At 37.1% G+C, this 278168-nt stretch overlaps 8 protein-coding genes, 1 long non-coding RNA gene and 1 pseudogene across 18 annotated transcripts; 3 read left to right on the forward strand and 7 right to left on the reverse strand.

Moving 5' to 3' along the window:
- Window positions 1-9056: 9056 nt before the first annotated feature.
- LOC149941012 (putative glutathione-specific gamma-glutamylcyclotransferase 2) lies at window positions 9057-17728 on the reverse strand. 2 transcript variants are annotated; one of them, XM_090177340.1, is made up of 4 exons: window positions 17597-17728; window positions 15321-15489; window positions 12356-12391; window positions 9057-10728 (listed from the first exon to the last, which is right to left on the reverse strand). In XM_090177340.1, the coding sequence occupies exons 2-4, from the start codon at window positions 15465-15467 to the stop codon at window positions 10075-10077; spliced, it is 837 nt and encodes a 278-aa protein (XP_090033466.1). In that variant the 5' UTR covers window positions 15468-15489; window positions 17597-17728; the 3' UTR covers window positions 9057-10074. The 2 variants fall into 2 exon arrangements, with proteins under 2 accessions (XP_090033466.1, XP_090033465.1); XM_090177339.1 differs by lacking the exon at window positions 17597-17728 and adding an exon at window positions 16269-16448.
- A 70563-nt stretch (window positions 17729-88291) lies between these two features.
- Window positions 88292-148229, reverse strand: LOC149941013 (uncharacterized). 3 transcript variants are annotated; one of them, XM_090178066.1, is made up of 12 exons: window positions 148212-148229; window positions 147430-147514; window positions 101820-102289; window positions 98912-99232; window positions 98755-98815; window positions 94364-94621; window positions 93042-93102; window positions 92828-92958; window positions 92524-92702; window positions 92165-92402; window positions 89738-90950; window positions 88292-89145 (listed from the first exon to the last, which is right to left on the reverse strand). In XM_090178066.1, the coding sequence occupies exons 3-12, from the start codon at window positions 101901-101903 to the stop codon at window positions 89031-89033; spliced, it is 2661 nt and encodes an 886-aa protein (XP_090034192.1). In that variant the 5' UTR covers window positions 101904-102289; window positions 147430-147514; window positions 148212-148229; the 3' UTR covers window positions 88292-89030. The 3 variants fall into 3 exon arrangements, with proteins under 3 accessions (XP_090034192.1, XP_090034193.1, XP_090034191.1); XM_090178067.1 differs by lacking the exon at window positions 148212-148229 and adding an exon at window positions 147948-147965; XM_090178065.1 differs by lacking the exon at window positions 148212-148229 and having other exon boundaries at window positions 147430-147528.
- A 229-nt stretch (window positions 148230-148458) lies between these two features.
- Window positions 148459-156330, forward strand: LOC149941014 (uncharacterized). 3 transcript variants are annotated; one of them, XM_090178062.1, is made up of 13 exons: window positions 148459-148555; window positions 149192-149302; window positions 149383-149542; window positions 149606-149685; window positions 149750-149853; window positions 149943-150200; window positions 150265-150460; window positions 150532-150797; window positions 150853-151734; window positions 151798-152047; window positions 152113-155122; window positions 155184-155351; window positions 155431-156330. In XM_090178062.1, the coding sequence occupies exons 1-13, from the start codon at window positions 148493-148495 to the stop codon at window positions 155514-155516; spliced, it is 5634 nt and encodes a 1877-aa protein (XP_090034188.1). In that variant the 5' UTR covers window positions 148459-148492; the 3' UTR covers window positions 155517-156330. The 3 variants fall into 3 exon arrangements, with proteins under 3 accessions (XP_090034188.1, XP_090034190.1, XP_090034189.1); XM_090178064.1 differs by having other exon boundaries at window positions 148483-148672; XM_090178063.1 differs by having other exon boundaries at window positions 148534-148560.
- Window positions 156331-158036: 1706 nt separating this feature from the next.
- Window positions 158037-164969, reverse strand: LOC149941015 (serine/threonine-protein phosphatase 2A 56 kDa regulatory subunit gamma isoform-like). Of its 2 annotated transcripts, XM_090178850.1 has the most exons (11): window positions 164885-164969; window positions 164652-164756; window positions 161399-161803; window positions 161138-161341; window positions 160942-161072; window positions 160782-160865; window positions 160347-160680; window positions 160047-160276; window positions 159882-159965; window positions 159643-159802; window positions 158037-159103 (listed from the first exon to the last, which is right to left on the reverse strand). In XM_090178850.1, exons 2-11 carry the CDS (start codon window positions 164697-164699, stop codon window positions 158963-158965), a joined length of 1821 nt encoding a protein of 606 aa, XP_090034976.1. In that variant the 5' UTR covers window positions 164700-164756; window positions 164885-164969; the 3' UTR covers window positions 158037-158962. The 2 variants fall into 2 exon arrangements, with proteins under 2 accessions (XP_090034976.1, XP_090034977.1); XM_090178851.1 differs by lacking the exon at window positions 164885-164969 and having other exon boundaries at window positions 159643-159804; window positions 159893-159965; window positions 164652-164872.
- Window positions 164970-164989: 20 nt separating this feature from the next.
- LOC149941016 (phospholipid-transporting ATPase ABCA3-like) lies at window positions 164990-177990 on the reverse strand. Of its 2 annotated transcripts, XR_016481335.1 has the most exons (28): window positions 177898-177990; window positions 177672-177802; window positions 177446-177550; window positions 177139-177384; window positions 176845-177069; window positions 176693-176778; window positions 176465-176629; window positions 174439-174676; window positions 173765-173956; window positions 173518-173699; window positions 173309-173449; window positions 171618-171702; window positions 171061-171105; window positions 170847-171001; window positions 170423-170789; window positions 170105-170354; window positions 169957-170039; window positions 169007-169882; window positions 168807-168932; window positions 168498-168743; window positions 168378-168432; window positions 168041-168311; window positions 167862-167959; window positions 167661-167787; window positions 167398-167585; window positions 166946-167342; window positions 165232-166638; window positions 164990-165069 (listed from the first exon to the last, which is right to left on the reverse strand). XR_016481335.1 is itself a non-coding variant. In XM_090178849.1 (27 exons), the coding sequence occupies exons 3-27, from the start codon at window positions 177519-177521 to the stop codon at window positions 166468-166470; spliced, it is 5091 nt and encodes a 1696-aa protein (XP_090034975.1). In that variant the 5' UTR covers window positions 177522-177550; window positions 177672-177802; window positions 177898-177990; the 3' UTR covers window positions 165229-166467. The 2 variants fall into 2 exon arrangements, 1 of the variants encoding a protein (XP_090034975.1); XM_090178849.1 differs by lacking the exon at window positions 164990-165069 and having other exon boundaries at window positions 165229-166638.
- Window positions 177991-196541: 18551 nt separating this feature from the next.
- LOC149941017 (serine palmitoyltransferase 2 pseudogene) lies at window positions 196542-230523 on the reverse strand (annotated as a pseudogene). 2 transcript variants are annotated; one of them, XR_016481169.1, is made up of 2 exons: window positions 230369-230523; window positions 196542-198915 (listed from the first exon to the last, which is right to left on the reverse strand). The product of XR_016481169.1 is annotated as a serine palmitoyltransferase 2 pseudogene, transcript variant X1 (transcript). The 2 variants fall into 2 exon arrangements; XR_016481170.1 differs by lacking the exon at window positions 230369-230523 and adding an exon at window positions 198989-199368.
- Window positions 199942-209218, forward strand: LOC149941018 (uncharacterized). The gene is made up of 3 exons (XR_016481263.1): window positions 199942-200297; window positions 206274-206317; window positions 208043-209218. It is a non-coding gene; the product is annotated as an uncharacterized LOC149941018 (long non-coding RNA).
- Window positions 230524-230700: 177 nt separating the features above from the next.
- On the reverse strand, window positions 230701-232805 carry LOC149941019 (cysteine-rich PDZ-binding protein). Its single transcript, XM_090177549.1, has 4 exons — window positions 232657-232805; window positions 232375-232495; window positions 230998-231077; window positions 230701-230936 (listed from the first exon to the last, which is right to left on the reverse strand). The coding sequence occupies exons 1-4, from the start codon at window positions 232670-232672 to the stop codon at window positions 230854-230856; spliced, it is 300 nt and encodes a 99-aa protein (XP_090033675.1). The 5' UTR covers window positions 232673-232805; the 3' UTR covers window positions 230701-230853.
- A 3030-nt stretch (window positions 232806-235835) lies between these two features.
- On the forward strand, window positions 235836-240172 carry Amnionless (amnion associated transmembrane protein). The gene is made up of 13 exons (XM_090179405.1): window positions 235836-235929; window positions 237848-237850; window positions 237931-238079; window positions 238139-238220; window positions 238341-238570; window positions 238631-238765; window positions 238823-238913; window positions 238970-239058; window positions 239120-239255; window positions 239319-239384; window positions 239439-239532; window positions 239795-239987; window positions 240054-240172. Exons 1-13 carry the CDS (start codon window positions 235836-235838, stop codon window positions 240117-240119), a joined length of 1428 nt encoding a protein of 475 aa, XP_090035531.1. The 3' UTR covers window positions 240120-240172.
- On the reverse strand, window positions 237729-242628 carry LOC149941021 (UDP-GalNAc:beta-1,3-N-acetylgalactosaminyltransferase 2-like). The gene is made up of 11 exons (XM_090178951.1): window positions 242038-242628; window positions 241731-241946; window positions 241576-241670; window positions 241411-241512; window positions 241261-241353; window positions 241048-241198; window positions 240506-240978; window positions 240388-240444; window positions 240194-240322; window positions 238171-238520; window positions 237729-238093 (listed from the first exon to the last, which is right to left on the reverse strand). The coding sequence occupies exons 1-9, from the start codon at window positions 242108-242110 to the stop codon at window positions 240194-240196; spliced, it is 1389 nt and encodes a 462-aa protein (XP_090035077.1). The 5' UTR covers window positions 242111-242628; the 3' UTR covers window positions 237729-238093; window positions 238171-238520.
- Window positions 242629-278168: the final 35540 nt, after the last annotated feature.

Genomic DNA, 278168 nt, shown 5'->3' on the forward strand with positions numbered 1-278168 from the left:
CGTTTTGGAAACATTTGAAAAACAAAGTGTCCAGAAACTTTTGTCCGGGACTGTACATTAGTTTAAGTTTCACCCATTCGATTTGCCATGGCAACCGAAAATGTTTTTAACCACTTAAAAAAAATGTCGGTACAAAAATTTAAAGAAAAATTAAATCACGAAATGGGTAATTTGGACCACATTTAGGTAAATTTCATAAAGTTTGGGTAAATTGGAAATTTTTGGGGTAAAATTGTAAGAATGTTTGGGTAAAATATGGCAAAAACCTTATTTTTGTTTTAAGTGGTCAAAAACATTTTCGGTTGCCATGGCAAATCGAATAGGTAGTGTAACGTCTCCTTTTGGGAAATTTGATATCTCATATAGGTCTACATTACGCCCGACTTTGAACAAAATCGGCAATAAACACCTCGGGTACTCTCCTTGTTAGTTTCGCCATAAGTAATATATTCGTAAAATATTTTCGTTCATATATTGTAGAAAGCCAAATATTTGCAAAGAAGTATCGAAAAGACTTATAGCTTCTTTTTACATTTACATACAACGCGAAAGAGTCGATTAAAGAAGACAATTAAGCTAGCGGAACGCAAAGAAGAGAAGGTGATGGTGAGCTGAGAAAGCCCATTTGAATTTGGGGTGACGCCCTTTTCTATTTGGTCCCAGGGAGAGGTCTCCCACCTTATGTTTTCCCAAACGCCAGCCTTATAATGTAATTAGCGGAGAAAGCCGACCACGTCCGATAGCCGACAAACAAGGCCAAATTAACTCACCTATTAGTCCCTATTAAGACTAGAAAGGGGTACAGTTTGTAGATCTCATATTGAGGGGGAAATACGAGGATGATACGATTAGATTGACCCGTGATCCCGAACACGGCACTCGTTAACTACGGGGAATACGTCAAGCATCGACAGATAAAGCTAGAGGTTGTTGAAACTTCTTGACGTATTTGTTGGGCTTTCCATAAGGCTCGACAGTGGTGCGAAGATAAACCTAGGATAAGATATACGTTAAGGAAATGCAAATACTTTGTAGATTCGTTGGGAAAGCGGGAGAAACGCCTCTTCTTGGTTTTTATGCAGAATTACATTACACTCTCTCCTCTCGTAGATCATTCTTATAATTAAAAAAAGGAAAGTAAATAAGTTTTGCAATTCGAAGCAATAAAATGGAATAATATTTTTCTCGGAAGGTAAGAATTACGGATTGAAGGCTAGCTTTCACCAGAGCGTCTACAATTTTTTGTGTCGACGCTCACAGCCAATGTGTTTTTGACCAGTAAAAAACTAAAAACCAGTCTTTAGGCCTAATTGGTGGATCTTAAAATTCATTTTGCACGTGAAAATACGCCGCCATGTTAGGGTATAAACATAGATATACGAAATGTATATAAAGGTCTAGATAAATTTCGGGGCGTCTAAGCCTAACATAAAATGCGGATTTGACACCTAGCAGACACCGAGGAAGGCACGTGACCAAGAGCGCGAGCTCTCTTAGCATTTTAGTACAAAGTGCTTGACCTTTCCGCAGGCCGTAGTCTTTAGACACCATCTGTTTGTGACTTTTAGTATAATTTTTAAGCGGGAGACAATGGCTCTCGCGACGATAGCACGAGCTTTCTTACCGATAGATTGCGCCTTATAAGGATAGCCTGCAGAAATTACGCGTTTCTGCTAGCTGTCACCTCCGTATTGACTCCCTTTGAAATATTTTATCTAGACCTTTATATACGTTTCCTATATCTATGGGTATAAAGGCGGGTAAATAAGCCTGCTATACCTCATGATGTAAAGGTACTGTCACGCGCCAAAACATAATTTTGAAATCACTCAATGGTTTTTTGCGTCCCCGTTCACCGTAAAGGTGTTTTCGACCAGTGAAAACCAGCCTTTAGGCCTAATGGAGGTTTTTTGCGTCCCAACGTTGTGGCGTTTTTGCCAAAGTGAAAGCCAGCCTAAATTTAGGGCTAACAGGATTTTTATTTGCGTCGAAGCTCACTGTCGTAGAGTTTTTGTCCTAGTGAAAACCAGACTTTAGGCCTAATGGAGGTTTTTTGCGTCTCAACGTTGTGGCGTTTTTGCCAAAGTGAAAGCTAGCCTTTAGGCCTAACAGGAAGCTCACTGTCGTAGAGTTTTTGCCCTAGTGAAAACCATGGCGAATCCAGGATTTTTTAGAGGTAGGCTAGACTATGGAAAATAGGCTCCTAACCCTTTGAAATTATCAAAAATGCCATAGTAGCATATAATTTGGGACCTCCCCCTCTCTAAAATTACTGGTTGCTACCTAGTCTACCACCTAGATCCGCCACTGAGTAAAAACCAGTTTTAACTCTTTGAGTATAGAACACCATTTGGGCGTTTTTCCGAGGATAGGATCCCAAGTTTACCACCGAAATCGAATCCTAGTCTAGTCTACCACCTAGTCTTAACTCTTTGAGTATAGAACACCATTTGGGCGTTTTTCCGAGGATAGGATCTCAAGTTTACCACCGAATTCGAATCCTAGTCTAGTCTACCACCTAGTCTTAACTCTTTGAGTATAGAACACCATTTGGGCGTTTTTCCGAGGATAGGATCTCAAGTTTACCACCGAAATCGAATCCTAGTCTAGTCTACCACCTAGTCTTAACTCTTTGAGTATAGAACACCATTTGGGCGTTTTTCCGAGGATAGGATCTCAAGTTTACCACCGAATTCGAATCCTAGTCTAGTCTACCACCTAGTCTTAACTCTTTGAGTATAGAACACCATTTGGGCGTTTTTCCGAGGATAGGATCTCAAGTTTACCACCGAAATCGAATCCTAGTCTAGTCTACCACCTAGTCTTAACTCTTTGAGTATAGAACACCATTTGGGCGTTTTTCCGAGGATAGGATCTCAAGTTTACCACCGAATTCGAATCCTAGTCTAGTCTACCACCTAGTCTTAACTCTTTGAGTATAGAACACCATTTGGGCGTTTTTCCGAGGATAGGATCTCAAGTTTACCACCGAAATCGAATCCTAGTCTAGTCTACCACCTAGTCTTAACTCTTTGAGTATAGAACACCATTTGAGATCCTATCCTCGGAAAAACGCCAAGTTTACCACCGAAATCGGAGTAACTGACGAATTTCTCAACTAACCGACAATACAGATGCGCGAGGAAAGGTGGAAATTAGAAGTTAGAGTGGATGACCATCAGCACCACGAGTTGGAACGGGCAAAAAAGAGAATTCCCATTAGCGTCGATATACAATAAACAGTATAGGAAACGGGGGGGTAAGCTAGTATGTTGGCGCATCCCAGCTGCTGTTTCAGCACGCAGAGCGAGAGACGCTCGGGATAAAAAGATGAGATAGCGAGAGAGAGAACAGAAAGAAAGGGCATCGGAGCGAGAATCGCGGAGGGCAGGGGAAGAACAACTTCTCGATCTGCACGAATAAATTTCCAGCGAGCAATACGCCAATGTCCCTCTTTCTCTCTCCGCGAATCTGTCAGATTTCCGCAAACCGACCGAGAAATAATGGAGCGTATTTCCCAATCTCGTGTGATCAATCGTCACGCCTCTTATACATCAGTTGTCTCTCGCTAGAGGGGGCGAAATACGGAGACAAAGGTCCGCCTCCGCCTGACGCGCCGAAGAAATCTATCAATAATGACGTAATTATCGCAACCATTATTTGACCCCCAACGCGGCATCCGCTTTCATTCTACCTTGTTTATTTACTCGACAATAAGAAAAGAAAAACGGTATAAAAAATCGCCGTGAATAGTACAGTTTCCTAAGACTATTTCCTGTTTTATTGGGCTGTTGTCGATAAGACTCGATCGTGAGAAAGAACAAAACGCTTTTTAGGTCTAAATGACGTTTTTATAATACTAGCGGATGTTATTGGCCACGAAGGTCTCTTCGTTTTAGTGGAAATAATAAGTACTAGCTCTTAGTTAATAGTATCTAACTTCATCCCATCCACCCATGCAGCATATTTATATTTTAATCTCCACCGAGTTATGTTTTAGCCCCTCCTCGGGTTATTTTTATTTTAGCCTCCCACAGGTGGTTTTAGCCCCCCTTCTCAGGTTATTTATGTTTTAGCTTTTCCCAAGTTATATTTTAGCCCCCCTTCTCGTGTAATTTATGTTTTAGCCTCCTCCAGGTTATGTTTTACTCCTCTCCTCAAATTATTTACGTTTTAGTCTCCACTCTCCTCCAGGTTTTATGTTATTTATGTTTTATATCCCGGCCCTATGTTATTTATATTTTATATCCCGGCCCTATGTTTTTTATATTTTATATCCCTGCCCTATGTTATTTATGTTTTATATCCCTGCCCTATGTTACGTTTTAACACCCCTCCTCGGGTCATTTATGTTTTAGCCTTCACGCCTCCTTCAGGTTGTGTTATAGCCCCCTCATCAGGTTATTTATGTTTTAGCGCCCCCTCCCCATGTTATTTAAGTTAGAACCCCTTCCTCGGGTTATTTATGTTTTAGCACCCTTCAGGTTATTTATGTTTTAGCACCCTTCAGGTTATTTATGTTTTCGCACCCTTCAGGTTATTTATGTTTTAGCACCCTTCCCTAGGTTTTTTATGTTTTATCTCCCCTCCTCTTGTTATTTATGTTTTAGCCTACCCCGGTGATTCATTTTTTAGCCTCCCCCAGGTTAGGTTTTAACCCCATCCTCCTCATGTTATTTATGTTGTAGCGATTTCCCCGGTTACCCTAACCCCAACTGACTGGCAACCAGCTTAGTGGAGACTGCTAGACAAAAGTCTAATTAATATCATCAAATTGGTGTTCTAACTGTAGGTCAATTAACGAGAAGGATCTCTAAGTTTTAAAAATGACATGAATATTTAATTAAGATTAAACAAAATATATATATACAACGTTAAGTAATGCTCTCCAAACAATATAAGCCTATTAAAAATGTCCGCTAAGTTACTGTTTAATTGGGCCTATAACTATACATTTATCCCTATGGTTACGTAACCTTAAACTGATCAGTGCACTGCCGCTTTAAACTACAATTTATAGTAAAACATTATTAGAGGACAGCGTTTAGTCTTACAAGTCTTAATCGTACGTAACGATAGTTTCTAATTAGTAATTACGGTATACGAAATACCGATAGCCCACTGCACCTGACTAACGCCACTTAGTGGATCGAATCCTTGGCTGGTGCAAGCGGGTAATTAAAAGGTTCGTGGTACTTAACTCATCGATGCGCTGACATCACTCGTTGACTCGTTTCTTACGACGGCGGCGGCGACGGCTGGTCGGTTCTTACGGCATGACGCTGATGACTCGGTGGTCTTACGGCTGGGAACGCGCTGCAGTCGCGAACTCACATCGTTATGCCCGTACTTGGTTTATCATGTTAAATAATTTAAACCACGTCGAAAATATACCGCACTTAACTTTTAAGATATATGTCTTAGTTTTACCGCACTCGGAGCAACTCTCTTTTTTGAGTCTTGGCCATGGTTCCTCGAAACCTCGGACGGCCTGACCGGATATTGGCCCGCGCACACAGAATGTACGTCACGGGTTTATACCCGAACGCTTTCAATACAGTCATAGAGAGTTTTTGGAAAAATACAGCAAAATATACAACAATAACTAGCTTTAGAGATCCTTCTAGAAATATATACAAAAGGGGAAGGGGTTTGACGAACCTCACCAAGCTGGCGCCCATAAGTTGATACCCAACGCAAACAAGTTGGCCTAGTCCCATATGATTTTGAAAAAGGCTAATTTTAATTGAGTGCACTCGATGTTTCGTCACAATGTTTTAGCCCCCTCCTCAGGATATGTATGTTTTGCCCACACCCGGTTATGTTTTAGCCCCCTCTTCAGGTTATTTATGTTTTAGCCCCTAGCTCCTCCTCATGTTATTTATGTTTTAGCCCCCTCCTCAGGATATGTATGTTTTACCCACCCCGGTTATGTTTTAGCCCCCTCTTCATGTTATTTATGTTTTAGCCCCCTCCTCAGGATATGTATGTTTTACCTACCCCCCGTTATGTTTTAGCCCCCTCTTCAGGTTATTTATGTTTTAGCCCCCTCCTCAGGATATGTATGTATTACCCACCCCCCGTTATGTTTTAGCCCCCTCTTCAGGTTATTTATTTTTTAGCCCCCTCAACCTCATGTTATTTATGTTTTAGCCCCCTCCTCGGGATATGTATGTTTCAACCACCCCCGGTTATGTTTTAGCCCCATCTTCAGGTTATTTATGTTTTAGCCCCCTCCTCCTCATGTTATTTATGTTTTAGCCCCCTCATCCGGATATGTATGTTTTACCCACCCCCGGTTATGTTTTAGCCCCCTCTTCATGTTATTTATGTTTTAGCCCCCTCCTCAGGATATGTATGTATTACCCACCCCCCGTTATGTTTTAGCCCCCTCTTCAGGTTATTTATGTTTTAGCCCCCTCAACCTCATGTTATTTATGTTTTAGCCCCCTCCTCCTCGTGTTATTTATGTTTTAGCCCCCTCCTCCTCATGTTATTTATGTTTTAGCCCCATCCTCCTCATGTTATTTATGTTTTAGCCCCTCCTCCTCGTGTTATTTATGTTTTAGCCCCCTCCTCCTCGTGTTATTTATGTTTCAGCCCCTTCCTCAGGATATGTATTTTTTACCCACCCCCGTTATGTTTTAGCCCCCTCTTCAGGTTATTTATGTTTTAGCCCCCTCCTCGGGATATGTATGTTTTACCCACCCCCCGTTATGTTTTAGCCCCATCTTCAGGTTATTTATGTTTTAGCCCCCTCAACCTCATGTTATTTATGTTTTAGCCCCCTCCTCATCGTGTTATTTATGTTTTAGCCCCCTCCTCAAGATATGTATGTTTCACCCACCCCCGGTTATGTTTTAGCCCCATCTTCAGGTTATTTATGTTTTAGCCCCCTCCTCCTCATGTTATTTATGTTTTAGCCCCCTCATCCGGATATGTATGTTTTACCCACCCCCGGTTATGTTTTAGCCCCCTCTTCATGTTATTTATGTTTTAGCCCCCTCCTCAGGATATGTATGTTTTACCTACCCCCCGTTATGTTTTAGCCACCTCTTCAGGTTATTTATGTTTTAGCCCCCTCCTCAGGATATGTATGTATTACCCACCCCCCGTTATGTTTTAGCCCCCTCTTCAGGTTATTTATGTTTTAGCCCCCTCAACCTCATGTTATTTATGTTTTAGCCCCCTCCTCCTCGTGTTATTTATGTTTTAGCCCCATCCTCCTCATGTTATTTATGTTTTAGCCCCATCCTCCTCATGTTATTTATGTTTTAGCCCCTCCTCCTCGTGTTATTTATGTTTTAGCCCCCTCCTCCTCGTGTTATTTATGTTTTAGCCCCCCCTCATCGTGTTATTTATTTTTTAGCCCCCTCCTCCTCGTGTTATTTATGTTTCAGCCCCTTCCTCAGGATATGTATTTTTTACCCACCCCCGTTATGTTTTAGCCCCCTCTTCAGGTTATTTATGTTTTAGCCCCCTCCTCGGGATATGTATGTTTTACCCACCCCCCGTTATGTTTTAGCCCCCTCCTCATGTTATTTATGTTTTAGCCCCCTCTTCGGGTTATTTATGTTTTAGCCCCCTCCTCAGGATATGTATGTTTTACCTACCCCCCGTTATGTTTTAGCCACCTCTTCAGGTTATTTATGTTTTAGCCCCCTCCTCAGGATATGTATTTTTTACCCACCCCCGTTATGTTTTAGCCCCCTCTTCAGGTTATTTATGTTTTAGCCCCCTCCTCGGGATATGTATGTTTTACCCACCCCCCGTTATGTTTTAGCCCCCTCCTCATGTTATTTATGTTTTAGCCCCCTCTTCGGGTTATTTATGTTTTAGCCCCCTCTTCGGGTTATTTATGTTTTAGCCCCCTCCTCAGGATATGTATGTTTTACCTACCCCCGTTATGTGTTAGCCCCCTCTTCAGGTTATTTATGTTTTAGCCCCCTCAACCTCATGTTATTTATGTTTTAGCCCCCTCCTCCTCGTGTTATTTATGTTTTAGCCCCCTCCTCAGGATATGTATGTTTCACCCACCCCCGGTTATGTTTTAGCCCCATCTTCAGGTTATTTATGTTTTAGCCCCCTCAACCTCATGTTATTTATGTTTTAGCCCCCTCCTCCTCGTGTTATTTATGTTTTAGCCCCCTCCTCGGGATATGTATGTTTTACCCACCCCCCGTTATGTTTTAGCCCCCTCCTCATGTTATTTATGTTTTAGCCCCCTCAACCTCATGTTATTTATGTTTTAGCCCCCTCCTCCTCGTGTTATTTATGTTTTAGCCCCCTCCTCGGGATATGTATTTTTTACCCACCCCCGTTATGTTTTAGCCCCCTCTTCAGGTTATTTATGTTTTAGCCCCCTCCTCAGGATATGTATGTATTACCCACCCCCCGTTATGTTTTAGCCCCCTCTTCAGGTTATTTATGTTTTAGCCCCCTCAACCTCATGTTATTTATGTTTTAGCCCCCTCCTCCTCGTGTTATTTATGTTTTAGCCCCCTCCTCGGGATATGTATGTTTTACCCACCCCCCGTTATGTTTTAGCCCCCTCCTCATGTTATTTATGTTTTAGCCCCCTCTTCGGGTTATTTATGTTTTAGCCCCCTCCTCGGGATATGTATGTTTTACCCACCCCCGGACCCCGGTTATGTTTTAGCCCCCTCCTCCTTATGTTATTTATGTTTTAGCCCCCTCCTCAGGATATGTATGTTTTACCCACCCCCGGTTATGTTTTAGCCCCCTCCTCCTCATGTTATTTATGTTTTACCCACCCCCGGTTATGTTTTAGCCCCCTCCTCCTCATGTTATTTATGTTTTAGCCCCCTCATCCTCATGTTATTTATGTTTTAGCCCCCTCCTCAGGATATGTATGTTTTACCCACCCCCGGTTATGATTTAGCCCCCTCTTCAGGTTATTTATGTTTTAGCCACCTCTGTGTTATTTATGTTTAAGCCCCTCTCCTCCGTTTATTTATGTTTTAACCACGCCCCAAGATTTTTATATTTTAGCCTCCCCGTTTTTGAATAAACCACTTTTCATAAAACAAAACAAATTCTTTTAAATAATTTTATTATCATTAATAGTAATAAGAATTTAATCCTTTTGGAACTTAACGATTTTTCCGGAAGCGATGTAACAACGTTATCTTTCCAGTTATTTGAAATCATGTGCATATATTTCGAAAATGTTTTACCTTTTAATTTAACACACCCAAAAATCAAATGGGGTGTTTTTGTACAGGTAAACCTTATTTTTACAAAAATAACATTATTATTATAATCGATTTCCATAATTTCCTTATGTACAATAAGATTCGTAACCGTTTAAAATAAAAAAATTGTTGTATAGGAACTAGTTTTTATCCCAAATTGCATTATTTATCCATTTAAATTTAATATAAAAACCAGTTCTTTTTCGTGATTTACCTATTATTACCGGTTAATATAACCGTTTCCATAGAAGAAAAACCATTTTATTATGAAGAAACTTTAAAAAAAAAACAATAATTTAGCACGAAAATATTAGAGTTCATTTAATTTTCTAAGAATAATTTTTGTAATTTGGAAATAAAATTTTTTTCAAACATATCTGCTATTTTTATCGATCAAAATTAATTTGGCATAACTTTTTAATTAATTCAATGACGCTAGCCTTTAAGTCGCCACGAAATTAGATTAGGCACTTCAAAGATATTTTCGCCGTAATAATAGTAGTCAAACTTTGTGGTTTGATGCTATATTTTACACCCAAAATATTATTCAGAAACCACCCTTACTGGCTCATAAATATCTGGATAGCTATAACTGTACGCTATATCACAATAGGAAGTTTCCAGTCAACGTCAAAAGGCAGCAATTTCTATTATTTCCACCGTTAAAATAACACGAGAAAGCGTTGTCAGCGATTGTAGACATTCGAATAAAGACAAGACGATCTGTATGAAAATGTTTTGGGCTAAGAAAAACAACGCGGTATTTATGGAAATTAGACCACGCGAGCTTTCTGCATTTAAAAATAAAAAATAAAAGAGGTATTTGGAAATCCGAATAAGGCTAAAACGAGCAAAAAAATCAAATAATGCTGACGCATTTTAACTTTCTCGATTTGACCCTGGAAGAAAAGTCGTCGCTTCCGTGGTCGCTGTCGCCACCTTTCTCGTGGTCCGAGTGTCGCGTTTCCGCGGATTTCCTCGAAGCCGAAGGAAGCTGTTTCTTGGAGGTGGGGTAGGAAGTGGATGACGCCGACCCGGAGTCCTCTTCCTCGCTGCTGCTAAAACTGACCGCGAGGTCCGACTCGCTTCCGGAGCCGTAGCTCGACACATCCGGGGAGGCGGAAGACGCGTCCGGAAGGTACTTCCGTTTCAAAATGCTTTCGATCCCGAACAAGTGTTCGTCCCAGACGCCGGGCAGATACTCCCTCATGAATTGCGCCAACTTCAACACGTACTCCGAGTTACTTCCGCACGCGCCGGAAGTGGTTCCGATTTGTTCCGCCAGTTTGGGGATGGAGCAGGGCCCCAGGTAAAGCGAGTTGCGTTCCGTGGCGATGTACAGCAAGACGGGGAAGGCTTCCCCGCGGTTGGGGCCTTCGCGGGGGTCTTGCGGCTTGAACATGACGATCGTCGTGGCGTATCCACCCAAGCCGGACTCGCGTTGGTTCAAGTAGGCCAAAGACGTCGAGGCGCTTTCGGCGGACAGCAGGAAAGCACGGCCCCAGGTTTCGCCCTGATGACCAACCAAATAATCACGGATTTATTATTGTTAATGTACATGGCAATTCACGCTCAATTGGTTTCTCAAGTTGGATCGTTATAAAAGACATACGAAATCGTACCACGGGCTCCCTAGGTCAATCCATGGAGAAAAGGTAAGGAGTCGTAATGTAAGACAATTTTCACAACACATCGCGATGCCAGCGGGAGATTAGAATGTGAGATTTTCAGTGGCGGATTACTTACCACCATGGCACCTATGACAGTGCTCTCTATAGCCTCGTCCAGGCTCAAGGCTACTCGTAAAAGTCACTATTTAGCAAGCTGGAATCCTCACGGTGTCGGGTTGCCACAAGTTCTTCGGAATCAAATTCCCTGACTTATCCAGGTTTTCCCTGACTACCTCCGGTGATTTTTCCTTGACTTTATGGCCCAATTTTGCGTTTCTAGTCTGTATTTTAGTAAAGGTTTCCTATTTGCAACCGTAATTAAATTCCCTGGAATTACCCTGATTTTTTAGACTTAATTTCCAAAATTCCCTGCCTTTTGGACCCGTATTCAAATTACCTGACTTTTAGACCAATATTCAAAATCCCCGACTTTTAGACCCATATTCAAAATCCCCGACTTTTAGACCCATATTCAAATTCCCCGACTTTTAGACCCATATTCAAATTCCCCGACTTTTAGACCCATATTCAAATTCCCCGACTATTAGACCCATATTCAAATTCCCCGACTATTAGACCCATATTCAAATTCCCCGACTATTAGACCCATATTCAAATTCCCCGACTATTAGACCCATATTCAAATTCCCCGACTATTAGACCCATATTCAAATTCCCTGACATTTCCAGATACTGTGGCAACCCTGTTTTTTTGTCAGTGCCCATTATCCAGCTGGCAGTACGGAGTTGCCTTCAAATTGATTTACCTTACCATTTTTCCATGGTCAAACCAAGTAAATTACCGTCATCCTGGATTCAACGTGTCAAACCCAATCTCCAACAAATTTAAAATTATTAATTACGTGAAATTTTCTAAAAATACACTAAAAATAAAATTTACCCACTTCTTAGAGTCCGTATACGATCAAATTATTATTAATTGAAGCCGATTCAAAAATAACTAGGGATGCACCGATATGGGTAATCGTGGCCGATATTAACAAAGTTATCTATCATAAGAGTAGTGTATATGATAAAATCATTGTAAAAGTCGGTTCAGTACACTGTCATACCATTTTATTCTAATTTCTTTATTAAAAAAAAGTTTGCAAGAGCAATATCCGAATATGTGTTTTTTTTTTTTTTTCATTTTACGTGAGACATATTTTCTATCACAAATCCAATATCGTTGATTTTTTTGTTAACACTTGTAACCTCCTGTCTAAAAAGGTATGATCTAGCTTCTGAAGTCTGGCGTGCGTGGCGCGGCCAATCAAATCAAATATTATCATTAGTTAATCGAGAATTTTCTTATTTTTAAATGTTTTTCTGAAAATATTTTTCTAAGCCGATATTGGCCGATATCGATATTACAAAAATAGGCCGATATATCGGTGCATCCGTAAAAAAACGTGCCAACTTGGAAATCCTTCCAGAAATTTACGCTCATAACAAAAACCATGAACTTACATCTTTATTTTCCACCAGAGTTGCCACTCTGCCAGGCTATGAAGAGATTGACGGAAAATATATTCAATTAGATAATCCGGCAATTACAAAATCAATTAATTACGAGGCTAGTTAAAAGAAGGGATAAAGGAAAGGTTAGGACGTAAAATCAACATCAAATATAGTTATATCGTCAAAGAGAAGAACTTAACCTTGAACCTATTAACCGCTAGTTCGAGAAAATATTTGAAACTCGGCCAAGAAAAGAGCTCAATTGCAGCGCTCATTATAAACTAAGCCTATAATAACACTTACGTTCTATCAGAAGTATATAATATACGACGAGAAACGAGATGAGTATCCGTCTAAAACGCGGAAGCATACACCAGCCCAGGGTTGTCTGATTTAAATAAATTTGATTTAAATAAGTTATTTCAATTAAATCACGTATTATACTTCAATGTACTTTAAAAATGTACGAAAGTAGTTTCTTTAGAAATTTCAATTCAGAAAAAATTAAATTTCATTATTAATTTAATAAAGATTAATTTAAACTATAGTTTACGTTATTGCTGCCAATTTGTCAAGAAAAACAGGTATAAAATCTTAAATAAAATCAATAAAAATCCGATTGAAATAAATCAATTTTTTTTATATAAAAAAATCAACAACCCTGCACCGACCTAATCACGGTTCAAAATTTACCGCGTGTATGTATTACTCCGCTTAAGGACGTAGAATGTAATGACTAGCATCAGGAATCCATACCTCTACTTGGAATGCTTATCGCGTATGGTAAGATCACTCTGACGGCTTTGGCCCCGCCTACGCGATAAAAAAATCCCCTTTGCGCGCGCTCCCCTCTCACGTTGTTGTTTGTGAAGTTAATATAGTGACGTCGAAAAAACCGGCAGCCACATCGAGACGAAAATCTGCCGTGATAAGCATTCCAAGTAGACGTATGGATTCCTGGTAGCGGGGGAGGAAAAAACGTCACCGGAGTGAACTTCAGTAGCGTCCGATGACGTCAGATTTAGAAAACTAAGATTTGATTTGTTGGGGGGAAAAGCGTGAGGGGGGGAAAGCGTGAGGGGGTGGAGAACAACGCCAAAATCGTCTCAACACAGTGTCATATTCACCAAGTAGAATAGGCCTTTCCATAAAATAAGCTACGCTTGCTGAACTGGTTTTTACGTTGCTTATTCGTCACGAAATACGTGGAAGTTCAGTTTATACTTAAAAACGGGGTGCTTCGTCGAATTTACTCTTATGTCCAGGGCTTTTCGTAGTAAAACGTCATCGATACGTCACATATGACTCAGCAGCCACATCAAAATAAAGGAGGCCAATGTTACTTTATATAAAGGCCTATTAAATACCTTATTCGTAATAATTACACCGAGTAGGGATACTTCTATCTAGGAGCAACAAACACAGCACCCCAAGGAGAATGCAACCCGTCAAAAGTCGTGCATTTTCTCGCGTACAGTTTTCATTGATTAGACGCTTTAGCGCCTGCTGCCGTCGGAAGGGGAAAATTCGGAAATTGTCTTCCCCCCTGCCCGTAAAACGTTCGGCGTAAAGGTTCGTCCAATGAAATTTGTACGCAACTCTGCGTTTGCGTGTTTAAAGGCTAGCCGCGTTCTCCTTGTGTTTGTTGCTCCTAGCTTTCATATAAAACATATTATCTATTTATTATTTTTAGACGAGCCACCTACAAATTATGGAGATGGATACTTCTCTCTTAAGGTTATGTTATATACTTCTGGTTCCACAAATAAAAAACGGTATTTAGAAACGAAAGAAAAGGCTTTGATGTTCAATTGGCAAAAGAATAAGAGAGCTCGAGTAGGGGTGTTAAGTGGTATTTTAAGAATTGTGGGAGAGCAACTATTATAGATCCTGCGGGAGATGCGCCTGTTAAGCTCAGAGAGAGAGCCGCTTCAATTTATGGGTTTCGTGCCAAAATAAAACAAACCAAAAAAAAAAACTGCGGGAATAACGATTTCTGGCTTTCGCTTTTAAGGGGTCATGGTTCGAGCGACCTACTTTGGCGCCAACAGAGATGCCTAATTACGGTTATTTTCGCCTTATTTGAAGGAAATGTATTTCAGAACCAGAAGAAAAATAAAAGATGTTTATTGTATACCTAAATTAGAACGACATTTTTTTTTGGAATTTTAGCTAGTGACGTACATTCTCAATAGGTGACTTGGCAGCATGACGTCACGCCGTACCTTTGGCCATGGTCGCCATGCTGGTATACTTTTTTTTGCCAGTTGGAAAAAGCGTGGGTGACGCATTATCTACGTCACGCTGCCATAGATTTAATACGTGTAACTAAGCGTAGCAAAAATTATCAATTTTCATTGGTCAAAAATACTCTAGCAAAAATTTTAAAACCAAAAGGCATTAGTATTCATATACTAACATAATTCAAACTAATCGAACCTAAACAAGCACGAAAAACTGGTCCTAGCCATTAATTCGTGATTTTTTTAGATCCCGAAAAAGAAATAAGATGACGTAATCCGCAGCCAATGAAATTGGGAACCGTTGGTACGTTTAGTCATTTCTAATTCAAGAAGCATTTTAAAATAGGAACTTTGCGCGTATAATTAGGGATCTAAATAGGTTACAATTTCTGCAATGTTAAAACAAGACGTAGCGTAACGATTGGCCAATTAGTCCCACGCTCAAATACGCGTATTTGTAAAATACAACTAAAATCCTTAAAAAGCACTAGCAGTTTAAAACTTCGAACACGGCAAAAATTGGGCAACTAAGTTCGAAATTAGGGGGAAAAAACAAGTGGTCGCGGGTGCCTTTGCTGCGGTGCACAGTTCGCGTTCATCCAGGCTTAAAGGCGGGAACGACTGAAGCAGAAGTCAGTCAACGTAAGCAAAAACAAAACCGCGAGAAAAGGAATGGTCAATGAAAAAGAAGAGAGAGAGAGAGATAGAGAGACGCTGATGTTAAAATATACCTTATCGACAGTTCCTCTGTGCGTTTCGTTGCCTTGCCAGAACCTCCTGTCATATCCTCGAATGGATCCGACCAAACTTCGGATGTACTCGAAACCGGGATTCCAGACGAGAGAGCCGTAGCCGAAGACCCATAGACCGGCGTCCATTTTTATTCCTCTCGAACCGAGGCTTAAGACGAGCAAAGAGGGAGCTTTAAAAAGGCGGGATTATACGAAAACCGGAAGTGAGATGGCCGCGGAAATTCGACTCCCCGAAATGGAAAGAGGAGCCTTTTTTTACAAGACGGCTCGGAATATAGGCCGATCGACGGGAAAACGGATAAATTTGTAAAGGGGAAGCTATAGAAAACATCTACTTTTTTCGAGACGATAAATCCAGGTTGGGGAAAAACGCTACGTTAAACGCGTCGAAGCGAGACCGAGGCCCCTCTAGCTGGCTCGCGCGTCGCTCTCGGTTCAAAGCTCGCTTCCCGAAAACCCCGCTAGGACGAATGATCGAGATACGCGGCGGCGGGCGCGAGCTTCGGAAGCGGGGAAATGGTCAGTGACGTCATCCGCTGATGCAATATCGGAGCTTTCCAACTCAGACTGAATCCGCTTTTGCAAAGACAGGCGTTCGAAGGACCGCGCCTGGCTTGAGAAATGAGCGGTATTCATTTTAATCAATGTCAGTTAAATAAAGAGATTGTTATTTTAACGAAGGTGTATAAATAGCTTGACGTCTTCGTACATTTTCACGGCCAATGTTACCGCTTACGTTTTGACGGCAATAACAGCCACGTACGTAAGTTATAGCGCGTTTAAAAATGAATCAATACCAACTACGACTGCACAAACGAGTACATTTCGATAGCGGATTTTCCAGGGCGTGTACTATAACTCAACATTTATTTCGGTTAATTTGTAAAGCATTAGAAATTAAAGGTTTTAAATATTAAAATTACTCACAATTTATGAAATAACTCGTAAGTCGTTTCAAAAGTTAGAGCGGCTAAGCTTTTAACTAATATTTTTTCCGCCATCGCAGCGCGCCCTTTTTACACGCGCTCGTAATTCACCTGGCTTATTTTAAAATGTTTCCCCCAATATTCAAATTCGCGGATTTTAGATGAAACTTGAAGATATAGAAGCATTGAGAATTTAATTTTATTATTACGCAGGAATTAATATAATTAGAAGTTTCATTTAAATAAAGGAATACCTCTGCATTATAAAAATCTGACTAACTGAGCTGTATTGAACCAAGGATATGGGCCCTCGCAGTGAGGCTAATCAATATTTTTATTAGATTTTCGAACCGTTGCATTTTTGTCCCTTTAGTTTACCGTGTGAGTTACATTCACGTTGGGAAAAACAACGTTGAAAAATTTGCAGATTTGAGAAATAAATTAGTTAACTATATAACTCGATTTAGGCAAACCTATCGAAATTAATTTTTATCAGTCTCTCCTTGAACTTGAAGACATTTTTCGAATTATTCCGCGCGTGTAGATCTACCGAAAATGTACGGGCTTTTCAGGGTTCCTGGTGGAACTGAGATAAACCCAATGACGCAGCAATGCCACTATTTCCATAAGAAATATAACTTTTGTTTGTTATTTGGCAATAGGCCTAAATTATTTTCTGTTTCAATTTTTCCGCAATTCCGACCACAGCGACTGGGACTGAAATCCCAAATTTTCCCGCAAATATTTGGGAAAAAATATACCAAATAATCGAATTAAAAAAACAGCTTTACAATTAGACTTTCCACCTAGCGACTCACAAACTGCAAAATTTTCGTCTGCTAAGCTCTTTTTTTTTGTAAAAGTAAATCGTCCACTTAGCCGACGAAACTTCAGCAGTTTGTGAACTTCTGGCGTTAAAACTGTCAACTTTACTCGTAATTAAAGTATAGATGTTGCGACCAAGATGATTAGATTTTGGTGGCAATCAGTGTTTTTTTGGGTAAAACCCCATAGACTTTGGGCAGTTAAAGAACTAATAAAATGTAGACGTATTAACATTTTTTTTTATTCTGCGTCAACAGCGTTATCAAATAGTAAACAAAATCCGTTTAAACCGCCCAAAAACTCGCCAAAACTGCACAACATAAAAAAAAAGCTAAAACCACGCAAAATTTTAAAAACCCGCCAAAACAAAAGTCTTAAAAGTCGCTTATTTATATTAAAAATTAGTTTTGTTTAAAAAAATAGTTGAAATAATACAGTTTCTAGGCAACATTACGAGTTAGCTGTAAAGCCTAAAGCAATATCAAATCTAAACATAAAACTTACGCAAAACCTTCGCTTGGATCCGGCTGAAAAATGACGATATTTGCGCGGGGCTCAAGCAGCCAGCATCTATCCGATCGCGCTCACTGAATTCAAAAGAAAGTTGTAGGGTTGAAAAGACGACTATCAAGGAGATAACGACGCGGAGAATCCTAGAGAATCCCTCTCAGCCAGATAGCGCAAATAGTGACACCCCAACACGACGGGGGAGGGAAACAAAGATACACCGCGCAATAGCCTATAAAAAAGGGGGAATACATTCCAGCATCCTCGCATCTCTAGACTGACAGAGGATGGAGAGTAAAGCGTCTTTGCACGCGGCCACGGCGTGATCGGAAGTACGCTTAAAATGTACAACTAGCGTCCCATCCCTTCACAATATACAGGGTGTTTCAAAAGGCTCTGCAAATATTTGAAGGAGTTGTAGGGGGTGAGTTGAGAAGTATGCCTGTTGTTTTCCCATTTCCCTACGATGAGTTAAAAGAGCGCCAGAGAGCTTCAAAGTGTGGCCTACTAGCCCCTGGATGTAGGTTGCAACAAGCGTAAAACCAAGCAGAAGGGAAATGCTATTTCAAGGGTACGATGGATTTACGAATGCGTGGGAATTGAGATAAATAACAAAAGTGAGTAAATAAGAAATGTACAATGAGTTTAATTAAACACAGAAGAACAAAGTAGGAATATGTGTATTTTGTACAAGTTTACTTTTTTACGATGGTTACCTTAATAATAATAATAAAAATAATAATAATCAGCTAGGCTAATACCCAAGGCACCACCTTAGGCCCAAGTCATCGAGCGACTTTTAAAGCCTTTTTAATTCAGGTGGCCGGGTTACAATGTGAAGGAGGGTGGTGGCAAGCCCTTCAAGCCACGCGAGCCAACAGCTCCCTACACTAACTATTACCTCGATTTTTCGCTGGTTACCTCGATTTGTTTACAAAGTCCTTTTTTACCCCTCAAACGAACCCAAACCTTAATGTTCGCATTTCCCTGCTGCTTGGTTTTGCGCTTGTCGCAGCCTACTTCCAGGGGCTAGTGGGCCACATTATGAAGCTCTCATGCGCTCTTTTAACTCATCGTAGGAAAATGGGGAAAAACAGGCATACTTCTCAACTCATCCCCTACAACTCCTTAACATTTTTGCATAACCTTTTGAAACACCCTGTATTATATAAAACAGAAGACCGAAATAAAAAAAATAATGTAGGTATCGAATTTCGGCCAAGGGTTCATTTTCAAAGATAATCGCCTTCCGATAACAATGGACGTAATGTAAGATCTATTAACTACTAATCTTTCTTGGCCTTTTAGTATTGCCGCCCTGAAGGCCTTACATATAGCTCCCATCTTTATTTCTTTTTCGATGTCAGTATTTATCGGGGTGAGGTTACTCGGAGGGGTACTTGAAAATTTTAGTTAGGGCGGGGTTAAGATGTATTTCAATTATTACCTCACCGAGTAGAAACACTACTATAACCTTCAACGTTACCTAACGAATTATTACACGTTCTTAAGACCCAACCCCTGCCTTTGATAGAAGTACGAAGTGGACGTTTTCAATGTCGAATTTTTATTGGTTCTAAGGTTCCTTTAAAGAAGGCGATGGCCCGGAACGAGGAATTATCAAACTTCAGATTGCTCGCGTTTCCAATTAATTGGGAGTAACGGTATAGTATTCGAGCGTGTTCCAAGAGCGAAACACGTATTTTTAGAACTTAGATTATTTTATCGAGGGTGCCTCTCGGGATGGTTTGCCTCAAATAATAAATTATCATCAGCCATTGTTTATTGTCAAAGATTCTCCTAAAGGAAAATCTTAAGTAAATATTTAACGGTACAAGTACTACGGAATGCTACCAGAAAGAAAACAAAGCATTCGGGCATACTGGATAAAATTAAACGAGTTTTCCAGTTTGTGGCGCTTTTATGTAAACACTATTTTTTTATGAGTCAATAAAATACTTTAAATTTTTAAAATAATAATTTTAATTGTCAAAATATTTAGAAGCTGGAAAATGGTCAGGGCCGTGCAGAGATATTTCGGGCCCCGGGGCAAATAATGACATCGAATCGCGGGCCCTTCTCACTGAAATTTTCAAGGGGTGGGGGGTTTTGGTGAAGGGCAAGCCGATGGGCCCCTATTGTACCGGGCCCCGGGAATATTCCCCCCCCCCCTCTACACGGCCCTGAAAATGGTACCAGAAAAAAAGCATTTGGGCATACTGGGTAAAATCGAAAAGGCACTCATCATAAAGTGTTAGCTATCAGTCAATAAAATATACTATAAAATATGAATTTCAATTATAAGCTGGTATTTATAAGCTTGAAAATGGTACCGGAACGAAAAAGCATTTAGGTATACTGGATAAAATTAAAATGATTTTCAATTTTGAAGCACTTTTATGTAAACACAATGATACTTTTTATTGTGAGTCAACAAAATGTACTTAAGATTTTTCATTAGAATATTAATTTAAATTTTTAAATTGCCGAAACTTTATAAGCGGGAGGCAATTTTTAGTTACTTTTCCATAAGTATGCCACATCCCATCATAAGTACCTCTCATGATAATAACAAGAATGTATTTATTTATACTCGGGGAGAATGAATATGTCGAGGCGCTGTCAAAGGCTACGTGTGACGCGTTAGCGAGCGGACGCAAAACGGTGACGAAACCCGTAATACAGTCTGTCTTGTGAATAGCTCTCAGTAAAATTTGCAAGTGAAGAATAGGAAGTGCCACACTTATGTAATAATATTATACACTTAATAATCCATAAAAATCCATACTTATGGGAAATAGACACTTGTATCGGCTCGACCATAAACATCGGATCTGGCTGGATCAGATCTTAAAGGGAATATAACGATTTCCGTCACCCTCCAAATGGTTCCAATCTTGTCCGCTACCTTATGTAGCTTTGGACATTTTCGGCGCTGCTTAGTGGTTTGTTATATTACCTTTAAAATCATCTGCTAACACGCGCTACAATTTGTTTTCTACGTAATGTATAGTAAGCCTGTGTAACGTGGAATTTTGGGACATTTTCAAAATTTATTAATTTCATTTCAATTAACTAATTTTAATTTCCGAAGATTCGGTGGTCATCTGGGTTAGGCCTAATTTAGTCGTCTCCAAGTGCGGGTCGCTTGGAGGCAGTAGCTTGGGTTTTAACTTAATCGGGTGCTTGGCGTATATCTGGCCAGATGCGTCGATTCCCGTTCGACTATGGTACTTTCGTTAATTTGCCACGCTTTCTTAAATTTCTTGATTTTCCCCATTTTGACTTTAAATTCTCGACTGGAGCTTGCCAAGCATTTTTATGTGTTTTTTTTAAATAAAGTGTCCGCGCTTGAAACGCGAGATACTCGTGACTCGAAAGATGAGACTCGTGTCACGTGAAATTTAAAAAAGAGGAGTTCGTTTTGTTTCTTTTTGAAATATACGAAGAAAAAGGCCCAATTTTTTATCGTTCGAATTGAAAAAAGTTGGAATATATAGACAGTTGATTCAAAGAAATAAATCAAAAACAAACTGAAGTTGAACATCTGCAAGTTCAAACTATGTTCCGTTGCGTAAAGTTGTAGAGGTCCGATTCGCAAACGAGGACTCATCTCTTTTCGTCCGTACAACAAATTATTTTAAAGTTACCTACGTCCACATTGACTGTTGAGGACCTTTTACCAACAATCCCAGTGATAAACCACCATCGTCAACTCTGCGGCAAAATATCCGCCGGACGTTACCTTCGATATCTTCGTGTACCGCGCTCGCATCGATCGCGTTGAATCCGGTCAAACACTTAAATTGAGAGAGTCTCTCATTATTTTGTGAACGAACCGATAGTGATACGTTTATAAACTTCGAAGTTCTAGCGTCTTTCCTTGACCGGAGTACGATGTCTCTCAGAGAGACATCGTACTCCGGTCAAGGAAAGACGCTAGAACTTCGAAGTTTATAAACGTATCACTATCGGTTCGTTAGTTTTAAGTTATAGTTAACGTATGGATATTGTTTAATATTGTTTAGTTTTAGTTGTTAAGTTAGATGATAGGGAATTTGGTGCACCATAGAGTAGGATTTTATTTCATTAGATCGTTTAAATAATTAACAGTTATCTTTAGAATTAAATATTTCATGGCAACCTTCATACTCCTTTATTATTTTATACCCCTAGACACCATTTTATATTTACTTTAATAATGATATTATCTTGGGCCCCAATATTGAAAGCCTGCCGAAACCAGGAGTTAATTCTAGTTGGAGCGTGGAGTTGGATCTCTAATTGACATAGCTTACGACGTGTTATATTAAGTCCCATACTCACGCGCTACACCTGGCAACAGAAATGTAAAATTATGTGATCAACTGGCATCATGGGGGATAATTCCCCTGGAACGAGAGGGGGGGGGGGTGCGAAAACGTCACCGGCGTGTTCTTCAATCGCGTCGGTAGTCGTCATCTTTAGGGAACGAACAAAATACCGGACTGTTTTGATTTCGCTTAGGGGGAAGGAGATTATTTGGAGCAACACCAAAAATCGTCTCAACATAATAATTATCCATAAGTCGATAATGAGGTGTATTGGGAGCAACACCAAAGATCGTCTCAACATAATAATTATCCATAAGTCGAGCATGAGGTGTATTGGGAGCAACACCAAAAATCGTCTCAACATAATAATTATCCATAAGTCGAGCATGAGGTGTATTGGGAGCAACACCAAAAATCGTCTCAACATAATAATTATCCATAAGTCGAGCATGAGGTGTATTGGGAGCAACACCAAAGATCGTCTCAACATAATAATTATCCATAAGTCGAGCATGAGGTGTATTGGGAGCAACACCAAAAATCGTCTCAACATAATAATTATCCATAAGTCGAGCATGAGGTGTATTGGGAGCAACACCAAAGATCGTCTCAACATAATAATTATCCATAAGTCGAGCATGAGGTGTATTGGGAGCAACACCAAAGATCGTCTCAACATAATAATTATCCATAAGTCGAGCATGAGGTGTATTGGGAGCAACACCAAAAATCGTCTCAACATAATAATTATCCATAAGTCGAGCATGAGGTGTATTGGGAGCAACACCAAAGATCGTCTCAACATAATAATTATCCATAAGTCGAGCATGAGGTGTATTGGGAGCAACACCAAAAATCGTCTCAACATAATAATTATCCATACGTCGAGCATGAGGTGTATTGGGAGCAACACCAAAAATCGTCTCAACATAATAATTATCCATAAGTCGATAATGAGGTGTATTGGGAGCAACACCAAAAATCGTCTCAACATAATAATTATCCATAAGTCGAGCATGAGGTGTATTGGGAGCAACACCAAAAATCGTCTCAACATAATAATTATCCATACGTCGAGCATGAGGTGTATTGGGAGCAACACCAAAAATCGTCTCAACATAATAATTATCCATAAGTCGAGCATGAGGTGTATTGGGAGCAACACCAAAAATCGTCTCAACATAATAATTATCCATACGTCGAGCATGAGGTGTATTGGGAGCAACACCAAAAATCGCCTCAACATAATAATTATCCATAAGTCGAGCATGAGGTGTATTGGGAGCAACACCAAAAATCGTCTCAACATAATAATTATCCATAAGTCGAGCATGAGGTGTATTGGGAGCAACACCAAAAATCGCCTCAACATAATAATTATCCATAAGTCGAGCATGAGGTGTATTGGGAGCAACACCAAAAATCGTCTCAACATAATAATTATCCATACGTCGAGCATGAGGTGTATTGGGAGCAACACCAAAAATCGCCTCAACATAATAATTATCCATAAGTCGAGCATGAGGTGTATTGGGAGCAACACCAAAAATCGTCTCAACATAATAATTATCCATAAGTCGAGCATGAGGTGTATTGGGAGCAACACCAAAAATCGTCTCAACATAATAATTATCCATACGTCGAGCATGAGGTGTATTGGGAGCAACACCAAAAATCACCTCAACATAATAATTATCCATAAGTCGAGCATGAGGTGTATTGGGAGCAACACCAAAAATCGCCTCAACATAATAATTATCCATAAGTCGAGCATGAGGTGTATTGGGAGTTACACCAAAAATCGTCTCAACATAATAATTATCCATACGTCGAGCATGAGGTGTATTGGGAGCAACACCAAAAATCGCCTCAACATAATAATTATCCATAAGTCGAGCATGAGGTGTATTGGGAGCAACACCAAAAATCGCCTCAACATAATAATTATCCATAAGTCGAGCATGAGGTGTATTGGGAGCAACACCAAAAATCGTCTCAACATAATAATTATCCATACGTCGAGCATGAGGTGTATTGGGAGCAACACCAAAAATCGTCTCAACATAATAATTATCCATAAGTCGAGCATGAGGTGTATTGGGAGCAACACCAAAAATCGTCTCAACATAATAATTATCCATAAGTCGAGCATGAGGTGTATTGGGAGCAACACCAAAAATCGTCTCAACATAATAATTATCCATACGTCGAGCATGAGGTGTATTGGGAGCAACACCAAAAATCGTCTCAACATAATAATTATCCATACGTCGAGCATGAGGTGTATTGGGAGCAACACCAAAAATCGTCTCAACATAATAATTATCCATACGTCGAGCATGAGGTGTATTGGGAGCAACACCAAAAATCGCCTCAACATAATAATTATCCATAAGTCGAGCATGAGGTGTATTGGGAGCAACACCAAAAATCGTCTCAACATAATAATTATCCATAAGTCGAGCATGAGGTGTATTGGGAGCAACACCAAAAATCGCCTCAACATAATAATTATCCATAAGTCGAGCATGAGGTGTATTGGGAGCAACACCAAAAATCCATAAGTATAAGTCTTGGTGTTAGACTTAATATAAACAAATATCACTTTTTTGGGCGTATTTAGGTCTTATTCTGACGCATTACGACGGGCAATTTCGATATCGTTCGCATTAAATCCGACCTTTCTCGTGTCAAGTTATCTTTCAGTGTACATTAGAAGCAATAAATTAGCCAGCTAAGAAAACGGATAAATTCTGATAACCAGTTATCAGCAGTACAGCTTCCTAAATATAAATATACGCCAAATTTCACTCAACTTTATAGAAAGTTAATTTAAAAAAGAAACCTTCGCTAAAATATAAATCCATCGACATCATTCAAGATCAAGAGATAGTTTATTTTATTTCAAGTGGTTATCTCTTCTTTCAAGTATTTGTGTTTTACGTGATTAACGTATTTAATATATTCATAAAGTGGTTCGTGAGTAATCGACTTAATGGTTTATCTAGGTCTAGATTTAGCCGTATTCCCTTAAAGATTGTTTACTTTATTGAAGGTTGAATTATTTAGACGTATAAACTGAAAGACACGTGTGGTGAAATATTGTCGTTTCCTCGAATGTGTGATTTCACAGCTTCAAAAGTTTAATTTTTGCAGAATAATTTAGAAGTATAAACAATTTTATAGTAAATAAAGTGGTTAATACCTACTTTTGTTACTTACACCATTTTAAACAGAAATCAAACGCTTTAATCGTAAAAATTAGTTAGTACTGATATTTCTGAAATACTAAGTCGTCTCCACCACATAGAGATTTCGCCCACGGAGTTTGAAACCCTCTTTGGGACGGCGCTACATCCGCCTGGTGGCCATTGATGAAGCCGAACTCCACACCCGTTTCCTACTTCGGACCGAAGAGGGATTTTGACAACTCTATCCTAATTTTCCCGAGTGTATGGCTGATATGTTTCTTCGGATTTGTTTTGAATAAAATGATTCCTAAAAAGAGGCCTAAATTTTGCCAACTGACCAAAATTATTGGAAAGGTGGTTCCCCCTAACACTCATTACTTGCTCGTCACGTCTTTCTTTCTCCAAGATATAAGATAATTTAAAAGAGATAATCTGAGAGCGTTTTCCATTTGACTGCTCTTGAGCGCTCTAGATTGCTCTAATCAACATTTTATGTTCCATTTGCGTGCTCGGATCCGCTCCGATCAAGTTTCGCGTGTTCCATTTCCTGCTTTCGGGTGCTCCGAGATCGCCCAAAACCGATCCACCGATTTCGACAGATAAACGGATCGAGATCGAGATCAGAACAAAGTTTTGCGTGTTCCTTTTAGATTTTTTTGGCAAAATGACAGACCAAGGCTTAGAACGACGTGAACATTCAAATTACTAGAAGAATAAAAACCAAAATGCGCGGTAATATATTTATGGAATGTTCCATTGGCGGTTTTATTCTAGTCGATCGTGGCGAGATCTATGATGTTAGAGACAGATTCGGAGCCAATCTCGAGCAATCAAATGAAAAATGCTATTAATCACTATAAAATAAGTGCCATTTATTCGCTCCGAATCTGTCTCTGACGTCATAGATCTCGCCCCAATTGAATAGAGTAAAACCACAAATGGAACATGCTAGTAATTGGAATTTTCGCGTCTTGGTCTGCCATTTTGCCAAAAAAATCTAAAAGGAATACGCAAAATTTTTCTCCGATCTCCATCCGTTGGTTTTGGGAGATCTCGGAGTACCCAAGAGCGGGAAATGGAACACGTGAATCTTGATCAGAGCCGATCCGAGCACGCAAATGGAACATAAAAGCCGCGTTCACACTAGACACTGGAGAAACATTTTGAAACGGTTTCGAAAGATCGAATTGTAAAATTTTGGTGTCGAATGTATTTATAGTATGTCTACACCGAAAATTTTATATTTTATCTTTCGAAAACGTTTATCAAGTGTCTAATGTGAACGCGGCTAAAATGTTGATCAGAGCGATCTAGAGCTGCTCCACGTCAGAAGTGTTCGGAGGAACGAGTCTCCCACTTCCCAAAGAAATACGAAGCGTTTTACGGTGCAGAATTTTTCGCGCTTTATTCCTAATAATTTAAACGAGATATCAAGTTTAGCCTGTGTTTATCAAAATGGCTTATGATCAGGTGGTTTTTGACTCTTTTTATCTTGACGGTAATCAACAATTTCAAAGAAATGAAAATGGAGAAATCTATTGTTTCGTTTTTATACATAGTAAGTTCATTTGTTTACAATGTATTTTGAAAACCAAAGACTGCCAAGTCTCATGTGTTTGTTATTTTTTGTTCCTATAATAATAATAATATTGGTCTTTCTTATATTATTATTATCTCTAGAACTGTTGAAAACTAAAACCAAAACGCACTTGTAAGGAGAGCTTAAATTAACTGGCGGTTAAAGCGGGCTGAAACACTCCAATCGCTGATTTCTTGACCTGACACGATGGGTTACGTGAGAATTAAAATGAAATGAAACCAAACTTCTTTAAAAACAAAACAACTACTTACTTTAAACTGATTTTACTAAGTTATTTTACTAAATGCCCTAACACAAGGGGCGCTTAACTAGGAGACGGCCGCAGTCGCTCCTTTCTGGTCTTCTGGACTAAAACTCTTGCTTTTCTAACGGACAGTAATCTCTCTTTTTTTTTGGGTTTTTCCAACACGTGACCATCCTGCGGATGGTCGTCACTTTGTCCACATTCCCTTTCCTTTCTCAACATGAGGAAACAACTCCCTCTAGCTACTTGGGGAATTTCCACACTACACTTTTTTCGCTTCCCTTCATAGGGGGGCGATTAGCTATTTCTTTTACAAAAGGTATTGGCCCAAATGGCACCTACAAAATACGTGGGGAAATACCGATAACTAACTTGACAAAACAAACAATACACTACCGAAATTACAAATGTTATAAAATTAAATTCAACATAACAATACACTAATTTACCTATATACATTAAAATTATTAGTTTACATTTAATTAATTAATTAAAATTAAAAACCATTTTATACAATCGAGATTTAACAAGAACAAAGTTGAAAATCATTGCTTTGGTTCATAAGATGAAATGAGTAAAAAACTCCATCGTTACTCCAATAAATGTTTTTCTGTCTGCGTGCCTGTGTGTGAATATATCTTTCATTGTAGTAATAGTAAATATTAATTTGAATCTTAAATTGTGATAGATGAAAGAAAAATAGCCACGTTTACTGAAGAACAATTACTGGAGTCTGGACTTTTATCATATGAAGTGTAACCATCAACGTCTGTGTCAACAACTCCCGGCTTAACTCTCCAGGATAAATCTAGCCTGCTACACCTACTGAAATAACTTCATTCTCTCCTCATTCGCCTCTGCCTAGTAGAGAGAAAGGGTTTTTAATAATAATTCTAATGTCTCATTATCTGAACTATCTGAGGAGGAAGATTCAAGAAATAAATACGCAGCTGCCATTTCATTAACAGCGGCCATGTTTAAGACCCCAATGGAAAACGCTAGAAGTGATAAATTATTGCTCTATTTGGCTGCTCTGTCTCTCGAGTTGGAGCAGCTCGGAGCACTCCGGGATGGGGCAAAAGAGTCAATGGTGAACGTACTTCTCTTTCGGAGTTGCTCTTTTTATCCCAATGGAAAACGGTTTTTTTTGGAGCACTCGAGAAGTGCTAGGAAGACCCCAATGGAAAACGCTATTAGTTTTAATAGGAATATCCTCGGAACCCTACCCACAGAGCCACTCGGCGGAAGACGTAAAAACAAACTTGCATAGCTTAATACCGACGCGCATGCGCTGTTAGCACGAACTATATCACGCATTTTCCGGGTCGCCGCGGTTACAGACGGGGCTCGGAGGACTCTATTTAATGGTCAGAAGAGGGTGCTGCTATGTGAAGAAATCCAAAATTTAAAAATAAATAAAAAACAATTACCGCATACTATTTAACGTGGATTTCGCCATAAAATTAAAGTTTTCGTCGTATATACGCTCATACTACAATTAAAGCTAGGCGTTGCCCTTAAGCGAGGGGCAGTCATTTTAGTAACCAGGTGTACAAATTGCGTTAAATCAATTAAGAAAATAACTGTAAATCAGTGGAAATCAACGATAGAATTTCGAAAATCTGTAATCAAGAGTAAAAAGATTTTCCGAGTGACTACCGCCTCGTCCTTAACCAACTATAAAAAATAGCGTACTATACTACGCCATTGAAATTATCGACTTGCACCATAATTATCGAACATATGGCAACGCTGCACTGACCGCCAGACGCAAGGGGGGCAAGACGGGCAAATATTGAAATACATTTTGCATTGGCTACAGTTCTTGCCGTCCACTGCTGTTGGAAGAGAAGCTATCTCAATCCGTATGACGTCACACCGTACCTTTGACCTTTGACCTTTGCTGGTATGCTTTTTTTTTCCAATAGACCTTTTTATAAAGTAACAGTGGTGTTCTTGTTTTGATGTTACTGCTGCCGTATCGATGACGTTTATCTACGAAATGCCCTGGACATAAGAGTAAATTCGACGTGGCACCTTGTTTTTAAGCATAAACTGAACCGTACTTCTCCGTATTTCGTGACGAATTAGCTACATAAAAACAAGTTCAGCAAGCGTTGCTTATTTTATAGAAAGACCAATTGGAAAAATCATGGGTTAAGTATTATCTACGTCATATTTCCAATTCCCTATTGGAAAACACTAAAAACTAAGTCAAAATAAGAATATAGTTGTCACTACCACATGAAGATGGCACCAGAGGCGTAGCTAGTACGAGTGACACCCGGGGTTGATATCATAGCAGGGGGTGACACCCGGGGCGGATATCATAGCATGGGGTGACACCCGGGGCGGATATCATAGCAGGGGGTGACACCCGGGGCGGATATCATAGCAGGGGGTGACACCCGGGGCGGATATCATAGCAGGGGGTGACACCCGGGGCGGATATCATAGCAGGGGGGTGACACCCGGGGCGGATATCATAGCAGGGGGTGACACCCGGGGCGGATATCATAGCAGGGGGTGACACCCGGGGCGGATATCATAGTAGGGGGTGACACCCGGGGCGGATATCATAGTAGGGGGTGACACCCGGGGCGGATATCATAGCATGGGGTGACACTCGGGCGGATATCATGGTGTGCAACTTACTAGTCTCTAATCTTTAATTTGAAAAGTTTTATATGCCATGGCATTAGAATTTAAAATAAAATAAAATTCTGTAAAGCTCGCCCATGTAAATAAATAAATTTTAGCCATGAAGTATCTAGTCTTTTTACTAGTCTCTAGCTTGTGTAAGTTTTTTCACGGTCGGGTGTCACCCCCCAATCACACCCAAACGGGTGGCACCCGGGGCGTGAAACCCGCTTTTAGGGTGATTTCCACTTCTCCGCTAGAGGAGAAGATGAATTAACGATTTTTTCCTCTCAGGAATCTCCCATCTTTATTAAGAAAGAGTTAAAATTATATCGTATACTATCTTATGGCGGTGATGATGGTAGCGGCATTTCTAACTATAGGCATTGTCTTTCGGAGAGACAAATTTACGAAAACGATTTAAATCCCGTAAATGAATGAACGAAGAGAACGAACTTGCCCAAAGCGATAGATGTCCGCGTTTTCTTTGTTTGCCAAATGAATGAAAGACATCCTCTCATCGCCCCGGGAAATTTCGCGGGATTTCAAGAATTTTAATGACGATTCATCCATTTATATAAAGTTCTTCACTTAATTAAAATAACGTTATCCGCGGTTACTCGTTAAGAAAATTTAAGTTTGAACGTAATTAAAAGCGTGCCGATATAATTAGGTATTCTCGTAGCTGCGAATGACTATTGTTAAAAAATACGAGTAAAGGGTCAATTTTAGCTACTATTACGAAACCCGCAACGCCATCTATTCGCGACCGAAACGACTCTAGGTGGCGTGATGGCGTTTGCTTCTCCGAGGTAGTGCCTATGATTTAGCGTCTGCTTCTTTGCAGGGGAAGATCGCCTATTTGTTACCATGACGACGCATTCTTTTCGCGTCAAACCTCGAGCCAATGAATTTGAAATGTCGTGTTACGTCTTACACTTGACGTAGTTAAGCCCCGCCCTTTTCTCGATGCGCTTTCGTATCACCGTCCCAATGGAACCTTAGACATTCCAAGTGTATACCTATATAGTTTCCTGATAAAATACATAAAATAGGCGTAAAAAACTTGTTATGTCTTCAGTAATTTTACGTCAGTGCTGTACGCGACCGAAATGGCGCTAGCTTCTCCGAGGTAGCGCCTATGATTAAATTAAAAAGTCATAAGAACGTTTTTCTTAAATAATCTTATGAAAATATAAGCAAACGATGCAAAAATTACATTAAAATGCCAGTATCATTATTTATAAAGTCAAATTTACGAATAACGATGAGGAAACATTAATAGCGTCTGCTTTAGCCACTACCTATCTAGGTTTCAATGGCAAACCAAAGGGGGCGTAGCGATAGTTTTCGGTCGCGAATGAGCTAACGTCGTGGGACTGAATCCAACGCCATTTTCTCTTTATACCATGGATATAATATGCTCTTTACGAACTTTGATCACGCGCTGTTCGCGCTATAGCGGCCAACCCATTCGCCGAAATTCCGCGAGCAAGGATTTTCCCGCTATAACGAGTGTGGCGCTGAACTCATACCGTTTTTTATATTGGCTTCAATGCAAAACGGGTGTTATTAACGGACCTTACGCGCTTAATTTAAAATATCAAATATATATCGGCAACTTTTGCAATTAAATGGTAATAATACATATTACTTTATTAATATTTACAAGTTGTGTCCAAAGTAATTTCGTAAAAATGACAATAATACAATTATAATACGAATAAGTTTGAATTCCCCGCCATTGGACTGTATAAAAAAAACTATTTAAAATAAAATATTCCGCTAGGGGCGCTCAACTCAAACAGATATTTTTGACTCGTAGGCAGTGTATCCATATCGTGGGAAATTTCCCATATTGTGGGAATTTTTGGGGTCCATTTTGGCTCAGTGGGAAAAAGGTAATTTGTTTAAAAAATGTTGATTTTGTGGGAATTTTCATGTCTGCGGGTATTTATCCTATGTTTTTTTAATTTGACTATCAATAGAAAGTCCGAAATTATCTAGAGCAGTGTAGTTTCGTGAATCTTGGTTTTTATAAATAATATAAAGGAGGTACCTCCTAATACTACAATCAATCAATGCATAGGGCTAACGACCAAAATGTTTAAATATTTTAATTTCAATAAAATTTAATTTTAAAAAGTTAATTTTTCAAATTTTTTTAAAATTATGGCATGTTTTCCGTTGAGTTTTGGTTGGGGGCGGGGCTAAGTAGGGGTGTGGGAATTTGTAGTAAATTTACTACCCAGCAATGGGAATTTCAACTTTCAAACATTGGCAACACTGCTCGTAGGTTAACATATAAACTTCAACGAATGGGTTGGCCGCTATAGCGAATAGCGCGTGATCAAAGTTGGCCGTATTACTAAAAAAGAGCGTTTTCCATTCCGTTACATCAGGAAACTATATAAGTATACACTTGGAATGTCTAAGGAAGATTTTTAAGGCCGTGATGAAGCTCGTAGAAACGGGCGTGTCTTAAAGCGGGGAAACTCACGAGAAAAACTCTGGCGCCTCGCTACCCTCATTCGACGGAAACTCGTCATTAAGCCTAGTCATGGTTATTATTTTATTAGCTTACCTGATTATCTCATTTATAACCATACAAATACCTGAAATTAGGTATCACTACACTTCTTTCGCGAAGAACATTATAATTACTTCAAAATATTAAGTACAAATTGAGGTTTTTAAATCCATTGTTTTATAAGCCTTTTTTGCGCGGGAAGATCGCCTATTTGTTACCATGACGACGCATTATTTTCGCGTCGAACCTCGAGCCAATTAATTTGAAATGTCGTGTTACGTCTTACACTTGACGTAGTTAAGCCCCGCCTTTTTCTCGACGCGCTTTCGTATCACCGACCCAATGTAACCTTAGGCATTCCAAGTGTATACCTCTATAGTTTCCTGGTTACATTATTTTAAAAATGTCGTAACTAGGTCTACGTTAAAGCTAAAGGTACGACTTTCAGTACGGTAACGATTCGGTGTTCTGCGAAGATTTTCGGTGGCTTCTTTTTGAGCTCGAGAGTAAAGCGCTCGAAACTTCCAACCATGTTCCATTTCTCTCTCGATCGGGGCGAGATGAATGACATCTGAAAACACTCTTAGTCTAGATGCATAGTTTTTGCGTGCATCTATCGGGCGGGGGTGGGAGAGGGGGAGACCAAAATAAATATAATCTAGTAAACACAGTATCGCCATCTATACAAACGCGTCGACGAATCGTTTACCCTTTTATTTTCCAACTTTGGGTGGGAAAAACTATTTTTTCTCAAGCGATATTTTGGCGGGAAAACGCTCTCATTGGCGGTTTAGCTTGTTAGAATAATCATATTTGTAATTTCGGATGAAACAATAGCTCATTAAACGCAAATTTCTTCCACCAGTACATTTTTTTCCTCCTATAAATACATACTAATTTTGGGAAGGGGCTAAACACGGCGAGAACATTGTTAAAATCAACTTAGAAACGAAGTTTACCTAAAATTGTTTGTAGCTACTTAGTAGAAGCCTTCACCCCGCACTACATTTTGAAAATAATACCAGATAACCCCGACCGCTAACGAAACACGACTACACGCCCCCTAGTGTCTCGCATGCAAATTATATACCTAGAATTTTTCGAAGGTTACGTAATAAACGTCGCAAATTTCTAACAAACGGAATCGGTAAATTAAGGGTCATTATAAACTGATCATAAAATACTCCCCCCTGCCTAGAAAAAAACCACCGAAATATCTTTCTAGATACATTGCGAAACAAAATAGTACCGAGAATAGAATCACGCTAGAGCAATTATCTATCTGATAATCATTAAACTCGGGACAAACGTGTTACGGACAATTGTTTCACACGATTTCGGTTTTTCGGAAAGGTCTTTAGGCCTTTGACAACACTACCAGTAGTTATTATCATTGAACTTTGAGGCAGAAAGTGGCAATTTTGAAAGCAGAAGGGACGTCCATAGCCGGGGGTGTATATTATTCGTATTACTTAACACAAGTTCTCCTTGATAACATCTACCGTGTAGCGGGGGACAGAGTGGATATGAAAAATGTATATTCAGTGTCTTCGAGTATTATTTGTGATCGGGACACCGTGAAGACATCGCGTGTTCGTCGATCTCTTTTCTTCTCTACTGACTGCGGCTTTTGAACGAAAATAAATGTCTTTTCAACGAATTTTTTGGTCATCCAATATCATATATAAGTTGGCGTGGGGTCTCGACCGTATACAACTTATACATAATCACGAGCCTAATAGCTGGAGAATATATTAAATACAGGGTGAAGTAAATTAGGTTTGACATCAACAATGCGTTCAAATAAATTATATAATTATAAATGTAACACTCTTTTACGTTTGTGATTAAAAAGGAGATTAATTTTTGTTGTAAAAATTTATAATAATCTAATAATAATAATCAGCTAGGCTAATACCCAAGGCACCACGTTAGGCCTAAGTCATCAAGCGACTTTTAAAGAGTTTAATTTAGATGGCCGGGTTACAATGCGTAGGAGGGTGGTGGCAAGCCCTTCATGTCACGCGAGCCAACAGCTCCCCCTACACTTAAGGCCTTTTCACACGAGCCAACTTTTCAAATCAAAATGCTAAGTCAGCAAAAATGGATCAGTGATCCATTTTTTACTCGCGTACTTTTTTGGTGGATCAACTCATCGAACTTTTATTCACACGAACCAACTAGTTGACTCAACAAGTTGACTCATCTAGTTGGGTCAAAAAGTTGGCTCGTGTGAAAAGGCCTTAACTACAACAAGTTTTTATGGAAGGGGAAACCGAAGTTTTTACCCAGCGCCACAAGCTGGGATCGAACCCGGCTCCGCTTGGTGCGAGGCGATATTACTAACCACTCTGCCACCCCACCTATAACTATGCGGTCGAAGTTTCCAGTGTAGATAGCTGTTGGCTCGCGTGGCATGAAGGACTTGCCACCACCCTCCTACGCATTGTCACCCGGCCACCTTTTTAAAGGCTTCATAAGTCTCTAGAATCTAGAGGTGGTTCCTTGGGTATTAGCCTAGCTGATAATTATTTCCCTGGCACGAGAGGGGATGGAAAAACGTTACCGGTGTGAGCTTCAATGGCGTCAGAAGACTGAGCTTTAAGGAGCCAATGAGATAACTAGCTTATTTGATTATTTAAAGAGGGAAATAGCTTTGCTCTTCACCTTGTACATTTCTATGGCAGATGATTTTTGGTATTATTAATATGGTCATTTACGTATTCCATTGTCTTCTTTCTGGCTTGGTGGGGTTCGTGTTTGGGCGAGCATTCACGGACAAGGTCAAGGAGTCGGACACTTTTTTCACGTGCGGGAGGGAGGGTACTATTTTGGATCATCATTGTATATAAAACACAGGATGACGAACGACGAATTAGGTTTTTTTTCCTCAATTAAATATTTCTCGGCTTGTTGACGTGCCCGTTTTTATAATACGATATTCCTGGCGATTTTTTTCTTTATCGGAATTTAATGGAAAAGAAAAGGATTGTATATTTTAATGTTGTATTTAAATTAGCTACTAATTAGGCTTCTTTATGTATATGTGTTTTTACAATAGGGATATTTTCTGCAGGAAAAAAAACTATCAAATGTTTTTTTTTATTATTATTCACCAAGGTTTTTTACAAATTCCAACGCTATCGGAGTACTTTGCCGTTGTTTTGAAGAAATTTAATGCAATATTTGTAGATACAGAATATTTAAATTTGAAATTATAATTGAGTCATTAACAAATGATAGTAAATGTACTGTAACAAGCGATTTGGTAGGTAGATTAAAGTAGATCCAAGATTGAACCTTTTTTCTAAAGTTATACGTACCAGTTAAAGGCTCTTTAAAATTGGTTTATAGCTAAAAAAATATTATCCTTAATACGTAGTTCACGCATACGCCGCAAAACGAACTTGGCGCTGTATGTAACTTCGTTATAACGAAGGTCAGCTTTTTTTTTAAATTAAAAAAGGTTTCGTAATAAAAACTGGCGCTTGGCGTCAGTAAAATAATAAATTATTGAACCATTAAGTAAATTTGACTATTCTAAACACTCACTTCATTTCTTAAAGTCAGGGCCCCCACTCAAATCTTCAAATTTTTTATAGGAAAAATAACATTCTATTTATAAAAATATAGGACTTTTTAGGACTATTTTTTCAAAATTAAAGTATTTTATAGGACAATATATGCCATTTCCATTACTAACTTAATGTATTTAAAAACAAAATTATATTTAGTGAAATAAAAGTATAGACTAGAATGACTTGGTATAGGAATTTATCCTATAGCTAAATCCAGCAATTTCACTGACAATGGGCAAAATATCAAATTTATAGGATTTTATAGGACTTTTTGGGGATTTTGCTAAAAATATAGGATGTTATAGGCATTTTGAAAATATAAGACTTTATAGGAATTATAAGACCTCTGGTGGCTCTGTAAAATACTTATTTCTAAATCCAATACCAAAAATGCGTTTTCACAGTTATTTCTCTCCATCAAAGTTTCATTTGGTAGTCATTCTGCCTACTAGATAAACTAGTAGTCTATCTTTAGTAGCTGAAGTATAATATTTCGCCTTTGTAGACGAGGTAGGTTTATAGTTCCTTTAAAGTAATTTTTTTTGTAAGGAGGAAATTGTCTCATTGTCCCGGGCAAATAAATACGAGCTTTATTGGCAGCCCCTAATTTAATTTAAATACAACTTTATACAAAGCGAGACAAGCTACTAAAACAATAACAAGGGGGTAGAAAATCACAAAACCAAATCATAATTCCAATCAGTATAAACAAATAAGCCGAGCTAATTAATTAATAATCCAACCTGGCGTAACGCCATTTGAAGCACCGACAAAAGTCCAATTAAATTTCGTTCAGATGGGAAAAAAAGCAAACAAATTGGAAGATAATAATTTCCCGAGTGATCAATTAATTGCCAGTTAAAGATAATTATTCTCAGATTGGTTTAGAACAAAACGACTTGAGAGTTTTAAAGGACGAACCGAAGATGAGAAAAATAAGAAATACAAATTGCGGGTCTATTAATCAGGGCCAATAATCGATAGCGTGCACCGTCCGCTTGTGCGCGCCACCACGCGGGCCAATGGCGTTCTACGGTTGCATGGCGCTCTCTCAAAAGGGGTTCATTGTATGATTGCGCGCATTCCTTTGTCCGAGAAATAACACATTACCCCCCCCCCCCCCGTCACCCTCCCTCTTTTGATTTGGTTTTTTTTATAGGCATGACTCTTCTTCGCATCGTCGCGTCTGAACTTAAGGGTCAATTTTCGAATGGATCGAACGATATCAATGGACTGCCGGGTTGCCAGATAGTTCTTTTAAAGAATATTAGATACGCCTTACTTCTGAGGAATTTATTTGGCAAAGTCTATCAAATAAAGTTAACGTTATGAAAAATAAGGAAATAATAATTAAGTTTAATGCCATAAAATATTATTTGTATTAGGGATATTTGATACTTAGTGACGTAATTAAGGCCTATAAATTCTAAAACGCCCCTGATTATAAGGTCCCACCAAACAATTTACGAATGTGATCTAGAGGTCGGCGTTTGAATAAGAAATTATACGATTGTTTATATTTATCCATAATTGAGAATTATTCAGAAATATTCGAAAAAAATTGATTAATTTTACATGTTAAATCGTTGTTTAATCGTATAATTTATTCGTATAAAACAAATACTAATTTTAATGATTAATTGAAATTTTTGCGGTTAATTTATTTGTTCCGATGACCTCTAATGTGATCTGATGTCGATTAAAAAGTAGGATATTTAAATCCGAATTTACCGTCTGTATTACTGTGTATATAACTATAAAAATATTTTATATTATTATAATAATAAGATTTGATCGATGTAACAGTTTTATAAACTTACTATACACCTGCGAATAACATTAGCAGTAGAAGAAATTAATAATATTATACAGGGTGTTTCAAAAAGTTATGCAAAAATATTAACTAGTTGTAGGGGTGTGTTGAGAAGTATGCCTATTTTTTTCCCATTTTCCTACGATGAGTTAAAAGAGCGCCAAAGTGCTTCAAAGTGGGGCCTACTAGCCCCTGGAAGCAGGCTGCAACAAGCGCAAAACCAAGCAGCGGGGAAATGCGAACATTAAGGTGTGGGTTCGTGTGATAGTTAAAAAAGGACTTTGTAAACAAATCGAGGTAACCAGCATAAAAAAATACACTTAAACAGTATTTAAAGTCCCTGCTGCTTGGTTTTGCATAACCTTTTGAAACACCCTGTATATTTATGGTAACAGAAATACTAGCTGAAGTAAATTCTAGTACATATAATCATAAGTAACACGTTATATAACAATAAGTATGTCAATTTGAAAAAATTATCACCTATTGATTGTCAGAGCTATTGCGCAATCTAGGTTTAGTTCCCATTAGTGTTGTTAAATTTCCGGAAAAATAAAATGCGGAAAATTTTCCGCAAATCGGAAAAATAAAAAATTGAAACATAAATTACTTTTTAAGGGTTTTTAATTTTTTATCGATGTAAAATGTCTAATATCAGTAAACACACTAAAAAACATTAATAGTGTTACATTGTTAATCAGTTTAAACTAGTCTAGAGGTTTAGTTTTACTTTTAGATTAGAAAAAATGAGGAGAAAATTCCGCTTTATTCAAATTTGCAAGCAATATATTAGACTAATCATGGAATGAAAACTTTTTTTATTTTTTTCGGAAAAAAGGCCTCGGTCATTTTCCGGAAAATTTTCCGACTTACAACACTAGTTCCCATAGTGTCGAAATATACCTAAGGCGAAATATGTTACTTCCCAGGATGATAATACGCTACTCAGTTCGAGTACGAGTCCAAGTTGGAGCTTGGAAATTCACTTTAAAACAATAGGAAGTTTTCATCGTTATTGTTAATATGTTACTTATGATAACACGTATATTATAAAACATCATATAATAAAAAGAAATATCCTGTATTATACTAAGTGTTTTTTCTCTTTTCAATTTAACAATTCGTCCCCCTCGACTAGAGTCGCTAGACTAACACGGTTATTTTGAGGACCATTGACTAGTAATAAAGTCAGATGGAATCCATTGAATGGGTAGTTCGCAAAGCGTAAATAAACGCGTCGGAGGAGAGGCAGGAAGGAGCGATGACGCCCCGATTTCCAGAACATCTTTTCGCCAAGACCTCTTCAGCCTGATCTCCGGTCTCTATTAAGAAAGCCATTGGCCTATTAAAGATTCCACACGCAAATATCACCAAAAAATAAAGAAATACACGCGCAAAAGCTCACGCATGCGGATAGTTTTCAATGCTAAGGTCATCCAACAAAATTAAATATCCAAAAACACACGACAAAAAAATAATGTCAGCGACATTTTTCATTTTTGGTTCCGATTCGATACGCTTCCGAGAAAATGTCTATTCTTTCGAGATTAAATACGAAAAAAAAATTGGTTATTTTTCCATTCATTAATATTCTTTTGTATTTTCACTTTTCTTTTTCGGAAAATCCCTTCAGAGTTTCGGAGAAAACGCAAATATTTCTAGAAAATATTTTGGATACGCCTAAAATCTAATAACTGTCTTTTAAAAATTTTATTTATTAGAAATTTTATAAATTGGAAATAAATTTCTATTATTATTTCTAATTTTGGAAAATGTTTATTATTTTTGTAAATTAGTAACAAATTTTCAAAATCAAAATTTTACTGTAGGTATTAAAAGATATAAATAATATAAAAAGAGTAATAATTTATTCGTAATTTTAGAAATTCAAAATAAATATTAAATCAATATATAGTTTTGTGAAATTTTATTATTTAGTAAATTCGTTATAAAAACAATAATTTGTTGTATAATATTTAATTTAATATTTAGGTTGTCCAAATTGCTCATTACATAAATATTGCAACACATAGTTCTCACGACGGTCGTGGGATGTCGCTATACTCTCATTATTAATATAAATCCCTTTTACTCTGAAAGAGTAGAAATGTTTACCCAATAACTGAACCCAAGGCGTAAGCGGAAAAGGCAGCGATAACGTTCATCTAAGGCAATACGTTAATTTTAAAACGTACTATACGTTCCACCGAAGGCGCGCAAATTTCGAAAAAATAGGAAGTTACCATTTTAGTCGCCCGGAGGATACAGATCCACTTTATTAAATATTTTTTTTCGTTTTGAATTTCTGTGGGAATTTGGGATCGATGTGGGAGGGACCACCTCGGTTAGCTATGGGGCGCTAGAAAGGGTAAATAGTTTATGACGGAATTCGTACAAACTCGATGGCCACCGAAATATAACATCCTTATACGTATAATTTGTGACATCCGTTCCCAAGATCTTTTCCCAATAAATGACATCAATTAAAACGTAATAGCGATTGTACCCCCCGCCTAGCTAGAAGTCAAGCTAGAACGCGCTCGATACTAATTAATAAAAACACAGAACGAGTTTCTGATTTACTCGAAAACGTAAAAATATTTGTCCAGATCGCCCGAAAGCGTCGACGGATTCTTCATCAACGTAAAACTGGCTAAGCGTTGGCGGGGCGGGAAGCTGCCAGCCAGGGTTAATGTCGTGAGACATTTTAGCCCATGTCAGACTGTATCGCACCATCTCGAACGTTGCTCGAAGGAAAATCAAGAAAAAAAAAGCGTAAAAAATCAGAAAACAATTATTTTTAGACTGGTTTTTATAATTCTATATAAGGCTTAATTACTTTTTTTTGACGAAGCGCTTTCGAACATCTTTTAGCACGCGATTTCTGTCGGGGACTCATCCGCAGCGAGCTAAGCTTTGGTCCAAAGGCCCCGGGGTAGGACGACCGGGTATCCGTGGCAGGGGGGAGGCGCAACCCATAGCATCGAATGCGACGCGTTTAATGTATAAGAAAATCAAGATTTAAAGGGGGGGGGGGCTATCATTTAAAGCAAAAAAAAAGGTACAAGAGAGGACGTTGTGGGTGATTGTTGGAATAGGGCGACTGCCTGGGGCCCTTGGGGTCGAAACGACGTATTTAAAAAAAAACCAAAGTAGCACCCACAGGGGAAGAACCGTCTTGTGAATGAAACTTGGAACTTTCTCAGGCTTTTTTGGAGTATTTTTTGTATTTCTTGTTTTGGCTCGGGACCCGAAAATATGTACGCCCGATGACCGAATATTTTATTAGAGGAGGTTCGATCAACCACCTTTCGATCTTTCATTTTACGGTTCCACTTTTGGAGAGGGGGGGGGGGGGGATCGGCTGATTTTGTTAAGTTCGCTTTTTGACGGACGTTAAATTATACGCAAATACGCTGCTGGTGATAATTGCGGGGTATGTTTTGTAAATAACGTAATGGTAATTTAGAAACCTTGTTTTTGCAGGCCTATTTAAACAATTAAGATGGATTGATATTTATTGAATGGAGCGAGTTTGTCAAAGTTTGCCGTGTTGCAGATAATTAATAGATAAATTAGGGTTGTTTCAAAATATTAAAATTTACTGTCAAAAATCCCTAGTTTTTAATGTAAAATATTAAAATGATAAATATGATTATAATTTATCATTGAACTAATATTAAAAAAATTGATTCGAAGGTAATATGATATTTAGTACCTGTCTTTCAGCGTTTAGAATAACATTTAAGAACTAATAAAAATCAAGAAATTAGCAAAATCTATTAAGAAGCATTTAGATTTATCATTGAACTAGAACTAAAAAAAATTGATTCAAAATTAATATGATATTTAGTTGAAAATTATTTATTAAAACTGTCGTAAGCTTTCGACCCGCAGGTCTTTGTCAAACTAAAACCAAAATTCAAAATTTACATTTATTCATAAAAAAGGAAACGAAAAAATATAAAACCCACTAATTTCCGTGGTTAGTAAATAGAAGCTTTTTATCAAATTAAAATAATTTTCAATTATAATTATCCATGGATCCGTTTAAAAACTTCAATATTTATTTAGTACGTCTATTTCAGCGTTTAGAGTAAAATTTAACTAATAACAAAATTAAGTATCAGTCGTGTTATTTTAATTTTATTATAAATTTTTAACTATGGATACAAAATTCAATTTATATGACCTTAACTAATAACATTTTAAAATAAAGAAATCTCTTAAAAAAGATTATTATTATGATTACCCAACTATTTAAATGTTTAGTACCTGTCTTTCAGCATTAAAAATAACATTTAAAATTTAATAAAAATTAAGAAAAAATATAATAGTTTATTAAAAAAATAATATGATTATAATTTATCTTTAAACTAGTACTAAAAAATATTTAATTCTAAAATATGTATGTAATAATAACATTTAAGAACTACTAACAATTTAAAAAATTAAAAGGATTATGATTATAATTTATAAACTAGTGCTCAAAAAAAATAGATCCCAATATAATATATTTAATCATGTCTTTCAACGTGTAGAATAAAATTTAAGAACTAATAACGATTAAGAAAAATCTAGACAAATTTCTTAAAAAGATGATATATATTAAGTCGTACGTGTCCCTGTCCCCAAAAGCTAACAACCCCTGTAACGCCAAAACGTCCCATACAGCGGTGTTTGGCGGGTGCGGCACCTTTACGGGGCATACCAAAAATAGAGCAGACAGCTCGCCAGCGGGTTAAGATGAAACGAGGCGTTTTATCTCCAATGAAGCTCTTATAATCGATAAAAGCGATTTTCCAAAGGTGATGGTTCCTTACAGAGAACTTGTACCAACGGGCGAGGTCAAAGACACCATTAGTGGCAACACTTGACGCGTTATGGACGAATTCAATATATATTGGATATAAACCCCGCAGTATGACCAAAACATATTTCAGGAACTCGAAAAGCGTACGAAATCGAGCGTACCTAACTTGCCAAGAAATAACTTGCTAGAAATCGGTAAAAAATGTTAATAACGGCCAAGACGAGGGGGTTGGGGAGGGGGCGAGGAGGGATGCGAGGTGGGGGAGGGCGGTTCAAACCGAGATTCAGAATTTCATTCAAGAAAGTTCCACCTCACGAGAGACAGAGGGGGGAAAAGTTACATATATTTTGAAGAAACGCGTCTCTGGGTAAGGTACGAGGCCCCTTTCCAAATATATAAATTTAAGCCCGTACAAAATGTAATGGGGTACCCCCTTTTTTTCAGAAAAAGAGTATGGGTTAAATAATAGATTCGAGACGTTAGGAGTTAAGAATGTAGATGGCACTACGGCGCGAGAATCGCTCCGTTTGCCGGCTGCAGCCGCGGGAAGTTTATATTTCATCCCCTCCTCCCCCCTTTATGGAAAAAAGGCGTCTGTATAGTTAAAAACGCGCAGCTTTTACCCGCGTTAAAGCCAGGCGCTCGCCGCTCTTCGTAACGTCTCCGTCCTAGCTTTCACGAGCCTTCGCTTCGTAACGGAGACAATGCCTCGTGGAAGGCAGGACGGATACGAAACGGAGAGCCAGTGGGCGTTAAGCCATACCGTCCTTCGTACGTAATCTTGGGTAAGGTAGGTTGTCTAGGAGATAAGTCTTCCGATCCAGTTTCGCGAAACAACGCCAAACGATATATAAAAAAAATGAAAAGTCCAACTATTAGCCAGCAGCCAAGAGAAAGGGGGGCCTAAACCGGTCGAAGGTTTTTCACCTATTGCGCGACAACTCTCGGACGAGTTCTCGAGAGAGCCCTACCGGTATTTACTACTACTACTTTCGGTTTTACTTTTTTAAATAACAAATCGATGTAAGAACTTGAAAAAATGCGGTTTCCATATCGCCGATAGACGGTATTGTCCGTGGGAACCCGACAACTCATTGGCCTACACATGCCCGCCTTATTAATGCTGGAAAGTCGGTGCACCGGCTTTTGATTAAATTACTCCTTTTTATGCGCTCTTTAATAGGGGGCGCTGCTCGACCGTCTACTCTCTCTCTATCTTTCTATCTATCTATCTATCTATATATGACGTCACTCTCACCCCCCAACCTCACCCCTTTATCGCCCCGAAGTAAAACATTTGTTTCCATATTTGGGTACCTCTTCCTTCCCCTAGGGGGCGCCGTATCCATCCCATTTAGCCCGAGGAATTCGCTTGATATATATTCGCGACATATCGCACACGAACGTATGTGACATACGCCTTGCCTTTCCGCGGGGGGCATATATTAGCGGAGCTTCTCAAATTGGGCGCGGGAGGGCGCGTCAGAGAACGTCCGTTTTCCGTCGTTCCCATTCTGTCCGAGGATTTTCTCATCATCATCAAATAGCAGCGTCTCTCGAAAGACAATCCGGTCTCATGGTCTCGCGCGGAGAGCGCTGCACTTTCGCCCATGCCGTCATTATCATCCTTCTCAGTCCACTAATTTGTTCAAATATCGCAATTAAGGATTTTGTCAAAGAATGTGGATCATTTTTCCGACGCGCAGACCCATTGAACTTTTTCTTTCTTCGGATACTCTTTTAATGAGGGAAAATATTCTTAAAGAATGGAATGGCCATTTTGTAGTGGCCCAGGGTGGGGGACACCAAATTTGTCATTTCGTCTGTCGCTAATCAAGGATTAGAATTAGTTTCCCGCCCGCGGCGTACGCTATAATTGTGGACATCTTAATTCGGATAAATAAAGATTTTAAACAGGAATTAGGATAATTTACATACAAATGCGTGCAAATTTCGGTCATTAAATTATTTATTAAATTATACCTATCCGAATGTCATTGTCGGTCAAAAATGAGCGGGATAGCTCGTGGGAACAATTATTTTACGCGTAGTCAAGTTCATCCGCAAATTTTAAAAGTAAACAGACAACTTATTTCTTGATAAAATATTTATTTATGACTTCCATACTTTCGGTGACAAAACCGTTCAAAATTATATATATCAACCTTAACTAGGATGTAGTTGAATTAGAAATTTGGGAGTTTTTAGTTGAAAACTACTACGGTTATTGCTACAATAACAAATAAATTTGCATTAATTTACACGAAATGCACCAATTGATATCAAATTTCAAGCGTCTTGCCTAGCTATTGTTCGGAAACTATGTTAAAAATTTCGAAGCTTCGCGTGTAAAAAAGTATTTAAATATTTTCAACGACAAATTAACGTAACAAAAATAAATATAATTAATAGATTGGAATACAATCCTCAAAATTGAAAAAGAATAATTAACTGTATATTCGGCATATACGAAATCAAAGGCCGCGACCAAAATAATGATTATCATTAGAATTTCCGTTTTCTTTAACGAAAGACGTACAATAGTTATTACAAAGGAATTGTCTTACAAATTTATTAATTTGCAACATCGAATTCTGATTCTATCTACGTATCGCGGAGAAGAAATTTATTAGCTTCATAACCGGAACTACTCATTATAATGAATGATAAAACAATTTTTGTTATCATCTGACTTTTAACTTTTTCGCGAATGACAGCGACTATATTTTAAACAAACAATTAAGTGAAAAAGTTTCCGATTTTATCAGTTTGTAAGAGCACGATTTACGATTATAAACTGATGCGCTTAAATTTAATACCGAAAGAGTTATTTTTTTACAATAAAAGGTTTGTAATTGAAGAAAAAAAGTTATTGTCCTTTGTTACGGTTTCAACAAACCGCGACTCACGAGAAAGAATTTAAGATTTGCACGAACGTGCGTGACAATTGCAAAAATAAATCGCGAATGTTGAGGTAACTATAGCCTTCTACTTTGTTAATTCTAAGATCAGACGACATTTGTTTAAACTTAAGTAACCTTCAAATTAGCAATTTAATTGGTTCCAATTAGTTGTCCATGTACGATTTATACATTAACTTGGTCACCCTACGTTCTTAAAAATTTTAAATTTTAAATTTTCCACAACGTTTTGGGATCCTCGTCTGCGTAAATTTAATAGCAATATATAAAATTTAACGGCGGGTTAAAGGTCAATGACGTCGCGATAAAAATCAATTTCATTGATTTAATTTTAAATAGTTGGATATTAAAAAAAATCTAACGCCCAAAATATGACCACCTACCCGAGAAAGGTTCCGTGTTTATTCCCGAATTTGTTTTACCACCTTAAATGTTCACACTGCTAATTATAAATTAAAAATTCTTTGTCTTGTTCAACTTGTTAAAAAGTTCCACGCGCTCTTTAATATTTCAGCGTAAAAGACTCGCGCATTTTTTTTTTATTTCAGAGAACACGCGCGAAATCGCTCGAGCCCGTTTACGCTAAAATATCGAGACGCGCGTGGAACTTTTTAACAAGTTGAATAAGACAAGAGTTTATGCTAGCTAGGAGCAACCAACACACAAGGAGAACGCAGCCCGTCTGAAGTCGTGGATTTTCTTGTGTAGAATTTTCAATGGTTAGACGCTTTAGCGCCTGCTGCCGTCGGAAGGGGGAAATTAGGAAATTGTCTTCCCCCTTTCCGTAAAACGTTCAGCATAAAGGTTTGTGCAATGAAATGTGTACACAACACTGCGTTAGCGTGTTCAAAGGCTAGCTGCGTTCTCCTTGTGTTTGTTGCTCCTAGATGCTAGCGTCTATTAGTTGAACAAACTTGGTTTACAAACTAATTGACCTTAAAATGTTGTATATCCAGAATGTCCTTTAAAATTATTAATTTCATCATTGTATAAACTCAGACATTTAAAAACTGAAAATGAAATAAATGTTATTAATAAAATTAATTAATTTTTTCAATTTAGGGCCTACCTGACTAGCAGGTAGGCGTTTATTGAGAAATCACACAAAAAATACAATTGAAATAACTTAGCTTAAAATAACGAAAACCCAACCACAACAAAGAAAAAAAAACAAACATGACCTAAAAACTAGAATTTTTTTAGACTATAAAAAACATTCAAAATATTATCAGTTAAAACTAATAGTTCCTAAATCCGTTATTTTACAATACTGTTATTTCCAATGATTTATACTAATGGATTTAACTTCTTTTGGTCATTTCAAAATGATTGTTACAAATACGTAACAAATTTATGAAATAATTGTCTCTTATTTTATTTTTTATATTGAGATTGCGTACGTTCATGGCTTCCTGATAGGCATAATGTATTATTATTTCCCCGAAGTTTAGCAAAATTGATATTACATTTGAATGTAAATAATTCTGTTTTACATTGTACCAAAAAACTATTTCGCTGAATTTAAATTCGTTTTCAAAAGTATAAATGATATTTGATATTTTAAAGAAAAGCCATTTTGTTATTTCGCAATTTAGAAACATGTGTTCTACTGTTCCACTTTGCTGTTGACACAAAGGGCATGCTTCAGCTACATCAAATATTCGATTTTCTATTCTAGGAGTCATTATGTTGCATATAATATATAACGCATTTGATTATCTACCGGTAAAATGGTCTTTCCATATGCATTTATAATCAATTTTAACTTCGTCTTCTTTTAGTTTCAACAATTTTACAGCACGATCTTCCACATTTTTAGAATTAAAATTATTATTATTAATAAAATTATTATTATTAATAAAATTATTATTATTAATAAAATTATTATTATTAATAAAATTATTATTATTAATAAAATTATTATTATTAATAAAATTATTATTATTAATAAAATTATTATTATTAATAAAATTATTATTAATAAAATTAATATTATTAATAACATTATTATTATTAATAAAATTATTATTATTAATAAAATTATTATTAATAAAATTATTATTAATAAAATTATTATTAATAAAATTATTGTTATTAATAAAATTATTGTTATTAATAAAATTATTGTTATTAATAAAATTATTGTTATTAATAAAATTATTATTATTAATAAAATTATTATTATTAATAAAATTTTCATTTCATTATTAATAAATTTTCATGCCCAATTCGGCATTTTTTAACCTACACAATGAGGTACAAAAATGTCGAATGTAAAAGAGCGCCACCTGTAATGTCGAAATAAATTTGCGGTCTTCTTTTAGTTTCAACAATTTTACAGCACGATCTTCGACATTTTTAGAATTAAAATTATTATTATTAATAAAATTATTATTAATAATATAATTATATTAATAATAAAATTATTATTAATAATAAAATTATTATTAATAATAAAATTATATTAATAATAAAATTATTATTAATAATAAAATTATTATTAATAATAAAATTATATTAATAATAAAATTATTATTATTAATAAAATTATTATTAATAATAAAATTATTACTAATAATAAAATTATTATTAATAATAAAATTATTATTATTAATAAAATTATTATTGTTAATAAAATTATTATTAATAATAAAATTATTATTGTTAATAAAATTATTATTGTTAATAAAATTATTATTAATAATAAAATTATTATTATTATTATTAATAAATTTTCATGCCCAATTCGGCATTTTTTAACCTACACAATGAGGTACAAAAAATGTCGAATGTAAAAGAGCGCCACCTGTAGTGTCGAAATAAATTTGCGGTACTTTTTACTCATACGCAACATTTTGTTCAAGGTTTTAAACATCCAATCTATTCATAGAGTACCGACTTTACCGACATCCCAACACTTGGCGGAAGAGCCAGTTAATACGGCAGACAAAAAAATATTCAGACTACAAAGATATGGAATAATAATAATGGTTGGTGGAGAAAAAAAACCCGTGGGTGATCATTTCATAATCCTCGAGCAAGAATAGAAGAGGGAGGCCATTGATAAATTAACATAATTGGTCTCCTCTCGCTCTCTTGAAAGCGAATCTTAGCAGAAGTCGAGGTTGCCATCCGAGAATTCAAAAAAGGGGGCACTAGCGCGGGGGGGGGGTGAAACGTCCGGTCTCGGTCCCAGCGCCACGAAGAACTATCACGCTACGAATACCACCAACTCTCCCTGTTTTAATAGTATATCTATTCTTATACAACAAGAAGCGCAATTATTTGCTCCCTCCCTCCAATTCCAACCCGCGAAACTAGGCACATCATTTAGACGCCAATGTAACTGTCCAATAACAATTTCAGCGTCACCCAAAATGTTCAAATAAGGCCATATGTTAATTATCATTGACTTTACCTCGTCAAAGCCTTAGCTCAGACTTTTGCCTAGCGTAGTGCTTATTAACACTCTTAGATCCAAGGGTTTTCGGTAAAAAGATTTGTTTTCATTTGCGCACCTTACATTAGCTTGTTAGTCAACTTGTTCTTCCAACCAAATATTTATACAGGGTGATTCAGAAGGTTATTCAAAAATTGTAAGGAGCTGTAGGGGGTGAGTTGAGTAGTATGCCTGCGATGAGTTAAAAGAGCGCCAGAGAGCTTCAAAGTGTGGCCTACTAGCCACTGTAAGTAGCAGGGGCGGATTAACACTGACGGCGCCCCTAGGCACATAAAATTTTATCGCCCCAAATCCAAACTAGCTGTTGATTTCAGGTTTTGTTTTGAAAATTAAAAACCATTTAAAAAAATATTACTTACTAACTTGTAAGTATCTACTAGTTTGATTTCCCTTCAACGGAGAACCTTAACCTTGGATCGGACCATTACCGTATTTTTTAGCGTTTGGATAATTGTGCAACAAGATTACTGTCCGTCCAATGTGACGATATTTCAGCGATATTTTTAAAAAATTCGCCGAAGAATGATTGAATGTGACCTGTTTTACAGTTTCTTCGTTTTACTACATTAGTCTGTCTAATTTTGAACAAAACGTTTGAGAAAATGGAAAAACGATATCAGAATATTGGCGCCCCTAGAAAAGTGGCGCCCTAGGCACGTGCCTACTGTGCCTAATGATTAATACGCCCCTGGAAGTAGGCTGCCACAAGCGCAAAACCAAGCTTGGGGACTGGATGTGCCGGATGGCAGGATATTCTTGTTACCAAAAGGATTTTAGGACGTTGGGGGGGGGGGGGGGGCATACGGTTAAAAAAGGACAATTTGACCTCTTGACATTTCGGTTTGTGTTGATGGTACATAGCCAGTATATTGTTTGTATATATCATCCTTTTAAATTTTTAAATTTAATTTCATTGTTTTTATTTTTGGCGCATTCTATATTTGTATTTAAAGTGCTAGCGTATTTCGTGTTATGGTTTTTTTACCCGCGAACCCAGTAAATGGTTTCCTTCCTGTTATAAAAGGGATTTGTGTTTTAAAGGGAAAGAAATATACATTCATGCAGTAGGGACTTTAAATACTGTTTAAGTTTACTTTTTTTCGCTGGTTACCTCGATTTGTTTACAAAGTCCTTTTTTACTCATCACACGAACCCAAACCTTAATGTTCGCATTTCCCCGCTGCTTGGTTTTGCGCTTGTTGCAGCCTACTTCTAGGGGCTAGTAGGGCACACTTTGAAGCTCTCTGGCGCTCTTTCAAGTCATCGTAGTAAAATGGGGAAAAACAGGTATACTTCTCAACTCACCCCCTTCAACTCCTTACAATTTTTGCATAACCTTTTGAAACACCCTGTATAATAAATAATATTATTTGTGTTGTAGGAACAAAAGTTGTTTATCGTTCGGTTTTCACAGTGTACAATTAGTTGGGCTTATAGAAATAGATAAACAAATTGGTCCACAAAGTTGAATAGTGTGAACGAAGCTTAATTTATAGTACCACATCACGTGATATTCCCACAGACCCGAATACAGTCAAAGGCGGGGAGTTGGTATTACTATAAAACTGCAAAAATGGCCACTAGAATCCGTCAATGTGATGTGAAGGGAGCCCCTGGAATTTCCCAAGTCCGTTGGAATCTGCTACAAAGATCTCGAGATCCTTTGGGTGAAAATATCCCTCTTATACACACACATACATACTGGATTCCTATAAGGCCCCATTCCAATATTTGTCACCCGTTGCTAAGAGACAACATTACTGGTACTGGGTGTTGCGTCGATGAAGCGAAGGACGTTACACAAAGAAGCGATTCTTTTTCGCTGATGCCTTTACTAGCGCGACTGGTCCGTTTACCATTATTATTTCTTAGGCAATACCTGGCGTTGCGATATTTTGAAACAGGGGGACCCCTCACGTCTTCCATGACGCAATATTTCATTTCGGGGACGCTCTGCCGCGCATCAATCGACCCAGAGGTGCCTCACGCTGCTGTATTCCCAACGAGGGATCGGACTTCTCGACAAAATTCCGTTGTTACGTAGGGATCGGATTTGTCGCCAAAATTCAAAAATGAAAAAATACAAATTCCTGTATAAATGTTCAACTCATCGAATATCGATGTCCAATTATGCAAAGTTCGTGTACTTTATTTCAAATTTATTTGAAATTAGCAGACCTGCCAGATATAATTTTACCTCTATCGCCCAACAGCTCTTCAAAGGAGCCCAATTTCCAGTCCAATTTAAAATAGGCCATATTATATCTAGGAGCAACAAACACAAGGAGAACGCAGCTAGCCTTTAAACACGCTAACGAAGGGTTGTGTACGAATGTCATTGGACGAGCGTCACGAGCCTTTACGCTGAACGTTTTACGGGCGGGTGGGAAGACAATTTCCAAATTTTCCCCTTCCGAGGGCAGCAGGCGCTAAAGCTTCTAGCCAATGAAAAAGGTACACAAGAAAATCCACGACTTTTGACGTGTTGCGTTCTCCTTGTGTGGGGTGTTGTGTTTGTTGCTCCTAGATTATATAAACAAGCCTAAATTCTAGCCCAATTTGGCCAGAGTTTATTTTTTATAGTAATAATAATAATTCAATTCAATTCAATTCAATTCATGTTTATTACCTGCAGAACAACATGTTTACAAAACACTTTTTAAAATCCTACAGGTTTAAATTAACAATGTGGTCATTACATTAAAAAATGATTTACCTAACTAAAAAAAATAATAATACAATGATTAATACAACATAAGAAATTGTTTTAACATAACTTAAATTTGCAAAGAAGAAATCATAGCTGTCGTCACGCGTTAACCAAATAAAATACATAAATATATAAATAAATAAATGTAAATATAATAAGGTACAAATTCAGTGAAAATACACACATGTATTAAGAAAAGTTTAAGAATGTTTTAAGAATGTTTATGGGTTTTTAGAATGTTTTAAGAATGTTTTAATAATAATAATAATAGATACCATAAAGTCCGACATTCAAAATTGTCACTTTACAAATATAATATTACTTGGAGACTTTAACTGTACCTTGAATCCAAAATTAGATAGGAAAAATACAGCTGAAACTCGTTTCCCAGTTGTAAAAAAGCTCACAGAATTATTAAACCTCTATAATTTAAAAGATATATACAGAACGTTTTACCCACGGGGTAAGGACACTACTTGGACAAGTAGTGCGGACCCTAGTAAAAAGGCTCGACTGGATAGGTTTTATATATCGCCAAGCCTAGTCCCACTTACCAAAAAGGTATATAATTTGCAGGGTGGAAAAAAATCAGATCACGTCCCAGTTATTTTAGAGTTGGATATAAAATCTGAAAATTGGAGTGACATTCGAAGCGATGTTTGGTGTTTCAATAATATGCTATTAGAAGATAGAGAATTTATAGACATACTAACTTACCTCTGGAAAGAAAGAGTTAAAGTCTTCCCAGAAGAGACTGAAAAAATGTTAACCTGGTGGGAAAAAACAAGGTAGATTTCGCATTGGCCTCAAAATATCCCTCAGAAAGGCTCGTGTTGGAGGAAAATTTTAAAAGCATTAATAAAATTTACAGTGTCCTCAGGAAAGATGGAAGTGAGACCGAAAACAAATCACAAGTCATAAAGGAAGTTCGGAACTTTTACCAAGAACTTTTTAAGCATGAAGGAGTCGACGTGGAAAATACTTACCATAAGGTTCTTCCAACACTTTCCGAGGCGGAGAAAGCGACCTGTAATGAGCCTATTAGTAAAAAAGAGTTCGACGAAGTTATAAAAAATTTACCTAAACACAAATCTCCCGGGCGTGATGGACTTACAAATGAATTTTTCCAGTACCTTTGGTCGGAGATGGGTTCTGCGCAATCGCGAACTCACATTCCATACCAGGGTCATTTTCTACGGCCATCATAATCCTAATCTTTAAAACCGGTGATCCGAAACTACTTGGAAATTGGCGTCCAATATCACTGCTAAATGCAGACTATAAAATTTTAGCCAAAGTGCTGAGCAACCGGATCAGGAAGGTGATAAGTAGTATCATCAGCGAGGATCAAACGTCGCGAGTGTCCCTGGACGGACAATTAGCGACAATATTGCAATTGTCCGCGATGTCGTTCAATATTTTAGAGAGAGTAATGATCCTTTAGGAATAATATCTCTCAATCAGGTCCAAGCGTTCGACCGAGTGAGTCACCTCTATCTCTTTAATATACTGGACCATATAGGTTTTGGTCCAATAATCTCGAACTTCATAAAAGGAACCTATAGATCGGCGGAAGCCAGTATCAAGTTAAATAATATTATCACCTCTAAAATTAAAATATCAAAAGGCATTAGACAAGGAGATCCCTTATCGTCCTATCTTTTGACTTATCGGAGCAAATATTTAAGAAGTGCCTCGAAGTCGTATGGAGCGGCGAAAACAAGCACTGGTGTAGTGCTAGGAACACTACATTAATGATTAGCGAGGGAGGTCTTGGTCTGCAAACTCTGGAGATGCAATGGTACAAGTTCGCCTTTAGTAAGTTACGAAAAGTCCTTAGCAATCAAGGGCACAGTGTTGAACTGGAGTTCGTGAAATATTATTTAAATCGAACAAATAAAATGGACTTGGGCGCGATAATACTTTGCTATGAAGGGTTAAATCTTTCATTAGAACAAATACCAAAATTTTATCAAAACGTTTTTCAATTTTGGAAGTCTTTAAAAATTAATTTTGAAAAACCTAAGAACTTAGCAAGCTTAATGGATTTCCCTGTTTGGAAATCTCTGGTATTAAACCATACATTATACCATCCCAAATGGAAATACAAGGATTTCCGATACTTTCGTGATATTTTTAACTCTGAAACTGGCATTTTAGAACTTGGAGAGAAGAAAGACAATATCAGTGCGGCAACCAGGAGAGCGTTAGACCGCCAGCTACAAATGATTCAACAGGATCTTACGCGTGAATTCCCGCCCGAATTTTTTGAACCTAATAAAAAGGGTTTACCTATTTCCATAAACCTCCACCTGGTGCTTACGGTAGAAGAGGAACAAACAGAACTTATTATAAACATTAGTAACAAACAAATACAAAAATTATTAAACCCAGCGCCAAGCGAATACAAAGAAAAACCGATCGATTTACTAAACCTTATAAGGGACTCCCAAGAAAATCATAAAATTGATAGTAAAATAATCTGGAATGGATCCTTTACACCACATGAAAACAACATTTTATGGCGATTAATGTATAGCCAAGTGATCACCCCAGTTTTAGCCTCCAAGTTATTTCTTTTAGACTCTGTTTGTCCATTTTGTGAAAACGCTGAAGGTAATACAAAACATATGTTTTTAGCTTGTACAGTAACAAAAATGTTTCTAAGCGCTGTAGGCGATTTTATATGTAAATATGAAATAAATTTTAAAATGTCGAGTTTGATTTACTGGACGTATGGTGTTAAGGGTAAATATGCAATTTTAACGAAAATAATTTTAGCTTTAACTAAATTATCTATATACTTTACTTATAATAAAAAAATGAATGCCAACACCGAAGAGGCTTTGATAATGTTAAAGGTATTTTTTAAATCGAAATTAATCCAATTTGTGGAAATGGAAAAATAATGTCAAAAGCGTTATCGAATATCATTATATAAACTTTTTTGTGCAGCGGGATAGCTAAGGAAGAAAACAACAAAATTGGCTTGGTTAATGATGTTTAATTTTATAATATGTCGTTGGTTGAGCAAGAAGTTTTTATTTGTTAAATTGTCGTGTTTTTGTTATTTCTTTTGTTTTTAAAAGTTTTAAGTTTAAGAGCTTTAATTTTTTAATCTTGAAAGTGTTTATTCCGTATGAGAAGTATATTGTACCGCCTCACCGGAAATAAAAGACGTCTTTAAAAAAAAATATTAAAAAAAAAAAACAAATAATAATAATAATAATGAAATGGTTTATTTAACGTGCATAACAACAGTACAAATAGTACCAACATGGTTATACACTGGAAAAGGGATAGTTACAAATTAATATGGCTATGCCAATGGCATTGTGAAGAAGTTATACAATTTTTAAAATAGATGAATATTTACAAGAGAATATATCAATTTCAGTACTATACATGTTACAAGTATTTTGCATACGTGCTAGAGGCGTGAAGGTAAATTTATTACTAAATGTTATTCTGAGTCGAGTGGCGTGGGTCGGGACATGGAAATTTAAGGAAGACAGTAGTGTCGGGAAGCTAGAGTATTTCAGTAGGCGCCAAAGAAATATAATTTCTCGTTTTTTTGCATAGCTCCGTATAGTTTCCATATTCAGGTAGCGTAGCAAATGGTCGTGAACGTAAGGGTGCTTGGGGAGAAAGTACGTATGGACTAGTTCAAGAAATTTTCTTTGAACTCCTTCAATAGCTGTGAGCAGGTATTCCGCACAGCCTCCCCAGGATAACATGTCATATGTTAACTTTGATCGCGCAAGGCTGTAATATAGGGTTTTAAAGCAAAATAAGGACTTCAATTCTTTAGCGAGCTTCAGTACACCAAAGAGAGTGCGGCGCGTTCGACCAACGATGTTCCAAACTTGTTCACGGAAATACAGGCCACTGTCGAAAATGATTCCCAGGTCTTTTAGGGTCGTGGTACGTGGTACGTGGTAGACTGCTGCCCGCGACCGTATAGTGACTCATAAGAGGTGTTACTTTCCGTGTAAGCGAGATGGTAATGCTTTTTGATCCGTTGATTAGTAGATTATTTTTACCACACCAATCGGCGGCGCTGTTTATATCGTCTTGTAGGGCCTGACTATCCTCGGTGCAGCTAACGTTACGTTAGATTTTGTTATCGTCGGCGAACTGCTTTATATTAGAGTGGTGCACCACCTCGGCGAGGTCATTAGCATATATATTATATAGTAGGGGGCCTAGGGAGCTGCCCTGAGGGACCCCGCATGACGTTCGGTAAGAGACGTCAGTGACGCAACCGTTACATTTAATGATATTTTCTCTGCCACGCAGATAGTCATCAATCCATTTAGCGGCGTTTCCGTGCAGTCCATAGATCTTGAGTTTGGTCAGAAGAAGCGGGTGGGATACACGATCAAATGCTTTAGATAGATCAAGGGAGACAACATCCACCTGACCTCGTTGTAAGACGGGAGGCATTACCTCGTTTAAAAATGTGACATGGTTCGTCTCTACCGAGCGCGACTGCAATAATCCGTGTTGGTGTTCAGAAAAGTTCGGCTTGAACCACTCATATATTTTCTTACGCATTAGTGTGTCGAATATTTTAGCAAAGATACAGAGCAGTGATCTCGGTCTATAATTCGTTACGTCAGCAGCGAAACCGTTCTTGAATACCGGCGAAACCACGACAACCTTCCAAAGAGAGGGGAAGACTCCAGAAGTCAACGATAGCTTGAAAATGTAATGGAGAATAGGCGCAAGAATAGCTAGGCAGCCCTTAACTATAAAGATCGGTATGTTGTCGATTCCGGTAGATTTGGTGTTTTTAAGGTTTTTGGTGATGAGACAAATGTCAGCCTCTGTTAAATCGATATCGGACATCGGATTGGCAATTAGTAGGGAATCAGGTAGGTCGTAATGCGTAGAATCAGCCAGTGAGTCAGATGCGATATTCGCGAAGTTGGTAGAGAATTCCTTGGCCAGGGTTGTGGGATCCGATGTAAAGGTGGAATTTACCGATAAGGAAATAGTAGGCGGTCTATTCTTTAGGCGGTCATTTACGAAAGTCCAGAGATGTTTAGGGTCTTTTATCGATTTTTCATACGTGGCGGAAGCATTCTCACGTCTGTCACGTGATAACAGGCTTTTTACGTCTTTGCGCAAAAATACATAAGCATCGCGGTCAGCGACGTTGCCTTTGGTTTTTAACTTCCGGTGAAAGTACCGCTTGCGACGAAGCGCCTCAATTAATTCTCTGGAATACCAGTAGGGGTGTTTAGAATGTTTCGGAGGTCCGGCCCTAGGTATGTGAGTAGTCATGACCGTCTGGACACGGTCCGTAAAAATTTGGACGCATTTGTTTACATCCTGTGATTCGTATAGATTCGACCAATCAGTGTTGGCCAAGTCTTGGTAGAGACTGAAATAGTCACCTTTTTTGTATTTAAAGGTAGCATCGGATGGTGTGGCGGAGGTCAAAAGCTCGCCATGATACGATATCAGTAAAGGCGGATGGTAGTCGTCAACCGGGACGAGCGATGAGGTCGTTAATTCCGCTGTGACGAGGTTATTGTTCACCAGGATCAGATCGAGAATGTTTCCAGCAGTGTTTCGTGCAGTGTTGAGTTGCGTTAAATTGGAGTCAGTGCAAAAGTCAAGCACTGCTCGCGCCTTTCGAATAACGTTCGGGTTGCAACGTAGTGTAGAGTAGGTAGACCAGTCGATGCCAGGGACGTTAAAGTCCCCAAGAAGGATCAGGTCTGCGTCGACGGCTGAGAGTTTTGATGATAATAGCGATAAGTTTTGGACAATAATGTCCGGGCTAATTTTTTGAGTAAGATAAAGGTTGCCAATTATTAGTGTAGTTGTGTTAGTTCGGATTTGAACAAACTCACATTCATCCATAATTTCGAGATCAGTTCGTCGGAGAGAGGCAAACTGGTTATGTATAGCGATTAATGCGCCACCGCCAATAGGCTGGCAGCCATGAGTGGGAAGTTTATCAGAACGATAAACATTATAGTTTCCAGGGAAATAGTCAATGTTAAAATGATATTCTGTAAGCCAGGTTTCCGTAAGGCATATAATAGGATAATTATCTTGGAGAACATTAGAATAAAAGTCTATCGATTTAGTTCGTAGACCCCGGACATTTTGATAGAAAATGTCAAGGTTTAATGCAGAGTGAGACTTATTCATTATGGGCGGATGTGCGAGGGCCACCCGTGACAGTGGTATCCGAGCCACCCAAGGCGGTGGTATCCGATGGTAAAGTTGCTGAGATGTTGTCTTCAGCAGACATATTAACAGTGGGTACTACTTCCGTATTGGTGGCGACTTCTGTAGGCCATGTGGCAGCTTCCATGAGAACGGGATATTCGGATTCCTCGGCCGAGACATGAAAGGAAGAGTAGTTTGGAAAACGTGTTCTCAGACGAACGCATTTTACTGTCTTTAGATTGTTTTCCGCTGCTAGACAATCCGTCAATTCTTGGGAAGTGAGCGTCGGGATTAGGCGAGTCACGAAAATAGCACGACGACGTGGCTTAACTACTTTCGGAATAGACTGAAGTCTGGTGTTAGCGTTAGACCCCTTTAATTGAAGTTTAAATACATCAGAACTCTTCCGGGCTGACGTTTTCTGTGAGCGGGCGTTTGAGGTCTTCAGATTGCTCTTCACGCTCAGCTTCTGACCGCCAACTGCAGCGTTAGATTGCTTGCTTAGCTCAGAAGTAGTGTTCCTAGAGTTAGCGGGGCGCAGGACTTTAGGCTTGGTGCCGGAACTGGTATATCCGATAATAAGGCTATCAACGTAGGGAAGCTCCGGTGGGCGCTGAGTGACTGCCGCATAGTTGGGAATGGTATCACCGACAGTGGGGCGAGGCAAAGAACGAGACCAGGTTTGAGAACTCGGCGGCTCAGCTTGCCCCAGTAAGAGATCCTTTAACAAGGTGTTATCACGCTTAAGAACATCAATATCAGACTGTAGAGTTGTTACTAATACAACCACGTGATTCAGTGCATCACGCAGGGAATCAAAAAATGTGTTCGCCTCCCGAGTAAGGCTTCCAGGTTTGTGGAATTCATTAAGGATTTCTAGTAGAGCGTCTGGAGTCATGGTGTCACGGGTTCCAGATGTTACGAAAGAATTGAAAGTAGCCGCTGATGCATTTAGGTCAACACTTTCGGCGGTATTCGTAGTGACAGGGTCGATATTTAAACGTTTAGTCTTGGTGCAAGTCGTACAAAGAAACGTGTTATTAAAGCAATGGTCATTATAGTCGGCGAATGTTAGCGTTGTACAACTGAGGTGGACCTTATTAGTGCATTTGGAGCAATGTAGGTGCTTCTTCTTACCTCTGAAAGAGGTGTCGCACTTCAAGCCCCGCACAGCTTTGGCTGCCATGTAAATACGGAAACCGACGGAGCGAATGCAAAGATAAATGAGCTAACAACTACACTGGTGGAGTATGATACACCAGATCGGTTGTTGGAACACTCTAGCACAAAATAAAAGGGATCGTCGGGAGTCCAGCTTAATACTTAAAAAGTAATAATAATAATAATAATAATAATAATAATAATAATCAGCTAGGCTTATAAAGCCTTTAATTTCGGCACGCTTTTCAAAATATTGGAGTTTGCGTGATGTCGCGCACTTTCTCAATAGTTTTAAGTGTCTTGGGAAATTTTATAGAAACTCAAATTATTATTATTTGAAATATTTTTTAAGTACAAATTAATCGAATTATTAATTTTCGGAGTGCTTTAAAGCGTATTGCTTTGAAAGAAATCGATTTTAATGTATATTATCGAAAACCTCCGAAAAGTAGCCCAAAAGTGCGGTGACAAAGTGGTTAGCGCTTTCGCCTCGCAGTAAGAGGAGCCAGGTTCGATCCCAACTTGTGGCCCGGGGTGAAAACTCGGAACAACTCCTTCCGCGTTGAGTTTGCAAGTTCTCTCCTCAATGGTTAAAGGGGTTTTTACCCGAGCTCTTCAGTTTCCCCTTCCATAAAAACTTGTTGAAGTTAACGGTAATAGTTAGTGTAGCTGTTGGCACGCGTGCCACCACCCTCCTACGCATTGTAACCCGGCCACCTGAATTAATGGCTTTAAAAGTCGCTTGATGACTTAGGCCCAAGGTGGTGCCTTGGGTATTAGCCTAGCTGATATTTAAACCAGCCCAACAGCCCAATTCATCTTTTCCCGAAAGCAGACATAAAAAGAAGCCCAATTGGACTGTAAAAGAGCCCAACTGGAAGCTCTGGAAATTAGTTTCAGGTCTATTTATGCTTTGATAGATCCATTTAACCAAAACCTCATTTCTTTTTCAGATCTTGTAGCTTCCTTACTTTTGTCTTTAAAATTAGTCCAACTACTCGCGCAGGGCAACAATTGTAATAAACCTTTATGAGATAGCGACAAAAGTTGGTCAATGTTCGTGGATGGAGCGAAATGTCTAATTGGTCAATAGAGAAATAAACCCACCTCAGAATCAATTTACCAAAAAAAAACAACAATAAAACCAGAAAACAAGTGTTTTACATAAACGATACAAAGCTCTAAACCTCAAAGACGCAAAAAACGGAGAATTTTAAGAAATCAAACCACGATTGTACCATCGAACACGACGTAGATAAAAAAATGCGGAGACAGGACATTGTCGAATAGTAATTACTTTTTCTATTACAATAGAAAGAGAATCTATTAAAGAGAAAGAAGATATAATTTACGCTTTACTCCAATGAGTTTTTTATTCATTCCACGCATAGCGTCATCCGCAAACTCGGCGTTCGTGTCGTAACTTTCTCGAACCCCCTCGTTCAACCCTATTCGTTTCCCCTCTCATTGGGTAATTACTTGAGTTATTCTATCTCGTAACTTCGAAGCGCCGTTCTCTAAAAGCTGCCTGCACCCGATGCAAGTTGACTGTCAAGGTCAATTGTGGCCTTGAACTTGTAACTTCCGCTGACTTAGCTAAAGTCAGGTAGTTTTTAATGGAGTTGAGAGGTTCGAGAACGTTCCGTTGATAGCGCCGCTCCCACTAAACCATAGCCAGCAGCTACGAACGATTCTGATTTACGAAATGCACGAGATTACGAGCCTGCAAGTGCCCGCCGTCTTTATCAAAATTGTACTGTTTGTAAGGTATAAGTGGGGCTCTCGACGCCCCATTCCAAAATAGTTTATTGGAAATTATTTTACGCATTTTTCTCTTGAGTGTTATTTTAACAAGCGTTTATTTTGTTTACGAAAGACCGAATCTATTGGTATTTTGATTTTAGCGTTTTTAAATAATTCAGATAAAAACCTTATTTCTATCATAATTATTATACCTACTATATATAAATCTTATTATACCTACTATATATAAATCTTATTATACCTACTATATATAAATCTTATTATACCTACTATATATAAATCTTATTATACCTACTATATATAAATCTTATTATACCTACTATATATAAATCTTATTATACCTACTATATATAAATCTTATTATACCTACTATATATAAATCTTATTATAACTATTAAATATAAATCTTATTATACCTATTAAATATAAATCTTATTATACCTATTAAATATAAATCTTATTATACCTACTAAATATAAATCTTACTAAACCTACTAAATATAAATCTAATTATATAAACTAAATATAAATCTAATTATATAAACTAAATATAAATCTAATTATATATACTAAATATAAGTCTAATTATATATACTAAATATAAAGCTAAAATTATATACTAAATATAAATCCTATTATATATACTAAATATAAATCTTATTATATATACTAAATATAATTCTTATTATATATACTAAATATAAATCCTATTATATATATTAAATATAAATCTTATTACATATACTAACTATAAATCTTATTACATATACTAACTATAAATCTTATTACATATACTAAATATAAATCCTATTATATATACTAAATATAAATCCTATTATATATACTAAATATAAATCCTATTATATATACTAAATATAAATCCTATTATATATACTAAATATAAATCCTATTACATATACTAAATATAAATCCTATTACATATACTAAATATAAATCCTATTATACATACTAAATATAAATCCTATTATACATACCAAATATAAATCCTATTATATATACTAAATATAAATATTATTATATATACTAAATATAAATATTATTATATATACTAAATATAAATATTATTATATATACTAAATATAAATATTATTATATATACTAAATATAAATATTATTAGATATACTAAATATAAATATTTTTATACATACTTAAATATAAATATTTTTATACATACTTAAATATAAATATTTTTATACATACTTAAATATAAATATTTTTATACATACTTAAATATAAATATTTTTATACATACTTAAATATAAATATTTTTATACATACTTAAATATAAATATTTTTATACATACTTAAATATAAATATCATTATATATACTAAATATAAATATCATTATATATACTAAATATAAATATCATTATATATACTAAATATAAATTATTATTATTATATATACTAAATATAAATTATTATTATATAAACTATCAATATATTATTATATAAACTATCAATATATTATTATATAAACTATCAATATATTATTATATAAACTATCAATATATTATTATATAAACTATCAATATATTATTATATAAACTATCAGTATATTATTATATAAACTATCAGTATATTATTATATAAACTATCAGTATATTATTATATAAACTATCAATATATTATTATATAAACTATCAATACATTATTATATAAACTATCAATACATTATTATATAAACTATCAATACATCATTATATAAACTATCAATACATTATTATATAAACTATCAATATATTATTATATAAACTATCAATATATTATTATATAAACTATCAATACATTATTATATAAACTATCAATATATTATTATATAAACTATCAATATATTATTATATTAACTATCAATATATTATTATATTAACTATCAATATATTATTATATTAACTATCAATATATTATTATATTAACTATCAATATATTATTATATTAACTATCAATATATTATTATATTAACTATCAATATATTATTATATTAACTATCAATATATTATTATATAAACTCTATCAAAGCACCACTTTAGGCCCAAGTCATCTTAAAGAGGTGGACGGGTAACAATGCGTAGGAGGGTGATGGCAAGCCTTTCATGCCAAGCATTATATTTTGAATGTATACCGGAAAAATTAATATTTCTAAATTATTTCGAGTTAATACTTTTTTAAAAAACACGGGTTTAGTGAAAATGATGACATCGATAAACACCTGGAAAGCTTTTTTAAACTCTTCTCCGAAATTATTACATCTCATTATTAATTTTGTTTCGATCACGATGCGCTTCTCACTTGATCCTTAATATGGGTTCTAATTTAGCTCATTTTTAATTCACCTACAACAAAAAATTACGGCCAAATCATTAATGCTTTTAATAGCTTCGTTTTAAAATCGCATTTTACACGAAAACGGCGATTTCATTTTCGACAATAACACTTCACGAGAGATAAGATTCTGAAGGAAATTGCAGGTGCATCTATATCGCGGATGGAAAAGTTGGGAACAAATGTTTAATAGATCATGGCTTGGGGGGATTTCAGGGGTCCTCCGCTAGACGCTTTGGCACGCGTTAATTTGACAAGGAAAAGGGGTGTTCTAACCCCCCATCCTGAAAGAAAAAAGCAAAATGGCCTTCTTATGGGTAGGGTTGAGGTCATCCGATTCATCACTTTTTTTTAATATAGAAATTTTATAGTGACCACGCGATTGTCTTGAGTAGTAGTAAAATATTTTACGAGTAATTCGGTTACGTAAGCAAAAAAGCAATTTCCCATTTTTTAACGGGAGGGGAATCAAATTAAATTGTGTAAAAAAATGAGGGTAATTTGTAGCTTTGAAAAAATAGATAGTACCTCGTAGTCTAGACTTTTTTTTTACAAAAAGAAGGGGGCTAAATTACCACCAAATTGGGAGGGTTCAATAGTGGTAATAGAAATGGAAAATACCATCTTTTATACGACCCCCTTAAATAAAACTAGACTGCGCATTATATTTTAAGAAACGCAATTATATACACGTTTGACAGTTATGTGTAAGTTAGAGTACAGCAAAAAAACTTTTTTTTTATTCCGGACTTTAGTGAAAAACAATTGAATGAGCTTCTAATGGATTCCCGACTTAAGTATTTTTTTTTTTGTTATTGCATATCCGTTGTCGGAAACAATGGGATGTCCGTTAGGAGTTGTTTAAAAATAACCCACCGCTGCCAATTTGATTTCATATTCTTATTACGATTCAATCGTCGGAAGGTTATTGCTTTATTGAATCAATTAAATTTTGTTAACTGCGCGTAAAATAATTTCATTAGTGTTGTAATTAATGTTATAAATTAAGTGGTTTAATATTCAAAGCTTGGAAATATTGTTATTAAATCAATGAGATTTTGGTTAACTAGGTAGATATAACTATATTTTTTAAAGTGGTTATTAATGTTATAAATAAGTGTATTAATATTCAAAGCTTGGATATATTATTATTAAATCAATGATATTTTTGTTAAATAGGTTTACAAATATTTTATTATGGTTATAAATAATTAACGTAATAAATGTATTAATATCCAAAGCTTGTAGTAAATATACCTAGTAAATATATACATAATTATTTATTATTTTATCTTTGTATAATATATATTTTTATTAGGGTTATAATTAAACGTTATAAATGTACTAATATTCCAATCTTTAGAGCATTAGAAATTAATGAATTTGTTAATGCGCCACCATCGACAACTTACGAAGCGGCAGTACCTTATTATTATTATTATTAATTTATTGATGCCTTTAGTTTTAATTTTACATCAATTTCATAACACATCACTCATCCTTACCACATGCGCAAAGGGTGCTCGTGCGTGGAAGGGTATTGTGGTTATTTTTAAAAAAATTACAAAATTTTGTTACTAAATTGAAAAATACAGTTATTATTACCATGGACTTTTAAAACAAGATCCTATAGCCTATATAACATAAAGAAACATTATTATATTAAAAACGTATGATATCATATATATTATTATAACCTTTTCCAATAAGCCATTTTACAATTAAATTTTTAAACATTTTGAAATTATTAAATTTTTTCAGATCAGTATCTAATAAGTTATAAATTTTTGGGCCTAAATGCAAAAATTTCTTATCACACGAAACTTATAAAGACAGAAACGCAGTTTTTGGTTTAAGAACAGAATATGGTGATGCCATCTATAATAATGCCATGATTCCTTATTTTTTCTACTTGATCAATCTCAAGGCAATTTACAGTACAGTTTGTAGAATGAATGTGAGTATTAATTATTAAAGGGGAACGGCCAAGCTTTTCCAAATATGGCCTTATTTCCGTATCAAAAGATTAACAAGACGTTCAATATACTAACACGTATCTTTTTTGTCTTGAAAAAATAGCTTTTGGCCCAAAAAGTTGAAACGAAAATTAACGCCAGGTGTTTGGATTTGAATTTTCGCCGCCATCTTAGGGGCTGCCGTCAGTGCCCCTAACCCCGTATGAGCGATTTGCGAACTATCCTAACTTTTAAAATCGCGCAATTTAGGCTTAAAGCCCCATTTTCATGCTCGCTGGTAGCGGGTAAAAATCGACAAAATCCGCTTCCGCTACACACTTTTTCACTTTCCGCGTCGATCTGTTTCAAACAGATATTTTAGCTTTATTTTCACGCTTGCGAGTGGCGGAAGCGAATTTTGACGATTTTTATCCGCTACCAGCGAGCATGAAAATGGGCCTTTAGTCTCTTATAACTGGAACGCGCCGCGCGTGCAAAACATATTTTTCGCGTCTTCAGCAGCGCGCGCTTTTACGTTGTTTTCCTGTATCACCGACTTCTCACCAGGTGTCGCGGCGGACGCGCACTTTTCGATTTCCCGAAATTTATATATTTTATTAAAAATTAACCACTCAATATTTTTTGATGCGGTTTTCGCCGTTAATTTTAGTTTTTAATGGGCTATAGGGCTATCTAACTGGTTAAAGCTTGACCGTTCCCCTTTAATTTATAGTTTAAAAATTTACAATCCTTGAGGCGAAACAAATATATTTAGTTTTTTTCAGTATTTAGTGTTAAAAGATCTTTTTCCAATTTGCATTTGACTTTATTTAGTACTAGCTGGGGAACCCGGTATTTCCCGGGGAATTATGTCTATTTGTATAACCAAGGAAAAAGCGCCACATTCAAACCGAAAATAGAACGCTGCAATAACTATCTCCACGCATGGCACCATATCCAATATTAACCATCTATACGTTCAGTACATAATAATTTGCCTTTTATTATAGGCCTAGTGTCTATAGAGGAAGACTTTAAAAACAAATTGTACACATCAATTTAAGATTTTTTTCGTGTGTATGCCTAAAAAGTAAAGAACTAAGAACTCTGTCTTTTGGCTAAGATCAAGGTGTAGTATCTAACTGGGATACCAGGTATTTCCCGGGGAAATATGGCAATTTGTATAACCTAATTATTAAATTAATTCTATTAATTAAAGTGGTTTTGCCGACCGTAACCGTCGAAAACCACAGTCACGGTACCACGAGATCGTATACCAAATGTGGTCGACCTAAGTTAAAAACTGTAGATTCCTATATCGGACAAACATCAACACTCATCTTTATATATTAGATAATTTGAGCTTTACGGAAAGTATGCCTTCCCATGTTAAGCCTTCTATTAATAGGACTGTATCGTCGGCAAACGAAATTAATTTTCCATCAATATTCATCTAACATAGGTCTGATGAATGTAAACCTATCTATTGGATACTAACACAAAATAAATTTAAAACAACGAAGCGATCTTCAATACATAATCCGCGTTAAAGTTAATATTTTTTTTTCACAACGAACAGGCCTCCGTATCAGGCCTCCGTATCAGAATTCCGCCCACCCCCCCCTCCTGGCGAATAAGTAACATTGAAACTTATTTTTATATTAAAATTTAATTTCACGGCTGAGAAAGAACGGCTATAGGCTATTCCCAAAGCCCTACCGCCCTCCGTGGCAACTGTCCGTTCGAGGGAAGTAAAACAGGGTGGCCAGGGACTGACGACACGTCGCGATGGGGGGGGGGGGATGGAGCCTATGAAGGTGGGAATTGTCTTGTCAATTTTTGATTCTATAGACCCTAGCTGTATAGAATTTCGGGGCGGAGGGGGGCATCCACCGCATTCCATCGGTTGGGGTCTTTGAAACTTTGTTGATGGTTCTACCGCTCTTACGCATTCTTTCGAGCCACGCAGCTCAGTAGAGACATTCGCGCGATTGACGTTGTATTTTAAGGTAAAAGAGCGGGTAAAGTTTGTTCTTCGTTGTAAAGGCGTCGACTATAGGCCTTGGACCGCGTCTGCGGGGGAAGCGAAAAATAAAATAAGCATTTTTTGACACGACTGTATTACACTTTTTTTTTCATTATTTAAAAAAGTCGCGGGTCCAGACGATAGAGTTGAGATGACGAAAATTCCGCTAGCCAGTGATGCGTTACTTACATCAGCGACCAGAAGAAGAAAAGTTGAGAGAAAAGTCTAACATTTTCGCACCGAATTCGAGAATGACGATTTTTTCAGGAGACTTTTGTTTTTTTTTCTTGTTTTTCAAATGATACCGCGCCTCGTGTGACAACTGACGAAGGAGATGTTGCTTGTCTTTATTTTTTATTATTTTATGTGGAAAAAATGGGCTATATCGAATATGTTAAAATGACAAAACCCAAAAATGCATTTTTTTTTTTTTGTTATTTCGATTTTTGAAGGACAGTGAGAACTTTTTGGAGATAAACATTTATGTGAATAAGAGAATTATTGCTACCACAACGATTCACGCCTATACGTTATAACGTAAGTCTATAATATTGTTCCATAAGTTTGTCACTTTGGGAAATATTTTACTGAGAGCTAGTAACGGAATGACGTCACCGCAAGAAAATCTCCCCCTAGTGGGGCGCTGTCAAAGGCTACGTGTGACGCGTTAGCGAGCGGACGCAAAACGGCGACAAAGCCCGCAATGCAGTCTGTCTTGTGAGTAGCTCTCAGTAAAACCTTTGCGTGTGAAGAATAGGAAGTGTCACACTTATGTAACAATATTATACACTTATGGTAATAATACGTAAATCTTTCAGGGGGAATAAATTTACATAAAAAGATAAACACAGTTTTCTACTTAAATAAGAATGGATTTTTATATCTAAAATTTGTTAATTCAGTTATCTTAAAGGTGTACAGAATAGTTTGAAAAATTCGGCCCGAATTTCCGGTAGCTCCTCCCTTTCCGCCACGTGATTCGAGTTTATCTTTCCGTTAAAAAGAGAAGCTCTCCAAGCCTTTACCGAGAAACTTCAAACCGCTCTCTCCGCATTTCTTATTACTATAAACAACTTTAAACAAACTGGGAGCTCTTTCCGAGTACATTGTAAGTATCCAAAACTGGCGGAGAGGATAATATTTTGGAAAAAAAAGCGGAGACTTATGGCATTGTGGAAAGAAAGAGAATAAATGGGGAAATTTGTTAAAAGAGGATGGAAATAGTGGGCTCTTCCAATAACATTGCCGAGAAGATTTTCGCTCGATACAGACGAGTGGCAGACGCATTCTCCAACTGGGAAGATATTTGACGGACAAGCGGCAGGCATTTTTCTGACGTAATCAGCGCCCCCTTCCTTCGACTCATTCCGACGACGAACGGAGCCGCAGTGTTGCCGGATGAGAATAATCTGGCACAAAACGCGAACGTATAAATACCGACCGTTTTCGGTTGACGGCGGGCTTAAGGCCTAGGACTCGACTACGCGCGAACGAAAAGGGCTAATGGTCTAAAGCGAACCTTAAGCCTCGTCCGTAGACGAGTGTCGGGGGAGCGGAGGAGAAGGGACGCGAAAGCGCGTGCGGGGGGGGGGAAGATGGGGGCGACCGTGGATCCCCCTAGCGTCGGAAGAGCAAAACACGGAAGCTAAAGCGAAGAGCGTTCTCGCTGCGCTAAAAATAGCGAAAGCCGAAGAAGACCGCAAACAAACTATTTTCGGGATCACATCTCTTCCCTCGAACCATATACACTCTCCTCTCGCGGCCTTTTTTCTTCTCGTACGGTTCATTAAGGGCCATAAAAAAGCCAATCAAAATATACTCTCGGCCATAAAGATAGCTTGTCGCGACGAGAAACGCGTACGGAATTTTCTAGAGTTCTGTTTTCTTCGACATAACCGTTTACGCGTACATTCGAGCTATTTGTTTAGAATCGGGAAAGGAAGTCTAAGACTTCCGCCCCTCTTAGCCATCACTGCCCCCCCCCCCCCCCATTTTGGCCATACTTATTTGACCCGAACTAAATAATTTGTTTGCAAAATAGAACGTTTTTTGTGAACTGAGAACCACATTTTTTTGGGGAAAGAGTAAAATTTAGAATTCTATGGGAAAAACTTTTCCATTTAACCGAGCGGGCTACAAACCCGATATAATTTAAAAATGACAAACGTGTATTCCGTTTTTGGACGCGTGTACTATTTTTCTCCACGGATTAAGAAAGAAAAATGGTATTTTAACAGCCTCATTTTTCAACCAAATCCTCCCGAAGACGTTTAGTTCAAACAGTCACCGCTAGAGTTCGATAAAAATCAAAGATGGGGGACGAGCAATTTCGCGAAGCGAAAACGCGTCAATCTAACAAAGTGGGCTAAAAATTTTAATCCTTTCCGCGGTTGTTCGAGATCCCTTTTGTGGCCGATGGTTTCGAGATGGAGAAACAATTACTCGAGCGGGAGAGAGAAGGATGAAAACGGCACCGCGATGGGAATTTGAGAAGAAACGGGCTCTCGCGATCCATTCCCATAAAAGGATACAATCAATCTTCAGGCCGTCCAAAAACCGTTCCAAATCCTTCTCTTTTCAGATTTTCCCAAAATACCGACGTCAGTATCCGTTCGCGGAGGAAAAAAAAAGGGCTACGTTTTTATCCCCGTTTCCCAAAAACCCGCGAAGGCGCGTAGCTGATGGGTAACGAGCTAAAATCTTCCTTTAGAAAGATTGACCTGTGACGAATGTCTAAATAAAGAGGGTCAAAGCTAAGAAGTCAAAAGCGGGCTGGGCCGAGGGTTATGTCGAACGGGGGGATCAGAGCGCTTCCTACTACGCCAGTGTTTTTATTTCACGGCCAATCCCTACCGGCACGAAGAGAAGGTTATATATATTTATTTTAAAGGTTTGTAACTTCCTCCCAGTAGCGCCGCGTAGCGGTAGAGCAAAAAAAAGGGGGAGGGGGTCCGAAATGAAGGCGAGGCCGCCGGCAGGGATCGGAAAGGTTTTTGGCAAAAGCGCTATTTCGCGTCGATACCCCGAGGGACAATAGGATGACTGCGGATATAACAATAGATGGAAGCGCAAAACTAACGAGAGATGCTATTTTGCGTCCCCTTTTTGTGTCGACCGAAACGCGAAAACCCCCTACGCGCCGATAAAACCTTTTTTTTCCGCGGCACAAAAGTAGAAAGCGGTGCCGAGTCATTTATAAAAACGACCCGAAAAGATAACGCCAAGAATTTCGGTAAAAGTGTTCTTTTTAAAATCGCCGCTAGGCTCGACTAACAACCTCCAACTCCGCTCATCCCTACGCTATTCCGTGTAAGATATGACGAATGGGAGGGGGGGGGGGGTAATGTCGTAGCGCGGGCACCTACGGCTAAAACGCTACAGATACTCATGAAGACGTATCTTTTACGTACCCATCCTATTGTATACTCTATTTACGTTTTTACAACTAGTAAAGGCTTAGCAGTAAGGGAAAGTGAGGTAAAGAGTTTTTCTTTTTGATTCTACTAGCGCGGGTCAAACGTTTGTTCGTCGAAAGATACGAGGCGCTGACCCTATTAACGATACGCGGTGAAAGGATGCTGGATGAAGATGGAAAAGATTCTCTCTCCTTTTGTTAATTTTAGAAAGACGCGCTCGCTTTGGCGTCCACGTTGCGCTATTATGATATACCCCAGGGTAGCCAATTAGTCGGGAATACTTTTTCCCAGCAATACGTACGAACGGAGCCGAGCCACGGCCTGGTTTTGCTACTTTTATCACTCTCATTTTGAGAAGGAAAAAAGCTCATCAACTTTCCTTTCTTTGGCTCTTTTTCTAGTCGTTCCTTCCCATTCTACGGAGACCAGAGTAAACGATGGCAGAAGAAAGCGAGAGTTGGTTAGTGGTGTGTTTAAAACAAGATCCCCCCCCCCCCCCCCGACGACGACGCCTTCGGAGAGTGAACTAGATTTTGCGGCGTAGAAAGCGGTGCATTGTCGCGACAAAAAAGGATGCTGACATCGGGTCGTTGCGAGGAGTAAATAGCCCCCAGATGGAAAATAATTAACCTGGCGAACATATGGGTTTGCGCGTACCGCACGTCATGAATTATTACTTCGCGTTAACGCCAAGCCAACGTGAGGAATTTATGGGCTACGGTAAGGGGAGCATTACTCGCGAGTCGCGTGCATTGTTAACCGTGTGTTACCTATCATGATGGTACATGACGGTAACTTGTAAAGTTGCGGAACATATTTTTTACACTCGGAGGCGGCGCAACATGTGTGATAAACGTGCAATGGTGATTTTTAGAGTCAGTAATAAAAAAATATTAAATTAGCTTGAAATTTGCAATAAAAAAATTAGAATCAGCTGGGCTAATACCCGGCGAGCGACTTTTTTATGCCTTAAGCCAGTGTCCGGGTTACAATGCGTAGGAGGGTGGTGGCAAATATAGAATGCAATCCGTAATCAGTGACGTTATCACTTTAGTGCAATCAAAACTAAAGATTTGTAATCCCTCGGTATCCAGGATGCCATCTAAATGATTCTCAGATAATTGCGTTATCTGAACCACAACAATTTATTACGTTAGATCAGGTATCAGCTTATCGGCATTTACGATCAGATATCAGATTATCCGCAACTACGCTCGGATATCCGATTATCCGCATTTACAGTCAGATATCAGATTATCCATATTTATCGTCAGATATCCGATTATCCGCTTCAGATATTATCAGATCACTTGACAAGGTGTCAACATGCAAACCAGATATAGTTTAAGCCCGAAACTAATCCGAATTAATTATAAACAGACAGATGAGCAGTTACTGATTTTAAATATCCCCTTGATTAAATTTCGTTCGAAATTTTAATTACTGCTTATATTATTATTATTATTATTATTACTGCTTATATTATTATTATTATTATTATTTTACTTTTTTATTTTATTTTTACTATTATTATTATTATTATTATAATTTTAATTCGATTTGCTTTCCACAAGAATATACATATACTAAACTTATAAGTTCGATATCTGTTTAACTAACTGAATCTGGCGAGATTAATTCTAGCAGATCAGTCCAGATCGGTTACTTGTGACCAATAATCAGAAATAATTTGAGATCAGATTGCTAGGTGAGGAGAATATACAAAAAAATCATGATTCGTCAAAAATGACAAAGCGCGTGTGTAGAAGAGGCTGCTATCAAAATATCAAAACATAGATAGTATTGGTCAAATTCAAAATCGTGGCGGTCTGTAATGACGACGCAAATGATTTTAATGCAATGCTTCGTGCCCAATTAAGGCTTAATTTGGCACCAAAAATTAACAGATATTTTTCGTCCGTTTAAGCATTTAATTTATGATTTGACTAACATACTTACACTACTTAAAATTGAACTTATACAATCGATAGTTTGATTTTTCGATATCCACATGGGCTTTACCATTTTTGACGGATAGAGATTTTTTGTCATTTTTTATTTTTACAGAATAGCCTTCCAGTATGCAATTTAGATTTGAGAGGGCTACAAAATACTTTGGAAAATCCGACCCGAATTTCAATTGCCTCTTCCTAGTGAAAACAGATCCTTCCAATCAAATTCCTTAGAAATAAGTGAAATTTGAAACAATACCGCGTGCCTTTAAATTTCAAGGCCTCCCCCGCAATCGAATAGTTTGTCAACCAAATTTTAAAACTATACAAAATTTGCATTGCTAATTTTCTTACGACTTTAGATTTTAGGCTCATTTAAAAATACTATAACGAAATATAAAATCTTCCTTAGTGATAATAATTTCCTAAAACAAATGTCACCAAGGTGAATAAACTACATAGGCTATAATACAGGGTGTTAACTAAAAAAACGATACGGAGCCAATTACTCAAAATGTATTTTATGTAAGAATTTGAAATTTGCAGGTTACATAGAGGGTGCAGGAGGACAAATGTTAATGAAAATTTAAATGACCTTGTACCAGGTCTTCAAGGTCATTCAAATTTTATCTCGAAAACCATTAGGATTAGAAGAATGGTGCCAATTATAAATGTGTTCTACGTTTAAGTTTAAGCCTAAGCAGCTTTGACCCGATCTAATTTGACCAATGGGAAGCCGAGAAATGTTAGACCAAAAACCATTGCTTATTTATTTCAATTACTTATTTAGTTTCTTTGGTGTTTAAAACTTTTAAACTAAAAAAAGTTAATAAGAATACTTGGTACGCCTTAAATCAATTAATTAACGTTTATTTTGGAGTTTTCTTGGTTTATTTACCTCGGTTAAAGGTAATTTGATTTAAAAACCTTGGCGGGCATTTTTTCTAATTGGAACCACTCTCCTAATCCTAAGGGTTCTCGAGATAAATTTTGAATGACCTTGAACTAATGTTTCAAGGTCATCGTAAGTGACAAATTTCGAACTCCCCCACTCAGTTTAGAATGTCACGACAATTTTGATCCATTAGATCAGGTAGTTTTCGATTTCTAAGTCCTTAAATGTCGTGTTTTGATTAGAATACCACAAACGACCTTATGGTTTTTGGTAAAAAATTGCTACTTAGACTTAAAATTAAACGTAGAACACATTTCTAATTGGAACCATTCTTCCAATACTAACGGTTCTCGAGATAAAATTTGAATGACCTTGAAGACCTGGTTCAAGGTCATTGAAATTTTCAGTGTCATTTGTCCCCCTGCACCCTCTATGTAACCTGCAAATTTCAAATTCTTACATAAAACACATTTTGAGTAATTGGCTCTGTATCGTTTTTTAGTTAACACCCTGTATGAAACCTCCAAATTTATCCAAACCCGAAAATTGAAAGGTTGGCGCAATTTTGTTGCGTGAAAAAGCTTCGGCAGCAAAAGAGCTCTAATCAGTAATCACAGGCAGAGGGACAATTAAATCTAAAAAAAATAGAGAACGCGCCGGGAATCGAAATTCGCGGTTCTTTTATGACTTTTGAACAATTATTCCTTCGCTGGAGGCCTCGGCGTCTCCCGCCAGCTACGCTAATAGCTAAAAGTCTTCGAACTTGGTCGAAAAAATATTAATTCCGATATTCGCCAAAGGGCTCTACGTAAGCAGAAAATAATGTTCGAACAGTTTCTAATAATTTTTAAACGAGCGCCACAAATTGAAATGAAAAATGCGTCAATTTCCCCCCGTCCGTCGCGATACCGAAACTGGGGAAAACAATTCCCAAGAATACTTCGAAGGCCGCCGATGATACGTCGAAGAGTAGCGAGAAACGCGCGCGTCTTTCGAAACGCGATTAAGAGATCATAGCGTTACTATTTCCTTTATTTCATTCTTCTCCGCATAAGAAATGCAGCTTTTTGATGGATGGTTCATTTCGGGGATTTCAACGCCCGTGAACGCGCCTCTAGATAAAATAAGATGGGCGTCGACGTATTTTGATGTATGCAATTTAAATACGACTAAATTAGATAGATGGCAGTGCACACGTCACATTCAGGGGTGGAGAAGTCACTTTTAATTAAATCGACTTAGTTTTTTATAATAAATTTCTAATTGTGTATTATAATTTTTGTAACATTTATATTTCCAATTATAGTAAAAATATTACGTACAGTTAAAAATGCGAAGGTCCGTTTTAAATTTGCAAATTAATTAAAAACAAATTCTTAATAAAAAAACTAAATTAAAAGCTTAGGGTATTAATAATAATAATAATAATAATATTAATCAGCTAGGCTAATACCCTTGGCACCACCTTAGGCCTAAGTCATCAAGCGACTTTTAAAGCCATTAATCCAGGTGACCGGGTTACAACGCGTATTTTGCTATCTTAGTTCCAAAACTAGGTATCTCAAAACAATTAAAACATTATTTAGTATCTCAAAACAATTAAAACATTATTTAGTATCTCAAAACAATTAAAACATTATTTAGTATCTCAAAACAATTAAAACATTATTTAGTATCTCAAAACAATTAAAACATTATTTAGTATCTCAAAACAATTAAAACATTATTTAGTATCTCAAAACAATTAAAACATTATTTAGTATCTCAAAACAATTAAAACATTATTTAGTATCTCAAAACAATTAAAACATTATTTAGTACCTCAAAACAATTAAAACATTATTTAAATATTTAAATATAATATAACGGAATGCTTTTTAAAAATTGTAAAAACCTATTAGTTTAAACCTACACGAACAATATATTTTTATATTTTTCGGGGGGTTACCACTTACCATAATTCGGTACACCGATTACAGCCTTTGGTAGTGCTAAATCTGTAATCGAGTACGTAATCACTTTAGTACAGTCAAAGCTACGGGTTTGTACCCCGATTACGGAGAGTGGTCAGCCCCTCGATATTTTTATTATCAACGAAAGTTAAAAAAAAAAATTTTAAAACCAATACCTGAAGTCAAGTTACCCGGTTTTGCAACTAAGGTTGCGACTTAATATTAAATTAATACATTTAATTTTATATACGAAAAAGAACTAACGTCGAGGGGTCGGACGTTTATTAAAATCCCGTACACTTTGTCTAAAATCGCAAAATCTTGTAACCCTCTCTATGGTAAATTAACATTGAAATCCCAAAATCATTTCAAAAAGTACTGATAACATCGCCAAAATCTCTACGAAATCCCAAAATCCCGTACAAAATAATGGTAAGTGTCCGGCCCCTCGACTAACGTACGAAACTTGAAGCCCCGAATAATAGACTTCCTACACATACTTCGAAACACTGCGGTTTTAACACTTTTACTAAACGTTCTCGAAACAGACCTTTCTTCTCAAAAAAATTCGAACTAAATAAACGATTCCCAACCTGCATATTACCTACCATTATTCAACCAAACTGAACAATAATCATTAATTTAAAACGAAATAGGGTACGAGGAAAATTACTGGCCAACTTAAAGAAATCAGATAAACGCGACGCAACAGGAAAGGTGAAACAAGGGCTATCATATCGCAAACAGCGAAAAACATTTGTCCGTAAGTAAATATATGATTACGAAAGCAAAAAATACAAAGGCACGAATTTCAAAATGAAAACCAGCGTATCGATATTAAAAATCAATAACACGAAGAAATCGCTACATTCTCATTTTATCGACGCGCCTAAAAAGAAAAACAACGATAAAAGTTAATGACATATAATTCCACGACGATGACATTATTTAAAGGTACAAGAAGTCTAAGACTACGTCAAGTGGGCTATTTTCCGTGCCAATACGGACTGGGGGGGGGGGGGGGAGGGCTGACAAAAACACATTTTAAATCCTCGCTCTTTTTTCTCTTATTATATAAATTAGAAATAATCTTAAACGCGCTTTATTATCCTGGGGGGAGGGGGGGTTAGCACGACGATGTGTCGTATCGCGCGATTCGTCGCGAAGAACAAAAAAAAATAGCGCGTACGAAGGCTTGCCTTGGTTGAGCCCGACGTAACCATTTTCTAGCAATCGCGCGCGCGGTATTAGCGCCTGGAGGGTTTCTGTCCCCCCAGTACACTCCGGCTGTCGCGACCCCCCCGCGCTTCTTACAACGTACGAAGCCGCCGCGGCAGTTTTCGGCAGCCCTGGACTCTGTCTTGGGATTTTGTCTAAGAATCTTTTCCCAGGCTAAAGCGTTCACCCCCCTCCCCATTACAACCTTAACGCCCCCCCCCGGTCCGCCAGTCTTATACGTGTGTGTACGTATTTCTTTTTTATCCCCCTACCTTCTTCGGGCAATTCTACAGGTGCACGAGCTTTTCGCAACGCGCAGGCAGCCTACATAAAAGTCTAGATGCGCGCGCAGGGTTCGCTTATCGCGTTCGCCGCTAGGTGACACCGCCGCCGGCTCGAATCTTCCACGGAGAAGAAAATGTTCAAATATCTATCGTATACGCTTCTTTTCAAAGAGTCGCGAGTTTTTAAAAATAAAAAAAAGTTTTATACATCCACGAAGGAAGGAAATGATGACACTAGCGCCGTTCGCCCCCAGCGGCTGATTCTAGAAACGCGGGCTACCGAGGTCTGCCGCCTGATATGACGTATTTATACGATCTCCCAGTCGTTGCTGCGGGGCACGCGCGGACCGTGAATATTAGACGCGTTTTTATTATTTATGCGGCTCTCCATCCCTCGGATTCCCTCCTCAGACAGACTCGTCATATCAAGCGTGATTACGCCGATTCCACCCGCTCGATCCCACCTCCCTCTGTGGCGTTGTATCGGAAATGATTTTCCTTATATTATTTTGGAGAGCGCCATTTTCCGTCCTAATTGCGTTTACTCAAATGGAAATGTTGACCAAGTATAAATACATTAAGTAGGACGTTTATTACGTTGCCTTTCGACTATGTATTGGAAAAATTCGTTGGCTAATCCCTTATATTACCTGGTACTTTGTACTAAGGATAATGTGTAGAGATTGTACCCATTCTCCGCCTTCTCGGTCAATGGTTGTAAAGGGCGTAATGGAATTTTATCTGAACAAAGGTGTGAACTTAAGTCAACATAGAACGGGTATTAGAGGTGATAAACAGACGTAACCTCCGCGTTCGATGCTTACCTTCCCGTTCTTTATCTAACCATAAGTAACGTTATAACGATAAGTATGACAATTTGCAAAAATTATCGCCGAACTGATTTTCAGAATTATTGGAGAAATTAATAATATATATAGCCTTCTAGTGTCTTTAACCAATATAAAGTGTCATGCTTATGATCTAACTCGTACGAAAATCAGTTGTTATCCTTAATTAAATAATATTCAAAACCCTATAATATGAAGAAAACGTTTTTATTCGGTCGAACAAATTCTTATTACAATAAAATACCCTAAAAAATCTTTGTTTAAAAAATACGCGTTCGAGTCATTTCGCTTTAGGTCAATAATAAAAATTCTTAAGCGAGAAATGAAAAAGTCTTAATTGGGATTAAATATTAACGACCTAAAGAATTAATAAAATGGCGACGGTGGTGGTAGTACAGCCATTAAAATTTCATGTTTTACATTACTAATAAAATTAACTGCGCGAAAATGTATATTGAAAAACCAGTTTATAGAAATCGAAATAGAGAATTTAGTTAAAGATAGCTTGTGGAAGAGCGTTTAAAGGTAGCGAAAGCGGAATAACCCAGAAATATCCGACGTCAGGGGCAATAGGGGGTTTGTCGACCCCTTTACCAGAATCCGATATAGACCAATATTTTTCGCTAATTGGCTTAATGCGTCGGCATAGGCTCTTAGAAATATTTTAATTTAATTTATTAGCAAAATGTCTGGCGACTTAATTAGGACGCCTAAAGTTAAGTTCCCACCGTAATCTAGCTCATTTAAATAATAAACGCTTCGCGACTAATTTTCCTCAGCGCAGACTTCGTTTATATTCAAAGCGCACTTTCCATGTTATATATACGTGCTCCTTATTGAAGGATATTTGGACGATCAAAGGTAAACACGAAAGGTCATTTTGCCATTGTGACTTTTATTTTGATAATTAATCAAATTGAAACCATGAGAATCTACAGAAACGAAATCTAAATAGTAGTTTAAAAGAATACAACATTCTTTTGTACCGAATGAAAAAAATACGTTGAAAGGGTTATTTTGTATAACACAAATGACATTTATCATAAGTCCATAAGTATGACACTTCCTATTGTTTTACTGCTAATTTTCTTATACGAATCTTTTTTGCGACACTGACAATATGAACTAGCTCAACTTTGACTCGCAACCGAACTGTACTATTATCATGCTTGCAGCTTGCTAGATAGTATATTTCGTCATGCTCTTATTTCGACACGGGGGGGGGGGGGGCTCTGTGCCGAACTAAACCTTGATTGCGCAATAACAGGGTTCGTACAAAATTTCCGGAATGAAATTCCCTGACATTTACAGGTTTTCCCCGACCAAATTTCCAAATTTTCCCTGACCAATTTTGTAGAATATACGAATGGTACGAGGTAAAATCTTGAAAAATATTTATTATGTACATCTTTCAAAAATTTATTTGCCTAATTTTTTTGGGGTAATTTTAAAATTCCCTTACTTTTTTGGATAATTTTCAAATTCCCGGACCTTTTGGAAACATTTTAAAATTCCCTGCCTTTCCCCTGACCTTTTGGAAACATTTTCAAATTCCCTGACTTATCCAGGTCGTGTACGAACCCTGAATAACTGAAAATCAGTTTGGTGATTATTTTGGTTAATCGTCATACTTATTCTTATAACGTTACTTATGATATCAATTAGATCAGCGCCCTATTTCTGAAACGTAGACGCGCCAAAGAAAATACACGCTAGGAATAGAAACTATACGTTACTGTATCAATTAATGCTTTATGTTAGTGTTGTAAGTCGGAAAAGTTTCCGGAAAATGAAAGAGGTCTTTTTCCCGGAAAATTAGTCTAGTACATTCTTTGCAAATTTAAATACAGCGGCATTTTCGCCTAAATTTTTCGAATCTGAAAGTAAAACTACAGGTTTAGTTTAAACTGATTAACAATGTAACACTTTTAATGTTTTGTAGTATGTTTACTGATATTAGACATTTTATATCGATAAAAAGTTAAAAACATTAAAAACCCTCAAAAAGTAATTTAGGTTTCAATTTTGTTTTTTTTCCGTTTTGCGGAAAATTTTCTGGAAATTTTTCCGCATTTTATTTTTCCGGAAAATTAACAACACTACTTTATGTACCCGACCATTTACATATCACTATGAAAAGTAACTCACGCTTCCAATGCTTCGTGAAGCTACATATTCTATTCCCGATTTATATTTTCCGTGAATAAACAGGTTAAGCCACCCCTCGAAAACGTATAGGTGAAACTTGGAAGACTGTAGATTGAACAGAATAAAGCTACGTCTACAAGTTTCCCCTTGACGTTTTCGACTTTCGAGACGTTTAAAATCTCGAAAAGTTGAAAGATAACTTAAAAACAATATTATATTAAATATTATACAAACATTAATTATAACGGATATGGTTATTTTTTAACGTGCATTTTGTTACTTTTGTTCGCGACTGTGTAAGCGCCACTATTATCATAGCGTTCTTCATTAATAACAGTAGTAAAGGAAAGGGGGGGGGGGGCGCAAGAGGGGGTGAAACTCATTAACCACACCTAAAAAACTAACTTAACCCGCCTTTGGGGACCACCATTTAAATATCAAGAGAAACTATTTGTTTTAAAAGAGATTAAAAACTTTCGACGGTTTTTTTCTCCGGAATAATTATTAGCCTTTAAAATTCAAAAGAGAGGACGGGAACCACTCCGGGCACCAGGAAAATCGGTGACACCTCCTTCGATACACCGTCCCCAAATAAAAGCACTAAAACATCAAATATTGAAATTTATAAAATTAAAACGCATAATAGCGCCATTAGTATGTATACTGTTAAAGTGATAAGATAACCGTTTGCATACGAGATGGGCCATATTTAAAGTCGCCCTCTGGTGAGAGATCATCGTAATTATAAGGATCTATTTTCCAAAACAATTTTACATTTTAAACTAAAAAATATTTTTAAACCCGTATAACTAAATTTACAATTGATATTAATTTTAAATGAAAGGTTATTTAAAAACAATTAAAATAGTAATTGACAAAATTCCATTGAAATATATGGAATATTTTTGTCGGACAATTTTCCGGAAAATGACCGAGGCCTTTTCCCTGGAAAATTTTCCGTATTTTTCCGAAAAAAATTAAAAAGTTTTCATTCCATGATTAGTCTAATATATTGTTTGCAAATTTAAATAAAGCGGCATTTTCGCCTATTTTTATCGAATCTAAAAGTAAAACTAAACCTCTAGACTAGTTTAAACTGATTAACAATATAACACTATTAATGTTTTAGTATGTTTACTGATATTAGACATTTTATATCGATAAAAACAATAAAAACCCTTAAAAAGTAATTTATGTTTCAATTTATTATTTTCCCGATTAGCGGAAAATTTTCCGGAAATATTTCCGCATTTTATTTTTCTGGAAATATTTCCGCATTTTATTTTTCCGGAAAATTAACAACACTAGAATATTTTATTATAAACTACAAATCTCTTTTTTGGAACTTGAAATTTGAATAATCTTTCAAGTAAATTATCATTATGGAATGAAAATTTCGGGGTTTTCATTTATCGGCTTAGGATGATCGAATTTTTTTGGCGTTTTTAAATTTCCCTATTACACTCTATATAGTTAAACAAACAAATTAATAAGTTAAGGATAAAAACAATCGTGTGAAAGGTAAACAAAGCTAACCCTGAAAATGTGTCATAACAAGGATTCCGGATTCCTTGCGACATTTTCTTTCGCGAGGGACAAACGGGAGACACTCGGAAAATCAGTGAAATCGCTCCAAGGGCGACAGAAAAACTTTCTCACAGGAAAATGAAAAGCCTCGATTGGGCGATTTCAATGCGATAATAACAAGAGAAAAGACCCTCGGATAATAAAAAAAAAACCTATTACATATATAGATCGAACGAAACAGATTATCCATCAACTAATTATTATTATATTAGGAAGGAAAAAGTAGTTAACAACTGTGTTTCCAGTGACGTCGCTTAAAAACAGAGGGGGGTCGTAAGGGGAGGATAATTTAAGGCGGAATAAATTTGGTTTCTTTTTTCAATTTTGAATCATGGTTGTCTCGTTAGCTATATGATATTTAATCAAAATGCTGACTCCGAAAAATCTTCTGGTAATTTAATTTTAATTGACTACGTTATAATCACATATTTTAAATTCTAAATTGTTTTTTTTACTAATTGGAATATAGTGCCATTTCTTATGGAGTTCTCAGTGTGCTATTTCGAAGGTGATATAGATGTCGCCACGGTAAAAGGAAGCCTGAAATAAGAGCGCGCGAATCCTTTAATGGAATAGGTCAATATCACACGTGGATCAATTAAATATTGTATACACATTAATACATACACGTTTATTAGGGCTATGCGATTAGTTGTTTTAGGCAATCGAGTCGGTTATCAAATAATTTTTTTTTCTTCGAGTACTCGAGTCGAGTCGAGTAATCGAGTACTTGATTAACGGGAAACTTTCTCTTATTCGAGTCGAGTAACTAAAAAAACTCGAGTAATATTTTAACGAGTCGGGTTATCGAGTACTGGATTAGGAGCTGGTTTTATTCAAGAAATTATGAAATTAAATTTAAAAGGAGTATAAAGTAACTTTCAATGCTGAAAAACATTCCTACAACTTTGTAGGTACCGTTTATTGCCACCCAAAAATTGTAAAAACCCCTCTTTGAACTTTGAAGCAACGAGGATAGAAAAAACCAATACTCGACGAGTTTTAGAGAGCGGCTTATTCGAGTAATCGGGTACCAGAATATGCATTTTTTTTTCACTCGGTAATCGACGAGTATTCTCCAATTACTTATTCGAGGTCGAATTCGAGTACTCGACTTTAAAAAGGCCGAGTATCTACTCCCGTTATTTAGCCCATCCTAAAAACCTGATAGGGAAACAAATTGCAAAAAATGCTCTATACTTTATCCATATATCCAAGGCTTATAATTTTTTCTGGCTAAACTTATAAAACCATAAATAATTCAATATTATAATAATAATAGGTTAGTGGACATTCGATTTTATAAGACTCGTATGAAAAGAATTATAATTTAGGCCAGAGAAAATAAATAATATCGATAATCATTAAAACAAAAAAATTGGGGAAAAAAAACCCTCGCACTTATACACTACATATTCTTCGTAGTCGAAATCTAATTAGCAAGGAATGTGAAAGAGTTTGTGTCGCAAGAAAAAATATCTGAAAAAAAAAAATAGTTTCTATAGGATACTCCCCCCTAATGCTAGTATCGTTTTACCAGTGGATAAAACCAGAAAAATCTTCCCTCTCCGTCAGGATGAATAGTTAACGACTATTCTTTTAACATTGAAATCGGGCCGCTCTCCCGCTGATAGTGCCCGTAGAATTAATTTCGGTTCGTTACTCCCCGCGAGAGCATCCTTTGTCTTTTCGTTTCATCCCGCGTAACAAATCCATTACTAACGCTCCAAATATGAATGCTTCCCCGTTTAGTCATTATTTGAGTACGATTTTTACCCGCTTGGAAAACTTACGCAAATCACTTTTATGAATATGCTAATTATTCGGTTCAGTATTTTTTGAACTTCTCGCGCGCTTACAGAAAAATTAAATACAGGATGACAGCGGTAAACGAAATTTATGGTATTCATTCACTTTTGTACGGGTAAATTTAGCTGCGTATACACAGGGTCGTACCTGGATTTGATAGGGGGGATACCTAAATTTTACAACGTTTTTATACTAAGGCAATTTGGCAAAAAAATTGGTTTTGCTTACAGATCAAAGAGTATACACAGGGTCGTATCTATGGGTCGGATTTGATATGGGAGATACCTAAATTTTACAAAGTTTTTTATAGCAAGGCAATTTGGCAAAAAAAATTGTTTTTGCCAACAGATCAAAGAATATCGTATATTCGTATTTATCAAAAGAATAGAACTAGTGTTGTTAATTTTCCGAAAAATAAAATGTCGAAAAATGTCCAGAAAAGTTTCCGAAAATCGGAAAAATTAAAATTTAAACAAATTAAATTTTAAGGGTTTTTAATGTTTTTAACTTTTATCGATATAAAATGTCTAATATCAGTAAACATAATACAAAACATTAATAGTGTTACATTGTTAATCAGTTTAAACTAGTCTAGAGGTTTAGTTTTACTTTCAGATTCAAAAATTCCTATTAAATTTAAATTTGCAAACAATGTTAGACTAATCATGGAATGAAAACTATATTTTTTTCCGGAAAAATACGCAAAATTTTCCGGAAAAAAGGCATCGGTCATTTTCCGACTTACAACACTAAATAGAACCACCGTGCAGACCACGGAGATGGTAGATTTGATATAATAATGGGAAGATATAGAAAAATTGATTAACTGCAGAATTTTAAGAAATTATTACTGTTTTATTTTTGGCCTTGGTCTCCACATTTTACGTTTCACTTTTCCACTCAACTCTCTTTAACATACCGCCATTTCGGGGTCAATACGCTTCAAGGTCAAATCATACAGTTCGACCTTCAGAATGTTCAATAAATCCCTTTTTAAGTATACATAATCACGAGTCTAATTATGGCATTAAAACCGGTAGAGTTGTCCGAACTTTTTTCAAGAGGAGGTTAGCCTATAGATGTAAAATTTCAGAGGGGTGTTAAATATAGTACAGTCAAAAGGTGCGCCCAAGGGGGGTGGGAGGAGGGTTGACCCGGAAACCACTTAACAACTACAACACATAAGAAAGAATAGTTGAAACCCAGTAAGTTTTCTCAAAGCCACATTGAAAGAGGCAAAAAGTGACATTTCATTATCCTTAATCTTCATTTAAGCGAGCTTATTCGATAAAACGATTCGCACGTTAAGACTTAAAAAGAATCCACCGGAGTCGAGCACGATTCGCGGCAAACAATTTCGTCCCAATTAGAGCCCTAAACGCAATTCGGCGAATCACGTACGGAAACTTCAAATTGGATCTTCATCCGCAGAATTAGCATGAGAACAAGGTTCTCACGCCGCGATAAATACCGCAAAGCCTCGAGCTAAAAACGATACGTCACGCGGCATAAAAATGGTACGTAGATCCATAATTCTTAACGAGGTTGACTTTCGGACAAGAGCCAGGCGTATCAGAAAAATGACACTTTTGGTGACGATAAACTCGCACCCGACAGCGCTATCCGTAGTACGCGCGAATCGACTTAACCCAACGGATAGCATTAACCCTCGCGATCACCTAACAGGATCTGAAACGGCGTCGAATAGCTGCGAATATATTGATTAAACTCGCATTTTTGTGGGCGTCTCACTTGGAAGATCAAGGATGTAGAAAAGCAAGGTACCCTCGATTAAAAAAACATCGTTCCTCAAAAATGGAAATAAAAATGTGACTCACCGCCAGGGTATCACTGGGATTCGGTCTATTTGCGCTACGACAATTTCTGCTTCCCACTTTAGCAACGTTTGACCATCTTTTTTTTCCCAATTTTAATGGGACAGTCTGTAGAGTATCTTTTTTGGAATGACACGGCTTCCGGCACAGAAAAAAAATCATCACTCTTTTCAGTTTGATACGATTTTCGATTGGAAAATTCGGGTTAGTTCAAGCGTCAAAGTTATGGTTCCATAATGGAATCGAATTTCGAAACGTTCCCCAACCGCGAATAGATTTTTTTCCCGATCGAATATGACTGGATCGTCGCTTCCGTTTCAATTTTCTCTCGCGGCGCGAAATGTCTTGGCGCAATAGCGAAAAAAGGGCGAGAAATTCCGCGAGTTACCGCCGCCGCTGTGGAAATTGAAAATGCAAATTAGTTACGCAAAATTTCGCGTATTTGTTTTTCTTTCTAAGGAGTAAACGCTTTAATTTATAGGGATATATCGCGCGCGAGGGAAACTCACCTGAATAAACACCAAGTTCTATTTTTAAGCGATGATAACGGACAAGGAATGTTTTTAAATGTTTTGATTTGGTGCCAAAAAATTGTTTACTTTCTAAGGAAAAACCATTATTTTCAGTTAATTAAACGCGAGGTTAAATTAAGCTTATGATCTAGATTCGCGCGGACACCGATCAGCTGTTGTCAAGGTCCAAACGAATCTTTCGTTGGCGGATACGGGGGCAAGTTTATAGATAAATGCAAAGTAATCCTAAATGTAATTAATGTAAATATGCTAAAAAAATTAACTTTTTTTAGGTAATAAGAATTTCTTAATAATAATAAATATATAAAAATAACTACATCATAAAATAATTAAAAATATATAAAAATAACTACATCATAAAATAATTAAAAATATATAAAAATAACTACATCATAAAATAATTAAAAATATATAAAAATAACTACATCATAAAATAATTAAAAATATATAAAAATAACTACATCATAAAACTTGTCGAGGTTAACGGTAATAGTTAGTGTAGGGAGCTGTTGGCTCGATCTTGTGGCATGCAGGGCTTGCCACCACCCTCCTACGCATTGTAACCCGGCCACCTGAATTAATGGCTTCAAAAGTCGCATGATGACTTAGGCCTAAGGTGGTGCCTTGGGTATTAGCCTAGCTGATTATTATTATTATTATTATAATTAAAAATATATAAAAATAACTACATCATAAAATAAAAATATATAAAATAACTACATCGTAAAATAATAATCTAATAAAAATGATAATATTATATTATTTTTTTAAATAATTATATTATTCAATTCAAATAGTGTTTATTTCCTGTAGTATAACACGCGTAAAGGCGCTTTTTATAATATAATATTATAATAATAAAACGTTATATTGTGTATCCGTGCTCGTGGACGCAAGGGCGACAGGGTTAGTTTAACTGACACGCGATATTATTTGTTTACCGTGAACAGTTTTAGAATAATTTTCCAGTCTACAGTGATTACCATCTTCACTGTCATGGTAACGAGTTAAATGGGACTCGCCAAAATGAACCATTTAATTGGGTTCGATTTTCATTAAGAGAGTAGCTTAACGAAAAATAAATTCCAAGATTCATTAATAATCTCGCTGTAACCAGTTATTTCGTTTCTCGAGAAAAATGTCAAAAACCCTTCACCCTCAAAACATTACCACTAAAAACACCACTAGACATCTTTTCCACTATGCCCAGATAAAAAAATGATAAATAAACCGTAAAATTCTTCGAACATTTCCAGTATCGTTTTCTCGGGGGCACTCAAAATATTAGAAACCTCCAATTTCATTGAGAAGACAACCCCCTGGCCAAGCCGCGGTGCGATAAAAATACGCCCAATCCGAAACATTGAATGGATTTATAATAAGTATCTTGGAAAGACGAAAATATATTTCGCGTCACGGTGATTCCCGCGGTATACCAATACGTAAGCTAAGGATGAAATCGCCGAAAGCCTAATATTTCTACGTAAGTTACGGGTTTGCTATAGACTTTTTATCCCAACTGTCACGTGATTTGCGGACAACGAAAGGGAGTAGGAACCGTATGGGAAACTTGGGTGCCACATCTCGATTTCTAAGACGTAAGAGCCTATTGGCAAAGTCGGGCCCTTTAAAAAAGAAAACGGGAGATCTTTAAAAAGCGCCAGAGCAAAAACCCGACAGGAAATGGCGGGCCGCGGGGTTCAAACACCTGTCCGCTCCACTCTTGACACGAAACGAATATCCAAATAGCCCTAAACCTTGGCCTCAGCGTCGTATCAATGACGTTAGAAAAGACGGGAGGAGTATCGTACGCGCTGCAAAAATCATCGGCAGCGACCGATAGAGGGGGCTAAAAAAAACGGTTCGCGTAATTTGCGTTAAGACTGGTTATTAGATAGTTGTTTTCTTCTCGCTTACCAGTTTTTCATAGAAGAGATTACAGCCTAGACGCGAAGGGAGGGTTTGAATTATAAAATTAAATGACCGGAAGGAAAAACTCGTTTTAAAAAACTTTTTTCTTTCTCTGTATTCGGCCAGGGGACACGACATTCAGTCAGGCAGAAAGAAAAGTTAGTTACCGTAAGTTTTGCCACTAGGGGCCGCCACTGCTTTTTCTTCTTCTCTATTTTTAAGGGGGGGGGGGGGACCGTTTTATCAAGAAAATTTAAGGGACCAGATTTTTCGGCCATTTTTACGCGGCTTTTAAGATAATCATAGCTGTAAAAAACCAGAGCTTCTAACTTACGTAGATATCGAAGATAGTTGAGGCTACGGGCTTTTGTTTAAGTTAAAACGGCTACTGTAGATTTCGAATAGAACCTTTTTTTTCGGTCGTTTAATCTTGTTAATTGGAAAGTATCATTGACCCATTGGGTTCGGCAATTTGGACAAGCTTATTTTGGGGTAGCGAAGGGGTCCAAGGAGGGGAAGGGTTGGTTCCTACCGAAATTAGCACCCAATTGTCACAGCGAGATTCCACGACAACATTGAGAACGCGATGTGAATTTTTAATTGGGCTTTAAAAGAGGGAAGGTTGTGGGAATTTTGGAGCTTATTGGTTTAAAGGTGACTTTACCAGTCTATCAGTATATTCTTTAACTGCTAGGAAGTCGTTTATAGAGTTATTTTTAAATTAATATAAAATGGGGTAGAACTGAAATTTTGATGATGCATTCCTAACTTGTTAACATTTTTTTTAATTGTGAGAGTTTGTATGTTTTACAACATTAAATTTCTTGTTAGAATTTGGCGAAATATTTAAGATTTTTGAGCAATAATGATTAATTTTAGCTCACTTATTTTACACAGTACCAAAATTAACGATGGTAAACTGTTTCAAGTCGAGCTTTGTATATAAGCCTACAAATATGGAAAATAATTGTAAGCTTAAATTTTAAAATAACAAAAGTAGTTTTTTAATTTTCTATGTGCAAAAATAATTTGCTCATAAATTTATTTTTAAACGATAATGACTATACGGCTCGCGAGAAATGTCAATTTCTGTACAAATTCATTTTTCTTTCATTCTTGGAAGAAAATTCATTTTTTTTTATAAATATACACGGTTCTATGTACAAAATAATTGGGACGAAAAACATTAAATTACTTTGTGTTTTTATCATAATAAATCGGAGGTCGATTTTTGTTTTATACAATTTACGTTCAAAAACACCAAAAAATCTCTCGTTTTTTTCGAGTTTTGACGTGAAATTAAAAAATAATTAAAAGGACTTTTTTAAGTACATTTTTTTCGACTTGTTGTACTTTTTGAATAATATTAATCGAACGATCACAAAATACATTCTCAAATCTTTGGTCTCCTTTTTTTTAAAAGAACTACATTAAAAAAACGCGTTAAAACTTTTTAACGCTTTTTTCCAAAAAAAAATTATTAAAACAAAAGTTCATAAATATAACAATTAAACATGCTAAGAACTTAATAAAAAACTGTCGAGAAAATTTTAAAAAACTGGTTTTCAATTCATTATTTGAAACAGTTTTCGTATTTAAACTTTTTTTATCAAGGCACGAAAAGGTTCATTTTTTCTATATACGATTGTCAAAAATGTATAAGTTTTCTTTTTCTATCTGGCTTTTCTTAAAAACTCTCTAAATAAATTAGGACTTAGTTTTGGAACAAAAAAAATAGGAGGGAAAAGTTTTTTTCACTTAAAAAAACCTAAAAAACGAAGCGTTTAATTTTACACTTCCGTCGCTAAAACGTCCTCGCCATATTGTGACGTATAATGGTCTTCGATGACGTAGATACCGTGCGGGCATACCTCCCTGGGCGTTTCTGACCTGAACATGGGCTCACTATTCAAAGAAAAACAAAAAAACAATTGGGTTAGACTTAATCAACTAAGTAAAGAGAAACGTATATATAGTGGTCTCGACCAACTCGTTCGATACTTGTCTAGTTACAATTTTGAGAACAATCCGTATAAAATCGATTATACGCGGCCTTTATAAAATATCCCGAAACACGTGGAAGGAAAACAAAAGGACATTTTAAATAGATATTTTTGATTTAGCCTCATTTCCCCAGGAAGTTTGAAGGCCTACTGTCCCACTGATCCTAGCTTTTAATTCGGGGAACAATTAAGTCCGGAATAGAACAATTGATTCTTAAGTATCCGTAGCGAGATTCCCCACCCCGATATTGGCGCGATTAAAACACCAGACGAGCCTACATAATAATTGAACCGTATTGACGCTGGTCAACGGAACCTTTCTAGAAGCCAGCTACGCCTAAATCGAAACGTTCCTAGACGGGATACAATACGTCGCCCCGGGCTGTTTTACGATTAATTCGCGTTAATTATAGCTTATTAAAATCGAGGATACGAGAGGAACGAGGATAAGACAGTAAGTAACGACAACAATAGAGAAGGGATGGCGTGTTTACCTGATAGCCGCGTGCGGTTGCTGCGAAGAGGAGTTATTGGCGGAGTTGTCGAGCTTCCGGTCCGCGTTATTAGTCCTTTGTAAGGTCGCGTTTAAATCGGAACTCGAATCGTCTTTTAGGACTACACTCGCGACGCTGGGACACCTATTGACCGCGTCCAAGTTCGTTCGTTTATTGTTAGTCCTTTGCAAGGTGGCCGTCGTCATGACGTTGGCACCCGCGTGGTTGTTGGGAGGCGGCGCCTCCAGCTTGGCGTTGACGCCGTACGAGGAACTGTCGCTTTTGTGGACCCCGACCGGGTCCTGGCACGCGGGCCCTCCGAGGCCGTTCGTCACTTTCAGCGTCCTTCGCTGAGCGGCCCCGGCCAACGAGGAGCCTTTGTCCAGCGGATTGACGATCTGCTGGCTCTTGTCGAAGCACTTGGAATTGTTCATGCTGTTCAGTTTGTTTTGGCGCGACACTTCCGCCTCGTGGCGTTCTCGCTCGCGGCGCTTTCGGTGGCGCACGATCAAGATGACGGTGACGGCGATCAGCGCCAAGAGAGGCACCGCGGCCGACAGCGTCGCCACCAGAGCCACTTGCTCGGGGCTCAAACGTCCTTCGTCGGGCGAGCGCGGCTCTCCGATCTGCCTGGACAGGCCCACGACTCCCGTCGGGGCCCGCTTACTGTCCGTCAGGTACGAGTCGCCGTCGTCGCCGCCGCTCCTCTCGAGATCGTTGTTGACCACGAGGACACTTTGGGTATCGCGCGGAAGTCCGGCCGACCATCCTCCGAGGAGGCCCGGACCCAGTTCGCAACGTTCGCCGCCGAAGCCCGAAGGACACAAACAGACGAACTCGTTGACCCTGTCTTGACAAGTGCCTCCGTTCAGGCAAGGGCTCGAACGGCATTCGTCGATATTCAGGGAACAGTCTTTGCCCGTGAAACCGGGCTGACAAGTACAACGGAAGTCGTTCAAGAGATCGTGGCACGTCCCGCCGTTGGCGCACGGCTTCAAGAGGCAATAGTCCACGGTTTGCTGGCAGTTGTCTCCGGTGAACCCCGGGACGCAGTGGCAACGGAACCCGTTCACCTCGTCGACGCAGGTCCCTCCGTTCCGACACGGGTGACCGGCGCAATCGTCCACGTTGACTTGGCAATGGCGGCCGTGGAAGCCGATCGGGCATTCGCACCTGAAGTGGTTGTTGTCGGAATGGCCGATACATCGTCCACCTTTAGAAATAAACCAAAAGAGGAACTATTTAACACTCATTTCCAAAGAGATACGAGCGAGTAAATAGGCTTATAAAAGTCACTTATCTCGTACACTAAATATCAATCTACATTGGTAGAAAAACAGTCATTCATCTTTTTACGCGTCAAACATTCTTACTCGGGAGGGGGTGGGGGCAATAATAAATCAATGCCTCTTAACCCTTTTCCCCTCCTAAACATCTCCTATTTTTATCAAAACGCGTCACGGCGTCTTCGGGGTCAGCGACGTCTCGATGGAGAACGTGCTCTTTAAGCCGTAGATGGCGCGGCGATCGGCGTCTATAGCAACCCTTAACGCGATAATTGGGGTCGAAAGGATAATTGCGAGTATTCTTCGATAATAGTTCTTTGGAAGAGCCCCATTGTTAAAGCGTGCGAGGGTTGCGTAAGTACAGTTAGGCCTAGTGGCTATTATTTATTTCTCGACAATTTTCAATCGCGTCCCGGGATCCTTCTTTTCTAACGCGGTACCATATTCCGGCAGAAGGAAGTTGTCGGGGAAAATTGTCTGGCAATAGTCCAACAATAGGTGGCGTTACTGGAGAGGAGATAGATTGAAGGGTCGTCAGGAGGGGGGGGGGGAACGAAGACTTTCTCTTCGCCAATGATTTTAAAATGACTTTTCCCGAGCCACCCTCCTCCTCGAAATCAAATTTATTTCTACGACAAACGCGATGGAAATTGGCTCTTTATAATCGTCGTGGGGATAGCGGCCCTGGGGCCTCTCCCGGGCCACGAACGATAGAGAAAATTCAATCGATTCACTTAATTTTATCTCTATTCTTTCCGAAAGATCGCGCACGCGAAATCTGACAAAAGGGACCCAATTTAAACCATCCTGGGAGGACCCCCGCGCCAGTCAAAAAGACGGAACCCCACCCTGCAGGGGCCAATTTGATCGTCACCGCGAAAGACGAGACTCCGATGGATTAATGACCCTTGGAGAGAAAGTATTTCCCAGAAAAGCCCTTTTCAAAGAAATCCCCGAAAACAATGATCTCAATCCAATAATAATTATTTCGTCGAATCGTTCTTCGAATATTAATTATTCGAAATTTAAAAAAAGCGACTGCGTTCGTGACTAACCCGAGAGAGAGAACGTTCGTAGAGTGTCGGGATAACCTTGAATGGGCGGAGACAGAGGTAAAAGTCAGCGAGAGTGGTACGCTTACCATTTTGACAGGGAGAGGGTTTGCAAATGTCCTTCTGTTTCTGGCAGGCGTCTCCCTCGTATTCGCCGGGGCAGATGCAAGAGAACTTTTCCTCTTGGCCCTCCTGGTAAGGAGCCGGGATGCAGGTGCCCCCATTCGCGCAAGGCGACGAACGGCAAGCTGAACTTAAGATTTTCGTCTCGCAAACAGCCCCCGAGTAACCAGACGGACAGATGCAAGATACGTTCGATCCAGAACTCTGAGAGAGAGAGAGAGGGAAAAAAAAAACGTAATTAACTTAGAGAGGGAATAAAATATAGAGTATTAAAAGCCAGCCAGCCTATACAGACTGGGTCAAAAGAGATTCGGAAAATACTTACGACGCAAGTTCCTTCGTTTTGACAAATCGGGGCGTGACTGGTGGAGCAAAGGTCGGTGCGGTTTTGACAATTGTTCCCGGAGTAGCCTTCGGGACAAGCGCAAGTGTAGGACCCTTGACCGGTATTGGTACAAGTACCGCCGTTTTTGCAGGGTTTGTGATTGGTACAGTAGTTCAGATCTGATTGAAAGGAACAAAAAAAGAGAGCCAACGTTGAGAGAAAGGTCGCCAAAAACCGACAGATTTTAATGACAGCGAGTGGGATGATCTCGCCAGGTAGAAATAAAGAGTGGGCGAGCGCCTACCTTGATTGCAGAAGAGCCCTCCCCAGCCTTCGTCGCACGTACACTGCCAAGGCTGGTTGCACGTGCCGTGTTGACATCCCGGGTAGCGGATGCATTGGTCGCAAAGACGCCCTTGCCAACCCGTCCTACAACTGATACCAAAATAAAGCTCGTTTAATTTCTAAATCTTTACGAAGGTAAAATAATGGCGTAGTCGACGTTTAAGGATACTTACATACACTCGTTGGGTTTGTTGCAAGTACCGTGCTGCTTGTGACAACCGGGAGCGCATATCACTGAAGGGAAACAAAAACGGGGAAAATTTAATACAAAATTGCGACAAGCAATTATTTAGTCATTTTACTAAGATTTAAAAAAAAACAGCGTCTTTTTGCGAAAAAAACCCTTTTTACGTTAGGCCTACTTGTTAACGAGGTACAGCGGGCCAATATTTCGCAAAAACCAACTCGCGAGATGGCCGCCAATATCGAAATCGTGTCGCGCATTAGAGTAATCGAGAGAAAGAAGTTGCGCAACGGAGTCGAAGATCCTTCCTCGTAAAGATGGATATGAAAATGTCATAAAAAAGGGGAGCCCGCGAAAGGACGGAAGGGTGGGGTGGGGTGGGGTACGTGGGAACCAGCGGAAAGAGAGGAAACCCCTCTGACCAAAATCTCGCAAGACGGAGCGTCGCCACCCTCCCGGCCGAATTTGGTTTTTAAAGGGAGCGAGGTGCGCGTTTCCCTTCTGTTTACAACGTGGCCGCCTTAGCACGCAGATGCGCCAAGATTCGAGCGTGCCCCGGACGTAGGCCATTCGTACGGGGGAATAGACCAGGCCATATAGGCCAAGGAACTGGCTGAACGCGCTTCCGCGCCAGAGGGGCTAGCCGCTGCGGATACGCTCTTTTTTCCCACTGGATTCCCACCGTATCTTCGTCGTATCAACTCGTGGTGGTGCTGGTGGTAGTGGCGTTCTTGGCGACCGAGTTCAATCGACGGTGGAGGTCGAACCCGAAGGATGGGTGAAGTCCGCGCGCAGAGTATCGCGGCCGAACTAGACGGTGAGATCCCTTCGAGGGAGGCCAGATACTACAGCTGTTGCGTTCGACAACTTCTTTGGGATAAATCCACACTGCCCCCCCTCCTATTGCAACCCCGGATTCAACCTTTCGGAGAGACCATTGTGATGGTCCCTTCACGTCCCGGGACAGCTGCTGGCGTCGATACTAAAATTGGAGAGGGTTTCTATATACGAAGTCCCATTATAAAAGATGGGGGATTGAAATTCGAATCCACCCCGCTGCCCCCCTCCATTTTATAAAACTAGCTTAGGGTGGGGCCGTGGCAGTCAAAGGTTATCGAGGGACGGTTACTGTACCACGCGTTACCAGGGGACCCCGTTGGGAGAGGTCATACGCCTGACCCCGTATCGAAATGAAAACTGAATGCCCGTAAAATTTAATTAGGTTTTTTCGCTCACCGAATTCGTAACGACTTTTCAGCGGTTAAAAAAGGACGGTTCCGTTTAACGAGATGGGTTTCGAACTATATTTACCTTTAGTGCAGTATTCTCCGCTCCAGCCTGGAAGACAGACGGTTTTGCCTTCCTCGCTGCACGTGTAATGTCCGAATTTGTCGTCTCGAGGTCGACACAGAGACGTGCAGCCCTTGCCGTAGTAATTGGGCTGGCAAAGGACTCGGTAGGCGTACTTCAGGCTGACCTGGTCCGTCTTGTTCACGTGCTCCGTCCAGTTGTGACCCACGTCCAGCCATCGAGGCGTGGCCAAACGAAAGATCAAAGACGAATTTTGACCTGGGAGATACCAAAAAATAAAAGGTTTAGATTTTCCGACACGTTCATTATATCGGAATAAATGTATAAGTTTCAATTAAATATTTTTTTACATTCTCAGGTATCAAAACTAACCGGGCTATATCCAACCCATACAGATAGCGAAAGAAAGACATCTGCGTCAGATGTTCCAAAAGCGGCCCCAGAAAACCGCGAAAGAGAAGCTAAATACTAATCGACTCGGTACAAAAAATACACGAGGAAAATTCTTCGAAATCGATAATGTATCATCCCCACTTAACATTCCTCGCAATGGTTACAGTGCCATCTAATATACGATACATTACGCCTTTTTGGACAACTATACTCTATAAAAATCCAGATAAATATGCAAATTAGCGCTTCTGCAAATGATAATAAAAAAAATCGTGATATCAAATTCGCGCGGGGCCATTTTATCAGGCCGGGAATCTAAACAGCTGTCATCCAATTCTAGAAAAATATTTTAATGTCAGTGAATTCGAGTTCAGCGCGAGTAAAGGCCCCCCTCCCCTTTCCAAACCTATACGTAATATTTCCGCTCAGCGTACTTCGCTTCGTCACCTATTAGCTATCAAAGCCGCGAATAATTAGGCTAACAACGCCGCTGGTGGTGATGGAAGGAACCACGCGTTGAGTCCCCCGCCGAAAGTGACACCATATTTTTACAATTTTTTCCCAACATTGTATAATATATATTACGCTTAGATGAATGAGATATTGTATAAACAGTAGGATTTTATTTCACACGGGGGGGCCCTCGTCAATCCCGTGTCCAAACAGGGCCGAACACGCAACCAATTTGCCCACCATTATCCCCGCACCAATATTGAATAGAGAGGACTAATTTCGAGGTGGGGATATATCGTACGACAAAAATATATCGGTGACATATGTCGCGTTTAATATATACTGTTATTATTAAATATATATATATATATATAACGCCACGAAGTCAGTCCTGATTAAATGGAGGAAAAAAATATATCATTTTTTCTTCTTTACTTCGCTTCAATAAATTTCTAAATTCGGGGCAAAGCTACAAAATCAATTCGCATCGCCGACATTCGAAAATATATATATTTTTTACGTTTAAAATATTTTATATTTTTAATTTATTTTTTACGCTTTATTTTCCCTCTTCTCCTCAATTAATTCGGTACACAATGGGTCGTTTAAAATGCCGGTAAATATATAATATGGAAATAGATGATATTACAAATTATTCAGCTTCGCCTTATTATATATTATACAGAAAGCGAAATTTATTTGACTTCTTTTAGGCCTCCACGCACGCGACCCTTTGGCGAGGAAAGTTTAGACAATACCACCACCCTCGTTATTAATAGAAAATGAAGATGAAATCGTAGATAAGACCGGTTCCGCCGTACAGACCGTACCCCCCGTCACTGGCTTTAACGTAATTGTCGGGCGCGACGTTAAAGGTTGAAAGAAAAGGTTCCAGAAGGAGATGCCAACGTACGTAGAAAATAATAAAATGAAAGGTTCTTTGGGGCTTTCCGATCCGACAAACCCGCTCTAGGAATTACGCATGGTTGATTTTTTGACCATATACAACCGTTAAGAGAAAAATCCAGCGACCCTGCAACACGCCAGATAGTTCGGAGAGGGACTTAAAAACAATACAGGTAGATAGAGAGCCTTTTTCGAATCCCCCACATCCCTACCGACTTTACAACAAAAAAATCCCCCCCCCCCCGCCCTTAGGCGAGAAGAATAATAATAAAAAGTAATTTTACCTTTTCTAATCGTTCATCTTAAATTTTAAAAGCGCGGCAAAAAATTGACAAAACGGAAACTGTTATATTGGATATCGTCATAATTAATTCAGGCTTTATTTAATTTAAAACGAATTAATTTTACGAGAACGGATTATACTATAGCAGGATATTTATTATTTTACGATACGTTAATTTTGTTTTACTATTATTTATTTTTTTAACCCTCATCATGACCTAGTTCGCGTTAAAAAAAAACTAAATGTTAATATCCACTTGTACTACCGTCAATGTCCTTTGTCACAAAATAAATGTCTAACAACATCCTTAATACCGTCAAATAAGTCTGAAGTCGATAAATTACTCGGCTATTTAATTACCTCGCTACACTCCAACCGATAATAAACCCATCATAGGGACAAAAACAAGCCTATAAAATGGTCCGCAAAACCTTCTTTTCTATACGTAGGAAAATAAATACAGAAGCGGCCTTGTTTCCGTAAAGTTATTGGAGATAGGTAAGCGGCTTGCCTTTTCGGCTCGTACGCCAAATCTCTCTTTTTTAGCCGGCTCGGCCAGAGAACAAATTTTCTTCTTTTTTTTCATAAAAGAGCGAGTGGCTGACGGCTACTGTGCAGTCGATTCTCCGACTAACTTTCTCACGGTCCGGGACCAGCTTGCCACCCCCCTCCCCGCCCCTCTTTTTTCTCTATCTTTCTACGGTAGTTTTCTTTTCCATCCCCCCCATCATCTTCCTCTTCCAAAACGTCTTTTGGCATTCCCTTAGCAACGCGCCCCCCTCCCCCGGGGTCTCCATCCTCGAAATGTTCTACCTCCTTCTTCGGCCCGCGGTAGTCGCGAGGCTCCAAAAAAACAAACCTTTATCATCCCCCCCGGCCTGCCTGCCCGCCTTGCCCTCGCATCTTTTGCTGTGGCTTTATTTCTTGGCCTTGAGGCGACAATATTGTTAAAAGAGATGAAGAAGGGGATGCGGAAAGCTTCCGATATTAACCAGCAGATGGAGTCAGTGTCGGAAATAATGAGATCGCTTTCTCTATATATATACTCCATCACCCCCTCCTTTCTCTATAAGCTAACTATCACCCCCCCCCCATTATAATATGCCTACGGTTAAAACGGCTTCTGTTTGTTCGAACGGTTAGGTTAGGGTATGGGTTTAATTTTATTTTCAGTGAGTTGAAGAGAAAATTATAATTTAATATTCAAGGAAAATCGTGAAATGAGCTGGAAATATTTCTAAGGATAATCCCTCGGAAATTTAAAGCGCAACTAAAACGGATGAGCCGCCCCTTATCACCAACTGCCATTCCTCGAGATTGAAATAAACGAGGGTAAACTCAATTACAGTCGGAGAATTTAAGTAGCCTAATTATAAACCCCACGCTGGTCGCAACAGCCTTAGCGAGTCACTTTACAAAAATTAACCCCGAAGACGTTACAACCGTAAACCATAAATCAAGGTTCTTGACAATAATCTCTCGACGTTCTGGCGCAAAAATAGTCAAATACACTAAGACAGGGTGGACATTGAAATCCGAGCTCTTTTGTTGGTCAGAAAAGGTTCTCCGGACACACGCCCGATCGGGTGAGAATCCCTAAGTACGCTGGACACCTATGAGTGATGGTCTCGAAGGACATCATTAAGTTCACGCCCGGCCCGAGAATTCCCAGAGAAAAGTGCCCATTACGCGCCGATAGATTTGGGTGGTCAAAAAAGCGCGTCCAATCGTGGTCAATGAATGGTCAAACCTACGTTCGGAAACACCCATTAATCTTGTCCTGATTTTCTACGAAAAGGGTGGGGTAGCCGATGTTCCCGAAATACGTCGAAGCGAAGTTTTATTCAAAAAATAAAACTATTTAATTCTATCGTCTCCTCCCAAAAATTATTTTTTAACGGCACACGGAAAAAATGTAATTTGCTTAAATAATTGACGAGACTACAAAAAACCGATAAAGAAGAGTTAATCTCTAATTTGAATAAGAAAAAACCACGATGGTTAATTTTCAAAGATATCTCAAGCATCTTTGGTTTTTTCCATCCCGTAAAAGTCGCGAAGAAAAACGCGACAGGCATATTTAAATCGCTTAACCGCTATTTAACACGAAAGATGGCATTAGCGAAGTTTCACCAGATACGTACGACCTTGAACTAGGGAATGAATATTCAGTCGTACTTTTAGTCGAATACATTGTAATTAAAGGACGATTGTTTTAAGGACGATTAAGTTTCACCTCTCAAAATCATCACGTATTTACTAAAACCTTTTTCCCCGTACATTTATCGCAACCATCTTTCGGTTGGAAAATATCGTCCTAATAATCATAATAATTAGGAAATTTTCCTCGACTTACCGGTTGGTGTGGAATCGCCATCTCTCGCGTTCCAAGCTTCAATAATTAACGAAAATGTTCCCTGTTTAAGAGAAAACAAACAGAAAGAAATGGTCAATATCGGAATAATTGGAAGCGTCGCTCAAATTTCGTGGTCGTATTTGTAACGAGTTCTTACCGTCCACGTGAATTCGAAGTGGAACTTGATGGGGTTTTGGAAGGAAGACAGCGGGTAGGTGTCGATGGCCGCGGAGGAGTTGGTGAGAGGAAAGACGATCAGGCTGTCGTTACCCATGACAGGCGTGACCTTTGAACCGAAGGTGCATACTCCGTTGGGGTCGATGTCGACCTGGTAGTGTTGCAAACACACTCGGAAGTACGTCCGACAACTTCCGCTACACTTTTTGCCGTCGCAACACTGACCCAAAGCGTCGCGGTAGTGGTCCAGATTCTCGAAGGAAGAGAGGCGAAGCTCGAACACGCCCTCGCCGGAACATGACTGCCAAAATGACATTACATTGACCATTAGTTTTAAGACCAAATATTAAATAACCCTCGAAATGGTAAGCTTATTTTAAGCGTATGACAATTTAGTAGTTTTCTCGGCGCAATTTTACTAGTTGAAAGTGTTTTATATACGAGGCTAAACTGAATTATATTTATCAAACTCTTTAAGTACGCGAAATAATACACGGGGTCGTATTTCAATTAGGTGAACTTAGTGAAAAAAGATAAAATTTGTTAATTGAGATAAACGTAATTTTCTAATTGGAAAACATTAAGCAATTCCGACAGCCTTTTAATAACTTTCTCACAATCCTAGCAAATTAAATTAACAAGGTTATTTCAAATTCAAACTATTTATCTCCTTTAACATACAGATTTCCAAATTTCCTAAAGCCATAAAAAACATTTAAATTGAACCCCCACTCCCTTCGTGTAATATAAGAGAAGGCATTTAAAATATTCGCGATTATAATGATTACGACACAAGCCGCGACGATTTTTACGACCCTCAAAACGACATATCTCTCCGTCCTTGTCCATATATCGCGGCTATAATGTTCGGTTTGGTTCAACGTTCTCACGATTCCCAACACAAACGCAATTAATATTAAAGAGAGAAAAAAATGTGTAGAAATATATTGGGTAAATATTAACTTGACACCGTGCGTAACGCGTACAACGCGATATACTTTAATAATAAAAGCGCATTTTTCCCCAGTGAGCCTAGTGGTTCCAACCGATCGAAAAACCTTCTACAAGTTTAATGTACGTTTAGGTTGGAGTGATTTTTTTCCCTTCCATCGTCACCGGTTGTCCTTGTTGGGCGAGTAAGCGAGAAAATATTACCAACGTTTCCCGGTTTAAATACGTTAAGAAAATTATTTTCCCACACTTGCTCAAATTCCGAGTAAATACTTGGGTTTATACTTTCCCCTGGTGGATGTTTCAAATTAAGGTCAAAGCTACCAACAAAAAACACCATGCTATATTTATTTTTTACTCTTTTCATATTTTATTTTAGTAAAAGCGTTTTATTTGCTTTAAAAAATATGAGGACAAAATATCACTTATTATTAATATAAAATTGATAATTTTACGGATATTTTTTTTACCAATTTAAATTTTAAATAAGCGGGTAAAAAAATTAATTCATTTCCGCACTGTTTCTCGTGCCAATATAAGTTTTCGGGGGTGACTAACGGAATGGGAATATATATGAAAAAAACTACGCGGAGAATAAATTAAGCGATGTAAAATAAAGGGAAATAGCATCCCTTGGCGAAAAAGAATCTCATCTTCTAGTAGAAAAGGGAGGCTCGGGGTGAGGAGAGGGGCCGTCACGCGTCCAACGGCGAGCCGGGCCCGCGCGCAACGTCCCTCGCCGCAGACTCCGGCGTAGTCTGCATCTCTGGAAAGTCCCCCCTCGCCGCGAAAGAGGGGGCTCGCGCTGTTCCCGCCGAATAAGCGGCTCACGTGGACGGCGAGCGGCTCTGACCTTGTTCGTGGCCTGAATTGAGTAGGTACGCGCCTTTCACACGCTCCCGAAGACCCCCGAACGAGGCGAACCCGAAGCGCGCCACCCCTCTTCCCCGCCGCGCTCGCCGACCAAAAATCTCTCTCTCATTTCATACACTATCGACGAAATATACGCCTAAAAAATGTTTTAAACACCCCAAAAAGAAGGCTCTAAAAGCTAGCAAATGCGGGTCCCGCACGTCGCTATACGTCGCGGAAAAATATCAAAAACCCCAGGCACGCGCTTTCGATTGCCGAACGAAGGACTCGCGAAAATTTCGAAAAAGCGTTGTTTTTTTTTCTCTTCACTGTCAGTTCGGGTAATGCCGACGCTCCGTGAGAAAATAGTTCCCGATAGATTACGTTATAACTGGATGGAGGGCGTATACTATTAGGAGGGTAAACTTATACCAGCCAGAAGGAGAGTAATTGGCCGATACGCCAGAGGCGAAGAATCTGATGGAAGAGATTATTTTTTGACGTAACCGAGGCTTAAGTTTTTTGTTTACATTCGTTATTTTTAAACGAGCTTGTATATGCGTTGTAAAAGCTGAATGGCGCGTACGAGCCGGTGTTTTCGGGAAGTTAGCTAAATCTAATCACGGAAAAATGATATAAAAAGCACCGTTTCCGTCGCGGTTGTTACTTTTTTTCTCTTTAACTATTGGATTATATCCAAAACTATTCGTTACTAAAAGAATCTCTTTTAAAACGCGAACAGGGTTTACGACCTTTCGAGAAATTTTTTTATTTCCTCAAGTTATTAAATACGAGGTTATTCTTTAGAGACGAGATCGTCAAGAGTAGGTTTATAATAGACCAATAAGAGTTTGAAAAATATCTACAAGCGCGTAGTGTTGGTCGTTGAAGCCTAAAAACCAACTAGGTTTTTCACCAACGCTATTTATAAAACACTCTCGAGGAAACTAGGCAAGACGCAAAATACCGAGAAAACTACGCGTCTTCGCTAGTAAGGAATAACTTCTCGCGAGGTAAAACGTAAGGGAAACCAAGTTCGAATGGCTTCGAGGATGGGTGAATCGAATAAAACGTTTCGGGCTTACCTGTGGCGAGAGAGTCAGGAGCAAGATGTTGGTTGTCAAGAAGACAAACGCTTGAGATCCAATGGTATTTCTTTTCCCTGACATGTTGAAAAATCAGGGGACGCGGAGGTAACGCGTCAAATGTTTAATCCAAATTCGTACAAAATAGTTGAGAAATGGCGCACTGTATTTTCTTCGATAAATATCCGATCACTCGTTGAAGAGACGAAATATTTTCGCGTATCCGCACGCGAAGATGCCCGGCAAATCGGGGTTGTCAGAAGGCGGCTGACGAAGGGCGAGAGAGCCGCGGTTCGCTGGCCGCTGTTTCCGCAGCGGCACGCGGCGTTCGATGCACCATGTTCTCTTCTTCCGTACTAGTTAACAACAACCGCCGGTGCTCTCCTTGTTTCCGTCGATTCTCGAAAAAATCCTCGGCTAGTTGTCGTCGCTACGATGATGGTCGATGGACTGGCGAGTGCTCCGAGATCCTGCGTTAGAAAAGAAAACGCTTCGATTTTTGCCGTTCGACGCGGATGAGATTTTGTAGGCCGCGTGGAAATTTTTGCGTGAATAAATTTTCGTGACTAGCACGCGCGCCGCGTGTGCTTCCTAGAACGCATACTGTCTGAGACTGTCGCCTAGGCGCGCGGAGATTCTAGGTTTTTATGCGAAGCTCCTCCCATCGAGCCTCTTTTCTCTCTCTCTCTACGGCTGGCTTCCGAGAGTAGTCCCCCCCCTCTCTCTTCTCAGCGCGCGCCCGACATAATGCGCTACAATATCATCCCCTGAATTTCCTTCCCCCATCTCTCTCTCTCTCTCTCTCTTCCTATCCACTCTTTTCGTCTATAGCTGATCCCGAGATCACCTGAAGTCAAACCCAAAGGCAGATGCTAACCGGTATACTTTCCCTCGACGTTACCCTACCTTTGATCGGCCTACAGAGTCCGCAACCCAGGACTATACCCCCGAAACAGACATGTGGAGAACGCGGTAGCCCTAAAAACGCAGACATAATACAAAAATGAGTTTAGCTAGATTTTAGCGCATTTTTGTCTAATGTAAATAATCGATAGAGTTAAATCGGAACAATAAACAGATGAACCAATAATTCAACCATCAAATGACGTTCCTGTTATATTACCATTCGTGCTACTAACTCATCATCCTTATTGATTTTGGCCTCAGCCTCCGAAACCATAGCACATCCTAAATTAACCGAATTTTTCCTAAATGGGTAATGCTAATCATCAGAAGGGGGGGATAATTACGCGTCTATCACGACCCCCCCTAGTGAGCTCCGAAACGCCGGTAGTTATCAGAGAGCCGGCGGCTTCCCGGCGTAGCATATCTCGCTTGACGACTTTCGCATTTTTACATCCTCGATCGAAGAACGGAGCGCCATCTATCGCACGACGCCACAACTATTTTTACAAAAAAAACTAAATTTTTTTTAAAGATTTTGACGGAAATTTTAAATTTAATAAACGGTATTTCGGAATATAATAAACTATAATTATTTAATTTTTTACTTTATGTGCCAAAGTGGTATATTTATGTTTATTCAAAATAATAGGGGAATTATAATATACTGTAATCCGCGTCGCCCTTATAACATTGGCAACTAATCACTGTGCCGCAATCAGTCCTATTAGTGAGGCGTTTTCGCTAAAATATTTTCCCAGTCGGAAGTGTGCCTGGATTGCGTTAGAAAGTAAAACAACAGAAGGATCACTTACGGCAGCTTGAAATGCCTAAGAGGGGGGGGGGGGGGCAGATACCTGATTGAAGGGACGGAGGGGGGGGGGGTGAAGGTTTTAAAACAAAAAGAACCCTGGAAAAAGAGACGCGCGACGGCTGGCTTCCGTTCGGGTCCACCAGGTTTCGCCACCTTCTCAAGAAAGCAGCTGGTGACACAACGCGAAATGGGACCTTGGTTATTGTCGAGAAGACAGCGGCAGACGCTAGGTACCATCATCCACTCGACCCCCCCCCCCCACCTGCGAGTTGGAACTCCTCTTATCTGGGAGGATGAAGAGAGGCCCGAGAGGTTTCAAAGGAAAACCAAAGATGACGCCTGGCGTTTCGCGTGACGCAAAAATTTATAGATTCATTCCCCTACACCGTTTCCCCCCTCTCCCCCCCCCACCCGCTTTTTATCGTTTCGCGCGAGACTGGTAGCGCGCGTCAGCCGCGAAAATCCGAACCAATCACGGCACGCGCGCGACTAACCGCGCGGAAATTTAAAGGTGCGGTACCTATGGGGAATTTTTTTTGAACATCATCATCCATCCAGGTATTTTCAGGCACGAAAAATTCGGAGTGTTTTTTTTTATTATTATTTAAATCGGGGGTAGCTGGTAATATAGGACTAACTATAAAAAAAAATCTAGCCGTTGGTAGCGTAAAAAATATCCAGGCTGCTGGGTAACTCGGTAATTCAGTTACAGATCTAGGTGCGCCTAAATTATTATTATTCGCCGCGGTATTTCGGTATTCATTTTAATGGATCGAAGCATTAAATCATTATATAATGAACGTATGCTAATCTCAATACGAAATAGCCATTACGACAAGCTGCCAATGTAAATTCCTACATTTTGAAGGAAAAAAAAGTTCGTAATAAACAGTTTCTAAATACTAATAAAACGTTATATTCGAAATTAATAAAATTCCTATCTATTTAAAAGAAAACTTATAAATTTGGAGCGATTAATTGAGAAAAACAACAGCAGGCGTTCAATATTCGTCCGTGTGTCGGAATCCGGTCTCCGCCAACCCACTTGTGACCAGAAGGGAATGCGGAGGTCGCCACTCCGTCGATCCCCTTTTTCCTCCTCATCCTCATTCATTCGAGTCCATCAGAATGATTCTCTAGTGTATTTAGCGCCAAAGGAGTGAAGCATACGCTTCCCCCGGAGAATCCTTCAACGCGTGCGCGGACGGAATATGGCGCGCGCCAACTAGGATAAGTCGCATTTTTCTACACGGGCACGCGCCGTCTGTCGCGCGCGCGCAGCTGCTTTTCCGAAATACCCCCATCGCCACCCGCCCCTCCCCCCTTTTAATATTTCCATCGAACAGCTTGGCACGTGCCGAAGCCACTTCCGAGCGTCAAAGGGGGGAGGAAACTCTCAAGAAAAAGTCTTAAGTTTCCCCCCTTTTTCTTTTACTTGAGTTTTGGGTAAAATTCTGGAAGGAGAACCACCACCACCCTCCGTCTAAACGGTGCCTCCCCCCTCTTTCAGCCCCCCCGCCATCAGTTTTAATCATCCCCCACATTTCATCCCCATACGTAGAATTATAAGAACGCTCAACAATATCACCGGTATATATATAAAAAAAAAACCTACTACGACGCGTGCAGCCGGCTTCCGGTGGTTTTCCGTTCCCCCCATTAGGATTTTTATATCCCCCCATTCCGCTACGTCATCGATGGCGGAACCAATCGCGTTCGGAGAAAAACCGCGAAAAGTAGTACTTTTTTAAAGAAATCTTCCGTTCCCCCCGGGTCTAAATTATACACGCGTATTTTGACTATTTGTAGAATGTACTATCTGACAGAGCGCGCGCGCGCGGGGTATTAAAAATGTTCGGCGTACCGCTGTTGCTCCTATAAAACGAATATCAGTAAGAAACCATCTGCCCCTATATCGAGCGACTAGTATAAGGGAAAAGGCTATATAGGCGGTGGTGGTGTTTCTCTCTCTCTCTCCGATAAGCGCGTCGCTTTTTGAAAAACGCACGCGCTCGAGAGGGAGGGGAGGGCGGGCGGGGGGGAAGGAAGTAGACATCTGTCGCGTGGCGGTCGCGTGCCGGCAACTGCACGAGCTATTAAAAATAGACCGCGCGCGCGCGAGCGCTCTGGCACAGATTTTTGCGGGATAAAAAGTCGAAAGAAAAAAAAAGCAATCGTCGGCGCAGCTTGTAAAGCGGCGGACTCGAAATTCGCAACAAGTGAGAGGCAATCTGGCAGCTCGCGACATTTTGCGCCGGAAATAATAATAGCGAGCGGGGCTGTCCGACCTACATTTTTCTCTCACTAGGACTTCTAACAAAGATCGCAAAGGGTGCCACCACTACGACGGAGAGTTTTGGGAAGTAAAAATAGTACGGTCCATAGTGTCACCATCGGGTCTTGTTTTGGGATCCGTCCGCACCCTCCTGACCTTTATACACAACGACCTTTTCATTATTATTGTTGTTGAGCGTATTCTATACGTTTATAGGGTACCGGGTTTAACCGATTTCTATATTGTCATTTTAATAATTTTACGTTTATTGGTATATAATAATAAAATGAAAATTATTCTAATTATATTTGCGTAGTTATAGAAGGGGCTAGGGTCGGCTTTCACGCGTAGCGTGGGTGTTAAGACGGTTAGAACGTAATCGAGGGGCAGATCACTCTTGTTACACAACCAAATCTTTACACAACCAAAACTACAGATTTGATTTAAATCGGGTTTAATTAGAATTTAATAATCCTAATAATCAATTATTATCTGCCCCTATAAGCTATATTATTTATTTGGTCTATTTTCATTCACGTTATATATTTTTTATTATTTCCACTCGAAATTTACGAACAAAAACAATCAAAAATCCTGGTTTAAAACAAAAACTAAAAATTGAAAGCAATAAAAGCTTCGATAATCTCCTAAAAGTGAAGGTTTATTCGAGTGAAAATCGCGACATAAATATTACGAGACCCTATTTTTGTTCCTTATCCCGTCTCTAATCCGATAGTCAACCCAGCGCGGTACAGGAGAGGACCCAGCGCGCTCGCTAAAAGATACAATATTTGGGAAAAGTCTTAAAAAAAAAAGGTGATACAAAAAGTGAACTTCAGAAGCCATTTTTCTCGTACCGAAAACACTCCAAAATAGTATTTTATCTCGCGAGAATATTTTGTCAGTTCCCAAAATGGATGATAGTCAGGAAGACTACGAGGCGAGTCGGTGCAAGGCGGGGAGAGGGTAAAGTTTTCCCTTTAACGGAACCGCGGTAACGATCCTTCACGTCGGAAAAAATGGATTTTAAACGAAACAGTTTTGGCCAGTAGCTTTTGAAATCACGAGAGAATAGCGGCGAGGAAAAAATTGGAAAGCTGTCGAAATTTGGTTGCCATTTTTCACTCGTCTCTCGAGGGATGTTTTAAAGAGCATCTTTTTTCAATTTGTTATAAAAAATATCATTTATACGGAACTCTGGAGTACCGAGTCTTTGAATGGAAGCTCTTAGGTTCTCCACTTTCTATTGGCCCTATTAAAACCGCAAGGATGTTCTGCCGTTATGACTAACCGGATATTCTACACTTCAAGAGTAACCGCTAACTGTCCTTATTAATTTTAGGGTTATTCAAGAGCCGACTAAGGTTGTCCCGTTACGAACCACACACGTTGAAGAAAAACGTTCGAGTCATTTACACCAATTATACAAAATACTAAAATTACTAATCGCGTTTCACAGAGATACTTTAAGAAAACAATAAATAACTTCCGTTATAACACTTTATCCCCCTAAAAACAGTTAAGGACAATATTTTCTTTTAAATAATTATAATCCCCTCATATTTTTTAGCTATTTCCATAAATAAGAATTATATAACCAATATAAGAATTAAACCCAACAACAATTTAAATTGAAAAATACAGGTAGTAAGAAGTTTGCCACCAAATTCAGTGGCGTATTAACTATACACTCTGGCCCCTAGGCCTCACTGACCTCGTCTCGGGGCCCCATATTTTTCTTATTTCCGCGGGGGACCTAGGCTAAGGCCTACTTAGCCTATTGGTTAATCCACCAGTGAACGGGTTTAAAAGAAGCTAGAGATAATTTGCGCTATATACGTTAAAACACGTAACGCGTGCTAGCAGAAGAGTTCCGCTATTTAGTTTCTGGGTTAGATCCCAGCTTGTGGCATTGGGTCAAAAACTCTGAACAACTCCTTCCGCGTAAAAACTTGTTGAGGTTAACGGTAATAGTTAGTGTCCCTTTCCAATAAAACTTAACAGTATAATAGTTAGTGTAGGAAGATGATGGCACGAAGGGCTTTCCACTACCCTCCTACGCATCGTAACCCGGCCACCTGAATTAATGGCAATAAAAGTCGCTCGATAACTTAGGCCTAAGGTATCAACTTACAAGGAGAGTACCCGAGATGTTTATTGCCGATTTAGTTCAAAGTCGGCCGTAATGTAGATCTATATGAGATATTAAATTTCCCGAAAGAAGACGTTGAACTACCCATTCGATTTGCCATGGCAACCGAAAATGTTTTTGACCACTTACAACCAAAATAAGATTTTTTCCTTATTTTACCCAAACCTTTTTACAAATTTACCCTAAAAATGTTTCAATTTACCCAAACTTGATGAAATTTACCTAAATGTGGTCCAAATTACACATTTCGTGATCAAAATTTTCGTAGCTAGGACCCTGTGAAACCGAGAAAATCCCATGCTTTTTTAAATGGAGATTTTATTGTTTTAAGTGATCAAAAACATTTTCAGTTGCCATAGCTAATGTTAGTTGATTACTATTACTCCTTTATAACTATACTCTACATACTTCCCAATACAATATAGTATTATTAACCGCGGTATAATCACGATATGAGAGTTTAGTGTCAAATAGGCAACCAGGAAAAGACTTCTAATAGCAGCCGACGTCAATATTAAAAATGTACTCCGGGCATTAGGGAGAATATTCCGAGTGAGTCAGGAGAGAGCCTTATTACGCGCGAAAGGTGTATGGTCTTGTCGAAGCACACCGTCACACCGAGGAAACGACACCCGCTGACAATGACTTCGACTTCCGGCGACCCGGGTCCCCTCGCCTTCCGACTGCGCTCCTCGAAGACACAAGACGACTCTTTGTTTTTTTATCGGCGGCAGCCGAAGAATTAATTATTTTCCATCGCCGTCCCATTGCTTTATGAGCTAAGCTATAATTAAGCGTATTTCCTAAGCGCGCAACAACGGGTTGACTCTTTCCGGCGTAGCATCACCTGACGTCCGTGTCTGTCGCCTATTACGAAGTTTCTATCTCTCTCTCCCGAAATTACCGCTATATTTCATAAATGAAAAATTGACTTTTTTCGAGCGATAGAGAATGCCTTTATGAGTGCAGTAGAATAAAGTAACAATCTTTTGTTCCATTGTTAAAGTCTAAATATACGTACGCATGGTATATGGTAAACTCGCAAAATGTGTCATTTTCTATAACGGAATTTTGGGAAATTCATCACAATAGGACCGCGGCAGCCACGTTCGTTGAGGTATTATTCGGAATAATGCAGAAATTAATTCGTATTTAATTTTGTTTTAATCGATTTAAGTACCGTAATTATAAGCATTAAGTCCCGCGCGGTTTAAAGATGCGCGATTCTAATGATTGTCTTCTGTTCGGAATAATTTAAAAGCGGAATCTTTTGGAAAAACTGGCTCGCGCGTTTCACTTTTCAAGGTTACGATTATCACGTAGACTCGAACGAATAGAGCGTTCTATAAATCGGCCAAACTTTTCATACAGACTATAGAGCTAGTTCAGCGGGACTAACAACTTTTGTTATTCTTTGGTTTAAGAGAATTCGGCTTATGTACTGTCTATAGAGACGTATCTTTTAGGAGTTGTAGGAGGGACCCTAGGTATTCAAGTATGATTGGGATTAAGAATATTTTCATGATCTAAGTTTCTTTTTGGGACTATAATTTGCTTATTTGCCATCATACATTTATTACAAAAATCATTTAAAATAAGAAAAACGGTGCGGAAAGCCGGAAATTAGTGAAGCCTAGGCTAGCAACTACGCTACTCCTAAAAATCGACTGCTCTCGTTTCTTACGGGTTTGCCAGGTAAATATTTTTTTCTCACTCCAAAGGGGGAAAGCACACCACACCGATTTTATAGAACGCTCTATTGGAGAATCAAAAAACGGTATTTTAATTAGTTTAATTACGCGTAACAAATTTCGTTAGTAACTGTTATTTTCGTAGTGTCTGGCATTCGTGCAAATCCCATACACTGTAGAGAAAAATTATTTTGGAGATTTTGGAAATCTTGAAAACTTGAAAATCCAGAAATCTGGGCGAAAATCAGTTTCAAAATCAGCACGAAAATTGAGTTCTGAAATCCCAAAATCAGTTTCTGATTTCAGAAATCATAGAGACTCAAAATCCCGCACGCAAAATTTGCAAATGTCGGACGTACCTCTCGGTAATTTTACACCAAAACTGATCACTATTATTTAACCTAAGATAAAAAAAATTCATATTTGAAACTAATCGAAGATTTATTGATAAACAGAATAATAATGTCAAGGGCATTCGGTGATCTACTTATAAATAATATATATATTTATTTATATTTATGACAAGTTAGAACGACGGTTTCGATCGATACCCTAGAGGCGAGTTAATAAAAATATTCGAACTCAAATAGCAGTGGCGCGGAAGCGGCTAAATATAATAATATTCAACGAAAGCGCGTCTGGTAAACGCGAAAGATCGTTAAAATCGGCCATAAGCATTCAAAAAATGTCCCACTGGCGCGCTGTAGGTCAAAGTCAGTCAATTACGTCAAAGTAAAAAGCCCCCTGGATGAAAATTTTAACAAATTCTTTCGGTCAAAATGACCAAATAGGCGAGGTGTACCGCTAAACGAGAAAAGGTCGGTCTAGACGCGAGTATAATAACAAGCCGCGGTCTACCACGGTACAAGAAACCAGACGGACATTCGTATAAATACATCCAACTCATCATCATGTATAAAAAAAAAGTATAGAAAGTATTTAGCATAAACACTAGCGAGATCGTGCCGCGACTACAATCTCGACTAAATTCGATCCAAAAGCGCAAGCTGCTTTATCGGACGAAAGCGAAAACCGGAGGATGAAACGGCGGCCTCCCTTCTTTCATTAACATAACGTTATATTGACGCGCTCATTCCAAAATAAACCATTAGGATATAGACCGCCAATAACTATAAATAACAGATTTCAATAATTAAAATACTTTCACCATTTAGGCGATCCTATTCGAGCGAAAACATTAGCGTGCCTATAAATAAAACCTATATTAGAGATATCCGCAGGAAGCTTTCCATTTCACCCCGCTTTCTTAGTCTTAATTCCATAATGACGAATATAAATACGTTAAAAATCGTTTATTTTTAAATGCCATTCCGTAGACTAGCCGCGGAAAATAGAGATTTATAAAACTATAGGAAGATGCAAGGGGGGGGGAGACACTATCCAGGTGCCCTTATCCCCCCGTTTGGCGTCCGCGTACGCTCCCATCTGGTTTCGGAAGATTTTTTCGTATACCTGAAGTTTTCCATCTTCGCCTATATCCAGCGCGGGGTCCCGCGATTCAACAGATGCCCAACTTCCAGATGCTCGCAGGGCCCTACATACACGCTTCTACAACTTATAGGTTACCTTTATAGGAGCGGGGGGTTAGAACAGACTGAGCATTTCGAGCCGCCAGTTTAAGGGGGGTCCTCATTTCCAAAGATCTTTTTGGGTATACCTAATCTATACGCGGCGCGAAGGGGGGGTGTTCTGGTTACGCACCCTTTTTTCGGGGAACCCCCCTCTCTCTTCGTAGGTCCCCTAAATTACCTATACCCCCTTGGTGTTCCTATAACCTATAACCGGGTAAGTCATTTAGGAAGAGGAAACAGAATGGATATTCAGACTTCAACGGAATTTCAATTCTGTCGCTGTTGAAATAGCCGACAGTGCTTGACCCGATTTTGACGGGGTTTTTTTTACCGTCGTTTAATTTAAACGCGCGTAAATATTTAAATATGGTTACGTATATAAAAACTAGTAGAGGAATTTTTTCATCGCGCGTGTGTGTGTTTTTTTTCCGCTGGCGGAGGAAGGATGTTGGTGTTGGGGAGAATGAACTAGTAACTACATTATTCGAAGGTGCGAAGAGGAACGCGACATATGGGATATTATTGGAGGTTTTTCTTGGACCAAAAGAATAAAAAATACTTCTCGAAAAATATTTGCTTCCGTTATAATTATAAGGAGAAATTCGTTGCCACTTCCTGTTTGTTGTTATAAAAAGAGTTATAACGGTTTTGTAAAGCAGTTATATAATTTCAGTTTATATTGATAGTAAGAAACTTTGTTGATTAGAAGCCGACACCCTCCCACGTAATAAGCCTTTCTATAAAGTCATTAAGCTTGCCTAACTTGTTTTCATGTATCGCCTTCGTCACGAGATACGTAGGAGTTCAGTTCAGTTTTGAAGGTTAGATCTTTATAAAAATAAGTTTTAATTCGTGTCTTGTTCAACTTGTTAAGATGTTCCACGCGCGCGCTCTTTAATATTTTAGCGTAAAAGGCTCGCGCATTTTATTTTTTATTTTAGGGAGCACGCGGGAAATCGCTCGAGCCCGTTTACGCTAAAATATCAAGACGCGCGTGGAACTTTTTAACAAGTTGAATAAGACAGAGTTTATTGGCTATCGCAGTGAAACGTCAATTCTACGTCACGAGTGACGAGCCCGATACATCTAAACAAGAACACCAATGCTACTTTATAGAAAACAACCGTGTACAGGGTTCGTACAAAATTTCCGGAATTAAATTCCCTGACATTTCCAGGTTTTCCCTGACCAAATTGCCAAATATTCCCTGACCATTTTTGTAGAATAAATGAATGGTTTGAGATAAAAATTGTGAAAAATATTTTTTTCAAAAAGTTATTTGCCTGATTTTTTTGGGGTCATTTTAAAATTCCCTTACTTTTTGGGACCATTTTTAAATTCCTTGACTTTTCCCTGACATTTTGGAATCTTTTTAAATTCCCTGAACTTTTGGAAACATTTTAAAATTCCCTGACTTTTCCAGGTCGTGTACGAACCCTGGTGTATGGGGGTAAAGCTACATACCAGGGAATTATTTGATTATCAAAATAACCAAAATTTAATTTCAATTCGACGCTAAACCGTATACTCGATTCAATATTTAATCGCGAAAGTGGAGGATGACTTATAAAAAGCGATAAAGAATAATATCAGCTGTCTTTCCATATCAAAACTGATTACTCTATAAAGTCACGGAAAGCCAGGTTTGTTATAGAGAGGGACTGAAAACACAGAACACTCTTGACTATATCAGAGGAAGAGGCACCGCTGCTAGGGTACCACGAGGATGAGGCCGAAGCGACCACTCGAACGATAAGAAAGAATACTACAAGGAGCCGTGTTTTACGTTAGAGAGGTTAAGAGCTTCACGAAACGTCAAGACTTCGCCGATTAATCTGGACAATTTTCCGAAGTCGCCGTTCGAACGGTTAAGGCGCCGCCCTTAACCTCGCGTATTTAGGAGTAAATTAGAGAGAGCGGATTCGCGTACGCCGGGGTCAAACGTCGTCGAGGCGAGGGGCTGATGATAGAGCTAGCGGAATAAAAAGACTCGAATGAGTTCGAGTGTAAGCAGCTGACGGGACGCGTCAAATATTTCGTTTTCAGGCTCAGCTTATCGAAAACGCCGATCGAATCTGCCACGCGACTGACGTTACTCTAATTCGCGAAATGGCCATTAAGGTACGCCGCCCCATCTACCGGCTGATAAGGAGACGAACGAAAACATCGTTTTCGTAGCGGCTATAACTAATCATCGCTAAAGTCGTGTTTTAGCTGATACGTTTAATACGCCTTCGCTTTGTATCATTCGGTCGAGGGCTGGAAAATGGGCCTAATGCGAATTTGATGTTCTCCGTGGAAAAATAATATCGTCTACCGGTTGGAAAGTTAGATAAATACGGGATAAGGTTCTCCGTATTGCGTCTAAGGGGATTCACTCATCTTTATTACAAAAGTTGCTCGGACATTTTACCTCAATATAAGCCATCATCTTTATAACGAAGAAAAATATTTTCGATGGAGAGTTGTTATTATTACTATAGCCAAAATAAACCGTTAATCTTAATGGAAAAGTTCGCTATCTAGCCGCTGTTTATCATTTTTCATATTAAATTGATATTTAGTACGTTATATCAACTATCCTAAAATGGAGAAAGTAGAAATTAAGTTCTTAGAATAAACTAAATTAAAAATAAAACTGAACTACTAAATGTCCTTAATAAATATCCCAAAATTAAAAAGATAGTTTCCAAAGAAATAGAAATGATTTAAATGCACTAAATAAAAACCAACACTTATATCAAACGTCAAATTGACGAGTTAAATATCATTTGAAGTTAGCTTAGAAAAAAACCCAACACTAAAGATTATGACTTTTATGGACCATAAGTTCTAGCGTTATATCAACACCATATTTTCATTAAGCAAACAAACCATAAGCAAACCTCACTCTCCCTTTGCATTAAATTTAACCGCCCATCTCGTAAAAAATCAAAAATACCGCAAATCTTCAGTTCAACAAACCGCGGCAACAGCTTGCGTTTTTTTTAAATATTAATGCAAACAAAAACATATAAAAAAAACAATGTTTGCAGATCGGAACGGTTCCCTTCGTGATACCGAATAAGAAGTCCTTCTTTAAACAAGCTCTATTACGCCCAAAAAATATAAGAGGGGACATAAAATTGCACGTGGGGCTAAATACATATTGCCGAGATAGTGAAGCTTGGATAAAAAAAAAGTGATATAAAATATTTCCTCTCCCTTACCGTCCCCCCCCCCCCTTTAGTACGAACGTATTTGTCTCTACATTTTTCTTATAAGAAAACCAACCATATGTCATACGGCTAAGGCCCGTTTTTGGCGCGAACTTTCCATCTGCTTATTTATACAAGATTCTGAAGCGGAATGTTTTCGGCGCGTGCTTTTTTTCTCTCGAGAAGCGCGTGCCGAGGTCGATGTTTAAAAAATCAACCCTCGGATTAAAAAAATATACGTATATAAACCATCACTCGATTACGCGAGACTTTCGACGATATAGTCGAAGGTATCGTTTTAACTTTGGCAGAAGTATCGGGTAAGGTCCGTCGAGACGCGGTAGAAAAGTGGACTTTGAATGGCTGTAGATTCGGTAAGCGAGAAGAAGTTGTCGAGGGTCTGGTGGCGCGCCCCCAGGTGAGGGACGGAGGAACTAGTGGCGCCACGTGCCGTCTCTTTAGAATGCCAACTGTTGCCGCGCCTAAAAGAGAGCCGGGACCCCCATATGGCGCTCTCCTTTCATTCCGCGCTCGCTCCCAGGTACAGCATCCATCTCCTCTTTCTCTCCATCTTCTTTCATCTTTATGGATGCTGAATGACACGAAAAACGGAAGCTTATACTTTCCCTTTTCACGTATTGAGGAAAAAGTGTCGACCCCCTCTTTCTTAACCCCCCCATCCGTTTACCCATCGCTATGATGGTAGTTTCCTTTGATGGGCAAATAGCACCACACAGTCTTCAGATTCCGATAAAAGTATAAACCACCTTTCCAGATGACGGATAATTTTATCAGATTTTGATTCAGGTTTGCGATGTTTAAAAACCAATTTTAGAATTACGCGATTTTCAGCAGATTTTGCGATACGATTTCGGTGGATTTTCAATTTGATTTCAAGATTTATAAAACCTGTTTTATAGGAAGGGTACAGGATTTTAAAAGATTACAAACATTAATAAGAAATAGATTAAAGGGAGTAGAAACTTAATCTAAAAATCATCCGCTATATCAGGGTTGGCTGGATTAAACCACACTGGTTTAAACCTTGGTATAAATCATGGTTTAAACCAAGTGATAATTTGGTTCTTTTAATTAACTAAAAAATATTTCAAAATGTTTGAACATTTTATTACCAAAATGATTGATTACATTTCTAAAAAATGTACAATACCTTCCTATTCACCCCTTAGGTTTTCTCATGTAGTATATAATATAGTCGTGTACCCTTCTTCATCCTATATTTTACTTAATTTTATCTACTGTTTTTCGATAAGAATCCTTATTTTTGCTTATGCTTTTTCCTATATTTTCCTTTAATTCACTTGAAAATTAGCTATTTTTTCAATAACATTTTTGAGGCATTTTCCTGGTCACCCTGCATTTCTACAAAATCAAAAACGAAACTAAAACTAAAACTCCGTTCTGGTCACTGAGATTTGTAATAATACTCTTATTATTTTTTAATGGATTTGTAATATGAATGCAGGGTGAAACAAAAGCAAAAAAATAGATTAAGAGTAAAATAAAGCAGTTTTTAATAAAAACCTGATTTAAACCCAAAAATCCTGGTTTAAACCAAATAAACCCGTTTTTTGGGTTTTTATGAAAAAAAAAACGTTTTCGGAATTGTTTATTCATTATCCACAAATTTTCTGATTTATTTAAAAAACGTTGGTCAAAAGAACATCATTTTAACTTATTTAATTATGTTTTTTTACGCAACCAAGCATTTATTTGAATAAAAGTGGTATTTATTTAAATAATCGTTTGTTTTATTTAAATAATAGGCTTATTCACTTTCGATTATTTAAACATTTTACAATTTTTATTCAACTATTGGTTATTTAAATAAATATTATTTAAATATCGCCGAGCTTATTTTATTCATGGATAAAAATTAATCGACTGCCGACCTCTAACTGCGCTATATTACCTTTAAAGTTTATCCGTAACCCAAACAGTTACAAAAAAATATAATTTTTTTAAAAATGAATTTGATACAGCCCGGAGTAAAAATGCAAACTGGATAATTACATTAGAAATAGGCGTGCGGGGTCACGCGCGTGAAATAATAAGGCTATAGGCTCAGTTTTTGTTCTAAAATAGTTTTACAACCGCGATGAAATTAAATACATTGTACCATTCGGGGCTGAACCGACATTAACTATATAACTCGTTTTTGCGCGGTAGTTTTTAAGAGACCTATAATATAAAAACACCTGTTAATTAAAACCTAATCAAAACGTTACAAAAAATTGCTACATAAAGAATGCCGGGATAATTACAGTCTTCCGTGAAAACAGCGAAACGCGCTACTCATTGTTTTCGAACGCTTCAAGGCGGAAAAATATCAGCAGCGGTTTCACACTTGGAAAAATAAGGCTTACTAAATAATTTGATAATTTCGCAATTCCCCCGCATTCCACAGACGCGAAGTAACCTCATCAGTTGTCACTTTACATTTCCTTACGAAAAAACTATCACGCCGTATCAAGAAGGTGTTCATTTATACTCGGGCAGAATGGCTATGTTGTCTAATTTACCATCGGCATGAGGGAGGAAAACGGCAGTTTATGGGAACAAATGAGATTCCGGCGAGGGGTCGGATATTCAAAGAAATACGGAGATTTTTACAATTCTCGCAAGAAATCTCAAAATACGTGAAATCCCGAAATCCGACGATAAATCTCAAAATACGTGAAATCCCGAAATCCGACGATAAATCTCGAAATCTCGAAATCCGACCAGAAATCTCGAAATCCGACCAGAAATCTCGAAATCCGACCAGAAATCTCGAAATCCAACCAGAAATCTCGAAATCCAACCAGAAATCTCGAAATCCAACCAGAAATCTCGAAATCCAACCAGAAATCTCGAAATCCAACCAGAAATCTCGAAATCCAACCAGAAATCTCGAAATCCAACCAGAAATCTCGAAATCCAACCAGAAATCTCGAAATCCGACCAGAAATCTCGAAATCCGACCAGAAATCTCGAAATCCGACCAGAAATCTCGTAATCCGACCAGAAATCTCGAAATCCGACCAGAAATCTCGAAATCCGACCAGAAATCTCGAAATCCGACCAGAAATCTCGAAATCCGACGACAAGTCCCGAAATCCCACGACAAGTCCCCAAAATTCCACGAGAAATCTTTAAATCCAGCGTGAAATTAATATTTGGTGAATGTCTGACCCCTCGGATATCGGGCTGATTTGATTTGATTTTAGGGGAAATAGCTTATTCATCGGGCGTGAAAGCTAAAAATAGTGTCACATAGTCATTCTCTCTTAAGTAGAAATATATCCATTCTTGCCTATATTCCATACGAATAAATCCTTTACTTTCACAAAAAAAAACTTATCAGCTGTTACAGGCTGGCGCCTAGCAATTCCATCCCTGACTCAATCATATCGTTGCAAAATGAAAACCTAATATTAGAAACAAAGTGACGACCCCAATGATAACATTCGCCACGAAATTCCGAGACCGAAATCTGCATACTTTGATGATTAACTATTTAGCTTCGAGTCTGGAGAGGTCCTTTTATAAATAGTCGAGTTCCACGGAAAATCTGCTTCATGTCGTTCGGTCCGAGTTGAATTAAACATCGAAACGACAAGCCACAAATCCAATATAATATAATCAAAGCGTGGCCCGCGGTTTAAGACTACCTAGACCAATAAATCCCCCCCCCCGTATACGTTAATTGGAAATTTGGGTAAAACTTTAGGCTAATTTCTAGTCCGTAATAGATCGAATTCGAATGAGCGGCCATTAGCTCTAATTCGTCCACATTCGAACGGGGCAGCGGCTGCTACAACAGTACGCGCGTCGGTCGGCAGGTGTCCCTAATTTCGTAATCGGACCAGATTGCCCGTCTGCCGCAGCCTATACCCTTCGTACGGACGGAGATATTGAAATGAGCGGAATTATAACTACAGATAAATATTTCGCCTTGTTGCCTTTTGGACGCGAAAACGACGTACATTTTAAACCAGGGGGGGAGTGAAATTGAGCCTAATTACGTAATGGCACGCGCGATTTCGCATCTGCGCGCGCTATTTACCCGCGCGGCATTATCGGCGTCGGGGATATACCGGCGGAGTTAATGGCGTCGCCGTTAAAACAAAACCACGTAACTTGAGATACGTGGTTTTGTAAAAATTGAAATATTTAGATTCTACATCCCAATTTAACATTAAAAAAACATTAATAGGTTGAAATTGAATTTCTTTTTTTAAATCTAGAAAACCTTTAAACGTATCTTTGATATTCACAATGAATTTCGCGCCAAAGCACGTATCTCACTTATTTTCAGCTCCTATCTCAGTTCATGACGCAAAACCACGTATCTCTAAAAATTCCCCTTTAACAAAATATTTTTAAATTAAAATCCTCATAAATTCAATATTGAAACGAAATTATTTAACTATAAAATTAACTCGCGTGTAAAAACCTAACACGCGATTTCACGACTTCCAGCAAAATTAAAAATCCATTTTTCTCAAAAAGGCCATCGAAAAGATACGTGGTTTTGTTTTAACGGCGACGATGGGTGAACGCCTGAGCCGAGAAAATTGTCGAGATTTGGCGTTCGTGGCGACGAACGCGTGTCGTAAACGACGCTCGGTGAAGGTAGGATTCGAAGGCGTTAGGGAATCGCGTCCGAATGTTGATTTGAATGGAATCGCGGCTGCAACTTGAGGGTAATAAGGCGTCCGCAGATGGACGCTATTTGCGTAAGTGACGGGCGGATGCGACATTCTACTACTAATGGAGGGGGATGCCTTTTCGCGATTATCACGTTTTACTAATTGCTTTTCTAAGAATTAATTTACCTCTCCAAAACCGTACAGACCACTCAAATAAATATCATTTCGCCGAAAGCGATTTGATCGCTTGATTTATAATTTTTCTCCGCGATTAAACGCGATGCCTTTAATGTCATTACGAAAGCCGCTGTTTCTAACAAGAAATTAGATAAAATATACACAGTTTTGCTAAGTTAAGGTAGACACGCGATTAGTTATTTCGTCCGAAGGGCTAGCCACTTCGAAATGAATTTGAGGAATATCGAAAGGTATTTGAGGAATATCGAAAGGAATTTGAGGAATATCGAAAGGAATTTGAGGAATATCGAAAGGAATTTGAGGAATATCGAAAGGAATTTGAGGAATATCGAAAGGCATTTGAGGAAATATCGAAAGGCATTTGAGGAAATATCGAAAGGCATTTGAGGAAATATCGAAAGGCATTTAAGGAAATATCGAGAGATCTTTGAGGAAATATCGTGAGATCTTTGAGGAAATATCGTGAGATCTTTGAGGAAATATCGAGATATCTTTGAGGAAATATCGAGATATCTTTGAGGAAATATCGAGATATCTTTGAGGAAATATCGAGATATCTTTGAGGAAATATCGAGATATCTTTGAGGAAATATCGAGATATCTTTGAGGAAATATCGAGATATCTTTGAGGAAATATCGAGATATCTTTGAGGAAATATCGAGAGATCTTTGAGGAAATATAGAGAGATCTTTGAGGAAATATCGAGATATCTTTGAGGAAATATCGAGATATCTTTGAGGAAATATCGAGATATCTTTGAGGAAATATCGAGAGATCTTTGAGGAAATATCGAGAGATCTTTGAGGAAATATCGAGAGATCTTTGAGGAAATATCGAGAGATCTTTGAGGAAATATCGAGAGATCTTTGAGGAAATATCGAGAGATCTTTGAGGAAATATCGAGATATCTTTGAGGAAATATCGAGATATCTTTGAGGAAATATCGAGATATCTTTGAGGAAATATCGAGATATCTTTGAGGAAATATCGAGATATATTTGATTAAATATCGAGATATATTTGAGGAAATATCGAGATATATTTGAGGAAATATCGGGGAATCTAAAAACGCAATGGAAATATTTGAAAATCCGAAATCTGGTGTACATTTGGTTTTAGAAGTGACCACCGACTTCGTAGTACAAATTTTGAGCTTATTTCCAATATAATTTGCCCAATACAAATAAATTAAAGTATATTACCTAATAAAGATTTTAAAAACAGAAGGTTTCTAAAAGGTCGAGGTGGTGGCCAATTAGAACTTCAACTTCATTGCTTATATACTAAGAAAAAAATAAATCCCCAACTATTTTACAGGTAACAAACATCCGCGTATAAAAGTGAAAGGTGTGCCCGCTTTTCAACTCGAGATAAATACATTTTCATAACAATCGGCGTGTCCAATGGCCATTTAACATAAAACGCGGATGGCTTGTTTTTTGGAGCGTCGGTCGGGATTTCCAAGGCGCGTGCAGCGAAAGGCTGACGGCAGCGCGCCGTCTTGGTTCGGAGCGAAACATCAGTGTCGCCATCTGGGAACGTCTTGAAGCCGAGCGAGCCCAGATGCTGCTCCCGGAGTCCGGCCAGATGGAGAGAAAGAGAGTAACCACGCGCCCATCCGCCGCAGACTTCTTCGGGTTTTTTTAAAGAGCCATCATTAGGGATCAAATCAAGGAAGACCGGGAGTATCGCCGCTTCCCGATGAGAAAAACTGCAAAAACAAGGGTGGGTGGTTCGCGAGGAGGGTGTAAAGGTTTCTTCGGCTGCCAAATTTGTAGTTACGAACTAAGAGTAGACTTTACTCGTCTCCCCGTCTGTTGGGCGCGTTGTTAGATTTCCCTTCAAAATTTTAATCTGGTGTTTTTTATATATACCCAGCCTACGTGTAATTTAACTTGGCTCGCGAATCATTTTTTACAGTTGCGCGGATCGTTTTAGAGACACTCCCGATTGGGCAGGTGTCGTCTCCCGTCTCTAATTCGCGCCTCTAGAAATATCGAATTTAACGACAGATGGGGTTAATAAGGATGTTACGAGTGGAATGTAAATAAAGGGTCGAGCGCCGCTTGTATCAGTTAGAAACGGCGGAGAGATTAACTTCACCCTTGCCCTTTAATTACCGAATGTATTCAAAATTTATTGGATTACCTATAATAACAAGAACCGAATTGTTATTACCATGACAAAAACCTGAAAAGGCATTATTTTGGCATATAATATTTGTGACCTATGGATATATCGGCTTATTTTCTAATATCGGTATCGGTATTAGAAAAATATTTTCAGAAAAACATTTAAAAATAAGAAAATTCTCGATTAACTAATGATAATATTTAATTTAATTGGCAGCGCCACGTACGCCAGACTTCAGAAGCTATAGATCATACTTTTTTTTAGACAGGGGGTTGGGTTAAGAGTGTAAACAAAGAAAAAACAACGATATTGGATTTATGCTAGACAATCACGTAAAATTGAAAGAAACATATTCGGATATGCTCTTGCAAACTTTTTCATGAAAAATTAGAATAAAATGGATGACAGTGTACAGAACCGTCTTTTACAATGATTTTATAATATACACTACTGTTATGATAGATGACTTTGTTAATATCGGCCAATATATCGGTGCATCCCTACATTTGTCTGTGTATATCAAATACCTTTTCAGCTGGTGGCCTTGGGTAAAAATCAGGAGTTAATCCTTCAGCGTTGAGTTTGCAAATTCTCTCCCCACTGGTTAAAGGGGTTTTCCCACCGAGTTTTTCGATTTCCCCTTCCATAAAAACGTGTAATAGTAATTGTATAGTTAGCTCGTGTGGCACGAAGGGCTTGCCACCACTCTCCTACGCATTGTAAACCGGCCACCTTAATTTAAGAGGCGTTTAAAATCGCTAGATAACTTGGTCCTAAGGTGGTCCTGGGGTATTAGCCTAGCCGATTATTATTATTATTATTATTATAGCTTCTATTAGCACCGCGAAATTTATTTTTAAAAAGATCTAGAGACTCTAGAAAATACCGTCTGCTAAATTGAATTATGAAATCTGCTCAAGGAAGCTATAGGTCCAGTGTGAGAAATAAGGCACTATCACAGGCCAATCGCCAGTTTAAAAATTAAATGTTTGGGGTGTTAGTGGCCCTGGTGACCACTTAATTAATTCAAAGTTTTTCCCTTCAAGATTTTAGTTCATTAAAAAAATACTATATTAATCCCTAAAATTGTTTATTTAACACTACAAAATTTTGAAATACCCATAATAACTAACCTACTAACTTCTAAGCCTATGCCCTAGCACATATTGCCAAGAATAGATAATTTGAAAATAAATTATGAAAGCCTGATTTTGAAGGTTAAAAATGGTAAGTGGCCAGTGGCCAGCTTTTTAATTAAACTAACTAGGCTCTACTGGCCACAGGTCCAGTTTAAAAAAATCCTTATTTCTCAGCCTGTATAGGTCATCTTAAAAACGCGCTAAAAACATTTTCCGGCTTTGCAAAACAATTAGAGTCCTTGTTGGAGAGATAACCTAATTTAAATGACAAAATAAAAAGCCTCCACGAATTCCCATTAGTTTCAGCGAATGAAATGCGGTATTTGAAAGATCATATCGCGATAACAGTGGGAAAAAACGATTAAAAAAGCGTAGTTTAGTGTCATCATAGAAGCGCGGGAAATCTCGTACACGCACCGTGGAGATACGACCAGAACTATATACATATATATATCTATATCTACGTATATCTCAACATCCCTTTCCGCTAATCTCGAGACGTTATAAAGAAGATGAGTTCTGGCCAGATTTGGGAAAGTTGACAACAAGTATCCGCGGAACGACGAAGACCCACGTGGATCAAATTCCAGAGAAACGGCGCCCGCCACCGCTGACGGAACTGAGGCCTAACTAGATACGAAACGACCATCGTCACGAGATAGTTCCGTCAAAGGCGGGGAGGACCTTTAAACGATGTAGCCAAATTATCGGGTAGAAACGTTTCCTTTGGAAGTTAATTCTTCAAGCGTCCCTCTCCGGAGACGACAAAATACTTTTTTTTATTAGCCACAGTATTTTATAAAAACCGCCAAATTCTCTTAAAATAGGAAATAATTACGTATTTAATGTCAAAGAAAAAACGTCGCGAGGACGAAAAAATTAAATTAATCCGCCATTAAATTTAAGTTTCTTAAAATTGCGATACTTTTATCTCTTATTTTTAATTATTTGTAAAATATCGCCCAATTAGTGGGATGAAAACCGCCGAATCGCGTGGCTAAGCGTCGTTTCCGGCATCCCCGTAATCAGGTCCTCCGAGGATGGGTGATCCGGACGGGACATGGGAAGCACCTTGTAGGCGGCTCGCGTATCACTTCCCAGGCCCGAACGCGAGGGAGTGAAGACCTTATTCTCCGGAAGTAGCCACTTCTGTACACGGCATTTCCGGCGTGTACCGCGGAGGAAACGTCTTCCCTTTCTGGCGACGCACTAATAGGCCAACCACGTGCGCCGAATACTTTCGATGGGAAAATACGAAGGCGGAAAACGACACCGTCTCCCTTTGCTGGAATTCCCATTTAGTGGCGCATTAAAACGTTGCCCGCTGTTTACAACAGGATATTACCGACAAAACGACTCTGATTTTCAATAGGCGATAACATAAATTGCACGGTATACTGGGTAAAATTTCTTTCGGGAAAACTTTGGCGCGCCATCAAACGGTAGAAATCTTTAAAAATAATCACGTGGTTATAAATTTTTTTCAAGTTTACCGTTGAACAGCGACTTCAAAGATAGTCATATTTACAATTTTGTGGTATGTTATGTTTTTGAATATTTATACTTTTTCAATAGAAAAAATATTAATTTGTTAGTATTATTATATATATAATATTTTACTGTATTTATTGAATATTGTTTGTGTGAGATATATTAAATAATACAAATATTATGGTGATCGTTATTATGGTGATCGTTATTATGGTGATCGTTATTATGGTGATCGTTATTATGGTGATCGTTATTATGGTGATCGTTATTATGGTGATCGTTATTATGGTGATCGTTATTATGGTGATCGTTATTATGGTGATCGTTATTATGGTGATCGTTATTATGGTGATCGTTATTATGGTGATCGTTATTATGGTGATCGTTATTATGGTGATCGTTATTATGGTGATCGTTATTATGGTGATCGTTATTATGGTGATCGTTATTATGGTGATCGTTATTATGGTGATCGTTATTATGGTGATCGTTATTATGGTGATCGTTATTATGGTGATCGTTATTATGGTGATCGTTATTATGGTGATCGTTATTATGGTGATCGTTATTATGGTGATCGTTATTATGGTGATCGTTATTATGGTGATCGTTATTATGGTGATCGTTATTATGGTGATCGTTATTATGGTGATCGTTATTATGGTGATCGTTATTATGGTGATCGTTATTATGGTGATCGTTATTATGGTGATCGTTATTATGGTGATCGTTATTATGGTGATCGTTATTATGGTGATAAATATTTAAGATTATAACATGTTTTTAACCTAGGCTTAGTGAAGCAGCTCCTATGTTTTGACCACGGCCAACCCCGATCGCGGAAGCGCGTTATAGAAGTTGGCAGTGCTATGACGAATTTACGGGAACATTAATAAGTTAGCTACGACCAAAACAATTTATGCTATCACCTATTTTCCATCGGTACATTTCGTTTTTACATGAGCGTGAAATTTACGTACATTTAAATGAGGGAACATTATAGAAATTACGATACCACGACAACGTTATTGAAAACGGGTTAATCAGTTTCAACGATTTATTTATGCAAATGGCGACCTTGGGCGAAAAAAAAGGGGTTATTATCAACTTCGTTTTGGCATCGGAAATCGAGTCAAAATTGACGATTTTTTAAGATACAGGGGGATACGTTGCGACTCGAACCTGGTCGCGCTTCCCTGCACGACACCGGTGTAATGTTAATTTTAGGGGAATACAGTATAAGGCGGTTATACCCGTTATCCTCTCCATAAGGGCATACTTACAGTACACTCGCGTCCTGCTGGGAAGATCGGGCTGATTCAAGGGGCAACCCAGCACTGTATATTTTTAAAGCTCTTATTGATTTTTTAAGGGTGGTAATATAAATCTATATGATTAATTAGAATTTTGGGTGGGCGCTAAAATAAAGTTTATTCGTAGGAAATATTGAAAATGTTTATTTTTTTTTAGAATAAAAAGATCCGAGATTTCTTAGTTTATCGGTGTCCTTTAATACCGAGCGTGAGTTGGAAAAATTTAAATAACTAATTCTCAATTTCACCCGAAATATAACATATATATTTGAATATCAAATCATTAAAAATGGTTTTATGACCAAATTAAATTTTCATTATTTTTGCCCGATCACACGGTATTTGTAGTGAATTTATATTACAATCGTTTTATTAGTTAACCTGGGGGGCTATTAGGTAAAACATCGAACGGGAATTCGATCTCGATACCCTTCGACAATTGGCATTGATTTATTCTTATTCGAAATCTTTACAGAATACCATTCGTCCAGTGTTCGATCGAAAACCAGGGTTCGAAATAAAAAAAACCCGCGGGTTATATTTGGGTACGACCCACTATAAAACCCACTTAAAAAATGGGTTGTTTTTTATATAACAAAGACACACACTTTTTTTAGTTTTAACACATTCTTATTCAAAAATTTTAAATATATGGTTCATAGATTTTACTAGAAATGTCTTAAATTTTATTAATATCGCGAGTCGAAATATGTCGATTTTTGTAAAGTTAACTTGTTAGTCTAAATTTTAATAAAACCCGATGAGTCTGTTTTTTTTAACCCTAGTTTTTTTAAACTCTGTCGAAAACTGGATTTCAAATGTTTACAGAATAACCATCCCTGTTCCTAATAAGAGTTCACCCATGGATAGTAGATTTTAGAGGATCGGTAAAAAGCCTGGTTTTTAGCCCCTGTAAACCAATCACACTAAGGGAGTCGTCCAAGGTTAATTGAAAAAAAACAACAAGTATCGCTAAGAGTGGACGATACTGTTCGAAAAAAGGAAAAAGATAAACACAAAGTACATTTTTACGCCAAAAGGTATTTTTTCACGTTTTTATTGATTAAACATGATATACTAAATATCAGTTGATAGTTTTTATTGAATTAAAAAACCAAAATTAAAAATTACTAAAATATAAAGCGCAAAAAATTACGTAACAATATCAACCGCGTTAGATTGTCATTTTGAAATTTTAAGATCACGTGGTACAAACGACCTTGCAAGACTCCCTCGGAGTCTCTCGAGCTGATTGATACGCGGGGAGAAATAAAATGCACTGTGGAAGGGTATCGAAAACTTGTCCTCTTAATTTACTGTCCATGGTTCACCTTTCTACACTAAAACGTTTAAGCTATTAAAATACAATTGAAGTTTGAGGAATTCACTTATGAAAATAGCGATACCATTTTCGAGCAAGTCCCCCAATCCAAGCCCCAATCTCAGTTTTTTATACCTTTCAAATTTTAATCTTAGAAAAAAAAAGAAGTGTGACAATTTGTAAGAGATTCGTCAATACGAAGCCTCGCGCCAGCAGAAATTTCGAAAGCACTCCGAAGAAAGCGAAAGAGATCAGCGTTTCAAAGATGAAGGTATCACCTGGGACAGATGCGGAGGGCTCAAATCCGAAGGGCAGGGCACCCGGGGGGAAGAGTGGCGAATTAAAATGAAAGGGGGAAGGCAGCTAACGACGTCACACGAGCGCGCGCCACAAACGGGGACCCCCATTCGAGGAGAATAATCGAAGGCTGACGAAAGAACAAAAAAATGTTTATTTCATGACCATTAGAAAATTTCCAAAATACCACTATGGAGCAATTAACTCATTTTTCTTTCAATTGCTTCGAAGATTTTAACAATTTGCATTCAAATAGGCGTATAATTGCGTACCAAAGCCGGGTTGAATTAACGAGAGTGGATCATTTCGTACCATTAAATTATATAAATTTCGAGTATTTATTAAAAAAGTAAAGATTGGCCTAAAGGGGAATTTTATTTTCAATTTAATATTTTTAATAGCGCGAGCTTCCGTTTTGTATTGTCGGAAAATTGTTCGAGTGTGGCAGATATAAATTTCGAACCCGGGAAAGAACGCTCGAAGTAACATTTCGATAAGATATATAATCTCGACCGGCTGTCGTACGTCGATATTAAGAGCGTTATTTCCTATTTTATATTTTAATATAAGCGTTCAATAAGAATATTAGAATGATAAGAATATTCATTATACAGTCTAATACGTATGAAAGGCGTACTCCGACCGTAATTTGATTCGAAAACTAATTAGTATCGAAGTCGTAGGTAAACAGGGCGCGTCGTTCGGAAAGGAATCCGTACACGGGTAACCGCGACTGAATATCAAATCAGTGGCGACCGGAGACGGGTAGCTTTTAATATTGTTTACGCGATTAACAGTGGCTCGAGTAATTCGAGCCACGCCGACAGCTTTCCAATCTACAAAAATATACCCCGAAGGGAAGACGCCAAAGAGAAGTCCCCGGAAGTCGTTCCCTGTCCTCCGACGGAACCCCACCTTAAGGTCCCTTCGTAAAAAACCTCCGACGAGAGAGAGAGAGAGAGAGAGAGAGAGAGACGGGTGGGGGGCAGATTTCGGGGGTCGTGGTAAGGGTCCGAACTGACGGAGGTTAAAGTTGGCGTCGTTCATTTTTAAAGAGCCACGAGCTCTAAATGACCACCTGGTGAACAGCTGGGGCCCCTTCCATTAGCCACGACTCTCTCGCGGTCTCCGTCTGCGCTGGCGAAGAAGCGCACCCAGATCATCGAGGTCACCAGCGCCGCCAGATAGTTCGGTTGGAAGGCGGGAGGGAGGGTACGGGCTGCGTCCCGGGCGACTACGCGGTTGGAGGCCGCGACGGGGTCGTCCTTTGACCGGGAAACCTCCGGGTTCCGCTTGGGTTCGAGATGGCGGAAGTGGGCTAAGGGGTTACCTCCGCATCTGCCGCGAATGCCGACGCTCTCCGCGAAGTCCCTTTGTTTGGGGCCCCGGCTCGATCTACCTTCGCGACGGGCTCGACTTTATAGGTGCGCGTGTGCTGCCTTCCAGCCGATTTCGTGGCATTTAGATCGGAAGTGATCGGGCTGTTTTGTTTGGCCTTTAGGGCCCCCATATTTACGTCTTTCGGCGCATGCTGTCGGTATAAAAATCATCTCACCAAAATAAAAGGCTACTGACCTTTTCTTCGTCACGAGGGTTAGAGTGAGACCGGACAACATAAAACTATAAACGCGGGATTAGAGAAATCCCATATTACCAAGGATTAGGACTCTTTTTGGGGGGAAAACTTGGGAAAGGTCCAAAACACTGGCCCACTAGGCCTCGGGCCCATATAACACAATAAATCAAGGCCCCAAGAGAACCGATATTACCAAGGATTACTACGTTTTGGAGAAAAAACTTGGGAAAGGGCCAAAACACTGGCCCATTAGGCCTCGGGCCCATATACCATTATGAATCGGCCAAAACACTGGCCCACTAGGCCTCGGGCCCATATACCATTATGAATCGGCCAAAACACTGGCCCACTAGGCCTCGAAGCCCATGTACCACAATAAATCCAGGCCCCACGAGAACCGATATTACCAAAGACTACTACGTTTTGGGGGAAAAACTTGGGAAAGGGCCAAAACACTGGCCCACTAGGCCTCGGGCCCATATACCATTACAAATCCAGGCCCCAAGAGATCCGATATTACCAAGGATTACTAATTTTTGGGGATAAACTTGGGAAAGGGCCAAAACATAGGACATACGACGTATAGGGCCCAATAAAACCGGGCCTCCTTTTTTGGGGGAGAAAGGGTCCAAGCCCAGGTCCACCAAGTTGCGTGCTTAGTCAAGTTGTAGCTAATCCCCCCCCTCCTATCGTCGGGCTTGTACGACGTCATCTATACGTCATGGTCATTTGGCGAATTCGTTAGCCGGTCCCCCCTTCGCAACGGCGGCCCCTCGCCAACGTTAAACAATTTCATTAATTGAAAATATCAGCCTCGACATAATGATAAAACGTGAAATATGGAAATGATTAAACATATGGCACTAGCCCCTAAAGGTGAACTTCACCGTTGAACAAACGTGGGAACACTTCCAATTGGAGCTTTTAACGGCGCGTGAAATAATAACGAGGCGTACGCTAAAACTGGGATAACGTTAATAATTAAAATTATAATATAGTGAAACTTTTATCGGACAGGGTTGCCACAGTTTTTTCACTATCAAATTCCCTGACTTTTCCAGGTTTTCCCTGACCATCTCCGGAGATTTTCCCCTGACTTATTTTGCGCCAAGATTTTGTATTTTTTTACCTATATTTTAGTAAAAGTTTCTTATTTTCAACTGAAATTATTTTCCCTGACATTTTCCTGATGTCTAGATCAATTTTTAAAATTCCCTGAATTTTATGCCCATATTAAAATTCCCTGACTTTTCCCTCATTTTTATACCCATATTCAAATTCCCTAATTTTTATACCCATATTCAAATTCCCTGACTTTTCCCTCATTTTTATACCCATATTCAAATTCCCTAATTTTTATACCCATATTCAAATTTCCTGACTTTTCCCTCATTTTTATACCCATATTCAAATTTCCTGACTTTTCCTTTTATTTATTCCCATATTCAAATTCCCTAATTTTTATACCCATATTCAAATTTCCTGACTTTTCCTTGTTTTTTATTCAAATATTCAAATTCCCTGATTTTTATACCCATATTCAAATTTCCTGACTTTTCCTTGTTTTTTATTCAAATATTCAAATTCCCTGATTTTTATACCCATATTCAAATTTCCTGACTTTTCCTTGTTTTTTATTCAAATATTCAAATTCCCTGATTTTTATACCCATATTCAAATTCCCTGACTTTCCATGAATTGCAGGTTTTGCAGGTACCGTGGCAACCCTGTCGGAACTATAATGGGAAGGTCATAGCGAGGGTTCTGACCTCTAAATCCATTTAGAGGCACCTTGGTCCCGCGCACAATGGAGCGGATGGCCTCATCATTGAGACTTTCAATTTGGATCCCAGGCATCCCAGTCTCTGGTTTCTTCCAGCAGACGAAAGGGGGCCTTCCAGTCTCCAAGACGGAGAAAAAAAAACGGGCATCCTGTTCTATTTTCAACCTTTCAATATAAAGATCCTATCCCTAAGCGTATAAGATTTTGATATTGAACTTGAAACTAACTCGGGGAAAGACGTATTGAAGGACAGGAAACGGGGGACGCGTCTACGACGAAACGTAATACGCCTTTCTACGAGTAAACTGTTACCTTCTTCTGGACTATGACTACACTGCGGGGTAAAGAACGCGTTCCATTGGAAATCTCGGATAGTATTAAGGGCCGATCCCCGCCCGTAAACAAAAAATAAGACGACCCTGATTTCGTTGGCTTTTGTCGATAGCAGAAAAGAGAACGCGGTGTTTAACCGGAAGAGGAGTTCACGCAACTTTCTCTTTAATTTAGAAATGGTTGCTACAAACGGGAAATTATTATTGATTTATTTATATAATTTTGAACTATACGATTAAATAAATATACGATTTTAATTTTAAAAAAGTTAGGTGTTCAGGGAAAAGAAACCCACCAGGGGCAATCAATTTTAAAATTAATTTTGTTTGGCAAAATACAGTGGCCATCAAATTACAAATACACGAGATTACTAAAACCGTAGTAGTTATATCTTGCTCAAAATTTAATTATGATTTAAATATTCAAGCGGCTAATAAGAAAGTTTTGGTGGAAAAAAATCTTTATAAAAAAATTTTATTGAAAAAGTATTTTTGATGGAAACAATTTTAGTCGAGAAAAATATTTCAATTAGAAAAATATTTTTGTAGGGAAAAATATTTCAGGTAGAAAAATATTTTTGTCGGGAAAAATATTTTAGACAAATATATTTTTGTCGAGAAATATATTTTAGACAGAAATATATTTTTGTCGAGAAATATATTTTAGACAGAAATATATTTTTGTCGAGAAAAATATTTTAGGCAGAAAAATATTTCAGGTAGAAAAATATTTTTGTCGGAAAAAAAAAAATGGAGAAAAATCCAAATATTTAAAATATAATTTCTACGTTTTTATTAAATATATTATTATTAAAATTGATTTAAGTCTTTGGAGAACTAAATTATTGAAGTTAAAAAGATTTAAGCGTTTTTTAAACAGCAAACAAACGCGTCAAAAAATGTTATCGAAAATAATGAAAATCTGAAATAAGCGTTCAGCCGACGCCGTTAGAATAAGAGCGCGAGAGAGTGATTTAGAGCGCGACCTTCGTCTCCGAATGGAAAACAAAAAGGCCAACCCCCGCAGATTGATTCCCCGCTCCATCAGAGACAAACACACCTGGAGACACAATACCTCCCTCCTCTCAAAAATGAATGGAATATATACCTTCCAGAGCGAAAAAAGTGTTATTAACACTGCACACGAGGCCTCCCTTTCAATGGACTGCGGGAAGTCAAAAATGACTCATTAAGTGCTATTGGCGGGGGTTTACGCCCCTGCTTCAACGACTAAGGCGTCCAAGGGGGCCAGACCTTAAAGGACTAAAACACTTCATTAGTACGAGGTACGACGAGAGGGGGAGAGAGTTTAAACACCCCCCCCCCCCCCCACAGCCTCGTTGTTAACCGTTACATTATAACACCCTCAAAGCGGAAAACCAAGAATTTTTCGGACCAACGGAGAATACGTAGCCGCAACTATTTCACAATTCCCTAAGGCTAATCTCCGTCTTTGGCTGATTTAAATCAACTTAATTTAAATCAATGATTTTTTTCAAAATAAATCATTGATTTAAATCAATTTTTATTTAGTACTTTTGAAAAAAAAAACCTCGCCAATTGCTATAATTTAGGTTTAAATATAATCTTTCTTGTACTTCATCCTAATGTTGCATTGGCTTCTACCTGTGGCTGGGGATTCCGCCCAATATTTTTTTGTAAAGTACCAAAATAGGTTTTAAAATATAAAAACTTTTATATGATTATTCGCTTAAATTTAATAAATTCATTATACATTTATATAGATTAAGTCTTTAAAAAATTTAAACTTATTTGTTTTAGGTAAAATGATGATACTAAATTATATAAAATCAAAAAAATCCATAATCATCCAAAAAATCAATAAAAGACCGATTTAAATAAAACAAATCGATTTATTTGATTTTTTTAATAAAAAAATTGCCAACTCTGCCGCCTAAACCGAGATAAAAGTCGCGATTGTACCGTATTGTCTTCCCCCCTTAACCGAGACAAATAACACTAGGAGAGACAGAGGGGCGTGGTTTTCTCTTCCGGGTATCATAAGGCTAACAATACATTCTCCGTTTACCTCAATACATTCTTAAGGAACTTAGACTTCGTTGATCGAACTAACGACTAACTCGGCGCCTTACCAGTATTGAGCCATACAGACATATCGTATATAACCTGCCAGCTTTGAACCTTCGACGGTAATCGCGTTCTCGGGTCGAGTGCTTAGAAAAAAGGCTCCGCCCACTTTGTCTAACGAGCCAAATTGTCAAAGTTGATACGTAGTTTCTGATTGGTCGAAACGGGACACGTGGTAATTTATAGTCCCCTAATACACTACGGAGAGTAAGTCAGGGCAATTGGGTCCCTGTTGACGCGGCACTCGAAAGAAAAATAATCTTTTATATCGTATATTTGGTTTTTAGGGTTTTCGGGAAGGATCTGTCGTGGCAGGGCGCGCAGGTGGCCCCGGCTTCGAGTGCCGCTGAAAACTCATTTTTTGGGGAAACTGCGAACTGGGGAATTATACGCTTTGCTAATCTAGCGTATTGGGCAAGCCGCTCGCCAATTAAACGCGGCACACGTGTTGTTTGCGAGAGGATTTTTTGCCACTTTTGTTTCGAAAACTGGCCAGCTGACAGCTTATTATTAATATATTTCATTTTCCAAATTCATGTTTCGGAGTTATATAGTTCTTTTTTTATTATTTAACGAAAAATAAAATTTTCAACAAAATTCAGGTCAAAATTAAAATATATAGATATATTTGTCAGAAATATTTGTGTTGAAAATAATGTATCGAATTTTTTTTTAATCTTAACTCATATTTTTCAACACCATTCAGATCCAATTAAATATATTTTTGTTGTAAAAAAATATTATTGAGAAAGTAGTTTTATTGAAAAAATAAATTTTGTTGAAAAATATTTTTTATTAAAAAATAAATAATAATAATAATAATAATAATCAGCTATGCTAATAGCCAAGGCACCACCTTATACCTAAGTCACCTAGTGACTTTTAATTCAGGTGGTTGGGTTACAGTGCGCAGGAGGGTGGTGTTAAGCCCTTCATGCCTAGTGAGCCAACAGCTCCCTACACTCAATATTTTTATTGAGAAAGTATTTTTATTTCTTGAGAAAGTATTTTTATTTCTTGAGAAAGTATTTTTATTTCTTGAGAAAGTATTTTTATTTCTTGAGAAAGTATTTTTATTTCTTGAGAAAGTATTTTTATTTCTTGAGAAAGTATTTTTATTTCTTGAGAAAGTATTTTTATTTCTTGAGAAAGTATTTTTATTTCTTGAGAAAGTATTTTTATTTCTTGAGAAAGTATTTTTATTTCTTGAGAAAGTATTTTTATTTCTTGAGAAAGTATTTTTATTTCTTGAGAAAGTATTTTTATTAAAAATAATATTACCCTAAATATAATCGTTTAAAAACTTAATTGATAAGGCTTTATTTATTAGCATAAAAACGTATGGATTCATAATTCATACAAGGTTGTCTGATTTTAATCGATTTCATTTAAACCGCGATTTAAATCAAAACGTTTTTCAAATCATTGATTTAAATAACTTGTTATTCTTCTATGTATTTATGAAAATATACTATGAATATTTCGAGCAAAAGCTACCAAATGAATGCAATTCGGATTAATTAACATTTTGGTTTACATGAACAATACATGCAAATTAATAAAAAATTTCCCAGAAAAAAGACGCGTAAAATGCTTAAATATCAAATGAATTAAAATCAGATTTAAATAAGTCTAGGCTTATTTATTCGATTTTAAATAATCAACAAAACTGCTTTCATAATTTTAGCACTTAAAGACAAGCGCTACTTTACATGAAAAATCCGAGATTCTCAGATAACATTCGGGAACCCATTTAAAAATAACTGAACATCTAAAAACCCTAAAACTGGATTTTAAACCCGACGAATTAAAAGAAAAAGTCACCAGTCTCCCCAAGTTTACAAAACGGTTAAATATTTGAATAAAGGATCCTTTTAAAATATCCCCCCAAAAACCGCGACTTCGCGAAGCTCAAACATTCGGGAACTTTTCCCCCAAAATACACATTCTAATTATAAAATCGAGACCTAGTCTAAACAAACAAAACTGCTTATAAACGCTCTTAATTGGTGTTCTCGAGGAAAGAACGGTTGACTTACCCCAAAAAACGAGAGCTTACATTGACCAGCAAAGGCTGAAATATTTTAAAAGGAATTTAGCCCGGCAAGTTTAAACAAACAGTCGGCCCAACCGTCAAACGGAGGTAAGGTATATTCTACATTAAATAGCGCCTACTTTATCTTTAAAATACACTTAAATTTTCGAAACAAAAAAGAAGCCATTAAAATACCGTAGAGTCTAAACTAAACCGTAAAGTTCAGGAAGCGGAAACTGTTGTTTAAAAGCCAGCCTGAGATCTAAATAGGCGACTTTAGCGTTTAGAGTTTAGCTTTAAAATACTATTTTACGGTTTTTCGTGGAGGGTAAATGGTGGGCAAAAAAAAAGGCCAACGTCGGTCTGCGTCGGAGAGCGCAAAAAATAGCGAGTATAGTCTGTCTGTCCCGTCTTTGAATGTTGTTGGAGGCTGCGATTCTATTTTGGGTGGATATCTTCCGAGAGGATTTCCAGACTCGACTTTTTCGGGTGACGCATCTATCAGACACCCTTTCCCATCCCCAAAACTATACGCGACATACATACATATATATGTCACGAATTACAGCATACAGCGCGGAACGTACCTGTAGATTTGTCGCAACTATATGGTATAGTTTCGGAGCCTATAGGCCCACGAAGGTTTCAGGGTCTACCGCCTACGAAATAGTTTTCAAAAGCACCTAGGGCATACGAACACCAATCTTCAGTCCTGGGTACTAAATATTGATCATTTCAATAAACAGTATTGCGAATATAAGCAGGACACTTAACTATTTGGAATTCAAGATTTTCAATGCGGAACAATTTTGGAAATTAGATATCTATTTCCAGATTTTAAAAGACGATTTTCCGGCGAATTTAGAATTTTTAAGAGCAATTTTCAATCATTTATCTCTGGATTTTATTGATCCTTAATTTCCGACTGCACAGTACATTTCAGGATTTTAAAATAAAAATTTTAATAATTAAAAAAAATATTTTCAGAAATTTCGCTCGTTCTAAATTAATAACAATAATAATAATCCGCTAGGCTAATAGCCAAGGCACCACCTCAGGCCTAAGTCATCAAGCGACTTTTAAAGCCATTAATTAAGGTGGCCGGGTTACAACGCGTAGGAGGATGGTGGCAAGTCCTTCATTCCACGCCAGCCAACAGCTCCTATACACTAACTATTACCGTTAACCATGTTTTAGCGTAATTAGCGGCCATCAAACCAAGCTTCTTTTACACCAGGTGGCCCGAATGCGAAATCGGCGATACGCCATAAATAGTTCAAACCCCCTTTACGAGAGACTATATTTGATTATTTTTAAAGCTACAGAAAGAAAACAGCGGGTATAGGCCACTTTCGAAGGAATAGGCTAAAAGGCGTGTTTATAAAAAGCGCCAAAATAGTCTATATAGATATAGCATCCGGACCCCTCTTACGGCTCGTTTTAGTTTGGGAGATCTCTCCACTAACACCAAATTTAACACTTAATCGGCAAGCACTCTTAGACGAAGAAGGGAGGAGATAATACACGCGGCTATTGTATTCGAGAGAAAAGGCAGAAGTCTTCGACAAGATTTTGGGGGATGGGGATAGTCTCGAGAGAAAGAGAGAGGGGGGGAGGGCAGCTAGATAACATCCTCCTCACTTTGAAGAAGCAACTCCGGATTACGTACACGCTGAGAAAAATCCAGTTCCAGAGAAGCGAGGAATCCAGCGGAAGAGGACAGAGAGGGATTCGTTTCGAGGAAGAAAGATAGAACCCAATGGGATCCCACCGAAAGCCTCGAAGCTCATATCCCTATCACCTTCCGACCAGATGAACTAGGGCTTGGGGAAAAGGCCACAGTCTATACCAAAGACCAAGACGGAATCGAATGATATTGCTCCGGTACGGGATTGAAATGCCATGTTGATGAATTGTTTAGTACCAATCTCGGCGTAATAAATTGATGGAAGATATATAAAATATACGATTTTGGGGGCTCTCAAATAGAAAGCTTGGTTCTGTTACAACTCCTCGGAAGACTGAGTTGATCAGATTTCAGATATATTTATGAATCTACTCCGGGAATACATACCTCTACTTGGAATGCTTATCCTGCCGTATCGCGTGTGGTAAGATCACTCTGACGGTTTTGGCCCCGTCTACAACAGAAAAAAACCCTTTGCGCGCGCTCCCCTCTCACGTTGTTGTTTGTTAAGTTAGTGACGTCAAAAAAAACCGTCAGCCACATCGAGACGAAAATCTGCCGCGATAACCATTCCAAGTAGAGGTATGGATTCCTGCCTTTTCCCATTCAATCGCACTGTTATTCGGGCAAATTAAAAATTAAACTACGAAACTATTCAGTTTGATAAAGAGGTGATATATTTATCAATCGCGAATGGACCAAACTTTTGGAATGAAGAGCTTAATAGTCATTCACTATCCAAATTCAATCCGTGTTAATCCAAAGACCGCGTAGCCCCTTGGACCAACCCGTGTTCTCCCGCAAAACACGGATGTATTGAACATTTGAGGAAACCAAGGGGAAGTCGAGTCAGTTGCGTAGTAAGGGGGGGGGGATAAACTATCAAATCACAGGGGGAAGAGATAAGGATAGCTCTCATTGCCCTAACAACCTTACAAAACACCCGCGTATTGCGGAGAAAGCGCTAGGCCAACGCAGCACACTGTATATCTTCGGAAAAAAAGTAGATCAGACTGAGACGAATTTGACGTCGTCTGGGACTTCCTAATTTTGTCTTTTCTTTCCGATACACGTTTTTAGCCTCTTCCTCTAGTATAGAGGGAAGAGGCTGTCATTTTCGCACCTGATGTATGCGTTGGTGGTGGTGAAGGTGAATAATACAGTGGAAGCTAGGTCCGTATAGGTCCCCGGGAAGCGACGAATTCTCTTCAACGGCACTCGATATAAATTTAATTCAGGCATAATTCGATTGGTGTCAGTGCTGAACCGAGATTTTTAATCCAAGGGGCAAAATCACGAATAATAATGTGAAGTGGCTACTATTGTGGCTGTGCCATCTTGTTTTTTGTAAGCGGGGTCCAAAATAGCAAAAGAGAGAGAGAGAGAGAAGGCTGCACCCATGCCAGCACCCAAGAGAGATTAAGTTCACCCTAGTTAGCCAAAACCCCGCGCGTAGAAAAAAAAACTCATTCTAACTCTCCCATTTTCGATTCAAGTCCTCCTTTTGTTTTTTTATAGCTAGTCTCTCTGAAATTCGGCGTCGGGATCCGCCAGAAGAAAGAGTCCCGGTGACTTAGTAACTCCGTGAGAATCAGCTGACTGCAGCCCGAACCTTTTTCTCACATGCCAAAAAATTTTGTTTCGATCGCGCGGCTCCTCTATTTCGACATTGACGTTCCCCGTCGCTTCCTAACGCGTACCGCTTCATATCGACGGAATAGTACCGCCGGTTGACGTTAGGAAGTAGCGTAGAACGACCGCTGTAGGAGCCGTCTGCTCTATTTCGAGTCAGACTTGTTTTTTTGTTTTTACAAGTTTTAGACATTACACGATATCTTAAGCCGTTTTTTGTCGACTTCGGGATGTTTCACGAAACTGAGAAGGTCGAGGACGGTCTCGTTCTTTTTATATAACTCCTGAATAAAGAATTTGCTTGAAATTAAATTCGTTACGCCGCTATATTTAAAGCTTGTCGCGGATGAATAAATGTTTTACAAAATTAGTTCCTATTCAGCGGGTGTCTCATCGTCCACGATTTTTGGTACTCACCCTCGCAAAAATATAAACATCAGGGTTGGCAATTTTTTAATTTGAAAAAATCAAATAAATCGATTTTTTTTATTTAAATCGGATTTTTATTGATTTTTTTTATTTGATTTTAATTACAATTTCAAAGTTTTATATAATTTAGTATCATAATTTTACCTAAAACAAATGTTTTAATTTTTAAAGACTAATATGTATAATAAATTTATTAAATTTAAGCTAATAATCATATAGAAGTTTATTTTTTAAAACCTATTTTGGTACTTTTACCAAACCAATTCGGCGGAATCTCCACCCACAGGTAGAATCCAATGCAAAATTAGGGGGGAAGTACGAGAAAGATTATATTTAAAACTAAATTATTGCAATTCACGAGGTTTTTTCTTTTTCATAAATACTTTATAAAAATTGATTAAATAATAATAATTCTTCATAAACTATTCTTTAAATAACACAAATTTAGATAATTATCCATAGAAAAATCAATACAATAAATCATTTGATCCAATCCCAATCAATAAGAAACAATTTTTAGACAAATTTTAGACATTCGTAAAAATTCCGTACACTTAAGAAAAAATAATTTTAGAAACCTTTAAATTAACTTAAACGTACCGAAATCTGATCAAAGGTCTCTCAAAATAAGTCTAAAAACAAGATGTCACGGACTTGAAGTACACAGAATCCCCCCGATGTATTAACTATATTTTAAATATTCAATTTAAATTTGAACAAATTTCAAATCCTCTTGCGAACACGTTAATTGAAATTAATTTTTAGACAAACCGAATTTTTCGAGTTACCTGGTTTTGGAAAAAAGAAAGCGAAACGCGAACGTGTAAGATGGCGCCTGTATCAATTGGCACGAAATTCAAATATGACAGCAGTGCGTGAAATCTCACTTAAAATTAATTTATTTAAAGCAACCGGAAACGTAGTTCAGAAATGATCAGTACTAACTAAAAATATTTTTTTTAATTAAGAGCGACTTGGTTGCAAATTATATGTAGATTTTAGGTGAAATTCACCAAAAAATACAGAAAAATGGGCAAATGCCCCACTTCCTGGGCCCCGATCTCACAAATGTTAACCATGCCGGCGTTGGCATGATATTTACAATCGATTGACATATCATGTGGCTTAGTACCTCTAACGTACCGCGAGAAATAGCGCGAACACAGTACATGCAAACTAATACACACAAATCCCATGGGATTGTGTGTAAAAACCAGAAATGCACAAGAAATCTTAAAATCTGTTTCTCAAAATTTGCGACGCCTCGAATTTAAGTGTAGAATATCTAATATTGAGAAGTCTTGAAATCTATAACGTAGGCTCTTTTGGACGTAATTATAGAAGTTGCTTTTACCGAAATATTTTCCGCTCGTACTTTTCACTCGAGACTAAACTAACTTTCTTTTTAAAACTAGAAAGACGAAAGAAGATAAAACTAGCAAGAAGAAGTACCCTCGAGAAGAGTCGACAGTTCTTTCCGATAAAAACAGAAACAAAAAGACTTTTTCAAAGTTTTCAAGTTAAAAATGAGCCAAACCAGAAACTTTCCCTCCAAAGAAATGCACTACGTTTCCGCTTTAAAATCGACGTTCGAATATACATAACTTCACTGGCTCTGAATCTCATCAAACGTTCAAGACAAACGAAAAATGAACCGAAGAATAAGAAATGTACCAATTAAATTACAAATTTTAGTCGTTTTTAAAGATTTAAAGTCGTTTTTAAAGATTTTTAGTCGTTTTTAAAGATTTTTAGTCGTTTTTAAAGATTTTTAGTCGTTTTTAAAGATTTTTAGTCGTTTTTAAAGATTTTTAGTCGTTTTTAAAGATTTCTCAAGATTTTACACGTTTTTAAAGATTTCTCAAGATTTGAAACATTTATTACTTTTCAAAATAATTAATAAATTAATTCAATGAAAATATTGGAAATAATTTCGTAAAATTACTAAAACACAATCAAGTTCGAATCCGACTTCAACGAAGTTTCTGCTTCTATAAATAAAACTCTTTAGCTTGCAAAATCTTAAAACGATATTGAGTTAGGCAGATTCCCCCCAAAAAAAAAACAGCCCAAGACTGCGATTATTTTACAACGGGATTGTAGTTGTTTTTAATAGAGCTCCGCAACTCGCCATCTGCTTTTTTGGTAAGTGGGATCATCTATAACACATACGAATAAAAACAAGCAAGGGCTGCTCTGGTTATCAATTTCTCGGCTATTGTTTTGGGAAAAAAAATTCCTAATGGGTTTACAAAGTACGACTACAAAGCTATTTAAGATAGTGGCCTCCACTTTCTACATTATTTTTGGGAGAAAAACATAGTTTTTATCCGCAAAACGCGATTGCACAAAACACGCTCACTCTACTCCGCTTAAAAGCCATCATAAATCACCCGGAAGAGCATCCTGCTCAATTCCCCCAAAGGGGGCTTCCCAGCGACGCACCGAAGCACAGTGGCGGAAACGGCCTTTTTCAAGATGCCTAAGCTCTAGACCCAGAATCTACCATAGACTAAAACCTAATAAACCAAACAAAAAACCGCAAAAAACTTACTTCAAAATTGGGGAAACCCGCGTTTGGTTAGACAAGCACATCTTGCTGTACTTCCCAATTAAATTAATTGACTAAGTAATTAATAATTAATATTTTTTTTGTAAATATGTGTGTATATATTTTTGGTATTTTAAAATTTTAGTTTTAAATTTTAACCTACTCGGTACCTGCGAGTCATATGAACTTCTCCCTGTTTTAAAAGGGACCATTGTATTTTTTGGAAGGTAATTAAAATATTCATTCATTCATTCGCAGAAAGAAGTTTCACCCGCAAAATAAATCATTATTTAAAAGACAGTGAATTAAAATTAAATTAAATTTAAATACAATTGTTATCGGTAAATGGCGTAATTATTTCTGTCACATTATCATTATTCATTATTAATCTTAATATAATAATTAAGAATTATAATTTATTTTACAGCTCTAAGAAATTAGCCTTTTCTAAGTCTTCTTTCAACATAAAACTTAAAATTTAAGCATAAAACGAAAACCAAAAATAATAAACACGACAAAAAGAAATTAGCGAAAAATTGGATTTTCTAAGTAATTCAACTTCCATTTTTATTTATTTAATATGAAATTTTGGCAGTAATTCCTCTAATATTTCCGGTAGATAATTTAATTTATAAGTCACCTGAAATATTTCCATGAATCTATTTATTTTGAAATATTAGCAATTAGACACTAATTGACTAAGGCCTGTGTTTCCTTGGTACCGTATTAGCTTAGCTGATACTTTTTAAATTCCACTGTAGATAACTTAATTATAAGGAATCAGAAAATGTTTCTATAAGTCTATTAAATATGAAATTTTGGCGTTTTAATTTCCACTGTAATATTTTCCGATAGGAAGCGAAATATATCGGTAATTTTGAGTAAAAATAAACCTAGATACAAAGGCGCAGGGGGAGACCCAAAATCAAAATACGGCTTTTACAACAACGGTAAGGGGCGCGTGCCCAATATTTTTTTTACAAAAAAAAATAAATAATGGGGACTGAGGGTCTCTGGGTCTGTAGAGGGTTTCCGAGGTCCGTACGGAACAAGCAACGCTTCTGCCCCTTGACCCCCTCGCCTCCCATTCCGTCGGCCTATAACCTAGCAACTAGCCCCCTCAGGTAAAAAAATCTACCTTTGAGGGGGGGGGGGTAAGGAGTGTATTTCGGCCAAGTCAGCCACCGGCGGCGCCGCGAGATGGGCTGGAGAGGGCAGCCGTTGGTGAACCATTTGGCCTTACCACTTCCGGTTTCCGGTACAGCTGCCTCCTCGTCGCGCGTGTCCCGAACACGGAGAGGAAACCCAAATTCGAGGAGGAGGGAATTCGGCCTGATAGTTACCGAGAAGCCCGACACAGTGGAGAATAATAACACCAGTTCGATTTACACCCCCCGGACAAATACTCTTATGTAAATTCCGTAGTTATAGTATTTTTGGCGACTTAGAATGATATTATTAGGATACTATTTATGTTAAAAATATTTACTTTTATAAATATAATGGCGAAATTATGAATGAGAAAATGGAAATTAATATTACATCGACTGAGCCGACACCAGATAATTTGAAATTTTTACTTTATTTTTAATTTTACTGTAACTTTAGATTAGAATCAAGTTATTTAAAAAAATATTAAAATCATTGATTTAAATAATTAATTATATTTCAATTTATTTTACAATAGTCGGTTTTCTAGCAATGTCAATTCGGAGTAAACTAACTTAAATTTAATTTAATTATAAATTCAATTTAATTAAGATTAATTTAAAATGCGATTTAAGTTAACGCTGCACGCGAATTTTTAATCAATTTGTCAAGACCAAAAGTCATAAAACATTAAAAATCAATAAAACCCCAAAAAATTAATAACAAATTTAATTAAGATTATTTTGGAATGCGATTTACGTTAACGATGCATTCGCATTTTTAATCAATATGTCAAGACAAAGAGCCCTAAAACGTTAAAAATCAATAAAATCAAATCGATTTTTTAATTTATCAAATATTAACCTTTACTCTTTATAATGACCATCTTGGTTTCTGAAGATGACTATTTTCGAGTGTGATAACAATTTTCGGTCGTATTAATAATCAACTATCGCTAATACCCAAGGCACCACCTTAGGCCTAAACCGTCTAGCGACTTTTAATGCCTTTAAACAGGTGGCCGGGTTAAACCCATCCAGTGCTTCCACTTTGAGGGATTTTATCCCTTATTCGGGATTTTCTTTTGGAAGAGAGGGAAAAAGGGAAAAATATTTTTTTTTCTCGAAAATTAAGGATTTTGGGAATTTTCCTAATTTTCGCTAGAAATATTTTGGTCTAGTACTTCAAATACCGCGTATCTACCTTTATTGGAATACAAGAATGAAATTAACTGGGATTCGGAAGTGTGTCATAGATTTTAAAATCTTTCTAAGAAAATTTTTTTCTTTATATAAGGCCTAAAAATTATAAATCTTATTGTTTTAGTTAAAAAATTGTGAAAGGGATAGAAAGGGATTTATTAGAACCGACAGAGGGAGAAATGAGATTGTCAAAGTGGAAGCACCGAACCCATCAGAAATTTGGCCAACGATAATTAACAGTCGTTCATTGTCCTACTTATATGAATTACGTTACTTTTGATAAAAGTACCAACATTACTGGTTTCCAAAAAGGTAAAGGACATATTTAGTATTTTACAATTTAACATTAAAAAAAATCGTTGATCTTAAAAACTAATTTATCCGTAACTAACTCTCATAAATTTTCCTTCGCATCACGCGTTAGGACCAAAATTCTTTGTCGAATAAACTAACGCCTATTACTTTCACTTCTCTCGACGGGGGGTTCGTACGTATGAGTCAACAAACATTTTGTTAAATCGAAAAGGCAATATTGAATTTTTTTGTTACCGGGAGTGAGAATTTAGAAAGAACGCACCTACCAAAAGTAAATATTGAAAACGGCGAGGATTTGAATAACTAGTTTTTTTCTGCCCGGCTATTATGGTTAAACCTGACAAGTCGTAGAACAACAAACACTTTGTTCGATATTGTATATTATGTAATTTTAATAAGGATGTTAGGAGAGGGATAAAAAACCACGCGTAACGGAAATACTTCTTAACCACACCGGAAATATGCTACGTAGACTAATAATATATATACAGCTCGAAAATATCGGTTGAGAAATATATAGAGAACGAGGGGGAAGGGGCGGAGATTCATATCTTTATAGACGACGTAATTAGTTATTTTAACTAGAAAATAAAACCTAAATAATGTCTGTCATTCGGGGAATTTTTTTACTACTGTAAGCGTTCGGTTGCAATCAGACACCCAGAGCCATCTAACGAGCGAACTTGTAAGTTTTTCTACCGATTTCTTTTAGGACGCGTTATATTCGTGACCGAAAACTATCGCTACGCCTCCTTTGGTTCGTCAATGAAACCTAGATAGGTAGCGGCTAAAGCATACGCTATTAATATTTCTTTATCGTTATTCGTAAATTTAACTCTATAAATAATGATACTTGTATTTTAATATAATTTTTGCATCGTTTGCTTATATTTTGATCAGTTAATTTAAGAAAATAACGTTCTTCTGATCATAGACACTACCTCGGAGTCGCTAGCACCGTTACGCCACCTAGACTCGTTTCGGTCGCCAATAGCGATAAACCTAGGAGAAATAACGAGCAGACGAAAACCCACTACTTAAACAGGGTTGCCACACTATTATATGATTCAAATTCCCTGACTTTTTCTGCTTATTTTCCACGTAATCCAATTTACAAATCTCACTTTTTCCAGTTAAATTTAAATTACCTTTAAAAAAAAAATCTTGTAATTCCCTGACTTTTCCTCGCCATTTTAGGCCTATTAATATATTCTCCAACTTTCCTTGGTCTGTGGCTATCCTGTTAAAAAAAAATTAAAAAATTAGTCTAGATGGCGCTGTAAGATTGGGCTCAACTGGTCGAATTCCAAGTTCCTACTTCAGTTTATTCATGGACTGTAAATTTACAGTCCGTGGTTTATTTAAGCATTTCTTCGCGTTTTCCACTTTACCGCGGTAAATAACCACCGTGATTCCCCCTAGCGGTGCCCTTAAGAAACCAAAGTAAAAAACTTACACTTGCGAGTGAAACGAAAACCACAAGATTTTGCTAAACACAATGTTTCCCAAGAAACTCAACTTTAATAAAAGTAAAAATACTACTTTGGACCTAAACTAGAGCGTAACACGTTGCAATAAACGATAATGAAAGAAACGCGCGTCTTCCCATTACATCGAAATAAAACGAAGAGGGAAGGGGGGGGTTAGGTGCCTGTTTAGAAAAAGCATCGCGTAGCCTAATAAATACGATAAAAACGCAGGAAAATAACAGATAAGAATTCGCCAGGGTATAACCGTACCCAACGCGCGAGAGAAAAGGGAGATTTATAGTGAGAAATCAACCAGATGCTTTCTCTGGAAAAAAGGGATGCTTCCCCCATCCCTCTTACGGGAAAAGATCCCCATTGCACGCTAAAAGCTCGTTTGAAGCGTCTACTTCGAAAACCTACAGCCTAATCGAGAGGTTCAAGCTGTACTTTTCTCGTTTTCATCAAAATGATGTGCCAGTTCTAGACTATTATTTTTCTTAGTTTAAGACGGTACGTAAACTTTACCCGTCGACCCCTTTGATTAAACTAACCATTGTTGTACAATTGATACTTATTAATTAATTAATATTATATTTATATTTGCCATTGATTGTAAGTAAATTACAATTAATTGGGTTGGTAATTCTATCATCGTTTTGTATATATTAAATTTGTAGCATTTCTACGAACATCGGCGAAAGATATGTAGCATTTCTACGAACCTCAGCGAAAGATATGTAGCATTTCTACGAACATCGGCGAAAGATATGTAGCATTTCTACGAACATCGGCGAAAGATATGTAGCATTTCTACGAACATCGGCGAAAGATATGTAGCATTTCTACGAACATCGGCGAAAGATATGTAGCATTTCTACGAACATCGGCGAAAGATATGTAGCATTTCTACGAATCTCGGCGAAAGATATGTAGCATTTCTACGAACCTCGGCGAAAGATATGTAACATTTCTACGAACCTCGGCGAAAGATGTGTAGCATTTCTACGAACATCGGCGAAAGATGTGTAGCATTTCAACGAACATCGGCGAAAGATGTGTAGCATTTTTACGAACATCGGCGAAAGATGTGTAGCATTTCAACGAACATCGGCGAAAGATACGAATATCTTTTTTTTAACGATAATTATTTAATTATAATTTAAACGAAGACTACTGAGCCGAATCGAAATGTCCTGCAACATTTTAATTCATAGAGTTGAACTATATCCAAGTAAATTTTCGTAAAATTACGCTAAAAAATAAGTCTACTGCATATTTTTTTAATACAATATTGCTGAATACGGCATTCCAATAGTTTTTTTCCCCTAGCTAGCCAGAGCCGTCACCCCACCCAAAAAGCGAATTCAATTTTGTGTTAGGGAGTTTGGCACGTACAACGTGAATTCTTTTTTAAAGACTTCGTTGCAGCCTAAACTAATGATTTTTTGGTCTATTAGGCTTTTTCCCCTCTCATCCCCTTTACAAAAATAGACCTAATCATGGTAGGAATGAGGGGGAGAGAGAAACAAGCGCCTCCAGGGGGTGAGCTGTAGAATCAATGGGCCCCAATATGCTCTAAAACATAAGAATTTTATACGCTTCTATTCTCTACGGCAAATTCCGAATCACGTTGTCCCTAAATCAACTCGCTTCTCATGTAAAGTCACGCGTAGGCCAAAAAGCCAATTTTGGGTATATTGCGAAACCTCAACGGACGCTTTGCTCAACAATTTTACGGAATTTTTCACGATGAATTTGGGTATAACCGTGTTTTTCTTCGACGTTAGCAATAAGGGCTACAACACGCCCCCCCCCAATAACGTTCATATTTACAGGATTGTTACGCGTAGAAAGCCTTAAAAATAGTTCTAAAGAACTATCAACCCCAAACTCACCTCGTATCGTAATATTAACATTTTAGTAAGCTTGGCCATTCCTAATATTGAATGCTCATTATTATCGATAGTATAGTAGTACCAAGGTCCACCACAGTATCTTTGGCTATAGCCGCCATTTTGGGGGAAAATACTTAATAGGAAAATGCACGAATAACATTGTGTCGCGTGATAGTGGTACTATTTGGTAATTTAGCTTTAAGAACTTTCGGTTTCCATCAAAGTTTACGAGTAAATTAAAATTTACAACTAACAATGATCAGTTAATACTTACGGTTACAGTGACATTTTGACCTTGAACTCGAAAGTTGACCCGCGTGTCAGTTTCGCCAACCGAGAATGGTACAGAATCAATTAGACTGAAATATTAAATTCGACTAATTTCTAATTGTGATTTTATTTGAGAGGCATTGACCAACGGCTTCGGCTCGCTGGTCAGAAATAAAGTGACCGCCGGAGAAGAACGCGCAATTCTTCGTGGAACAGCTACTGCCATCTAGGTATTGTGGTTGTAGCACTTTTCAGATTATATTAAGAATAACTATGTTTTAATTATTATTCACGTTCTAAATACTACTCTTATTTATGTATTCAAATGTATTAATTTGAATGTTATTAATGAAAATAGCAAATTTAAACCAAGTGAAGAACTAGTAGATGGCAGTAGCTACTTCCCGCGTAAATTTAAATTTCGTCTGCAAGGAATAGCAGACAGTTTCGGGGATGCTAAGGCATGCATTTTTACTTTTCTGTTTATAATTTAACTTCAAAATTAAAACTATTTTAGCCTACCTGTTGTTATTATTAGCTGAAATATATGCATAAAGAAGGCAAAAAATTTAAATTTCGCGAAATTGATTAATTTGCCATACATTTTTACTTCTAATGGAAAAGAAAAATATTGCTATTTAAAATAGCTTAACTTTGAACTTTAGATTTTGGGGTAAATCTTCATCTTTTGGTATTAATGAATAATTCTTGGAAATTACAAATGTGAAACGTCATAAATTAGAAAATACGTTTTCCTCGTAATTTTTAAACTACCGTTACTACTACCTCTACGAAATACGAGGATTTCTCAAAAAGCAATAATCGGAAACTTTGGTGAAAATTCAAAGAAACATCTTTTATTGAAGAAGTAAAAATAACATACAATCGAAATACTAAAATATATACAAATAATGTTTTTAAAAATCAGTCTTGTCAGTTCGCGGATCAAAGCTATTTTGGCCGCCATTGTGATAACCTAAAAAACTGTAGTGGTTTGGGGGCGGAAAAGGGATTGACCAATGGAAAAGCAGCGATTCCATCGGCGTCCGCGATTCTCTTGCGCTCAGATGTTCTGTGACTGTGTCTTTTCCTCGTACTCTCCGTCGAAAAGATCCCAAATACAATGTTTGGTTGTGTAATTTTGACTTTTGCTAAATTTATACAAATTTCTTCGAGAAATGTAGATTTGTGGTCGAAACTGTAGCGGTTTTTGTTTATAATTGTTTAAGTTTGAAAGTGTCAAAATGGTAAGTGAAACTTTACATTCAGCTTTTTGAAGCACCCAAACAGGCTGTAAGAAAAGTGATGAGAAAATGCCTAAAGTGTACTGAGGTGAGGTCAAACGGCCTTCACAAGTATCACAACCAAAATTTGGCATATTTCACTGTAAAATTACAAAATTGAGACCTAAGCAAATAGTTTGAGCTTAAAAACCTAGGAAAATTATATATTATCTGAGAAAGTACATTTCCACTACTATAAAGAGTGTCCTTCAACAGCAATTATAGAAAATGGCCTGAAGGCAAATGGGAAATAACATATTTGACCTAAAATTTAAATTTACGGACGCCATAGGTATTTTGGCCAAAATTATAATATAATATTTACAACATTTTTTATTAAAGTATTACTTTATTCTAAATGGGCCAAAACTGCTTTTGTTGGGGTCCACATCATAGTAACGTTGAAAGGCCCCAAAAAATCTTAATTCCTTTAATAAATTTCGTGATATATGATGTATAAATAACAAACTATTTAACTTGTAGGCAGCAGATGAACCTCCATATCTGACAGTTGGCACTGATGTTAGCGCAAAATACAAAGGGGCTTTTTGCGAGGCCAAAATTAAAAAAGTTGCCCGTGCTGTAAAATGCAAAGTATGTAATTAAAATTTATTTTAACTACGCAAAATCTTCCACCAGAACATTTGTTAAAACTAACTTTTACTCTTCACAAGGTAACATTTAAAAATGGTCAAGGAACAGCTGTGGTTCCTGATGACCAAATTCAGGGTAACCTCAGGGTGGGGGCCCACATTGAAGCAAAACACCCTGATAAAAATCAGATGCTAGAAGCCGTAATCAATAAACTACTTGATTACAGCCAATATACAGTTGGTAAGAATCTGAAAAAAAATTTCTGAAAGACAAATTGTTCATTTACCTATAAATTTAAAAAAGTTTTTGATGATGGTGATGAAACGACTCTACGAAGAACATCTTTGTGTTTGAAGAGTGGCAGACATTTTGCAGAGAGTGAAGTAAGCATTCCCATATGAAGAAATGAAACTTCAACTTTAATCCAAATGATTTACCCACTTTTAGAGCCTAGATCAATTGCCTCTGACCAACCCTGAGCATTTTGGTACTCCAGTTATCGGCTCCAAAACCCGAAGAAAAAGAAATTCAGTTGTGTGTGCAGCTGCTTTGTAAGTATTGAGCCATAAAATGAAATATTCAAATTATTTAGTTACTTTTTTAAAATATTTATCGCTTGAAGTAATTTTTACGTGTTCAGGGATGATGAAAGTTCAGAGGAAGATCTTCCTCAACCCAAAAGACAACCAAAAGATAGGAGAAGAGCGTCTTCCGCTAGTACAGCCTCTTCAGCTTCCAAGAATGTTGATTTGGGTCGAGTTGTTTGCGTGGAACAAGGTGGTGGTCGTGGGAACAAGAAGGAAAATTGGTTTCCAGCCCTCATTGTCTCCCCATCAGCTCAAGAAAACCTCAGACTCAAATTTGACCATCTTGTCAGATCCTTTAAGGATGGAAAATAGTAAGATTATGATTTTACTTAACAAAAGTGAAAGATAATTAATTGCCATTGTTTTTGCAATTAGTTTCCAAGTTCCTAAAAAAGACACTAAAGAGTTTACAAGGGCAATGGCTGCCAAAGTGGAAAGTCCAGCTCTCAAAGCGGCTGTGGAAAAGGCTCTAACATTTATGGATAAAGATGAGCTACCACCTAATTGGGACCGTGATACGTTAATGGGTCTCAATCAACAGTCAGAAGATAGTCACGATTCTGACAGTGACGTAAGTTATCATCTCCAACTATGCTATCTAGTATGTTCAAAAATTTCTAATAAAGTTAAAAATTGAATCAGACTTCTGATGACGAACCCAGCGAAGAGAAGGATCGATTTGTAGCTCAACTTTATAAATTCATGGATGAGAGAGGAACCCCTATTAATCGGGCCCCCAGTGTAGGCAGCCGAGATTTGAATCTCTACAAACTGTTCAAGATAGTTCAAAAAATTGGTGGTTACAACAGGGTAACTAACCTGAACCAGTGGAAAAATGTCTTCCTCCGTTTGGGTCTGTCCAACTACAACACCACCAGTTCGCATCAAACTAAACAAGCTTATAAAAAGTACAATATAATTAAAAATAATGGGGATTTTTTACTATTAGTGTTTCTTCTACAGGTACCTGCACAGTTTTGAAGATTTTTTCCGTAAATTGGGATGTACTATGGTATCAAATACGAGGCACAGTAGGGGTCGGTACCGAACTGACAGGAATTTGATGATGACGCGAAACCGAGAGCGTGATTTGAGCGCATCAAGAGCCAAATCCTATTCAAAAGGTTCCAAGAAAGATGATGAGAAAAGAAAAACTAGAACAAGTCTCGTTAAGGAAGAAAGTGAAGAAATGGTACCTTCCACTAGCGGAGGATTGAAAGACGCTTGTTCCAGTTCAGCTTCGAGTTTGAGTTCATTAGCTGGGCTAGATGATAAGAAGGAGAGTAAAGTTAAAAGAGAATCTTCCCCTTCAAGTTTGGTTGAAGAGAAACCCGCCTCTCGAGAGAAAAAGAAGGAGCCTAAGATAAAGCCAGAAACTCGCAAAAACTACTTACCGGAAGGCGGTGAGTCTTCAGATGACAATGTTCCTCTGATCCAAGAAGGTAATATTAAACAAGAGAAGGATGACACTCCAGGAAAGAAAGAAAAAGTGAAAAGAAAAGACACCAGAGATGAAAGTATTAGCAAAAAGACTAAAAAGGTAGAAGAGGCTAAAGATGGCAAAGGCAAAATGGGCTTTTCTGACAGTAAAAAACCAAAAAAAGAACTTAAAAGATGCGATTCGAAAGATTCATCTTTCCAAGATCGAAAATCGGGAGAGTCTGATCTAGACTCCAGTGATCTTGATTCGCCCAAGAATCGAAAATATTCCGACGGAGGGATGGATGACTCTTTCAAGAAAGGTGGTGAATCATTTGGCCATAAGAAAATGAAGAAAAGGAAAAAAGAAGGAGGTCCTGATGGAGATGGGGATGATGATAATGATGGCAAAGAAACGGATATTGAGTATGGGTTTGCATAAAATTAAATTGTAGTTTTACGTATTAATGGGATTTTTTTGTTTAATAGGGAATTTTGCCAACGTACTGGAGGTATTAATATTGGGGATAAAATCAGGGTTAAATATGGGCATGGTGGACAGCATAAAATCTACGAGGCTAAAGTTTTGAAAATAGATGAGAAATTGCCAAAACCTTACTACGTTCATTATACTGGCTGGAACATGCGCTACGATGAGTGGATCAGAAGGAGTCGAATAGTTGAAAATGTTTCAAGTAGTTCTGTGGGTAAAAAGAAGAAGTCCACTACTTCTTCCAAAGTAAGCCTTTTCCTTCTAAGGTGTAACTGAATTATTGTATTGAAATTTAACGTGTTTTATATTAGCTACCTGGACCTACCAAAAGTTCTGGGAAAAGAGGTCGTCCAAGTTTGGCTTCTGTTCATTCTGATTCTGGATCATCAACTCAATCGACATCACTATCTCCAGCTTCCTCGAGAAAAACGTCTTCACCCACAAATTGTCGCTCACGTCATACTCGTTCTGAAAAAACTAACTTAACTGGTGGGCTGGAGCCACGTAAGAGAGTCAGGAGAAAGTCAGGAGCTACAGGGGAAACTAAAGATTCTGATATTGATGAGAGCCTGCTATCAGATATTGAGGATGATGGTAGTGAAAGCAAATCAATAGAAGATAAGGATGAGGAACCTTTACACGAAGATGGAGAAGATGAAAGTGGGCCTGTTGAGAGTGTCAAGATGGATCAATATTCCGAAGCACCCGTCATTTCTCATCCATCTACTTCCGAAACTTGTCTTAAATTAGGATCGGATGTCCTCAGTAAAGTAGAGTCGGATGATGATCAGGAACTCTTAATGAGAAATGAAGACAACAAAGATCCACTTCCTATTAAAATTGAAGAAATTTTAGATATGATATCACCTTTAACGGATGACAATTTGCCACCAAGTTTTGCTCCTCACTTGGATATAAACTCTCCCAAAGAGGATACCCGCGTAACACTACCCAGCTCCGTTGTTACTGAAGAAGCAACTCCCAGTCAAGCTAAAGAAACCAGTGTTATTGTTCGTAGAGTTAGCGTAGAACAAGATAAATTACCCATAGTCGAAGAACCTAAGGCTTCTGTTAAACCTGATCCTCCATTAAACCTATCATCAGCAACTGAAATTTTAGGCTCACTTGATGAAGATACTGAAAGTGAAGATGAAGCTCTAATCAACCTCTGTGTTCCTAAAAAAGATGAAACTACTACTCCTAATAAAGATGCAATGCCAGATCCTGTAAATGTTGTACAAAAAAAAGAATCCCCTGATTTGTCTATAGAATGTGACAAAACTGATGAGAAAGAAGTGACTACGATAAAACAAAATTTTCTGGATTTCCCCACTCTTGTAAACTTAAAAGAGGAAGATAAAAAGGAAGAAGTTATAACGTGTCAGGCTAGCATTAGCACTCCTATAAGAGAAAACTCTCAACTACCGAGTGCTAACCAAGGAAGTGATCCCAAGGAAACTGTGGCCGAAGAACCTCCTAGCATTATACCGCCTAATTTAATTATCGTTAAAGAAGAGACCAATGATCAGTCAGTCTTTGAAGCCGAAGATGAAAATACCAGCAGAGACGTAATAGTTCAAAAATTACCTATTGAAAAACCTGTCATTCTCGAAAAGGAGAAGAAATTTGAAGTAGATGTTGTGGAAGAAGAGGACAAATACGCTTGGATAGACGAGACTGAAGAGAAAGAAGAAGCCGAAAGACTGAGAGAAGGAATTTCTCCTAAAAAGGAAACTAAGAAGAAGCGCAAAGTTCAAAAACCAGATGCCAAAGACGAAACCAAGCCTAAACCTAAGAAAAAGAAGAGTGAAAACTTAGAAGACCTCAATAAGGAGCATAAACAGAAAAAAGTTAAAAAGAACAAGATCAAGAAGAAGAATGATAAATCTGAGAGTAGTGATGCTAACAGTGATGGGAAAAAGACAAGTTTTGGCGAAAAAACTAGCCTCCTAGCTAGTGACAAGAAGAAGAAAGAGAAAAAGAAAAAGGAAGAGAAGAAGCTAAGCAAATTGGACATTATCGAACCATCAAATGAAAGCTCGCTATGTGAAAGCCAAAAGAAAAAGAAAATTAAGAAAAACAAGGAAAAATTAATTGAATCCGCTCTTCAGGATAAGAAAGTTAAACGGAAGAAAAAACAACTACCAGTCGATGATGAAACTGAGGGCGATAAATCTGAAACTGATAAATCAAAACCTGTGAAGAAGAAAAAGAGAAAATCGAAGTTAAAAGAAACTCTTACATCTATCGCTAAAGACCCCATAATAATGCCCTCAACTAGCACTACTACTTTGGAGATCAAGTCCACTAAAGAAGTGAAAGATACTCCCAAGAAAGAAAAGAAACCTAAACAGGACACTTCTTTACTTATTCCTTTATCAGTCAATATAAAACAAGAAGTGGAGGTGGATGAAACTGAGAGAGAAATGTCTTTCTTACTATGCGAAGAAAATGTACCAGCCAGTCCAGTTGCTGTTGAGCCGTGCCCTGAAAAAGAAGACAAAATTGAGGAAGATAAAAATTATCTTGGCAAACTTAAAAGCTTTGCTAAAATAACAAGTACTCTGGCTCCATCAAATTCTATACCTTTTGGTGCTAGCTCTACCAGTGAAAATATACCGACGGGCTTGTGTTTTTCACATTTCCCTCCAAACGCTTCTTCCCTAGAACTTAACAACGCTGCTGAAAATGTAAAGACCAACCGGGGCGAAGCTGAAATGTCAGCTGTTCTAGACAATACACCCCCAACTACGCCTGAAAGTAGCGGGTCGCTTTTATCTAGTACCCCACCTCATGATGATGAAAGAGCTGACTTTAAATTGATAAGAAATACCACTCTGGAAGCCCCAGAGTGTGAAGATACTTCATCCAGAAGTACAGACAGCAGCAGCGCATCCACTTCAAGCAGCGGAGGCTTGGGTGGCTCATCCACTCTTGTACCAGAATCTCGGGTTCAGAAAACATCTTATATGAGCAAAAGACCCAAAATGGATCTTGATAGACATTACGAAGTTTTACCAACTAAAAGGAGGAGGAAAAGTGGTAAAGCTAATGAACCTACAAAAGCCACGTCAAAGCCCGTCATTGCAGGCAGAACAATTAAAGTGGAAAGGGACACTGATAATAGCCCGACTATTTCTTCCTTACACTCGACAATGGAATGCAGCTATTCAGATTCCCTTTTTATAAACGCTTCTCCACCACCTGCAAGTGTGGCCAGCACCCCATCTCTTCAGTCTCTTTCCACGGCAATTGCCACTGTACCCAATATTCCCATTCGACCTAATAGGCCTTCTAAGTTCAATTTCGATGACCCCTTAGGTAAAGTTCTTACGATGATATAGTTCCTAATATGATAGCTAAAAATTTCCACTATTTCCAGATGACAATGTTGATGCAAATAAAAGAATAACAGTGCTTCAAGATAGAATGACGGAATTAAGAAAAATCTACATAGGTTTGAAGGCAGAAGTAGCCCTCATTGACAGAAGGAGAAAGAAAGCCAAAAAAAAAGACAAGGATAGGGACCATAGCAATAGCGGAGCTAGTGGTATGTTGTAATAAAACTACACAAAAAATTGCTGAATGATGTATCCTTAACATTTTCTTGCGCTTTATTTCTGCTACAGCATCAAGCAGTAAAGACAACAGTAATCAAGGAAATTCTGGATCCTCTTCCTCGCTCATGCAATTAACAGATACACCAACTTCTTAACGCACAGAGAAACATTATGTTGCACTTCTATCTTAGAAGAAATTTCTGGAATGAGTTCACACATGAAAAATATTTGCTTAATCTTAATATAGGTCTCACCTCTGCCATCGGTTTTATACCAAATGAATTATTTCACCTCGGGTGAAATTTTTATCTTAAAAAAAATATTTATTGGAGCCAAGTTTTTATTGCACCCTAGTATATAGTGTTATATATTTATATACTCAAGCGAATGAACATAAATAAAATACTTTGTAAAAAAAATCACATAAAAAATTGCCAAATTCAGTATATAAATATTAAGAAATGCAAGATGTTTTCCCCATAATGCTTGCTTTTGAAAATGACAAATTCTTTCACCTTTACCAGAAAAAAAAATTAAATATTTTTTTAATACCTTTTACAAGTTTTTAATTTATAAATAGAACTGTTATGATTTAATAAAGCTAGGGGACCTGTTGCGAGCATTATTAAAGCATAACTAACCCGAATGTTTTAAATAGGCAAACTCAAAAGCCTAATATAAACTTTTAGGAAATTGAGGTTACAACCTTAAAGGCTATTTGTATAAAAATTCTTATAAAAAATATATGAAATATTAAATAAAAAGATAAAATTAAAGCATTTATACGAGTTATTTTTGTTTAAATTGTAAAGTAAATCATTTTCAATAGCAAGAAAAGTTGTGACTTTGTTACCCCTTTGTTTTAGTATAATGAGATATCTTGAAAGTTTTGGCTAATATGCAAAAAAAAATAAAGAACATAGCTTCATTTTATCTACATGCCATTCACATTGTGATAAAGGGGGCTCAAATTTTATTTAGGCTTTTTTGAAGAGCCTTAAAATTTTTTAAGATTAAATTTGTTTTTCTAAATTAATGGGCTAAAATTTGTTCATTTATAAAATATATTTTGTCTGTGTCAAAGCTGTTGGTAAATGTTCCAATAGCTAAATTTAAATGGCCCTGCATAAATGAATTTGAGCCAAAAAAATTAAGTCAAACTAAAATTGTCTAAGAATCTAGCTAGATAGAAATAATGAACTTTTTAATTAGCAACATTTTAAACCCAAAATTAGTCTTTGATCCTTACAATATTAGATGCAAATTATTTGGCTACTATATTTAAACCTAAATATCGCGACTGGTACCAATTTCCCTATAATTTGCCTTTATTTTTAAAGTAAGAGCAATAAATTGGCCTATTAAAAAATATTGGGAAATGCAATAAAACTGTGGAACTTGGTAGTATTATTTGCATTAACAATTATACGGTTTTACCCTGTTTATTTGAAATGCGGTTTTTAGTTTTTAAAACTACCATATGTAAATGTTTTAACTGAGAAAAAATAATATATCAATGTGTTTTAATACTAGAAGCGAAACAATTGTCTTAATTTTACCAATTATAAGGGCTGTAAATTCCCTAGAGAGGATTAGCTTGCACTGCCAAAGCTACGGTGAAAATAGTAGAAAGCAAGTATGACAGTTCAGTTGATGTTGAATACTTTATCAAATCAACGCATTTGACTGAGCAATCTAACTTGAACATGACTCAAAACTACTATAATTTCGATATAAGTCCATTAATGGAAATTCGCAGCCCCTGAATGTCTCGAGTGTGTACATAATATATATTTAAAATGAAGAACATTCACACAATATGCTCAGACTTTAAAATCTAACCTAGCTTTTGTTTTCATGTAAATAGCAATAAATTATATACCAATTCTCAAATGCATTAAATACCTTTTTAGATTTACCTGTAAAGAACATTTGTCCTTTTTTTTAGCTAAATTAAAATGGGGCGATTGTTCGAATTCTATATTTTAGAAATTTATAATAGAATGTAGTATTAACATATTAGCTACATGACAAACTTGGTATTTTACAAATAACATGTCTTGTATTACCTTTCATGGTGGGAGTTTTTACAAATTGATGGAAAATTTTGTCTAATTATCATACGTACATTTTTGTCTGTGTCATGTTTGTGTTAAATTGAAATAGCTAAAATGTTATTAAAAATACTTCTAAAGAAATTACTCACTACTGACTTTTTTTAAATGGTTTTAGTTAACCTTTTATCAGACCTATATTAAATATTAGTGGTGAAAATGGTGGTGAGTTAGGTTCAGTAAATGAACAAACATTTTTAAGCCTACAGAAAAGATATCTTTTATTTGTAGACATTTTCTTTTCAAATTTTATCCCATCTGTTTACAGGCAGCAAATATACAGTGTGGAAAAATAAATTGCCACTGAAATATTTTTGAGCCAGAAATGAAAGTGCCAAAATGAAAAATTGTTACGGGATTAAAATTTAACGATAGTTCATAGAAACACAAATACCAACTAGGCCTACACAGGGTTTTATATTAGAATTATACTATTTTTTCCCGTAACAATTTTTAAATTTCTTTCTTAAAAAGTACAAATTGGAAATTTCCTATAAATTAAATACACCGTGAAAATGTTGGCTACTTTTAAGTTTGAAGTCATAAGAACTGCGCAGAAACCATTTTTTAAAACTTTATCACAATGCATATTTTCCGCGCATACAACAAGTTTTTAACCAGAGAAAATATAAAACTAAAAATTAATTTTAAGATTTAGGTTTTTTTTTTGGTATAGTTGACCGTGAATCGCAATGTTTTCAATTTTTAAACTTTTGGCACGTTTAGAAAAATTAAACGAAGGTATAAACAGTGCCTCTTTGCGGAAATTTGCTACTAAAATTCTTTACCAAATTTTTCTTTTCTCAAATATATATTTTTTGATTAAATAGTTTTTACATAAGATAAGGTAAAGAGAAAGAGTATTAATATTAACACATTTTTAATAGAGGTAGCACCGAAGCATTTCTTTAGATATATGATGGACTAAAAAATAGAGAAAATGAAAACACCCTGATATTTATGCCAAAGGACAAAAAATTATCTTAATATTTTAATTTTAACAATGATAAGGCAACTAAGAAAACAAAATTACTGGGATGGTAGCAAATAGCGTAATTTTTTCAACAAATACTATTCATATAGTGAGAGATTAATGTCAATAGAAAACTAATGCAAAATAAGCAAAAAAAATTATGACGCAAAACTTCTCTTTTTATCTTCAATTAAGTGTTCTAAGTTAAACGAAACAACCTTCCGAGCCTCTTTGATTCCCTTTCCCCCCTCAATTTTCTTATTTAAAAAATGGAATATTTTAGAACAATAAAAAAAAAGGAATGTATGAAAATACAGAGAAAAAAATAATACACCAACAGTTATTTTGTTCCTTTGGGGAGTTACTTCGCTTTCATGTTTTACTTTAGTCTCCATAGTCTTGTTATGGAGATCAAAAGCTATTTCCATCAGTAATTACAAATGGGGAAAAGAGGGGGAAGGAGTGTTTCTTTCAAGAGCTACGTTCGCATTTTTTTAACGCAAATGAATCAACCTTAACTATTTTCTGAAGGAGCTGGAATCAGGTACTCATCCGCTCTCTTATGGTCGTTCAAAGCTTTTAAAGTCAAGGAATCGTGGGGAAGTTCAGATTTGCGACGCAGCAGAGGTTTCTCCCTCTTTATATTAAGCGGAGCCTAAAAAAATGGATTCTCTCTTAGTTCATACGAAGTAAATTCTAAGCAAAGTAATATACATGTACTGATGAAAAATTGATGTGCTATAGATTTATGGCTTCATAAACAAATGACCCACATAAATGAAACAGTCATCCTATCAATAACTAAACTGACCTAAATGAAACTGATAATTTTTCACATACACGTACTTTGAAATGACGCTAACCAAATCAGATAAAACAACTGTTAAACAGAGATAGCGTAGCATTATAGATTTAATAGAGAATCATTACATGTACATCACTTTGTCAGTTTCTCATAGCCCCTCCATACTCATGCACATTTCCACCCATTACAAAATACATACCATGTATATTTAAACAAGCTGTTTTTTTAAACTTTTAAGGCAAAACTATCACAACCAGCGCAATTTAAAAAAAAAGTGCTAAGTTAGTTAAAAAAAACATTCCAACCTCCCTAAATTTTAAATATTAACTCCAGATTGTTTACCCCAAAGTGTTAGATAGCATTCATAACATTAAATAAAAAGCACTCACCACTTGCTCAAATAATGGCTTATCATAGTTAATTTCTTCCTCATCGATAGATCCAATGATTCTCGAAAGACCAGAATCATAACTGGCTTCACTGTTGTTTAGAGAATCGTTCTTATTCTTATTAGCCTCATTTTTGAAATTCACATTCTGACATTCTTGGAACTGCAAATAAAGAAAAATGTTAAAACATTCAAGTTTTTCAGAATTTATAGTAAGAAAAAGAGGTAAAAAAGAAACTTAAAATATTCACTTGGGGATTTTTAAGGGCTAATTTTTCTATTTTTGACCAAGCCTCTTCCCTCTCTCTCAATTTCTGTTTCTCACTATCAAATGTTAAAAATAAAAAGTTAATTCCAAATTTTAATTCTATATCAACTAAAACAATTTCGATTAACGATACGTACCTCTGCCTTTCAGACTTAAAATTTTGCACACACTCATCAAATAACTTTTGATCCATTTCCATGAAAAGTTTCAAGGCATTGTAAATAAGACCGTGAATAGTTTTATTCCAGTGAGTTTTGGAATTCCTATAAAGAGCTGGGAACATAATGGGCAATATTTGGCTAGCATTGTCACTGATTAAACTCATAATATACTCGTTGTTCCAGTAATATAGAGCTCTTTCAGCAACCTATTCAAGGAAGAGACAAAAGTATTAACATAAAAGGAGCCAATAATGCCATAAAAAAAGGCTTTCCCACCTGAAAATGTGGTGATGAAACAGACTTGGCGAGTTGTCTAAACAAAGGCACCATCACTTTGGTGAACTCTGCAGGCTCAATTACGTCTAATATTTCTTCAAGTTCATTCAGGAACATAACTTCTTTGGGACTATGTACTTTGGGCCAAAATTTCAACAAAGAAGCGATAACAGGCTCCGTCAAACCAGGTTCTTTTTCTAAAAACTGCACCACGCAATAAGCCAACTGAGGATGGTAAACGCTCAAACTTTTCACTTTGTGTAAGGGCATTAAAACTTTCAGCAGAAACACTTTGTGCTCCTCCTTCAAGGGTAAGGCAAAACCATTTATGATACTAAAATTAAATTAAATAGATCAGCAGTTAATTTTAACCGGGGCAAACATCAAACAAGAACAAATATAAAATTTAATTTTGTAAACACTAGTGTAACAAACCTTCCAAGAATTTCTAACAATTCAGCTACACCATTATGATGTTCCGTTTCGTATATAAACCTATTGGGCGAAACCAAAAACAAACTACAAATTACGTGAAGGTAATGATCAAGTCTTATGAAATAAATTAAATTGAGCTATTGGTTTAAAATAGTATTACCTATAAAAGATGTTGTTAATCTGTTTTCGAATGTAAGCTCTCAATCCCAAAAATTTTCCGTAAATTCGGTGCAAGGTAGTTTTAAGAAAATCCCGTTCCCGCGGGTCTTCACTATCAAATAATTCTAAAAGCTGAAAAAAAAAGTAAAAAAATGAAATCATATTTTATATTACTATCCACTGAAAGTACAAGTTACCTGCAAAACAAATTTCTGATCAATATGTCTCTTGGCTAAGTTGGGTTGAAAATCAGGGGACTCGAGGAATCTTAAGAATAACTCGTAGACTACTTGAAGATGAGGCCAAGCTGCCTCCAGCGTGGGCTCGTCTTCTTCCGGATCAAACTCAGCTCCATTGGGATTAGAGGAAGGAGGAAGGGTTCGAAACACATTGACTGAAAACTGTTCCCAAAAGAATTAATAAAAATTAACATCCAATGATAAATCGGAAATTCTCACCATAGTAACTATTTCGGAATATATGGGTTCCGTAATGACTCCTCTTTGCGTCGTGACAAATTCTACCATTTCGTGAAGTGCACTCCGCTTCACCTCTTTCCATTTCAAGTCACTGAGTGGATCACTAACAAAATCAAACAACACACAGCATTGCCGTATCTTTTGTACAAAAAGCTCTTCTCTCTCATTAGGAGCGGCATCTTTAATCAGCGGAAGCTTCTGTAACTCCCGATTTTTGCTAATATTGAAACGGGAAGAGCTCTGACGCCTCTCTTTCTTAATGTGTGGCCCTGCATACTTAATCTTTGCAATTTGAGTAGGGGGTGGTACATTGGGAGGAGATGGCTTGACCCCACCTACAACAGTTCCGCTGTTTGCATTATTTTGGTTGTTGATTTTGTTAGCCTGAAACAAAAACATTTGAAAACTATCAGATTAATTTTCCTACATTAAAGAAATACATTGTTTAATAGGACTACACAGAACATCAGTGTTTGTCAAATTATTTGGGGAAATAATAAATTTTATAAATGCTCTTATAAGGGGTTAAATAATAAATTTGAAAGTGTCAATTACACTAACATGACGTAAATGATCAGTATAGTTACAGAATAATACATATGTAGCTTGGAATCACTTAAATAAAATTACTAGGGTTCAACTTTCAAAACAAAGCATACATTATTCCCATATTAAATACCAGTACTTTGTTTGGAGTTTTAAAGCCTCCCTGATTACATAATTAGGAACTAAAGAACCAGTATAGTATAACTCAATAAATGATGGCTCATAGTGCGAGTATTCTGGGTTCCTAATAAATTTTAATGAAGGCGCTTTTTCAGGCTCCTCATTGTGGAAAATAGAATTTATCTTTCCCTATTACGCAGAGTAGAGATTAAGAAAAGGTTAACTCTAACAACTATAAATATATGCCTTTAGAGACAATAGTTGTTTTTTTTTTTGCTATTTTGGAACCATTTACCTCATAGCTCTAAAAACCAAATTGTTTTAAGGATATAAAATGCTGGGACTAGATTTAACCTTGAAATGTAACATTTTATCAAGATCTATGTCTTTGGCTAGGGTAGAACAATTTCATCACCGAATATATAATACCGTAATGCTTAACATTTTATTAATTTTACTAATAATGAAAAGTAGCACCAGAAGTATATATTATTAGAAGTATTTAGGTATGAGAGAAGCAACAATCTGAACCACTAAAACTAAACGTATACCTTTGGCGGGCTATTTCCCCGAACGACAAAAGCTTACACTGAAAGGTCTTCTCTATATTACTCTGCCTAATGATGTAAAATGTAGAAATTACACTGCAAATGGAAATTTCCTTGTTTTAACTATATTTTCTTGAGGCAAGTTTTATAAAGTCACCATAATGATGTAATTCGCCCTGAACTATTTTTCTTCCAAATCGTATTTTTGAAAAATCAGCAGGAAGCTTCAAAGGTATAAGTTTTAAACAAATAAGAGGCAGACAAATTTTATCTCTAAGTGATATACCATAGAAGTATGTTAGTACCCAGAGGATTAGTATGCATATTAACTGTGGAAAACGTATTATTAACCATATCTTGCTTATAGCAAAGTACATCAATGCTCAAACTTTAAAAATACAAGCTAAAAATATTTCCCGTTTCTATCAGTATTAATCACGCAGAAAGTAAATAAGTACTAGCTGCTAGGTTTTACTTAAAAATTTTAAGCATTTATTGTCAAAACTGACATAGGTATTGACACTAAACATTGTAATAAAGGTAAAGGACCACATGTAATTAACGTGAAATCTCAATAAAAAGGTTGGTTGCTGATATTAACAAATAAAAAAGTAGTAAAATACCCAACCAAAACAAGAATATTAACCTCATGTTTTAAATCTGACATGTACTCCTGACTTTTTATAACATTTTAACCGGTGATCTAGACATCAAAACGGCAATCACAACATATTGCTTAACAGAAGTACAAAAAACAATTTTTTACAAAAGGAAGAAATATCTTCAACCTATAATATTTGGAGTAGAGTAACATTAAAGGTTTCAGATTTTTCATGGCTTTCTTTGCCTAGAGGAATAGTTTTTGTAGTGAGTTCAAGCTAACAGGAGTAATAGTTTTAATCTAAAATCCCTGACTTTTCCAGGTTATCCCTGACCAATTTTTGCCAATATTCCTGACCTTTTTGGTTATATTTTTGGACATTTTTTATCATTATTTTAGGTCAAAAATTATTTGTGGTTTGGTTGACTAACTAAAATCCCTGACTTTCTACGAAATTATTTAAATCCCTGACATTTTTCCTCCATTTTACAGATCCTTGACTTATCCAGGTTTTCCAGGATAACCATGTTCTGTACGAACCCTGTTGTAGTAAAATTTTACTCAATGGGATATAAATTTTTTTAAATCAGAGGTTATATTTTGCAACTTTTTTTCAGCAACACAGTAAGACTTTGCTAAACTTTAATACTTTGTAGCTCACCGCAATGAAAATTACTGTAGTCATGTAAAAATTTATATTTAGAAATAATAAAACAGCTATGACAGTTCTAACTGAATAATATAAAACTAAACAAAATTTTAAAGTGACAAAATTGATAAAAGAAAATAGCTTTTCATCAGTATTTAAGTTCGCCTAAAGGAATGTTTTGTGTATCCAATTTGGTTCTCAAGTTTACATGTTTATACTGGTTTTCAATTGTACTTAAACCAACACTTTTGCCTATCACAGGTATGATAAAACATGACTGAAAAGAACTATAGGTTTGAAAAATAGGTTGTTCCAAATTTGACCTTCATAATATAAATTGACTTGCTATATTAAAAATGGAAATGTTTGTTTACAGCATATCATATAGTGCAATTTACTATCGAAATTAATGGGTTTAAAAATCAACATTGGATGCCTAATTTTATCATTATCACGGTTGATCACACTTTCAGTTTGTAACACCATAATAAAGGAAATGAAATAAGAAACCCTTTACATCCACATCCAAACACACAGACTGGTTAGAGTCTACGTAACCAACTGACGCTGCATTTAAAAATATTGTAAATATTTAAAGTAAACAAGGCTTATTAAAAGAAGTTCAAGCCCCTATATTCCCAAAAATAATAATTGGTAGTAATAGATATAGGCGTAAAACTAATAGCAAAGGCTTAGAATTAGAATGATGATGATAATAATAATAAATTCGTGTAAATTAGTATTAAATATTTAATTAACAAAACTCACATCGTCTGTATTTTCCAGGTTGTCTTTTAAATTGGCTTTTGGCATCATTTACAATTGAATTGTGTTCTGGCCGAAAGCAGAGTACATAGTCATTCGATGTTAAGCCTAACGGAGAAGCCCATGTGTATGGGGACGGACAATATTAACTAATTTCCAAAATGCACAACGAGTCTTTGTTTTCAATCAACGACACGAAGTTTCACGTAAAACATAATACACAATTACCGTCTTACCTTGTCTTTTTTCGATTTATTTGGCATTATAAAATTGCGATAATCGTTACGACACCATTGGTGGCCTGTAAAACTCCACTTTGATTGTTAAAAATAGACCTATTTCGCCTATTGCGAACTCTTTCAATATAAATAATTTTTATTGGCTGTTTTTGATCACGTGTTCTTCTGTTGAGCGGAAAAAACTAGTAAAAAACGCATTTGATGCCATGGTCATTATTTTATTGAACGATAAAAACGTTGATTGTAATACTTTTAATTAATACGTACAAGTAACCTATAACAGATTCATTTAGATTTTTCAACAGTATCAGCGCGGAAAAGCTAATATTAATTTAAACACTTACTTGATATTAATACAGTTCCCTTAAAATAGTTTATTTTAATGGACGTCAATTTTATGCTTATGCAAAATGTGCAATAAGCTTGTTTCCACTGCTTAAACACTTATGGAAATATTAATCTAAAACCATAAAATTACACATTTATATTATTTAGTTTTCCTTAACTTCAAATATATAGCCTTTTTAATAGTGCAAAAGTGCAAAAAGGTTTATGCACAACCTTTAAATCTAACCACAACCTTTTTCTAAATGCTCAAAATTTTAAATTAAAGTAGTTTTACGGCAAAATTTTAAAAGTTTCAAAACAGGAGGCACTTTTTTAAACACCCCATAATTATTATTGGCACATTTTATAAAAAGAAAAAGAAAAAAACTTTATCACAAGAGTAAAAAAATAAAAGTTTTTTTAAGTACCAATACATATCACAATTTTATAACTAAAACCAGATCGACTAGAGAAAAATGTCTTAGCAGGGTAGTTGTATATCAAAAACACTTCCCTATCTTGGTATTTTTCTAATAGTATTTTCTTGCGTAAAATATAGTTTTAACAATTAGGTACTTGAACATAAAATAAGAATGCGGTCCAATAATATCATATAAAAAAATAACAATCTTTCTTTTTCTTAAACAACGTCCGTTACACAGTTCCAATTTAAGCTCATTCTGAATCAACAAGTATATAAATAGAGAAACAACAAACTGTGATTGTTCAAACTAGTGGTTCCCAAACTGTGTATATATATATTAACACTATCTTGTGCATAAATTTTTTTTGATGGAAGTTTCTCCATTTTTAGTCCTTAATTTAACTATATTCTTTGTGAGCCTTTTAGTACGAATAATTTTATTCAAAAAATAAATGCGGAATGAACACATCGAAATACAACTGCCTCAAAACTGGTAAACTCTATATCAAATCTAAAAGTGACAAATAACCCACAAATTGAGCTTTTTATCTATAAATAAAAGTCCAAACATTAAATGTGAGTGTTTCTGGCTTACAAAAAAGACTAATTTATGAAAAAGGCATTCCCTGAAGTTAGGAAATTACAAAAAATTTTTACTTATCTAGTCTTCCAGAAGCCCTCTCCCAATTCACTAATTTCTGGACTGCCCACGTAGCTAGTGGAAATGCCTCAGACCCTGTATATTTTCAGTCAGAAAACGGTTCCACTAGGAATAAGGTTTGGGAACCACTGAACTAGACCATAAATACATATTTATAAAACTATAATATTAGGTTGCCACTACTCTCTGCGAGCGAGCGAATGCAAGAAAAATTTGTTCCAACGTTGTGTCAGAGATGAGATAATCCTCCAGCTGGAAAATCTTTTTGGTCTTTTCCATTTCTCGAAATAATACGCTCCATGGAACTGAATTGTCAGGCAAATGGTAGTGCAATATACCCTAATAAAAGATAAAAAATTTTGTTTATTGATATTCAATAATGTTGGGCCCAAACCAATTTTACTGATTACCAAAATGCGATTAATAGGAGAAAACCACCGATATCCATTTCACATGATATATTTTTAATTATTAAAAACTTATTTTCTCAAATATGGGGTAGGTGGCGTAGCTAACCTTGAACTTTTAATCTTTAATCTAGTTAAAATATATGAACTAAATCGGTTTGGTATCGGTTCAAACTTGAAATTGATATTGTTTGAATTGCAATATCAGCCAACACTAATATTAAATATAAAATACAGACCTGATGTTCATCTTTTAAATGCATGTTGGCGAATATATTTTCAAGGTGTTGTCCAACGGCGTTGCTATGCTCTGGGGAAGTGTACTGTTCCTTCTGCAGTTTGACAATCAACGTATAACCTTGGCCAAACTTATGTTTTAAATCTTGAATAGAGCCCAAACATCGAAAGCGACCATTAACCATAATGGCTAGTCTGGCACAAAGAGCTTCACACTCTTCCATGCTATGAGTTGTTAAAATAAAAGACATTCCACCAATATTTTGGACTTCGGTGAAAGTGTTCCAAATTTTCCGTCTTGCTGCAGGATCTACGCCTGCTGTTGGTTCATCCAACAAAACAACAGAAGGTCCTCCAATTAGGGCAAGGGCCAAAGACAGTTTTCTTCTATTTCCCCCACTAGGACAAAAAGAAATTTTTTAGCTCCATCAACTTAAAACAATTTAATAGTTACCTGTATTTTTCGGCAATTTTGTTAGCATGAGGTTTCAAGTCCACCATGCTTATAATTTTTGAAACAGAATGCTCTATTTCCGAAGCGGGCATTCCTCTTAGCCGAGCAAATAAATAAAGAGCCTCTGTTGCAGTCATTCTGTCTAGCAAAGCGTCAAATTGAGGGCAATAACCCAAAGAATTTTGGAACTGTGTGTAACAAAAAATTAAGCTTATAAAAGTATTGCCTACTATTTGGAATTGGTATACTATATTTACACTTACTATTTTACGATGATCACGGACATTATAATTTCCAATATAGGCATTTCCTTCTCCAATAACCAAGTCTCCAGTTAGCATACTAAAGGTGGTAGTTTTACCAGCACCGTTTACTCCCAATAATCCAAAACTAAAAATTTATCAACATTAATAATTTCATTGGTTTATTTTAGGGTCACAGTTTTAAATTAAATAAAATTATACCATTCATCTTTATGTACTGAGAAAGTCAGGTGATCCACAGCTTGAAAATTTCCAAAAGATTTTGAAAGGTTTATAACAACTAATGCTTCTGAAGGTGTCTAAAAAAGTACAAAAGTTCATTCTTCAAATAAACAAAAGAAGAAATTTATGAATAATTAATAATTTAATATTAAGAATACCTGTTGGGTTTCGAATACAGTTTCAACTCTACTTCTTTCCTGGGATACATCAGGATCTTCAGAAATGAAATCTCCTAAACTTGGTTGTACCATGACAGTGTTGGAAGCCATTTGATTTCTGCCAGTTTTTGTTAGTCTCGGCAGAATGTTGGTTTTGAAGGCATACCAAACTCTCACAAAATTAGTTTCCAAGAGGAAGAGGATGCCAAAGTAAATAAATCCTGTCACGCCCATAAAGAGCATATCTCTACCAGTAGCATTGGGTTCCCAGCTACAAAAAGGGATAATAGAATTCAAAACAAATTGACCTATCATGTATGAGTTAACTTAACTAGACCTTATATAAGGAACAGGGCGATCGCATGGTGTGGTGTAGTTTTTACCACATTCATCTATTTTTAAATATTGCAGCTTTTAAAACAGTAACAATAAAATAACTATAATAATTCAAACTTACTTGGGCAACATTTAATACCCAAGCTACGAGGATCGTTTTTCAGCCAAACTGGGCAGAAAAAATTCAAGATAATAGGATCCAAAGAAGCGCAGTATCCATTCTGACGACCAATTATGTGAACATTAGCCGCACCCCAGGTTAAGCAAAAGTCTGGTACCAGTCGGAAGAGGAAAGCTAAAGAGTCAGCACTATCAGGAGTTTTGTCAACCATTCGGTATATTGTTATGGCCATTGTTAAAATCAAGCCTAGAAATAAAGGTATTTTCTCTATTAATATTGTAAAAATCGGTATTAGGGGTGGTTACATACCTGCAGTAGAAGTGATACTAGAAGCAAAGATGAATCCTGAAGATGGCTTTTTAGATTTAAATGACAAGATGTAATTAAAAGGTATAGCACTCCACCCATACAAGGCGAGTAATAAAAACAGAGTACCTACAAAGAAATCCAAAAAATTAAAATACAAATTGAAATTAGCTATTAATTTGGCTTGAGATAACTCAATTTACCCAATGCAGCCGAGCCATTCCCATAAATGATTGTATCCGTTGCTGCAAATGTAATCAGCAAAAATATAGCAGCAATCAAGTAGACTACATAGTCCCAAATAAAATGCATGCCCCAAAATAAAAATCCGTTTATTCCAGTCATTCTTTGAATTAGTTTAGATTTGGTGATTCTCTCATGAATTGGGAACAATACGAAACTAGCTGATAAGAAACTGATTGCTATGGGGAATAAACCGCAATATATCAACCGAAATGCAATTTCCATGTCATCACTTCTGTATTTGTAGCTGGAGCTAGTTGAAGGAAATGGGTGGTTGGTAACAGAAATGTATTTACTATCATCTTCTGCTTGGAATTTCAAGTAAGCATTGTTCATTAAGTTGATAGATAGAGCAGCGACGTGGAAGGGTTCTCCATTGTAGAGCGCGGTTAAATTGAAACCTCCTCCTTGAGGAAGAGTATTTATGGCCCCAGAAACCATGTAATTTTGCTTGAAATCAATCAATTTGTTGTTTCCAGCTATTAAAACTTCTTTCATGGGGTCATCGTTTAGCATGGCATTAGCTTTGTTTTGTTCCAAGACTTTTCTGTATTTATCCACAAAACTTTGTTCATTGCCAGAATAAAACGCTTTTGTGCTGCCAAAGATTTTATTCAAATTCAACGATAGTGAAGGATATTCCATGCCAGAAGCCGCAGCGATCGCTTTCATGCTAAGTAACAAAGCAACAGATGTCGCAATTGGCAAAAGAAATTGAAAAAGTAGGAAAGCTTTGTAACGTTTAGCATCGTGAAAACGTTTCAACCACAGTCCTTTAACACGAGACATAAACAGCGCAGCTCCTCTGAGTGGTTTATCAATTATGATACTTTCACCTTTAAATTATGTAAAAAGATTAATATATCACAACATTATTAAAATAATTACCACATTTCTGCCATTAACTCACGGGCATCATTCAATAAATTAGCATTTTCTTCACTGGATTTTACAACTTTGTTATCTAATGCTTTTTCCGAAAGCTGCCCAACTCTGACAGAATAAAAACATTTAAATTAACATAGTTCTACGAAGGAAATTCAATGCTAATGATATACTTCAAGAAAACATCCTCCATTGTAGTGATAGACAATCCAAATGAATTAAACCCTAATATCTCTTTTTGGTTTTCAATTTCATCAAACATATCCGCAAAGGGTTCAGCATCATTTGATGGAAGAATGTAACAAGCCTCTCTGTTAGTTTCACTGTTTAGAATGGCATTGTTGACGTGTCTCTTTATGATGTCTGTCAAATCATCAGTGTGGAAATTATCTCCTTTTGCAAATTTCAAGTTGTATCCAGCTCCTTATAAGTGGAAAAAAGTTTAATTTTTAAGTAGTCAGGGCTCATTTGTTCAAATAATCCACACTCACCAAAGGTTCTTTTCAAAAATAAAGGAGAACCAGCACATTGCACTTTACCCTCTGCCATAATAGCAATTCTGTCACCAAGAACATCAGCTTCCTCCATGTAGTGTGTAGTCAACAAAACAGTCCTTTCGTTACGAATTCTTTGGAGCAGATCCCAAACTGCTCTTCTCGCTTGAGGATCCATCCCAGAAGTTGGTTCATCGAGCACCAATACCTTCGAACCACCTACAATTGCAATTCCTAAGGAGAGTTTTCTCTTCATGCCACCAGACAATGCAGAAGACAAAGTAGTTCTTTTTGAGATCAAGTCTAGCAAATTAAGAACCAAAGTTATTTCACTCGGCATTGCTGAGAATGACATTCCTTTCAGCTGCAAAATTAAATATAATTAAAAAATGTGATGTCCTAGTTTATTCAAAATTCTTACCCCAGCAAAAAATTTCAGGTGTTCTTCAACAGTTAAGTTATCATAAAGAACATTGTGTTGTGGACATAAACCCAGACTTGTTCGAGCCTGTCTTGTTGACGTCAAAATGTCATATCCATCAATAAGAGCAGTACCAGAGGTCGGTACATAAAGTCCTGAAACGTTAAACTGTTACCTCACTGCATGTTGAACATTATTTCAATATATACTTTACCTGTTAAGACATTCATTGTTGTTGTTTTTCCTGCACCATTGTGACCTTCATTGAAACAAAAAATTTAAACAAAATATTTTATTGCATCACCAATTTCGATGAAACTCGGGGAGTATGTAGACCTTGGGGTAACATGAATTTTCACCAAGGGAAAAGTTACGCTGGGCTTCCGTTTTGCTATTGCAACCGAAAATGTTTTTGACAACATAAAATGAAAAAATGTACATTTAAAAAAGCATGGGATTTTCTCGGTTTCACAGGGGGGCTTGCTTGATGAATTTCACTTAAAATTGTTCAAATTTAGCATTTTAGTTGAAATTTTAATTTTAATTTTTTTTTGGGTTTTCAAAAATTTTCACAAGGTGAAACCGAGAAAATCCCATGCTTTTTTAAATGTAGATTTTTTCATTTTAAGTTGTCAAAAACATTTTCGGTTGCCATAGCAAAACGGAAGCCCAGCGTAACTTTTCCCTTCGTGAAAATTCATGTTACCCCAAGGTCTACATCAAAATCGGTGATTTACACCTCGGGTACACTCCTCGTAAGTTAATAATTACCTAATAAAACAGTTATTTGTCCTTTGTACATAGTTAGTGAGACTGAATCAACAGCCACTTTCCTTTGAGAACCCCTACCAAACACCTAAGTGAAAGGAAATAATTAAATTATTTTACCAAGCCAAATCTAATAGCGTTTTCCATTTGATTGCTCAACATTTGCTCTGAATCTGTCTCGGACGTCATAGATCTCGCCCCAATCGACTAGAGTAAAACCGCAAGTGGAACATTCCATTAAAATATTCCCGCGCTTTGTTGTTTTTCGTCTGCCAGTAATTTGAATTTTCGCGTCTTGGTCTGCCTATTTGGCCAAAAAATCTAAAAGGAATTGATCTTGTTCCGTTGATATGTCAAAATAAGCAGATCGGTTTTGGGCGATCTCGGAGCCCCAGAGAGCGGCAAATGGAAACTTGGTCGGAGCAGATCCGAGCACGCAAATGGAACATAAAATGTTGATCAGTGCGATCTAGAGCGTTCGAAAGCTGTCAAATGGAAAACGCTATAAATTTCTAATACATCTCCTTTAGAGCTAATTATATAACTACATGTTTGAATTTTAAAATTCTTTTGACAAGCTGTGACTCACACATTTGAAATGAATGAAAAATGACCAAAAGGTATTACATCAAAAAAAAAGGTTTTGAAATGTTTTCAAGATTGAAATGCTAAACAATAGGGGCAAAATGAACCTTATACGGTGCTTTCAATAAAGAAATTAGATACCAACTGTCTTGTACAGAGCATAAACACTAAAAAAGTCCAAAAATCTCATTCAAGAAGAAGTTTTAAAAATCATAAATTCAGATGACACTAGCTTCAGGATCTATTTTTCCAGGCAAACAAAGATTATTACACGTGTATTGTTCTTAACCATTGTGGTAAAAGGAATATTACTAGGCATGTGCGAGTACTCAATTTTGTTCGAGTACTCGATCAAGCTTCGAACCGAGTACTCAGCTTGAAGCTCAAAAATCATTTTTTGAAAAGTTCGAAAATGGTTCGAGCCTCAAATCGAGGCATAGGCTTAAATTTCAAGTACTCGAAACTATTATTCATACAAAGGCACTACTCGCAAGCTTGTAAAAATGACGGGAAAAGCTACAAAAAAATCTATAGTCCGGCCTTAAGATTTCTTATTGGGTGACGTACAAGTCCTAGTTGTTTCTGATTGGTCACCAATTTTAAATGTAGAAAACGAAACTAAAACCGTAAGTTACATAACGTATAGTGCCCTAGCTGTTTATTGTTAGTTTTTTGGCGGTTCATCAGTCCACTATTTTATTGTTGTAATCCCTTGTATGGCCAGTTATTAATTAAGACTTCTCAAATATGGCTTCAAATAAACGAAAAAGCTCTGATAGTAATTAATAAATATAGTTTATTTTTGAAAAATGTTTTACTTAATAAACCCAATTATTCAAAGCCTTTTTAAGCTAAATCTATCACGGAGTGCTCAAAACTCCCTTTATAAAGCTAGGTCTTAGTAATTATTCAAGTACTGAAACCCTCTTTTTAAGCTATGCCTAAAAGCTCGAAAGCTCGGTAAGATTTTAAAGCTTGGCTCGATACTCGAAAAGTGAAATTTTTAATACTCAAAGCTTGACTCGAAACCCAAAAATCAAGGCTCGCACATGCCTAGATATTACACATGTTAAACAAAATAAAGAAATGAGAAATTTAAGAATACCCACTTTTGATAATGATTTCAAAATTATTCCTTTAGCTTGCTCTTGGGGTTCAGATTCAAAATATTTTTCATTGTGGGTATATTCATCAAACGAAGTGCTATATGAACCCTTCATACGGGATCTGGTAGGACACCAATAACTCGGCTAAAAAAGCAAAATTAAAGGTCACATCTATGGTCTGTAAATGGGAAATAGCTAAAAGCAAAACCTACCATAAAAAGAAACGCAGCATTTTTGGGTATACCAGGTTGCCATGGCCACACATTATCAACATACCAAGTAATGAAAGAATAAATTACTATGGAAACTAACATCATTCCTCCAACCATTGCCAATGACAAATCATCATCTGGAGTGCTTCCTTTGTTGAAATTGCTCCACGAAGCACCAACCTCTAAACAATCGAGGGAAAAAAATTTAATTTCCTAGTCTTTACTAAACATTCGATCCTTATCTTACGGCTCCCTTCAAAGTTGCCTATGATTTTACAAATCCAATGTAAGGCGCAATTAGGTAGCAATGCACTGGCAAGTTTGGCACTCAGTTTCAATTGCGAGTATGGTTCAGAATCGCCAAGAGGATCCATTAAATTTGTGGGTATTGAGTGACTCACAACCCACAGAACCGATGTAACAATGGCACCCAACACAGCTAAAAACAAAAGGATAATAATAACAAGACGTTATAATAAACCATTGAAAATACTTTAACAAATTAAGCGAGCTAACATAAAACCAGCGTCACCACCACTGACTTCACTAACTGTTGAAACAATAGCATGTGGAACATTCTCAAAAATAATAATTAGGACAGATAATTTAAAACTATTTCGGCAAACAATTGTAGATCTAATAATTAAAAAATTTGGCACTACATATCGAGAAAGGCTTTCTAGTGGGTCAAAACTGTGAATTTTGCTCACTTAGGTCTTAATACCGTAATGACAGACAATTTTTTAAGTCACGGGAAGAAGAAAAGGTTTGTCCTTTTTAGGATATCTTATGTATTGTTTTCTTCCTCCTTACCTTTACTTTTTTTCTAAGTTTTAAATGAACCAATAAACTTCCTTTCAATGAATATTACAAGACTACACTACCTTATGAATACACTAATCAATGGAAAAAATAACAAACCTTTGTTAAAGAAAGTGGATATTGCCATGCAAAAGACAAGACCACTGATCATGTAGAGATTGAGAAGTAGAAAAAAGATAAAGCCATTGGAATAATGAAGCACTGCTCCTCCCTTTGTAAAACTTATGCTGAACAAAATACATGAAATGCTTGCAATGATGAAGAGCAAAAAATAAGTGTTTAGAAACACGCCAAAGAAATAAACAAAATTGTTTAATCCCATCATTCTCATCAGTTCCTAAAATAAATTATCTTTTTAAACATTAACCATCATAAGGCAAAGTGGCAAAATATCAACACACCAATGCATGTCAGTTTTTTTTTTATATATTTTTTGATACTTCTAACGAAATTATTTTGCAGAAATGAAAATTTGCGGAGATATTAATTTTGTAAAATTAACGTTTTCTAACGTTACCTTTCACCAAAATTCAGCCCGCTTAATTGTTGTAGATGAAGTAGGATACGAGATGGACTTGAAAGAAATTAATATGCAATAAAATAAATAAATAATTTGCGGAAATGGTTAAACTTACGTAAATTAAATGTTAGTTAAACTTTATACATTCAGAAGCTCATTTGCAAAATTTTGTTTAACTGCCTGCGTGCCCTCAGCAAATTTTGATAAAGCACATAAAAAGTATCATAAAATTACATTAGCTACACCCCATTCTTACTAATCACTATGGGCCGTTTAGCCTCGTAACTTAGAGGACATGTTACTAAGAAAATTAGAAAATACTTTGTCCCCGCCCAATATTTCACAAAACGAAAATTTTCGTGTACCTTACTATACTATAAACAGAGAAGTAACGTTAGAAAACGTGAATTTTGGTTAATTTTCAAAAATTAATACCTCCGCAAAATATTTTGACAAAGGAATGTTCAATATCATCTAAAGTATCCAAATATATATATATATATTAAGGCTGGGCGAATAACCGAATAATTCGATCGAATATCGAGACGAATAACCGTCTCGATATTCGCTTCACGCCTTTTTTGGTATTTGATCGAATATCGAATAGCATTTGTATTATTCGGTAATTATTATTCGTTAAATATTCGGCGAATATTCGTTAAATATTCGGGAAGATATTCGGCAAATATTCGGAAGATATTCGGCAAATATTCGGCGAATGTTCGGAAGATATTCGGCGAAAAAAAATTACCCTAAAAAGTTAAAATGTGATTTTCTTATTTAATACCGATATATACTTCAATATTGTAGTACCAAAGATTTGTACTCTAGTGATATTTTAAAATAAAATATATTTTTTATTTTGGGATGCTCAATGGTTTAAACTGATACAATTCTACCATTTAGATATTAACTGTTTTTTAATATTTAGACTATTAGATCTGTTATTCAACAAATATTTGGGTCAATATTCGGTATAGTATTCGGCGAATATTCGGTATAGTATTTGACGAATATTTGGGCCTATTATTCAACGAATATTCGATAAGGTAATATTTGTACTAAGCCTAACTATTCGGTATTTGGTTCAAAAACTACTATTCGTCTCGGTATTCGATTAGAAATTTATTGGGTATTCGATATTTGTCTCGATAGGCTAAAAATGCTATTCGCCCAGCCTTAATATTAGGGATGCACCGATATGGGTACAGCCGATATATCGACTAATCCGGGCCATATATATCGGCCGATATTATCGGCCTAGGATAGCCGATATATCAGCCGATATTAACAAAGTTACCTATCACAATATTATGCTTTTTTGTTTACTCTCGTAACCACCTGTTAAAAAATGATATGATCTAAGGCTTTTGGAGTGTAAAAACCACTTATGATTCCTTACCGTTTTGGACGCGAATAATTATTTCCTACAACAGCGATCAAAAAGAAACACTAGAAAATGTCTAATACCAGAAATATCGGCCGATACCGATATTTGAAAAATTAGCCGATATATCGGTGCATCCCTACTTAATATATATATATAAAATTGGACATGCGATGCGTGTGTTGATATTCACCATGCAATGTTTATCACTTTTTTACTTTGGCTCGATTAGTTTTTTCATCAATTATACGTTTTACGAAAATTGACATCATTATCCAAAGTCCATAGACTATGAATAATGGCATCAATGAAGTAAAGTTCATAAAGGACGTCATGTCAATGTATTCCGGATACGGATACCGTTGAAGAAAGAGTTTTGTTTCCTGCAGAAATAAAATTACTGAAGTGGGGGTGAAGAATTAAAACAAGATTTTTAATTTTTTTACCTTCTGCAGTTCTTTTTTAGTTTTATATTCAATAAAAGTTTTGTCAATGGCATTTTGCAATGATAAGAAACCAGAGTACTCATAGCCTGTGAAGGATTTCCTTATTAAATATGAATACTATTTTCACATTATCACAAAAATCAGAAAATTACCGTCCATTCTACTAGGGCCTTGACTTAGAAAGCTTGGAGGATACTTTGATCCAGTATAAAGACTTTGAGTAACACGTATTTGGTAGTCAAGCGATTCAGGAAGTTCATTTTTTACATTGTTCAACACAATTCCATAAAAATGAGCAGTAGATCCTTTCGCAGTTTCAGAAATATAGTAGAGTGCCATTTCATTATCAGAATCAAAGCCTTTATATTCTACTAAAACTGGGGAAAACAAATTTGAGTGCTATTGTATTTGAAAGATTAAGTGCGTGTTTCATTCATGATTCTCACGTTTACTACGAAATGATTTTGCGGCTACATTACTGATAAACTCTGCTGCCAGAGTGGTGTTTGGAACATGAAGTAAAGTAACGGGTGATTCTTCAATAGGTTGTAACTCTTTTGCTACAAAAAAAGTGGCATTGTGATATTTTGAGTCAATGTTCACTGATTGGTATTCCCTATTTGATTGTCCACCGAGTGTTCGTAAGTATGTGAAAAGGACAATCAAGAGCAAAGGAATCAACAATTCAAACCCTATGAAATAGTCATAATACTGTTAAACATAACACATATAAATGTTTTTTAATAAACCAACCTGTTATTATAAAATGACGTTTCCGTATTAGACCACCTTTCCATATAAAAAGCAAAAGTTGTCGAAAAATATACATCTTTCCGTTTGAAGGGTCTGGCCCGATACCTACAACAACAAAGCTTTAACCTCATAATTTAAATTAAATAAATTCAGCTAACTTAAAAAACAGCTATTTTCTTTTACAAAATATATCTCAAATTAACCTAAGATAAGCTTTAAAATGAACCTAAAGACCCGTTTCCATAAATTGTGGCCTTGGGATTCTTCTATCTCCAAAAACTCCAGATATAAATATGGATTTGCTTATCGATCTACCTTGACGAAGCCTTTGATAATGACAACTGGCGAAGCTAATATCTGGCATTCAGTAAAAGATAAGATAAGATAAGATAAAAGTATTGATAAAGGAAATCTTTTCCTAACTGACGATGACTCGTCCCGTGATTGCTTACTGTGCTTGTAATTGTAATTACGTAGCTGCTTGCATAACGTTGCGTTTGGTAGGCGTACATCCACCGACTTGTCACTTATGATTCTAGGGCGGAAACTATAATTCCCACTCTTGCTCCACGAAGTTACAACATAGAGGGTAGTCCTCTATGGTTACACCACTACGCAATATGTAGTTTCTTTTTGCCTGTACTCGGACTTAAAGTGTACTCTTTTTACTCTAACACGTTTTATTTGCCTGTTCCGGGGATGAGAATTACTCTGCCCCATAGAAAATATATATATCAGAGTTTAACTACCAGTGGCGTAATAACTGTTTTTTACCTCTCCGAGGGGACTTTGTACCCTAGGAGGGGTTATACAACCACCGTGTCTGTCTGTGGGTCAGTCTGTCAGGCCTGCGAATGCGTTCGCAATTTCGGGGCAAAGGGTTATCACTGCGTACGCAGTTTCTTAGAATCAGGGAAAACGTTTTTCCAAAAGCGCCCTCTTTTTTTAAACGGCCGGGATTCGAACCCGAGCCCCCTTGAACGACAGGTGAGTGTTCTACCGCAGAACCACGGATATTGTTACGCAATTACACGTATTAAAGGGTTATGATGAATGAAGTAGAAGGAATACAAGGTTAAAATTTGCATTTAATAATAATTTCACGCTGAATTGTGTTTCCTCCATTGTAACAAAGGGCAATTACGACATTCAGATTTAGGTATTTTCCTCTAATTTGATAAAAGAAGCTAGATCATAGGCGCTACCTCGGAACTTATTGGCCCATGCTCTTTTCACCCTACTCCGAAATCCAAAACCTGTGAAAAGAAACCACTAGTAGGTAATTTCGTTTCGCGGGTTCTCGGACTAAAAGTGTACAATTTTTACCCTAAAACGTTTAATTCGCCTGTTCCAGGTATGAGGTTTACTCGATACTACACTAGCAAGGTCGGGGTCGGGGATGGAAAATTCTTTGTATTTATTATGAATAGAAAAATTATAAAAATACCCCAATTTTACTGGTTTAGATTAGATAGTGTATCTTGTGTAAGCCAGACTCTGATATTAGGGACTATTAGCAAAAGTAGCATAAGACCCAGACTATAGACTAAATAGAAAGTTGCTAGTACTATTCCAACTAGTAGGTTATGTAGTCTATAGTGTGACTAGGTCTCACTAGAAAATTTAATAGGCGTGAAGGTACAGCCAAGGATCCTATATAGGATCCTTGGTACAGCTGACACACTTTAAGGTCTTATGCTACTTTTGCTATTAGTAATAGTAATAATAGATAAGATAGGTAGATATTAAAATAGAGGTCTATAATGTTTTTTTTTTTGTATTTTACATGCAAGATTTTTATACATGGATGATGGATGACAGGATAAGGGAGTCGAGTCACCTCGAGTGACATAATATGATTTTAACTGTATTTAACATCATTTTAATGATTTTATATTTTAAAATAAGTAAGCCTTACTCTAAACGTTTAGCCATAAACAAATTGAAATAACCAAAATGTGTTTAGTTAGTGTTTACTCAGTAGCCTCAGTGTTTGGCTCTTCAATGTCTTTCGTATACCCAATCCCATGGACTTACTCCACACTCCTTAGCTGAGACTGAGAGAGCCCGAAACAACGGCAATTATGAAACTAAAACTTAACAAGACGTACGACGGTCAGAATACTTCTAATGTGTTAAGTTTGTTTGAGCTATCCACAGCAATCTGCAACGCCGGTATCACAACCAATATATATCCACGGTCACACATAATTGTATTTACGCTTATTTGTTACTTCTAGTCATACTTTGAAAGCATCGAAGATTCCTTCGATCAGTGTCACTCTTATTTTTTACTTCTGATCACACTTATTTGTTACTACTAGTCAGCCGTTGAGTGTCACACTTATTTTTTCGGGTTATACGACAAAGACTAGTTCGATCAGTTTCACACAGTGGCGTAGCTAGCATGGGTGACACCCGGGGCGGATATCATGGTGGGCTACTTACTAGTCTCTATAGTTTGTGTTTTCACGGTCGGGTGTCACCCCCAAATCACGCCCAAACGGGTGTCACCCGGGGCGGACCACCCCCTCCCCCCCCTTAGCGACGCCACTGGTTTCACATACTTATTTGTTACTTCTGATCACACTTATTTGTTGCGTTAAGTGTCAAACTTATTACTTCTGGTCATACGCCGATGACTAAGTCGATCAGTGTCATACTTAATTGTTATTTCTGGTCATACGTTGAAAGCGCGGCGCACTCTGAAGGGCCTCGAAAAACGCTAGAGGGAAACGGGCGCGTAGACCTCTATCTAGGAATATGAAAACTCGGTTTACTTGAATCCTCCTAGCCTCTATAAACACCAAAGACTATATATACGCTTCGCTAACTAGACAGGCGTGTTCTATGGCTCAACTTGCATACCAATTGTGGCTCCATCGTCCCCTAGCTTGAGTTGGCGCCTCTATAGCCGCGGATCCAAATGCTAACCCAGCTTTTACAGTGCTACAGAGGTGTTAACAGGTTTTTCCTAGGAACACGCCTGTCTAGTAAGCGAAGCGTATAGTCTTTGACGAAAACTTAACCCCGAAAAATGGAAAACTCCGACTTAGTTTGCGAAAGGATTTCGTATAACTCCTTGGTTTGCGACAGTCGCGGTCGGGGACAAAAGACTTTCGGGGTCGAGCTCGGGGTCCCCGTACGAACACTACTTGTAGCCTTGTAGACGTACAGCCTGCACGTTCTACACGTTTTAGGGCTACTCACAAGGAGACATCCCTAACTCTAACAAGGAGACGACCCGAGGTGATAACCACCGATTTGGTTCAAACTCGGGTATAATGTACACCTCCCTGTAACTTGAAAAACCTGCAAGGAAAAAGTTGCGACGGTCTTTCGTGTTGCCATGTCAACCGAAAACGTTTTTGACAACACGATTTGGGATTTTTCCATTGAAAATAACATGGGAATCTGAAGGATTTTAACCTTCAAAAAAATAAAAAAATTAAAAAACGTTAAAAAAAATTTAAATTTATTTTAAAAATTAAATTTAATCAAGTTTAAATACAATTTGGTCAAATGGGGGACCCTTAAAATCCTTCAGATTCCCATGTTATTTTCTTCATTATTATTTTGGAGAAATTAGTCATTCCAATTTTCATGACAATCCTTATATAAAAAAGAAGACAAACCTTTGTTGTGGTATCGCCTCGGGTATCGCTAATGCAATTATCCCATACGCCTCATTCTTGTTGACTTGCGAATACTGCTCAAAAACCGGTTGTATGTTAAAAATCACGCCAAAAACCCATATTTACCAAAATCTAGGTAAACTATTAATTTTATTGCTCTCTTTTAACATTACACCAGTAATTAATGAAATTTTTAGATAAATTCGTGTTCAGAAATATATATTTAATAGCTGGGTAAGCCTGTCCGAGCTCTAAATAGTTGGGTTAATCGTATAATTCTTATAAGGTTGTCTAACATACATGATAAATAAATTTGACTCCTTTATTATTAACATAATTTCTACACATAATAATAATAATCAGCTTGGCTAATACCCAAGGCACCACCTTAGACCCAAGTCATCTAGTGACTTTTAATGCCTTTAAACAAGTAAGCAAAACTATACATAATATTTTCAGAGGTGAGCTGAACTACTACGAAATATTAATAAAGAGCTGTAAGTTACATATAGTACATGGTATAAACAACTTATTTTATGAAATGCACTAGCTAGGTAACTTTTATTTCATTGCAGAAGTATTTTAGAAACCGATATCGAAGCCTAAAGCCCTAAACCTTCCTTACTTTATTGATGCTGACAGGTTGACAGCCAAAAACACCACAAACTCATTTATTTAAATAACAAAGTAACAACAAAAAGTATTTAGAAGAAAATATATCACCCTATAAAGTACTAAGAACGTTATAAATAAATGGTTTATTTACCTTTCGAAACGTGGATCCTTAAATTAACAGCTTGCTCTAATAAGTAGTTACTTGTTATGTAATGCGAGCTAAATTCGTTGAACTCTGGTGTTAGAGGAAATGAAAAAGACCCCGATGAAACAATAACGCTTTTGCATAATTATTTATGAGTACCTACATTATAGAGAAGGCATGGACATTTACGAAAATGAACTTCCAAGGTACGAAAGAGATGGCGATACTTTCGTCATCCACCAAACAAAAAGCACGGTCAAAGCCAGGCTTGGAAATAAGGTTAATAATTATTTAAGTGGTCACGTAGACCAGTTGGTTAGTAATACGGTAGATAATTTTGAATTAATAAACTGGACACTGGACCAGTGAACCCCTAGCTTTTGAATAAAAAAACTGGTCCGAGCAATTAATAAACTGGTCTTTGACCCAGTGACCACCGCTTATTTCCAAGCCTGGTCAAAGCTACTTGGGCAGCTTCCCACCATTGGAATGAGCGTTCTAGTTATTTCTCCAATTTATATGATTTAGACACTAGAGGATTCTGTGCAGAATTAACCTTGATTGCGCTCTAACTTTTGAAATCAAACGTATAGTCCGGGCGTTAAGCGACAGAATTCAGCTAAACCTTGCACTTACAGGAGACGACCCGAGGTGTTACACACCGATTTCGTTCAAACTCGAGGGATTGGTAGACCTTCATGTAACTTGAAAAATCCTAAAGGGAATTTATTCAATGGGCAACGGTTTTGCCATGGCAACGAAAAATGTTTTTGACAACATAAAATGGAAATTTTTCCTATTTAAGCCATATCGATTCATTTTCACCCATTTGGTTCAAATTGATCAAAATGTGATCAATTTTGATTTTTTTCGTAAATTTTTAACAATTTTTTTTTATAATTTTGGTATTTTAAACTTTTTTCAATTTTTTAAAATGTTTCACAGGGGGGACCCCTGGAATCGGTCCAAATCCCATGTTATTTTCAATGGGAAAATTTCCATTTTATGTTGTCAAAAACATTTTTCGTTGCCATGGCAAAACCGTTGCCCATTGAATAAATTCCCTTTAGGATTTTTCAAGTTACATGAAGGTCTACCAATCCCCTGAATTCGAACAAAATCGGTGTGTAACACCTTGGGTCGTCTCCTTGTTAGTGACTAGTAAGTACCACTATGCACACGATATCTACACACCTTAAGACACAATATTAGATATGGCGCCATCAAATCTGCTCACAGGGGTACGTGTAATGCGGTGTTGCTTACCCATGGGGCAAGATTACCGAAAAACCGTTGTGGACGGTCTCCAAATCAAAATCGCTCGGATCATAAAGCTTTAAAATGTTAAAAATGTGTTCATCTTGTCTTGGCCTATGTTTGTTTTATTTCATTACAGTTTATTACGGCTTTTTTCATTTTGTTTTCCTCAAAAATAACATTTTGAACGCAATAATTTTAAGTTTTAAGTGATATATGAAGTGAATTATTGACAAGTGATGTTTTCAATTTAGTGCTAGTGACCTTTGTTAGTTTGTGCGAAGCGGTTCAGGTAAAGTCGAGACGTGAAGTGGACAGTAATTGTTATTAGAGACGTGAAGTGAACTTCTTTCTTTCTTTCTTTGTTTTAATGAGCATTAAACAAATACATTGTTTTGATTTAAGATCCTATTTTTTTGTTAGAATTCAGTTTAACCACGCTTAAACTACAACTTAAAGGGGCGGTTCTTTTTTTATTTTTTCTGCATTGTTTTCAGTCATGACTTCAAAATTTGTGGTGGTTGATCCTTCCCAAAGCGCCTCAAAATCAGCTCCTGTGATCGACTGGTCTTTGTGCATATTTTGCCAGAGAGCTACCCACGAAATTGTCGTAGTTCCTGACAATAGCAAAAGACACGACAAGTATGAAGGCTACAAATTGCTTGATACAGTCTTAACTGCTTTTAGTGACTTAGGCCAGTTGTCATCCCTTCCTTTTGAGCTCAATTTCAGTTCTTTAAATGACGGATCTGGAATTTTCAACACATTAAAAGAGAATAAGTTGGCAAGCCAAAATATACCTCTCCTCGGAAGAATTGTCCCTAGCGGTATTAATTTCTCGAGATGAACCTTAAAGATAGATCTCCGCAATTCAGAGTTATTTACTAAAAACGTAATCCAGGTTCAATCCCGCCCGGTATAAAATTTTAATTATAATTAAAATAATTGAGACGAAACAACCGAAATTAATTTATTCAGAATATTATAAATTAAGTAGTTACAACAGTGAGTTAGACGTACTAAAACAATGCACAATTGAATTTAGCCCTATTTACGGTACAAGTTTATCAGTTAAATATAATACGAAGCCAATTTTAATGAAATAAATATCTACAGAGGGTATTTGTATTTTTCTCGCTTACGAAATACTTGCCGCATCTTTAACGCTCATTTTATTTCAAATTAAACATCTTAATCAGTCGAGAACACGTTTAAAATAAATTACGAAGTAATGACGACCCAGTTAAAAATCAGATCAACATAAGTGTAAGCGCACGATGTATACAACTCGATGAAAATATGCGACTGAAAAAACGAAATAAAATACAAATAAAACGAAAGATATTTAAAATTAAAAAAATATCCTAATAAAACGTGAAAATACCCTCCACGTCACGCACATTCGAAATACGCAGAAGTAACATTATACTATATCCAGTTTAAAATATTAGAGTATTAAAAAAAAATAACGAATAGAAAAATACACAATAACAACCCAATCAATCAGACTTCAGAAACAAAACTCATATAAAAATATTATAACGCAGTCAAGCAATCAGACTTCAGAATCAAAATAATCCATAGAAAAATATTATAACGCAGTCAAGCAATAAATTAGTTCAAATACTTAGAAATCAAGCAATAGAAAATATAATATCAAGAAGCGCAACACCTTACCATTCACAAATACGATTTTTCACGTTATTATAATGAAACCGGATAAGCTTTTGGACATGACTTACGCTCTTAAAGGTTCCTCTAAGACTGGACGATTTTGCGGGAAAAAGGAAATAAACTTAAAAAATAGTAGATACAAATATAAGACAGAAAAAAACCAACAATACCAAAGATTAGACAAAAAAGAACGTAATCTCGATCAGTTAAAACACACAACAAAAAAGCGTATCCGAAAAAATAAACCTACTGACAATTAAAGAGTTTAACAATGTCATTGAATAATATATTACAGATTTATAACACAACGTAAAAAGAAACAATAACACAGCGGCAACGAATCAAAAACACAGCGACAACGAATCAAAGTCCTAAAACCGCGCTCCCGGTTCAATTCCCGACGAAATAAAAACAAGTTCACAAAAATAAAAAAACAAAGTTCAATAAAAAATATCCACAGATATTGTATTCATCCGTTTAGTAAAAAAACCCGCCTTATCATAATGGTTCCTTTACTTTAACATTTTCCTTAAAATATAAGATTAATATAATTTATTAATATTTAATAAAATATAAGATTAATATAATTTATTAATATTTAATAAAATATAAGATTAATATAATTTATAAATATTTAATTAAATATAAGATTAATATAATTTATAAATATTTAATTAAATATAAGATGTATATAATAACGAAATACCCAATCAAACTGAGTTAAAACCGTCACGACGGCGAGCGTTAACGAAAAAGCAACATCCAAACCAAACCCAACCGCAAATTAATCCGTTAACGCTCACCGTCGCACGGTGGTTTTGCCAACCTTTCGACAGTCCTAGCAACTGCGAACGCAGAGTATTCGAGAAACTGCGTACGCAATGATTAACCTTTGCATGGAAAATGCGAACGCGTTCGCAGGACAGACAGACAGACACGGTGATTGTATAACCCCTCCTAGAGGACATAGTCCCCTCGGAGAGGTAAAAAGGCCGTTTACCACAAAAGCTGCAAAAACCATTGCACTGAAAGCCGACTCGAAAGAGCAAGAAAAAGAGCTGACACAGAAAGCGCTAATGCCATTTCCCGCAAGAAAACAAGGAAATCGTGTGGAGCTTTTGACAAGAATGCTTGCATATTCTTGTTTTCTCCTGTTTTGTTGATCAGGAATGATCGGTCTGACGGAAAAGCAAGAGTCTCTGCAGAAGTGGCTTGTGGTCACACCAGAACTAGCGATGAGCGTCATCAAGTTCGAAGAAGCTGCCTTCAGTTTATCAACGAAGGACACCGATCACCACAGCGATAACCAAGCGTTCATAAACCTCTTCCGCAAAGATGTTTCGTCGCTACGAACTGCTTTCCAGACCTTGGGTTACCATTTTTCGAAGGATGGGATCGAATTATACAACATCGACAGCAAAATTATTGCTCCAGAAAAGGCACGATGGATAGTTCAGAGTATTGAAAATATTGGGAAAACTCAGTATCAAGATTTTGTACGTAACGCCTTGAATCTTCCATGAAGCATGTCTCCGAGACTATACCACAAAATAAGCTGTCATTGTTGACTGAAAATTCAAAGTCAGGTACAACCAAGGAATCAGCGAGAATGAAAGGCCCGAAGAATGACTGCGTGCTCTTCGGAAGACTGTACGTCCCTTGCCAACACAGAAACGGTGACCATGCAGAATTCTTTGCGCACGAGAATCAGCTGTGCCCTCCATCCTTGTCTTTGCTGGGACGAATCCGAAGTTGTACAAAGTCCGATGTAATCCAGTGCCTCACCAATGCATCGAAAGATGCGATCCTGGACCTAGACAGCCCCGTCCCACTGTTTGATGCCAAGCTTTTCGATGACGCCGCACTGGTCCACATGCTCCCTCCTGGGCCCTTGGGAACATTCCAAGAATACGTTGACCTTATTTTTGTGCCGTGTATCAAGAGATAATGTTCATTTGGAGTCAAGAGAATTGATGTACTCTAGGACAGGTACAGCAAGACAAGTTTGAAAAATGCTACCCGAGAAAATCGTGGACACGATCAGAGGTTACTCCTATCACCTGCGACGAAAATTCCCAAAGAGTCTTGGGCACTTTTTCTTCGACACTCCGAAAACAAAAGACAGCTGTTCGAACTACCCGCTCAAGCCTTGCAAAATCTACATGTAGATGGCGTCGAATTCTACACCAACATCGAGTCTGAAGCCATCAACAACTCGGGGGCAGCGTTGTTTGACATTACTCCATCAAACCATGAAGAAGCAAACACGAAGCTCATACTCCACGTTGCAGAGGCCTCCAAAAAAGGATTAACAAATTGCCTGATTAGAACTTCGGATAGCGATGTCCTCATCCTCGCTGTATCGTACTATCACCAAATTCCAGGACTCGATGGTTTGTGGGTCTCCAGTGGCACTGGTCAGCACCGCATTTTCGTAGATACAAAGACCATCTCGAACTACCTTGGTAAGTTTATCGTACGTCGTATCTCCCGCCAAAAGTCACTCACACTTGTATTTATTGCTTTTTACAGGTCCTGAAAAGTGTGAAGCGCTTCCAGTGTTCCATGCCTTGACAGGATGCGATGTGGTCTCCTCCTTCGCTCGAAAAGGCAAAAAACCGGCCTTTGAGGCATGGCTTTCCTGTCCAATGGCGACTGAAGGTTTTCTAGAAATCGTCAGAGGATATTTGTTGAGTGGATTGCCAAAAATCGAAGCCTTTGTGGTAGCTCTCTACGATCGCACGTCTGATGTCTCTTCTGTCCACGAATGTCGGAGAATGCTTCTCACCCGCAAAGGAAGAGTAGAGGTGGGCAAAACAAATAAATTAACTTCCAAAATATCGATTAACCATAAAAATTGCGGTTAACTGTTTATTTATAGATATTATCCACGGATGAAAAGGGATTTAACATGCAAAAAGTTATTTTATTTTTTGGATAATCGTCGAGTCGGCTGTGGATAAAAAGAGATAAAGTGATTAATTCTTATCCAAACGCCGACCCTTAAGGAAGAGCCTTAGAGGCGATACCTCCAACGCAAGACGCCTTAAGGCTGCACTGTCAACGAGTAGGTTACCAAGGCGGAAAGGTCTGGGGACAGTGGCTTACAGCGATGCAAGACCTCCCTGAACCAGCAGATTGGGGCTGGAAGCGTGCTTCCGAAGGGAACACCGTGTACTGGGAACCCGTATGGACGACACGCCCCGTCATCCAGGACAGCCTGCTGATTCTGGTAAAATGTAGGTGCAAACAGACATGCGGAGGCCGTTGCAATTGCAAGAAGGCAGAACTGGCGTGCACAGAAATGTGCTTGTATGGGGGTGATTGTGAAGATAAAAAAAATACTGTATTGACCCTCTTTTACCCTAAATGTGAATTTTCTCTGGATATTGTATTTTTACAAGTATTTTATAATTTTAAATAGACTTTTTTAATTATACTTATTTTATTTCGTTTGCTTGATCTTTGCTATTTAGGATTTCAACGATTCTGCGTCTTACATTCATCCCCGGAAACGTTCACGTATTAAAGTTTTAACCGTATTTAGATTTTATTAAATATACTTCGATCCGTTAAAGGATCGTAATAAATTTTCAGGTAAGTAATTACTTAATATTTGTGCTCTCATCAACACAGCGCCACCCTAATTTGGCAACAAAACAAAATCTCTAGATTTGGCGCCTAGGAGGTAGGCAACGCTACCTAATGGGGTACACTTGGCTAAAATCGAAGGTACAAAGGTAGGATAAAACCCATGGTGCACTTTTTGAACATTTAAATTGTTTTGAACCGAGCGATTATGATTTGGAGATCGTCCACAACGGTTTTTCGGTAATCTCGCCCCATGGGTAGGCAACACCGAATTACACGTACCCCCGTGAGCAGATTTGATGGCGCCATATCTAATATTGTGTCCTGGGGTGTCTAAAACACGTGCGCAAAGTGGTACTTAATAGTCACTAACAAGGAGACGACCCGAGGTGTTACACACCGATTTTGTTCAAACTCGGGGGATTGGTAGACCTTCATGTAACTTGAAAAATCCTAAAGGGAATTTATTCAATGGGCAACGGTTTTGCCATGGCAACGAAAAATGTTTTTGACAACATAAAATGGAAATTTTCCCATTGAAAATAACATGGGATTTGGACCGATTCCCTGTGAAAGATTTAAAAAAAAATTAAAAATTTTAAAATACCAAAATTATAAAAACAATTTAAAAATTGACGAAAAAAATTAATCACATTTTGATCAATTTTAACCAATGGATGAAAATGAACCGATATGGCTTAAATAGGAAAAATTTCAATTTTATGTTGTCAAAAACGAATCCCCCGAGTTTGAACGAAATCGGTGTGTAACACCTGGGGTCGTCTCCTTGTAAGTGCAAGGTTCTGACGCTTAACTCCCAGACGAGTATGTAGACGTTCGCATTAAACGCTGGTTGAAACTTGAAATGTTACATATTATAATAGGCAGTTTCAGGCTGAAACCGAGGGGCGGGTCACTAGGCCTTAGGGTGTCCTAATAATCATGATTAAATTATTAAAAATTTAATAACGATTTCATCATTTCAATTACGATTTCTTTATTTCAATCGCGGTTTAATCATTTCCATCGTGATTTAACCATTTTAATCATCATTTAATCAGGATTTAACCATAATTTAATCAGGATTTAACCATTTTAATCATGATTTAACCATTTTAATCATGATTTAACCATTTTAATCATGATTAAATTATTAAAAATTTAATAACGATTTCATCATTTCAATTACGATTTCTTCATTTCAATCGCAGTTTAATCATTTCCATCGTGATTTAACCATTTTAATCATCATTTAACCATTTTAATCATGATTGAATAATTTTTATCATTATTTTATCATTTTAATCTATTTATTCTTGATTTAATAATTTTATTCTTGATTTAACCTATTTATTCTTGATTTAATATTTTTATTCTTGATTTAATAATTTTAATTGTGATTTAACCTTCTGAGGGTGTCCTAATAATCATAATAGTGGCCCGCCCCTCAGCTGAAACTGTTTATTAGAAAATGTATCAATCACTCATGCCTCTGTACGGCATAGAAAAAAATTCCATGAGACCTTGTTTTACAAGGAACATACAATTAGTGGATATTAATTCTAAAATTATTATAAAACTTCTGCTATTTAAAAGGCTCAGTGGCGGCTTAAGAAGGCTGGGTCCCCGGGGCGGCGGCAGTGTTTTGTGGTACCCCCAGGACCGTACAGAAGATTTCACGGGTCCGTCTTCTTCAAGTTTAATCATTCTGATTTGCACCCCCCCCCCCACGAGCTTCTCCGATGGCACCCCCTGCTGCCCTGGTACCCGGGGCGGATCGCCCCCCCCCTTAGGCCGCCACTGAAAAGGCTACCTATATTACTACGTATAAAACAAAATCTCGCGATCATGAGGCACAAACTAGTCTATAGATTGTCAACGCCAGCAATGCACGAGAAATAATTATGCAGGTTTTCAATAGTGTCGATCTATAAAATTACTGATGCTTTCATTTGTGACAGAAATGGAATGGACGTAAGTTTCTTCATATCCAGTGAACAATGTTTAATTACGGATAAGTATGTCATATATTTTAAGGCGTGTTCTTTGGATACTTATGAGTCAAAAATGCCCTACGAACATGGGTCCTAAAATGCTATGTTTCAGAGTCTTAGGCGATAAACGAAATAGCAAATGCCAAAAAAGCATTATTGAATTAGCAGAAGTGTGATAAATCCTACAATGATTTTATTAATGCCAAGTTCCATTATTTCAAAAATAGAGTTTAATGGACACTGTGATAAATATTGGAAATAAGCAACTTGTACGAGGTGAATGCCAATTCAAAGTATTTTCCCCGATGAATGCTGCATGGTATAGTGCTTCTTATTTTGGAAAGCGCCGAAGAGCGAAATAAGAGTGTTAAGGAAACGGAAGGGTACTTTTACTGTTGATGACAGTGTCATAAATCCTACAATGGATTTAATAACACTTAGATAAAGTTTTTAAAGAATCGACATAAATATTAATATTAATTTACTTAGAATTGAAATTACAAACGCAAATTTGTTTTATTAAAAACATTACAAAAATGGTTCAAAATGGCCACCTCCAGCTCTAATACAGATACGAGCTCGAACTCTTTTAAAGATTCCAACTGTGTTGCGGATAGTTTCACAGCCATCAATTATGCGTTGTCACAGGTCGTCAACGTCCCGAACTTCAGTCTTGTAATCTTTAAGATAGCCCTAGAGGAAAAAGTCGCGTGGGTTTAAATCGGCCGATCATGCTGGTCACACAACTCAGCCAACTGGTCCAACACCACCTATCCACTTTAAAGGATAAGTCGCGTCAAGATGAGCTCTTACGTCACGGCTAAAATGAGGTCGAGCTCCATCGTGCAGAAACCACACGCGCCTTCTCGTTTCTAACGGCTCGTGTAACTTATCTTGCAGAGATTGTAAATATGCCTGATCATTTAACCTAGGGGTGAGGAAAGGACCAACTAAATGGTCATCAAAAATTAAGGCTTAACTACACTGGATGAGATCTAACACTAGTCCCGTGGGTGTTATCTTGACTCCACTGAGTTGAGTATACCGTCACGGGGAAAATTGGCTTAATCGGCTGTTAACAGAAAACTCGAGAACTGATGGTAAAGACCTACTTTGTCAACACACCACTGAGAAAAGTCAACTCGCCCAGGATAGTCTGCTTCGCTCAGAGCTTGAACCTTTTGATGATACGGATCATACGGGTGAAATTGATGACCATGCAGAATTCACTGAACCATAACGTGATTTACACCCAATTGTCTCCAACTCGCCGGGTACTTGTCCCACGATCGTTTTCGGCAATGTCAAGAACCTCAAGTAATTATTGTTTAAATCCACTTTGGTAAAATAACTTAACTAAATGGTAAGACGTATCATATCGAATAACATGTTTAATTTTTTTAATTTTAACTAATTGAATCAAATTGGTGTAAGCTAGGAGCAACTAACACAGCACCCCACATAAGGAAAACGCAACCAGTCAAAAGTCGTGCATTTTCTTGGGTACAGTTTTCATTGATTAGATGCTTTAGCGCCTGCTGCCGTCGGAAGGGGAATATTCGGGAAATTTTTTCCCTCCCCTGCCCGTCAGCGAAAAGGCTCGTCCAATGAAATTTGTCGATCTGGTAACGGTCTTTGTACTCGGTACAATCTTTGGGCTTCTAGACTATTTCCCTGAGTCCGCCCGTACATTAGGTACTCAGAATTAGTAAAATGCGCCATACTTGTCTGAAATTTGGACACAAAAGAATGAATTGTCGATACAGCGCTTTATTTGGTTATTTAAAAAGCACCCTGCCTTTAATAGTAAAGAACCAATTCTAAAGGGCCTCGCTGACTTTCAAAAAGTCAAGTAACGAAATGAAATTTATCCCCTGACCTAATGCGTTCAGAGGAGATAAAGTGAGATAACGCCTACACAACTAGTGTTTGGTTTCATTAAGTACAGCTTAGGCAAAATCGTCGGTGTGTACGTATTGTTCGTGTGATTTTGTTCTTCCGCCTAGGCTAAATGGTCAGGCTTTACGCCAATAAAACTGTATCAGTACCATTCTGTGTCTTCAACAGTTTCCTAAACACTCCTATTTTGCTCTTGTGTGCCCGGTATTTGATCATAGGACATTTTTGACTCATATAGGACCCAAAGAACAAGCCCTAAGATTTATGACAAACTTATTCGTAACACCCAGTATATGTATAAAATCAAAATTTGTCATGTTATAGACGAATCTGGTCTAGTTCCGCATAAAATCACGTTTTTAGATGGTTATAAAAAGAGCGCAGAAAGTTAGTGAACTTGTATTCGAAAAAAGTCGTATTGTTGTCGAAGTTTTCACTTAGATCGTCGTGAGTTAAAAATCTCGCCTGTAAACCCCGCCTATTTCTATCAGAATTATTAGGACCCCTATAGTCTTCCTTAGACATTCCATGTGTATATATATCGTTTCCTGGGTATACTTATGTGACTAAGTACGCTATTATTCAACGAATTGAAGTTGCTCCCTCCAACTATTTGGTCGGTTCAACCGTTCAAACCTTGAGGCCCTGATGATCGTCATAGAAACGGGCCTGGTTTCTATGAGGCGCCAAACCGGAAAAAAATAAAGATAAAAACTTCAATAAAATAAAACCTTTATAGAATAGAAACGAAAACATTTATAGAATAGGAAATAACACTTCTATGGAATGGAAACGAAAACATTTATGGAATAGAAACGAAAACTACTTTTATGGAATAGAAACGAAAACATTTATTAATCAGAACGAAAACATTTCTGTATAAAAAACGAAAACAATTATGTATAAGAAACGAAAACTATGTATAAGAAACGAAAACTATGTATAAGAAACGAAAACTTTTTTATACAAGAAATGAAAACTTTCTTTAATAATATGAAAACTGACAATTTCACATTTCTAAAAGATAGTGTTTGAGAAAAATGCCTGGGCCGATCAAATGAAGACACCCCGTATAAATGTTTTCGTTTCTATACTATAAAAGTGTTCTTTCCTATTCAATAAAAGGTTTCTTTCCTATTCTATAAAATGTTTCTTTCCTTTTCGATAAAAGTTTTGTTTCTATTCCATAAGTGCTCTTTCCTATTCCATAAAATATTTTGTTTCTATTCCATAAGTGTTCTTTCCTATTCCATAAAATATTTGGTTTCTATTTCATAAAAGTGTTCTTTCCTATTCCATCAAATATTTGGTTTCTATTCCATCAAATATTTGGTTTCTATTCCATAAAATATTTGGTTTCTATTCAATAAAAGTGTTCTTTCCTAGTCTATAAACGTTTTCGTTATTAACATTATACAGAAGTCTTCGTTCTTATTATACGAAAGTTTTCATTTTACAATTTTTTTCTTCCCTATTCTATAAAAGTGCTCCATACTATCGGGCGCCAAACCGGAAAAAACTTAATAACATTTCTAGGAATATTTAAAAATTTCTAGAACTGTTAAAATACTTCTAGAAATGTTAAAATATTTCTAGAGATGTTAAAATATTTCTAGAAATGTTAAAATATTTCTAGAAATGTTGCTGATCGAGTATTCGCAGTGGCGGCGCCAGGAATTTTCGCGAGGGTAGACAAACCAAATAAATGGGCCCCTGACCCGGTACCCCCCTTTTCTCAACGAAATGCTTCAATAAAATAAAGTAGCGATGTACATGACGAACAAAAAAGTTCTAACAACAGTAAAACGAGTCCAAATATAACATAACTGGGTTTATTTACTAGAAGATACCTGAAAAATGTCTAAATACATTATCGACAATTGTTTCATTGTTATTTATAAATTATTTTATCTCTTGGGACAATTTTGAGACCCTTTCTAGATCAATTTGGGGCCCCTTATAAGGTGATTTTGGGGCCCCTCAAAATTTTAAGGTAGGCAGTGGCCTACCTGGCCTACCCCCTAGCGCCGCCACTGAGTATTCGCACAGCCCTACCAGGTCGTGTAGGAACTCTGTCTTAATACAGGGTGACCACTGAAAAACCCCAAAAAATAGGAATAAAGTTAATTCAACAGTCGATTTATAGGAGAATATAGGAGTATTATCTTTGATAATATAGGCACATATACGAAAATTTTAATAAATAAAATTGAAGTTTGTTTTAATATAAAATGAACTTCTTTTAAGCAGACGACGATATTCATAATTCCGTTCAGTGCAGTTCTTTGGAGAAGCAGTTTACATTTTATCAAAGGGATTTAGTACATTGAGCGCCATCTGCATTACGAAAAGCGAACTAGGCACGCGGGAAATTAGAAAAAATCGTGTGAAATACAAAATAATATCTAATTATAGGAAAATGTCGGAAAAATGGTTAAATTATAGGAAAATAAATTAAAGCATTGAAATATAGGAAAAATTATAAAATAAAGGACAGGGTTGCCACGAAATTTTCAGATTCAAATTCCCTGACTATTCCCTGTTTTCCCTGACCATTTTAAGAGATTTTCCCTGACTTATTAAGGCCAAATTTGTTCTTTTATATTTTACTTTTATCAGAAGTTAATAAATTTAGATGGCCTTATATTTCAGTAAAAAGGTTATTGAAATGTTGAAAAAATTAGCCAAACTTTCAAGGAAATAAATGATAATCGTGGAATTTGTCATACATCTAGAGTTAAATTACCTTCAAAAAGTTCTCAGATAAAATTGAATTCCCTGACTTTTCCCTGGATTTTTACCAATTCTTAAAATTCCCTGACATTTCCTTGACTTTTTAGGCCCATTTTTAAATTCCCTGACTTTTCCCTGATTTCCCTGACGCGTGGCAACCCTGAAGGAAGAATGGTCACCCTATTAATAATATCAGAAATACTAGTGAATAACCGCGTCAAAGATTTAAATGGTTTTAATATAAATTGCTGTTTTGTCTCAAAAAAAAGTTGATCTTAACATTTCAAAAACCCCTTATTAGGTCCAGATCAGAGTGACATTTTTCGTAGATGCGAAGCGAAGAAACAAGTCGTCGCGGCGTTAACACGTACGGTGTACCCCCACTTGTCGTAGGCAACGTATTAAATTGAGTTTCCAATTTAATATTATTAAAATATTATTTTCGCGATATTCCTCGAAAAAGAATCTAATTAGATCCGTTACAAAAACAGATCACTTTTGTTTCCTAACCATGTTTTATTCTTAAAAAATAATTGCAATAAATGTATTACAATCATCTTGTAGAAGTATTTTTATTCACAATCATCGCGTCATTTTGCATAATACAAATATAAAATTCTTTTCATCAAATCAAGCTAAATGAATTGAAACCTCCTACATGTACGATGACTTTGAAGCTTCGAATCGTCACTACTACAGCCAAGAGCTTCACTCTGGGCTAAGACTTGGCTGAAGTATTGATGTCCTTGCCAAAGATTATCCATAGATTTGGTAACGCTAGCTAAGCTCAGATTTCGAGGAGGGTTTCCATATCCCTTACGTAAAATATCTTCTAACTTTTGACTAGTGTACAGCTTTAGCCTCTTGCTGGTCCCTTTTATTATTATGAATTTGCTAAAAAGATGTTTTTTTTTACTTTTCTAAAAACTACTTTGGTAATTGGGTATTTGGCCGTAGGTTTTCAAAACTGTAGGTAATAGTAACGCCGTTTAAAAAATGACTACAGAAATATAATAAAACTTTACAGTAAAGAGCTACTAGTTTCTTGCATTTTTTTCATAGAAGTCATTCTCAAATTTGTAACGCGATTTACAAGTAGCAAAAGTAACGTAACAAAAAGTTAGTCAGTTCCGAATCACACTATTACATTTCAATTATTCCGAGACCGAGGTAAATTTTAGCCCCACCCCCCCCCCCCCGCCCAGCACGGCCGTAAAATCTTGACATAAACTAGACCACTATCAACGTTTCGCCTTCAGCCCCGTCAAATGTGTATCTCGAAATTGACCGTTAAATATGTTACGATACTTTTGAAAATAGATAATTTGGTTAAATGATTCTTGGAAATATATTTCGGTCGTTTGCAGTTGACTTTCGGTGTAATTTGACACTTCTAGGTGAAAACTATTAGCCCGCCCTAGGCTGTCCGTAGCTACACCATTTACACTTTTTTCGTTCAGTTCCAGCTAAATCGTAGCTCGGAGGCGGACTAAAAGTTACATAATCAGAAGGCATATTCTCGTTCATGAAATTACAATAAAAATGAAAGCTAGTTAATAAAATACGGTTTTTATTTTCAGTGGGTTTTGTCATTATGCAAAATTGAAAATTATAGGAACATCTTTTTCACATATCGTAAACATATATTACTTTCTCCACTATTAAATATATTCATATTCGAGAAAAATGAAGTATCCTAATTTTTATAAAGTATGATGAAAGGCAACCACGTGCTAAATTTAAATTTTAAATCAGGCAGACCGATGTTAAAATCTGAACGCGCCATTTTATACGAATATATTGTCGTGGAAAAAAAATCGCGGCACCCATTTTACGGCGTAAAAGGCTAATAATGAAAATATACGATAATTGTCCGTGTCTGAAAAGTACATTGTGGTAAAGAACATTGGCGATGTGACTATACCGTCGTATTTGAACAGTAAACACGCTGAACAACGCGAAACGTCGTCGTCGGTGGTAAAATACGCGTGGAGAGTTCGTAATCATTTTCTAATAACGTTACAATATCAAAGTACCTTTCTTTTAAAGCGCGCAAATATACGAAAAAATCTTCTCTTAAATATTACAAAGCTATCATTTTAAATTCGTCAACATTTCCTATTTTTAAAGATAATTATATTTAATTTGGTACCTTTTCAATAGACTATTTCACCCGCTAATCCCGGTATTAGGTGGGTTTTGTCCTTGAAATACTTGATCCCTAATTGGTCGCCGACCTGGTCCACGCAAGTGAGTACGTAGTCCAACATTTCTTTGGTATGGGCCGCGGACAGGCAAAAGCGGACTCGCGATTCTAAGAGAGTAACGGCCGGGAAGCCCACTCCGACCGTGGCCACGTTCCTGGCTTGCATAAATCGCACGAAGGCCACCACTTTGGCGGGGACGTAGATGAGGACCGGCACGACGGGAGAGTCGTCGCTCCCGAAGACCATGTAGCCCATCTGCAGCAATTTCCGGCGGAAATAGCGCACGTTCCGGGCCAGTCGGTGAATGCGGAACCGGCCTTCGCCCGCGAGTAGCGAGCCCGTGATGACCCGCGTCGCCGAGATGATCTGTTCGACGATGGGCGCCGCCATGCTGGTCGCGTAGGTGAAGTTGTGACTAGTCCTCCTTAAATGCGCCGTCAATTTACGGGAGCCGGCGATGAAGCCACCGGCGGCGCCGAAACTCTTGGTGAAGGTGCCCATCATGATGTCCACGTCCGCGGGGTCGCAACCGAAGTAGTCGATGACGCCGCGCCCATTGGGTCCCAGCGAGCCGATGCTGTGGGCCTCGTCCAAGTAGAGATAAGCGCGGTATTTCCTTTTTAAGCGGATGATTTCGGGCAAGTTCACGATGGTGCCCTCCATGCTGTAGATGCCCTCGACGATGATTAAGATCTTTTTCCAAGGCACGATTCTGGCGTTCGGCGGCCGGTTGGTCTTGGCGCGGCACCCGAAGAGGAAGGCTTCGACCAGCCTCCGCTCCAAGTCGGCCATGTCGTTGTGCTTGAAGACGCGGACGACGGATCCCGACAAGCGACAACCCAGAACCAGAGAGGAATGGTTAAACTGGTCGCTGAGGACGAGACAGTCTTTCCCCGCGAAGGACGGAATGCACGTGGAATTGGTGGCGAACCCCATCCCGACCACGACCGAGTCTTCCGTCCCGGTGTACCAGGCGATCATTTGTTCCAGGTGCCGATGAATTTCCATGGTCCCCAGCTCGTTGCGACTGCTGCAGACGCCGACCGCGCTTCGCCGCAAGCACCTCTCCACCAAATCGGTACAAGGCCCGCTGTTCTCGGCGAAGCCCAAGTAGTTGTACGAGCCCATGTTGAGCGCCCGCGAGTGTCTGCCCGTCATTTCGAAGTGCCAGTTGCAATCGTAGGAGACGCGCTCGCTGACGTCGAAGTAGGCGGCCGGCACGCTGCAGATCGGCATGCTCCAACAATCGCGAACTCTGTTGAACATGTTGCGCCGCGAAAAACTCTCGAAACTATTGTACAGAGGCGTGTAGCCGTCGCGGTCGATTTCGACGGCGGCCTTGGAATCTTCCAGGCCCACCGAGCGCAGAAACTCGCGCAAGTAACCGAAGAGCGTCAGAATGGCGTAACTCAAGTAAGTTAAAAAGACGATCAAGAACGGCGGCTCCAAATGATGCTTGGTCAGACGCGACCGGCCTTTGTCGGCCTGCGCCTCCTTCAAGGCGCCGTTGGTCAACCTGACCGACGCCAGCGGCGACTGATGGTGGTAACCGTTGTGGCTGGAATGACGTCCATTCTGAATGGTACCTTCGGCTTTTTCCGGCGGCATTCTTCCGAGGGTGAGTCCGACGACTTCGACGTTGTTGACAATGACGGTGTATAGGGTGACGGTGGCTGCCGGTTCGGAAAGACTCTCTAGTAATGGAAGAACTGGAAGACACCTGCGGCGACACCGAACAAACGATAATTAATTCCTTTTCAAATAAAAACGGCGGCGCGACAAAGAAAACCAACCCGAAACGAAATACATCCGAAATGGAACTAAAGGCTCGTCGCGAAAATTGAGGGTAAAAAGCAACGGGTGCTCCTCGAAAGAGAGCGCTATCAATTAATGGACTTCGACTAGGCCTTCCCAAATATTCTTTTTTTTAACATATACAAACATTTCGGGGGTTCACGAACCGCGGGGGTCATTCCACCCTTTTATCGCGCGACCTTTTAAGAAGATTTCCCCCTCCCACAAAAGGAGGTTAAAACAGATTAGCGGGATAAATGACGTTCCTAAACTAACAAGCGACGTTTTTTTATTGGAAGTGTTCGGGGTAGATTTACAAGGGTATTGAAAAGCTGACGGCGGTGGAAGATTGTCTTCATTGCCACCAGGTAGCGTTTCGCCGCCTCGAAGGACGCTCTTTGGAATAGATTGATTTACAATTTTTAACGGGCAAAGACAACTTTAAAGGGGTAAAATTCATCCGAGGTAACTCGGTGATGGCGTTCTGATAGCAAAATGATGTAATAATTTTGATTTTCAACGATTGGTTGAAAGTTTTCAGTTTTTAGTGGAGAACGGTTTTGTCGAGATTGAAAATACAAAATTCTCTTCCCTGATTGGATAGTTTAAAATTGTATTATAGTGCCATCTATGGCGGAGAGTGTTAACTACTGTTAAAATTAATTGTTAATTTAAATTACAAAAATTATATATTTTTAATAAGAATTTAAAGTACTATAATTTAGTAATTAATTAATAACTTTTTAAAAAGTTTATTTTTCATAAACTTTATAGTGTCGCCAATCGCCATCTACCTCAAACATTATTAAATAGGAAGGTACCTCGGGTGGATTTCGCCCCCTTTTTGCATATTTCCCTGTAGGCAATATGTGAATGCATCTTTAGCGGGAGCTTTTAAAGCTACCCTTTTGAATTTCCCGCGGAAGAAACGAGCGAGTAGAGGCGGCGTTAAGACGTATAAATTATATCCTTCGCGCGAAATAAGCTTGATCTCTCATTAGAAAAGCGGCTCCATTCGCGTACGCTCGAAAGGTCAAGGATGCCGGCAAGAGGAAGACGTTACTTCCCGAGAATTAAAAATGTGGGCCGAGTCGAGATAGCGGTAGGCGTCTAGCGTAATCGGAAATGAAATACATTCCTTTTGATGAATCGAACGCGCTTTTCAACTGGATTTCGCAAAGAATCGACGAAAGGTCTTTGACATTGGAAAAGCAACGATACTAACGCGCGTATCGAGATAGACACAGACTCGTACGTTATTTACGACATCGAAAATCAAATATGGACAATAGCGCTAATGGATTAATTGTAAGTCGCTAGATGACTTAGGCCTAAAGTGGTGCCTTGGGTATTAAGCCTAGCTGATTATTATAATCATTATTATTAATAGTAGTAGTAATAACATTTTACAGTATTTCACGCAAAACGTCTCTGACGGTAAAGAGGTTGCAGGGTTGGCAATTTTTTGATTTAAAAAAAAAATCAAATAAATTTTATTTAAATCGGATTTTATTGATATTTTTAATTCAAATTTCAAAATTTATATAATTTAGTATCATAATTTTACCTAAAACAAATATGTTTTATTTTTTAAAGACTAATATGTATAATGAATTTATTAAAAGTAAGCTAATAATCATACCTATTTTGGTACTTTTACAAAAAAAATTCGACGAGATCTCCACCCACAGGTAGAATCCAATGCAACATTAGGATGAAGTACGAGAAAGATTATGTTTAAACCTAAATTATAGCAATTGGCGAGGTTTTTTCTTTTTCAAAAATACTTTATGAAAATTGATTTAAATCGTGATTAAAATCAAGTTGATTTAAATCAGCCAACCCTGCGAGGTTGGTTATTAAGGCAAATATCAATGTGAAACGACAAAAGCTAAACTAATTGAAAAAATTACTTCTCCTGGTGAACTTTGAAATGTACTCTAGATTTCTCAGATAATTCTTTAATTATTTTGTTTAAAAATCCCAAACACGGGCGAAATACTAAAAAAAAAAGCATTATTACTTCATTTTTCGGATAATTATGCAAGAGACTGGTCTTTAGGTTTTGTTTATTTTCCTAAATTGATTTTAGTCTTGGAATTATTTTTCTTTATTTAGGTTCTTAATATTTAAAAATATATATTTTATAGGCGTGTAAATGGTACATTGTAGCCCAATCGCTTATATCGCCTGTGAAATAGACCCATAACAAAAGAGGGGCCGCAGACGAGGCTTAAGTGAGACCTCTGGACGGAACATCCTGTCTGTGACGTTTTGAACCACGTGACCGCCATTGAAATATACAGTTCAAATGCTTAGTTGCCAGGTAAAAATGTTAATTTTCGCCCCCCCAACTTTCATCATGGGTCTATTATAACGCTTTCAACATGTTTAATTCATTTACTTTTTGTAGGCATTTATATTTAAAAGTAGAGGTTTTAGACGCGTACAAGTTCTTATTTTTCTTTTGTCGGAGTCAATTAAATTAAACATAACAAATACAACGCCAAGCTAAGTACTAAATAATAATACCTAAATAATAATTTAAATAGTTATTTTCATAAACTAAAACCATGAGTAACATAGTAAGAGTAATGTTAGCCAATTGTCATTCTTATCACCTAACCGATTTTCAGAATTTTTGGCATAAAAGTTCCGATAAGAAAATTAGCATTAACACAATAGGAAATGTGACGTGACTCATGTTAAGTTTTGATCTTAACGTCACGAGTGTTTTAATATTATGTTTCGTCGTGTCCTATTTGCATGTGCGCTAGAAACATTGACGTTGCTCGTACACGTAGGTAGCAACATTTTATCATTTCATAAAATCCACTATTAATTTTTAGAAAAAAATAGTTCTGAAATATAATAATCAGCTAATGTAATACCCAAGGCACCACCATAGGCCCAAGTCATCTATCGACTTTTTATGCCTTAAACAGGTGGCCGGGTTACATAGTCAAAGTTTAGAATTGAACACGTGTCAATACTATGTGGTTTCTTTTCGCTTGTTCCGGGATTTCGGAGTAGGGTAAGAAGAGTAACGCTATGACGTAATTTTACTCCGATCCTGTGCAGTGGCGAATAGTTCGAATCGGAGCAAAAACGTCATTTCAAAATGGCTGATAAATTCTGGCTGGCACACGACAAAATTCGATTTACTCCCTTAAACCACCTTTTCAGAAGGAGTAAAAAGTGTAGTCTTAATACTCCGGAACAAACGAATAGGTTTTGGAGCAGAGTAATTATCATCCCCGGAACAGGCGAATAAAACGTTTTAGGGTAATAAGAGTACACTTTGGGTCCGAGCACAGGCGAAAAGAAACCACCAAATAACTACCGGTCAATAATCGTCTATGAAGAAAATAAATTTCGATAGACAGGTTAAGCCACCCTTAGATAACGTGCAGAGGATAATTGTAACTGACAAGGAGACGACAAGAGGTGATAATCACCGATTTTGTTCAAAGTCGGGTATAATGTACACCTCCATGTAACTTGAAAAAGATGTAAGAGAAAAGTTGCGACGGGCTTTCGTTTTGCCATGGCAACCGAAAACGTTTTTGACAATATATGATTTGGAATTATTTCCATTGAAAATAACATGGGAATCTGAAGGATTTTAAGGGTCCCCCAATTGACCAAATTGCATTTAAACTTGATTAAATTTAATTTGTAAAATCAATTTAAATGTATTTTTAACGGTTTTTAAAAGGTTTCACAGGGGGGAAGTGTAGTCGTAGCTTTATCGTGTACAATCTAAACTCCGACACCTTATCGACGGGTGGCTTAACCTCTATAATAACTTTCGTACGTCGAAACAAATTTTCCTGTTTCCAAAAAAAGAGCTACTAGTTTATGTTTTTCTTTTCATCTTTAATTACAATCTTCAAAGATTTAAAGAAAACCAGGGAAGGACAATCGTTTCTATAGATAGTAGTTATCTTCATTGTATACCAGCCATTGTAATACCGTAGATTATGTTTTGTAATTCTTCGCTGATTTTTTCCCCAGGCTTTCTTAAAATCTTATTGCGAAACTAACATATTTATGTTCATTTAGACAATATTCAATATTGAATTTTCAACGAATTTGCAATAACATGTTTTGCGGAACTATAAACATAACCATATGTAACATATTTACTCATAAGTATGCCTCTTTATAACATTTTTGAAGAAACAAATTCAATGAAACCTTCTTTCACAAAGAATATGCAATAAGTTTTTCGTCACGGAGTTGGAATCGACGTAATTTACGTAATATCCCTTGAACAAGGTTTCAGTAAAGAAAATGCTTTTGTGGCATACTTATGAGTAATTATGTTACATATGACATAACTTAATAGAAAATAAAAAGGCGACAATATTAAGGTCGTATTTTTCTTAAATATGTTTTGGCAGTCGCGCAAAAATAACAATTTGTAAAAAAAGAATTATCGACAATATTCTTCGAATGAAGTTTTCCGGTTCAAAATAAATCACATTTATGTAGTGAAACATTTATTGAGCTTAAATTCATAAATGATTTATCTAAAAATGAAGCTCTCAACCCCGCTAATGTAATTCTTGTCTAACTGAAGGCAATTAGGATGTAAAGCCACCCTTTCCTATATAACATACCGTGGGCGTGTGTTAAAGCATTTCCCTCAATATAGCGAAATAAAAGTTATACCTAGAACTTTATTCTACTCTGGCAAAAATTATTATTATACAGCATCCGGCGGTGGAGACGGCGGGCGCGGTAGCGATTGTATCGATTGTGTACGAGAGGTTTTCATAAGAGCGAAGTCGCGTACGATCTGACTCATTCGGCGCAGCTACACCTGACGCGTCGCATTCCACTAGACTATACAAATCCGCGTTGCCAGCTCCTTCAAATTATCGATTTCGGTAAATAATTATTGTAGTTGATATTGAAAATTCAAAATTGAAACGTTTAAATCTTTACTAAAACAAAAAAGTAATATCAAGAATGTATTGAAGTTACTAAGAGTATTTCAGCATAGAATTAACTCCAGGTACCATCCTCACAGCTTTTGTGGAAAAGGTTCGTCAGCATTTAAGGCGCATTCAAGGTCATACCATATAGCAAACTTGAATGGGATAGCAGACGACTTTAAGCTACAAAGGCTGCGAGGATGGGAATCAGATTCCTGTAGTCCAATATTCTTAGTCACTTCAATACATTCTTGGTAATATTAATAGTGACAATTTTAACCCGTTTTAAGCTCAATTCTAAAATTATCGCGCATTATCATACGTTCGGGAAGAATTATCGAAAATAACGTTGAGTGGTTAGCACTTTCGCCTCGCAGCGAGAGGACCCGGGTTCGATCCCAGCTTGTGGCACTGTGTGAAAACTCGGAACAACTCCTTCCGCGTTGAGTTTGCAAGTTCTCTCCTCACCGGTTTAAGGGGTTTTTCCCCCGAGCTCTTCGGTTTCCCCTTCCATAAAACTTGTAGAGGTTAACGGTAATAGTTAGTGTAGAGAGCTGCCGGCTCGCGTGGCATGCAGGGCTTGCCGCCACCCTCTTGCGCATTGTAACCCGGCCACCTGAATTAATGACTTTAAAAGTCGCTTGATGACTTAGGCTAATACCCAAGGCACCACCTAAGGCCTAACTGATTATTATTATTATTATTAAAAAAATTATTGTGTACCCTTGAAATTATCCTACGGGATATATCGACGCCTACTATAATTATCGTCCGTCTGGCAACGTTGCCACAAACCAACTGGCGCGGAAAACGCTTCGAATCCAGGAAACCGATTCCGACCGCCGAAGAAACGAAAACAGTAAAATCCGGTTGTTTATTCCCCATAACAGCTCCATAAATATTATGGCCACGTAAAACATCGCGTGAGACCCGCACCCAATTCGAGCGACGGGGAGACAAAAACCGTATCGATTCAAAAATTAAACCCTACGCGTTTCAAGCGAGAAAGATCTGGCATTGACTAAAAGCCAACTATATAAAGCCCCTTATTCGCTTTCTGTTACAAAACGTCTGGAGAGAGTCGACAACGACCTATAGTCTCAGTTCCACTAATACTACTCGCACCGTGGTACAAATTACTGGCAAGTTAAGTGGACTCTTTAATATCGGTTAAGAAGTAAATGTACAAGGCTTAGCAAAGACCTATAATTTTTCCACTTATCTCACGAATGAACTTTTGACAGTAAAAAATAACTTTCTTTTGACAGCTTGTCTTTTAGAAATATAGGTTAAGAAAAAAATCAAACTTTTTTAGAAGGTATTCCTTCGATCCATTCTAGGTGTAAACATTAAGACACACCTTCGCGAACACACACACATTGTCAAAAAATAAGATTTCAGCAGACCGACATTTTAACGGGTTTAACATCGCGACATTAATACGAAATGAAAGGGAAAACTCGGCTTTAAATATATTTTTCAAGAACATTAGAAGACAAAGACTTTTTGCCAATTGTATTTTATTAATTTAAAAACTAAGATTTTTTTTTAAAAGAAAATTTACGTTTTCAACAGGAAAGTAATTCCGATTTTTATACGTAAATTTAGTCGTTTAGTATTTATATAATTCTTATTGACGTCGTTGGGGACGCGAAAGTGCAGAAGAAGTAACGCTTAATAAATTCAACAAGGAAAAGATTGTTGGAACAAGATAGCTATAAGATAGGCTTAAGAATCATTGTTCTTTGACCCCCTGGATATTATCGCCTCTCAAATATAAATTTGGAAAAATTCATTCATTCTATCGAAGAAGTTACATTTTTCAAGGTCGGAAGAGACTTAAAAATTACGTCATAAATCGCATTTTTAATTCCGAATATTTTTTTAATATTCGATAATAAATGAGATTTCACGGTGGAAACTTCAACATTCGCCGGCTTATCGGACAATAGTCACCAAAATAAAGTCATAGCCATTAGAAGCTAAAAAAAAGCCCAACATTATAGGATAATTATAGGATTAAAATATCGAAATAGATACCACTTTTCTGTGATATATAATTTTGGAATATTAGACAATCCGCCAAGGGCATCACCACAAGTTCAAGTCAGCGTACGACCTTTATTGTCATTATTCCAGGTGCTCTGTTATATCGCGCCAAGGGATAATGGCCAACAGTTCCCTATTACCGTTGACCCCGACAAGATTTTATTGAAAGGGGAAACCAAGGAACTCGAGGGAAAAACTCCTTGAACCAGTGGGGAGAGAACTTGCCAACCTTAGCAGTTTTTACCAGCGTTGCCAGACGTACTATAATTATGATAAAATTCATTAATTCTAGCTAGGAATTTGTGACGTACCATAATTTCACCCTAGTGCCATATGGTACGTATTTTTGCAATAATTTTAACAGAAAGTACCATATTTTCAATAATTTTCGAACTCACTAACATTTTGCACTCACGTTCAGCCCAAAAAGGTTATTAGTCGCCTTTGTTTAAATTAAATGTTTAAATTTACTTTTAATTTTTTAGAACTCGCCAAATTCCCGAAACAGGCCTACATAATGTTAGTGAAATAATTTGGCCAAAAGTTCAATAACTTTTGAGTTCGTATACCGTAATTACGCTGGTTTTTACCCAGTATGAAGTGTCTGGAATCGAACCGGGGTCCTCTTGTATTGCTGCGAGGGTCAAAGTGTTAAACTGTACACAAGAAAATAAACGACTTTTGACGGGTTGCGTTCTCCTTGTGTGGGGTGCTGTGTTTGTTGCTCCTAGCAGCCACGAAGAGAAGTCTACTCACAAGGAGACTACCCGAGGTGGTTATCACCGATTTTGTTGAAACTCGGGGATTAGGTAAGGGGACGAGAATACGCTCTGATTTTTAGACCCCATCACAGTCGCTTTGCGGCCAGCTGCAAGAGTTCGTGTCGATGCTAGGTCCCCAACTGAATAAAGACGGCCGTAGTTTAAAAACGGGAACTTTCAAGGTCATTTGAAGCTTACGTGTTTTCCCCCCTCTTTCAATAACAGAGCGTCCGTGAGAGAAACAGCGACGTTAATGCAGTGGCATGTAGGCGATTTCTCGTCCCCTTAGGGATATATACTGTCTATGGGTAAACCTTATCGTAGTATGAAAATCGAGGGGTCGGACATTTGCCTGTTTTGTGTACGAGATTTTGGATTTTTTAAAAATCCAGGATTTTTTATTGTGGATTTGTCATACAAAGTCTATGGGAGCGAAATTCGTGGATTTTGGATTTGTTGATTTTTTTCCAAATTTTGTACAGGATTTGGCCAAATGTCCGACCCCTCGATGAAAATTCCCAAAGGGAAAAGTTGCAATGGGTTTTAGTTTTCCTATGGCAACCGAAAATGTTTTTGACCTCTCCATTTAAAAAAGCATGGGATTTTCTCTGTTGTCCCAAAGCTAGGTTAAATTTATCTTTTCGAGCTTATTTTGAAATTTTAATTTTTTCAAATTTTTTAAACCGAGAAAATCCCATGCTTTTTTAAATGAAGATTTTTTTCTTTTGGGAGGTCGAAAAAGTTTTCGGTTGCCATGGGGAAACAAAAGCTTATTGCAACCTTTCCCTTTGCGAATTTTCATACTACCATAAGGTCTACCTAACCCCCGAGTTTCAACAAAATCGGTGATAACCACCTCGGGTAGTCTCCTCGTCAGCTAAGATTAGAATTCTTGGGGAGGAAGCCAGGCTTACTTAAACAAATTCCTAAATAAAGAAATCTACTGATAACGAATAATCTTTTTAGAATTTTATCGTTTTGATTTTCACTATTTTTTAAATATATATTAAATAAACCATAAATTAAATTATATAATTTTATAAAACCATTTCAGAATTAGAGGAAAACGTAAGAATTGCATGCTCGCTGCTTTTATTAATAAGGAAAAAATTGACATCAAAAATTTTAATTTTTTAACTTTAAAAATATTAATCGCAAAACTTACATAAAAATTATCGTAAAATTCACTATTAAAATAAGACGCCCCTTTTAATTCAAATTTTGGGGGAAAAAACTTCGTAATTTATCACATAAACGTTAACTCGTCCTAATCTGCCCATCCTATTACATTCTCTTTAAGGAGGCGGATAAGAAAGACAATGAGTTTTTAAAACAAGAGAGAGCGACTATCATCAGAGCGACGAGGAGAAAGGGAGGAGCGACGAACAAAAAACTGGGTTAAGAGGACCACCACCAGACCGCCACCCGAGCGAAAAAGAAAGTGGGACTATCTAGGCCATCTAGCGGCGGGGAAAAAAGTTATATCCTAAGGGGAGGGGAAACGCTAATTCCGGATCTACGGTCTCTTATGGGACAAAGAAATGGAAACCATTACAGTGCCGTAATTATCAGGGAAAAAAACGGTTAGACGCGAAAAAATCTTCAAGTGGATTATACGGAGGCAAGGCCTAGTGGCCAAGTTGTCATGGAGATGTAACTTTTACCAAGCCATTTATTCAGGGCGTCGAACGCCGTTACCATAGAAACCGGAAGAGTAACGTACGACGCATTTCCTGAGCACGTGGTGGAGTCATTTCCGAGCCTTATTTTTCTATTCCCCGCGTACGAGGTACGGTTTTTTTATTATTATGATTCGCGATTATTGAAGAGGTACGAAGTCGGCGAGGTGAGCCAAGAAGAATGGAGATAAGGGGTCCGCGTTAATCCGGAGGGGTAACCCGGGCCCAAATCACTACCGCCCTCTCAGAGACTTATCACGAACTAGAGAACTTCATTTATAATGCAAAAGAAACGAGGAAAGTGTATGGGCGGTGTCAGGTGACCCGAAACAATGGACGGCGGAGTCGATGGCGGAGGTAGTCGAGCGTGGCGAATCACCAGACAGGCTCGGCTCGGCTACGGACGCTGGGTGAAGTCTAAGCGGCGTTACGCGAAGACGCGCGTTATGGGATCATGGATTGGATGGCGTCCATTTTGATGGATTGGATTTTTGGGAAAATAAAAAGTGGGGGTATCATGGCGTACAAAATTCTTACTGGCTTAGTGAAATATCTTCATTAGAGGATCACCAAAGGTACTTTCCAACGAAACTTTCGGCGTAATACGAAAGGCACATCCCACCTGTTCCAGAAGCTATAAATACTTCAAATAATTTCTTCGGAACTTGACATTGCCGTTGAAATTTAACAATGGAACTTTTGACAATGGAGATAAATCTAAAGCTACAGATCGCGCGTTACAGATACCGGAAATTACATCTTTATATAGGTGGGCGTTCTACGGAATACTTTTAAACGGAGCATTTTACTTTCTAATTGAAAGGTATTTCTATGGAAGGAGGGAGGGAGGGGTAAGGATTGCCATGTAAATAAAATGTAATTATTATTTGATTAAATTAAATATTTATTGTTAAAATGACTAAACGAGGTTGCCACAGTTTTATCAGATTCCCTGACCAGTTGACGTAATAATTATTTGATTAAATACAATATTTATTATTAAAATAACTAAGCGAGGTTCAGGGTGACCAGGGCAAAGCTTTGAAAATTTTATAGGAAAAATAGGAATTTTAGGGGCGAGTTTTAGGTAAATATAGGAAACTAAATAGGCGAATTATAGGAAATAAAATGGGCTAAATATAAAATAGGCGTATTATAAGAAACTAAATAGGCTAAGAAAAATAAGGGAAAAATAATAAGGTAATTATTGCATATCGGTATACTTAGACTCGAATCAATATTGATAATGTTTTGTACACTGCTTTCTTGCATTATTGGATCACTTAGCGGATTTACAAAGCTCGTACATTTCAAGATTTTGTTCGAAAATGGCAGAATTTACACTAGTTGATGACACGTACAAAAACGTTCTTTCATTTTCAAAAGACCGTTAAATTATAGGAAAATAGGTAAGAATAAAGGAAATTATAGAAAGGCATTAAAAATATAGGGAAATATAGGAAGTCTGGTCACCCTGGAGGTTGCCACTGTTTTATCAGATTCCCTGACCAGTTGACGTAATAATTATTTGATTAAATACAATATTATTAAAATGACTAAACCAGGTTGCCACTGTTTTATCAGATTCCCTGACCAGTTGACGTAATAATTATTTGATTACATACAATATTATTAAAATGATTTATCGATGATGCTACAGTTTTATCAGATTTTTAATTCCCTGACTTTTTCATGTTTTCCCTGATAATATCTAGAGATTTTCAGTTGAAAATTTTAACACTTCTCAAATTAAATTCCTTGACTTTCGGAACATTTTCAAATTCCACGACTTCTCCAGGTTTCCCAGGTACCTTATAAATCGAAAATCGAAAAATAATAAGGGAAATTTAAAGTTAATTGTCTTCATGAATTGAATATAAAAAAGGTAGCATAAAATAACCCTTTTTAGAGAAATTTAAGGTCGTTAATTATCTTATAATTTTAAACACGGCGCAATTTTCCTTAACCGGCAGGTTTTTTTTTGAAAATTCTACCGCTAATTGGGGTACTTACAAGTACGTCTTGTTAAGCACGTTCCATTAACAAAGTACAGGGACAATTTGAATGTTTTATCTCGCTAAGCGTAAGGGGAAATTTAAATTCCGTATACTATGTTTAACCATTAACGTAAACTAAAATGGTTAAGAGTGATGTTCCTCAACACGATTTCGACAAAATTTGTAGTTTTTCATTAAGGAAGATAAACTCAATATTTCCACATTTTGCATATTGAAATGAGAAGTAAGTTTTCCGTTTAAACAAACGAATTAAATTGGGTAAAAAATAATTTTATCGATAAAAAAATTGGATAACAAAGGAAATAGTTTCTGAAAAGAGTAACCAAATAGGGACCAATGTAAAACAAAATTATATTTTATTTCAACTGAATTGGCCTTAAAACGATTCAGTTTTTAATTTTCGAGTCCCCAAATTGGTCTTGGATTTAAAAAAGAACGTTATCGTGCATTAGTTTCGATAAGTCTCAGCTTAGACCATTTCGTAAAGTGTTAATGAAAAACTTTTCCACGGAGTAATTGAAAATATGGTAATGTCAATTTTAGGGTAATTTTTTAATCTTTATTTCCGGTTCCTTAAAGGGCCACACCGACGTTTGAATTTGACCTGTTTCACGCGCTAGTTTCTACAATAGGATTGGTCGTATCTGCTACAACGTGCTAAATTCGGGACAATTTTTTCAAACGCAGGTATGGGTCTGTACAGTTCGTCATTTTAATTAGAAATAGCGATTGGTTTTTCTTTAACTTGGTGAAATTTTTAAATTAATAAACCAATTATAATGTTTGAGAACGCTACTCACAGGGTTCGTACAAAATTTTTTGAATGAAATTCCCGGACATTTCCAGGTTTTCCCTGACCAAATTGCCAAATTTTCCCTGACCATTTTTGTAGAATAAATGAATGGATTAAGGTAAAATTTTGAAAAATATTTATTACGTATTTCTAATACATCTTTCAAAAATTTATACGACTTATTTTTTGGGGGTTATTTTAAAATTCCTTTACTTTTTGGGACCATTTTAAAATTCCTTGACTTTTCCCTGACCTTAATTTTGGAATCATTTTCAAATTCTGATTTTCCCCTGACCTTTTGGAAACATTTTCAAATTCCCTGACTTTTCCACGTCGTGTACGAACCCTGTGTAACTCAGCTCGAGTTGAAGGGGTGGTTCACTTCCCGTAATCGGGGTACAAACAAGCCTGTAGCTTTGCCTGTACTAAGGTGAGTACGTAACTGATTACAAATTTAGCATAAGCAAAGGCTGTACTTAGTTCCTTACGCCTGTAATCTGCAGGGTTGGATAATTTAAATCAACTTGATTTTAATCACGATTTAAATCAATTTTTATATAGTATTTTTGAAAAATAAAAACCTCGCCAATTGCTATAATTTAGTTTTAAATATAATCTTTCTTGTACTTCCCCCTAATGTTGCATTGGATTGTACCTGTGGGTGGATATTCCGCCGAATTTGTTTTGTAAAAGTACCAAAATAGGTTTTAAAAAATAAAAACTTCTATATGATTATTAGCTTAAATTTAATAAATTCATTATACATATTAGTCTTTAAAAATTAAAACATATTTGTTTTAGGTAAAATTATTATACTAAATTATATAAAACTTTGAAATTTTAATTAAAATCATGATACTAAATTATATAAAACTTTGAAATTTTAATTAAAATCATGATACTAAATTATATAAACTTTGAAATTTTAATTAAAATCATATAAATCCAAAAAATCAATAAAAATCCGTTTAAAAAAAATCGATTTATTTGATTTTTTTTTTAAATAAAAAAATTGCCGACCTTGGTAATCGGTATACAGAAGTTATTCGCCCCTCGAATCGAGCACATTGGGACACCCTGTACATTAGCAATATTTATAAAAACTATTCGTATTTGTCGTAAAACATACAATACCAGAAATCCCCTTTTGTTTAACCAGCAGCCAACTAGTAACGTTAACCCATATATAAAGGTCCACAGAAAAAAGAAACCCAATTGTAAGGAGGGGTACGATAAACAATATTCTAAAAATAATCAGCCCCCCCCCCTCGCATAATGGCGTTGCGATCCATAGACGCGATTTATTAGGCGTAAAACGAAACCTCTGACGTCAGCATTAAAATATCCAACCATCTGAAACTTTATACATCTAAGCAAAAAAACTTAATCGCCGTGATCCAACCACTATATATATATATATATATATATGTATCGATACACGTGATAAATCTATGGTGACTCGTGTACAACGCAGACTTTACTTCTACTCTTACGCTTATATCCGAAGCGTCAACTAACGATTGTCCGCTAATATAAGACCCCTACAAAAAAAAAGAGCACGTGTAATCTAAATGTAAAAGTCATCCAAAAGGGTGGAGGGGAACCGGAGTATACCTCACGCGGGATCATCAGACGTCACGTGAATTTAATGGACGCCGTATTATCCAGGGCCGATTATTATCGCGAAGAGACGGGAACCCCCCCCCCCCCCTCCAGTAGAGGGCTATCTCTCTATAAAGGCGTACAAGACCCGAATTATGCCTTTTTTATTATTCCGACTTTATCAGGCCTTACGCAAAAACTCTTGGCGATAAAAATATCGCCGCTTGTAATCTCGTTGCTCGTTTCACTCTGATTAAGAGGTCAGCGTGCCAACAGAAACAAGGGAAAGTTGAAATTTCACAGATAGGAAGTCATTAACGTATTTCGAGATAAAAATTTGTCAATTTTAGAGGGTAGCTGTATTTAGTCTTGCGAAAAACTATTACTGTAGCTTTCCTCGAGAGACACCGGAATTATTATGTTTAGATAAATAAAATGAACTAGTGTTGTTAGTCGGAAAATGATGACCGAGGCCTTTTTTCCGGAAATTTTTCGTTATTTCCCGAAAAAAAAAAACATGATTAGTCTAAAATTGTTTGCAAATTTAAATAAAGCGGCATTTTCGACACATTTTTCCGAATCTAAAAGTAAAACTAAAACTCTAGTCTAGCTTTAAACTAATTAAGAATGTAACAAGTAATTTTTTGTAGTATGTTTACTGTTATTTTACATTTTATATCGATAAAAAGTTAAAAACATTAAAAAACCCGTAAAAAGTCATTTATGTTTCAATTTTTTATTTTTCCGATTCCGGATAATTTTCTGGAAATTTTTTCCCCATTTTATTTTTCCGGAATATTAACAACACTATAATGAACTAACGGGAAACAATCGTGGTTTCTTTTCAATAGGTGTTTTTTATAAATGAATGTGGCCATCTTGTTTGAATGTAGCTACTACGTCACAACTTTCACTTTGGTAATATTACGAGCGCGAGAAACTAGAATTTTCACGTGCGCGTGCAAACCGCGCGAGTCAAAACTATTCTAATAACGCTATGACATCGTGACGTAAAGCCACATAAAAACAAGTTCGGCAAGCGTAATTGAATTTATAATAAGAACTATTAAATGGATGCTTCACGTTGGCTGCGTTCAGTAACTCTCAACGAAGTACCCGAAAAATTATTTTCGTTGAGACCGTTGCTAACGTAACGTTAGCAACGTCTGTTGTGGCGTCTGCAGCTAGCCTTATTCAGTGCTGCAACGTCACGTGACCGTTGAGCAACGAAAAAACCTGCTCTTACAGCCGATGACTGTTGCAAAACGAACGGGCAACGTGACGTCAAAACCGGAAGTCAAAAATCCGATCAGTAAAAAACCACTGACCGTTGAGCTCTGTGCTGAGCTTTTTTAAGAGTTACTGAACGCAGCCTTTATAACTAAAGTTTTGGCACGCGCCAATAGTTGATTTTATAAAATGTCTTTACGCTTGCCCGACTTGTTGAAATGTTGCCCTGGAATAGTCCAGCCAATGCCTAAGAATGAGTTCATAAACTCTTTAGTGGGAGAGAAAACGGATCCACAGCTGAAGCGGGGTGACAAAATTTCAACAAGATGGCCAAGGTTATTTTACAAAAAGAACTATTCCTCGTGACTCGAGCACGCGCTTCTTGACTAAAGTAAAAGACAGTTATCTATGTAAGAGCTACAAGACCATGTTACTTTACTTTATGGAAAGGCATATTTAACGTAAAATTAAAATAATATTTCGTGTAAATGTATTATTTTCTACATTCGGTCTCTTTAATAGAAAGGTTCGATTAGCGTAATATTAAAATAAGCGCATTACGTATGAATTAGAGGTCGGTAACGGTTAATCATTATCCATGATTAAATTGATTTTTTGGGAAAAAAATGTAAACAAAGAAATTTACCGGTTAATATTCCGGGAAATTATTAAAAAATATGTATTATTCGTAAAATTTGAGCTTTATATCGAAAAAAAAACGTCGTTTTTCCGATTAATTTTACAAATTTATCAAAAAATTAATCGGATAATACAGAAATATAAATTTCTTGATCAAAACGTTTTACGAATAATTTTTTGAGAGCTTTATCTATTGAATAAAAGTTAACCATCCCCGACCTCTCGTATGAATTTATCTTTCACATATTTGGTCAATTTTTGACCTATTTCCGCCTGTAGAAGTGTTCCACACGCGGCACTCCGGAAAACGGCACGCTAGATAACTTCCAGGGGCAACGTTCTTATCCTTTCTCGAGGTACCGGTATCGCGATGGTTTGTTTATCCTATCCTGGGAAATAAAGTAATATATAACCTTAAAAGCCAAAGTTCGAGCGTTTTGTACTCTACGGCGTGTTTCTTTTTGCAAACAAACGGCGTTACGCTTCGGGAATTCGTAATATATAAAGCTATTCTCATTAGAAGGAGCGAAAAAGCTATTTTCATTTTCTTCTTACGACGAGACTGGCCACTTTAACGTTTCATATTGAAGCCGCCCATATAACGGTAGAAATAAACGACCCGCTAAGCCTAGACCTATGTTACAAACGTGGTGGCCATTCTTCGTCTACGTACACGTACCGGAGTAGACGTATATACCCGCCAATAGCAAATAAAATATCGGCACCTTATCTTCACGTTTCCGCCAAGTTTCAGAAATGGGCATTTCTGTCGATATATTCCGAGAAAAGGTAACCTTCGCTCTGATTTTTTTAAAAACACAATTTTATACTTCGCTATATTCTCTTTCGTAGCTTTATTCCCCCCTTTGCTCGAAAAAATACGACCAAAGAAAGTTTCCCCTCGAGAGTTTATCCGTTATCTTCTTCACCAGAATTTTTAGGTTCAAAGAAATACTTTTTTTTATATACGATTAAAATTGTTATCTATCAGAAAGTGATAAAAAATAATAAAATCAATCTTAACTATTTAACAATAGCGCCAAATAGAATTATGTAATAAAATTTATGGACGTGTGGCGTTGAAATAATTTATTAAAATTCATCGAAGTAGGCTTACTGATACCTTAGACCAAGAAACACAGGGACGTCGCACGGTAGATATTTCACACCCGAAGCTTCGTTGCGGCTGCCTTTTTCCTATTTATCTCGCGCTGTTTCGCTAGTAACGAAGGCGAGTCGATTTTTATTTACTATTTGAGTCACGTGCACAGCCCTACAATCTGTCAGCACGTGGCCTGCAACAGCGTGGCTCCAAAAAACGAAATTTCTTGTATGTTTTTGAATATTTGTGTCCCTAAAATATTATAAAAATATAAAATAATTTAAAAATATGTAACTCTTAGCTGATGTTTTTTTTCTTCAAGTTCTTTAAAAAACGTTATTTTTATCTCTCATGGATGGCGCCTATTGACTATCTGTATCACCTAACCCCCCTCTCCCTACCGCAGCCGCAACAAAGCCCCGCCGAAAAATAAAGCGTTGGGTATGCTATGAGCGAGACGTCCCTGTGTTTCTGGGTCTAAGCTGATACGTTATGTACATTAAAATCAAGGTAATAAATGATTCGTAATAATTTATGCAAATTTATATGATAATTACCCTACAAACCTTGAGAGGAAAAAGTAACTTATTTAACAAAAGATTTTAAAACGCGACGATGAATTTAAATCACGCTACTATGGATATGAAAACTAAAATAAAATTAATTTACATTTTTTCCTATTTTATGAACTCTCGCTTAATGTATGCGTAATCCGTTAGCGAGGCGAGCTTTATACCAAGTCACGAAGTATACCGCGGTGATACAGCTAAAAATCTGTCAACAAAACCTGTTTAGTAGTCGATTGATTAACCTAAAGCCCATGCTACGACTAAGCTATAAACGCTGAAGAAATCAGTTAGCGTTACAAGACATTATCTGTAGTATCATTCTTTATAAACGCTAACAATTAGGGTACGGTAATTATTAAACCAAATACAACGCGCTATTTTTAAAATACGCAATACCATATTTGTTCAAACGTAAAATCTATAATTTAATTAGTACATTTCTTAATCCTAACGAGAAAGAACTACTTTTCGTTAGTCCTAAAAAAGTACTGTTTTAAGGTAATATTGTACACGTTTTTCTCCACGTTTTACGGCCAAATTAGTCGGATTTTTGTCTGTCGTACCTTAGTCATATTAAAACTTGAATCGATTCAAACCGTTTCGAAGGAGTTGTGTTAACTGACAGGGAAAATGAAATCAAAGATTGGGATATTGGATGAAATAGATACAGGGCCAATAACTCAAAATTTGTTTTAGCTGGGAATTTGAAATTAATTTTCAGGACACATAGAACGTGAAGAGGGTCACTTGAAAACTGATATTTCCATGACCTTGAACCATGTCTTCAAGGAAACTTTCAATCGTCTTCTACAGGAATTTTATTGAAAACGAATTTTTCGAGTTACCTGGTTTTGGAAACAAGGTAGCGAAACGCGAACACGTTAATTTTAATTTTTAGACAAACCGAATTTTTCGAGTTACCTGGTTTTGGAAATGAGGTAGCGAAACGCGAACGAGTTGGATCAATTGGCACGCAATTCAGATATGACAATAGTGCGTACGCCGGTTGTGGGGTCTTGCAAATTGGCCAGACATCGCACTTAAAATTAAAAATTCTGAATGCAACATAGTTCAGAAATGATCAGTACTAATTAAAAATATAATTTTCAACTAAGTCGGTCTTAATTTAACAAAATTATGTACATTTAAAGTCGAAAATCGCCAAAACCACTAAAATGGGCAAATTTCCAACTTGTGTGGGCCTCCGATCTCCAAAATTCATAACGGACTACCGAGGGCATGATGTTTATGATTATGTGGAATACGGCAACGGCGGCATCGGCTACACTGTACGTAGAGGTTCAGTACACACAACTCTCGGAGATTGTGTGTAAAAACGTTACGTAACAAAAAACCATAAAAATATCCCATGTGATTCGCAGTGTTTTGGTCAGAATAAGGTAATCATAATTTATTAACAATGGAAATATATACGTCCCTTTTACAGTTTTATGCATTATTAAGTAAAAACGGTTGACCAACAACAGGAATCCATACTTCTACTTGGAATGCTTAACGTGGCAGATTTTCGTCTCGATGTGACTGACGTTTTTTTTGACGTCAGTATGTTAACTTAACAAACAACAACGTGAGAGGGGAGCGCGCGCAAAGGGGATTTTTTATCTCGTAGGCGGGGCCAAAGCCGTCAGAGTGATCTTACCATACGCGATACGGCAGGATAAGCATTCCAAGTAGAGGTATGGATTCCTGACAACAACCAAAACGAAAATGTATATCTCGAAATTGCACCGAATCGATCGGACATTTACGCAAATTAAAACGACAACACGAAGAAAAGATTCGCAACCTTTACAATTTTAGCTTCTAGGAAAAAGAGAGGCGAATGGGGGTAAAGTCTCCGGGGTAAAGTCTCCGAAACTAAACTCGAATAAAGAAAACGCGAGTGGCAAAGCCCTTGAGTCAGAGGCGATCACGCGACCAGGCAGAGACATAACTACGACCAAACTCGCTTATCGATTCAGGCTAAATAGAACTTAATAAAAGGGCCGAAATCTCTAGTACGTTTTCTTAATTTCGAGAGCCTCGTTACGAGGCGTAAATGCGAACTTACACGCGGACTGACGACGAGGCCGAGTTCATTAGCCTCCGTCTTCGATCCCAAGGTTCACGGGGGAGTGGTCGCTGAACGAGTAAACAACGCAAACATTGGATACGTCGCGTTGTTTTGCGTTTCTACTTCATTCGATGTTACGACTCTTACGTATAGAAGCTGTTCGTCGTTGAAAGACCCAATATCAAAAATGTATTTATTTGTTGAGACGATGTTTAGCGTCGTTCCGAAAAACCTCTAACAGTAAGCGCCTTTACCCCCCCCCCAAATCAAATCATACCGGAAATTCATTGGTTCCCTAAAACTTACGTCATCAGACGCGAATGAAGCGCACACTGGTGACGTTTTACCTCCCCCCCTCTCGTGCCGGTAGAAAATCCCACCATAATGCCTCCTTAAAGGAGAACTGTCACCAAAACCAAAATTTACGAGGTTTGTTTGCAGAAAATATATTAATAATTATGTCCCTGAAATTTTATAGTTATTGGAAAATTATTTAAAAAGTTACGCTACTTCTTCCGCAACCTACATCAAACGGCTTCAAAAATTTCAGAAATCGCGGTTGAACCTACGTGCAGCGCGAAAAGAATGAAGCGGCAAAAATTTGAGAAAGGGCGCCGTGTAAGTCGTATGAAAAACATGACTAACTACAATCTACCAATATAACTAGGTTAAAAAGCCAAGCAGAATGTCGTAGCAGACGGCAGTTCCGACCGAAAAACGATAAAACCGGGAATATTTCGTTCACGAGATGGCGCGGCAGGTAGGTTCAACCAAGCGGTTCTGAGATTCTCGAGTCGGGGGGGGATAAAACACGAAATTTGGTTGCTTATAATAAATCAAATACTGGAAATATTAACATGAAATTGTTGTATAACCATTTTCGGACGTCCTTTATCCATTTAAATAGTTTTTAACGAATTTTAGGGTGGTGACAGTTCTCCTTTAAGTATTTATAAATTCTTGGTAATATTATTAATTTTACTTTTACGAGTTTTCTTACTTCCAATATATAGATAATATTAAAAATATTAATTTTTGTATCTCGTTTCGGGGAATCATTACAGAGTACAATTTATTACGATTCATAACACAAAAGTCCTTCATTAAAAGGCAAACTAATAGCTTCAAAAATAAATTTTTAAATCGGATTATCTCACATGAATTGTTAATTTTTTAATTTATTAAAATGTTTATAATTTTTTTTTAAATATAAAATAAAAAAAATATAAAATCTGGGCGTGAGTTGTTCGCTTTCTCATCCACACCGAAAATATCCAACAATATAGGAAAAATAGGGAATTTGTAGGATTATAAAATCTTATAAAGTAAAATATAGAATAATTTCTGATGAAATTACGGTTTCAAATACTTGATTTTTAAATTTAATTTTGTTTAATAATGAATCTAAAAAAGCGACTTTAATTAATTGGAAAGCATTTTGTGAATGATTTCTAACGTTTTAGTTTTTGATTTCCGGCTATATCAACACAATTGCAACGGGTTGAAAACCCCGACACAATTTGGCAAGAATTCACTAACTAGCGCCAGAAATATCTAAAGCCTCAGAATGGATCGGTCAATATTTGGAATGTTCTATTTCCTTTAAGTACGAAAAATTCATGAAAAATAGCAAAATAAGTAATTATAGGAAAACTTTGCTAATATAGAAAAAAATTATAAAATTTAGGGAGGTGTCCTTCTAAAATATGCGTCCAAAACCTGGCTTTTTCAAATTTGAAAAGCCTTTGAAAACCCAGGCATATAATAAAGCCATAATTAACCCGCGTATTGGACACATACAGGAATATCAATAAGGTTTAAATTGTACAAATATTTGCGGAACAAAATTACCCCCAGAATACTAACTACATATTATATTATAAGGCCGCGAAAGGTCGATGCCGGGAAACCCGCAATATATCGGTGCAATGCGGGGTTGTGTATCGGCAAGGGGCCGACTATTATAAAGAGCGCGTTGCGGGTAATCTCCTACATATATTATACTTAAAAATTTAACATTGCATGACGAGTAAGGAGGGATAAATCGATGCATTGTTAAAGCGATAATTACTAATCAGTAAAAGCATACTACTACCACGCGCAAATTCAGCCAATATTTATCTACTATAAAACCAGAGCCGCTTCGATAGCGTTATCTTTAAGAGCTTACAATAGTTTGCGCATTGGCTCACTTAGTAGCTGAAAAAAAGTTGAAATTTCCATTTGCACAGACGGGAAACGCGTCAGTCGGTGCCAATTCGCCCCCCCCCCTCCGTCATTTCCACTTTGAATACATATTACAACTTGACCTAGTAACAACGTTACTATGGAGATTAGTCGTCCCCCCCCTTCTTAATCGAAATCCATATAAATCTCCTTGTTTCAGGCAATAGGTATTTTGAGACTCCCTTTACTATTAAATGTTAAAAAATTAAGCGACCAAACGCTGCCTGATTTACTTCATTTCGCAAACATTAAAAATTAATTCAATTTTTAAATCTTAAAAAATACGTTAAAATTAATAAATAGTACAAATACGTTTAATAAATAGTAAAAATACGTTTAATAAATAGTAAAAATAAGTTTAATAAATAGTAAAAAATACGTTAAAATTAATAAATAGTACAAATACGTTTAATAAATAGTAAAAATACGTTTAATAAATAGTAAAAATAAGTTTAATAAATAGTAAAAAATACGTTTAATAGTAAAAAATACGTTTAATGAATAGTAAAAAATACGTTTAATAAATAGTAAAAAAAACGTTTAATAAATAGTAAAAAAAACGTTTAATAAATAAAAAAATACGTTTAATAAATAAAAAAATACGTCTAATAAATAATAAAAAATACGTTAAAATTAATAAATAATAAAAAATACGTTAAAATTAATAAATAATAAAAAATACGTTAAAATTAATAAATAATAAAAATTAATCTTAGAAAATTAAAATAAAAATTAATCTTAGAAAATTAAAATAAAAATTAATCTTAGAAAATTAAAATAAAAATTAATCTTAGAAAATTAAAATAAAAATTAATCTTAGAAAATTAAATAATCAAAAATAATCTCAGAAAATTAAATAATTAAAAATAATCTTAGAAAATTAAAAATCAAAGATTATTATCATAAAATAATTATGAATCAATAGGTATTTTTAGAAATCGGGCTAATCTTTGGTAATCACTAAAAATCCAAAATAAATTTGAATATCTTTAATCTGAAAAATACAACATTTTAGAAATAATAACCTTGTATAATATCTTAAGAAATCAGTAAAAAATTAAGAAAATCATGGTTTTGACAAAAACAAATCGATAAATCTTTAAAATCTTAAAAATCCAAATTTATTTTTGATATCATGGAATTACTGGGAATTCCAATGAACTCTTTAGAGATCGAAGGACATCAGAAATCTGGTGCCCTCAAATTTTCCTTTATATTTTTAAATTTAAAAAGTGGTACTCTCGTAAACAGGGTTGCCACAGTTTTTTCACCATCAAATTCCCTGACTTTTCCAGGTTTTCCCTGACTTATTTTGTATTTTTTAACCAATATTTTAGTAAAAGTTTCCTATTTGCCACCGAAATTAAATACCCTGACATTTCCCTGATTTATAGACTAATTTTTAAAATTCCCTGACTTTTCCAGGAATTCCAGGTTTTCCAGATACCGTGGCAACCCTGAAACAGTCCCTACGACCGCTATTACGAAATCGTACGAGTATAGTACGATGTTAACTCTGTGACCTATTTTAAGAATTAGGGATGAAACTAAAACTCGAATTACGCAATTTTGGATAATTTTCTCATAATTATAAAAATGAAAATAGACACTAGAGGCGGTTCAATGACATACCACGTAAAGTCGTGTAAGTAACCAATGATCGTTGACCCCGTTAATGTCAGTCAGCGCAGACGTTACCTCCTCGCTCTGCTATTAACTGAACTTCCAACTTAGTCGGAAATTAAAAGGCGCGTCACAAAACAAAAGACATCCCACTTATAGTTACCCCCCCCCCCCCAAAGGCCTAAATTCAAGTGAACCCACCCGCCCTTCCGCCTAAATTATAACTTTTTATTTTGAAAGGGTTTCGCTATATGGGAAATGAACGAAATTTTTTCATATTTGGGTTCAGTACTCTAATATTCTCCAAACAGGGTTGCACCAATGTTTGCTAATTATATGACTTTTACAATATCATTTTTCGCTGAGAGAATTTCGCTGAACTTTTAATCGATTGAATATTTTACTTTTATCATAAGTACTGCAGCTTATATTTTCGTACTAATGTGACTGTACGGGAACGTTTAAAAAGCTTATTTTTATATCGCCTTCATAAAAGTTTTAGCCAAATTTAAAATAAATTTATAGTCTTTTTAGATTTAATTTAAGATAATTTTCCAGTCTTTTAAAGCCAAATTTAAAATAAATTTTAGTCTTTTTAGATTTAATTTAAGATAAATTTCCAGGCTTTTTAGGCCTACTTTAAGATAAATTTCCCGACTTTTTAGGCCTACTTTAAGATAAATTTCCCGACTTTTTAGGCCTACTTTAAGATAAATTTCCAGACATTTTAGGCCTAGTTTAAGATCGATTTCCTTTTTAGGCCTAATTTAAGATAAATTTCCAGACATTTTGAGCCTAGTTTAAGATCAATTTCCTTTTTAGGCCTTGTTTAAGATAAATTTCCAGACTTTTTAGGCCTAGTTTAAGATAAATTTCCAGACATTTTAGGCCTAGTTTAAGATAAATTTCCAGACATTTTAGGCCTAGTTTAAGATAATTTTCCAGATATTTTAGGCCTAGTTTAAGATAAATTTCCAGACATTTTAACTTCACTTAAAGATAAACTCCGTCTTTTAGCCCAATTTAAAGACAAAATTTAATGTCTTATTAGCCCAATTTTACGATAAATTTCATGTTTTTTTAGCCCAATTTTACGATAAAATTTTAAATTCCCAGACCTTTCCCTGATTGGTGGCAGCCTTGTATAAATTTAATCGACATACGTATAGTCAAAGTCTCCACAAAACAAACAAGAGTTAAGTCAAAACTAATATTACAAAATGTTATTTATATTCCGGAAAGTGTTCTAACCATTTTGAAAAGGAGTTTTATCACTTGTTTGTTCTAAGGAGAGTTTAAATATACCCCAAGGGGATAACTTGAGAGGGACACGGTCGTATCGCAGCAAGTTACAAATGTTTTCATTTTAAAGCGGTCGGACATTCGAAGAAATCCCGAAATCCTTCGAAAAATCGCAAAATCCAGTACACATTTATGGCAATTCCTTTTTAACTACACAAACAATTTGACTCGCATATTAGGGTTTTATACTATTGGACCGAATCCCATTAAACCGAGAAGTATTTTCGTTTATAGCCCAACATGGCGGGATTCAGTTGAATGGGAAATTTAAATCTGGTTCGTTTTCACTTCGGGTAGGTTAGTTCAGGTTGGGTTAGGTTAGGTTGGGTTGGGTTAGATATGGTAGGCAACTATTTAACGTCGGGTCTTATCAAGGTTATTTTCCAAAATTAAACCCGGAAAATATCAAATTTCAAGGGAAAAAAGTCTCAAAATACACGTCGGTACGAAATAATAAATATTTAAGACATAGTTTAGTCCAAATTAGATATACTATCGTCACGTAACCTACGATATATAAATATGTATCACTAACGGTATATTGAATGAAAACCGCGCAAAACGCGCTTTTCGGTCGATTGGAATTCGGTTGAATGGTATATTCGGACGAATGGGATTTCGGTCCAATGGTCTACAATCGCATATTAGCAGTTTTTAAGAAGGTTACATTTAAATACTTTTATCAACCTGAAAAGCAGTTTGGAGGTATTTGAATAAGCCAGTTTCGCTATGAACAACAATATTCTTCACTGGATAGCTTGACATAGTTGTACAAAACTATACATTTCTTTCAACAGTAAGTGGCGGGAAATATAGGTGGGTTTACTGATGTCCAACTGGGAAGTAAGCCGCAGGGGCAGGTCGGATGGTTTTTCATTTCGGAAGGTTAGGAGATGACGCCACTAGTACGTTTTCCTTGATAAACGTGAAAACGTCGTCTGATTTAAGTTATACCTTTTTTAGGCAGTAAGCCTTGTGAGTTTTAATTTTGTCTATGCTAAAATGAATGTTAATCCGCAGTTAAATGATCAAATAGTTTTTCCTATAACGGGAATGAACTAAATTTTAAAACTTTATCTAATAAATACCATATGATGTAACTACTGTAAAAAATCTAAAAACCGAATATCAAAGCTAACTGTGATATTTGACAGTTTGAAAATATTTCTTCACTTGTATCAATATTTTCAGTGGCCTCCCAAAAAACGATACTTTATTATCTAAATTGTTGAAAGCCCGGCTGTGAATTTCACTATCTTAAAAGTACCTGATACATTAGCATATAGAAAATTAAATAATTACCTCTCCGAGGGGACTGTACCCTAGGAGGGGTTTTACAATCACCGTGTCTGTCTGTCTGTCTGGGCTGCGATCGCGTACGCATTTTCGGGACAAAGTGTCATCACTGCGTTCGCCTTTCTTGGAAAAGCTTTTCCCAAAAGAGCCCTTTTTTGTCATTGGATGTAGTATATTTTGTTTCAATTTGCGGGATTCGAACCCGAGCCCTCCTGCACGACAAGTGAGCCTTCTACCACAGAACCACGATACATGTTACGCTTCGAGGAGAGCTATATTTTGCCTTGCCAAATTGTTTTAACTTCTGCCTACCTCCTAACTATCATGATTTTTTGGAATATTAAGACTGGAAGCGGCAACCTATTACCTTTAAAGAAAGTGTGAACTATTTCACAGTACCTTCACCAAAATAGGGAAAAAACGGAATTTTGTGATAAAAATACGCAGGGTGACCACTGAAAAACCCCAAAACATTTATAGGAATATAGGAAATTCAACAGTCGATTTATAGGAGAATATAGGAGTATTTTCTTCGACAATATAGGAACATATAGGAAAATTTGCATACATAAAATTTAAATTTGTTTTAATATAAAAGGAACTTCTTTTAAGCAGACGATGATTATCTAAATTCCGTTCAGTGCAGTTCTTTGGAGAAGCAGTTTACGTTAATTTTATCTGCATGCACGATTTATAAAAACCTTGAAATTTTATCAAAGGGATTTAGTACATTGAGCTTCATCTGTATTTCCTAAAAGCGAACTAGGTACGCGGGAAATTCGAAAAAACCGTGCGTAATACAAAATGATATCTAATTATAGGAAAATATAGGAAAAATGGTTAAATTATAGGAAAATAAAAGAAAGCATTGAAACATGGGAAAAATTATAAAATAAAGGAAGAATGGTCAGCCTGAAATACGGTAAATTAAAAAAAAAATATATCCTAACTGTCTCATAAAGAGTTTTTTTTAACTAAATTTCAAAACTCAGTCCTAGGATTCAATAATGTTTCCAAATTTGTGGTGCCACCTTTTGTACTATGTTCGAACTATTTTATCGTTAATCCTCAGCTTTGATTATTTGATAAACAGTCCTTGAACAGATTTATAAAATTAAATTAAGATTCCCTGGAAATAGGGCACTTTGGGTAGATTAGGGACTTGTTTTTACCGTAACTAGCGCCAATCATGCAAGGTTGCCGCCAATTTTTCCGATTCAAATTCCCTGTTTTCCCTGACACTTTTTTAAGACCAAAATGTTTGTAATATTTTACTTTTATCAGATTAATTTAAATGGACTTATATTTCAGTAAAAAGGTTATTGCAATGTTGAAAAAATTTGCCAACTTTCAAGGAAATAAATGATAATCAAAAACTTTGTCATGGATCTACAGTAAAATTACCTTCAAAAAGTGTCAATATAAAATTGAATTCCCCGACTTTTCCCTGAATATTTACAAATTCTTAAAATTCCCCAACTTTATAGGTCCATTTTAAAATTCCCTGACGTGTGGCAACCCTGTAACTAGCTTCGGTTAAACCTGGCCGCAGAAAATGTAGAATTCGTTTTTCCATAACTTTGACGCCCCTAAAGAATCGTCCAAATATGACTAAATTTTCCGAGTAATCTTTCTACATCGGTGCACCACGTGATATTTAAACGCGTCCTTTTGGCAAGGTTGTTCTCATTCAGCGAAAGAATTTGGAGCGCCCAAAACACTATTAAGACAAAAATTCCCAATTAGGGCCTGTGCCGTAATGTTTGATAGAGGACTGAAAATTGTCAGAGGCAAACCCTTCTCTTACTATTACCATAAGTAGCATAATCACTCATATGTATGCCTCTGTTAAACATTCCCATTTTAAAATTTAATTTAATTTAATTTAATTTAATTATTCACTCTAAGATCTATTTGGTCCGAGTTTCGCGTTTTTGTCCGCTCGAAGACCTATCGGTACGAGCTATTTGTAAGTTTTTAAATTTCTTCAAATTTGTTTAGGGTTTAGCTTTATTATCCCTTTTCATTATGGACTTATCTACTTATTCGCCAATTTTATCATCCCATAGAAAAAAAAAACAATGAGACCTTGTTTCACACGGACCCAAAAATGCACAAATTCTTACATAATCATTTAACTATTTAAAACGTTATCATGGAAACGAAATCACATGATCGCGGTGGCACCTATAAAAGCAACAAACACAACACCCTACACAAGGAGAACGCAAAACGTCAAAAGTCGCCTATTTTCTTGCGTACAATTTCCATTGGTTAGACGCTTTAGCGCCGGCAGGCGTCGGAAGGGGAAAATTCGGAAATTGTCTTCCCCCTCTGCCCTTAAGATGTTCAGCGTAAAGGTTCGTCCAATGAAATTTGTACACAACACTGCGTTAGCGTGTTTAAAGGCCTGCTTTAAAAAGCACGCGTGAATACTGTGAATAGAAAAAACAAGAGTTTATTTTAATTCAATGTGGACAAACTTGGCGTCACTGAAGCCGATTTCCAGAGTAGTTTCCTAGAGAAGCTGGAGCGTTCACGTTCAATTTTGACAAAATGGCGCCGTTGTTGTCGGTTAAATGATGAGGCTTAGTAAGTTTTAGACCTTTTATTTTTTAAATTGCTTCTTTAAAAGTTTAAGTAATGGTAATTAAATCATTGTGTTAAAAAAAACGTAATCAGCATATGTCTGAAGGTTTTTAATCAAATTAACTGGAATCCATTTAATTTCTAAACTTGATGAACTAAGCCTAACCTAACCTTATCGCACGTACTGTCGCCTAAGCCCCGACTAAGATTCTCGTAATGGTAGTTGAACAGAATTCTTGAGGCGCTTCAAAGTGGCTGGCGTACCTCAGCATGGATTAATCCATGACCTCAGTAAGCCTTCCGATTTAGTCCAAGCCTACCGTGTCAAAATATCGGGAATAGCGAGTCCCCTTAGATGCCTGGTCCAAAGCTGAACTATAGATTGTTAAGGGGGAAGAATACAGTAAAAGCCTCTTTTTCGTTCAAGCTGAACGTTTCTGTTTTAACAATTACACAATTGAATTATATTTTTCTTATTAGGCTCAACCTTCCTCTAGTGCTTAAAATAATTTTGATAATTCTAATATTAATAGTTAACGAGATATAAGGTCCTAACTAAAGGGTAGTTTGGGCACTTGCCCAACTTGTTTAGCTCCGGGGGTTCGAATTAAAACGTAATAACTTGATTACTTTTAAATTTAAAATTGTCAAAATTATTTTAAGCACTAAACAAGAGGCTGTTATACACTTAAATATTAATTTTATAAGTTAAAATACAAAATTAAAAGAGTTCAGCTTGAAATAGCGCGAAAGTAGATAATGGCCACTGTAGTGTTCCCCCTTAAAGTTAGAAACGCGCGTGTTCAAAATCCGCAGCACACTTAACTTCCGTTTCCCTTCTATAAATTTGATGACGCGTTTTTCGTCACGGGGTTGAAAGTGACGTAATTTATGTCATATCCCGTATACAAGGTTTCATTAAAAAATGCTTTTAGAGCATATATATGGTTCAAAATTCCAAGAAAAATATCGACTAGGAAATATTGAACGTCAAGTCAAAGTGCGTTTTGTTAAGGTTAAATAAAAATATGCAAATTACTCTGGAAAGAACCTGTTCCAGTTACCCCTAAATGAACCCAAATTTTGGTAAAAATTTAATTTCCAGTAGTCCTCAATATGTTAATTAAGATGGTTAATTTAATTAAGACGTAATGGACTACTTCCTTAATTTAATAGCGTCGACCCATTTTTATACCAGACGATATACTAAGACCGACTCAAATATCATAGATAAGAATTAGGTCCTAAATTGATAAAAATTCTACATTTATAAATATTAATATAGATCATAATTAGGTTCCAATTTAATTAAAATTAAACCGTGCGAATTTTTTAAATAAAAATTCATAGATCCTTTGAATAAATAAGCCATTTCAGTTTTCATGAGCCACGTTGCCGCCAACGCGAGAAGCTCAAACTGCTGGAATTTAGTCTGCTAAGCAGACGATAAATTACAAAAACGTCTGCTTAGACGAAAATCCAGCAGTTTAAGTGGCTCTGTGTAAATTAATTGTCTTTAATTGTTTTGAATTCAATTTCCAACGTATTGCAATAAAAAAGACTTTCAAAATGCAAGAGCTACAATTTATCGATGATTAGTATAAACACGATCAGAAATGTAGACTTAAAATCGACTATAAATCAATTTGAGTGGATAACTAAAAAAAGTCATAGCAGTCACTTTACTAGAGAAATTTGATAAGCCTTAACACACGTACGATTTATCGGTTGATAAGTCTAAAACGCAATACGCCAAATTTTTAACAATAAAATTGGAAGAAACGCGTAAGCAACGGAGCAAAAAGTGATTCTGGCGGGAGTTTGGGCTCGTCAGTCACAGCGGGTGACCGAAGTTTGGTATATATAGTAATCTGTAGCCAGGGTCCCTAAGTAAAACCAGCGCTCAGTACGAGGGCGTATCGATTGCACAGTGTGCTGACCGAGCAATTTCTGGAGTACTCTCCGTTATTAGAGTCTCGAGTGAATACGTCATTACTCTAATTAGAAATATTAAGTTTTTATAGAGCGGATCGCCAACTACAAACGTAGGAAAATCGAGAGCGGCAGTCGCACTGATAAAAATAGTCATCATTAGTGTTCCCACTCGCAGTGTTTAGAAAAAGCGGACAACGTACGTAACCTATTCTTTTTTTTTATTTTTATAATTTATACGAAGCGCTTTTTACGTCTTTATAGGTTACGTACGTATCGCAGTTTTATTCTTCTAAAACTAATAAACATTTGATTGGGTCGAATGAAGTGGGACGAGGAGGGCCTGATTTTGGCACTTTGCCATCGGGTCTCGGATGGTCCTAGGTCGTTATCAGTATCCCCCGAATACGCAATTTTTTTCTTACAAATGAAATTTCAAACCATTCCCTATTTTCGTATCTTTATTTAAATATACTAGATTGATAAGGACTCAAAATGGAAGAGCTTTAAAACTTTTACGATAGAATAAATAGGTCAAAAAATGGTTACATATCCATCGTCCGTTACTAACGCGTCTTCGATGACAATCCTTTTTTCCAGAGGCAAATTTACATAAAATGACGCGTTTATTTCAATCCCGCCGTAAAAGAAAACATTTAGCGATTTTGGGTTAAAGTCAGGAAGTCTATGTCGTTCGCGAAATGGAACGCGAATTATGGCCCTCAATGGGATTTTCCATACGTGTGGGTGGGACCGGCATAGTATTATAATCGAGGGGAAGACGCGTTTCTGACATCCAGCTAATTTAAATTTTTGCTTGGCAGCGAGGATAACGGTTGATTATGTAGGCCTAGGTTCTAGTTGCGTGTTTATTCAACTCGTTAAACACGTCAATAATGAAGACCCGTCGGTTTCACGATATTGGGTAAAAATTTTAAAATATTTCGCTTACCTTTTTAATCATGGCCAAATAGCATGCAACGCTCGATCTCACTCCCGCCTTCACTATGCCGGCATCATTTCCGAGAAACTCCTCTATTCCGAGAGCGCGACGCGAACGATAAACGAAAGTATCTGCTGGTATGCGCGTTGCGGACTGATCCGGCTGGCGGCGCTGCGGGCGGTTGCGCAAACACCGCAGCGCGGCGCTTAAACAAGAAAAAACTTTCGCCTATTTTTGGCCTAATAACTATATACCATTAACGACTTGGATACTTTTCTTATTAAATAAATTAGAAATATGTTGATATTTTGAGTTAAAATAAAGAATTTACAAAACTAGGATGGTATAAAAAATGATATTAATACTTTACCAATACATATATATTTACAAAACTGTTGCCTTTACTACAATTTAAGCATATTTACAAATCTATCAAGGTTTCCAGTTTAGGTGAGTGGATAAATACCTTGCGCTTTGGGAGTCATACATTTAGATTACACGGATGATTGCTTGTAATTTTTGATATCCAAAAGTTTTTTTCCACACATGGCACAAATGCCTTTTTTGTAGGCACATGCTAATAAAGAGAAACTAAATATTTAACTCAAACTTGTATTAAAACTATATTTAATCTTTACCTTGGCAATAATGTGATCCTACTTGGTGCACTTTTTGCTTGCAAATACGGCATTGCTCAAATTTAGCATAAGGTACAAACCTGAAATGAATATTCTCAAAGTTTTATCTACTTAATTATGATAATGGTAGTTCAATTTGCCATGTTTCAAGTTATGACATGAACTAGTTAGAGTATACTCTAATAATCCCCATAGTTATAACCTAAATGAGCAGTAGCGGCGCTAAGGTTTTTTCACAGGTGGGCTAATTATTTGGTGGCCCCTACAACCATGGAGTGTAGCTACACTCCATTTTACAAATTTAGTGACCCCTTATAAATTTTCCAGGAAGCGAGAAGAGCAAGGTCGTTTTCTTCGTGCGGCTCTCGTCGCGTTTACTGGACCCCTATGACGTTGTATCTGACCTGGAGGGGATACGTGCATGCCCGGGGTATTTCCCTAAATTCCCTTTCTTTTCTTACTATTGTCCATTCAACTTTCTATCAATTTCCGCTCCCTTCCTCCCGAATCTAAGTGTTTATGGTCTACTATTGAGTAAACAAATAGATTTTTTCTCAGAAATTTATTTTCGCAATAAAAACAATTTCTAGAGATAAAGAAAATTCATAAATTGAAATATGTGGCCTCTTAATTATAAATATGTGGCCCTTTTAATAGAAATATGTGGCCCCTATCAGAAAGGCAGGGGGGCTAAAGCCCACTTCAGCCCACCCTTAGCGCCGCTACTGTAAATGAGTAAAGTACACTTGGCTAAATTGAAGAATTTTGATCACAATAAATGGTACCATTTGATTCCTTCCTAGTCACCTTGACACTATATAGAAAAATAATTTAACTAGAAATTAAATTTACCATAGTTTTCCCTTTTACAAGGCAAAATGCCTAAGAAAGGTCCAAAATATTTAATGCACGGTAGACTGTCACCTTATTAAGCTGAAGTGTTACTTGATCTCTATTCAGTAGCGTAGCTAGAAATTTATCAAGATACTAGGGTCAAACTATGTAAAATTTAAGAGAATTACGTGATAATTTAATACAATCAAAGCTACGAGCCTACGGCCAAGGGAGGCTTTTCTATATAACTGTTTCTTTCATATCATTTGATATGTTACCTAACTCAGTTTAAGTTACGTAATGTGAGGTGAGCTGATATTACTTAAGTTTAGATTATGTTACGCTTAAGATAAAGGCTTTCTACGGATTAATCTAATTATTAAATACAGTAAATGATACATATATTTATGCATTTATTAAGTCATTTGACCTTATTAAAAATAACCATAATATTTAACAAAGAGTAAGAAATAGCAAATCATTGAATGGTACTGTTTATTTAGTGATCTAAGGAACGGTTGCTATTAGTGAATTTTATCATACCTTGCTTTCTTGGCCGTTAATGCTTTGTTTTCATTAACCATTCTCCCACCACCTTCTGTGGTATTTCGAGCACCGGCTTTCCATGGATCTGGTGTTATAACCTTCCCAAGTTTCTTCTGACCTAAACACCATAATGATACAATTATTTTAATGTTATCTTAAGCTTAAAATAATAACAATAATAATAATAATGTTACCATGTACTAATTAATTAGTTAATAATGATACTTAAGCTTAAATAAAACAACTAAGCCTTTTCACAATTAAAAACCAAATACTTACATTTTTCACAAACCATGTTAGGAGTTCCGTGAATATAACTTTAGACTTTTTGTTTTGATATAAAGTATTCAAACACTATTTGATTTGTTTACATATATCATAAATTAAAGTCAAAGTATACTTCCTATGTCTATGAGTCAAATATATAAAATATTATTAGTGGTGACTGGCGAAGGACAAAAATATTGTCGTCTGCAATCATGAAAACGACGATGCGGTATCGCCATCTGTCGAATATCTTTATCCCCCGGGAATGTTTTTTTTTCCTTCCAAAGTCACAAGGTGGTGTCATAGACATTGTCTATGGTGGTGTCCATTGAGTTGGGAATATTAAGATTACCTCTGTAATATAGTAAATGTGTAATATTGGGGTGGGGTGCATTTGGCCGACTCCGCATTTGGCCGACTCCTCATTTGACCGACTTTTCATTTGGCCGACTGCTCATATGTCCGAATGCCCATTTGGCCGACAGCTCATTTGGTCGACTTTTTGGTTTGAAAATAATGCAAAAACCTAAAATAATGCGTTTTGCAACAAGTCATTTCTATAACAAGGAGAGTACCCGAGGTGTTTATTTCCGATTTTGTTCAAAGTCGGTCTTAATGTAGATCTATATGAGAGATGAAATTTCCCAAAAGGAGATGTTGCACTACCCATTCAATTTGCCATGGCAACCGAAAATGTTTTTGATCACTTAAAACAAAAAAATCTCCATTTAAAAAAGCATGGAATTTTCTCGGTTTCACAGGGTCCTATCTACGAATTTTTGTTTTAAATATTAAAATCACGAAATGTGTTATTTGAACCACATTTAGGTAAATTTCATCAAGTTTGGGTAAATTGGAACAATTTTGGGGTAAAAGTGAAACAATGTTTGGGTAAAATAAGTAAAAAATCTTATTTTTGTTTTAAGTGGTCAAAAACATTTTCGGTTGCCATGGCAAATCGAATGGGTAGTGCAACGTCTACATTACGCCCGATTTGAACCAAATCGGAAATAAACACCTCGGGTACTCTCCTTGTAAGAACAAAAATTTTTAATTCGAAAATTAGTTCAAAATTGAATTTAACGTATAAAATAAGGTGAAATAATGAATAAAACCAAAATCTGTAAATCGAAAATTTGGTCGTTAATGCTTTTGTGCTTTGCACGGCAGTGCCGTCTGCTCCCAAGTGACGAGGGCACATTCTTAATTTTCTATAACAGAGCAGATTTGATTGGATCTCTAGATTAATATTCCCAACTCAATGGTGGTGTCGGTCACCAACCCAAAAATAAAACACCCTATCCCTAAGTGCGGAAAATGCCAACAAGGACGGTATGGTTGGACCGAAAGACGAAGGGAAACCAACCTCCCGGAAAGCCCGGCGAAACTTAGACCGGTGTACCACAAAACCCGGACAGGATACGGCAAACAACCCCACATCCAAAACGAAACGATACGGTATGTCCGGGGGACCAGAGGGAGAAAGAGTCTGGGGAACAACGCTATGGAACAGGTCCTCCAAATACCACCGCTGGGCCTGTTAAGTAACAGTACCACGAAGATGTAAGGCAGGGCAAGTTCACGGAACAAACCCTGGGCCAAATGAGAAGGCTGGGCACGAAGACCATACAGGGCGTATTGCAAACACAGAATCCTTCCGAAGAGAGAGCGGAGGTACGTACGCTTTGACTTCCATTGCCGATACTGCCTTCGACCGAGGGACTCCCAAGATCAAACGCAGTGCTGCAATTTGTATCACGTATAGACGCCGGAGAACAGATCTGAAGGTGCCGCTGTCCGATAGACAACAGCAGCATAATCAAGTAAGCTGCGAATCAACGCGGAATTAAAAAAACGCATGGTGACCTGATCAGGCCCCCAATGAGCACCCACAACGCACGAAGTAGTGACAGACGCCGAAGGCAAAGAGCCCACAAGCCATCAAAAATGACTCAAGTAACACTGAGGTCAAAAAGGGAGAACAGCATCAAAAACTCGCAACGGAACCACCGCGAAGATATCGCGTTTCTTCGAGAAAAAGCCAGTCATAAACAAAAGAATATCATCCACATAGATGGCAATAAGTATACCATCAGGGAGAGCCGCTGGAAGGTCATCGAGGAACAAACTAAAGAGAAGAGGGCTAAGAACCGCCCCTGGGGCACCCCAAGGGTGACAGCAAAGTCGGGGGACAAAGTACCCACCAGCATAACTCGAGACGACCGAATAGCCAAATAGGAAACGAAGACCCGACATCGAAAGCTTGAGAAGAAGATGGGAATGCCGGACACTACGAAAAGCGTCTTTAATGTAAAAAAAACTGCAAGACAAGCATCCTAAAGGGAAACTGCGTGACGAGCGGTGTGAAAAAGATACATTAGAATATCACCCCCGACGACCGTGGCGGAAACCAGACTGGAACGGCGTACGCTTATCATTAGCATTTAACCACCAGTCCAGACGTTAAATGAGTTTGCCAAGAACGGAAAGCAAAGTTATCGGGCGATAAGCTGACACCCAACCAGGATCCTTCCCCAGGTTTAAGAAGCGCCAGCACAGCACCAGATTCCCAGCGAGAATGCATATAAGTCGAACGCCAACATAAGTTATAAAGAGAGAGCAAGGCGTCCTGCGCCTGCGAAGGGAGATTACGGAGCAACAGCGCCATATCCATATCCGCGCCCGGGGCAGTATTATTCAACCGCCCAAGGGTAGCAATAAACCCCGAAGGAGAAAACGAATGCTCCGGGCTAGACTCAGCCGAACTCACAGGAGGCGGGTGATGATCAACTTACAGCCGAAGCCATTTGAGCATAATGATGATTAAAAGACGAAGTAGCAGACGCCACAGAAACGACGCGAACGCCATCATATGGACCTGCAAATCACCCCAGAAGGAATTATGCGCGTTGAAATCTTCAAAAACACAATAAGTGTCATTCAAGAATGGAGTCAATGCCGCATAGTCAGAAGCCTGAGCTCTACCATAAGGATTGTATGTATTGACAAAGGTACACCAGCCAAAAGACACATGGACCAGAACAACAATCAGCTCCAAAACCTAAAGAAACCGACAAGCTAAACGATACCGAGGAAAATAACTATGGACAAGAAGCGCCACACCTCCATGGCTACGACGCGGGCAATCCTACCGATGACACGCCAAAACTCAAATTCAACCGAGACGCGCTATGAAGACCACAACAGGAGATTCCTCCAAAACGAAGTTAGCCAGAGCCCTGAAGTGCGTACCAACGCCAGCCACATTCCACTGCAACAAAGAAAGTAATGAACCGTCCATGATTAAGAATAAAGGCCACGGAGAGGGGCACAAAAACTTATCAGCACAAGCAGTAATGTGCGAGGATCGTTTGGGGGGGGTCACTCGAGGACGTGTGCTCAGCAAAAACAGCGTCTAAAAAGGAGAGAAGAGCCGACATAAAAGCCGGAGGAATAGAGGCAGCTACATACGGAACATCTGTAAGAACCTGTGGAGATACGGAAGAGACAGAAGAAAGCACATGCGTTAAAGAGACAGACGGAAAAACAGGATAAGTGGTCACCGAAATCACAGAGGCATAAGACGCAAGAGCCCTAGCCTCAGGAAACGAAACCCAACGCTCCGACTATATAAGTTTAATGTCCATTTCCTTCTGAAAAACTGGAACGGGATGTAACGGAATGAATACCATCAAAATGGACACGGTAGCCGTGCAGCCGACAGAACCATGAGAGCCTCCACAACAGGAACAACGGCGCCACGAGCGACAATTACGAACCGAATGAACATAGCGGAGACACTGGGGGCATTGCAGAGGTCGTTCTTCAAAGGGAAGAACCGCAAAGCGCTGACGTAAGATAGAGACAATCAAAAATGGCCGTTTCCAATGAAAAACCCAAAAGGACCAGATTAATAGTAGTGCCAAGACGTCGGAATTCCTTAGGAGATCCGTTCTCGCTAGTATCCAATCCAGTGGACAAATGGACCTGCGAATAAGACACCGGGACGCCAATAATCTTACGCCGAAATAAACGAGGAAAATCCTCGGAAGACACAACAAAAACCAAATCTCCAACTAACTGAGGAAGCTTAAGAATAGCCTGCCACTGCTCTTCAGTAAAAGGCAGAACAGAAACACGACCACCAGAAAGTGAAGGAATATCAGAAACCTTACCCACATTGTCTGCGACAAAAGTTGCACAAATCGCAGTAATTTCAGCAGAACTGGAGGATTGAATCGTCAAAAGCACAGGCGTAAGAAAAAGAGAAGCCAAATAACCAAAATGAAAGTGAACAGGAACACAAATAGAACAAACGGTACAAAGCCTAAAGAAAACACAAGCTATTATATAGGAACAAGGGAGACAAACACGCCACGAACTGACACGAAGACAGTCAAAGCACGAATCCCCTGGCAATTTTTAAGTCGTTTAAGGACGGGTCCTACATCTCCGAACACCCCTCGTACCTTTTTACTGTATTAAGTTAAAATTAAAGTTTTGAAATATTTTGAGAAAACATAGAGAATGGAATTTTAATTATATTTTTACTGAAAAATCTATTGTCCGTATTATGAACCAAAAATAAATTTAAAAAACTTGACAGTTAGTGAAAAATTAGATATACAATGTTTTTAAACTCGGGTAATGATTTCAGACCCTTTAAAATCCTTAAAGGATTCCACCAGCCACGTTTGTTTTGTTATTTCCCGCCAACTGAGAATGGCGCTGCAACACAGACCAGAATAATTACAAATGTATACCCAGAGTGATGACTGATGAAGCGACCATGCAACCTAAACGCTGGTATTCCTCTGACAGGTCTTGGAGGGAAAAAGAGTGTCTCCCCTCCCCCTTACGAGGCTGTTATTGTGTAATTATTACATATTTAGATATAATAAAGTCCGTCGAGGTGCCATTTAAATAATACCTGTTAATTGCATTTCTGGCTAAACCACTGTAACAAAACCCATAGCAGTCCAATGATGATCATAAATCATCTGATTGTGAAATATATATGCAAAATATAATTAAGACATGGGTTATCAAATATCACATCTGTTTAATGTCAAAAACTTTGACAGCTGGGGGTGTATCTCTAAAAATTACATACAATGGGCACATTTTATTTAGCAACCATTTATAGGATTATATCCATTCACTATGAAGTCTTTTATGCTAGTTGTTTTTTTTATTTCTTTAGGAGGTATAATCTACCAAATTTCTTCTAATACAATCATAAATTATAACAAAAAATTATCTTTAATTAAAAAGTTACCAAATCAGCAATTAAAACATGGAGTATCACTACAAATTTTGAGAAAGAGACAAACTGGGATACAGGACGTCTTCCTTGCTCCAAGGATAAAGTTTTCTTTCATTCAGATTCTTCAGCAGCGCTGCTTTTATCTTCAAGTTTTTCATTTCACGAAGTGGTGATTATATAACCCTAAATTTTAAAAATTATAAAATATTAAGTTTATTTTTATAATAGGTATTTCCTAGAAATGGAGAAATAATACTAACTGACGATGCCAGTATAGGAACCACTTCTAGTTCCACTTGCAAGGGTGAAGGTATAGTGTCATTTGACAGTAAATTATATGCACAAAACTTTCAGATTATTAATTAAGAGATTAGTTAAAATTCCAAATTTTGGTTTTCATATCTTGATTGGTGTTATTAAACAATTCCAGATGTACATTATATTGCCGATGGAGCGAGAGAGTGGTTAAATCCATCAAATTGGAAGATTGATTCGGAGTTTTTACTCAATAGTAAATTATCACCAGCTCCAATCCCTCATATTGAGCGCGTTCCTTGTGAATATGACACTGTTATTTTTCCCAATAACTCTTCTTTCCAAGTGGCATTACCTGAAATAGATCAAAGCTTAAAAATAAGCTCCTTAAAATTAAATGGAGAGGTTGATTAAATTAACAGATTAAAATATATGAATCCCTAATAAAATATTAATAATCAATAGAGTTATACTACTGAAGATTTTAACAGTTTCCGTCAAACTGAAACTGGAAAAAGGTTCTTTAAAGGGGCAGGGAAACTAACAGTTCTAAAAGAAACATGTCAGGATGTAACTGGTTGTGTGTGTACAACTACCGAAGTAATATTTTTCAGTTTAACAATGCGATCGCTATATAAAAATAATAAAATATTTTAGATTCAATCAGCAATTTGCCATAATGTTCGGTGTGAAGTCCCAGCTTGCACAGATCCCTTAAATTTAGGAGGGCATTGCTGTCCAATTTGCGGTAATGCATTAATTTGCCGGATTATGTTTATAATTAAGTTATAAAATTATTTCTAGGATCCAGTATTGAAGTCAAATATAAATATAAGTCTTCCAAATATAACTTAAGAAACACCGCATATTTCATGAGTTCAGTATTACCAAATGTGGGTTTACAGAAGAATTTAGAACACCTGAGCTGAATTATAAGAAATTGGTTTTTCACAGCCTCAGTACAAAAATGTTGTCTGTTATATATGGAAAACTAAACAACCAGATTCCGTTTGGATATTATGCTTGGATGGAAATTCTGATAGAAAATCCCAGGAGTTAATCAATAGAGTTTACAAAAAGCTTCTTGAGGGTTTGTAATTAAAGTTTAACATATTGATTTTTGGTAAAAAAAAATACTTTTAAACTTTTAAAGATATGCCTGAGGACAAACTTATTATGAGTGTGTCAACAGATTTTAAAGAATCAACTAATAAAAATGGTAGGGAATATCTATTTCCCACATATTATAGTTCTTAAATATTTTCTTCTACAGATACAGGAGTCATTGCTATATTAGGAATGTTGCTGGGGATATTTTTTTGCATATTCCTTATAATAGGGTCATTTTTTGTCTATCGCAAATATAGGTAAAATATAATGCGTATCAGTGGCTAAAATAAGGATTTTCTAGAACTGCCCAAACACGAACCGAACCCCAAAAACATAATTTCGATGAGCTATAAAAGCTCAGAATTCAGAATTTGTAGCAGCTTAAACAGCTATTTAGAATTTTCCATACATTTTTGCGATAAATTGCACTGCCCAAATCCAATTTTAGAACTGCCCACTATTTTAGGCCCTGTTGTGTATATAAAAGTATATGTTGGAAAAATCTGGATTTTCGAATAGATACCCAGCACTAAACTTCGTAAGATTTGATAAAGAAGTTAGCAAAGTGGTTATGGAGCTAGGTACAACACCGCACGAAGATTTGCAACCGACTGACACGCCTACGGAAGGGGCAGCTTCTTCACAGTCAGCAATGCCAGAAAAGAAAATGTTTAAAAACCCCATGTTTAGTTTCAAAGCTAAACCTACACCAGTAAGTTTAATAATTTCCAATTATGGGGAAACTTTTTAAGATTTGGTAATCCTTCATTGGTTTCAGTTCAAAGGCTATACTGATATGTCAAATCCAATTTACGGAATTGAAGAAGAAATTGAGGGGGAGTAAAATAGCGATATATTTAAAAAAACTGTATTCTTACAATAAATATGAATAATTTATACAATACAATATATTCTCACCTAATCGCATGAGCAAATATTTCCACACTCTTTGTACAGTTTCTCAGCTCTTGAAAAATCCTCAATACTTAGCTGGGCCCGTACGTAACTGTTTCTCGTACACTGAGCATCGCAGCTCCATTTCTCATCCTAGAATATTAAATATACAATTAATAACTATTGACACGCGATACAAAAATAGATAGTTGTCTTACATCAACAAACTCAGGATTAAGTCCACTCAACCAAATTCCAAGAGAAACATCTTCACCCTGACATTTAATAAACCAATTAATTTGTTATTAATGATACCTAAATTAGTATTTAATGTACTTGAAACTGATGTAAATATTCATGATTTGTTGCTAACCATGAAACCAAGTAGCTTGATAAAACATTGCCAGATCCACAGGCAAACCAAGGATATATCGATGATGGAAAATCACCATCTGCCCATTTTCCAATTCTATTTACTGGCCACTCTTTACGAAAATTTCCCCACCACAATTTTAATCTCTTAGATTTGTCAAAAGTTTGCAAATTCTGTAATATTTCTTGGATATTCAAGATGCAGTCATCATCTGTCTTCAAAAAATAATCAAAGCTACGAGTTGCATCCAACCATTGGGCAAATTTAATAACTTTCCTGGGTAGATTACGATAGACATCAATCACATCTACAAACACCAAATCATTGTATTTGGCTTGTTCTTCAAGTAACTGTGAATTAATGCGAGCTGTTTTGTTTCTCCAATCGCTCATTCGTTCCAATTGTTGGTTGCTATGAACTTTAAGTTCAGTTGCATCTATAAGATTAAAGGAAATGATGAGGTCTTAGTAATAATTCCATTTAGGCCTAAATATGTGGCAATTACTGTGGATTATGTAGCCAATAGCAGGAATAGCAATTATTTTTGGTGAGTTAAAACTTATAAGATTTCCTGCTGAATCCCAAACAATGTTATGATTGCATAGGGTTACATTGCTTGAGGTTCGTCCCTTTATTGTCAAACGACCTTTAAAATTCTTTGAAAAGAATGATAATAAGTTAAACTTTGAAACTACAATTTACATGAACTTTCACTTACAGCAGGATAAATATACTCGTGAACTGGTTTGTATAAGTATGTTGGAGTCCCATTTTTGTAGTCAACTAAAAATTTTACTCTGGCATAAACTTCCTATATAAAATAAATACTTAATGACCATAAAAGCGCAAGATAATATAATATAATTACATTAGTAATTTCGTCAGTTAATATAACAAAAACTGGTTCATTGACAATCAAAGCGGAAGACAGTATTCCTAATTTTCCAATTCTAATGGAAAGTTTACCAACCTATGATAAATACCAAAAAAAAAATTAATCAACAATGATGAAAGCCAATAATGCGACAGTTACTTCAAATGAATAAGTTTGGGATAGAGTCGCTATGCATGAAATATTTGGCTTTCCGCTGACAATGTTCAAGTTTAAGACTTCAGTAAATTTAAGATCTAATTGAGCATAGCAATCTTATGAACTCCTGGCAAATAATTAATATTTAAATAACGTACCTTTGGGCTTTATATTCCATTTTGTACATGAATATTTATATACTCTATCATTGTATGGGTACATGCAATCTTTACTTCCAATAATAAAATAGAAAGTAACATTTTCATTATTTAAACTTTTAATTTGACGGTTCAATGTGCTCCGTAGAAAATTTCTGAAATCAAAATTCTCTCGGCTTGATAAAACCCCAATAATTATAGTGGAATGATTTTTTTCTGTAACATAACATCGAAAAAATTTTGTGCTTAAATCTTTAATCAATGCCAAAAACCTAAGCTTAGGATTATCAAGATAACAAGAACTTACCGAAACCCCTATTATAACACCAGAAACTTAATAGAGACACTATTACAGCAGTTATAGTTGATTTGAATTCCATTAAAAGGCATCTACATTTTTATCAACACAATAATCTGATTAATATGAGTCCTAATAAAGTTTTTTGCCTTGCCTTTAAGGTCTATGGTCTATCGGCCGAAGTACCGCATATTTTTCCCCAATAAAGCTTGGTTTTCTCCCCCACTTCTTGGTCTCTTTACCAGCCTTGGAAATAGCGGTGGTCAAGTGGTCAAAGACCAGTTTATTAATTGCCCAGACCAGTTTATTTATTCAAAATTTGGGGGGTCACTAGTCACCGTGTCCAGTTTATTAATTCGAAATAATAACAAAAAAATAGAAATAATATAAAATAATAGGACATGACCAGTTTATTAATTCAAGGTATCTATTAATTTTGATTTCCCTATAAACCGTATTTCTATGTACCGTGACTCCGCGTAGTACCGCAGCGGCCACACGTCGAGGCTTTATGCAGAGTCCCTCGAAACTGTCGAACCCCCTCTGCCCTCAAACCCTCAATCCTCTAGTTCCCTTTCCCCCGAGTACGGTAGGCTACGCGGTAACGGACCGGGGACTCTGGAGCTACGGGGCCTAGAGTAGAGAGAGATAATACGGTAAATTACGAGGGTCTACTAGACTATGGCAGTATTCTTAGGTGAGATAGTACTATATTGTACTATTCTTGTATACTCATAAAATAAGTTAACTATTTTTAATACGTGTAAAATTAATGTTACCAACATAATCTAACTTCTAAACACGTAGTATAGGTTTTTTAGGCTTATAAAATGACATTAGAACATTTTATATGAGACCAGTTCAATAATTCATAAGGTAGGGGGTCACTGGTCACAAGGACCAGTTTAATAATTAATAATCTAAGGGGTGACTGGTCATAAGGACCAGTTAAAAAAATAGCTTATTTCAAAGGCTGCTCTTTACTTGTTCGCGTTTTTATCGGTGTTGACCCAAGGCCTTAGACACCAGCACACAATAACTGATTAATCAGAGTGAGATATGTGTAACGGCCACGCCAACGGGGGGATACGTGGGGACAAGGGTGGGGACACCCGCGGCGGAAGTATCCCGACCACCCGTTGGGGGATTGGTGGTCGTCCTCACATGGAAAAGGTAAACAAAACCATAGAGATAGAAAAGAAATAGAGGGAAGAGTACCGCGTTAAGGCACCCCTGTTTTTGACCGGCAAAATTCATCCCCCCCCCACGCATGTATGAAAGCAGAGATGGGCAGTTAACGTTCGAGTAGCCGCGGACCCCGTATCAAACTTCCCAGTTCGCTTTCTTCCACCAATGAGAGGGGAAAGAGCGAGAGATTGGGAAAGCGGAGATGGGCAGAATTTGCAAAGCCATCTATCCTTCCTTTGTTTACATCAAATGACAGTTGATTTGTCAGAAGGCATAATGTATTTCATTTCACCGCGCGTCGAGGGCGCCACGTAATCTGCCCATCTCATGGCTTCCTACATTAGCGAAAAGGGGTCGGCACTCGCGGTCAACTTCGCCAGATACAATAGTGCCTCTATTTCTTTTCTATCTCTATGAACAAAACACGTGGACATGAAAGATGAAACTCAATTCAATTTACTATAAGATTGTGGTGTCTATGGCTTTTGGCAGACATCAAATATTTAGTTGTTCAAAACTTCAAATAACCTATTTACGTAAATAGGTTCCTCGTTCTAGACAAAGAAAACCCGTTCTTGGACGGGAATTTGGGCGATTTTGGGATTTTGGTTTGGACGAGAATTTGGGCTCGTTTTCTAAGTGGTTTGTGCGAGATCCAAAAAAATATTCTGGCAACTCTGCTTCAATCTTACAAAAAAAATTCGTTAAAAGTAGATTTCTCATTGGTTAGCTTTAAGCACATGTGAACTTGTCAAAAGGCGTAAGAAAACAGCGCGTACTGTTTTAGTTTTGGTTCTACCCTTTTTAGTCAGGGGATTTTTATAGTACAATTAAATAAAATCAAAATGAATAACATCTATTTTTTTATTATAGTTTTTATTTTACTGAAATTTTGCCATTTCGGAAAATCTGATTTTGTCGATGTTAGGGAGATGGGGGGATTTAGAATACGAAAAAAAGTTGCCACTGGAATAAAGTATAATACTGATGACACTGAAAGTAATTGTGAATGCCACCAAGATCCTATTCACTGCGATATGCTCTATCGTTTTGTTAACAAAATTCCTCTAGCAGCATTAATCCAAGTTGAAAATGAAGAATCTATAGATATCAAAATGAAATTTGGAGTTGGTGAGCTTAAGATTTTGAAGGAATTTACTCAAAGGTCATGTCAACCAAATAATGAAGCATACCGAATCATGAACTCAGCCATACGTAAAATGGAAATTATCACAAACAATAACCAAGTAAACTGGACTATGCTTATATACGAGTTTCTGAATCACAATCAAGAAATGCTTGTTTTTGTCTCAATTATCTTGTCAATATTCTTGCTGTTAATTTGGTGGTGGACATTCTCCAAATCATGGAGCCAAGTTATCATTAAAGGATTTGTGCTTTTGTTAGTTGCTGGTTCGGTGTGGAATTGGATGCGAATGTACAAAGATGCTCAGGCAGCAAAGATTGCTGTTATGGAAAAAGCTAAAGGAGAGATTCCACTCGATTGCAGACCTAAAGATATGGGAATATGGGACAAATTAGTTAAGTGGTACAAAGGATCATTCACCTTTAGTGATGACGAGTGTCAAAAATACTACAAACATTTTACAGTAGATGTGTTTTGGGATGTCAATCCTGTAACTGCTGTGTCTGATATCTTGAGTAGAATGACATTACATCCACTCAAGGTAATAGGAGAATACACTGCTGTTTTTATCAGAGAATTATTCTCCAGGTTACCAGTTCAGTTTTGGCTTCCCGTTGGTTTATTCATGTGCTTTGTCATATTCTTTTGCATCATTGCCTGTTTTAAATACCGTGTACGATTACCACTCTTCTTTGTTATCGAACCAGCATTCCCATCAGCATCCCAACATAACCATATTAATAGTTCACCACAACAACCAATTTTGCCACAACAAAACTTCTTCATTCAACCATTACCGCAACAAATGAACCAAATAAATGATCCTCAACTACCTTCTCTATCACAAAGCCAGAACAATCCCGCAACTGAAACGCTACAACTGAATAAATCAGAAACTTTAAATACTGCAAATGAAACTACATTGAGACAAGATATTGTAACTAAATGTGACGAAAGTACCCAAGAATGCTTGGAAAAATATCAAAATTGCAGCACAAAAAAAAACTTAATCAAGCCCATAACTGTTGAAGAGAAAATTGAAAAAAATTGTAAAGAAAATCAGAACATAGATTCAGTAGAACCTACTGAAATATCTAAAACTGTTAAAACTGGTGATCAGTTAATTCCTACAAAGAATATTCTATTATCAAGTGGACAATTAATCCCACCTGGCAACAAAATTTCCAGTTTGTGAAGGAAATCCTTAATTTGTATTTAATAATATATTTTGATTTTAACAATTTTACCGTGTAAATGGTAAAACATTATGCCTACAGAATAAAATCGCTTTACTATTTCTGTATTAAAACATTCAATTTTATTTTGATGTGCTGCATTCAACAATAACGTTTTGTTAATATATTTAAGCAAACTTAACCGCCTTGAAAGGCACCGGCTAGTCACTATTATCATGAATAAAATGAATAATTCATGCTATTATTAGTCGAAAAAGGAGCCCAATTAAGTATATTAAGATTTATAGAACAAGGCAGATGATTTTGAAGGGGACAAGCAAATTCCAAAAGAGGTTGAACATAACAATCATTGAATTTAGTTAACATACAAGAATTAATTCCAAAAAAATAAGCTTTGATCATAGCTAATAGACCATTGGCTCTCAAGGTTTTTAAAATCGTCTCTAACACACTTAAGCAATGTGGTCATGAAAGAGAGATCATATGAAATAATTGCACCTAAATTCATTCATTGACACTACGAGAAACTTTTATTTTAGAATAGAGATAACTACTCGTTTAAAGTAATTAAAATTTGGATCATTCTGAAAAGACCATATGATTTGATGGTACGAAACATTTTAATATAATGTTAGGTACGAAAGAGGGTTTATTCAAACTTCCCACCATCCGTTGTATTCGTAAAAATCAAAAGATTTATTTAATCTGAACAAAGATGGCGCCAGCATTCCATAGACCCAAGCAGGGGTCGACCTCACCAGTGCTTCCACTTTGAGGGTATTTTACCCTTTTTCGCGTAAAATGGACCTCGAGAGGGATTTTTTTTCGAGATTGAGGGTAATGGGTAAAATGAGGGTATTTTGAACATTTCATGGGAAATTTAAGGGTATTTAAAAATTTTGAAAATAATCTACCATGAAATATAATTTCCCTTTTTGACAAAGTGTAACTAAGTTGGCCGTAAGTAAAAAACTGGTTTTGCTTATGTCGAGACCTTTTTAGGTTCTTTCTCTGTTGTCAGCTTTGCCGATTGGAGTAGACAAAAATATTGTTTTCGTCCCTAATATAGCGAATTGCATACCTACCATTAATATTAGTGTCTTTTTCTTTGTAAAAATTAAAGAAAAAAACTGTGATAATTAAACTACATTTTTTAAATCGGTGTTTTTTATGGGAATTTTAATGGTATTTTTAAATTAAAAATGGGTATAAGTGGGTATTTTATTGTTTGATTCTTGTGGGAATTTTAAGGGTATTTTGGAAATTTGGAAAGGGTAAAAGTGGGTATTTTTCAGCTTATGTCTGGGTAAAATGATCTTTTGGAAGTGGAAGCACTGGACCTCACATCTCCGAATTCTCCTTTCTCAGGTAGGGCTTCAGATTCCTTGGCCAAATGCACCCCCATTTTGCCTGGTAATGTACCGTAATTTACCATTAATATCATTAACCGACGTCGTTCAGTGATACTTATGATTATTATGTTAATTATGATATTATATTAAATCATATATTTTATTCAGTTGAGTGGTAATCAGCTTATTTTAATAACAAGTTTTTAACAATAAAAATATTTCGGTACAAGCTAGAGCAGTACAATTAGAATAATTAGGCGGCGAATTGAACTAGCGACGAAATAGATTAAGTGAGACCTCTGGACGGAACATCCTGTTTGTGACGTTTTGAACCACGTGACCACCCTTGAAATATACAGGCGGAAGTAAGGAAACGGATGTTCCGTCCAAATGCTGAGTTGCCAGCTAAAAATGTTAATTTTCGGCCCCCCAACTTTCATCATGGGTCTATAGGGGTAAACCCTTGCATAACCAATCTCTTGTCCACTCTGTGACTCCGTGTCAGGCCGCTCAGCAGAGAGGGGCTTGCCCCACCCCTGTTCATTTTGTTTGGCCCCAAACATAGTCTTTCATATAAACATCGTTAGGATTTGAATTGACAACAATTTCCCAGCATTAAAGAAATTTGAATAGTCGAACTATAATTTGGATAATCATGGTTCCGTTGTTTCTTCCTTTAAGTGGGTGCTATGGCTTCGTCTTAGAGGGGTAGGGCGAAAAGTTAGGTTTTTGCATAGTCAAATAGATAAAGGTTGGTTTTTGGGTTCAAACAGTGTTCAAATAGAGAGGAGCATGCAGTGGCATAGCCAGGTGGGTGGACCAAGGGGCAAGTTGTATGGCTTTTTTATTTTGGTTTCTCATTGTGTGCTCCCTCCGAAATCAATTCCAGGCTACGCTACTGAGAGCATGGACGCCGGCAGAAATTATTTCAAGGGGGGAGTCATATAGTGAACTCGCTCGATGGTATATACCACATTTACACATAAAACGATCCGATGAATGAACGAGCTATAACTAAAACTTAGTAGGAATAGGGATAAAAGTTTCCCGTAACTGATGTAACACATATTTCAAGTAACTGGATCACTCTTCTTCGTCACTGCACTCCCCAAAAAGTTTGACAGAAAGAACAACAGGGCAAGGCCCGATTCGAGGGGGGGGGGGGTGGTGAAGAGGTATGGCTAATAAAACGACCATGGAAAAAACCCATTTCCCATTTTCAAAATGATCATTGGGTCAACTCTAGAAAAAGTTGGTTTTGTTAGCTACCCTCTTACGCCATCCTTGAGTCCTCTACCCAAGGGTCTTAATCCGGCACTGGGGCCACCAAGAGCGGGCCCGGGCCCGGGCCAGGTAAAAACGTATACTTCCGTGCCCTAAGACATAGCTTTTTCCTAGAAATATCAATGTTTCACGGTAGAAGCCTAGTACATAAGTATATGTATTTGTACCCCGCTTAAGCACTACAGCGGCCACCTAAAACAACCAGCCCCGGACAAAAGTGCGCTTTTCGAAACAACGTTCGGCCAGTGAGACAGCCATCTTGACTGCCTCACATATAGCAAACAAACGCCCTCATCATGGCCCAACAAAAGGCGACACCATGGGCTGCCCGAGACCCACCTCGCACAGCTGAGGACTAGAGTGGCTTCCTCTTCCACTGCAAACTACCCTCCTTAGTAGGTCACAGAATGACGAATATGGAACACCCATGAGGTTCCAGTGAACCAGCGCCCCGATCACATGACCTTGAGAGCCGGGTATGGAGCCCCCCACAGGCTCCAGTGACCCCATCACACCACTAGATAGGGACAGTGGGAAAGAAGCCTAGTACAGGGGTTCCGACCCGGACCCGGCCCAAGGTTGTACGGGACCCGGTAATTTGTACCGGCTTCCCCCCTCTTTTGTCGGGCCTGGACGCTAACCTTGATAAATCCATTTTACTTCTGTAGAATTCTAAACACGAAACGCCGATATAGGTCGGTTTACAGTTCGTTCGACTCAGAGTTTGCTTTACAGAGGTACGCAAAAACTCGGATTTTTTTAGCTTCTTTCAACCGAGAGATGGTGCCAATAGTTCCTAAATTGTAGCGAAAACGTACTAGTGGCGCCATCTCAAGAACTTCTGAAATTAAAAACAAAATTCTAACATCGCCCTGCCCCTGTGACTTACTACCCAATTATACATCGGTAAACCCACCTATTGGCATTTGACTTAATTATTTAAAAATAAAAACAAATATTACACAATCGAGATTTAACAACTTCGAAAAATACCAAAAAATGAAAAATAACTGTCTAATGTCTCATAGATATTAGTTTCCATAGAAACTGTTAAAGTTTAATTAACTTTTTAAAATAGTACGGGATAAAAAGGTAAACCCTTATATCTTTGAGATATAAGGTTTTATGAAACTTATCACTTTGTAGTACTACAACTTCAAATAATTTAAAATCATTTCCTCAAACAGAATGCGGTAACAACGAAATTTCAGTCGTTACAAATTTACTTTATAATCTTTTTTAGGCGAAAAAAACATTTAGTCTACTACAATATGACACTGATACTCTCTTCAAGCTGCGACTTGGATTCGCAACTTACCGTTCTTGGGGAATAATTTTCTTTAAAGATATAAGCCTAATATCGGAGAGCACATTCTGGAGTAGCGATGAACTTTGGCTTTGTTTTGAAGCCCGCGTGCGAATCACGCGTGCCAAAAAAAACATAATTGGGCTCCTGCAACCGATAATTTTTTTATATTACCAATTAAGTGTAATATTCCGCCGATCTATCGGAAACCAGATATTTCGGTTTAGGCGGAAGTCTCGCGTGTTTTAGACACTAGGGGGCTCTGTGCTGATAAAACATCTGAATTGCTCAATAGCTATGAAAATCAGTTCCGTTGTAAATCTCGTTAATTGTCATATTTACTGTTATTATGTTACTTATGATATGGTCTATTGAATCTTTCCATTATTTCAGTTAATTATAGTCCTTTTTTCATCATTTATTTGACATCAACACGCTTTCTCCTATTCACTTCCGCTAGAGAGCTTTACATCGAAAACAAACTTCACCATTGAGTTGAGAAGATTAAGTAGCATTTCCGTACCCAAAAAGCTACTATTCGAAGTTATGGGAATTCGGAGATATGGGAATTTTGTATTCGAGGTTGTGGTTCGAAGATATGAGAATTCTACGTAATGGGTTCTGAAATGAGCACTGCGTAGCATTAATAGATAATAACTTTTCCATCTTCTCCAGAACCCATCTGTGAGCGTTTGTTGATATCTACGCCGACGTTCGAGATCTCTTTTTGTGGAGTTCTGAATTTTATTCTGTGTAGCCGTTCGCGGTGGTATACCGGTTAAATGGTCTCCTATTAAGAAATGAGCGGGCGTCAATGGATAGGGTTCACCTGGGTCTTCTGACACGTAGGTCAAAGGGCGAGAGTTAATTGTTGCTTCTGCCTCAACAAGAGTTGTCTCAAGAAAGTCGTGCTCGACCTAGAACTTTTCGGAGCGCGGTCTTTACGGACTTGATAAGTCTTTCATAAAAGCCGCCCCACCAAGGCGCCCTGTCCACGATGAATACCCATGAAATTTGGGCGTTTGCTAAATACTGCGCTACTTTAGGTGACCTGGCTTGATTCCAGAGCTCGCGTAATTCTACGTCGGCACGCTTGAAAGTTTTGGCGTTGTCTGATACTATTTTCTGCACCATTCCTCGACGACTCACGAATCGCCTAAAGGTTAGAAGGAAATTATCAGTGGTCTGATCACTGACTAGCTCAAGATGCACCGCGCGTGTCACTGCACATGTAAATATGACAATATAGCACTTCGACCCGTCACGCGTATACAGCGGACCAGCGAAGTCCAAGCCCGTTGTATTGAACACCGGCGCTGGAGTGATGCGATAGTCAGGTAGCGGTGCCATTACCGCGTCCGATGGCTTGGCTCGGAAGTATTTGCATATGACGCACTGTTTAAGTATGAGTGTGACAGCTAAGCGACCTTTAATTAACCAGAATTTTTCGCGTATAGCGACGAGGGTTTGATTAGTTCCTCCGTGCATAATTTTTTCGTGGGCAGCGAGTACTATTAATTCGGCCAAATGATGGGTTGGTGATAAAAGCCATGGATGACGCTCTTCGTATGAAAGATCGCTTTAATGCAACCTTCCTCCTAAACAGAGTATTCCGTTGATATCCAATTTAGGATGAAGCTTTAGAATCGGTGACTGTTTTGGAATGCTTTCCCCGCTTCTACGCCTTTACAGTGATGCCAACTTGCCTGGTCAGATATATTTGAATGTCTCTCACTCTGTTCTGAATGAAGGTTTTCCATTTCTCAGCTGGGCTTTGTATCCAGCCCAAAGCTATTCTGAAATCAGTCCCCATGAAGATTTCACTTGGTTTGGTTCTTAATGTTTTCGTCAAGTGATTGACTAGCTCTGCACCCAGCAACGCTCCCATTAGTTCCAGACCTGGAATGGTTAGGGGTTTGACTGGCGCGACTCTTGACTTGGAGGTGATGAAGCTTGCTTTTATCTTTCCGTCTGCAGTTTGAAACCGGAAGTATACCATGGCTGCGTAGGCGCGCGGGCTTGCATCGGTGAAACAGTGGATTTCTAAACTAAAGAGTTATCAGTTTCGCTCTTGTCTCTGAAGTAGTAACGAGCAACCTTGATTTGCGCTAAATCTTTTAGCTCGGCGCACCAAGCGTTGAAAGTCGCCAGGTGTTTGGATAATTCGTTGTCCCAGCTGAGGTCATTTTCTTTCCATAGTTGCTGGAACAAGATCTTTCCACGAATAGTGAATGGTGTAAGGAGCCCCAAAGGATCAAATATTCGTGCTACTGATTTGAGCACCCATCTCTTGGTGTTTCGTCTCTGTTGTATGAACTGTAATAGTGGATTTATGTCGAAGGTCCACAAATCGTCCGTACTGTTCCATGCGAGCCTTGCACTTTTTTTTCGGCAAAGGCGGTTATTTTTGGGCCATAAACGATTTCCATACTGTTCTCAGAGAGGAAATGTCGTAACTCTGGAGAATTGGATTTCCATTTTCGCAGCTCCATACCGGCGGAACTCATGATTTCTATGCAATCTTTAATTAACAGATATGCTTTGGCGGCATCGCTTGCTCCCGAGACCATATCATCAACGTACATTGAGTCTGCTAGGATAGGGCTTGCGTCTGGTTTTGCCGTCTGGAATTTTCTAGCGTGCAATCGGATGACTGCAGCCAATAGGAATGGAGAGCACTTAACCCCAAAAGGAACGCTTGTTAGTCGGTATAGTTCCAAACTGGAGCTGGTTTCTGGCTTGTCCAAATCTATCCATAGGAAACGCAATACATCTCTGTCTTCTTCTCTAATTCGAATTTGGAGAAAGGCTTTGGCAATGTCTCCCGTGAACGCCACTTTATGTTCGCGAAATCGAATGAGGACGTCATACAATTCTGGGTTCAAGTTAGGTCCGACCTCGAGACATTCATTCAGGGACGGAATTCCAACGGCGTGGGCAGATGCGTCATAGACGATACGCGTACGCGTGGTTTCACTATTTTCCCTCACTACTGTACTGAACGGCATGTGATATACGTGGTCAGCTGACTTAGCTGCCGGTTGAGCCTTTTCGATGACTTGAGATTCGAGTTGTTCTTTGAAGATTGCATTGCATTCTTGTAAGAGGGCTTTATTACGTTTAAGTCTCTGGAATTGGTTCTGCGAACGAATAGATGCGATTTGATAATTATCGCCGAGCTCCGAAACGTTCGAGTTAAAAGGTAGCGCGGTTGTATAGCGCTAATTTTCATAAACAGTCGTTTTTTCAAGGATCTGGTGATCGGTGTTCACATCATTATCTTGATCTTTTACGCCGAAGGACTCTATTTTTCAAAACCTTTCGAGACTGTTGGATAGGTCTTCTTCTAGATCGATGTTTACTGAGACTCGCATGATTGCTACTGTGTTTACGACTACCATGGAAGAACTGGCCGTCGTCGGACCTTGCACCGTCCATCCGAAAATGGTTTCCATTCCAATTAGCGTTGGTCCGAAGAGTTCTATTTTGCCACTTGATACCAAAACCTTGCCAATGTAATCCGCTCCAATAAGAACGTCGATAGAGGACGAGTCACGTCTCTTGTTTTCGAGTCCTACTTGGTCTGCCATTACTAACCCTCTGTCCCTAAATTGTTGCGCGATTTCCGAGCTTGGAACTGTGAACACTGATCCACAGATTTCTGGGATTTCATACGCTTCGATGCATAAATGTTGATAAGGATCGTGGTGACTCTTCATTTTGAGGAGTACCTTTCTTCTATTGCTTCTTACAGCGTGGCGTGCACCGAAACTATGCAAGTCTAGCGTTACTTCGCCGATTACTTCGAGTCCGAGTATCTTCGAAATGCTTTCCTTGACAAAGGTCACGTGGCTTCCAGAGTCTAATAGACAGCGCACTGGACGAGATTTGCCATTTGACGGGCTCTCGGCGATCGCTACGGCCGTCTGTAGCAAGATTGACCCGGCGCTAACTCCGGTGGCGCTAGCCACTACTTTTAAACCAGCTGTCTCCGATTCGCTGGTCTTCTTTAGATCAGGATCTGGTGGTTTGTCACAGATCAAATGGTGATGCCTATGACCGCACTTCCGTAGGCAAAGAAAACAGCGTCTTTTAGATATGAGTGCATTCTTTTTATCTTCTAGGGACAACTTGTCGCAGCTAGAAGTCATATGCTCGCTGGCGTCGCAAAATAAACAGGGACGCGGCGTAAATCCTGTTGTTAAAGCACCTGCGCTGGATATGGGTTTCGGTGACGGGCGTTGGATGCGACTGGTAGGATGGTCGCGCGAGCTTGACTTTTCGGGTAACGTCGACGGCTTCAATTTTTGCACCGATTCCGATTTCCCCATAATTTTAGCGCGTTCTCGGCTGGTGATTTCCTTTTGGAGGAAAGCTAACAAATCTTCTACTTTTAGGTGATTGACGTCTGCATACGCTCTGCTGAAAGCTAAGTTGATCTCCGCTGGGAGGCGCTTCGTTATAATAGGGCATAACAGACTACCGTAGGTGTCGTTTAGAAGGCCTAATGATTTTAGACTTCTTATCTGGATTCTGCATGAATCGTGCAGTTTTCGTAGGTCTGTTATGTCGCTAGCTTCTTTTACGTCTGGGAGCTTTAGAAGATTATCCATGTGCTTTCCAATTAAAACAGCTGGGTTACCGAACTCCTCCTTCAATATTTTGATGGCTTCATCGTAGTTTGCCGCGGTTGCGGGCAGCCCTTCTATTGCCCTAGAGGCATCCCCTTCCAAAAGAGAAACTAAGTACTGGTACTTAACCACTTTGTCGTAATCACAGTTGTTATGAATTTGATTTTCGAAAGTGCTCCAAAAGTTTTGCCAATCGCTGGATTTTCCGTCGTAATTAGGGATTGCAATCCAGCAGGGTTTTCAATCCAGCTGGATTTTTGCTGGACCGACATCAATCCAGCTGGATCCAACGCGGATCCAGCAATTTATATATTTTTCCAAAAAACAAAGAATTTTATCAAAAATGCCCAACAAGTTAGAAATATCGTTGTAACATAATTTACCGTAACCCTAAGCACTCGGCCCGTCTCAAAAGTAAAAACAAAATTAGGAGTTGGAGAGAAGAAGCCCCATACATGTACATACAGAACACACGCAACATTCGTCCATGTTTAAACACAAACACAGTAAACAAAACATTACAAAAACACGAATTCGAATTCAAAAGTTCAAAAGCTGGATTACACTAACAAGTAAGTCAAAACCGTCGTTACGGTGGGCATTAACGTTAAAAAAATATATCAGATGTAACGGGGATTTTAGCCGTTACACCGGTTTTGCCCTGGTGAACCTTTTCCAAAGTTGATGAAACTGCCGACGCGGTGAATACACTTTGCCAACAGTCACACCAAAAAATGGTAAAACCCCTCCTTGGGAACTCTGTTATGGTAAAGTCTTATTAGAATTAGGAGCTATAAAATATTAGTCTTGAAGTATTTTAAAGGATTGAATCACTCACGTTTGTATAATTTGAAACGCACGTGGGTTGGGGTTTCTATCTACACCAACTAGTTAAGGAGATTCTTGTTCACATCTTGGAATAATAAGGCAGACAATTACAAATACACCAGACTATTGTAAATACTGGCAACTAGCTGCATTTTATTAAATATTAAACCACAAGAGGCCTTTTTTTATACTTTTCTGAAAGTACAATCTCAAGAAACAAATGGTATTGATGGTCTTGTCTCACGCAGGGCCGTAGCCCACCTATCGAAGCGGCAACGTTCACCTTTGTGCCATTCGCGGCGCCCGAATCGCGATTCACCTCCCAATTATTTAAAAGTTAATTACTTGCGAATCCGCATCGCTGGATCCAGCACGTGGTGCTGGATCCAGCAGACCGAGAAATGCGCTGGATCCAGCTGGATTGCTGGATGAGGGATCCAGCAATTGCAATCCCTAGTCGTAATGCTTGATGTGCAATTTTGGAAGTTTTACCGTCGGTGGTCGATGTGTCAGTTGAGCGGGAGGCTGATATGCCCTCGCCGCTTGGTCTGCTTCAGTTACGAACCGCGTGGCTCGTACCATCGTTACGGTCATCTCGTGCATGTAATCTTGAGAGGATAATAATTCTTTTTCGAGTTCTTTTTCATCCGTTATTTGTAGCTCAATTTGCTCGAAAATCAGCTTGAGATCGGGTTCTTTTCTCTCTAGCACCTTCAAGTTTCCTTCGACTATACCCACGTCGGGTTTTGCTTTGTTTAGCTCAGCATCTAAATTGTCTTTCACCTTTGTAGTGGCTTGCTTCGTACTCTTGCACTTTGCTTTTAACCTAACGGTCCCGGGTTTCGGCACCAAATTGTGAAATGCGATCCGATATATTGTACTGAAAATCTAAAGGTCTATCTCTGATGGTTCGGTTAATGTAGCAACGCGCAGTAGCGCCGCTAAGGTTTTTTCACAGGTGGGCTAAGACTTTAGTGGCCCTTACAACTTTAGTGACCCCTTATAATTTTGGGGCTTGCCCTCCCAAATGTCTCTTATAACGTATACATATTTAAAAATTTAACTCGAAGTATAAATTGCACTCTTCTCTTTTTTTTACTAAACTCGTCAAGAACCAACAAAGGATTGTCTCTCAGCCTATTAGATAAATCTCTATTTATAGAGAGCAAGGCTAAATTTGTTAATTGATTTTCAGACATAGTTGTTCTTAAAAATGATTCGAGTCTATTAAGTGTACTAAAACGATATAAGTTATATAGTCTTTGGTGGGAACCTTGGATTGACCATATTTCGCAAAAGTGGTGAAATCGAAAAAACCCAAAATTTTCCAGGAAGCGAGAAGAGCAAGGTCGTTTTATTGTTGCAGCTCTCATCGCGTTTACTGGACCCCCTACTGACCTTGTATTCGTCCTGGAGGGAACACGTGCATGCCAGGGGTATTTCCCTAAATTTCCTTCAACCCCTTTCTTTTCTTTCTATTGTCCATTTAACTTTCTCTCAATTTCTGCTCCCTTCCTCTATCTGTTTATGGTCTACTAATACTATCTTCTTGAGTAAACGAATTGATTTTGAAATATTTTACCCCAGAAAACGTTTCCAAACAAATTTCTAGAGATAAAGAAAATTCATTAATTGAAATATGTGGCCTCTTAATCATAAATATGTGGCCCTTTTAATATAAATATGTGGCCCCTCTCAGAAATGCAGGGGGGCTAAAGCCCACTTCAGCCCACCCTTAGCGCCGCTACTGGCAACGCGTATAGAACGAATGCACGATTACAATTTGATACAAAACTTTATTTACAAGAGGGGAAAATTAAAATAGAAAAGGCATTACAAAATTACTGGTTCGCCGCGACTATTTCTAAAATCGCGGGACAGATTCTTGGGCGCGGTCGACCCGTTTCAACAGAAAAGTGAATCTGCCGTTTTAAGGACGCGCGCGAAGGCGCGTTACAAAAAGAGTTGAAATATCATTCTTGGAAAAAAACCGTGCCGGACAAAGCTTTACTGAAAGCCGGGGCAACAGTTATTTCTACAGTAAAAAGGGGGGAACGGTCCGGCCCGTGAAAGAATGTGGCTACAAAAGAGGTATTTTAAGCTTGTAAAATAAAATGTACAAGGTGACGCACTTATATAAAGGGGTTCAAACACTAAATACTAAATACAGACAAATAAAATGGAAAATATAAAAAGAAGGGGTTTTGTGATTCAACATGGCTGCAGGCCATCTCTCCTTGTAGCGCCGCATTCGCAGCCATAGGACCCGCATTTAGCGCGGTGCGACCTACTTCACGCTGTTTCGAATAGCAAATCACCTCATTGGCATACGTAACCGCTGGAACAGCCACTGTCTTCCATAGAGTGCGTCCTACCGAATATTTATTATATGACACCTCAGCTAGATTTCTGACAGTCCATCTCAGTCTGTTACACTTAGTAACCTGGAGTTTTTCCATTTCTTCAAGTAGTTCTTCATGCGCCATCAAGGTGACTCCAAGGTAGGTATAGCTTGAGACTCTCTTCATGGGCTGTCCTTGTAGGTTATATATGGGTTCAGGCTGTGATGGCGGTGTGCTACTTATGTAGTTGGACTTATCAATACTGAAGGGCGGCAAATGAAGTGCAAATGTCGAGTAACTGACGCATATCGGAAGGATTGTTAGAAAAAAGAACTATGTCATCGGCGTACAACGGACAGGTTAGCTTTAACTGATAATTTGGGCCATTCAGCACTGCTCCCACCCCTGTACGACGTAGTTCTAGGTCTAGATCATCCAGATACAGAATGAAAAGCAAGGGCGTTTGACTTCTTGTTTTCCGACGCGTCTAAGCTTCTTCATGAATTGCCAAAATTTACGGCCGCGATCCTTTGCTGATTGTTCAATATTCTTCTCTAGCCTATATAGCGTGATAGTGCTTGATTTTCTGGGCGATAAGCGTTTTGGCATTCGATTTCTCGGTCTGGTACTCTATCCATTTACCCCTTACTACATCGGTGTCTTCCTTTGCACGTAAGGCCATACGGTGTGTCTTACTAGCGGTCTTCCGGGCAGAGACAGCTTGTGCAACCTCTTGGTCCCACCATTTATTTAGCTCACTTGCCGTTCTTTTCTTGGGAATTGTTAATTCCATTGTTGCATGAATAGCAGAGATAAAATCTTCATACGATGCCAGACCAGCTTCTGCACGTTCTTCCATTGTCCTCGAGAAGTTAGTAAGCGCGTCTTTATTTTCAAAATTCCAGAACACCTTCGGTGTCCCACGGTCGCCCTTAGCACGGTACCTGTAGTCAGATGCGAAATTATATTCTAAGAGGATGGCATTATGGTCGCTACAGACACCTTTATCACAGTCTTCATCTATATACATATTAACAAGGTTATCAGTATTAAGGCATTCGGATTGTAGGACACCGTTGAAACTGACTTAGGGCCACGCCAAGTAGTACAGCCATGGCATTTGGATGGTAAGTTGGCAATCGCTAAAGCGTTAGGTTCTCCATTAATTTTCCACTCTCATCTTCGGCCCCAAACTTTGATGTATAAATCGCTGCCTACGTTAATCAAGGCCCGTGTGCGACTCCCATTTCCTATTTTTTTTTTGGCAATTTAAGTCGCCGTATTCTCTCACCGCGAGCGCTGTTTATTGGACCTTCGTGACGTCACACATTTTAAATCCTAGTTTTCCCGCCGTTTGCTGTAGAAAGTTAGGTTGCGTCGACTGCTAGCGTTTTATACGCAAATTAATTAGGTAAGGTAATATTTCTTGGTCTAATTTTTAATTGATCTACTGTAACGTGATAAAATATAACTGTATTTTTATTTAGGAGTGAAAAGGTAATATAATAATTAATATGCCAAGGCTTCACGATGGTGGTATGCATTGTACCTGGTTGCAATGAAAGTGAAAAGAAGAGAAATAGAAGAAACCGGACGGAAATAATGAAATCCCTATTAGTTTTCACATTGTACCTAAAGACAAAGCGTTGCAATGAAAATGGATTTGCAGTATTCTTAATAAAAGAGACTGTGATGATATCAGTGAGTACATAAAAGAGACTGATGATGTCAGTGAGAACATAAAAGAATTTGCTGCCAACAGAGAATCTAAGGTGTGTTGCCTGCATTTTACAAAGGAATATTTTAGTATTATCATTCTAAAAACACGCCTACTACCCCATGGAATACCAACTGTGATTAACAAATGTGATATTTCAAGTTTGCGTGATATAAACTCAAACCAAAAAAACTGTGATTAGATATCTTCCCAAAATTCAACTAAAAGAAACTGTACAATTGCATTAATTGGTGGTTATCTTGTAAAGGTAGCAGAGGAGCGTACAGAATGTTACGACTGTTTAAAAAGACTTATTCAGCCAAATTCAAATGCGCCTTTGCTGAAGTTAATAAGAGTACAGGACAATGGAGGTCTTAAGTACCCCAGCAAGCTACTAATTTCACTAATGGACCAACTAAAACAACTACAAGTAGAAAGCACTTCGCATTCCCATAACTTCGAATTCCCATAACTTCGAATTCCCATAACTTCGAATTCCCATAACTTTGAATTCCCATAACTTTGAATTCCCATAACTTTGAATCCCCATAACTTTGAATTCCTATAACTTTGAATTCCCATAACTTTGAATTCCCATAACTTCGAATTCCCATAACTTCGAATTCCCATAACTTTGAATTCCCATAACTTCGAAATCCCATAACTTCGAATTCCCATAACTTCGAATTCCCATAACTTCGAATTCCCATAACTTCGAATTCCCATAACTTCGAATTCCCATAACTTCGAATTCCCATAACTTTGAATTCCCATAACTTCGAATTCCCATAACTTTGAATTCCCATAACTTTGAATTCCCATAACTTTGAATTCCCATAACTTTGAATTCCCATAACTTTGAATTCCCATAACTTCGAATTCCCATAACTTCGAATTCCCATAACTTCGAATTCCCATAACTTTGAATTCCCATAACTTTGAATTCCCATAACTTCGAAATCCCATAACTTCGAATAGTAGTTTTTTGGGTACGGAAATGCTAATTATTATTCTCAACTCAATCTTGAAGTTGGTTTTCGTTGTAAAGCTCTCTTGCGGAAGTGAATAGGAGAAAGCGTGTTGATTTCAAATAAATGATGAAAAAAGGACTATAATTAACGGAAATAATGGAAAGATTCAATAGGCCATATCATAAGTAACATAATAACAGTAAATATGACAATTAACGAGATTTACAATGGAACTGATTTTCATAGCTATTGCGCAATCCAGATGTTTTATCAGCACAGAGCCCCCTAGTGTCTAAAACACGCGAGACTTCCGCCTAAGCCAAAATATCTGGTTTCCGATAGATCGGCGGAATATTACACTTAAGGCTGGTTTACACTAAGGCAAAACCGCCGTGACGGCGGGCGCTAACTTTTGAAATCCTCGTTAGGCCTAATAGAAATTTTTTGCGTTCACGCCCGCCGTCACGACGGTTTTGCGCTAGTGAAAACCAACCCTTAATTGATAAAATAAAAAATAAAATTCGGCGGCACGAGCCCAAATATGTTTTTTGGCACGCGTGATTCGCACACGGGCTTCAAAACAAAGGCAAAGTTCCTCACGACTCCAGAACGGGCTCTCCGATATTATGATTATATTCTTAAAGAAAATTATTCACCAAGGACGGTAACTTCAAGAGAGTATCTTTGTCGCAAAAAGGTTCTGTAAGGAAATTAGAATTAAAGCAATAGAAAGGGTCCTATGGCTATATCTAGTTATATATTTGAAACTCAGGTATTATAAATATCATACGTCTATAATATTTTTCAATAAGTATATAACTTTGGAAAATATTTTACTAACGTCTCGTAAGAACTAATCACAGAGTGACGTCATCATGGTACGAAAATCGCCCGGCTAGACACGATAAGGAGCAGACGCAAAACGTCACCGAAGTCCATTATAAAGTCTCTCGTATCTAGCTCTCAGTAAAAGTTTTGCATGTAAAAGGAAGTGACAGACTTATGTAAAATATTATAAACTTATGTAAATATGTACTGGTGAAATAACATCACCCGAGTTCAACTGATAAATTACCTATACTTGAAAATTATCATTAATGATTATTTGTAATTTAAGATTAAATCTTGTCACGTCAGGGACGTGCCGAGCTTTCGTTGGGCTTCGATTTGCACCCCCCCCCCCCCTTGAACTTTTCCCGTGGGCACCTTCAGCTCGCGGGCCCCCTAACAGTCCCTCATGGGCCCTTTTCAACGGGACAATGGGTTTTTTGCCCCCCCCTCCCACTTTCCCCCCGTCTGCACGGCCCTGTGTCCCATATCAACTTATTTCATATCTCAATCTAATAATCACCTCGATAATCATCCCCGATCATTGCCAATTTATTTGTTGAGAATTCGGAAGACGTTTTATGGACGATATATTCTTTGTGTGGTCAGGCAATAGACAAAATTTAGACGCTTTTCACCAATCTATTAATAATATTAATTCGAAAATTAAATTTACTTTAGAATTAGAAAACTCTGGTCGATTATCGTTTTTAGATATTAATATTGAGAAAAAACAAAATGCCTTATGTTTCACGATGTACCAAAAACCAACTCATTCAAAACCGTTTCTAAATTTCAATTCCAATCATCCTCACCAGGTGAAAACATCAGTGATAAAGGGTCTTAAAAGCCACATTGAGAAAATATCTGATAATCCCATTTTAGATAAACAAACTATAACTAATCAATGAACAAGCTCGGACTATCCTAAAAATTTGGTGACTTCTATTCTGAATAAAAATATAGTTCAAAATTTAAAACCAGTTGATTCTGGAAAATTAAAAACATTGGTTCTCCTATACATGAAGAACACGACGGAAAAATTAAAACTTATTATAAAACCATTTGGTATAAACCTAGCTTCGAAAACCACTATCTCATTAGGAAAACAACTTTCAAAATTAAAACTAAAAATTTCCGAAGAAAATTTACGAGGTGTAATTTATGAAATTCCCTGCTCGTGTTCTAATGTATACATTGCAGAAAGCAAACGTTCAATTACCGATAGAATTAAAGAACATAAAATTTGTATAAAGAACTGTGATTTGACAAATGGTATTGCGAAGCATATTTGGGAAAATGACTCTCACTCGATAAAAATGGGATGCTTTCAAAATTCTAAGGAGAGAATCAAATTGGTATAAGAGAAAATTCGTAGAAGGCATATTTATTTGAAAAAAGGGTACTTTAAATTTAGATAGAGGCTGTTCAGAAATAAATAACTGGGGTCTACCTAATGTTTAAAATTATATTTTTATTGTAGTATTTATTTCATTTGGTATCTGTTTTGTTTCACGTTCTTTCTTTTTTTTGTCACACATGCGCCTCACGCGACATGCTTTAAAATCTCGTGTTTTTTAAATTTATATTAATAGGCTTAAAATAATGGATTGATAAAGGGCCACGGCTCGAAACGTCTCCAGTTTCATTGTTTCTTAATCACAGTAATCTCTTTTAATCAGTCATTTAAATTTCCATGAAAAAGATTTGACCATTATTTCAAATAATAATTTAGAACATTGTTATTTTGTCATATATTTTTTAAACTCACAATATGATTATAAAAATTTTACTTGCGTTACGTATTATTTTGTACCCTTTGACGTTTTCAGTATAGGGACGTCACCACTGCCTTAATTAGCGAAAACGCATCAAGGACCGAAAGTCCATTTCGAGAAAATCATTGAAATTCATTTGGAAAAACCATTTAATACGTTTTTGCTTAATTAATTAATAGACCTTCATTCAAAAAAATGCTATTTGCAAATTTTGTTACTATCTAGTTTATACCAATTAATGTGTTATTGCACAGTAATTTTAAAATATCATAACTGATGACGCGTCTATATCTAAAAAATATTCAAGCTAGGTTTGTTGATTTAATAATAATATTTCGCAAAATAAAACTCTGCAGGCAACCACAGAGGCCTATACGAGGTGGTTAGATTCCATTAAAAATTAGATTAAAGATTTGAAAGCTCTACAAAAAAGGTTTAAATAGATAAAACCAAATTTAAAAAAAATTAAATTTAACATAAGAAATTAAGAATTTTGCGGAAGCCAAATGCCAAAAAAGAATTCCGTTACTCAAGAACGAAATAGCGGAATATTGAATTCTAAGTGACATTCTCCCTGATTCCAGCCCAGCACCGTAACCAGGATTTGATTTCGGAGGGAGCACACAATGGGAAACAAAAAAAGCCATACGTTTCGGGGGAGGTGGACTTGCCCCTTGGCCCACCCATCTGGCTATACCACTGCATGCTCCTCTCTATTTGAACTCTGAACCCAAAAACCAACCTTTTTCTATTTGACTAGGCAAAAACCTAACTTTTCACCCTACCCCTCTAAGACCGAGGGGTAAGACAGTCTCATATAATCTGTACACCGAGTTCGCGAGTTCCATTTAGCACTGTCAAAGGTACGGCAGTGTACACCGAGTTCGCAGAGTGTATTACCCCTCGTCTAAGACGAAGCACTTAATTACATACGTTCCTGATTTCAAAGTTATTGATTGTTTTCATTTTGAAAAAGCATGGGGTAAAACTGTTATTCAATTTAAATAAGCTTAATGTTATTTTGAACTAGCGTATTGACGTGGGATCTTTCGGGGCCCCCTGACCCAGGAACTCTAAGTCCGCCCCTTTGCGTCTTTGCGTAATACAGCAAACCGGAAGCTGTCAAACATGCATTGAAACCGGGTAAATCGATATTGTTTCCACAAATTACAATTAAAGATTTTGTAAAATTGCGATGTTTAAATCGGGCGTCGAATTCGTGAGGTTACCGGCGATCCGCGATCGGTGGAATTTCTCACGCAAAGAATTGCTATTGCGCTTCAAAGAGGGAACGCAGCATCAGTTCTTAACTCGCTCCCCCTGGTGCTTCGCTTGCCGATTACCTGGCAACCTTGTGCTAATTTATTTTATTTTATTTTGGTTCACCATAAACATTCTATGTAACTTTGTTTAAGTGCTTAAAGTGAATAAATCTATTACTAATAGTACGAAGCGCTCTTCTATCATACGTTTAAAGAAGAGTAAAAAATTCGCCATTTTGGAAAATGACGACCAAAGTTATAAAAAAGCTACATATTCACATACTGAGTAATACCATAAGTAACATAATACTGTAAGTATGACACTTCCTATTCTCCTAATGATAAATTTCTTAATGATAGTCTGTCTCGGCAATGACCATATAAATCATTAATAATAATAATAATAATAATATTTATTTCGCAACACAAAGTTTGCAGGCAACCACAGAGGCAAAGCCTATACAGGGTGGTTACCAAAACAGTACAAACAATTAAAATAAATAATTTAAAAACAAGTACACAACATAAATTATACCAGATATAAATTAAATTATAAATAAATAAATTAAGAATTTTGCAGAAGCCAATCCGAAAAGAAGAACTCCGAGACCAAAGACCGAAAATGTTGAATTGAAAGACAAGTGGCATTCTACCGGATGTCAGTTGGCAAAAAAGATTCAAAGTCCGTGCACTTCTGAAGAAAAAAAGCCAAGCATCTAGCAAATGTCATTTTTTTCATCTGTATTAAAGGTCGGTGACTTGACAATTTTCAAGAGTGTGACCACATCCGAAACACTTCTACGAACGGAGAGTGGCTCGATTGCTAGCGTAATTAATGTGGGAGGTCCACTTTAGATCTCTTGAAACGACGACACCGAGAATCTTCATAGAGTACACACGGTTAAGTGGAACGCCATTAATATTATAGGTGACATCATCATGGGACTTCCTCCTTGTAATTACCATGAAGTTGCATTTTTTAATATTGAGGGAAATGTTGTTGGCTACACACCAATTGAAAATACTAGTGATGTTATCTTGCAAGTTCAAAAGATCCGCGGAAGATCTAATTGCGAGAGATATATAGCTGTCATCCGCATACTGATATTGATAACATTTTGAAGTCAACACAGATGGCAGATCAGACACAAAGACGTTGAAAAGTAATGGTCCCAAAATTGAGCCTTGAGGCACTCCAGAACGCGCTGGAAGGTACGTGCTGAATTCACCACGATAGGTCACTCGTTGAAAGCGATTGGATAAAAAATCCCGAAGCCAAAGCAATACCTCTCCAGTGATCCCGATTCTTTGAAGTTTAAAAATAAGCCGCTTGTGGCAAACGGAGTCAAATGCTTTTGACAAGTCAAACGACACTACGTGAATGTCAGGTGGGTTACGCTCATCGAGAAAGGAAGACCACTCGTGGAAAGACTTCAGAAGCTGGTGCGTGCAAGAGCGACCCTTCGAAATCCATACTGCGAGGTAGGTATTAAGAAACTGTCTTCCGAGAACTTATTCAGCTTCTCGTAATCAATCGATTCCAGTAATTTTCCAACGACAGACGTGAGTGATATAGGTCGATAATTTGAAAGATCGTTACGCTTGCCCGACCCTTTGAAGACCGGCACAACATTAGCAAGCTTCCAACCAGAAGGCAGAGAAGACATCGATAGTGATAACTTAAACATTTTCACCATCGGGTCAATTATGGCAGGAGGCATCAATTTAAGAAGCCTAGGATGTAATACCATCCGGCCCACAGGACGATCCATTCTTCGAACGTTTCAAGGCGTTTTTTCTGGTGTCGAAACGGATGGTAGAGTTAAGGCAGTGTCTGACGTGCTAAAGCTTCGGTAGAAGAATTCACCAAAGGCCTTAGCTATGGCCAAAGGACATCATATTTGCCCATTCTTTACTTTAAACGAAGACGGTGGAGGGAGTTGGGACTTTGAGCGGACGAAACTCCAAAACCGCGTAGGATAAGTAGCAATGGTATCATGCAAATTTGACACAAATATATCATATGCACCTCTAGTCTTAGTTCTCAAAGTGTTGTTAAAATCCCGATACTTCTTCCAATCAAAATCTCTTCCCAACCATTTGGCCTTCCTAAAAAGAGAATTCTTCACGTGGCTCGCGTGAACAAGACTAGCCGTAATCCAGGGCGGACGCTTCTTTCCATGAATGGTTATACTCGGAACATTGTCCCTAACTCATGCCCAAAAGAGATCAAGCCAAAGTTCCCAAGTCACATCAATATCAATTGAAGAAAAAACAATGTCCCAAGGAGCGTAGTACAAAGTGCCTGCAACATCATTTTTAGACCGATCTTTGTAATTGAGAATAGTTCGATGAATTCTCTGAACAAAATACCGAGGTAAGTTCAGGCTTCCAGCAACCGCAAAGTGATCACAACCTGGTAGGCTGTCTCTAGTGTGAATCTCAGTGAGTAAACGTTCGTCATTTATGAAAACCAAGTCAAGGAAGTTATTTCCGCGTGTGGGATTTGTTATACCGTCTGTTGAAGTCCAAGGCCAAACACAGTATCGCAAAAAATTTGCTCCTGGGCTGTACGAGGGGACGGATTCGACCAGTCAACATGTAGGTTAAAATCTCCCATTAAGAAGAAAACATCGTGCGGTGGAAGAGTCTCGTGTAAGAAACCAAGAAGGCCACTTACATCCTAAGGACTGACAACTCTTCGCGAGTTGAATCGGAACACATTTTAAACTTTATTTTTGTTTCTGAAGGTAGTTTTGTTCGAATTTGAGACCCAAACCTTGCCCAAACGTGCTTTGGCTCGTATATACAGCCGTAAAAATAATCTTTAGACGAATTTCCGGTTAGGAATCCTCCGATTACGCAATCATCCCATGACAGACCATCATTAATATCATTAACCGACGTCTTTCAGTGTCATAATAATGGTTATTATGTTAGTTATGATATTATATATTAAATGGTATATTTTATTATTAATAATAAAAATATTTTGGTACGCCCTTAAAGCAAAGAGTGTTTATGTAGTATCAGGGGATTTTAGCGTGTTTTACAATTGTTCTCTTTCTGTAAAATGAATAGCATCGCTCTTCGATTAGGAAAGCCCCAAAATTTGTCATAATTTAGAAAAAAGGCTCCGTTGAAAATTCGTAGTTTTTAGGTTTGGCCCGAGGGTCAGTTCACTCGAATGATTAAATCTGCACTCTTGGTTGATTAAATCTGATTAAATTTCATGTCTGTAGCTTTGGCTGTATTAAATTTAATCCAAATAAATTTTTAACCTTGATTACTTCTGCACTCTACGAAGGAGTGAACTGCCCCTCGGTTTGGCCTCGGGTTTGGCCCCGTTGGACGCATTTCATTTCGCCGTCTAGCTTACCTGCAAAAAGTTCCGATTCCTCGTCTGCTTTTATTTTTTGTTGACGTGCTTCGGTTAAGCTAAATTGTATCCAAAAAATTCCAAATTCGATTTCAAAGAACAAAATGAGCAGAAATGTTTAAAAAAATTAAGACTCGATGCAATGAAGTGAATAAACGACTACAGGCCAGCCCTTATTTTCAAGGAGTCGGATTCTACCTAACCTAACGTACATAATCTCAGAATGTTATAGACTTTTAGGAACGTGTGAAAAGTATGGGAGACGTCACACTGATACTACTCTATTTCCCATTTTCTGTATTTCTGCTTGAAATACTTTAACACAGTAATAATAATCTAAACTACTAACGCCCCCATTCCAAGTGAAAATGGACTGCAATTTCTTGAAAGCAATATAATAACTTACGAAAGTTAGTTCCGCCATTTAGATCCCCAGATTTAATTTTCATAAAGGAGAGTACCCGAGGTGTTTTTTCTGATTTTGTTCGAAGTCGGGCGCAATGTAAACCAATATGAAATTTGAAATTTCCCAAAATGAAACGGTGGGCTATCCATTGGTTTTGCCATGGCAACCGAAAATGTTTTTGACCACTTAAAACAGAAATTAGATTTTTTCCTTATTTTACCCAAAAAATATTTACAACGTTAACCCAAAAATGTAAAAATGTACCCAAAAATGTTCCAATTTACCTAAACGTGGTCGAAATTACCTATTTCGTGATTTTAATTTTTTTTTTAAATTTTCGCAGGTAAAACCGAAAACATTCCATGCTTTTTAAAATGGAGATTTTTGTTTAAAGTGGTCAAAACATTTTCAGCTTCCATGGCAAATCGAAAAGGAAGTGCAACGTCTCCTTTGGGAATAGTTTATTTAAGTTTGAAACCGTCTGGATCAAATTGACTAATTAGCTGAAGTGCTGAATTTCTGGACCGGAAAATTTTACTTTATTTTCGAATAGTTTCTTTAATTTTCAAACCGTCTGGACCAAATTGACTAATTAGCTGAAGTGCTGAATTTCTGGACCGGAAAATTTTACTTTATTTTCGAATAGTTTCTTTAATTTTCAAACCGTCTGGACCAAATTGACAAATTTGTTGAAGTGCTGAATTTCTGGACCAGAAAATTTTACTTTATTTTCGAATAGTTTCTTTAATTTTCAAACCGTCTGGACCAAATTGACAAATTTGTTGAAGTGCTGAATTTCTGGACCAGAAAATTTTTCTTTATTTTCGAATAGTTTCTTTAATTTTGAAACCGTCTGGACAAAATTGACTTATTTGCTGAAGTGCTGAATTTCTGGACCGGAAAATTTTACTTTGTTTTCGAATAGTTTCTTTAAGTTTGAAACCGTCTGGACAAAATTGACTTATTTGCTGAAGTGCTGAATTTCTGGACCGGAAAATTTTACTTTATTTTCGAATAGTTTATTTAAGTTTGAAACCGTCTGGACAAATATGACTTATTTGCTGAAGTGCTGAATTTCTGGACCGGAAAATTTTACTTTGTTTTCGAATAGTTTCTTTAAGTTTGAAACCGTCTGGACAAAATTGACTTATTTGCTGAAGTGCTGAATTTCTGGACCGGAAAAATTTACTTTGTTTTCGAATAGTTTCTTTAAGTTTGAAACCGTCTGGACAAAGTTGACTTATTTGCTGAAGTGCTGAATTTCTGGACCGGAAAATTTTACTTTGTTTTCGAATAGTTTCTTTAAGTTTGAAACCGTCTGGACAAAATTGACTTATTTGCTGAAGTGCTGAATTTCTGGACCAGAAAATTTTACTTTATTTTCGAATAGTTTCTTTAAGTTTGAAACCGTCTGGACAAAATTGACTAATTTGCTGAAGTGTTGAATTTCTGGACCGGAAAATTTTACTTTATTTTCGAATAGTTTCTTTAAGTTTGAAACCGTCTGGACAAAATTGACTTATTTGCTGAAGTGCTGAATTTCTGGACCGGAAAATTTTACTTTATTTTCGAATAGTTTCTTTAAGTTTGAAACCGTCTGGACAAAATTGACTAATTTGCTGAAGTGTTGAATTTCTGGACCGGAAAATTTTACTTTATTTTCGAATAGTTTCTTTAAGTTTGAAACCGTCTGGACAAAATTGACTTATTTGCTGAAGTGCTGAATTTCTGGACCCGAAAATTTTACTTTATTTTCGAATAGTTTCTTTAAGTTTGAAACCGTCTGGACAAAATTGACTTATTTGCTGAAGTGCCGAATTTCTGGACCGGAAAATTTTACTTTATTTTCGAATAGTTTCTTTAAGCTTGAAACCGTCTGGACAAAATTGACTAATTTGCTGAAGTGTTGAATTTCTGGACCGGAAAATTTTACTTTATTTTCGAATAGTTTATTTAAGTTTGAAACCGTCTGGATCAAATTGACTAATTAGCTGAAGTGCTGAATTTCTGGACCGGAAAATTTTACTTTATTTTCGAAAAGTTTCTTTAATTTTCAAACCGTCTGGACCAAATTGACAAATTTGTTGAAGTGCTGAATTTTTGGACCAGAAAATTTTTCTTTATTTTCGAATAGTTTCTTTAAGTTTGAAACCGTCTGGACAAAATTGACTTATTTGCTGAAGTGCTGAATTTCTGGACCGGAAAATTTTACTTTGTTTTCGAATAGTTTCTTTAAGCTTGAAACCGTCTGGACAAAATTGACTAATTTGCTGAAGTGCTTAATTTCTGGACCGGAAAATTTTACTTTGTTTTCGAATAGTTTCTTTAAGTTTGAAACCGTCTGGACAAAATTGACTTATTTGCTGAAGTGCTGAATTTCTGGACCGGAAAATTTTACTTTATTTTCGAATAGTTTCTTTAAGTTTGAAACCGTCTGGACAAAATTGACTAATTTGCTGAAGTGTTGAATTTCTGGCCCGGAAAATTTTACTTTATTTTCGAATAGTTTATTTAAGTTTGAAACCGTCTGGACAAAATTGACTAATTTGCTGAAGTGTTGAATTTCTGGACCGGAAAATTTTACTTTATTTTCGAATAGTTTATTTAAGTTTGAAACCGTCTGGATCAAATTAACTAATTAGCTGAAGTGCTGAATTTTTGGACCGGAAAATTTTACTTTATTTTCGAATAGTTTCTTTAATTTTCAAACCGTCTGGACAAAATTGACTTATTTGCTGAAGTGCTGAGTTTCTGGACCGGAAAATTTTACTTTGTTTTCGAATAGTTTCTTTAAGTTTGAAACCGTCTGGACAAAATTGACTTATTTGCTGAAGTGCTGAATTTCTGGACCGGAAAATTTTACTTTATTTTCGAATAGTTTCTTTAAGTTTGAAACCGTCTGGACAAAATTGACTTATTTGCTGAAGTGCTGAATTTCTGGACCAGAAAATTTTACTTTATTTTCGAATAGTTTCTTTAAGTTTGAAACCGTCTGGACAAAATTGACTAATTTGCTGAAGTGTTGAATTTCTGGACCGGAAAATTTTACTTTATTTTCGAATAGTTTCTTTAAGTTTGAAACCGTCTGGACAAAATTGACTTATTTGCTGAAGTGCTGAATTTCTGGACCGGAAAATTTTACTTTATTTTCGAATAGTTTCTTTAAGTTTGAAACCGTCTGGACAAAATTGACTAATTTGCTGAAGTGTTGAATTTCTGGACGGAAAATTTTACTTTATTTTCGAATAGTTTCTTTAAGTTTGAAACCGTCTGGACAAAATTGACTTATTTGCTGAAGTGCTGAATTTCTGGACCCGAAAATTTTACTTTATTTTCGAATAGTTTCTTTAAGTTTGAAACCGTCTGGACAAAATTGACTTATTTGCTGAAGTGCCGAATTTCTGGACCGGAAAATTTTACTTTATTTTCGAATAGTTTCTTTAAGCTTGAAACCGTCTGGACAAAATTGACTAATTTGCTGAAGTGTTGAATTTCTGGACCGGAAAATTTTACTTTATTTTCGAATAGTTTATTTAAGTTTGAAACCGTCTGGATCAAATTGACTAATTAGCTGAAGTGCTGAATTTCTGGACCGGAAAATTTTACTTTATTTTCGAATAGTTTCTTTAATTTTCAAACCGTCTGGACAAAATTGACTTATTTGCTGAAGTGCTGAGTTTCTGGACCGGAAAATTTTACTTTGTTTTCGAATAGTTTCTTTAAGTTTGAAACCGTCTGGACAAAATTGACTTATTTGCTGAAGTGCTGAATTTCTGGACCGGAAAATTTTACTTTATTTTCGAATAGTTTATTTAAGTTTGAAACCGTCTGGACAAAATTGACTAATTTGCTGAAGTGCTGAATTTCTGGACCGGAAAATTTTAATTTATTTTCGAATAGTTTCTTTAATTTTCAAACCGTCTGGACCAAATTGACAAATTTGTTGAAGTGCTGAATTTCTGGACCAGAAAATTTTTCTTTATTTTCGAATAGTTTCTTTAAGTTTGAAACCGTCTGGACAAAATTGACTTATTTGCTGAAGTGCTGAATTTCTGGACCGGAAAATTTTACTTTGTTTTCGAATAGTTTCTTTAAGTTTGAAACCGTCTGGACAAAATTGACTTATTTGCTGAAGTGTTGAATTTCTGGACCGGAATATTTTACTTTATTTTCGAATAGTTTCTTTAAGTTTGAAACCGTCTGGACAAAATTGACTAATTTGCTGAAGTGCTGAATTTCTGGACCGGAAAATTTTACTTTGTTTTCGAATAGTTTCTTTAAGTTTGAAACCGTCTGGACAAAATTGACTTATTTGCTGAAGTGCTGAATTTCTGGACCGGAAAATTTTACTTTGTTTTCGAATAGTTTCTTTAAGTTTGAAACCGTCTGGACAAAATTGACTTATTTGCTGAAGTGCTGAATTTCTGGACCGGAAAATTTTACTTTGTTTTCGAATAGTTTCTTTTAGCTTGAAACCGTCTGGACAAAATTGACTAATTTGCTGAAGTGTTGAATTTCTGGACCGGAAAATTTTACTTTATTTTCGAATAGTTTATTTAAGTTTGAAACCGTCTGGACAAATATGACTTATTTGCTGAAGTGCTGAATTTCTGGACCGGAAAATTTTACTTTGTTTTCGAATAGTTTCTTTAAGTTTGAAACCGTCTGGACAAAATTGACTTATTTGCTGAAGTGCTGAATTTCTGGACCGGAAAATTTTACTTTATTTTCGAATAGTTTCTTTAAGCTTGAACCCGTCTGGACAAAATTGACTAATTTGCTGAAGTGTTGAATTTCTGGACCGGAAAATTTTACTTTATTTTCGAATAGTTTATTTAAGTTTGAAACCGTCTGGACAAAATTGACTTATTTGCTGAAGTGCTGAATTTCTGGACCGGAAAATTTTACTTTGTTTTCGAATAGTTTATTTAAGTTTGAAACCGTATGGATCAAATTGACTAATTAGCTGAAGTGCTTAATTTCTGGACCGGAAAATTTTACTTTATTTTCGAATAGTTTCTTTAAGTTTGAAACCGTCTGGACAAAATTGACTTATTTGCTGAAGTGCTGAATTTATGGACCCGAAAATTTTACTTTATTTTCGAATAGTTTCTTTAAGTTTGAAACCGTCTGGACAAAATTGATTTATTTGCTGAAGTGCTGAATTTCTGGACCGGAAAATTTTACTTTATTTTCGAATAGTTTCTTTAAGTTTGAAACCGTCTGGACAAAATTGACTTATTTGCTGAAGTGCTGAATTTCTGGACCCGAAAATTTTACTTTATTTTCGAATAGTTTCTTTAAGTTTGAAACCGTCTGGACAAAATTGATTTATTTGCTGAAGTGCTGAATTTCTGGACCGGAAAAGTTTACTTTGTTTTCGAATAGTTTCTTTAAGTTTGAAACCGTCTGGACAAATATGACTTATTTGCTGAAGTGCTGAATTTCTGGACCGGAAAATTTTACTTTGTTTTCGAATAGTTTCTTTAAGCTTGAAACCGTCTGGACAAAATTGACTAATTTGCTGAAGTGTTGAATTTCTGGACCGGAAAATTTTACTTTATTTTCGAATAGTTTATTTAAGTTTGAAACCGTCTGGATCAAATTGACTTATTTGCTGAAGTGCTGAATTTCTGGACCGGAAAATTTTACTTTGTTTTCGAATAGTTTCTTTAAGTTTGAAACCGTCTGGACAAAATTGACTTATTTGCTGAAGTGTTGAATTTCTGGACCGGAAAATTTTACTTTATTTTCGAATAGTTTCTTTAAGTTTGAAACCGTCTGGACAAATATGACTTATTTGCTGAAGTGCTGAATTTCTGGACCGGAAAATTTTACTTTGTTTTCGAATAGTTTCTTTAAGCTTGAAACCGTCTGGACAAAATTGACTAATTTGCTGAAGTGTTGAATTTCTGGACCGGAAAATTTTACTTTATTTTCGAATAGTTTATTTAAGTTTGAAACCGTCTGGATCAAATTGACTTATTTGCTGAAGTGCTGAATTTCTGGACCGGAAAATTTTACTTTGTTTTCGAATAGTTTCTTTAAGTTTGAAACCGTCTGGACAAAATTGACTTATTTGCTGAAGTGTTGAATTTCTGGACCGGAATATTTTACTTTATTTTCGAATAGTTTATTTAAGTTTGAAACCGTCTGGATCAAATTGACTTATTTGCTGAAGTGCTGAATTTCTGGACCGGAAAATTTTACTTTGTTTTCGAATAGTTTCTTTAAGTTTGAAACCGTCTGGACAAAATTGACTAATTTGCTGAAGTGTTGAATTTCTGGACCGGAAAATTTTACTTTATTTTCGAATAGTTTATTTAAGTTTGAAACCGTCTGGATCAAATTGACTAATTAGCTGAAGTGCTGAATTTCTGGACCGGAAAATTTTACTTTATTTTCGAATAGTTTCTTTAAGTTTGAAACCGTCTGGACAAAATTGACTAATTTGCTGAAGTGCTGAATTTCTGGACCGGAAAATTTTACTTTATTTTCGAATAGTTTCTTTAAGTTTGAAACCGTCTGGACAAAATTTGACTTATTTGCTGAAGTGCTTAATTTCTGGACCGGAAAATTTTACTTTGTTTTCGAATAGTTTCTTTAAGTTTGAAACCGTCTGGACAAAATTGACTTATTTGCTGAAGTGCTGAATTTCTGGACCGGAAAAGTTTACTTTGTTTTCGAATAGTTTCTTTAAGTTTGAAACCGTCTGGACAAAATTGACTTATTTGCTGAAGTGCTGAATTTCTGGACCGGAAAATTTTACTTTGTTTTCGAATAGTTTCTTTAAGTTTGAAACCGTCTGGACAAAATTGACTTATTTACTGAAGTGCTGAATTTCTGGACCAGAAAATTTTACTTTGTTTTCGAATAGTTTCTTTAAGTTTGAAACCGTCTGGACAAAATTGACTTATTTGCTGAAGTGCTGAATTTCTGGACCGGAAAATTTTACTTTATTTTCGAATAGTTTCTTTAAGCTTGAAACCGTCTGGACAAAATTGACTAATTTGCTGAAGTGTTGAATTTCTGGACCGGAAAATTTTACTTTATTTTCGAATAGTTTATTTAAGTTTGAAACCGTCTGGATCAAATTGACTAATTAGCTGAAGTGCTGAATTTCTGGACCGGAAAATTTTACTTTATTTTCGAAAAATTTCTTTAATTTTCAAACCGTCTGGACCAAATTGACAAATTTGTTGAAGTGCTGAATTTTTGGACCAGAAAATTTTTCTTTATTTTCGAATAGTTTCTTTAAGTTTGAAACCGTCTGGACAAAATTGACTTATTTGCTGAAGTGCTGAATTTCTGGACCGGAAAATTTTACTTTGTTTTCGAATAGTTTCTTTAAGCTTGAAACCGTCTGGACAAAATTGACTAATTTGCTGAAGTGCTTAATTTCTGGACCGGAAAATTTTACTTTGTTTTCGAATAGTTTCTTTAAGTTTGAAACCGTCTGGACAAAATTGACTTATTTGCTGAAGTGCTGAATTTCTGGACCGGAAAATTTTACTTTATTTTCGAATAGTTTCTTTAAGTTTGAAACCGTCTGGACAAAATTGACTAATTTGCTGAAGTGTTGAATTTCTGGCCCGGAAAATTTTACTTTATTTTCGAAAAGTTTCTTTAATTTTCAAACCGTCTGGACAAAATTGACTAATTTGCTGAAGTGCTTAATTTCTGGACCGGAAAATTTTACTTTGTTTTCGCATAGTTTCTTTAAGTTTGAAACCGTCTGGACAAAATTGACTTATTTGCTGAAGTGCTGAATTTCTGGACCGGAAAATTTTACTTTGTTTTCGAATAGTTTCTTTAAGTTTGAAACCGTCTGGACAAAATTGACTAATTTGCTGAAGTGGTGAATTTCTGGACCGGAAAATTTTACTTGGTTTTCGAATAGTTTCTTTAAGTTTGAAACCGTCTGGACAAAATTGACTTATTTGCTGAAGTGCTGAATTTCTGGACCGGAAAATTTTACTTTATTTTCGAATAGTTTCTTTAAGTTTGAAACCGTCTGGACAAAATTGACTAATTTGCTGAAGTGGTGAATTTCTGGACCGGAAAATTTTACGTTATTTTCGAATAGTTTCTTTAAGTTTAAAACCGTCTGGATCTAATTGACTAATTAGCTGAAGTGCTGAATTTCTGGACCGGAAAATTTTACTTTATTTTCGAATAGTTTCTTTAATTTTCAAACCGTCTGGACCAAATGGACTTATTTGCTGAAGTGCTGAATTTCTGGACCGGAAAATTTTACTTTGTTTTCGCATAGTTTCTTTAAGTTTGAAACCGTCTGGACAAAATTGACTTATTTGCTGAAGTGCTGAATTTCTGGACCGGAAAATTTTACTTTGTTTTCGAATAGTTTCTTTAAGTTTGAAACCGTCTGGACAAAATTGACTAATTTGCTGAAGTGCTGAATTTCTGGACCAGAAAATGTTTCTTTATTTTCGAATAGTTTCTTTAAGTTTGAAACCGTCTGGACAAAATTGACTTATTTGCTGAAGTGCTGAATTTCTGGACCGGAAAATTTTACTTTGTTTTCGAATAGTTTCTTTAAGTTTGAAACCGTCTGGACAAAATTGACTTATTTGCTGAAGTGCTGAATTTCTGGACCGGAAAATTTTACTTTGTTTTCGAATAGTTTATTTAAGTTTGAAACCGTCTGGATCAAATTGACTAATTAGCTGAAGTGCTGAATTTCTGGACCGGAAAATTTTACTTTATTTTCGAATAGTTTCTTTAAGTTTGAAACCGTCTGGACAAAATTGACTAATTTGCTGAAGTGTTGAATTTCTGGACCGGAAAATTTTACTTTATTTTCGAATAGTTTATTTAAGTTTGAAACCGTCTGGATCAAATTGACTAATTAGCTGAAGTGCTGAATTTCTAGACCGGAAAATTTTACTTTATTTTCGAATAGTTTCTTTAAGTTTGAAACCGTCTGGACAAAATTGACTTATTTGCTGAAGTGCTGAATTTCTGGACCCGAAAATTTAACTTTATTTTCGAATAGTTTCTTTAAGTTTGAAACCGTCTGGACAAAATTGATTTATTTGCTGAAGTGCTGAATTTCTGGACCGGAAAATTTTACTTTATTTTCGAATAGTTTCTTTTAGCTTGAAACCGTCTGGACAAAATTGACTAATTTGCTGAAGTGTTGAATTTCTGGACCGGAAAATTTTACTTTATTTTCGAATAGTTTATTTAAGTTTGAAACCGTCTGGACAAATATGACTTATTTGCTGAAGTGCTGAATTTCTGGACCGGAAAATTTTACTTTGTTTTCGAATAGTTTCTTTAAGTTTGAAACCGTCTGGACAAAATTGACTTATTTGCTGAAGTGCTGAATTTCTGGACCGGAAAATTTTACTTTATTTTCGAATAGTTTCTTTAAGCTTGAACCCGTCTGGACCAAATTGACTAATTTGCTGAAGTGTTGAATTTCTGGACCGGAAAATTTTACTTTGTTTTCGAATAGTTTATTTAAGTTTGAAACCGTCTGGATCAAATTGACTAATTAGCTGAAGTGCTTAATTTCTGGACCGGAAAATTTTACTTTATTTTCGAATAGTTTCTTTAAGTTTGAAACCGTCTGGACAAAATTGACTTATTTGCTGAAGTGCTGAATTTCTGGACCCGAAAATTAAACTTTATTTTCGAATAGTTTCTTTAAGTTTGAAACCGTCTGGACAAAATTGATTTATTTGCTGAAGTGCTGAATTTCTGGACCGGAAAATTTTACTTTATTTTCGAATAGTTTCTTTAAGTTTGAAACCGTCTGGACCAAATTGACTTATTTGCTGAAGTGCTGAATTTCTGGCCCGGAAAATTTTACTTTATTTTCGAAAAGTTTCTTTAATTTTCAAACCGTCTGGACAAAATTGACTAATTTGCTGAAGTGCTTAATTTCTGGACCGGAAAATTTTACTTTGTTTTCGCATAGTTTCTTTAAGTTTGAAACCGTCTGGACAAAATTGACTTATTTGCTGAAGTGCTGAATTTCTGGACCGGAAAATTTTACTTTGTTTTCGAATAGTTTCTTTAAGTTTGAAACCGTCTGGACAAAATTGACTAATTTGCTGAAGTGGTGAATTTCTGGACCGGAAAATTTTACTTGGTTTTCGAATAGTTTCTTTAAGTTTGAAACCGTCTGGACAAAATTGACTTATTTGCTGAAGTGCTGAATTTCTGGACCGGAAAATTTTACTTTATTTTCGAATAGTTTCTTTAAGTTTGAAACCGTCTGGACAAAATTGACTAATTTGCTGAAGTGGTGAATTTCTGGACCGGAAAATTTTACGTTATTTTCGAATAGTTTCTTTAAGTTTAAAACCGTCTGGATCTAATTGACTAATTAGCTGAAGTGCTGAATTTCTGGACCGGAAAATTTTACTTTATTTTCGAATAGTTTCTTTAATTTTCAAACCGTCTGGACCAAATGGACTTATTTGCTGAAGTGCTGAATTTCTGGACCGGAAAATTTTACTTTGTTTTCGCATAGCTTCTTTAAGTTTGAAACCGT

The sequence above is a fragment of the Leiobunum rupestre genome, chromosome 6 (genome assembly GCF_980474605.1).
Source record: "Leiobunum rupestre chromosome 6, qqLeiRupe1.1.hap1, whole genome shotgun sequence".
NCBI lineage: Eukaryota > Metazoa > Arthropoda > Arachnida > Opiliones > Sclerosomatidae > Leiobunum > Leiobunum rupestre.

Bases quoted from the DNA above. Each gene is read 5' to 3' on its own strand.
- LOC149941012 (XM_090177339.1), bottom strand. From the start codon at position 16,342: ATGGCGGAAAAAATATTAGTTAAAAGCTTAGCCGCTCTAACTTTTGAA. The intron at 15,490-16,268 runs GTGAGTAATTTT...GCTCGTCTTAAG, and splicing joins TACGAGTTATTTCATAAATT to CCTCGGTTCGAGAGGAATAA. The intron at 12,392-15,320 runs GTATATTTTAAC...ATCTCTTCATAG, and splicing joins ACAGAGGAACTGTCGATAAG to CCTGGCAGAGTGGCAACTCT.
- LOC149941013 (XM_090178066.1), bottom strand. From the start codon at position 101,903: ATGTCAGGGAAAAGAAATACCATTGGATCTCAAGCGTTTGTCTTCTTG. The intron at 90,951-92,164 runs GTAAGCGTACCA...TTATTTCTAAAG, and splicing joins ACCCTCTCCCTGTCAAAATG to GTGGACGATGTATCGGCCAT. The intron at 89,146-89,737 runs GTAAACACGCCA...TTCTTTGAATAG, and splicing joins CAACCGCACGCGGCTATCAG to TGAGCCCATGTTCAGGTCAG.
- LOC149941014 (XM_090178062.1), top strand. From the start codon at position 148,493: ATGTTCTGTGACTGTGTCTTTTCCTCGTACTCTCCGTCGAAAAGATCC. The intron at 150,461-150,531 runs GTAAGTTATCAT...AAATTGAATCAG, and splicing joins GTCACGATTCTGACAGTGAC to ACTTCTGATGACGAACCCAG. The intron at 151,735-151,797 runs GTATGGGTTTGC...TTTGTTTAATAG, and splicing joins GGCAAAGAAACGGATATTGA to GGAATTTTGCCAACGTACTG.
- LOC149941015 (XM_090178850.1), bottom strand. From the start codon at position 164,699: ATGATGCCAAAAGCCAATTTAAAAGACAACCTGGAAAATACAGACGAT. The intron at 160,277-160,346 runs GTGGGAAAGCCT...TTCCTTGAATAG, and splicing joins TTTCATCACCACATTTTCAG to GTTGCTGAAAGAGCTCTATA. The intron at 159,803-159,881 runs AAGTTTCTTTTT...TTATTTGCAGTT, and splicing joins AATCCCCAAGTGAATATTTT to CCAAGAATGTCAGAATGTGA.
- LOC149941016 (XM_090178849.1), bottom strand. From the start codon at position 177,521: ATGTATATTTTTCGACAACTTTTGCTTTTTATATGGAAAGGTGGTCTA. The intron at 174,677-176,464 runs GTAAAAAAGTGA...AATTTATTTTAG, and splicing joins AAAAAACTAATCGAGCCAAA to GAACTGATGAGAATGATGGG. The intron at 171,703-173,308 runs GTGGGTATTCTT...CCTTTCACTTAG, and splicing joins TTTTGAAATCATTATCAAAA to GTGTTTGGTAGGGGTTCTCA.
- LOC149941019 (XM_090177549.1), bottom strand. The intron at 231,078-232,374 runs GTATGATAAAAT...TATTCATTTCAG, and splicing joins TTAACGGCCAAGAAAGCAAG to GTTTGTACCTTATGCTAAAT. The intron at 230,937-230,997 runs GTAAAGATTAAA...TCTCTTTATTAG, and splicing joins AGGATCACATTATTGCCAAG to CATGTGCCTACAAAAAAGGC.
- Amnionless (XM_090179405.1), top strand. From the start codon at position 235,836: ATGAAGACCACAACAGGAGATTCCTCCAAAACGAAGTTAGCCAGAGCC. The intron at 238,571-238,630 runs GTTGATTAAATT...AATAATCAATAG, and splicing joins CCTTAAAATTAAATGGAGAG to AGTTATACTACTGAAGATTT. The intron at 239,385-239,438 runs GTAGGGAATATC...TTTCTTCTACAG, and splicing joins AGAATCAACTAATAAAAATG to ATACAGGAGTCATTGCTATA.
- LOC149941021 (XM_090178951.1), bottom strand. From the start codon at position 242,110: ATGGAATTCAAATCAACTATAACTGCTGTAATAGTGTCTCTATTAAGT. The intron at 241,513-241,575 runs GTAACTGTCGCA...TATTTATCATAG, and splicing joins CCCAAACTTATTCATTTGAA to GTTGGTAAACTTTCCATTAG. The intron at 240,323-240,387 runs GTAAGACAACTA...TTAATATTCTAG, and splicing joins TTAATCCTGAGTTTGTTGAT to GATGAGAAATGGAGCTGCGA.